The sequence below is a fragment of the Balaenoptera musculus genome, chromosome 20 (genome assembly GCF_009873245.2).
Source record: "Balaenoptera musculus isolate JJ_BM4_2016_0621 chromosome 20, mBalMus1.pri.v3, whole genome shotgun sequence".
In the NCBI taxonomy this organism is placed as follows: domain Eukaryota; kingdom Metazoa; phylum Chordata; class Mammalia; order Artiodactyla; family Balaenopteridae; genus Balaenoptera; species Balaenoptera musculus.
This window is the reverse complement of record NC_045804.1, coordinates 34,804,074-35,092,431: the sequence shown is the minus strand read 5'-3', so window position 1 is coordinate 35,092,431 and position 288,358 is coordinate 34,804,074. Positions and strand designations below refer to the sequence as shown.

General features: G+C 41.2%; 5 protein-coding genes, 1 long non-coding RNA gene and 1 other non-coding gene across 17 annotated transcripts; 3 read left to right on the top strand and 4 right to left on the bottom strand.

The window, feature by feature from the left end:
- Window positions 1–58,287: 58,287 nt before the first annotated feature.
- Window positions 58,288–122,567, bottom strand: YPEL2 (yippee like 2). Of its 8 annotated transcripts, none has more exons than XM_036836462.1 (6): window positions 122,059–122,567; window positions 114,829–114,853; window positions 99,977–100,290; window positions 67,969–68,012; window positions 66,851–66,959; window positions 58,288–63,005 (listed from the first exon to the last, which is right to left on the bottom strand). In XM_036836462.1, the coding sequence occupies exons 3-6, from the start codon at window positions 100,091–100,093 to the stop codon at window positions 62,916–62,918; spliced, it is 360 nt and encodes a 119-aa protein (XP_036692357.1). In that variant the 5' UTR covers window positions 100,094–100,290; window positions 114,829–114,853; window positions 122,059–122,567; the 3' UTR covers window positions 58,288–62,915. The 8 variants fall into 8 exon arrangements, with proteins under 8 accessions (XP_036692357.1, XP_036692356.1, XP_036692354.1 ...); XM_036836461.1 differs by lacking the exon at window positions 114,829–114,853 and adding an exon at window positions 105,773–105,846; XM_036836459.1 differs by lacking the exons at window positions 114,829–114,853; window positions 122,059–122,567 and adding exons at window positions 105,773–105,846; window positions 121,427–121,503.
- TRNAG-CCC lies at window positions 91,469–91,541 on the top strand. Its single transcript has one exon. It is a non-coding gene; the product is annotated as a tRNA-Gly (tRNA).
- Window positions 120,632–181,713, top strand: LOC118886540. Its single transcript, XR_005017764.1, has 3 exons — window positions 120,632–120,712; window positions 135,915–136,026; window positions 181,336–181,713. It is a non-coding gene; the product is annotated as an uncharacterized LOC118886540 (long non-coding RNA).
- GDPD1 (glycerophosphodiester phosphodiesterase domain containing 1) lies at window positions 172,290–212,700 on the bottom strand. The gene is given in 13 exon segments (XM_036836455.1): window positions 172,290–173,545; window positions 173,952–174,003; window positions 175,717–175,776; window positions 178,577–178,710; window positions 182,271–182,360; window positions 182,874–182,899; window positions 182,902–182,943; window positions 182,946–182,984; window positions 182,987–182,989; window positions 189,370–189,415; window positions 191,183–191,318; window positions 199,883–199,925; window positions 212,353–212,700. Coding segments are annotated over 13 exon segments (936 nt in total). The 5' UTR covers window positions 212,495–212,700; the 3' UTR covers window positions 172,290–173,422.
- A 9,148-nt stretch (window positions 212,701–221,848) lies between these two features.
- Window positions 221,849–226,369, bottom strand: SMG8 (SMG8 nonsense mediated mRNA decay factor). Its single transcript, XM_036837739.1, has 4 exons — window positions 224,598–226,369; window positions 223,897–224,042; window positions 222,755–223,627; window positions 221,849–222,347 (listed from the first exon to the last, which is right to left on the bottom strand). The coding sequence occupies exons 1-4, from the start codon at window positions 226,354–226,356 to the stop codon at window positions 222,150–222,152; spliced, it is 2,976 nt and encodes a 991-aa protein (XP_036693634.1). The 5' UTR covers window positions 226,357–226,369; the 3' UTR covers window positions 221,849–222,149.
- A 6,039-nt stretch (window positions 226,370–232,408) lies between these two features.
- PRR11 (proline rich 11) lies at window positions 232,409–257,669 on the bottom strand. 4 transcript variants are annotated; one of them, XM_036837741.1, is made up of 10 exons: window positions 257,552–257,669; window positions 244,113–244,245; window positions 242,576–242,684; window positions 241,984–242,106; window positions 239,453–239,716; window positions 238,031–238,129; window positions 237,562–237,674; window positions 236,604–236,663; window positions 236,418–236,514; window positions 232,409–233,097 (listed from the first exon to the last, which is right to left on the bottom strand). In XM_036837741.1, exons 2-10 carry the CDS (start codon window positions 244,238–244,240, stop codon window positions 233,029–233,031), a joined length of 1,062 nt encoding a protein of 353 aa, XP_036693636.1. In that variant the 5' UTR covers window positions 244,241–244,245; window positions 257,552–257,669; the 3' UTR covers window positions 232,409–233,028. The 4 variants fall into 4 exon arrangements, with proteins under 4 accessions (XP_036693636.1, XP_036693637.1, XP_036693635.1 ...); XM_036837742.1 differs by having other exon boundaries at window positions 242,597–242,684; XM_036837740.1 differs by having other exon boundaries at window positions 232,890–233,097; window positions 242,534–242,684.
- Window positions 257,670–258,165: 496 nt separating this feature from the next.
- LOC118887486 (spindle and kinetochore-associated protein 2-like) lies at window positions 258,166–288,144 on the top strand. Its single transcript, XM_036838334.1, has 3 exons — window positions 258,166–258,224; window positions 282,380–282,556; window positions 287,741–288,144. The coding sequence occupies exons 1-3, from the start codon at window positions 258,192–258,194 to the stop codon at window positions 287,807–287,809; spliced, it is 279 nt and encodes a 92-aa protein (XP_036694229.1). The 5' UTR covers window positions 258,166–258,191; the 3' UTR covers window positions 287,810–288,144.
- Window positions 288,145–288,358: the final 214 nt, after the last annotated feature.

The window sequence follows — 288,358 nt, the reverse complement described above, 5'->3', positions numbered from 1 at the left end:
AGTTGCTTGATGTGTGGAAAACCCACACATTTTTTTGTCAGAAGTATCGTGTGGTAACATTGTGAGAATCAAGGAGAAACACAGGAGTGTTTTTCCAACTCACCTGCATCAAAAGAATTCCAAGTGGGCTTCCCTGGTGGCGCAGTGGTTAAGAATCCGCCTGCCAATGCAGGTGACAAGGGTTCAAGCCCTGGTCCGGGAAGATCCCACATGCCACAGAGCAACTAAGCCCATGTGCCACAACTACTGAGCCTGCGCTCTAGAGCCCGCGAGCCACAACTACCGAGCCCGCGTGCCACAACTACTGAGCCCGCACGCCTAGAGCCCGTGCTCCGCAACAAGAGAAGCCACCGCAGTGAGAACCCCGCGCACCGCAATGAAGAGTAGCCCCCACTCGCCGCAAACAGAGAAAGCCCGCACACAGCAACGAAGACCCAACGCAGCCAAAAATAAAATAATAAAATTAAAATAAAATTAAAAAAAAAAAAGAATTCCAAGCACACTTAAGTAATATTGACTCTACTTTTACTTATTAACACTCCTTTTTAAAATAAATTTATTGTCTTTTCTGATTATAGAAGTGAAAACACACTTGCTTGCAAATGTTCTATTTTTTTCATTTTCAATTCATTAATTATTTATTTATTTATTTTGGCTGCGTTGGGTCTTCGAAGGCTGCTGCCCGTGGGGGCTACTCTTCGTTGCAGTGTGCGTGCTTCTCATTGAGGTGGCTTCTGTTGTTGTGGAGCACGGGCTCTAGGTGCGCAGGCTTCAGTAGTTGTGGCTCACGGGCTCTAGAGCGCAGGCTCAGTAGCTGTGGCACACGGGCTCAGTAGTTGTGGCACATGGGCTTAGTTGCTCCTTGGCATGTGGGATCCTCCCAGGCCAGGGATCGAATCCGTGTCCCCCTGCACTGGCAGGCGGATTCTTAACCACTGCGCCACCAGGGAAGTCCCTCTATGTTTTTTTAAACTTTTAAAATATATATATGTTGTACACCTGAAACGTACATAATATCGTACATCAACTATACCCCAATTTAAAAACATTTTAATGTACATATATGTATTTATTTTTAGAAAACTGGGATCATACTGTATACACTATTTATAACTTGCTTTTTTTTCCATTTAACAGTACATAATGGACATATATCCATGTAAACAAATATGAGACTACATCATAATTTCTAATGGCTGTAAAGCACTCTAGTATGGCTATATAGTCATTTATTTAACCAGTTTCCTATTGTTGGACAATTAGGCCATCTCCAACTTTGCTATTCCAAGAAATAATAAAATAACCAACTATCTATATCTTTGCTCAATTAACTAAATTTTTTCTCTTAGAAAAATTCTTAAATGTGCAATGTCTTGATTGAAGAGTATGTCCTTAAAAATATATATAAGTATATATCTTAGTGTACTATCAAATCGACTCCCAGAAAAAGCTGAGACAATTTACTTGCAGCAGTCATGCGTGAGAATGCCTGTTTTCACACATCTACACCAACAACGGGTATTGGTAAACTTTACATCTTTGCAAATCTGATCACACTAGATCAACCAAGGAGTTGTCAGATGACCCAAGTTGGGGCCAGCCAAACTCTCCAGGACTTTGAATCTTGTCTGGAGTGACCCAGGAAACCATAGGGGGAGACAGTTGAGCAGTTCCTTCTACCAAGACATCCTGGAATTGTCAGCCTCTTTTCTGTCTTCTTCAGTCTTCTCGACCTCTCCTATTATAACCTCACAGTTTTCCATAAAATTCCCTTTTCCTCAGGCAGTTAGAATTAGTTTATGTAGCTTGTAACCAAACTGAAATATCAAGCAGGTTGTTGAATATATAAATCTGGGGCTCAACCAAGGGGAAATCTGGACAGGAGATATAAATTTGGGAGACACCAACAAGACTATCAACTCCAGAAGTCTCTGAAGTTAAATCTCTAACTCCTAACCTACTTCTAAGTATAGCACTAATTTCTTTAGAATGAATTTGATTTTTAATTTACCTTGCAGAAAGCAGAGAACAGATTAACCATATTGATTCATCTAAGTATTATAGACGTGTTTATAATGAAAAAATTTTACACACTGATATATACATACACACACACATACATATACATACATACACACTGGATTAACATTATAAAATTAGTGGGGAGGTTTTAATGAAACCACGGTAAGCAAACAAAATTTTTGAACTGGAGCCCAGGTTGACCTCGGACATTTCTTTAAAATTCAAATTAATTTCTCTTAGGCCCGAATTCTCATCATTTGGCCTAAGCAAAGAAGACATTAACTTATCATTTCATTTAGCTCTTCTCATTTCCAGCCTAAGAACAAAGCCCAAACTCCAAATGTCAGTCCAGAAATGTACCGTAAGATTACCAAACAGCACTGCATAAAATAATATTGTTATTTATTTTTGTAGCAGTTTTGCCATGGAACTACCTAGAATTTAATGCCAATTTCCTCCATATTTATGTACCCAAGCCAATTTCCTTGATATTTATATACCCAAATGAACAGAGTTCAGTACTGTATGTGGTAATTTCTGAATAAAAAGGCCTTTTCTTCAGAAAAAATTTTTAAAAACATGAAAAGAGTGTTTTAGTGCTGACTCTAGTAAACCTGCAAAAACACGAAGGAGGTTGGGGGGAAGGGGCAATTGGGATGTGGACCAGTTTCTCTGCTTATGCCATGCCTAAATTTGGATCAACAAGTTCCCTTAGGAAGTGGAGGGGGGGTAGGGATAAATTAGGAGTATGGGATTAACAGATACACACTACCATATGTAAAATAGATGAACAACAAGGATTCACTGTATAGCAGAGGGAACTATGTGCAATGTCTTATAATAACCTACAATGGAAAAAATTTTTTTAAAAGAATAAAATATATACATATATATGTATAACCAAATCACTTGCTGTACACCTGAAACTAACAATATTGTAAATCATCTATATTTCAATTTAAAAAAAAGGCCAAGTTCCCTTAGATGATGTAAGAACAGTGCCCAGCGCTTAGCAACAGTGTCTGAGTCAGATATTTGTTGAAAAATTTAATAAATGATGCTGTTTAAGACTCACAGATATAGAGAACAGGCTTGTGGTTGCCAAGGGTGTGAGGGGGTAGTGGAGGGAAGGAATGGGAGTTTGGGATTAGCACGAACTATTATATATAGGATGGATAAACAACAAAGTCATACTGTATAGCACAGAGAACTATATTCAATATTGTGTGACAAACCATAATGGAAAAGAATATGAAAAAGAATATACATATATATGCATAACTGAGTCACTTTGCTGTAAAGAAGAAATTAACACAACATTGTAAATCAACTATACTTCAATAAATTTTTTTTAAATCATGCTGCTTAAATAAAAGATAAGTGAAAAACTGGATGAGTAATGTAAAAAAATTTGCCTATTTGTTATTACTGATTAGAAAATGCTAGAACTAGAAGGATTCTTAGAAGTGACCTAAGTCACTTCCTATACCTCAATTCATAAGAGAAAATATGGATATCCAAATAGATTAATGACTCTTTCAGACACAGTACTCATGTTTTCAAAAAGTGTATCTGGGGGCTTCCCTGGTGGCGCAGTGGTTGGGAGTCCGCCTGCCAATGCAGGGGACGCGGGTTCGGGCCCTGGTCCGGGAGGATCCCACATGCCACGGAGCAGCTGGGCCCGTGCGCCACAACTACTGAGCCTGCGCTCTACAGCCCACGAGCCACAACTACTGAGCCCGCATGCTACAACTACTGAAGCCCGCGCACCTGGAGCCCGTGCTCTGCAACAAGGGAGGCCGCCGCAGTGGGAGGCCCGCGCACCGCGACGGGGGGTGGCCCCCGCTCGCTGCAACTGGAGAAAGCCTGTGAGCAGCAGCGAAGACCCAACACAGCCAAAAATAAATAAATTTAAAAAAAAAAAAAAGTGTATCTGGGTAGCTGCTAGAGCTTCTGTCTTCTTGACAGTATCTGCTTTCCAGAACTCTACCTCTCAGCTTATCAGAAGTCAGGGGTGGTAGTCTTTGTAATAAAATGAGACATGGAAAAGAATACCCAGCAAGGGAATTCTTGGTGATCCAGTGGTTAGGACTCCACTGCTTCCACTGCAGGGGTCCCGGTCTGGGAATTAAGATCCCGCAAGCCACGCAGTGTGGCAAAAAAAAAAAAAAAAAAGAAAAACTCAGGGGGAAAAAAAAGAATACCCAGTGAGAGGCCCCTATGCACAAACTCAGCTTTCCATTTCTTTATTTTGCAGTTTTAAAGCTCCCTGCCCGCCCCCCCCACCACCTTTTTGAATGTTCCTGTGGAAAGTTCTTGATTCTTGAGCCTGGGGGTTTTGTCTGTTTTTCAAAAAGGAAAATATTAAATCATAGAGGTTTAGCGACTGTACATGCTAAACTATAAGTTATGTTTCAAGCTCTGGGGGGAAAAATTGTTTTAAAGACTGAAATAAAACCTGAAAAAAAAACCTCTCTCCAGCAAGGTGGTCTCACAGTTGTCAGACTACTTAAATGGTGGCTGACTTCCCACAGAGCCGTGTCCCAAGAGAACCAGGAGGAAGCTGCAGCACCTTTTATGACCCAGCCTCAGACGTCACATACCATCACTTCCTCTGAATTTTATGGGGCAGAACAATCACAAGTTCACCCAGAATCAAAAGGCAGAGAAATAGAAGCCACCACTTAATGGAGAGAGTATCACAGAATTTTGGGGCTATGTCTTCAAAATCACCACAGCCAGGTTGATAATTTGGGGCATAGTCAGCTTACCCTTTATAAGATTTTTCATTTACTTTGGATTATAACTATCTCAAGGTTACATTTTTAAAACTTTTTATTATAGAGAATTTCAAACATATAAAAGCAAACTGAATAGTACAATGAACTCCTGTGTGCCCATTACCCAACTTCAAAAATTATAAACTCAGGAATTCCCTGACAGTCCAGTGGTTATGAATCAATGCTTTCACTGCCATGGCCCGGGTTCAATCCCTGGTTGGGGAGCTAAGATCTCATAAGCCACGCACTGCAGCCAAAAAAAAGAAAAATTATCAATTCATGGCCAACTTTGTTTCATCTGTACCTCCACTTGCTTCCCCAACTCCCGTATTATTTTGAAGATTAACAATAATCACTTAATATCATATTTAGTTGGCATTTAAACTTCCAATATCTCATAATGTCATAATTTTCTTTAATATGTTTAAATCAGGATTAAAATAAAGGTCACATACTGCAATTTGTCAATATGTCTTTAAAATCCCCTTAAATTTTAAAATCCCCCACATCTCGTTTTTCTATTTTTTGCAATTTATTAGTTGAATAAACTGGGTTGTTTGTCCTATAAACTTTCCCATAATCTGGATTTTGCTGACTGCATCCCAGTGGTGCAATTTTTCCTGTTTGTTTGTTGTTTTTAATCTGTATTTCCTATATATTGGTAGTTGGATATTGATGCTAATCAGATTCTAGTTTGATTTTTTTGGCAACACACCTTCAGAGGTGGTATTGAGTTTTTTCATCGGGAGGCACATAATATCTGGTTGTCTCTTTTTTTGTGACATCAGTGGTCATTGATGCTCAAAGCCTAGATCCATTAATTTATTAAGAATTACAAAATGGTGGTATTTTATTTCAAAGACTCTTTTATTCACTTGTTATCTGGAAGAGCTTCATAAAGAGGAATCTTTCCTTATCTACATTTGGTTACCCAAGGATACAGTTAGAATAGGAAAAGCAGAATGGCAGAATAATGCTTGGTTCATTCCCTTTATTTTCCAGTATTCAAAATAGTTAGTAGATTACTTTATAAAATTCGAATAGGAATTTATTATGCAAAAAAAAACTTCAGAAGGTGTAGTGTATAAGCATCAGTGGTTTTTTGTTTTGTTTTCTGCTTTTTAATGACATATAAAAATAAAAGGCTAGGAATTCCCAAATCAGCAGCTGTGTACAGCCCAGGAGAATATTGTGCCCAGACAAGAGCACAAAGGAAGATTCTGGGAGAGAGCTGGGAAAACTATGGAAGAGGCTTGTGTGAATATTTGGGAGACATTGTTGATATGTAGATGACAGAGGTATGAACTGCTTGGGGGAATTTGGATGGGTTCATAGACAAATAGGCAAATGAAAAAACATGGCAATTTTTAACATAGGAAAAATGAAGATTGTATGAAAAAGGAGGTGTGGTTGAGAATACTACTTGGCTTGTCTGTCAACAATATTTGCTTGGTCATAATAATGTAAACACTAACTTTTCAGGCACCATGCAGTTTGCAGGATCTCAGTTCCCTGACCAGGGATTGAACCCTGGCCACGGCAGTGAAAGCCCGGAATCCTAACCACTGGACCACCAGGGAACTCCCTAAACACTGACTTTTGATATAACAAAAAGTATTGATATGCTTATGCAGAGAACATGGGAGAAAGGGAAATGGGAAAGGTGGTATGGAAAAGCGACACCCTCATCTACCACGGTGGAAAGTCAATAGATTATGTCTAAAATCAATCAGTCAAGAGGTTGAATAAAAGCATATCATTTAGAAAATGGCTGGAATTCCCTGGCAATCCAGTGGTTAGAGCTCCGCACTTTCGCTGCAGAGGGCCTGGGTTCAACTCCTGGTGGGGGAACTCAGTTTCTGCAAGGCATGTGGCATAGCCAAAAAAAAAGAAGAAACAGCTGAAAGAGCTGAAGTGATTGCCTCTGGGGAATAGAACTGGAAGGTACGTAAAGATCAGGCCAGGGACTGAATTTTTTTAGAAATCTTTAGGCAATGTTACCTTTTTATACTGTTATATACATGTATGTATTAATATTACATGTATAAAAATAGAAATTAACCTAAAAATAAAGGGATAGATTGTCCATGCAATATGAAAAATATAGAAAAGAGAGAGCTGACCTTACTCTAAGGTCAGGAAAAAAACACGCAGAGAAATATTTCAGCTTATATTTTACCTGTGGATTTAACAATGATCTCTTTCATCCACTTGCAGTGGCTTTCTACTGCCTTAAAAAAAAAATCAATATTTTTTCCTTTATTTCCAGTACATTCTCAATCATAATCACTAGCTTCCACTTCAGTCCTTCACAGATTATTCCAAGTCTCTTTATCTTATCATCTCATTCCTAACTCTAAACGTGATTTCAAGCTAAATCCTCTTCTGGAAATGGCCTATCAATTGCATTCATCTCAATGGACTGCCCCAATCCATTATGGAATAGTGGTTAAGGGCTTGGAGCTCTGGAATCCGGCAGACCCAGCTCCATCCCTGCTGGCCCACCTGGAGATTAAATGGCCTTGGGGAAGTTGCTGTCTTTGCCTCAATTTCTCCGTCTGTTCATGAGGATAGTAAGAGTACCTATTCTATAGGTGCAAAGGTTAAAGAGATAATATTTGTAAACAGGTAAGTCTTCTAGGTAAATATGAGTTATCATTGTTAAAGAGCAGGCAGGCATGCAGTCAGAGGCAACTCTCCTAAGTCATCTAAAAACACTAAATGGGGACTTCCTTAGTGGTGCAGTGGTTAAGAATCTGCCTGCCAATGATGGGGACATGGGTTCGATTCCTGGTCTGGGAAGATCCCACATGCCATGGAGCAACTAAGCCCATGCGCCACAACTACTGAGCCTGCGCTCTAGAGCCCGTGCTCCACAATAAGAGAAGCCACCGCGATGAGAAGCCCGCATGCCGCAACAGGGCAGCCCCTGCTCGCCGCAACTAGAGAAAGCCGGCATGCAGCAACGAAGACCCAACACAGCCAAAAATTTAAAAAATTAAAAATATATTTAAAAAAACAAAACAAAACACTAAATGGTGCTCCTGTGCAGGGGGATCTGGAGAAGTTCATTTACAGGATGCCTGTGAGAGACTAGCACATGGTAGACACTGGAGGTAGAAGATAAATAAGACATTACCCTGCCTTCAAGGGGCCTAAGACTAGAGGAGGAAGCAGACATATAATGTGGTAGGTGATAGAATAAAGGTAGGACAGGGAAGATGTTCACCATGACTGACGGAGTGGGGCCACCACTATTCTCCATGTGGCAACTGTTGTCTTCTGCAAGAGCATTTAGAAGGAGGTTGTGGCGTTCCAGTGGTTAGGACTCTGCGCTTCCACTACAGGGAGCACGGGTTCGATCCCTGGTCAGGGAACTAAAGTCCTGGGCACGCATGCGGCTCGGCCAAAAAAAAAAAAAAAATCTAGAAGGGGGTCGTGAACTCTCTCCCTAGTGACACAAAAAGGAACTTTTTTATAAAGCGGATTTTTTGGTAAACTTTTGTAAGGTGGATTCAGACATGGGATCTGCTAGCACAGTGACAGGGATGGTGGTTGCAGTGGTTGAATCTTGCAGTGGGTAAGATCTGCTAAGCTCACTACAGATTGCATCAAATATCTCCTTAGCCTCATTCCAAACTTCGGCAGACACATGGATGGTGCTACCCCTGGGCTGGCCAGGAGAGACAGGACTGGTGATATAGCCAAGGGGGTCTGATGGATAATAAAGAACAAAGCAGCTGTGTAATGAAAAACTAAACTTACCCAAGAAAGGTCTGGTTCTCTGTCTTTAGGTATAGAAAGGTAATCTCTAGGCCGCTGGAATGTCCTGTCTGACAGGAGGAGTGTTTTTGTTTGCCTAGAGGCTTTGGTCATTGCATAGTCTAATACTGTGTTTTATGGTGAGGGTTTTGGGTCACACCATATCAGTTCTGATCTCCAGAAGGGGCTGGAGACTAAAGGTCAGCCATGCGGGCAGTATGTGACCAAGCCCCAATAAAAACTCTGGACATCCATGGCTTGCGTAAGCTTCCCTTGTTGGCAAGACTATGAGCATATTGTCATATCGTGGTCAGGACTCCATGCCTCCATGCAGAGAGGATGACCAGAAACTCCACGTTTGGACCCCTCCTGGACTCTGCCCTTGACTGATTTTGATAAAACTGCAGTCATGGGGCTTCCCTGGTGGCGCAGTGGTTGAGAATCCTCCTGCCAATGCAGGGGACACAGGTTCAATCCCTGGTCCGGGAAGATCCCACATGCCACAGAGCAACTAGGCCCGTGCACCACAACTACTGAGCCTGAGCTCTAGAGCCCGTGAGCCACAACTACTGAGCCCGCGAGCCACAACTACTGAAGCCTGCGCGCCTAGAGCCCGTACTCCACAACAAGAGAAGCCACCGCAATGAGAAGCCCGCGCACCGTAACAAAGAGTAGACCCCGCTCACCGCAACCAGAGAAAGCCCGCACACGGCAGCGAAGACCCAACACAGCCAAAAATAAATTAATTAAATAAATTAATTTTTAAAAAAAACTGCAGTCTTAAGGATAGCACTTCCTGAGTTCTGTGAGTTGTTCTAGCAAATTATAAAAGTTGAGGCGGTCGTGGGAACCTCTGATTTTGTAGCCAGCTAGTCTGAAGGGAGGGAGGTCTTGGGAACCCACATATTTACAGCCAATACCTGAAGCGAGGACAGTCTTGTGGGGACTGTTCACTCAAAATGTACAGTTAGCTAAACTCATTGCAGTAACCAAACACTGGGGAGTTGCCAGGACAGGAAAGATCACATGGGAACTGAAAATCCTTACAGGTGAGTATCAGACCTTGCTTAACTCTCTAGGCTGTGCTGTGGCCCGCTCCGCTCTAACCACAGGGCACCCACCTCAGGTTCAGCACCTCTTTCCCGCAACCCCAAGTCTTAGAAACCAATCCTGCCCTTAGATTGCGAGGGTTTAAAGAGCACCGACCCAACACTCCGGGACTCAACTCCATCACACTGGCTGGGAATCGGGAGAAGCATGGCATACAGTTAAAGGCAAAGCCTTCAGCAACAGACAGACCTGGTCAAGCAGTCAGGGTCTCCCTAGAAAGAAGACAATAAAGAAGGACTTATTATAAAGGGGTTTCCTACAAAAGAGTGGGTACAGGTAACCACAAGGGATTGGGCAGTAGCCTGGAATAGGGCCCTAGACTCAAAGACCCCAGGGGAGAAAAAGGAAGAAGAGGATTCTGTACAGACAGCACAACCAGACAAAAGCCACCCCTCCTTACTTCCCCCTTGCCGGTGGGGCGTCCAGTAACAGACCTAATCCGAGCCAGGGGGCTGTTGATGCAGCCCATGCAGGTCAGCCTCTGGGGTGGAGAAGAGCAGAAAGTGGGTCTGGAGGGATAGATGGGAGATACTATTCAGCACTGGGGTTCAAATCCTTGCTCTGTAACTACCAGCTGTGTGATCTTCAACAAGTCCCATGAGCTTAGTTCCTTCATTAATAAAACAGAGGGCTTTAGTAAACAAGGACCAAAAGGTGGTAATGCCCATGAAGTGCTTGGTGTAGCACCTCCTAAAGAGGAAGGGGCTCAGAATCTGCCAGACGGTAGTACTAAGTATGACTGCTGCTCTGCCTCTGCCTTGATGACCAGTTCTAACAACTAGGCTTCTGACTTGCTTCTGAGACCCAGTTGCCCCTGGTATCCCATGCGGATCATTGGATCCAGGTTATTTTCAGCGTGCCAGAGGCCCTGTCTTTGTTATTTGCCTAATGCTGGAGCCTCCTAGGAATGAAACCTTGCTGCACACTTGCGGGTAACCATGGAAACCCACTGCCTTCATCAGGTGGCTGGAAGCAAGTTGGTAACAGCCTGATGAGAATGACGGAGAGAGAGGCTGAGAACAAAGACGTTTAGGATCCAGATTAAACAAAATCCATGACTTGGGGGCGGAATACTTTAATCCCTCAAGAGAGTTAGCACCCAGCTCTACATCTGGGGCCCCCTCCTTCAGGCCATAGCGCACATAAGACAGAGTGTCCTCCAAGTGCAAGGCAGGGTTGGAGGTCTCCACGCCACTCTACCTGCTGACTTCCAATGAGCTCTGCAGACCTTGCAAGCTCTGCAGGAGGCATTTTGTTTGAAACGTTCTCTTCAGAGCCACCGCCTCTGAGGCTTTGGTTCAGGAAACCAGGAAGCAGAGTGGAACCGCTCTATAATTTTAGAGAAAGGGAGTGTATCCGTTTTCTAGGGCTGCTGCAATAAAGTAACACAAACTGTGGTTTCAGCAACAGATATTTATTGTCTCACATTCTGGAAGCTAGAGGCATGAGACCAAGGTGTTAGCTGCATTGGTTCCTTCTGAGAGCTGTGAGGAACATTCTGTTCCATGCTAGCTTCTGGTGCTTTGCTGGCAATCTTTGGCATTCCTTGGCTTGTAGAAGCATCACCCTAATCTCTGCCTTCATCTTCACATGACATTCTTTTTGTGTGTCTCTGTGTCAAACTATCCCTTATAAGGACACCAGTCATATTGGCTTAGGGTCCACCTTAATGACCTCAATTAACTAATTATATCTGCAAGGATATAATTCTGATTTACTGGGGCTTAGGACCTCAAGATATGAATTTTGAGGAGACACAATTCAACCCATAAAAGGGGATACAGGTGGGGAAAGGCCATCCCATGACACCTGTCCTGTATTCCTAATCTGCCAGTGTTTCTTCTGTTTACCTGAGCGGACTTCCTCAGGCCTCACCTCAGGGCATGTGCTAATCCAGACCCCTGCTTTTTTAGCTGTGCCCCAACCTCTGCAGGTACTGGGGCTACACCCACCTGCATCCTGAGGGAAGCCAGCAATGTTTTTTTGGGTTTTTTTGGCCACGGGGATCTTAGTTCCCCGACCAGGGATCGAACCCACGTCCCCTGCAGTGGAAACGTGCAGTCTTAACCACTGGACCGCCAGGGAAGTCCCAAGCCAGCAGCGTTTGAAGTTCATAGAAGTGAGGACATTTAGAGCCAGACAGGCAAGGTTCAGAACCAGGTGGGAGAATGCACAGGTAAACAGAGTTGTAGTGCAACTTGGTAGATCTAAGTGTGTTTATTACTGCCCCCTGTACGGACAATCTGGGCCTACAAGGCTAGACAACGGTCATATAAAGGTCTGCAGATGAGTTGTGCCCCAGAGTAAAGCAGGAACAGTCTGGCAATGGTTATGGGCATGAATTTTGCTCATTAAGCCTCAGCTTCTGCATGCATAAAATGAGACCCATAAACCAAATGTATCTTATGGGATTTTTGTGGGAATTAAATGAATAATGAATATATAGCCTTAACCCAGTGCCTGGTAAAATGTGAACATTCAATATGTTAACTATGGGGACCATGATGGCCACTTTAGACATTTTACTGCTTCCACAAATTTCCATGATGTTGCTGACTAAGTAGTTTCTGGGTATGACATATTAGAACTTCTGCTCCTTTCTTCTTGAAATTAAGCACCCATACAAAATTACACAAACTCTTGGGGAAATGCTGGTATTCTCTGGGATATTTCTACACAACAGTACAGCTGAGTTATAACCACTGACCCAGGCTAGGGCTATCAATTTGCAATCTACCCAAATATTTTAAGTAGCTTTTCTGTAATGAGCAGGGAAAGGGTAACAGAGATTTTTTCCTTTCCCTCCAGGGAGAGAAGAAATTCTGTGGGTTCCTGAGATTTCAGCACTGGGCTAGAACTAGGTCCTCTGAGTGCTAACAATTATCCTACACACTTCCTAACTTAGCTCAAAAATACCCACACTCTCTCGAACAGGGTCAGAAGCACCTTGATCATTTTGAAAAGATAATTTCCTCAGATGAGAAGTGAACCACTTAAGTAGTCATTATGTGCATCCCCTCCTGCCCCTCCTCCAAAGCCAAAGTGTGATTTAATGTATTTTAGGAACTAAAGTTCAAAATGTGAATTTCCTGTGTAGAGAAAAGTAATCTGTCAGAAAGCACTTAGGAAAAGGCAGAGCAGACAGATTAAATATGTTCAAAGATCTGTCCTTGGCCTCCTTTTCTGTTTTCCTTGACAATGTCATTCAAACTCTAGCCTGTGATGGAGACCACTCCCTGCTTGTGTCTGTGACCTTGCTCTGTCTCTGACGGCCTGGGTTCTCCATCCCTAGTGCCCACTGGAAGGTCCACCTACAGCATTGTGAAAGCAATAGATATCAGAGGGAAGCGATCATCTCTACTCTCTTCCAGCCAACCCACCTCCTTATTTCTTGCCTTGGGACCTCTTTTTCTTGACCACTACTGCCATCCTGCTGGTCATCTGGGCTTGAAACTGCTCAGCCAGTGGTTCCTAGCCCTTTTTGAAGTGTCTACCTTTGTGATTGGATTGAAGTTATGGATTTTCTCCTCCAGAAAAAGAAATCTATGGCTATTCCCACAAATATTTACTCAAAATTTCAGGGGTTCTTCAGGTTCCCCTATCTAAGCAAACTTTATTCTTCTCTTTTATTTTCTAATCATATCTGCTCAAAAATCTTTAGTGACTCCTCACTGTCAATAAAATAATATATGTCCATATTTCCTGGCCTGGTACTTAGAACATACCACAATCCAACTGCAGCCCATTTTTCTAAAATAATGGGTTAATGGGGCTTCCCTGGTGGTGCTGTGGTTAAGAATCCACCTGCCAACGCAGGGGACATGGGTTCAAGCCCTGATCTGGGAAGATCCCACATGCTGCAGAGCAGCTAAGCCCATGTGCCACAACTTCTGAGCCTGCGCTCTAGAGCCCACAAGCCACATCTACTGAGCCCGCGTGGCATAACTACTGAAACCCGTGCACCTAGAGCCTGTGCTCTGCAACAGGAGAAGCCACCGCAATGAGAAGCCCGTGCACCACAACGAAGAGTAGTCCCCACTTGCAGCAGCTAGAGAAAGCCCGCGCACAACGACAAAGACCCAACGCAGCCAAAATAATAAATAAATAAACAAACAAATAAATAAATAAATAAAATTTAAAAAAGAAAAAAAATAGGTTAATGCATGCAAAGCACAGAACGTGGCACAAGGTGAGCACTATGGAAGTGTTGGCTATTCTTCTTATTATTATTATCCTTTGTTTCTGTCCAACTAATCTCTCAACTTCTCCCTTTACCCTTGGTGTCCCATGTTTCATTCCTTTTGTGTCTTTTTATTCTCTCCCTACCAGTAATTTATTCCCCATGTCCCTAAGCCCTCCAGCCTTCTCAGATCACAATTTCCTTAACTCAGGCCCCCATCCTATAAGAAAGTCAATCGCTTCCTCAATAATTCTGAATCCACCCAGGGCTATTTTATCTTCTTCCAGTTGGGGCTTATCACCTCCTGCCCCAAACCCCTGTCCTGGCTTTTTCTCTATAGGGTCTGGGTGTTGCACAGCTGTGGCCACACCCCACACCTCATCACCATAAGCATGGACATAGCCCCCCTTCTTCATGTCCCCACTAACACCATGTTGATTGCATATAACCCAGCAGCCAGAGCAATCTTTCTAAAATATCAGTCAGTTCATGTCATTTGTGTAACCAAAAACTCTTTAATAGCTTTCCATCATACCTAGAAGAAAATCCAGATCCCTCCCTTAGCCAACAAAGCCAGACCTCATTTTATACCCATGGGCAGATTTAGGTTTTGTGGAACCTGAAACTTATACAATTTATTTGGGGGGAAGGAGAGTAGCCTCTTTAAGAAAAAATATAAAATCACAAATAAAAAATTAAATTGAAAGCACCTGATCAATATGTGCACTAATTCACAATTACTGAAAAATAATATGTACTTTATTATGATCCTTATAAAAAATTGTCGTTTTAGCTACACTTTATTATTATAAAGTAATGAACAATATTATATATTCTAACTCTTCTTGTCTGATAATAAATAAATAACTTATACTAGATCTATACCACTTTAATCTGAATTTAAATGTTTTTGTTAATCCATTTCACATAATACATTCAAAAAGTTGGGGTTTTTTTACAAAAAAAATTAAATTGAAAATGAATAGTTATTTAGAATCCGAATGGAAACTACAATAAATTTCAAACTTACAAAGGCTTACAAATATTACAGATATCACTGAGTTCAGAAAAATAACAGAATATGATGTTTTCATGAATTAACTGATTAACACAACTATAATACCTTTTTCTACATTTTTTGGCTACCAATTCTTTGTCCCTTCAAAAGATAACAAATTTTAATATCATCTTGAATTTCATTTCCTAAAGAGAGGATAGAAAGGTAATTCATCCTCCAGCTTTGTTGCTCAAAATTTGTTTTTTATCATCATTTAGAAGAGCTTCTTTCAGCTTCACGACTCATTATTATGTAAAATTTTAGGACTGATGTCAAATTTAGCAGATGAGCTGTAAGATTTCAGGCCATTTCATGCTTTCTTGTTAAAAATTAATCTTAAGTATTCTTTGATTTGACAATAAACATTTAACCGGTTTGTTGTTTTTTGTTTGTTTGTTTTTAATTAATTAATTTAGTTTTGGCTGCATTGGGTCTTCGTTGCTGCGTGCTGGCTTTCTCTAGTTGTGGCGAGCGGGGGCTACTCTTCCTTGCAGTGCGTAGGCTTTTCATTGTGGTGGTTTCTCTTGTTGTGGAGCACAGGCTCTAGGTGTGTGGGCTTCAGTAGTTGTGGCCCGCAGGCTCTAGAGCACAGGCTCAGTAGTTGTGGCACATGGGCTTAGTTGCTCCGTGGCATGTGAGATCTTCCCGGACCAAGGCTCAAACCCGTGTCCCCTGCATTGGCAGGTGGATTCTTAACCACTGCGCCATCAGGGAAGTCCCTGGTTTGTTGTTGAAATCCTTATTTTAGTGGTAAATTCCGAGTGTTATGTTACTTTCATTGACATTGATATTTCACATCAAATCAGCAAGAACTCAAAATCTTTTTTTGATGGGTTCTTACGAGCCCCTCATTTTCTTTTCTTTTTCTTTTTAATATTTATTTATTTGGTTGCACTGGGTCTTAGCTGTGGCTCCCGGGTTCCTTAGTTGTGGCATGCGAACTCTTAGTTGCGGCATGCCTGTGGGATCTAGTTCCCTGGCCAGGGATCAAACCCGGGCCCCCTGCATTGGGAGCGTGGAGTCTTATCTACTTCTCCACCAGGGAAGTCCCTCCCTCATTTTCATTAACTGGATTATCAAACAATCTAGGAGTTTATTTATATCTTCTATTCAAGTTTTGTCTCTTCCTTCTAACACATTAGTACTTTCTGTAGAATCTATAATTTTTGTTGTTTTCTACTTCATTTCTCAATGTCAGAGTATTTACTATTGAATTATCATCTTTATCACTTTTCTTTCATATTCTACTAATTTTTACTCTGGATTTTTTTCAGTCTTTTAATAACTAAATGTAAAAGATTACAAAAGAAGATGCCTTTCATATCCAAATCAGAGGTCTGTAACTTCTCACTAGTTTATTGTAATGTTGCAAAATGTCATTCCGTTGACTTCACGGTAAATCGACCTCGGATTACAGTGTGTGCTCCTCAGCCTCCCCTCATCATGCTCCAGCCACTTGGCCATTTGGTTCTGTGAACAAGCCAAGCTTGTTCCAGCCTCAGGGTCTCTGCACTAGACTGAGCTCTCTTTCCTCTGATCTTCACTTGCCTGCTTCTTCTCCTTTTTTTTTTTTTTTAATTAATTAATTAATTTTTGGCTGCATTGGGTCTTCGTTGCTGCGCACAGGCTTTCTCTAGTTGTGGAGAGCAGGGGCTACTCTTTGTTGCGGTGCGCGGGCTTCTCATTGCAGTGGCTTCTCTTAGTTGTGGAGCACGGGCTCTAGGCACTCGGGCTTCAGTAGTTGTGGCACACGGGTTTAGTTGCTCCGCGTCATGTGGAATCTTCCCGGACCAGGGCTTGAACCCATGTCCCCTGCATTGGCAGGAGGATTCTGAACCACTGCGCCACCAGGGAAGTCCCCACTTGCCTGCTTCTTGCTTGTCATTCAGGCCTCAGCATAAAGTCGTCTCCTCAAGGAAATCTCTGGCTACCCTGTGTTGAGTACCCACCAACACTCTCTCTCATATCAACCTACTTTAAAGCTTTACGAATGGCTAAATAAATACAAATTTTATTGTCTCATTATCTCATTAATCCAGTGAGGTAGGTAATATTATCTTCATTACAAAGGTCACTAAATAGAGGTCACTCAGGGTATAAGTTATGGATCTGGGATTTAAACCCAGTCTGGTCTATTTCCAGAGCCCTAGTTTTTTGGGGTTTTTTGACTATGTAACCATTATGTCTGTACAAGAATAAAGATTTTAAAAGAAAGCAAGCAGACTCTTGTAAATGGATATTTTATGACAAAGGCATTGTTTGTACTTTTTCTTGATCTGTTTAGAAATTTTTTTGCTTGAATCTAAGTTTGGTTAAATATACATAAAACCAGACTTCCCTGGTGGCACAATGGTTAAGAATCCACCTGCCAATGCAGGGGACATGGGTTCGAGCCCTGGTCTGGGAAGATGCCACATGCTGCAGAGCAACTAAGCCTGTGTGCCACAACTACCGAGCCTGCGCTCTAGAGCCCGTGGGCCACAACTACTGAGCCCACGTGCCACAACTACTGAAGCCCACACGCCTAGAGCCCCTGCTCTGCAGCAAGAGAAGCCACCTCAATGAGAAGCCCGTGCACGGCAACGAAGAGTAGCCCCCACTTGCCGCAACTAGAGAAAGCCCGTGGGCAGCAGCAAAGACCCAACGCAGCCAAAAATTTTTAAAAATAAATAAGTTTTAAAATATATATATATATACATAAAATCATAATATGTGCAGTTTTCAATCAATTCTCCCAGATAATCAACTATGAAATTTAGCAGATGGCCCATCTCCCAATTCTCTATCCTCCCCAAACCCACCCCCATTCCAGAACTCCTAGCAATGGCTGAAATGTAAAACAGAAATTCCTACCTCTTGTTACTGGAATGCATTCAGGGGTACACTGCCTACCTAGGTTCCCCCTTTCACAACTGAGCACTCAATCCTCTACCTGCTGGGAGAGTTGGCCAACTGCTCTCAGGTGAGTGTCTCTCCGAGAATTGCCCACCTGTCTTGTCCAAGATCATGCCCCTGTCCTTGGGGGTGTAGCCACTTCTAATGACTGGCCAATGATGGGAGGTGGGGTGGCGGGGGAGATCCCGAGTCTTTAGGTGCTCAGTGAGCAGACTGTGCTGGGCAGGAGTGGGCTTCGGGTTCCAAAGAAGCTAAAGATTCCAGGACAGGTCAAGCCTTCTCCCCGCAAGTAGCCGCACCAGCAGCTGCAGGCATTCCGGCCCCATTGCTCAGCCTTCCCCACAAAAGACAGTGTGTGCCTGGGAGTGTGTGGGTCACTACCGAGGCTGAAAGCGAGGAGGGCCTCACTGACTTCACAGTGCTCGGTGATGCTGGCTGAAGTTGCTTGCCTTCACCTCTCACTGGACAAATAGAAGTTTCAGGCAGAGGTATTTTATGACTCAGGGCTATGTGCCAGGAAGGGTATCATTTAGCCATTATGAGGCAAAATAGCTCAATTCTACAAGATGTTTTAGGTTTTGTTTTTATTGCGGCTTTCTTACTAAGAGCCAGACACTGTGTGTGCGTTATCTCATCGAATCTTGACAACAGCCTTTTGACACCAGGGTCGTATCAAATGATTAAAAAACTGAAGTTTAGAAAGACTAAGGAATTGCCCCTGGGACTCAGAGCTAGTAAAAAACATTTAGCAAGTGGGAGCCAGTTATATCAGGGATTTTAGTTTGACTACTGCTCTCTGCTGACTCCCCATGAAGTTGTAGCCCACCATAATCTTTGACCAAAGAGCTTGTGTGATCAGGGACTTCCCTGGTGGTCCAGTGGTTAAGACTCCACACTCCCAATGCAGGGGGCCCAGGTTCAATCTCTGGTCAGTGAACAGTTCCCGCATGCATGCCACAACTAAGAGCCCGCATGCTGCAACTAAAAAGATCCCTCATGCTGCAATGAAGATCCCGAGTCTGCAACTAAGACCTGGCGCAGAAAAATAAATAAATATTTAAAAAACAACAACAACAAAGAGCTTGTGTGATGAGCTTAAAAAAATCCAGCAAGGATCTTCCTATCAGCAGTGCCTAGCACAGTGTTTTGTACATAGAAATGGAATTGAATTGAAAGGTGCTGACAGATTTCTTTAATACCAGATGTCAATGTGATAGACACCACAAACATACTGAAAATGGCGAAGTTGACTTTTTATTCACGCCATGGAGGAGAACTGAAGTTCCATCCTCAGTTATCAGAGCTTTCTATTTCCTGTAACAAAGCAGAACTCGCAAAATAAGGATGCCAAGGTGATGTGATTTTCTCTAACTAAAAGTACAGATGAGTCAGACGCTGTCATTGCTGTTTCAGACAAATGGTTAGGTGGGCTCATCTGCCTGCGTGAACAGCCTTCTGAGCAGTTCCCCTGCTGCGAAGGGGGAGGGGGCCTCAGCTGCCTGCTTTGGCTCCTCACTGTATCCCCAGCTGCTGACACAGTTCCTGGCACAGATGAGGCTCTGGGTAAATCTGTGTTGAAGATCAATGCACATCTCAGGGTACAGGGACCAGGAAAGAGAATTAACCTTTATTGAACACCCACAGAGCATCAGTACTGTGCTAAGCACTGGGGTACAAAGGTGGATTGAGGACAGCTACAAAATTTGCAGAGCCCAGTGCAAAATGAAAATGGGGGTGCCTGCACCTTGTTCAAAAATTATTGGGCTCCCCCGGTGGCACAGTGGATAAGGATCTGCCTGCCAATGCAGGGGACACGGGTTCAATCCCTGCTCCGGGAAGATCCCACATGCCACGGAGCAACTAAGCCCCTGCACCACAACTATTGAGCTTGCGCTCTACAGCCTGTGAGCCACAACTACTGAAGCCTGCACGCCTAGAGCCCGTGCTCCACAACAAGAGAAGCCACCGCAATGAGAAGCCCGCGCACCGCAACAAAGAGTAGCCCCTGCTTGCCGCAACTAGAGAAAGCCCGCCTGCAGCAACGAAGACCCAACACAGCCAATAAGTAAATAAAAAGAGAAAAAAAGCTCTATAAAAAAAAAAAAGAGCTAGGCATTAAAAAAAAAATTATTAAGAACTTCAAAACAAAAAAAAAACAAAACAAAACAAAAAACACCACCAACAAAAAAAGAATTTCAACATGGTGACAGCAGAGCATTCAACCAAATGTAGGGCCCTTCTGAGTATGGGATCTTGTATAACTCACAGGTTGAACACCCAGGAGCTGGCCCTGGGTGAATTAGAAAGTTGTTATTATCTAAGGGCAAGACAAAGGCATACTGAGTGGTGATTTGATATGATAATGTGTGTTGGGGAGGGTGGCATGAGGTGCTATAAGAGCAAAGACTCATTTAGATCTCACACAAGTATTTCAATCTCCTTTTTTTAGCCTAAAATATTTTAAAATTATTATCCATTTGGGAATTCCCTGACAGTCCAGTGGTTAGGAATCGGCCCTTTCACTGGAGAGGGCCTGGGTTCAATCCCTGGTTGGGGAACTAAGATTCCACAACAAGGTGCAGGACATAGTCCCCTCAAAAAAATAACATAGAGTTACCGTATAACTCAACAATTCAGCAATTCCACTCCTAAGAATAGGCAAATCGGGGCCTTCCCTGGTGGCACAGAGGTTAAGAGTCCGCCTATCAATGCAGGGGACACAGGTTCAAGCCTTGGTCCGGGAAGATCCCACATGCTGCGGAGCAACAAGCCCGTGTGCCACAACTACTGAGCCTGCACTCTAGAGCCCGCGAGCCACAACTACTGAGCCCACGAGCCACAACTACTGAAGCCTGCACATCTAGAGCCTGTGCTCCGCCGCAAGAGAAGCCACCGCACTGAGAAGCCTGCGCACTGCAACAAAGAGTAGCCCCCACTCATGGCAACTAGAGAAAGCCCACACTCAGCAAAAAAGACCCAAACGCAGTCAAAAATAAAGAAAGAAAGAAAGAATAGGCAAATCCATTGAGAAAGAACACAGATTAGTTGTTGCCTAGGGCTGTGGAGAGGTGGAGGAAAATGGGGAGTGACTGCTAATGGGCATGGGGTTTCTTTTTGGAGCGATAAAAATGTTCTAAAATTGGGAAGTTCCCTGGTGGCCTAGTGGTTAGGATTTGGCACATTCACTGCAGAGGCCGGGTTCCATCCCTGGTTGAGGAACCATCCCACATGCCGCCAAAATACGAAAAAAAAAAAAAGTTCTAAAATTAATTGTGGTGATGGTTGCCCATCTCTATCAATATAGTAAAAACTATTGAATTTTACTTAAATGGGTGAATCGAATTGTATGGTATGTGAATTATATATCAATAAAACTATTAAACAGGTAATTTTTTTTTTGGCTGCACCTTGCAGCTTGTGGGATCTTAATTCCCCGGCCAGGGATTGAACCTGGGCCCTCGGCAGTGAAGGCGTGGAGTCTTAACCACTGGACCACCAGGGAATTCCCGGAAGCTTTATGTTACTGAATTTTTAAAATAACAGCTTTATTGAGATATAAATAATATGCCACAAAATTTACCCTCTTAAAATGTACAATTCAGTGGTACATTTACAGAGTTGTGTGACCACTAATGTCTAATTCTAGAATATTTTCATCACCCCAAAAAGAAATCTCATACTCCTTAGCAATCATTCCCCATATTCTCCCTCCAGGCCCTGGCAACCACTAATCGGCTTTCTGTCTCTATGGATTTGCCTATTTGGGAAATTTCATATAAATGGAATCATACAATATGTGGCTTTTGTGTCTAGCTTCTTTCACTTAGCATAATGTTTTCAAGGTATATCCATGCTGTAGCATGTAGATAATACCCTTTGTATAGATGAGGAAGCCAAGACTCTGGGAAGCTAAATGATGATTTACTCAAGGTCACATAGGTGACACAAGTTGCAGAATGGTTGGGATGACCAGCCATTCCAGTTTGCCCAGGACTGTCCCTATTTTAGCCTTGATTGTCCCATGTCTCAGGAAATCCCTGTCCTCTCTGACATACACACACACACACACACCATACTTCTTTAAAAAGTAGGATGCAGCCATCATGACACTCACCCCTAAATATCTCCATATGGATCTCCTAGAAAAAGGACATTTTAGCAAATAAGCACAATACCATTACTATCACACTTAAGAAAATTAACATTAATTCAGTAATGTACTTTAATATCCTATCTATATTCAGATTTCTCCAGTGGTCTTTAAAATTTATTTTACAGTTGGATTTTTCCCTCCTAATGCAGAGTCTAATCAAGGTTTACACGTTGCATTTGGTCGTTATCTCCTTAGCTTCTTTTAGCCTAGAAAAATCTCCACCTTTTGGTGTTTTCCATGACATTGAACTTTTCAGAGAATCCAAGCCAGTTGTCTTGCAGATTTTTCCAAATTCTGGGTTTGCCTAATTGCTTCCTTATGTTTAGATTCAGGTTAAGCACTCAAGAATTCTGCATAGGAAGTAGTGTGTACCTCTTAGTGCATAAGATCAGAACACTGCCTGTTGTCTTACTATTGATGATGCCAAGTTTTAGCTCTTGGTTAAGATGGTGTCTGACAGATCTTTCCATGGTAAAGATACATTTTCCCTTTGGAATTTTTTTTTTTAATTAATTAATTTATTTATTTATGGCTGTGTTGGGTCTTCGTTTCTGTGCGAGGGTTTTCTCTAGTTGTGGCAAGCGGGGGCCACTCTTCATCACAGTGCGCGGGCCTCTCACTATCGCGGCCTCTCTTGTTGCGGAGCACAGGCTCCAGACGCACAGGCTCAGTAGTTGTGGCTCACGGGCCCAGTTGCTACGCGGCATGTGGGATCTTCCCAGACCAGGGCTCGAACCCGTGTCCCCTGCATTGGCAGGCAGATTCTCAACCACTGCGCCACCAGGGAAGCCCTCCTTTTGGATTATTAATTGACCTGAAGGATGCTACTTTGCCGCATTTATTTATTTTTATTTATTTATTTTTTTGGCCACGCCATGCAGCTTGAGGGATCTCAGTTCCCCGACCAGGGATTGAACCCAGACCCTTCACAGTGAAAGCGCAGAGTCCTAACCACTGGACCGCCAGGGAATTCCCAATGTAGGATGCTACTTTGATACCATATGATTATCTTGTTCCCCAAAATCCTTTCACTCAAAGGCTTTAGCATGCATTAATGATCCTACCCTGAGTCAATTATTATATTGGCAGTTGCAAACTCTAATTCTATCATTTGTCTACATTTATTAGCTGACATGCTTGTGAATCACTGTGGATTCATAGATTTTTTTTAACTTTTTTTTAATGTGTTACAATCTATTACCATCATTAATTTTTTTTTATGCTGAAATTGTCCAAAATTTGGCAACTGGGAGCTCTTAAAAACCAAAATTTGAAAGGTCTTTATAATAATCTAATGTATATGTCACAAAATATGATGATTTTTGGGGCCATGAAACTTTAAAATGTAAAATATACTCATATATTTTAACTATTTTTTGGATGGTTTCTTGGCATAAAATATTTGCTACCTAACTAGTTCAGAAAGAATCTGTTGACACCTTTGATTTCTTAGAAGCTGTATTATAGAACATTTTCTTTGAAGTTGATGTTGATGTATTATAATGGGACTTCCTAAGAAAACCAGTGAATTTTGATCATTACATATTATTTGGGTTTGTAACAAGATTTCAAATGTCTTTAACCCAACTCTTTAAAGCGACATAGGAAGAGTTGGAGAATTAATACGACTACATTGGATGCCAGAAATTTCATTTCCTGAGCAATGGTGATGAAGTATGAGGATAGAAAGAAACTCTAAATAGCCCCAATTAGATAAGATTGGGTTGGGTTGTAAGTAATAGAAAACCAGATAATAATGGCTTTACCCCTCAGGGACTTTTTTTTTTTTCTTATGTAATAAAAAACCCGGACTTCCCTGATGGTGCAATGGTTAAGAATCCGCTTGCCAATGCAGGGGACACGGGTTCGAGCCCTGGTCTGGGAAGATCCCACATGCCGCGGAGCAACTAAGCCCGTGCACCACAACTACAGAGCCTGAGCTCTAGAGCCCACGAGCCACAACTACTGAAGCCCACGTGTCCAGAGCCCGTGCTCCGCAACAAGAGAAGCCACCACAATGAGAAGCCTGTGCACCACAATGAAGAGTAGCCCCTGCTCGCCACAACTAGAGAAAGCCTACGTGCAGCAACGAAGACCCAATGCAGCCAGAAAAGATAATAATAATAAAATAAATAGAATAAATTTTAAAAAAAACAAAACAAAGAAACCCAAAGGTGGTCAGTTCAGGGCTAGTGGAGCTGGAACTTCCCTGGCGGTCCAGTGTTTAGGACTCCGCACTTCCACTGCAGGGGGCATGGGGTTAATCCTTGGTCGGTGAACTAAGATCCCGAATGCTGCATGGCACAGCCAAAACAAGAAACAACAAAAAAACAAAGGGCTAGTGGAGCTGCTCAGTGATATCATCAGACCTTCCTCTTTCTTTCCACTCCACCATCCTCAGTCTGTTGCTTTTATCCTCATGGTTTCAAAATGCTACTGAACTGCTAAGGTACTGCATCTATGTTCTAGATTAGGAAGAAAAGAGAAGGGATATGAGGTCAAACTGAATCAGTCCCTATTAGGAAACTTTCTTTGAAGACCCCAGCAGGTACTTGGATTTATAACTTGTTGGTCAGAATTGGAATATATGGTCTCCTTACCTGCATGGGAGTCTATAGTAGAAGAAAGCAAAGGAGAAAGAAGTTACAAATACATTTCAGTAACCAATACACAGTATCTACAGCCGTATAAACAGCTAGGCATCTTTAGTTGATAGTTCATAAAAGTTACATCAGAAGAAATTAACTTGGCCACAATCTGTATGCCTCCCATTCATAAAGCAAAAATATTTTGAGCATCTTCTATGTACTATTACTTCATTGAGAATATAAAGATGAAAGTGATATATTGCTTCATTTGTCCTCTTTAGAACATACTTATGAAAGTTCCAAGTAGTAAATCCTAGGAGTCAGGAAACAAACAGGTGTGTTCAGCTTTGTGTTGCCTCTTCACAACAGTTTCAAATCCAAAAAAACAGGCACTGAATCACTCCACTGAGGTAAGTCACTCAGTCAAATATTCACTGTTCTCCTATGTAAATGGTTCTCTTTATGAAGAATTATCCTACATTAAATTCATATTCAGACAGCCTTGCCAAGCTAACTTCAGTAGCTAGGTAAGACCAGAATTATTTCCAATGTTTATGGTAACTTGCTTATGTTTACAGAATAGTTATGATAGTTTGTCTTATACTAAACGATAATAGAGAGCTATTTTGGGCATCTTACTTACAAAAAAAAGTTTAAAATCATAGTGATACCACCCTAAACCTGTGTCTTAATAGGTAAAGCATAAACATGTAGGACTCCTTAAAGAAAACTGTTGCATTAGGCTGCAAGCTCTCAGATATTCTAGATCAGGGATTGGTAAACTATGGACTAAGGGCCAAATCTGAACTACTGCCCGTTGTAAATAAAGTTTTTTTGGAAAACAGCCATACCCATCTGTTTATATACTGTCTAAGTCTGCTTTGCAACTCTAATGGGCAGAGCTGAGTAGTTTTGTGGGGAACTGTATGGCCCTCAAAGCCTAAAATATTTACTCTCTGGCCCTTTGCAGAAAAAGTTTTATTTATCATTACTTAGCACATATTAGGTGCTCAATAAATGCTTCTTGATTTATTGAATGAATACACTGAAGGCTTTCCAGCTGGATATGAAAAATTAACAAATGAACAAATCTAAACACAAAGCATTTTATACTTCCCCAATTTATCTGGTATTTTCTTGTTGGACTGTAGTTTGCTATTGTTGACAGAAGACCACATGCTTTGCCAGGAGCATGTTAGTGCTTTAAGATTCCAGAATGCAAGTTGCTCTAAATCCAACTTTTCAAAGAGCTGGACTTTGGGCTAAATATGTCTCATCAACATGTTTTATTTGGCACACACAACGCTGCTGTTTGTTTTCAAAGCAGCATTAGCGGCCAACATTAAAAAATAGGGAGACTTCACTAATAATTCAAATTTCCTGCTTCTCTTGAAAATTTGAATGATCAGGCAATATGGGTACACATTTTGGTTAGGGCCATAACCACCTGGGGCTGAGTAGCTGTTACCTCCTTAGATGGGGTAAGTGCCCTCCAATTCACCACAGTCCCCACTACTCCCTATAGCCTGACCCCAGGCTGCCTCCATCCAGGTACCTTATCTGCCTGGCATTTCTGTAGACATTTGCATCTAGAATCCTTACTCTAGAGGAGTATCCTTTGCTACAAAGGCCCCTAAACTACAACACTAGCTATACATTTGCTTCGTTTCCTGGGCTTGAAAACAGACTGGTACATCTGAAGACAAAATAGGAAAGAACAACAATGCTATTAAGACCGTTACCTTCATTCCAACTAGAAGGCAAGTTCATTCTCCCATCCCCCCTTTCCTTTTTCAAGCAAGCCTGAGGACTCAGCCTGCTTTCCTTTCAGCTATTCAGCTCCCTCCACCCACTCCATCTCCTGGAGTTGTTTACCTCAAACCCTGGAGTTCAGTTTCCCCAGTTCCCTGCTTCCTCACTGCCCTTGAAAACAAACACCTTGGCCCTTTTTGTTTTTCAAGTTTTACTGCTAATCACTACAGGGAAACAGACAGGAAATAACAATAAGGAGGAAATGACAAAGTTTAAAAATCCCTTAGAGTTTTTACAGTCATGGTCCCTGATTCCCTGAATGAGATGGCACCTGGAAGTACCCTATTTTTATTCTCTCTGGTTGATTCTCATAGCTGATGGATTATGTATAAAAGAGCCTAAAGATTGTACAATATCCAAACGGTGCTGAAGAATCACCTGGATAGAACAGGAACCGTTAGGTGGCAGCACAGGGCATATCTTTTCCAGTCTTTCTACAACAGGCTGGCGGATGTGAGGCACCAAATTGTCTAGGAAGGGATAACTTAGCACCATCTCAGGGCAAGCATTTGGGCTGAGACCAGGCAGAGGAGAAGAGCCAAGAGGCTCCCGGTCACACTGTGCCCTCAAGTAGCCAGGTGTAGAATTCTTGTCTCCTTCTGTGCCTTTCCCTGATATGCTGATTAGAATCACAGACTTTAACGGCTGATAAGAATCTTCCAGTCCAACACCTTGACTCTACGACAAGTAAACCGAGGCTTTGAGAGGTTTGACTTGAGTCCAGGTAGCTGTCTTTGCACTTTCAGTGGTGCCAGCTTATCCTTCTGACCTGTCCCTCTGGTTAAAAAGCATTTACTGAGGTCTGCTTAGAATAGTTAAAGACTAATTTTCCTAGTTTCGAAGGTGAAATGAAAAGGGGCATATATAAAATAGATAACTAATAAGGACTTACTGTATAGCACAGGGAACTCTACTCAATACTCTGTAATGGCCTATATGGGAAAAGAATCTAAAAAAGAGTGGATATATGTATATGTATGACTGATTCACTTTGCTCTATAGAACATTGCAAATCCACTGCACTCCAATAAAAATTTTTAAAAAAAGAAAAGGGGTGTCTTTGCCTGTAACAGAGCAGGACTTAGGAAACAGAGACTTACCGGACACAGGTAAACACTGCTTCTACCTACCTAAACCACTGGGGAGAAAATTCAGGGCCCCTATTCCAGAAGGGGAGTTACAGCTCTCAGCACTCTGTGCAGGCTGGCGTGTGCTCCCTTTTAAGGGACCAGATAGTATAACTGTGGCTCTTATCGAGAGTGGCCTAGCTTGGCAGGGCTGGGCTATGTACACCCAAATAACTCACCAAGGCTTTCAAATTACATGAGTAAAACCGCTCATATCTCTAGAATTTAAACACAAATCCAAACTGCACTATAATAAAATCATGTCCTCAGGCTTCCATTGGTTTAGGGGACAGTCTAGTGATCAAAGGATAAGGCCTTATTGCAAGGTAGCATGTGCTTGAAGGGGTCAGGCCCCAGAAGAGGCATTTTCCCAGAACTATTACCAAGAGAAAGTGTTACTTGTTTATTTTGAAGCACCTTACTTGGTGTTATAGGGCCTTGCCACTCAAACTGTGGTCTTCCAACCAGCAACAACACCTGGAAGCTGGTTAAAAGTGGAGAATCTCCAGCCCAACCCATTCCTGCTAAATCAACATCTCCATTTTAGCAAGATCCCCTGTTGATTCCCATGCATGTTAAAGTGTGAGAAGTGCTGCTTTAGGACATCCTAGAAAAAAGGCCAAAACCAACAACAGACAACACCTTCCTCTCCCCAAATAGTCCCTACCTCACAGAGCTTATAGATTGTTTAACAGCTCAAGCCACATTTTTCATGAAAAATGTCATGCAAATGACCATTAAGAAATATGTTATTGGGACTTCCCTGGTGGCACAGTGGTTAAGAATCCACTTGCCAATGCAGGGGACACGAGTTCGATCCCTGGTCAGGGAAGATCCCACATGCAGTGGAGCAACTAAGCCCGTGCCACAACTACTGAGCCTGCGCTCTAGAGCCCACAAGCCACAACTACTGAGCCCGCACGCCACAACTACTGAAGCCCGTGCACCTAGAGCCCGTGCTCCGCAACGAGAGAAGCCACCGCAGTGAGAAGCCTGTGCACCGCAACGAAGAGTAGCTCCCACTTGCCGCAACTAGAGAAAGCCCGCGGGCAGCAATGAAGACACAACGCAGACAAAAATAAAAAGTAAAATTAAAAAAAAAAAGAAACGTGTTATTAATGCCATGTGGGCTGCCCTAGGACACATATTTTGAGAGCGTGCAGAAGGATGATTACAGTTTAGAGGGGTCAGCCTGGGCAGTCTTCCCACGAGTGGTGAAATTTTGATAAGTATGTATGAATGGAGAGGAAAAGGCCTTTCTTTTGGACAGATCGGGGCAAATTGTAAACTCTAGGCAGTGGCCTATAGATGCTTTATTATCTTATGCCTGTCTCCGGACTCTCACTGGATCCTTCCAGCATGTCACAGGTTGCTGTGGCTGCACACACATATAATCTCATCTCATGTTACGTATTTTGGTTTAATCAATGGTTTTCATGGGAATGCTTCAAATGTTCTCACCAATGTGCAAACTTTCTTTCCTTTGGATTCAAAAAGGCAGGAGATCCTCACCCTTTTCTTGGGTAGTTGGCTGTGATTTCTAGCTCTTCTTTTATAACTGGGTAAAAGGAAATTCCTTACATGTGCACTCTCCCAAATTGCTAGAGCCTTTCTGACGTGGTGCAAATCTTCTCTGTAAAGCTCTTAATCAGATCTCATAAACGATTAGCCCAAATATGTTTACAGTTTCTAGGTAAAGTTAATCATCCTTGAAGGCCAGGAATTAACATGAAAATGGAGGACTTAGTGGTTCCCCTGTCTTTACGTCTGGATTTAGTTTGCAAAGCAAAAGTGATTGCACAGAAGATGAAATCCAGAGTTTCAGTGTTCATTTTCCAAATGAGCTGGTGTGATTGTAACCCTCTCCTCTTCACAGGCATATGGGATAAACCAGAGTTGTTCCAGGGATGAAACAGTGGGGATGAAATGGAGGGTTATGAGAGCATCCCCACTGGATGCCTGTGGGAAAGCATGCAAGGAGCACCTGCCCCCCTCGCCCTTTCCCCCACCCCAATCCCCAGCTTCCTGAAGTGGCACAAGTAAACTGGAGACTCCAGAAGAGAAATAGGATCATGATGAGGAGCTAATACGCTTTAAATAATTCTTTAGAATAGTTCCACCGTAAGCTCAAGGACTCTTCCCCTTATCTGAGCCCTGGTACGGGTCACTGAAATCAGGATGGAGCCCTGAGTCTGTCTGGGTGGGCATCTACCCCTTGGCTCCAGGGCTGCAAGTTCCTCTGCCCAGCAACACTCTGGCAGGGAAGACCCAGATTGCCCAGGAGCGCTGACTGTTCATCTCTGTCAGAGCCTATCATCGAGGAACTTGTCACCAGCTGCCCAGCACACCCAGGGGAAAAAATGGTTCCTATAGTCACAGAGATAATTTGGGTTGATAGGAATAGCATCAGGGAAGAGAATGGCTTCACCAAATCAATACTTGAGCTTTACAAATTAATGCCTTGGCTCTGACTCTCAGTTTGTATTCAGGAGGCCATTGCTCCCAGACAGAGACGCTAAATGGAACAGACATTTCGCTCCAAACAAACAACAGCAAATTCCCTTTTCTTAATGAGGAGTCAAATAGAGACTTGACATATTAAAGAAAATTCATTTAGAACATCCATTAACTGTGAATTTTATAATGTTCCTTGTGGTATGCTTCTAGAAAATAATGTGGATAAGCTGGAAAAGGAGAGCTGCCTGCCTGGCATGAATGCCTGGTTATAAGAATGAATCTTTCTACATCCATGTTCATAGCAGCATTATTCACAATAGCTAAAAAAATGGGAAAAACCCAAATGTCCACCGATGGATAAATGATAAATAAAATATGGTATATACATATAATGGAATATTATTTAGCCTTAAAAAGGAAGGAAATTCTGATACAAGCTACAGCATAGATGAACCTTGAAGACATTATGCTAAGTGAAAAAGCCAATCACAAAAGCACAAATACTGTATGATTCCACTCATATGAAGTACCTAGAATAGTCTACCTCATAGACACAGAAAGCAGAAAGGTGGTTGCCAAGGGACATGAGGTGGGGGAAAGGGGAGTTATTGTTTAGTGGGTACAGAGTTTCAGCTTGGGAAGACAGATGGAGATAGATGGGGGTGATGGTTGCATAACAATGTGAATGTACTTACTGCTACTGAATTGTACACTTAAAAACTGTTAAAACGGTAAATTTATGTTATGTTTATTTTGTCACAATAGCGCGAAAAGATGAATCTTTCACCCATCGGCCAGAGGGCAAGCCCTTCATTTAAAGGGATCTCAACCTCATTGACTCCAAGGAGATTTCTTGGAAATGTTTAGTGGAGTACAAACAGTTTAACCCCTGATTGAGTTTACTTTTGGACATAAATCATAATCATAGGGGTTGACAAACTGATTACATGTCACTTAGCCCTGCAAAAAAACTTAAAATTGCAACATTGTGACAAGTTCTACCAGCTAAGTAGTTTTCCTATCTTGTAAATCAGGACTTTTCAAACTTGAATGTACCTGGGAATCACCAGGGCATCTTGTTTTCTTTTTGTTTGTTTTTTTAATATTTATTTATTTAATTATTTGGCTGCACTGGGTCTTAGTTGTGGCTTGCGGGATCTTCACGGCGGCTCACGGGCTTCTCTCCAGTTGTGGCGCTTGCGCTCTGGAGCTCACAGGCTTAGTAGTTGCCCCATGGCATGTGGGATCTTAGTTCCCCAACCAGGGATCGAACCTGCGTCCCCTGCATTGGAAGGTGGATACTTAACCACTGGACCACCAGGCAAGTCCCCGGGGCATCTTGTTAATAATGCAGATTCTCATTCAGGTTTGGGGTGGTGCTTGAGATTCTATTTCTCTAACCAGCTCCCTGGTGATGCTGATTCCGCCCGACCGGGGACCTCATTTTAAGCAGCAAGAGTGTAGACCTCTCTTCAGTTAAGTTTCCTGTCCACACCTTGGAGGTAACAGTACCTTTATTAAAACCGAACACATCTCCAGAGTTGACTGGAAGGAAAGTCTCTAGGTGATATGAATTATTTCTGTGATCCTCTCACTCTGTTTGCCAACAAAGGTCAAGACTCAGGGATCTATAACTCCTTTTTCTCTAGCCCAAGCATGGACAAATCATAAATAATTCCCTTATTCTTTAGGTATAGGCCAGATCAGCTGCAATTTCCAAAAGCATGCTTGTGGGAAGGAGGGAAGGAAGGAAGAGGGGGAGGAAGGGAGAGAGGGAGAAAAGGAGGGAGGGAGGAGGAAAAGAAAAAAAAAGGAAGGGAAGAGGGGAGAGAGGGAGAGAGGAAGAGAAAGAGACAGGGAGAGAGAATGGGAAAAAAGAAAAATGTCAAAAGCAAAAGACTTACTTTGAAGTCCTCTATAAGAATCCTTCAATGGCTCTGTTGCTTTCAGGCTAAAAGTTCAGACTCCACAGAAGGGCTTCTAGGGGCCTAATAAAGTCCTTGCCGACATCTCCCAGCTCATCTCTTGCCATTCCCTTCCATGTAGTCTATGTTCAGCCATAATGAATTCTGTTCTTCCTTGCCTTTACAGTTGCTCTCCCTTTGATCTGCAACCTGACTTCCTCCTTGTATCACATGGCCCAGGTGTTGTCTCTTCTGGAAAAACTTCTCTAACCATGTCACCACCCTCACTTCCTACCCTCTGTGTTCAGTTGTCCTTCTCTGTCTTTAATTGCATACGGTGCTTACCTCTATCATAGCACTTCACAGTATATTTGAATTGTATTCCCTTCTCTATATCCCCCTACCCACCTCTACTGGACTGACTATGAGCTCTTTGAGGGATGGGAAGATGTCTTTTGTCCCTAGCACAGCATCTAGAACATGTGAAGTGCTCAATGTTGGAAGAATGAGTAAATGCAAAAGAACTGTTAACATTGTATGACATTTTTAAAATTAGTTAATTAATTAATTTATTATTTTTGGCTGCATTGGGTCTTCACTGCTGTGCGCGGGCTTTCTCTAGTTGCATCGGAGCTACTCTTCGTTGCGGTGCGCAGGCTTATTGCAGTAGCTTCCCTTGTTGCGGAGCACGGGCTCTCCAGTTCCTCCCCACAATAACCCTTCCTTCAGACCGCTGCCAGAATGTCTTTCTAAAGCCCAAACCTAATATTGTCCTTCCTTTACTTAAAGTCCTTCAACAAATCCCTTTTATCTGTAAAATAAAGTCCGAAGCCCATAGCGAGATCTATGCATGAAGCTCTGGCGACTTACCTCTTACCCCACCTACCTTTTCAACCTCCTCTTCTGACACTCTCCCTACATACCTCAAGATCCCTCCATACCAAATTATTTCCCATTTCCTCACACACCATGCTGGCTCCTCCTTCAGGGACTTTCCAGATAATCTGGAATTTCAGCCTAGAAAACTCCTGTTATCTTCAAGATCAAATGTAACCTCCTTTGTAAAGACTTCACCTCCAAGCACTCAGTGCATGCTTCTGTTATGGTACCTCTCATGTTATAGTTATTTTTTTATATGCCTCCTCCCCTCCTGGACTGAGTCCCTGGAATGTAGGGACCACATCTCACTCTGTTTCGTACACTGGCCTTTGACACTGTACTTGGTGCATAGCAAGCCTGCCTTAAATGTTCAATGAGAGACTGACCGAATAACTGAATGAATAAATAACTGACTGTGATACGAGTCAGAATAAGAACGATAATAAAGGTGCAAATAAACTGTTGCTGTTGGGTGTTCAAAGGACTGAGACTGTAATTGATTGCAATCTTTCAATGTAACCCTATATATTTGTTTATGTCTTAAAACAAGATTCACTTGAATCCAGCCATGGCCCACTCCTTCTCCAACTTTCACCCCCAAATGAAACTAGTTTTACATTCTGTCTCTGGTATAATAGTAGATCTTTAGATCATTTTAGCTTTGCGTATAGTAATCTGGTTTCTTATGATAATTTACCTATTTGAAAATGGAGATTCCTTCTTTCTTCCAAAAAGGATTTAAGTGGCAGCCTCATAACTGATTATGTGTTCTTACAGTAGCTTCTTGTATAGAAAATACCCAAAAAATGTTCATTGAATGAGGAAGTAAAGGATTGCTTAGGCCCCAGTGATACTCTTGAGTTGCCTGGCAAGTACTGAGACCTCTTGAGAAGTAGCTGGGTACTTAGCTGGAGCACTCTTCCTACCCTGCAGGTTTGATGTCATTTCTGTCTGTTTTCAACTCATTTGGGTTATATATTGTTTCACACAGATCTTTTGAACTTAGTACACTGAAGTCCTGTGGCTCCTATAGTGCTAATCTGCTCCAGTGTGGTTAGTGTCTAACCCCTAAACCGCTGGCTGAATGTCCATAAATCTGAAAGAATAACAAGCAGAGGTCAACAGATAGCTTGGGTTTATTTAGTGACAGGTGCTTGGTGGCTGTCACCCCAGTCCTCTCAGGCACCTTATTCTCCTTTCCATAAAGAAAAAGGGGACCACAAAGCAGGAGAATCCAACTGGAGGGCAGTTCCTAAGCGGCCAAATCAAGGAGCAAAGTCTATTAGCCTCCATGACTTAAGGGGCCTGTTGTGTAATGGGGCCCTGCACAGAATTCAGAATCCAGATCTCTGATTCCTAGGCCTGTGCTTGACTCACCAGGTAATAACGGGATATCTGTGTTTTCTGCAAGCTGAATTGTTCCCTCCGAGCAGAATCATTTTATGTATTTTCTTTTCCTTCTACAATATTATGGACAGTTATTGGTTGCTGCCCTTTCTCTCTTCCTAATAGGTCCCCAAATTTTTCTTCCTTCCTTCCCTCCTTCCTTCCTTCCTTTTTTTTTCCCCTTTTCTTTTCACACCCACGGGAAGGGGGAAGGGAGGACACAAAGCCTGAAGCACGGGCTTCCCTAGTGGCACAGTGGTTAAGAATCTGCCTGCCAATGCAGGAGACACGGGTTCGAGCCCTGGTCCCGGAAGATCCCACGTGCCGTGGAGCAACTAAGCCCGTGTGCCACAACTACTGAGCCTGCGCGCCTAGAGCCCGTGCTCCCAACAAGAGAAGCCACCGCAGTGAGAAGCCTGCGCACCGCAACGAAGAGTAGCAACCAGAGAAAAGCCCGCGTGCAGCAACGAAGACCCAAAAGCAGCCAAAAATAAAACATAAATAAAATTTAAAAAAGAAAAAAAGCCTGGAGCACTCCCTGGGGCCATACCCTCCCACGCTGCCTCGAGCGAGGAAGGCCCTTGGGCCCATCGCATTCCTAAGCGGGCCCTCCCAACCCTCCGGCGGCCCCAGGGGCTCCTAAGACCCCCCTCTGAGAGCCCCCCACAGCCCAGCCTGAGCCCCACCACCGCGCTCAGTACGACGGCGGAGGGCGCTCTGCTCGCAGCCACCTGGACGCCCGCTGTCTCCCCGCGCCCGCAGCTCTTCGCCCCCTGTGCCCGGCCGCACTGAGGGTAGGGTCCACGAATTTCTGAGTCATGTGGGATGGGCCCCACTGGGTTTAAGCCCATCAGTGCATCCCATCACACTGAGCCCGGCCGTTGCTTTAAGGATGGCCTGTGACCTAGAATGGTCTCGTCAGAGTGGACCTCAGAGGTGTGCAGGGGATGCTGGGACTTGAGCTCTTCTCAGGCCAGTTGGTAAATGACGTATCCTATTTCCGCTGCAGCCATAGTGGAAAGGTTGAAGGCGCCAGGAGAGGGGAGGGGTTCCGTCATGCGGCAGCAAAAGAACGAATCCTGCCCAGGGGAAGCAGAGCCAAGCAATGGAGCACTGTTGTTTCGTTCCTGGATCAAATTGTGCCTGGATCCCCAGTGAGCCAACAAATTTTCTTTATTGCTTAAGCTTGTTTGAAGTTGTTTTATTTCACTTGGAACATTAAATTTCTAATTGATACACCCTAGTTACATTATAAACGGTGTGACAACAGAGAGGGTCCATCTTGATCACCCTTGGCACGTAGTAGACATTCAATAAACAAATTTTGAATGGACACATTTCAGCTGCAAGGAACACCCTATTAACTCCCCTTTACTCATCTGACAGCTAAGGAACCTGGTGATCTGTAGGAAAGTAGTGATGTGGATCTAGACACCAGGATCTCAACCCAACACAAGGCTTTTTCTAACTACCAGGAAGTCTCCCAGTAAATGTTGGGGGCTTCGAGGAGGCCCCAAGATAGCAATCACCCCCTTTTCTCTGCAAGTTTTTGAACTAAATCAGAGGTAAGATAACAGTAAGCTAGATGAGGACCAAAAATGCCCTTTATAACTAACAAACCTGATATTTAGAGAATGTGGCTTATATTGTCAGGTACATGAGCTTCCCAATACTCAAACTCAGCATTAGACAGACCTGGCCACTCAGTGACACGCAGCTGGGCCAAAATGGGCCACCCCCTCCCACCCTGCAGGAGCAGTGTGGGCTCCCAAGAGGAAAGGAAGAGGAGATGTTAAAAAGGCACAGATTCTCCTTCGAAACTCAACAGTCCTATTAAACCACTCCTCCTTCCCAGGGAAGAATGAGGGGGTGCAGAGCAATCGGGAGTGTTATGCTAATTGGGCTTCTTTCACCAGGAAGAAAACAGCAAGAGTGGAAAGACGATGTCTCTCTAGCACAAGTCAAGTGTGGTTTGGTCAGGTCAGTTGATTCTGCTTTCTTTTCAATCAAAATGGGTTCTTTTTCAAAGTGATGAAATATGTTTGCTGTCTAAAATATCATTCTCCATGGAATTACCTCACCCACCACAGTAATATCAAGCTCCCAAAGGAGTTAAAGATCTTCATTTAAAATCATGCAAAGTTCAAAGGAAGAACCAAGAATTCATGATAAAAGTACACAATCGAGGGCACTAGATGGCAATCATCCTTGTGTTCGCACACCATGCCCATCAAAGGCGTTTCAAGAGCACTGAAATCTCACACACTTCCCACGCCGACTGTCAGTTTCTTTCTCGCTGATCTCAGAGCCACACGGTGCCTATTAGTCACCAGAGAGCAGAGCCAAAGTTTAACTCCTTGGTGGCGTAGGGGAAACGGCACTTCAAATTGGATTCCAGGAATCTAGGGAAATATTTGACAGGAAGCCTGTTACAGTGTTCCCAACTTGCCCAATGTCAAGGCTGGAGCTGGAAGCATTTTTCGAAACAAATGGTCAGTTTAGCAATATGACTGTCTGCACATGCTTTTCGTTTTATTCACCAGGGCACTTCTTCCTGCTCCAGGTTTTTTTGTTTGTTTCTTAAGGTAAACATTTACCATTCAGGCTTCAAGAGGCATTCCAAAAAACCCACTGTTTGTAAATCTGAAGTTTGGTGGACAAAAAAATTACCGCATCAACTGGACAACAATAATCCCCCAAATTAGCCAATAATACATGTAAAATTCAGCGGGTTTTACTGCAAGCGGTGGTGTTGGCTGTTTAATGTGACTGAGCACAGTTAGGGCCAGAATGCCCTGAACCCAGCATGGATCTCTTCTGGTCTGGCTGCTAAGACAAAGCTTTGATCTCATCCTGAGAAGCTCTCTGGCAGACTTCTTGCTGGAGGTCAGGAAGCAGGTTTCATTGGCCAGTCCTCGAGAGAACCCAAGCTAACAGTGGAAACCCAGATTGAAACAATATGTTCCCATCCTCTCTTCTCAAATGCAAAGCTGTTTTCTCATCTATTACCTGCCCCTATTTTTACCATGAGAAGCTCTCCAATGTCACTTTAGCTATCGATAATTGGCAGTGAGTTTTGCAACTAACAGCAGCCCAGAATCAATTTCAAGGAGTTACATAGAAACCATTTCCAAAAAAGCACATTTGGGGATTACTCACTGCTTGCCTTTCCTCAATCCTTTTCTTACCCCACACATCATCTGCTGGAAGAACCTGAAACTTGAACCATGTGCCTAAATGCCCAGTTCTGAGTGTGTGGTAGATCTTTGAGAAATTCTCTGATTGATGTGTACCTAAGGAAAGGAATGGGCAGTTCCATAAGGAGTTGCTGTGTAATTCATAACAAAGAGCTGACTCATAACTCCTTTCTAATTTCAGACCAAAGCCCTCAGGGAAAGATTTGGGTAAAAAACTTGGCCTCAGAGAAAAGCCACTGAAGTTTATTTGTTCCCCCGAAGAAAAGCAATAGAGAATTGCCAACTGTGATGGGCACATCTCAGTCTTTGCTGGTTTATCTTGCATCAGCCATCCCAACGATGGCCCTCTGTGAAGCTGAACTTCCCACCCACCTCACCCAAGCCACGTGGCGACATAGCCCAAGGCTTTGGTGAGTTTCTGAGCTTCTGCTCACACGTGGCATGGAGGGAGCCAGCCCTCTCACCAATGCCCTCTAAATGACACTTCCAACACTGAAGACTGCGGGGCCTCTGATCACTTGAGAACTGGGAGGCGGATATTTATAGAGACATTCTGTCATCTGGGCAGCCTCGAGTGGATTTTTTTTTTTTTCTGTCTTTCTTCAGCTCCTGATCTGGTGTGTTTGGGGCAAGAAAGCCTCCAAGGGCAGCAACCTCGGAGGAAGTGCTTGCTAATGCAAGAGGTGGGGCAAGGGGGCGGCCAGGGGGAGCCTGGAGCTGCTCAGGCTCCTGGAACCCTCAGCAGCTCAGGCCAAGACTTCCCCTCCTGATTCCACATCAAGCTTCTTTAAATCAGCCTCAGCCGAGCAGCTGTCACGGGGCCTGGTGTTTACAGCCGAGCCCGAGACAACAGAACCACGGAGATGCCGTCCCTGTTTCTATACTGACCCAGTGGTCAAGGAATCATCCCCTGGGCCCGAGGACAACCTTTGTTGTTTCCTCTCTGCAAAACACCAGAATGCTTTTGCCTCGAAGAGGTCGACTCTGTTGTCAGCTGTGGGAAAAAACAGCCAGAGTTGCTATTTACACCCTGAACTGCAAGCTGGGTAAAAATAGCACTAGCAGCTTGGTCCAGCTTCAAACCCCGCTGCAGAAAGAGATTATTTCTGGAAGAGAAGATTTTCCTCCCCACCCACAGATCTGAAAATGGTCACCTCCCTGGAGGAGAAGAGGAGAGACAACCCCACGCAAAGGTGAAATATACCCACTTCTCCACCCCCCCTGCCAAGGACAGTGCACCAAGAGCCAGACTAGAAATGCCCTCCCCTGACAGCCAGGTCAGGCCCCAGCACAGACCCGCAGGTGACCTAGTTCAAGGTACAGTGGGAATTAATTAACTTTGACTACAGTGAAAGGAGGCGCTCTCTGAACCTAGAGGCTGCCATCATCCTGTTGACTTATTGCTGGTAGGCTACTTGTTTGCCTTTCCAAAAAAGGAAGAAAAAAGAATTGACCAAAAGAGTACATAAGACCCCAAAACAAGAGCCTAGATGATCTACTGCCTGAGGGCTTGGAAACTACCAAGCTTGGTCTGGTCCCACCTCTGTATTTGGGGTTCCCTGACTGCTGGGGGCTGAAACTCTTCCCTCATGTAAGTGCTAGAGTTTAGGACCTGGTGTTTGGGATCCCGGAATTTCTTTCAGGTTCAGGAAGTGGCCCATATGACAATCAGTGGAAGGAAAGTCACTTCTTTCTTTTCTATGAAAAGGTATTTTATAGATACATATAACTGTGTAGATTATGACGCCTTTGTAACTTTAAAGAGATATACACATATGGATAGTTCCTAGGATACGTGAAAAACATGAGAGAAAAATACCAGATCAATGGTGTCATTCAATTGTCCTATAATCTGAAAGTGCCCAGGCCACCCAGAGCTGAGCCCAATAGGTGCTTAATAAATATATTTAGGAAGGAAGGGGAAAAAAGTCTCCCACATCCTATCTGCATCTGAACCTCCTTCTTCAGAGATCCAGGAACCAAAATGAATCTTCTACTTTGAGGAAACATACCTAGGCATGCCTAACCAACTAAAGGAAAGGTGAGAAGATTATAACATATCCCTCCCCCACTTCTCAGCACCTCCCAGCAACACACATACAGACCTTTACCACCTTGAGCTCAGCATGAGTACTGGAGTATCAACAGAGGGGAGACAGCTGGGTCAAGGTAGAAGAAGCAGAAAAGATAGGGATGTGCTTTGGGCACAAGAGCAGGAAGCCTGGCTTTTCCTCTGGCCTCAGACAGACCTAGTTTTTAGTACGATCTTTGTCAGCTACTGTGTGACCAAGTCACTTTACCTTTCTGAATCTCACTTTTTTCCCCTTAGAAGAGGGGTAATAATCCCCCCCTGTGGGGGCTGGTACAGACTAAATGTAGCAACATATGCAGAACATGTGTTCTTTCAGTGCCTGGTACAGAGTAAGGGATACGCTGAACCCAGCATCCAGGAGCAGTTCTATTTTTCCTGTGGCGTGCCATGTCCAGATTTTGGAATCTCTCCTGCTTCCAGCTGCCAGAGGATGGCAAGTCTACCAAATGGCTAAAGCCTTAACTCCCTGAAGAAGGCATTACATCAACAGAAATTACTGAAAACTTTCTCCCACATTATCAGGCCCTTCTGCACCATGCCCTTCATCCTCCCCTTGCACCTTTCTGTAACGCCCACTTCCCCAAGCCTTATCAAGAAGCCAGAAATAGACTCTCCCTGCTCTGACGTCTCTGCCAATGGGAAGGTCTGGCCAGCCAAGGGCTGGGTCAGCACTGGCTTCTCAGTTGAGAGAGACCACAGAAATGTAGCTCCCGCACCTTTCCGAGAAGCACTGACTGATGACATCGTGAGGGAAGCGTGGCTGCTCTGCTGGGTCGTAGCGATTTATTTGTTCTCAGGTCTCTGAGACGCCCCAGGGACCTGGGAAAGACAGCCGTATATCCCTTTGATCAGGGCTGCTTCAGGTTTCTGTTTCCAAAGTTGAGAAATCCAGACAGAAATCCAGGTCCTCTGGCCCAGGAACGAAAAGAGCTCAGGTCTCTCTCTCTCGCTGACCTCTGGCCAAGGATTGTAGGCCAAGGTGGCCAGGCTCGCCCCCTCCAGTCTAAGTCAGCTTCCTCCTGAGTCAGCTTTCTTCACCTCCCTATTAATAGCCACTGCTTTGGCTGGCTCCTTTCACAGTATGATTACAGTTTAATCATACATCTCAAATAAGGAAGCAGCAAACTTCCTGGAGCTGGGCTGCCGAGGGCTGGGAGAGCTCAGGCTCCATCCCAGAAGGCAGAGGCAGAGGCTTGTCTCCTGCAGAAGGATAGAGATCCAGGTGACTGATCTCCGAGACAAGACACTGCTTTGGGGTCTCTGTCTTGCTGAGCTGCCTCTGGTTTAGGGCAGGAGACAATAATACAGGCTAACTTTCATTTTATTGGAGCTTTTAGCCCCGCAGATATTCCTGGGCAGATATTCCTGGACTGAAAAAGTGTGGTTCTTATCCAATGATGCAGATCCTTCAGCTACCTTGGATGGAAGTTTGGGCCAAGTTAACATTAGTCCCTACCGAAGTCACCTTTTCTCTGACACTACAGTAGCAAGGTGGCCTACTTAGAGAGACTCGGGTTGTCTGGACGGGACAGGGTGCCGAGAGCAGATTGAACTCCAGCAAAAGAAAAATGCCCCCCTCCTACCCCTCCTCTGTCACTCCCCAGTAAAAGCAAACAGCTAAACAATCTTTAGTGTTAGATTCATACTGATGAGTAATGTATTTGGGTTACCCTGTAATTTGTTCCAGCATTCTTGTTCTTCATGGGTCCTGGATGGGAAGAACACACAAATTTAAGAGCCAGGCAACCTGAGTACAAATTCTGACTCAGTCTCTCAGCTGAGGAGCTTAGTAAATTTATTCTATTTTTCTGAACCTCCATCTTCTCATGTATATAAAAGAAATAATAATCTATCCTGAAATGGTTTTATACCAGTGAAGTGAGACAACTTTGGAAAATATGCTTAGTACAGTGCCTGGAATATAGTAGGTTGTCAATAAACAGTCTTAACTTTATTTCCAGAAAATAAAATGTGGGGCTCCCCTGGTGGCGCAGTGGTTGGGAATCCGCCTGCCAATGCAGGGGACACGGGTTCAAGCCCTGGTCCGGGAAGATCCCACATGCCGCGGAGCAACTAGGCCCGTGTGCCACAACTACTGAGCCTGCGCTCTAGAGCCTGCAAGCCACAACTACTGAGCCCGCATGCCACAACTACTGAAGCCCACGTGCCTAGAGCCCGTGCTCCGCAACGAGAGGCCACTGCAATGAGAAGTCCGCGCACCGCAACGAAGAATAGCCCCTGCTCGCCACAACTAGAGAAAAGCCCGTGCACAGCAACGAAGACCCAATGCAGCCAAAAATAAGTAAATAAAATAAAATAAATTTTTTTTAAATTAAAAGAAAATAAAATGTGAGGGCAAATCAAGGTCATCCAAGCCCCTCACACTAGTGGGAAAAAAATGGCCATCATCTCTAAATGTGCAGACCCACGACGGGAACCTCTCTGATATGAAAGCCCATAAGAACAAACAGAACTTTGTTTTCCTTCCTTAGATTCCTACCATTTAGAAGTCCCAAAGAGAGGCCCAGTCTCGACTGTGACGCATCTTGCTGAGGCCATAGTGAGGAGTCTCCTGACTCCATTTATCTTCTCTCATGACACTTATCAGAGGTCTCACAGTTGACAAGTAAAGGATGGCACTGGGAAGAACGGGTAGGCACAGTGTAGGGTCTGTATGCTCAGCTACATTTCAAGGTCCCCCCTTAAAAGAACCAGGTCAATCAGGCCTCATGGGCGAACCCTGCTCTCACGAAGGCCAAAGGAGAAACAAAACATCATGCCTGCCCCGTTTTTCAACCTGCTGAGAAATAATCTGACCCTCAAACACCTGCTTATAAGATGGCAAATAATGGTCCCCTTAACCCAGTACCAGCTGGCTTCCCTCAGCTACTACTTCCAGCCTAGGAGGGTGACAGACTTTGTTCTTGCAGCAGCTTGCTTCCTTCTCGCTTGCCAACAGCCGGCATGTATCTGATGGGAGCTGGCGGGAGCTCCTGGCAGCACAAAGTGGGGCAAGCCCCAGCATGACCTGCCCCCCGCTGGGCACTGAGTGGGGGCTGGTGTGGGGAGGAGAGACCAGGGCTGAGTTGACTTAGGCTCGTTTCCATAAAAGCAGCCCCCAATCCCCTGCACCTCAGTAGGCAAAGGGGTAGGACTTCCTCAGACACCTCTTGGGGAGTGGTCCTGACTTCCCCTTTGGACCTATTCTTGGTATTAACCTAACATGATTTTACTCATACGCAGATGTTGAGGGGAATGAACACACTGTAATTTATTTCCATGCCACAGAGACCACCCGTCTGAGGATCGGCCACCCAGACGCCATTCACTCCTTTGCTCATGCAACAAATAGTTTTTGAACATTGCCCTCCCACCAGCCCCGTTCTGGGTTCTGAACACACATTGGTGAATTAAAAAACGATGGTCTTTGCCCTAGGGGGAGAATCAGACACAGAATGTGAACATTAGTAAGTATGTAATTCCAATTGTGAGAAATGGTGGTAAGAGAAGCGCTCGGATGCAGTAACAGAGAATGATAGTGGGGGGAGTTCCCAGGCGGTCCAGTGGTTACGACTCTAGGCTTTCACTGCCAAGGGCCCAGGTTCAATCCCTGGTCAGGGAACTAAGATCCCACAAGCTGCTCAGCTCGGCAAAAAAAAAAAAAGAGAGAATGATGGTGGGGGTGAGGGGTGTCTTATTTAGAGAAGAAGGTCAAGGGAGGCCACTCTGAGGAGGTGACATTTAAAAACTTGATGGGATTTCGGTGGCAATTGTCTATGAAGTTCCCCCCTCACTGCTCAGCTAATTCCCTTCTCTCCTAATGAAAGACTATAAGAAGAACAAAACGGTATCTCAGCCAGGGATGCAGTGAAGAATATCCTGGGAGAAGGAAGGGGACTACAAAAGAAGTAGATACTGTGGGCATATCTACTTCTCTTCCCTCTCCTGCACCCCAGCACCCATTTGTCCTCTGTCCAGGGCCTTCCTGGCACACATGTTTCCCTACAAACCCTTCCTTGTTCCTCTCACCTGGCAGGTTCTCATTACGGTGAGGACATTGCCCACCACCGGCACAGCCCAGAGGAGCCCAGGCTCACTGTCTTTGAAAACAGTTTTCTCCAAGGTCCCCACAGGATTCTGTCCTTGAATCTCCAGAAGCCAAATAGCTCTGACCTGCAGTAGATAAAACTCATCATTCCTGCTGGGCCAGCAGGCTAATTACAGAGTCTTCTTTCTCCAACTCTTTATCTCAGGATTGTTTTCCTGAATTAGTATCAGCTAGGTTGACATCAGTGCCATCTACCACCTACATTAAGGAGTTGGCCCTCTAGACCAGCAGTCCCCAACCTTTCTGGCACCAGGGACCGGTTTCGTAGAAGACAATTTTTTCATGGATGGAGCGGGGGCGATGGTTCAGGCAGTAATGCGAGCGATGGGGAGAGACGGGGATCGATGGGGAGCAGGTGAATCTTTGCTTGCTGGCACGCCACTCACCTCCTGCTGTGCGGCCTGGTTCCTAACAGGCTGCAGACCCTTACTGGTCTGCAGCCCGGGGGTTGGGGACCCCTGCTCTAGACTGTTGGGGAACCAGCCCAGATATCATAGCCAGACAGACGTGGATTTGAATCCCAGCTCCCCACTTTTTTTTTTTAAATATATATATATTTTTATATTTATTTTGTCTGCCCCAGGTCTTAGTTGCAGCACACGGGATATTCCTTGCAGCATGTGGGATCTTTTAGTTGCAGCATGTGGACTCTTAGTTGCAGCACGTGGGCTTCTTAGTTGCGGCATGCATGCGGGATCCAGTTCCCTGACCAGGGATCGAACCCAGGCCCCCTGCCTTGGGAGCACGGAGTCTTACCCACTGGACCAGGGAAGCCCCCCAGCTCCCCACTTTAACCAGCTCTGTGACCTTGGGCAAGTCGGGAGTCTTCTCTGGGCCTCAGGTTCCTTACATGCAAGATGAGGAGGGGGAAATTGCTTACTCTGCAGACTGGATGTAAGAATTAGCCAAGAGGGAGGCAAGGTGGATGAAATGTAGTAGTGCACTACAAATGGGAGCCTTTGTTATGATATCAGCTATAAAATAACCTCAGTAGAGTTTTGGCAATGCCTCTTTTAGGAAGGTGATCCATTGCTCTTTCAAGAGTGGTGGCCAGGTCTCCATTTCACCAACCATTTGGCCACAGCAGCTCTTTAATATGAGTATTGCTGAGAACCAGGTGAAAGGAGGACACTTCAGGGCACAGTAAAAGGCACGGATCCCAGAAGCTCGGATTGGAAGGAATCCTGAGAAAATTCTAGTCCAAGTTCTTGCTATCAGGCAGGACTGAATTTCAGTTTGAGACAGATGGAAGTCTTTTCCAGTACATAGTTGAGCAGGCATCACCACGCTGCCCCAGCCATACTGTTCTTGTGATCACACAGACTTTACTATTCACTCAGTCCTTCAATCATTAATTCAGAAAATATTTATGGAGCAGTAACTATGTGCCGAGTACTATTCAAGGCACATGGATATGGAGGCAAGAAGACAAAGTCCTGTCCCTCATGGAGACCAGTTATATGTAGAGATTTTTAAAAGAGGGAGGGAGAAAGAGGAAGGAAGGAAGGAGGAAAGAGCAGGAGGGAGAAAGATACAGAGAAAAAAAGAGAAGTGATATCAAGAAAATAAAACAAGGTAAGAGGATAGAGTGATGGGGGTGGGGGTAATGAGGTGCAGTGGTCAGAGACGCCCCTTTGAGGAGATGCCATCTGAGCAGATGCCATCTGAGCAGAGACCTGGTGGGTGAGGAGGAGGCAGGCATAGGAGGATGGGAAGAGCTTCATGCTTCAAGGCACAGAATGATTGTCCATGTGGCTGTGGTAGTGTGACCGCAGGTATGAGAGCAAGTAGGGCCTTGAAGGTTGAATTTTATTCTAACTGCAGGGTTTTAAGCAGAGGACCAGCAACACCTGATTTATGCTTTGATTTTATTTTTTTGGGGGGCTGTGTTGGGTCTTCGTTGCCGCAGGCGGGCTTTCTCTAGCTGCGGCGAGCAGGGGCTACTCTTCTTTGCGGTGCACGGGCTTCTCGTTGCAGTGGCTTCTCTTGCTGTGGAGCACAGGCTCTAGGTGCGCGGGCTTCAGTAGTTGTGGCACATGGGCTCAGTAGTTGTGGCTCGCGGGCTCTAGAGCGCAGGCTCAGTAGTTGTGGCGCACAGGCTTAGTCGCTCCGCGGCACATGGGATCTTCCCAGACCAGGGCCCGAACCCGTGTCCCTTGCATTTGCAGGCAGATTCTTAAGCACTGCGCCACCAGGGAAGTCCCTGATTTAAGCTTTGAAAAGATCCCTGTGGCTATTCTTGGAAATGTGCTATAAGGTGCATGAATGAAAGTAAGGAGACCAGTTAAGGAGGTCGTTGCCATGAGTCCAGGCAAGAGGAGATGTTAAAAACTGGCCAGATTTGAGGTATCTTTTGAGGGTACAGCTAACAGGACTTAGCTATGGGTTAGATATGGGGGCTGGGTGTGCGGGTAGGGGGAAGGGGGGATTGATAGAAAGAGAGGAACCAAAGATGAGTCCTAGATTTTGAACCTAATAAACTGGGAGAATAGTAGTACTGTTTAATGAGATGGGATTGTTTGGGAGAAATGACTAATTCCATGTCTTTCTCCTCTTCTAGACTATACATTCCATGAAGGCCGGGCCCCTAACTCTCTTGTTCACTGCTGTGTGCTCAGTGACTGGCACAGTGTCTGGTCTGCAGAATAATAAAGGCAACCACACACCAATGACTGAGCGTGTAGTCCATGCCCAGTGCTGTGCTTCATGCTTAATAGTCATTCTCATTTAATTCTCACAAGAGAAATGCGAGGAGATACTTGTTTGTATCCTCATTTTACAAACAAGGAGTTGGGTTCAGAGAGGTCACATGACAGCCTCAAGGTCTCATAGGTACTAAGTGGTAAAGTTTAATAGTGGTGTTTCTGGCTCCAAACTCTAGGCTCTTCACCAGTGTACCACAGAGTCAAAGAGTCTGGGTGGGTATATGGATGGGTGGGTGGGTGGATGGATGGATCCAAAGATGGATGAATAGATGGATGGCTAGAAGGCAACACCACATGCTGAAAATCATTTATACCATAGTGTCTTTCTGAAAGTAACAGAGATTCAAACTGGAAGTAGATTCAGATCTACTCCTGAAAGGAAAAAAATAGAAGAGCCAAGCATAGATTCCCACTAAAGCTATTCCCAGGAATTCAGAGGAGATAGAATTCACTAGGGGGTGGGGTGGGGGGTGGGGTGGGCGGTGGAGACATAGAAAGTTCTAGAAAGCTTTGTTAAATTTAAAATAAAAACTTAGATATTTGAAGAAATTATCTTTTCAGGGAGCATTTCCTAGTACCTAGTACTTTTTTCAGTGATCAGGGATTACTTTAAGAGCATTAGGATCACATGAAATATTTTTGATATTTGAAAAATATCTTCTGAGAACAAAGGCAAAAAAGCTTGCTATGAGTCAGGCAGCCCAGAACCTGGAGCTACTCAGGAGTGTCACTTATTACTCCCGTGGCTCAACAAGTACATCAAATCTTAGTTGTGGCCCATTAGGAACAGTTTCACAGTGTTTTTTCCGTAGGTGCTCTATTAGATTACAACCTTCTCAGGCAGAGTAGCCTGCACCTAGTTGACATTGACAGTGACCCAGGTCAGGAACCCGGGACCCAGCCTAGATTCCTCCCCTTCTCATACTAAAATGATGTATACAGAAAACTTGTTGAGCACTTACTGTGCCAGACACTGTTCTCAACGCATGGATCTCATCTGATGTTAGCCACAACCCTTTCCTGTAAGTACTATTGTGTCCTCATGTTACAGATGAGAAGACGGAGGCAGATGGGTTTAAGTATTAATACCTTGGCCGAGTCACATTGCTATGAAGTGTATGCAACAAGTGCAGTCTGGAGCCACATGCAGTTAACCACTACATTACCTCATGGTGAAACAGTCCTCAACTCCAGGGATTCTGTCTTCTTAATCATACTCCCGTTGTCTCCTCCTCCCTGTCCCCAGGGGCACTGCCCCAGGTTAGGCATTTTATCTTTTCTCATCTTCGAAATTGCCCCATCATCCTAAATTATCTCCCTGCCCCCATGCCTCCTTCCATAACTGACCAAGTTGGAATTTGATACCCATCCTTTTTTTTTTTTTTTTTTGGCCACACCATTTGACTTGCTGGATCTTAGTTCCCCAACCAGAGATTGAACCTGGGCCCACGGTAGTGAAAGCGCAGAGTCCTAACCACTAGACCACCAGGGAATTCCCTTGATGCCCATCTGACTATGTCATGCTTCTGCTCAAAATCCTTTAATGGTTTCCTGTTGCCTGTGAGTTAAAGGCCCTTATAAGGCCCTTCACAGATCTGGTCCTGACCTCCTTGTGCAGCCTCATCTTCCTCTCCTGCTGTTTCCCTTGAACCCTGTGTTCCAGGCACACCAAACACCTGCTCTCAGGTATGAATACTATGCTTCTTTTTCCCCTCTGTGCAATACCCCACCCCATATGCACGAGCACCTGTGCACACATGTGTGCAGTCACACACACAAATACACACTTTGTCTATTGGGTGATTTCTCTTTATTCTTTGAGACTCAGCTGCTTTTCCTCACTCTCACAATCAGATGTAGGCTCCTCTTCCTTCTCTTTGGCATTGTGCCTTCATAACTCTGATAAAAAATACATCATTTTTTACTGTAATTGTCTCTTTACAAACTGTTTCTCTTTAAGATTGTAAGGTCCATGAGGGCGGGAACCATAGTTATCTTGTTACTATTGTATGCCCAGCATCTGTACATGTTCATAAATCTTTGTTAAATGAATAAATGAATGACTTGTTGAAATGAATTGATTTTCGAAGTAGAATTCAAAACCTGGGAAATTTTGGTCCTCACATTTTCCCATTGTTAGACTTATCTACCTGTGGATTTTTGCTGCAATGGGGCTCTATTTGAGATAGAATTTAGTAGTTGTTAAGAATGAAGACTCACATCACCTGGTTTTAACATTTTTAAAAAATATTTATTTATTTTGGCTGCACCGGGTCTTAACTGCAGCATGCCTGTAGGATCTAGTTCCCCGACCAGGGATTGAACCCGGGTCCCCTGCATTGGGAGTGCGGAGTCTTACCCACTGGACCACCAGGGAAGTCCCTCACATTACCTGGTTTTAACTTGGCTCTACCATCTGCTATGGGCCCTTAGGTAAAAGTCACTCTCTCACTAAGCCTCAGTAAAACTGAGTTAATAATATCAGTAGGACCTATCATAGGGCTAATGAGAGGGCTAATAAAAAAAAGAACATGGGAATTCCCTGTCGGTCCAGTGGTTAGGACTCAGCGCTTTCACTGCCTGGGCCCCAGGTTCGATCCCTAGTCGGGGAAGTAAAATCCCATAAGCCGTGTGGCGTAGCCAAAAAAATAAAAGACCATGTGGAGCGTTTGGTGGCTGGCACAGAGTGAGTGCTCAATACATATGAGCTATTATTAGTAGCTATTTTCCTGACAGCTTCGCTTGACCCCATTGTGTCACCATCACTTTTTGAACCAAATGTCTAGAGTCTGGTTCTCAAACATGAACGCTCAGTTTCAGCATGCTCTCCATTTGCCAAAGTATTGGGTCACCCTGGATACAGGGCCTTGGGGAGTATGGTTGCAGATGATGGCTGAAGCCAGGAGTAGCCTTCAGCTTGTAAGTCATGATTTATTACCTAGAAACCAAAAATAAGCCTTGCCAACCAGTCAGCAGATTACCTGAATTCTTCAAAATTCCCACCCCTCTGCCCTCTTGTTGTCCCTTGCATTTGGTAAAAGAGAGGTGATGGGTGTAAGCAGCTTTGGATACAAGCAGCAATTTCTCCTTGGAGGAAAGGAAGTGGGACATAGACTGTCAGGGTAGGGTGTGGGGTGTTTTGTTCCTTTTGTTGGCTGCACAGAGGTGTACAAAGCAACCATGGATAAACAAAGCCCCTGGTGTGTGTCCCAAATACAGCTGGAAGGAATGCCTTCCTTTCGATTCTCACGCATAAGGAGAGGGTTATAGTCTCTATTTCAGACCTGAGTTTTCTGGATCTCGATTCAAACAGCCTCTTTCAGAGGTCATAATAGTCTCAATGGAGCCTGGAACTAAATGGCCGAGATATAAATTGCAAGATTATCCTGAAAATGTGTGTGCCAATGAAGTGAATGAGGAGTGACAAGGAAAAGAACAAGATGAGTCCTCAAAAAAATTCAAAGACTCTTCATGTCAAATCACTTTCTAAAGAACTAAAAAATAACATAATTTTGGGTCAAGGGTGAGGTCTTCCTTTGAATGTGTAATCTTTTATAATCATTTTCCATGTGGCTATTTTAACAATGCCATTGTCCCACCCATCTTTCTGTGAGAGCTGGCATTTCTGGTTTAAAGGAGACTAAGGTGGAAAACAGGAGTTAACAAAAAGTGGTGGGTTTTATAATATATGCTGAGAGCAGAAGTGAATTTTTCCAAATGGATTAATCAGAAAATTTGGCCAAAGGTATGTGTCCTACCTAGATGGGTAACAAAAAGGAACCATACTGGAAGGGTTATGAGACCCCACACCTCGGTCCCTCTTCCCAACACCTGCTCCTCACACCTTCATTTTTTCATTCTTATCTTTGTGTTTTCTTATGAAGCAAAATATATTTTTGCTTATTATGTAAATTTACTCTTAAATTTCCTCTTGGCTTTATTTGGTCAGATAGGATTTTCTGCACATTTATCCCAAAGGAGAAATGTGTCAGTAAAAATCAGATAGAAAAAAAAAAAAAATGAGTATCCACATCTATCAGAATGACTAAACTGAAAAATAAACAGACAGACAATTCTGAGTACTGACACAGATGTGGAGCAACCAGATCTCTCATGCACTGCTGGTGGGAATGCAAAATGGCACAGCCCCTTTGGAAAAAGTTTGATGGTTTCTTCTAAATTTAAACATCCACTTGCCATATGACCTAACAATCTTACATCTAAGCATTTACCCAAGAAAAGTGAAAATATATACAAAATACATAACAAAACCGGTCCACAGATGTTAAAAGCAGCTTTTTCATAACAGCCAGAAACGGGAAAAAACACAAATGTTCATCAACTGGTGAAAATACTGTGGTATATCCATAGAATGAAATACTATTAAGCAATAAAAAGGAATGACTTACAGATACATGCAATAGCGTGGATGAACCTCTAAAGTATTATGTTAAAGCATTAGGAAAGAAGCCAGATTCAGAAGGCTACTTATTACATGGCCTTCTGGAAAAGGCAAAACTATAGGAACAGAAAACAGATCAGTGGTTGTCAGGGGCTGGGGATGGGAGAAGTGGGTTCATTAGAAGAGGGACATAAAGGAATTTTTGAGGTGATGGAAGTGTTCTCTATCTTGATTGTGGTGATGATTAGTTACATGACTGTACACATTTGTCAAAACTCATAGAACTATATACCTAACAAAGTGAATTTTGCTGTCTGTAAATTACATCTGATTTGAAAAAATATTTGTATTTCTTTAGCTTTTGAGTTTCGAGTTTCAAAATCCTAGGTCATCAAGGGTAAGAAAAAAGGACTTTAGGCAAGAACAAGGTATGTGGGAGAAAACACCATAAATGAAAGCAAGATTTCCTCACTTCTATCCTTCACTTGAAAGGGATTCCCTAGACCCTGAGAGATAGGGAAGAGAGAGGAAGAAGAAATGATTAGCGGGGCCTGGAGATGTAGAGGCTGAACTTAATGCGACCCACAAGAAGGATTAGAATCCCTGTTCACCAGCTTCCCAGCCTATGACTGAGTGATAGGGAACCACAACTTGTTGGCGTCCAGGCCATACTGGTGAGGACTTTCCTTGGGCATCAGATTGCTCATCACCCTCTGACCAGACAGCTGAAATGACTCATGTGTGTTCCCCCAAGACTTTGCCCAGCTCTCTGTCCGGCTTACCCCAGGTGGAGAAATCCTCCTGCCTTGCTATTACATGAGTGACTGCCCGCCACCCCATGCTCCCCACCACTTGTACTTGGTTAGACTGAATGAAACCATTTAAGAACCTTCACTCCCACCAGGAGATGTAAAACATGCCCACTTTAGTTACCTTTCCTGTCTTCTAAACTTTTCTCAGGAATTCCCTGGCGGTCCAGTGGTTAGGACTCCGTGCTTTCACTGCCGAGGGCCTGGGTTTAATTCCTGATCTGGGAACTAAGATCCCGCAAGCCGTGCGGTGCGGCAGAAAATAAATAAATAAATACATAAATAATAAGTAAACTTCTCTCATTTACCTTATTGTTTCCAGTGGAAGGAAGGCAAAAGCTGAAGCAATCTTTCCTTTCCTCCACGTACATTCAATAAATATCATGTCTCCTTTTGGGTTGGGATTGAAAGGAATAATTCTTTTGTTGGCTGGCTGACCATCCCTTACATCCACACAATTTTTTTTTTTTTTTGGCCACGCAGCTTGTGGGATCTCAGTTCCCCCATCAGGTATTGAACCCGGGCGATGGCAGTGAAAGCCCGGAATCCTAACCACTAGGCCACCAGGGAACTCCCCACGATTATTTGTTCATTAAACATTCACTGCTCGGCTATAAAGAGTCTGGGTCCCTGCCCAGGAAGGAGTCCTAAGGAAGGAGATAGACAATAAACTTGGTAAGGGCCATTGAAGAGGCCTGAGTCAAGTGCTATAAGGACCCAGTGGGAGACAGGCAGCAAAGGGCCGCTGTGAAGCCTTTCTAGAACTATACTTTCTAGTCCAAGCCAGTAATTGCTGTGGTAACTCTGAGCTTTTCTTTACTGGGCAACCCTCTCTCTCCCTTGTTACACAAGCACTCCCTGAAGAGATTGAGAAAACTCCCTGAGGGCAAGGACCTAGTCTAGTTATCCCTAGCACACTGCCTGGCTCAAAAAGACTTGCTGGGGCTTCCCTGGTGGCGCAGTAGTTAAGAGTCCCCCTGCCAATGCAGGGGACACAGGTTCGAGCCCTGGTCCGGGAAGATCCCACATGCCACAGAGCAACTAAGCCCATGTGCCACAACTACGGAGCCTGCGCTCTAGAGCCCGCAAGCCACAACTACTGAGCCCACGTGCCACAGCTACTGAAGCCCGTGCGCCTAGAGCCTGTGCTCCGCAACAAGAGAAGCCACCGCAATGAGAAGCCCGCGCACCACAGCGAAGAGTAGCCACCGCTCGCCGCAACTAGAGAAAGCCCGCACGCAGCAACCAAGACCCAACGCAGCCAAAAATAAAATAAATAAAATTAATAAATTTATAAAAGAAAAAAAAGACTTGTTGAAAGAATGGGTAAGTTATTGTCCTTGGGGATATTTAATATTTGCCAAATATACAGAAATAAAGAAATATAAAATAAAACATGTTCAGAAAGTGCATGCAAAGAAAAAGAATGATTATAAACCAGCCTACTAATAATCCTTGTTATTTGACTATTGGTGCACATGCATTTTTCCACTTTGAATAGCACACATCCGTGCTTTGCCTTTACCACTATTTAAGCAACAAAAACCGACATTTCTTTAGCTCTGGGGTGCCAGGCACTTAATGCACATCATCTCAGTCCTTACAATAACCCTCTTTTACAGATGAGTCAGCTGAGCCTCAAAAGGTAACCAACCTATCCAAGGTCACACAGCTAACTAGAGCCTGGAAGCCTGCTTTTTAATCCCCAAGTGCCTGGTAGTCTCATGCCCGCAGGCAGAAAAGATCTCTCCAGGCATTCCCCTGTTGAGTTCTGCCTGCCTTATCTGCTTTTTCAGGTAAGTCTCCCTCAGGCTGAATCTAGCTCTACCCAAGGCAAGATGAAATATCTGATACATTGGACACAACAGGTCCAAACCAGTTATGTCAGTGGTAACTCTGACCTTTTCTTTGCAAGATGACTACGCAACTCCCCCTGGTTAAGCAGAAACTCCCAGAGCTCCCTCCTATAGCCAGGGCCCCAGAAGGTTAGTGGCTTTCCCTCTCCTCAACCTGCCTCTCTCATGTGGCTGACATTCTCGCTGGTACTATTTCTTTATAATATTGTTGAGATACATACACGAAATGAAACCTGAGTCCTGGGTATGTCTCGTCACCATGGAAACGACTTCAAGCCTGAGTGCCTCCAGGAGATGTGGGTGCTATTCTTCCAATGGTCGTGGAAATAAGGGTCTGGGAACTGAACAAAGCTAAAACAAGCCCCTGTTGGACTCATGGCAGTTTTGGTAATAAATACCATGTTCAATATAGGACTGTGTCATCAGCAGCATGATCAACCTATATTCTCAATTTCTGACACTGCGCTGGCTTGGTTCGGAACATACCAGCCCAATGAACATCAGCTCAAATTATCCTTCTTTTGTGAAGGGATGTTTTAAAACACTATGAAGGTGGCTCAAAGATTATGGTAGAAAAAAAAAAAAATAAACAGTCATAAATTTCAAGAACATTCTGTAGATGAATTTTTGCTTCTGGGAATGGGAAACCAAAGTTTTCCCGAGACTCCATTATTAAAGCCATAAATAAAACATCCCTGATTCAGCGGCTTGGTTGCTGTGCTTGTGTGGCCGCGCTTTGGAGAAGTGGCTCAGAATTGGAGGCAGGCAGTCCAGGGAGGCTGGGGAGGTGAGCTCATCTGAGAACATCCTGCTTCTTCTCCCACAGGTTGCTAGCACATCAGTCCAGGGTGTAAGGATAATGAGCAAATTTTGCTTTATTGAAGACGACCCAAAGATGGTTACTACAAACATTTCAAACAGGATCCTAAAATGCAAGGATGTTTTTCTAGCTGACACCCTTCCTTTTTTTTTTTTTTTTTCCCATAAAAGTACACACTCTCCTCTCGAAATAAAAGCAAGCAGCGTGGTGCAGGGACCACTCACCTGATTGCCTAGGTGCCCTGTATTTCAGTTCCAGTTCTGGCTACTTACCAGGCCCGTGACCAAGTGTTGGTTACTTAACCTCCCTGGGTGTCAGCCTCCTTTGTGGAGGGATGACTGTTGGATCCTAAATATCCTATGTGCTAGTAGTGCCCATAACAGTGAGTTCCAATCACTCAGCAAATAAAAAAGGACAAGTGACACATGTTAAGGCCTATTTGGTCTGGGCAATGTGCTGGACCCTTTACGGCTGTTATTTGATCCTCACAGTAACTTACGCATCGTTGCTGGTACCCCCAGTTTACAAATGATGGAAACTAGTCCTGAGAATTGCAGTGACTTCCTCAAAGTGATCAATGGATAAGCATGCAGTCAGGCTTCAAATCCCCATCTGTCCAACTCCAAAGCAACCTTCTTTCTATTTGACCTTGCTAATATCTGAGCTTGGAAGAAATCATTAACATGATTTTAATTCTAAATAAATATAACTCGCTAGTTCTGTCATAGTTTTCAAATAATTTGCTGATGCCTTGAAAAATTCAGCTTCTCTAGCTATTCTGTCTCTCATAAAAAAATGATCCCACGTCACTTGGGAATTAGAAGAATCTTCATGCAACATGAACTTTTAATCCTTGGCTTGTTCAAGCTGGCCTGGAGCATCACCCCTAATGGCCCCATAGAACTGCCATGTGTTAGGATACTTCAGTCACTTCGGCGTGGGTAAGTTTTTGGGTTTCTATCTTTTAAATCAGTCTGAACAACTGAAAGTAACACTTTTTTTTCCCCTCAAAAGAAATGAAAAATAATAGTGCTGCAATCAACAGCCGTGAAATCCTGTAAAATAAAGGTATAATACAACAACTCTTCCTCAGTTCTAAGCTCTTGGCTTCCAGTGGAAAAGCCATGGTTTCCATTTCATGAAAAAAGAATAAAATATGAGAGAGCAAAATAGCCATGACATTTTGGGTGTGTGCTTAGTCAGATCTGCCAGAAAGTTTCCTATTTGGTAGTTATTCGTTTTTCCTGAACAGCAGGCTGGGGACACAGATATGGTGTGGGCTTCAGAATCAGAATAAGAGTTAAAAAAAAAATCCCAGCTCTTCCATGGACATGTTATTTATGCTCTCTGAACCTCAGTTTCTTCCTCTGTAAAATGGGGATGCTTCGTGGGATTGTTTTGAAATTAAACAAAAAATATACATAAAGAGCAAAATACAATCGTCTTCTTTATCCCACTCCAAATGCAAAACAGACTTGAGCAATTCATAATGATAACAATCATTTTATTATCATTGACTCTTTACTGGCACTGGGTTAGCCCTTTCCATAGATTACCTTTTTATTAAGGGAAACCAGTATTTGAAACCACGTGTTCTAATTCCAGGGCTTGCCCTGTGCCCTGCTCTGGTACACTATTATTGGGTTCAGATTAAAGGATTTATGAGCAATTGCTTCTGCAGGAAACAGCTGCCTGAGGGTCGTGGTCCGTGTGGCTAGATATTTGGCCAACAGTAGGGAAAGCCATGCATAATCCTTTGTTCTCACTCAGCACAATTAGTACCCCTGCTTTTCTGCTCCCTGGGGTTAGTTTCCTGACTAGACTAGGCACATAATAGATGCCCCCAAAGTACTTGCTGAATAAATAAATGCAAATTAGTAAACTGATTGCTCACAGTGTAACCATTTACTTTATGTAATATTTAATGCTAACCTCTTCTCCATTCTTCTCTTAGGGAAACTAACATGTTAAAGAGACTTTTTTCTTAACCTGTTAAGTCTCCGCATTAATTCAGTATTCACCAAGCACTTATTAAGTACCTACTATTAATCAAGGGGCCAAGGATTACATATGTAATCCATTACTGAGTATTAAAAAACAACAAAGCCCTGCTTATATTCAGCTGTGGAATACACAATACTTTTTAGGTAGCATTGACCTTTGTGGCTTTGTTTAATTTTCTAATTTGCATTCCCTGAACCCTATTTATTAGGCAGTCATGGTGGGCAGACTGGGAAAGTGTCTTTTTTTTTTCTGGAGTATAATTGCTTTACATACAATGTTGTGTTAGTTTCTGCTGTACAACAAAGTGAATCAGCTATACGTATACATATACCCCCTCTCTCTTGAGACTCCCTCCCACTCCCCCCATCCCACCCCTCTGGTCATCACAGAGCACAGAGCTGAGCTCCCTGTGCTATACAGCAGCTTCCCACTAGCTATCTATTTTACACATGGTCGTGTATATATGTCAATGCTACTCTCTCAATTCATGCCCCCCCACTCCCCCGCTCCCGGGTCGACAAGTCTGTTCTCTACGTCTGTCTCTTTTCCCGCCCTGCAAATAGGTTCATCAGTACTGGGAAAGTGTCTTGTGAAGCCACACTAGAATTAAGGCTAGAGAGGAATTCCCTGGAGGTCCAGTGGTTACGACTCCACGCTTCCACTGTAGGGGGCATGGGTTCAATCCCTGGTCTGGGAACTAGCATCCTGCATGCCACATGGCACGGCCCAAAAAAAAAAAAAAAAAAAAAAAAGAAAGAAAGAAGGCTGGAGAAGAGAGAGGCTGAAATTTGGAACATGGTGTAGGGAAAGAACAAAGAACATATAGGGCTGTGAAGTCAGGTTGACTATGATTCCTGATCCTGTCACTAGCAAACCTCAATTCTGTCATCTACAAAATGAGGATGGTCAGCATTTGTCACTGTTTTCCCACAGGGTGGGAAGGACTCCTAGAATGATATGAGGAAGTACCTCACTGTGAAGATCCTACATGAGGTCACAGAAGCAAAGCACCCAACACAGGGTCTCACGCAAACCAAGCACTCCATGAACATCTCTGCTCTTCCCTCCCTTTCTTCCAGCGTGATCTCCTGGACAGCCACTGTGGGCTATGAGAGCTTGCAAAGGTGAGGAGGGTCCAAGGGCTGCTGGTCTGAGACTGGTTGTCTCCTGCACATGTTATCTTTTCTCTCCTCCCCGCCTGCCAAAGGCAAACAGGAATGAAATGATAACAGGCATAGGCATTGAAGCAAAACAGGTCACAGGAATAAGATAATGCACTCAAGGACAAATAAAAGTTAACTGTAGCTGGGCCCAGAATAGGTAAGTAAAAAGTCTAGGGACGTAGAGAAGGTATTTCCTATTTTATAGGGAATAAGCTTTTCAAATATTATCACCAATGTGAAAACTCACAAACACATACACTTGTGTGGCTTTAATATCCTCTTTGCTATTTTGGTTGCCTGCACAAGGTAGGAACTCTATAAGTTATGGATGCAAGCTTTTGAAAAAGTGCTTTAAGATACAGTATAAATTGATGATGTCTAGGCAAATATGTTTAGCCTTGTTAAAACCGTACTTACAATGACTAGCTATGCAAGGTTGTGTGTGCATATGGACGAGACTAGAGGAAAGGTACTTGGGGAAAAAGACAGCTACTTTATTAGGATGGTTGAATTGCCTTACTCAGTGGCTAGAACCTAACAGATGTTTAATATTTGTCCAGTGAGTGAGAAGACTTGATTTTCCATATATTACAACTGTGAATATTTATCTCCCTTTGTTAGCCAACCATTCAGAGATAATGTTGCCTCTTTTTGACATTATTTTGTTGTTTTACTTTTTTTTCCCTTCACCTAATGTAATTCTATCTCTAAAGAAAATTGGTATAAACAGAAAAGCTTGCAGAGTCTAAGAATATGGGGCTTAGTAGACAGAAATGATACATTTCTGCATTTCTGATCTCCAAAGCCAGGAGAAATGTTTGTAGATAAACAGAAGACCTGATTTGTATTCATCAATCAGCCAAGTGTCCTTAGGGAAAATAACCCCTCAGGGCCTCAGTTGACAGATCTGTGAATAGGGTTAGACAGATGACCACCTACAGGTCTGTCAGTTACTTTAAATGTTAAATGTCAAGATAAAACATGCCGGGTCAATTAAGACAGATGAGCCCTCCAAAGAATTAATATTTGAAAACTTTATTTTCTCAAATGAGCACCAACACAGATTGGAAATATGACAGAAACAATGCACTTTTCTCTAATATTGAATCACTATGTACAAATACAGGAAAAGGTGAAGACAAATTACTTGAAAATAATTATCTTTGTTATTGAAGCAAAGTGACCTGAAAATGCCACTGAAAAAAAAATTTTTTTAATTAAAAAAAAAAAAAAGAAAAACAAAACCCAAACCCAACAAATACAGTTTGTAAACACAAGCATAAATAGAGTCTGTATTGAAAGATAGTCTCTGCAGGTTGGAAAAGGGAACTGACTCTCACTTTCACCAAAATGTTATACAAAAACACACGGACAGATAGAATTTGGTAATATGAGAACAGCTTGTTTCTTCTTGGCTTTACCTGTCACTGCTGGCCAATTTCACGACTGTATTTTATTTTTAAATATTAAATATCTCTTTCCTTGAACTAGACCACTACCATGTTTTCTCATTTGAGCAGACTCTTTTTTTAAAATATGTAACATGATTGTGTTCAAGACTTGATTTCCCAGCCTCTTCCTGAACCTGAGGCAATCTGACCTTAAAAAAAAAAAAAAAAAAAAAAGGTGTTTACCTCCAAGGTATGTGTATTATTTTATTGACGTTCTTTCTACCCAAACCAGTTTAATGTTTAACATGATGTGGCTTCCACAACAGCTGGAGCCCTGGGTTCATGATGAATACACTCACATCTCAGTGAGAAACACAGCTTTGACTCTGCTTGATCTTCACAACAACAGATTTCCTTTACAGTCTGTAAAAGTTGAGCACACAAAGAAAGACAAAGGAGCAAACAGGCAACAGCTCCACGCTCAGGAAAACAAAATCCTCGAGGGTTGTGCTGTTGGTCCTCTCAGAAACAAAACCACCAGAGAAAAAGAGAAGAAAAATCTTATGTGCCCAAGGTGTAAACTGTAGGTACAGTGTCCCCAGTAAAAACGAAAACAGGAGGCACAATCCAAAGTGCTTTACACACACACACACACACTTAAAAACAAGACTCCAAGACTCCAATCTGTTGGAAATTCTTCCAACAAGAGGAGTCACTCTAATTTGTTACTAAATTTATTTGATTTTATCTATTTTCTTTTCTAGCCAAGAGTGGTGCAAGAAAATATTTCAATTCTCAACTTGGTAATGTACTGCAGAGTCTGTTCCATTAGGAAGAAATGCAGAGAGGCATTGCTCTATTGCCTCCGTCCAGACTAAAGTGATGGAGATCTTTTTTTTTCTTTTTTCTTTTTTAAGAGTATATTGGTGATCACTGTTTCCCTTAAGATATACTTCAAGAAATGCAGAGGAAACCACAGCATTTAAAAATGAAAATAAAAAGTGCTCTCAGGGGATCTGAGAAAACAGCACCAAATATATTATTTAAAAAATTAAATATTATTTACAAAAGTGTATTTCACAAGCAACTGTTTCTTATATATCCACTTGAAAATCTTTTTGTCAAGGGGACACCTCTCTTTTACACACTGATCCACCAGTAAAGATTTACTCTGCTGTCAGGGGAACTGGGGGAGCACTCAGGCAGGCCCAGCTGACGATCGGTGGACATCAGCAGACTGAGACTAATATCCCGCCCAGCAGGCTGGGTGTAATCCAGGACCGCCGAGGCCATATGACTTAGGGAGGTACAGGGGAGATGGAACTAGAGTCTGCCGGTTGGACTTCAGTTGAAAATGAAGGCAGCTGCTGGCTGAGGTATAAAACTTCTTCTGAACCTCAGTATAAATAAAAGGTTTTATACCTTTTCCTTTCTCACTTCTTCTCCCCTTCCCTACTCCCTGCACCCCACCCTAGCTTTATCATTGAACTCCAATTCCCCAAACATCCCAGGGGTGAATAGATGAGGTCTTTGGTTATGCTCTGAGTCAATAATTTGGTGAGGAAATTAAGAAATGAACTGACTGAGGCCTTGAGTTGATGCATCTCCATCGCTCAGCTGCGGTCTCTCCAATACTATAGACGGTAGATAGACAAGCCATGAATGAAGCTAAAGTTATAAGAAGCACTTTTGGTTGACACAAAGGGAAAGCCTAATGAGTTGGGTTTTCTTCCCCTGTTGCAACATGCTGCTCAGATCTCTGGCACCAACTACGGTGCCATGCGCCCATTGGATGCTCAATGGATAGTAATTGAAGAAAATACCAGAACCGGGGTCTAACTGGAGCCTGCTCTGATCCTTGTAAGAGTCAGAGGCCCCACCCCCACAAACACAGTGGCACATCAGTCTCCTCTGCCCCTTGAAAATTCTAGGGCACCTCATGTCCAGTTTCTATGTCACCACGCTCCGTTTTTACACACTTACCCATGTCCTCCCCAACCCCCCCATACCGTCTTCTCTTTATGGAAAGGATTATCAATAGCCAGGACGTTTCCTGAGTGAAGGGGCTAATCAAAATACAGAAATGAGGGCCACTGCCTTCAGCAGGGATGGGGAGGGGAATCTATGATTTCTATGCTGGCAAGCCAGTTTAGGAATGTGAAAGTTGAAATTTTTTTTTTTTTTTTTTTTTTTTTATTGAGATCTGGGGCCTGGGAGCCAGAGGAACTATTTCTCTGGGATCACAAATGAAAAGACTTCTTCTGAACCTCAGTCTGCTTTTTAGTAACGTGGAGAGAACAACTTAATCTCCCAGGCTACTAAAAGCACCAAAAGATGTGGGCAAGAAGCCTTCGGGAACAAAATTCGATTTTTAAGAATCCTCTTTGTCTTACAGAAGCTGTCTGCTGCTAAACTTGGGGCTGGGCAGGACCACACCCATCTCAGCCCCTCGTTCCACAATCAACACACAGAGACTCAAAAAGGCATTTCCACCACAGACTCGCCCCCTCTGGGAATTTGGCTCAATTCTGAAAATGTCCTGGGTTGGCTGCTTTAATCTTGGTTAAGAATTTTACAGGTTCTCATCTCCATGAACTCACTCTTTCGTGACTTTTAAGGTGAATTTTCCTATGGGATCAGCCTACTTGGGGAATGAGATGCTGAGAATTACCTAACAAAACCTACACATATCTTAGCAATAATAATATTTTCAGTCTAAGCAATGAAATTAACTCAGTTAAATGAGTTTCGGTCATGCACCATGTACTGGCTAAATTGCTGTAGAACAGACTTCACAGTGTTGATTAAACGTAACAAACTCCTCTCTCTCTCAAGAGCCTTACAGGGATTTGTTCTCCACTTCCCTAATATAACGAACTTTGGATGGGGAGGTGGGGAGTGGGGTGTAATACTGGAATTTATAACTTGCCGTTTGACATCAAATCTGAGACCTTCCCATTGCTGGATCAAATTGACAGATCTGTCTCCACACAAAACATTCAAGTAAAAGAGAACAGCTAGGGGCATGAGGAATCTACCAGCCAGGTTATCACTAAGCTCAAAGCCTTGGGACTTTGTTTTCCACGATCTACAATGATAGAACTGGAGAAAAACACCCAAAACTCTACGTACAAAGAATTGCTGATCTCAGTGAAGCCACTGCATACCAAAGAAGAAAGATGCACTTAACCTGTTATGGTTCAAACCTAAACTATTCCCGGCAATGCCCCACCCCACCCCACCCCTTTCCCTGCCACAATGCTCTTCTCTTACTAAGGTTCAGAAGAAAAGGTCAGTCAGAACTGCTAACTGGTTCTACTTTTTATTTTCTCTGGCCCAGTATCAGAGCCATTTCTGCAGGAGCTCCTAAACTGCACCCCCCTTTGTTCCCTGTTATCCTCCATCACTGACTTTACTTGGTTGCTGGTCAAAGCCTTTGGGACGTTTGGATCTTGCACCCATTGCAAATGGCAGTCCCCTCTCCTGTCACCTACAGTGGCTGAAGAGGCAAAGATGATTACCCAGAGGAGCAGTGAGGCATCAGAGTCATCAAAACCATCTGGGCTTTTCCCGAGTCACTCACTGCTGCCAGGACACTCCCCAGCTCGGCCCAGGGGAACCAGGCCGGCCCCTGCCCTGCCAGCTAGAATTAGGGCCACTTCTTGTGCTCATTTGCTAACCTGGCACATTTGGTGTCAGGAACAGAAGCTTCTGATCAGAGAGAATGCAGTCATGAGGTATTTTTTTTTCTCTTTGTCCTTTTAGACAAGTCGATTATTTCAAGCCTAAGTTCCCAGGTCTCCAGGAGCAGCACAAGTTTGTTCCTACCTCTACCCTCCCGTCCCCTACCCACCCGGGACCCTCATGGTTCCCCTCTTCCTCACACCCCTGCGCTGTGCCACTGTTCTCCTGACAAGAGGCCATCAGGCAGCTCTTCAAGGGCCCTGGGGCCTTTATCAAAGTGGGCTGCCGCCATGCAGGCAGGCATCTGTTCCTTTCGTTGTTTTGCTTTCAGCCAACACTAGAACAGAGAGAGAAGCCAGGATCAACTCACAAACAGATACAAAGCAAAGAGACAGAGAGACAGCAATTTAGAGGCTGGTCACCAGAAAGATGGTGGCAGGGTGGGAGAATGCCCCAGATGGCAAGGCCCCTAAATGGATGGAACCAAGTGTTCAGTCACTCTCTCACGCTTGGGTAGAATGTTCGGTTGGATGGCATTCACGTGGACACTGGGTTGGGTAGATGTTCTCCAATCAGTCCCAGCCATTGTCCTTGATCATGTGTGCTAGCTCAATGATGTATTTGCCTTCTTTATATTTCTGGCTGCTTTCAAAGGCATGTTCCTAGGAAACACAAAGGAAGAGAAAAGATACTGAATGACCGAAGACAAGCAGATGACTTTTGGAGCACAGGAGCCAAGGCGGGGCCAATGACAGGTACCAGGACCACTGAAGTCTGGCTCCGGCGTCACCCAGACTCACTGAGAATTCCTACCACTCAGCACACGATGTCCCCTCGGCTTAACTGCAGCACTGAGGCATCAGCAGGACTTTCTCAATATTTACAATAGAATTTAAATATTTTAAATTTAAATGTTCTGAATTTAAATATTCTAAATATTTTCTCAATATTTGCAATAGCGTTTCTTCAGGATCTTTGCTCATTCAAGTCTCTGGCCAAACGTCACCATCTCAGTAAGGTCTTTACTGAAAATCACAACTTCCCAGGCAGCAATCCCTCCCTGCCCCCCTCTTTTCCTGCCTTATTTTTCTCCACAGCACTTACCACATTCAAACATGCGGTATAACTTGCATATCTATTTTGTGTTTTGTCTGTCTCCCACTACCACAAGATAAACTTCATGTTTTGTTCATTGATAGATCCATCTATATATATATGTATGTGTGTGCGTGTGTGTGTGTGTGTATGTGTGTATAAAATCTTAGGGGCACTTGGTTTCTGATGTTTACCAGAAATCTGCCCTATGGAGGTATCCATAAAGTTTCTGTGTCATTATTTTATTTTATTATTATTTTTTGGCCCGTCTGTGCAGCTTCTGGGATCTTAGTTCCCCGACCAGAGATTAAACTCGAGCCCTCGGCAGTGAAAGCCCAGAGTCCTAAACACTGGACTGCCAGGGAATTCCCACTGTGTTTTAAACTGTGCTTGCTAGGCTTAGAGAAAAGACATTCAGGAACAGAGACAAAATATATTGTGAGGCCAAACAGTTCTCTCTTTTATTTCTTATCTTGCTATTTCCATGTCAGATGTGTTAAGTTTGTTTTTCCGTCATTGCTTTTCTCCAGGGAAAAAGGAGCTGTATGAACTCCAGGCTGAAGGACCTGGCAGCCCTTGAGCCCTACCCAGCTGCCAGGCCTCCAGAGAAGGGCAAACCCAATGCAAACCAGCTGGGAGGTTACCAGCTGAAACTTACAGCACTGCAGGCTCTCCCAGCTAATAAGCCCCACAGAAATAAGTCCTGCCTAGGAGTAGGATCAAGGTGATATTCTATTTGCAGACACAGATACAGAAAACCATCTCGGTGTATCATCTGAAAAACACTGGGTATCAGGGTCATCAGATGGCAAAGCTCAACGTGCAGAGCAGTGGACATCAGCTCTCCCTCCCGAGTCCCTAAATTAGGAAGGAGCTAAATAAATCCTACTGTCGATAGATTCTGGGCAGCATTTGTATGGACTGTATCTTCTGTTCTGGAGCTCAGGGGCTCCGGGTCTCAGAACAAGAGTTCAGACTCCAGCCTCTTGTTGAGAGAGGAATCATTCCACATAGCGGAGAGGGGAGGGGCACCGAGAGAAAGTGCAAACACACCACACACATACAAGAGCTGTGGGCTCAGCAGTAATTTCCCTGACACCTCATTATTCCCCGGCTCCGTTTGTGTGTGTGTGTCTGTGTGTGTGTGTGATGTGTACACAACCAGAGGAATGTGGTTTGGGAATAGGACCTATCGTTCCATAGTAGTGTATTCAGGATAGAGAGGAGGAAAAAACAAAACTAGGAAAGTGACAGTGTGTCCCTATTAAACAAAAAAAAAAGAAAGAAAAAAGTCAACACCCCTCAAGCCACAGGGCACTTGCAAAATGTCACAACTGGATTCCAGGAGACAGCACTAGATCTGGAACTGAAACAAACATCCCCCCTAAACCCCACGTCTACGGCTTCCTAGCATCAGAAGCATCATTGAAGCGTCTGACTTCCTTTTACAATTTACAAAATTATAAACTTTCTATTTACAAAATTGGGATAATTACAAGTACTTCACAGGGTTATTATTAAGGGTCGGAAGGAATAGTAGAGTGAAAGGTTGGAGCACTGGGCCTGGCATGTGAGAGGTGATCAATGAATGTTTGGGGAGATGGATGGTCCTCTGTTGTCCTATCCAGCTGTTGTAACTTCACCTGCGGGTTTTCCCCCTTGGTATCATGACTATAAACACCCTGAGGGCAAGAACTAGATCTCATTCGCTATTGTATCCAGCACAAAGGTTCTTAATAAAGCTTTGTCAAAGGACTGAATCCTTTTACCTGAAGAAAGGAGCAAAACCAACCAAGTCAGATTTATCTTCTGTATATAAATCCAGCACACGTTCAAGGAATAAGACAGCCAAGAAGTTGGGAAACAAAGAGGAAGCAGAACACTTTTGGATAATCAAAACCAGAACTGTGGTCCCCCAGATCACTCAGAGGGGACCAGTGGCCATACAGGGGGAGAAGGGCCAAGGCCAGTTTCTCCCGTAGGAAGCTGTGGTTAAACCTTCTTGGCATCATGAAACACAGTGTCCAGGTTTTTTCGTTCTCATTCTGAACATTTCAAGGAAGACATGGAAAGACGGAATCTAAAGGCCATGCTGCTGCACTGCAGACTTCACCTGCAGCAGTTTTTTAGATCTGCACTTTTTTTTTTTTTTTTTTTTTTGGCCAAGCCACGGAGCTTGTGGGATCTCAGTTCCCCAACCAGGGACTGAACCCGGGCCACGGCAGTGAAAGCCCAGAATCCTAACCACTGGGCCACCAGGTAACTCCCCAAGATCTGCACATTTTTGAACTTTATATGCTCCCTGCTCCCACGTATGCACAAGCTCCCCCACTATCAAAGTCCTGCAGAGTGGTGCATTTACTGCAGTCAACAAACCTACACTGATGCGTCCTCATCACTCTGTGGGCGGTTCTGACTACTCCTTCAGGCTCCTTCCCGAGCTAGCTAACGTCAGGTCCTATGAGCCAGCCCCACACTGACCCTCTGCAACTGACAGGACAGGGGATTTGAGGCGTTTTACATGGAATAAATTGCCCTCCCAGAAACAGGAAGACTCATTTTTCAATATTCCCACAATGAGAGAAAGGGCAGAGAAAAGCACTGTGAAAAGATCTGCCAATGATAATAATAACAATAATACAAGTTGACTTTTACTGAACACATATACCTCCTCTCACCCTGGCAAGGGACTGCCCGCTCTCCCCGGTACCAAGGAGATGTTAAAAATATCTGTGGAGTTAAACAGTGCAGGAATAAGTATCCAGTTGGGGAGGTCCAGCCATGACTATATCTGACAGTGGACATTAATTAACACAGTATTTGATGATGTCTAGCACAGCGGCTGGGACCTAAGAGATGTTCTGGGGACATTTACTGGAGCATCAAAGAACATGGGCTCTGCAGTCTGACCACCACCTGGACTCCTCTCCTCGTTTGGCCATGTAATGGCTAGACAACACTGGACATACTATTAACCTCCCTAAGCCTCGGTTTCCTCAGCCATAAACTAGGGATTAAAATGGGTAAATCCTTATCCTCTAAGGATTCTGTGAAGAGTAAATAAAATAATGTACGTCTGGAACGCAGTAAGTTGTCAGGAAATGTTATGTGCCATTGTTATTATTACTATTACTATTATTAATTAAATTGAGAGGGGGTGTGTGTGTGTGTGTGCGTGTATCAGGAGCAGGTGAAGAAAGGAGTATGAGGAGTGACTGTCAGTGGAAAGGGGATGAGTGTGGCAAACAGAAGTGTGCCAGGAACTGCTCTTTGAGCTGAGTTTCCCATCCTGGTCAAAGATAATCCCACAAGGCCACGGGAGGCAAGTAGAAGAAAACATTCTTCTAACGTGTGGCTCTCAGCCAGTTCCTTCACAGCCCTCTCTCCACCAGTCAGACTCCTTGGTACTTACATATTTCCAGCCCAGAGTGGTTTTGCAGTTTTCACAGTAAATGTCTGCGACGGCGTGCAGTCCTGTTAGCAACACGCGCTCTTCTGCCGGCCCGCAGCCCACGTTAACTCTGTGCCAAGGGACAGAGAGAGAGAGAGCGGGGCGTCAGGCACATGCTCACCATCAGTTGTTCAAGCTGGACTTGCAGCAAAAAATTAACTGAGTACAGCTGCCTGAAGGGAAGCCAACACTGAGAAGAGCATCATCTCTAACTGAAACCAGGAATAACCTCCGAAAAGGTAGCCACAGGGAAACGTCTCCGTTGAGATGCATTTCAGATCTGCAAGTTCTGATTCAATGAGTCTACTAAAAGTAGTCTTTATGGTTGAGACTCTGCTCAGAATTTTTCTAACAAATGCTTTTAGCCTTGTGATTGAAGGGGACAAACTGACAACCACATTGAAGTCCACAGCCATGAGCACAGGTCCTCAGAGCTTTCTGAGGACTGATTGCAGCCAGAGATGTCAATCATGACGGCACAGTCCTGTCCTGATCACAAGGATGGGTGAGCCCCATCTATCAAATACATAGACTCCTTCACAGAGCACCTATTATTTTAGACTGAACACGCTAGATTTCCATTTTCACAGTTCATCAGGCTTGCTTTCCTAGAGAAAGCTGTAAATAATGCTGAGGGCTGTGGCAGACTGTGCATCTGTAGGAGGGGATGGAGGCTCTTCACTAACTCCACTTTATGAAGGCTCCTCCAACCTTAGTCCTCCAGCAGATCCTGGTGTCCTCTGTTCGCCCTCCTTCTCTTCCCCAGAGACACATCTCAGGTCTAGTTATGAGACCTCCCATGTTGAAGCTCTCAGAAGCACTTCAGCTTCTTCCCTAGGAGACTACAGCCCTCTGTACTTACTGGGGGTAGTGACTATATTATTCTTAGCCAAAGATGATGCCCCCCCAAAGTCCCCAAGGATGACTGGCTACCACTTGTGGTAAATAATGCTCCGTGTGTGTGTGTGTGTGTGTGTCAGAGAGGACAGGTTCCATTGTTTAATTATCATTGAGCGTTGCTTTTCCCCACCCCTCAATATTTGCACCGAACAATGGATGTACCATTCAGAGACACTCACACTGAGTTAAAGAGGTATGCTCGTCCTTGACTTCCTTGGAACGACTGAAATGCAAGAAGACAAATCGATAGTTAGAGATCCATTTCACCCACCCATTCGGGAAACCAGCCCCAAAGCACAACAATCATGACCTTGCAGGGCTGACACGGCTAAAAGGGAGCAGTGAGCCAGTTAACCCTCCAGCTAGCAGATGGCATGGTGGGAGGAGGAGAAGGCAGAATAAACAGAGCTACAGAGCCCGGGTCAGCCCACGCTCGGACTGTTTTCACCAGCCCAGGTAAGAAAATACCATTAATCCACACTGGCCTTTCCTGGACCCACTTGATTTCAGCCACCTGTACTGCCCACAGCTTTCAAGTCGGCTAGGGCATGGAAACCAGCACAAGCACCTCTGCTTGCCCTCTTGGTTCAACCCTGCAGAAGACAGCAAAGAATCCCCAAGGTAAGAATAAACCACCAAACCCACACTTCTCACTGGTCTTGCTTTCTTGGAAATCCTAACTGCTAGACCATCCTCCTAAATGGCAGCACGAAAGCTCTCCTTTTGAGGTGTAAGCAACTTCATCTCTAGATCACAGGAATGCTCATTAAGCAGTAATCCCACTTTAACTTCTAGCTTAAAGAGGAACTTCTTTCTTCTGGCTGGAGGATGGCAGGGAACAGGAGAAACAGGAGCCAGAGCTTGCCGTGCGATTTGGCATCTACTTCCAGTAACACAGGCCCTATCCGTGTTTTTCTCCTCTGGTTACACTGAAACGTCTGGCTGACATGAGCCATCCATGTACTGCATTTCTGCCTGCATTTTTAATGTGGCCTGACAACTGTACCCTGAATTAAACATCCTGGTCTGCTCTGAAGACCACTCTTAAAATAAATAAACAAGCAAACAAATAAGGGACTCTCCCATGACCTCTGTTATTCACTGGCTGGAGAAATCTATGGGTGACTGGTTAACAGATGACCAAAGGGTAGGAGAGAACCAGACGGGACACAGATCACTGCCCATGAGACAGCTGTTGTCAGAAGCACAGGACTTTAGGGATCAGTGCTGCCAGCCAGAGAGAAAGGTAAAATTCTTGACCTGTGGAAAAACTGCCTTTGGGGAAGCTAGATTGTTGGTTGCCTCCAACATACAAATGTACCAGACGCCTTGGCTCCCAGGTGCAGCTCTGAGCAGCAAGCAGATGTTCCCCAGCTGCTGCTCAGGCTGAAACCAGCTCTCTTTCCTTTGGGTCTTGAAACATCCCCGGGGAACATAAGAGCTCCAGGCTAGCACTGAGCATGAATAGGAGTGTCACAGCCTCGAAACCTGGAACCTGGAAGGCCATGCCAAGTGTTTGGATGAGACAACGTCCCAGCAACACAGACCCTATATTTGGCCAACCTGTTAGTTCAACTTTGGAGCACAAGACATCCAAGCACCGCCAGGATAGCAAAAGCTTCACGATCTGGTCCCACCAACCTCTGCAGTCTCTTCTCTTGTTACTTTCCCACTGTGTCCTTTGCTCTAGTCAGGCCGAACCACGTGCAATTCCTGGAACTTGCATTTCACCAACTCTGACCACCATCTTCCCTGAGATGGGGAGGCTCCTCCACGTGACCAATCCTAAGCCTCAGCTCAGCTTCCTCCCTTTCGTAAGGATTTCTCTGACCTCCTCAGGAAGAGGTACCCATTGATACCCATGTACTGCACTCCTCTTGTTCCCTGCCTGTTCCTTTTTCTTAGCTCTTAGCATACTGGATTTAAATTGTCTCTCTGTCTAACTCACTCACTAGATTGTGAGCTCCCTGAAGGCATGAACCATGTCTTCAATCTCTCTCTGAACCCACAACACATAGCATGAATCTGGCATCATTTATAAAATATTTATTGCATGAGTCAATTGCCTCTAATTTCCTTTTTTTTTTCTTTAAATGGCTTTATTGGTATATATCTGACATACAATAATAAAGTGTGTATATTTAAAGTGTACTATTTGATGAGTTTTGATACCTGCATATACCTGTGAAATCATCACCACAACCAAGATTATGGACTATCTGTCACATTCAAAAGTTTCCTCATGTCCCTCAATCCAGCCATCTCTTCCCTCCTCACTCTCTTCCCACTCATCCTCAGGCAGCCACTGTCTACTGTCACTATAGTTTGTATTTTCCATAATTTTTAATAAATGAAATCATACAGCATGTAGTGTTTCTTGCCTGGCTTCTTTCACACAGCACAATTCTTTTAAGATTTATCTATGTTGCTGTATATATCAATAGTTCATTCTCTTTTCATTGCTGAGTCATATTCTAGTCTGTGAATTTACCAGAGTTCATTTATTTTTGGTTTGATTTTAATAAGGGATTTGGACTAGTTGACCTCCAAGTCTCCTTCAAGCTCCAAAATTATATTCTCGTATAATTCTGTGGTCCTACATTATGGATAATTGGGAGTGCCACCCTCGAGGAAACTTTTATCAAGATCTTCAAGTTAGAGCTTAGAAGAAGGTGGTTATGGGAAAACAAATTCTAGAAGAAAGCAGACTGGAAAACGACAACATGAAGGAACACAGCTTCACCATTTATGGCAGGAAAAGACATTCACTTCTCAAAGACTCACAGATCACCTGCTATCTGCTGGGCACAATGGGAATGCAGGGAGAGAGGCAGCACCGTAGAGCTTTTCAGGGCAGCAGTCCCCCCAGAAGGTACACAAGACAATCCTTCAGGGTAGGGGGAAAATACTAGAAATTTTATCTATTTAATTTTATCTTTAAAAAAAAGTTTCACTAAACAGTATTTAGCAATGCTTTCATTTTATATGATCTTTGTAGCTCAGAATTGATATGCCTGTACAAAAATTAAAATGGAGGATGTTCAGAAGAAAATGCAGGAGAAAATCTTTGTGACCTTGCGTTAGAAAAGATTTCTTAGATACTACACCAGGAACACAATTTATAAAAGAAAAAACTGCTAAATTTCATCAAAATTTTAAACTTTTGCTCTGAAAAACACTTTTAAGAGAATGAAAAGATAAGCCATAGACTGGGAGAAAATATCTACAAATCACTTGTCTAACAAAGGACTTGTATCTAAAATATACAAAGAACTCTCAAAATTCAATAATAAAACAAGAAACCCAATTTTAAAATGGGCAAAGATTTGAACAGACTTCACCAAATATAAACAGAAGGGAAACAGGCCCATGAAAAGATGCTCAACGTCACTAGTCATTAGGGGAACGCAAATTGAAAAACATAATTGACAAATCACTATACACATATTAAAATGGTCCAAAAAAATTTTTTTAACTGACAAAACTAAGTGCACTCAAGAATGTGTAGCAACTGGAATTCAGACACTGCAAAATGGCACAGCCATTTGGATAAGAGTTTGGCAGTTTCAATTACTCAAACGAAATGAAAACCTATGTTAATACACATAACATGGATGAATTTGAAATGCTTTAGCTAAGAAGAGCATTGGTTGCCAAAGGTTATAGGTAAGGGGAAAGTTTGACTACATGGGTAACACAGGAGTTGGAATTTTCTTATCTTGATTTCATTGGTGCATAAGAGTATGCATTTGTCAAAATTCATTGGATTTTTTAATTTTTATTTTTAACTTTACATACAGTAAAATTCACCCTTGTTGGTGAAATCCAATAAAAATTTTAAAATAAGCCATCTCTAAACTCTCCTATATCTGAACACCGTACTCCTATATTTGTACAATTAGGAAATGTAAAATATTTCCTGATCTATTTAAAAGTATTCCAAACAAAGAGCTTCAGAGGAGTTTGAAGTCTCGTTAAAAGGTACTTTTCTGAACTACAAAGTTCAGCAAAAACCTTTGTATAACTGGTGGGTGGGTTGGAAAATGGGGATCATGATTTTTGTAAGCTCAAGGATGCAAATGTTCCATTTGAATCTACCTTTGTAAGGAAGTTTTCATTAAGGGCAACTGTTAAAATGAAGTATAGAAGTATACTCTCCTAGGGACACACCTCTGAATTACTGAATCACAAAGTGATAAACCAAGATTTTTTTTTTCCTAAAAAGAGAGCATATTCAATCATATATACCTTCAATAAAATAAGATTAAAAGCAAATTTACAATTGTTTTATTTTTTCTTCCATCCTTTTAAATTACAGAAATTATTAAAATTTTCTAATATTTGTTTATAATGTAGGTATTACATAGCAACCCATGTATATCATTTATAAGTAAGTAGACATATTAGGAATACATGCTCAAACACTTTACTGGTAGGGGTATGTGATTTTAAAGGTTTGGAGGTCACTGTTCTGGGGGTTCCAATCTGTTTCAGGCAGGGCCTGAGAGTCACTTTCTCTGGCCTGACACAGATTCGAATTCCTAGAGAGCAGGGTTGGAGAGGGCACATGGCAGGGAAGAGAGTTGCCAGTCAGGCCCAGAGGTGCCTCACAAGGCCACCACGGTTCCTCCAGGCCTATTCTTCGAGAGAGAGTGCTGGCAGAGGTCCACACTCTACAAAGGGTGCCGAACCCAATCAGGGCTGTCTCGGTGGCAATACCTACAGAGGTACCTCCCCAGCGACAGTATCTATGAGCCTGTCTCCTCAGCCTGGCACTCAGGACCAACTGAATCGCTGGGGCAGGATTCTGGAAGCTCTTCCACCGTGGCTTCCACACTGGGCTCCTGCCAAGCCAACATTTATGATGAGAAAAACATTCACAGAGAACAACAGGCATCTTGCAAATAGACACAGACAAGAATAGCCCGGCTGGGTCGCTGTCTCCTGTGGGCCCCAGCCCAGCCTGGCACAACGAGGCACAGTCTGGCGCTCCCTTGAGTGAGGGTGGTACCCAAGGTGGGGAGACTGAAAGGAAGTGAAGGAAGCAATTAGAATGAAGCAAACAGAATTTCAGACCAGGAGATCCCAAGCAGACTGTCGGACACATTTGTTTGCTGTCATTACTGCCAGGCAACAAGGCAGCTCTTTTCCATGTTGTATATCAATGAAGGCTGGTATTCAGGACCGCAGAAAAGGTTTTTTTGTTTTTGTTTTTTAAATTATACAAAACTTTTCTTCTGTCCTTTAAAGGAAGGTAATAGTTCCAGGCCCAGCCCTTCCAGCCAGCTCAAAGGAACGGAAAGGGCTTTGAGTTTCCTGTTTAGTAGCCAAAACCACTGATTTCTGGCCCCTTTGAAAGTCTGGAAGGCAGCAATCCCTTTTAAAAGTAGGAGGACCATTGAAAAAAACGAATACTTGTGGGGGGAGGTGGCAACAGAGCAAACATGTGGGTTCCTCCTTCACTTGAACAGGCTCAGGCATGAAGTCCTCCTAGCATGAAGCAGAGCCTCTCAATCTCCTCTCTCTGGGAACGTCAACCATTATCAACTGAGTATGTGCCCCAGGAAGTGCCCAGAGGTGAGGGAAGCAGACGCCCACCTGACTACTCAGCTGTAACACCTGGGAGCTAGACGAGCCTTTGCATATCTTCGTATGATAAGAGGATCTCATCTTGGCTCAGAAATTCAGGATAAAACCCTGGTTTTACAACTTCAACTTAATTAATAGCTACTTGACCTTGGCAGAATTATTTAGCCTCTCTTGGCTTCCACATCTTTTACATCTGCAGATGGAAACCATGCCTATTTTCCAAGTTGTTGAGAACAAGAAGTAAAACAAGGTAAACAAAGTGCAGAGTAAAAAGATCAGTTCCCTACCTTCCCTTTTTGGTCTTTTCAGGAGCCTGGAGAAGACAGGAAGAAAAGGTTGACTCTAATCTATTTGGTTCTTCAAAATTCTTTTCTTCAGTGACTTTTGGTGTCCCCCTTTCTCTATATTACGGCATAAGGCCACCCTTCCACTCTTTGTAACTCAATATCCATAAAAATGTAGGGATGGAACTGAAGCTCCCCATGATCCTTTCCACTGGTAATAATATGAGTCTTTTAAAGCACCTGGTGCTTACTTCACCAACCTACCATCCATAGGCACAGTGTTCATTACATGGGCTTTGAAGAGGAAGGACTGGCAGAGTTTGAGCCCCAGCTTGGCCATATACTCGTTATGTTACTAACTTGGTCAAGCCAATTAATTTCTCTGAGACTCAATTTCCTAATCTGTAAAATAGGCACAATAATATAGTATTCACACCCACACCAGATTTGTACAAGAAATAAATGAGACACTATATATGAAAGAAGGTACTTCATAAACTTCAAGGTATGAAGGTACTTCATAAAGTTCAAAAAGTTACCTTTTTAAAAAATTAATTAATTTATTTATTTTGGCTGTGCTGGGTCTTCACTGCAGCACGCAGGCTTCTCTAGTTGCGGCACGCGGGCTCTAGAGCACACAGGCTCAGTAGCTGTGGAGTGCAGGCTTAGTTGCAGTATGTGGGATCTTAGTTCCCTGACCAGGGATCAAACCCGGCCCCCCTGCATTGGGAGCTCAGAGTCTTAACCACTGGACCACCAGAGAAGTCCCAAAAGTCACCCTTAATGTATACAATTCAGGGGCTCTTGGTATATTCACAAGATTGTGCAACCACACCACTATCTAATTCCAGAGCATTTTCACACCCCAAAAAGAAATCTTGCATCATTACCAGTCACCTTCCATTTCCCCTGTCCCTGGCAACCACAAACCTACTTTCTGTCTCTATGGATTTGCTCAAGGTACTATATGCTATACTATGTACCATCTCAGTGAGAAGGTAACAGAGGTAGTAGATAGAGATACAATGGAGGAGTTGTAAAACTCCTGCCTTGGGGTGTTGGCTAAATACCCCACCTCAACATTTTGCTGGGGAAGGTCAGGGCAGTCCCTTTTCCTTTCTCATTCCTTTCTGCATCCATGGTTAAGCCTGGTGGAGTTTGCTATTCAGGGTCAAAGTAAACCACAGGCTCCATTCCAAAGAGCTGAAACCCAAGCAAAATAATACTGGATCTTGTTTGGGTTTCACCCTTGAGGAAGCATATGGAGAAAGTGGGAAGGGTGGTAATAAAGAACAATGAAAATGATGAAAACTTCCACAATTAGAACATGGTGTAGTTTAAAGAAACTGAACAGTTAGGTAAGAGGAAAGAAGATTAAAGGGGGTTTCTTCCATCTTCTCTGCAATAAGAACAAGAGGAAATAGACTTAGACGGAAATAAGAGAGACTTGGGTTAATTATAAGGGAAGAATTTCCTGACTCTGTATAACTTCCACACTAGGACACAGGTCACCAGGAAAGACTAGGAAAGAACAAAGCCATTTGTATGTGTTCATGGCTTACAAAAAGTGTTCACACATCTGTCTAGAAACTTCAAGATGGGGTAAAAAGCCATGTGTGTTGCCTAGGGGCAGAAGCATGGCTGCTTCCAGCAATCTTTGGCTGGCTTTGAGCTTTGGTAGATCTCAACTCGCTCTCCCATTCCTGAAACAGATGGAGGGAGGGGCAGGGAAGGGACTGGCTCTAAAGGAGGAAATATCTGCTGTGTGGAGTCATAAAATTCCAAGGGCATGGGAGCATACACGATGCAAACTATGCAAGGAACTGAATGGCAAAAACAAAAGGTGGTGTAGGGCCTGGGGCCTGGGGGCCACATTTAATTGCTGAAATGCGGAGATTTCGGGATCTAAGTCACTTAAGTCACTTAACGATCAGACCTTTCAATTCAGCAGATGCCGTCAGCTCTCAACCTGCACTCCCTCCTGTTCTCCATAGAGAAGGCTTGGAAAACATGCATTCTCCACAGGGATAAAGAGCAGGGGATTCGTATGATCAGACAAGCCCCATCCTCTACAGAAGAAAGGCTGACATGTCTGTTCTGGGAGACTGGCTTCTGAGTTAGAGAGTGAACAGGTGGAATCAGGATGTAATGGCAGCCAGTCGTTAATAGCTGGGTCCTTTGCAGTTCAAATATAAAACTAAAACTTTTAGGGGCTGAAATAATGGAGCTCAAATATCTCTCAAAACCATCAGGCCGGGCTTCCCTGGTGGCGCAGTGGTTAAGAATCCGCCTGCCAATGCAGGGGACATGGGTTCGAGCCCTGGTCCGGGAAGATCCCACATGCTGCGGAGCGACTAAGCCCGTGCCCCACCACTACTGAGCCTGCGCTCTAGAGACTGCGAGCCCCAACTACTGAAGCCCGTGCGCCACAACTACCGAAGCCTGCGCGCCACAACTACCGAAGCCTGCGGCCTAGAGCCTGTGCTCTGCAACAAGAGAAGCCACCGCAGTGAGAAGCCCGCGCACCACAACGAAGAGTAGCCCCCCCGCTCAGCAACTAGAGAAAACTCACATGCAAGCAAAGACACAATGCAGCCAAAAAACAAAAAATTAAATTAAATGAATAAATAAATTTATTTTTAAAAAAAAACAAAAAACCACCAGGCCCTTCCACTTCCACCATCAGGTATATATTTGAAAAAATGAAAACACTAATTTGAAAAGATACCTGCACCCCAATGTTCATAGCAGCATTATCTGCAGTAGCCAAGGTATGGAAGCAACCTAAGTGTCCATCAACAGATGAATGGATAAAGAAGATGTGGTATACGTATGGAATCTAAAAAAAGAAAAAAAAATGGTTCTGAAGAACCTAGGGGCAGGACAGGAATAAAGACACAGACGTAGAGAATAGACTTGAGGACACGGGGAGGGCTAAGGGTAAGCTGGGACAAAGTGAGAGAGTAGCATGGACATATATACACTACCAAATGTAAAATAGATAGCTAGTGGGAAGCAGCCGCATAGCACAGGGAGATCAGCCCGGTGCTTTGTGACCACCTAGAGGGGTGGGATGGGGAGGGTGGGAGGGAGGGAGATGCAAGAGGGAAGAGATATGGTAACATATTGTATATGTATAACTGATTCACTTTGTTATAAAGCAGAAGCTAACACACCATTGTAAGGCAATTATACTTCAATAAAGATGTTTAAAAAAAAAAAAAGAAGATGTGGTATACGTATGGAATCTATAAAAAAAAAAAAATGGTTCTGAAGAACCTAGGGGCAGGACAGGAATAAAGACACAGACGTAGAGAATAGACTTGAGGACACGGGGAGGGCTAAGGGTAAGCTGGGACAAAGTGAGAGAGTAGCATGGACATATATACACTGCCAAATGTAAAATAGATAGCTAGTGGGAAGCAGCCGCATAGCACAGGGAGATCAGCTCGGTGCTTTGTGACCACCTAGAAGGGTGGGATAGGGAGGGTGGGAGGGAGACGCAAGAGGGAGGAGATATGGGGATATATGTATATGTATAGCTGATTCACTTTGTTATAAAGCAGAAACTAACACACCATTGTAAAGTAATTATACTCCAATAAAGATGTTAAAAAAAAAAAGATGTGATATAGATACATAATGGAATACTATTCAGCTGTAAAAAAAGAATGAAATTTTGCCATTTGCAGCAACATGGATGGACTTGGAGTGTATTATTCTAAGTGAAGTAAGTCAGACAGAAAAAGACAAATACTGTATATCACTTATATGTGGAATCTTAAAAACATAACACTCTAGCAACTAAAATAAAAAAGAAGCAGACTCACAGATATAGAGAACAAACTAGTGGTTACCAGTGGGGAGAGGAAGGGAGGAGGGGCAATATAGGGGTAGGATTTTTTTTAAAAGGGTTATTATGGGATTATATGAAATCATGTGTGTGAAACTTTTGAAAATCATCAGGCCTTTGAAAACAATTCACTATGAGCTGCTGAAGTTAAGAAGACAATGCAAGTTAATACACCTAGGAAGAACATAATCAATTTCCTGGATTTATGTTTCAATCTACACTTCTGCTCCCAAAGCCCACTGGGCATTGGCAAATGAAAATGTCCTGACACTACAAAGGATTTCTGGAAAGTCAGTGGGCAAAACCTACAGACTCTCAAGGCAAGTCTTCCCCTGTAACCAATCCAGACAAAAAGGCCAGAAAAGGCTTTCCTCCAAGACTAAAGCCACGTGCCATGGAGGGGACTGCTTTTTAAATATTTTCTAAAAAGCAATCACTATAGTGAAATTGGAGGCAGTTTACAGATGAGATTGAGGTGGCTCATTAAAATAAATTGGAAATGGTGAAATAACAACAGTCCCAGATCACATTTATATAGTGCTTACTACATGCCAGACAGATTCAAACTGTTTTACATAAGCCAAGTAATTTAATCCTCTCAACAATCTAATGAGGGAGGTACTTTCATCGTTCCCATTTTACAGATGAGGAAAGCAAGGCAAAGAGAGGTTAAGACATACGCCCAGCATCAAACACCAATACGTGACAGAGACCCAGGCAGTGTGGCTCCAAAATCTAGGGAAAAATGAAGATGGGATGACAAGGGTGTTGTCCAAGTGACTTCCTAAAAGAAAGGAGCTCAACAGAATTAGACTAATACTGACACGTTTACAGGACCTCAGAACGTACAAAGCACTTTCACATATATTAACTGATTAACCTTCAAACCAACAGAGGAGGAATCTGAGGTCCAGGGCTGTTGAGTGACTTACCCAGTTTCACAAAGCTTGTAAGTCAAGATCAGAACTTAAACCTACAGCTTCTGACTCCAGGTCCCAAGATTTTTCTAGAATGTGTTCACTTGGAAAATCTGTCTCTTTGAAGAAGAAGGATGGATTAAGCTGTCAGAACTGATGAAAGTCTCTTAGGCTATTCACCTTCCTCTGCCCTGACTCCATATTTACTTAGCAACTGCCTAAATTTAATTCTCTCGCTCAGTGGGGTTACCTTCAAGGAAGATAACACACAGTCCAAGCTTTCGGGATTATCTGCTCCACTGTAAATTAATTAGAATTCTGGTCTACCAGTTAGATTCCTACGAGTTGTGTTAGGGTGAATCACTTCACCAGAGCTTGGTGACTCTTGGGTGAATGGATAAAATTTAATTTGTAAACTTACAATGCTTAAGGCTGACAGGACCACCAAGAAAATGTTCTCTGCAACCCAACCTGAAAACAGCCTTCCCAGCTAACTACTGAATGAATGATTCTCATTTCACAACTCGTGGGAAAAAATAATTAAAGCAAAGAAGCCCTTTAAAATCCACCCCTCCCTTTTTTTTGGCACCTGGACTTCATGGCAAAGAATGAGCAGAGAACTCAGAAGAATGCTTTGGGGAGTTTTCAAAAAGAGAAATACTTAACTAATTGCAGTCTGCTGGAATCCCATGCAGTGGATTGCAGGTTGGGTAGAGTGGAGGATCTCAAAACAAAACAAAATATACTTATGACTTTATCCAGTTTTAATTTCATAGGCCACTGGAATTTGAGGAGCCCCAAGGTCAATTACACACCTGATGCAAAGCTCTTTTCCACATTTCTACCAAACCTCTGCTTAAATACTTTCAGGGATAGGGAATGCCTCCTCAGGAAGCCCATTCCATTGCCAGCCGTTCTGACAGTACCAAAACTCCTTCTATGAGCTCAACTCCTGAGAGCTCCCTGAATCCTTCATCTTTACATCCTTTGGTGCCAAATAACTTTACAGCTTTTGTCTTGCCCATACCAAGGTCTCCTTCTGTGGGCTAAGCTTCTCCCAGTTTAGTAGATGAACTAGATTCAAATCCCAGTTCTGAAACTTTCTCTATTGTATGCTCTTAGGTACATTCACCTCTCTGTTCTCAAGTTCCTCACCTGCCAAATGGGCTAATAACACCCACCTCACAGATAGTAAAGTGCCTGGCGTACGCCAGGCCCTCGAGAAGTGGTAGCATCCTTCCTTCTACCAGCTCCTTCAAATTTCCTGTACACAGCACGGTTTCACCCTTGTTGAGTCTACCACTGTGTTTTTTGTTGTTGTTGTTGTTGTTTTGTTTTATTTATTTATTTGGCTGCATTGGGTCTTAGTTGCAGCACGCGTGATCTTCGTTGCGGCATGCAGGATCCTCAGCTGAAGCATGGGAACTCTTAGTTGCAGCATGCGGGATCTAGTTCCCTGACCAGGGATCGAACCCGGGCCCCCTTCACTGGGGGAGTAAAAAACCACCGTGTTTTTAACCTGATTTTTCATTTCATACTAGGTGTTCCCTAAACACTTTCAACACTTTCCTCTCCTGGAAATGCTAATCAAAGCACAAGGCCTTGCTTAAACAGTCAGGTTTCAGGTTGTACATACAAACTGAAGTAGGCCAAGTACTGCGTTCTCCCCCACCCCTCATGGCAGATGTCCAGCATTAGACTTTCCACCTGTGGCGTATTAGCATATATCTACATTTAACCTCTGTATTCATATACCCCCAGGGACGGGGCTGAGTTAGGAGTAGAGAGTTATGAAATAGTTACGAAGGAAGAGACAATGTTATTTAAAAGGGCTTGAAGAAATCACAGTCAAAGAGCTCTTATGAAAGAGACTTGAGCATACAAATGTTAGAAAGATGTGAACATAAAGGGCTTGCCAACGTGCAAAAGTTGGGCACTGGTGATTCTCAGTATTCCCTCTAGAAACAGAACACGACTGGGTCAGAACAACCAGCTGACCCCCTCCCACCCCTGCCAGGCAAGGCTAGATCATCTGCCTCCGACCAGCATGACTTCCTTAGCCAGACCCCTGATCCTCTGAACTGGGAGTTGCATCATCTGTGAAATGAGGGGGTTGAGTGAGGTTTCTTACGAGGGTGAATATTCCACGAGGCCATATTCTCAAGAGAGTAGACGCCTGGCACATTAAATGAACATATCTGAGTCAGAGTTAGACCTCTTTTCTTGTGTTTTTAAACTTCCTGTTTATCTGCATAAAAGGTCTTTTCTGCTCATCAGCTGGTCTATCTTATCTAAGTCCTGGCTAAGACTCATCCTCAACACATAGAGACTTAAATCCCTTTCACCTATTCTGGTGCTCAGCATTTTCCCCTGGCCAACAGAAAAGCCTGAGGCACACTGTGAAATATCAGGCACTAGAAAATCATCTCCCAGGCAAAAAGGTTTTGTCACACTAAAGCAGTCTATGATAGTTTTTAAATGGGGGGGGGGGGGAAGGGGGGAGATCTAAATCAACAAATGTTTAATGTCCCAGACCTTGCTCCGCCCCAGAGTGTGTAGTGAGCAGCTCTGCCCAGAAGATGCTTAAATTCCAGCAGAGGGCTCTCCTGGGAGAGAAAGTAGGGTGAAGAAGATGGTGAGGACTTAGCATAGCCTCAGCACAGCCTGTCTATATGCCCATCTCTTTCCCAGGGGAGGGTAATAACTCAGTGAGAAGTCAGCAGTGGTCCCTAGATATTTGCCACATAATAAGAAAAACAATGATGTCTTGCATCTCCCATAGTTTGATACCACATCAGGGCATTGTCTCAGGTATTATCCCTGTTTTATAAGGCAGCTGATGGGGACAGAGCCACACCTGGAAGTTAAATCTCAGAAAGGCCCTGTCTCTCTTTTGGGCAGCTACTTTGTTTGGAAGTGTGTGTGAGCATTGTCCATTGTGTACACATCACTCCCCGATCCACTGATCTTTCCTGTTGATGGGGGTGGAGAGGGTGTGGGATCCTTAACAGCACTAGACAGCAAATTTGAAAGCAGAACTTGTTAGTTTTTAAACAAGGATCAACCAGTTGGACCACAGAGTGGGTGTTCCCATGCAAATCCCAGCACTTTCAAGTTGCTCCCTGAACTGAGCCCAGCCAGGACGGCAAGCCCTGTTTTTTTGCAACCAGCACTTTGATTAGGTCTAGAGAGGGACTCAATTAGCATCATGGAAACACAGAGCAGATTTCAGAAAGGAAAGGTCAGCTGCAAGCCCTAGCATTTGCTATCAGCCATCTGCCAAGCAGGAAGTGCTACTCAGATCTATTTTTAATCATCTTCCCTAGGCAAGGGTTCCTGGGAGAATGCAGAGGCCAGGCTTATTCCAAGAGAACCATTTAATTGCTACCTTTCTGTACACATTTTTAACATAGTCTCTGGATACTCTGGATATCATTTTAAATGTATTCTGGACACCAACTTGTACACAGAGGCCCAGTTCTATAATGGAGTGAGCGTACTAACTCCAGGGTTCATTTCCCAAAGCAGTGAGACTGGCAAAGCTAACTGTGCCAACTTCCTGGTCACTCTCATTTTTATTTTAAGTGCATCTATCACTTCAGAAAGGTAAATTAACACCAGCTCATCTGGCAGTAACTCATTTGTGACTCAAGATATGGACTGGCTAAAGAAAGGAGAAAGGCTTCATCTCTCCTCCCAGGGACCCAGCCTGTGCTGTGCTGGTCCACCCAGGCGCAGGAACGTTTTGTCCACGGGCTTCTTCCCCCTCCCAACTCGCAGCAGCACTCGTGTCTCGGTTCCATCCAGCCGGAGGAATGAAACATCTCTGCGAGGTCTGGACAGGGAGTCTGGCACGGCCACGGCAGATTATACAGAAACAGAGCCTGGCTCAGGAACCCCTGCATTCTCCCAGCCCACACACTGAACACAGAGTTTCCTTGTCTCTTGACACTTACAAACTTTCAGCCTCCAATTTCCAGCCTAAGGCAAAGCTTAGCATATGTACAAGTATGCCTCAGCCAAGTCAAGTTCCATTTGCCAATAAAGGACGGGGGGCTAGGCAGGCAGCCAGCCACCAGCCAGGGCTTGCCCCGTCAATCACAAAACTGGGGAGCTACAGGACCCACTGCGCCCCATGACAAAGGGACAAAGGGGTCTGCCCCAGGTTTTACCCATCTCTCCACCCTCCCTCTTCCCTCCTCTTAGAAGCTTATCTGTCAGTGAGCAGCCGATGGGAAAGCTAAGCTGAAAGGGCACCTTGGCTGTGGGATCTTTGCCTGAGGATGTGAAATAAGAGACTGGGTATTTGGGGCAACTTAACACCAGTAGGAGCCCAGCCAGAGGGCCAGGGAGGAAGGGACTGAATAGGTAGACATGTCCCTCACAGGAGATCTAACCCCTCTGGGCTGGGGGGCTGGGAGTGTGGAGGAGGGAGCAAGCTGGAATCCCTCCCCTCAGTGGCATGGAACTCTGCTCTAGTGAGCTGTGGCATACAGGTCCCTGGGGGGAAGAAAAAAAAGGCCACTGCACAGGGTCACTCCCCCTGACCCAGTTGGACCACAAATCAATTGGGGCTCTTGAGCCCTGCTGAGTCTTGAGTTCCTCTTCTTTCTGGTTTCAGGAGCAAAGGGAGTTAATTAGTAAACAGCTTAAGAAAGAATAACTCTTCTTCTGCCCCTGCCAAAGATCACCCGTGCCCTTCCTCTGCCCCTTCCCCAGTTTGCCATGGCTGTACATGTCAGGAAACCCATGAACACAAACAAAAAAAACACCCAAAGGAAAGCTGGGGTGTCATGTTTGGTCCAGGTGCTAAACCCCAGGTATAGGAAGTTACCTGGAGATTTCAGAGCCAGGCAGACAGCCTGGGAAGGACCAAGAGAGGGGGCTGGGCTAAGTTCCTCTGCTAATTCAGAGCAAGAAATAGGCCCTGTGGTAGAGCACTTAGGGGAGTGGCCTGGTGGGTCACACCTGAGTTCCAACTCTGGTTCTACCATTTCCTAGCGGAGTCCCCTTGATCAACTCAATTTGCCTAAGCCTCACTTTCTTCATCTGAAAATGGGAACAACAGGAGAAAAGGGAACACTCCTACACTGTTGGTGGGAAATGTAAATTGGTGCAGCCATTATGGAAAATAGTATGGAGGCTCCTTAAAAAACTAAAAATAGAGTTGCCGTAAGATCCAGCAATCCCGCTCCTGGGCATATATCTGGAGAAAATTCTAATTCAAAAAGATACATGCACCCCAATGTTCATAGCAGCAGTATTTACAATAGCCAAGACATGGAAGCAACCTAAATGTCCACGACAAATGAATGCATAAAGAAGATGTGGTACATATATACAACGGAATACTACTCAACAATGAAGAAGTAATGAACGCCATTTGCAGCAACATGGGTGAACTTGGAGGCATTATGCTAAGTGAAGCAAGTCAGAGAAAGACAAATACCATATGATATCATTTACATGTGGAATCTAAAAACATGATACAAATGAACTTATTTACAAAACAGAAATAGACTCAGACAGAGAAAACAAACTTACGGTTACTTAAGGGGATAGCAGGGGTGGGAGTGAGATAAGTTAGGAATTTGGGATTAACAGATACATACTACTATATATAAAATGGGTAGACAACAAGGACCCATTGTATAGCACAGGGAACTATACTCAATATCCTGTAATGACCTATAATGGAGTGAGTGCCTCCTTAAATCTGGTGTCCTAGGTGACTTGTTTCCTTCCCCCACTAGGGGCTCTGATGCCCAGTCACATTCAGGCCTACAGCATAGGAATTTCTGGAGGTGGGACCTTTTGATAAAAACCAGCCTTTTTATCCCAGCTTATTCTGATGTACTGTCAGATTCGGGCATCGCTGCCTTAAGAATCCCCATTTTCCAATGCCAGTTTTAACTACTCTCAGGCCCTAAAAGACATGAAGATTGCAGAAGCCACTTATTTTCCCCCTTCACTTTTCCCTGTCCTAAACTTCAAAACTACACCAAAGGCATCTGAATTCTGCAACTCAGTACTCCCTTTAAAGTAACAGAAAAACTCAGACATGTGGGGTTGCAACTGCCAGCTTATGATGACTCAGTGAGCCTCAAGAAGCCAGGCGGGTCACATGAGACGGAGTATCTCACCCAGAAAAGCAGGGAATCCAGGTCCTGGAGTATTCTGAAAGGCCCTCTTCTCAGTTATGGGTGCTTGGTGTTTGCCAATGATTTATCTGGTTGCTGTTTAGCTGAAGGCATCACCAGGAAGGGACTGACCCTGGTTATTAATTACAGCCACTGGCTTAATTATCGGTGCTTATTAACTTTATACACACTATCAACATTCCTCTTCACACAAAGCTCATGGATATACAGTTTGTAGAAGCTAGAGAGAAGTTGAGTGCAATATGAACCAAATGCTATTACTCCCTTGCTTAGAAACTTTTCGTGGCTCCCCAGAGCATGCGGCGCACGAAATTGAGTCTAAACACCTTAGCTGGGCCTTCTGGGCCCTACGTGACCCATGCTTGCTGGTCTCCTGCTTCCCTCTACATGCCCTCTCCATCTCTTACCTGTGGCCCCCTAGGCTGCATCTCCTCTAGAACGTTTCTATGCCTCTGCGCAGAATGGACTCCCCTTTCTTCTTCACTTAATAACACTCATCTTGCTCTTTGCCCCCATAGCAGCCTGAATAATCACCTACTCAAAGCCTGTGTTTCACTACATCGTATAATAGTTCACCTATTTGTCTTCCCCACTAGATCATGAGCTACTTAAGGGCAAGAATTTTGTTGTGTCCATTCCTGTACCCCCAGTGCCTCATACAGTAGTACTCAGTATACGCTAAATGGTCAGAGAGCGGTCATTATCCAATGCCACCCTCCACAGTTAGTGGCGGGATTTCCCTGGTGGTCCAGTGGTTAAGAATCCACCTTCCAATGCAGGGGACGTGAGTTCGATCCCTGGTCAGGGAACTAAGATCCCACATGCCACGGGACAACTAAGCCCATGGGCCACAACTACTGAGCCCGTGCACCACAACTAGAGAGAAGCTCCCACGCGCCACAGTGAAGAGCCCACGTGCCACAATGAAAGACCTTGCATGCCACAACGAAGATCCCACATGCCGCAACTAAGACCCAACGCGGCCAAATAAATAAATAAATAAATAAGTTAGTGGCAGAGCCAGGCCCTAGAGCAGAGGTGGCCTGACCCTTTATTCAGGGCTTTTAAGGTGGTGCCAATGACTCGCCATCCACAGGGCCCCATATTGTTTTCCCATATAAGTGATGAGCTTGTATGAAACTGTGTGCTCTGTCTGGCTTGGTTACCCTGTAACCTTTGGTGGGAACCAGTGTGCTAGATGGCTGAGGCTGAAAGTTTGGCCTGTGCAGTAGAATTCTCTGGTGTCAATCAGACCTTGCCATTGAGCATAGTGCATCAACTCCTATACTATCCCTACCAAATGAAGCCCCTGTGTTGATTTGGGATGCCTCCTGAAATCACATAAACTCGTTTCTCCAACACCTATTTCACAACTGTCATTCCAATCATCTATTCAGGGGTCAGCAAAAAATGCACTAGGGCCAAATGGGGCCTCTCACCTGTTTTGTAAGTAAAGTGTTACTAGAACACAGTCAGGCTCATTTGTTTATGTATTCACTATGGCTGCAGAGTTGAAACCCTATGGCCAGCAAAGCCTAAAATATTATTATCTGGCCTTTACAGGTGAAGTTTTGCTGACCCCTGATCCAGCTGAAGGGAATGAAGACTCCAAACAGCCCTTCCCTTCTACCAAGAGTCTCGCTGCTCCCACTCTGGAAGTTAGTGGACCAACTGGCTTTTGCATGATGTCATTTCTTTTTTTAGCACTGGTTACAGGCCTGGGATCCAGGAGGAGATTTTGCCTACCAGAGACACACAGGGGCCTGGAACACCTAAGCACATGACCTGGCACTTAATGGTGATCAAGAGATGTGTATTAAATAAACAAACAAACAAACAAACAAAGGCCTGGGAAGTCAGCTAGTCTGTGCCCTGAACAGAAGTCCATCCTCCCTCCTGTCCGTTTCAAGGTGACTAGTGACACAGGTGCCTGAGGCAGCCTGGTGACCTGGGTTTGTCAGACCTCATCTTACCAGCTGTCCTTCCTCAGGTACTTACTCAGCACCCGGCCCCGTAGTGCCCAGGGCAGACTGGCCTGTTGTTCTTCTGGAGAAGGAGCCAGACTGGGAGGAACTCTCCTCCCCCACAGATACACTTTGCTGTTTTTCTTTCTCCTGCTAAGGGGAGGATCAAGATATATGGCGACTTGGAGCTTAAAGGAGCTCCAAGAAGTCTATTTTTTCCCACTTCCTCTCTCCTTAGGTTTCCTGGGTGAATTTGTCTAGGATGAACCTTAAAGTTTCCTCAGAGCCTTACCCGTCACTTGGAACCCTCAGCATGTAAAGGGCAGGGACCGGCTGTGGGTGAAGTAAGCAAAGCAGCCACCACCCAGTGGTGAGAGGCCTGGTCCTGAGAACAGACACTCCTCCAAAGACGTACCGAGAACAGCGGGTCTGATTCGCTGGCCATCTCGAGCTGCAAGAGCCCAGCTGGCAGTTTTACAGCAGGGCTGGCACAGTAGGAGAAGCAGGGGTAATCAGGGGGAAAGCTGTACACGTTTGGGCATCTCATGAAAATCAGGCAAATCGGGTAGAAAACAATATGGAAACGTTGGCTTCTCAGCTGCTCCAGACAACCCTGGGTACCAGGCTCAGGATGGATCTCCCCACTTGTACTGCTACCAGCTGCTTCTTCAGACTGGATTCCGGGTACAAGTTGGGTGAGGGCAGGTTATACATCTGTTTGCCACTGTATCCCTAAGTATCTAACAGGTCAGAGGAGCTCACTGAAAGCAGAACTGGTTGGGCTTAGTGAGGTAGGCTTCACACCAGGATCTTTTGTTTTGGCAAGGGAATGCTCTTCCAGGCCCCTCATTTATCTGTTAGAGTTGAAGTTACAGTGAATGCTCTTGGCGGGACCAGTCCTAAAAGGGAAGAAAAGGAATTTCCTGCCACCGCCCCCCAAAGAGAGATAATTTTCCCTTTGACAACCATAAATTGTCCCTTCAAAGGTCCAAAGGCATTAGGGGCTGGGGGAGGGGAGAGCCCATGCCACCTGCTCGGCCTCTTGACATCACTGTGCTCTGGAGGGGAGGGAGTTTATGGACTGATTAGATGTTGTTGTTTTTAGCAGCAGCTGGTGGAGCTGTCTCCTCCTCTCTTCCTCTCCTCCCTCCTCCTCCCCTGAGTCACGGTCCAGTCACCAGCAACAGGCAGGGAGGGGAGGGAAGCAGAGAGCTAAGCTTCTCCTTGGCTAAGCAGCCCTGACCCCAGAGACAACACTCTGGGTCACCAGGTCAAACCCTCCCCTCAGGAGTTGGCTGAGTGCTTTGGAAACAAAGGCATCAGAGATTCTTTTTTGGGTTTGTTTTTAAAGATAAGAAAAATGGCAGGGACTTCCCTGGTGGCACAGTGGTTAAGTATCCACCTGCCAATGCAGCGGACACAGGTTCGAGCCCTGGTCCGGGAATATCCCACATGCCGTGGGTGGAGCAACTAAGCCCGTGTGCCACAACTACCGGGCCTGCGCTCTAGAGCCTGTGAGCCACAACTACTGAAGCCCAAGAACTACAACTATTAAAGTCCGCGCACCTAGAGCCCGTGCTCCGCAACAAGAGAAGCCACCGCAAAGAGAAGCCTGTGCACCTCAACAAAGAGTAGCCCCCGCTCACCACAACTAGAGAAAAGCCTGCACGCAGCAACGAAGACCCAACAAAGCCTAAATAAATAAATAAGTAATAAAAACAACCTTTCTGTAACAAAAAAAAAAGGAAAGAAAGAAAAATGGCTTCATTCAAAAGAACCTCGCCCCACCCCCCCACCGTGGAGTATCACAGGGTGAACCAAACTGAGAAGCAATTCTCAGCTACGGCTGCAACACTCAGGCCCGGAATTCTCTTCCAGCTGCCCGGGCTGCTGTTGTCATGGTAGTCTGAGGTTTCTGTGACTGGTTGATGTGTGGTTCACAGGCAAAATAACCACCTGGTAGACTGGAAGGGAAGGGGGTAGGGGGCAGATTTTTCCATTTAAATTCTACAGAGGCCTCCCAGCTACTTGCAGGTAAGGCCCCCCAAGAGCAGAATGGAAGCTGCTGCTGCTGATATTCCATTACCTCCAGAAACGTGTTGGTCCCTTTGGAATTACTGTAAAGAACCAGAGACTTATACGGGTCTCAGAAGACCACTGACAACACCGTATAGCTAAAGGGCAATACCTGAAACTCAAAAAAAGGAAGGAGAGAATATACCAGAACTGTTATGGGTGCCAGGACCTGATTATGTTTGAGTGCCACTTTCTGTTTTTTGCTTAACGATATTCATAGACTGAACATTTACTGAGCATTTACTATATGTCAGGCACTGTGAGAAGTACTTTATATTGATTGCCTCACTTAATTGCCACAAAAATCTTATAGGTATCTAAGATTAATATGATTCCCCTTTTCCCAATGAGGGCACCAAGACACAGAGAGGTTACTTAACTTGCATAACTAATACGCAAAGAAGCCAAGGTTTGAACCCAGGTAGCCTGACTCAGACGTTACACTGTTAACCACTAAGTTATGTTGCCTTGTATCATCATCTGCTGCTATATTAGAATCAGAGGATGGGGGAGGTGGAAGGAACCTTTAATGACAGTCTAATCTAATGCCTCATTTGGATGGATGGATGAAGAAAAGGGAGAGCCTGAGAGAACAATCTTGCCCAAGATCTCACAGCTTGATACTTTCATTATCCCGGCTGCCAGCCCTCTCCTCCAGGGCTGCGTCTAGCATTTTCAAGCACCCCTTATGTGTAAGGCAGTAGGTGGCGTGTGTGGCAGGGAGGAGGTGGCAAAGTACAAAGTTAAGAGGCACTCGGTTTCCTAATCTGTAAAATGAGGAGTTGAACTAGAAAAACCCAGGGCCAAAGGCATTCGGAAAGTCTGTGACTCCAGGTCATTTAGAATCTTATTAGGAAACAAGACAATTACACATAAAAGTGCATGTAACCACAATAACACAGACCATATTATTACAAGAGTCATTACTAATTGCCAAATGAACAACGAGGCAGTGAGTACTACAGACGTTCAGTGGAGGGAGAGAATCCTATAGTCCAGGAAGACATCCTAGAAAAAAATACTTAAGCTGGTCTTCAAGAATGGGTAGAAATTGAATAGAGAAAAAGAAGCATTCTCCAGGCAAGAGAAATGATAGGAGGGGAGAAGGGGTAGGATTTACCACCAGTAGTACTGAGACCCAGAAAATAGTCAATGCCAAAAGGAGCTACCTAGGTCAAGCTCTGATAAAGAGGGCACAGATCTATCTAGACCTGTATCCCATATGGCTTTTTGCTACCCCATGGCTTTAGGCAAGTCACTTAATCCCCACCTTGATGGGATGTTGTAAAGTAAGGAGTCCCTAACACACAGTAGATCTTCAATAAATAGTAGTTAATAGCAGCAATGCAGATTTTTCATCTTGTGTTTTTCATCCTGGCACCAGTACCTCATCTGTACCATTCTTCTGCCCTCCGTAGTGAGCCTTACATTCCCATGTACCCCAAAGATCACAGGCTCTCTGAGTGTAGGAATCATGTTGGCTTCTCTCTATCCCTAACACCCAGGCTAGGCCTGGCATGTTGTTTGAAACACAAAAAAAATTATTGAACTCTATACAGCAACGCCACCAACAACCAAAAGCTATAGCTACACATAACAAGATGAATAAATCTTTAAAATGTAATATTGAGCAAAGGAAGTAAGACATGAAAGATTTATACAGAATAATTTTATTTATGTACATTTCAGAAACAGGCAAATCTAAATGTTAATGTACTGAATATACACCTTGGTGGTTAAAATATGAAGAGAAAGGAGGAAATTCCTATACAAATCAGGATAATGGTGACATTCAAGGGGAAGGTTGAGAATAACTGTCGGCTTTTAGAGTTCTGTCAATGATCTACATTCAGTTACTTGAACTGGGTAGTGGTTAGATGAGCAATTCTTTAAGCCATACATTTGTGTTCTATGCATCTTTTTCTGTATATTTCATAATAAAAATGTAATGTATATCCTTAAAATACAAAAAATATATATATATTATTGAACTGAACAATTAGTGTATAATGGTAGATTCCAGTCAGACCCCAAAATACAAACAGCCAAAGAAACAATGGTGCAGCTTTACCATTCCAGAGACCTAAGGAGTGCTGGTGCTCAAATAAAAACACAGGGGCAGGGGTTCTGCACCTACTTCTTGCTTCCCAGGGAGAAACACCCCACTGAAAAGAGTCCGGATTTTCACGAGGAACACAGGCTTGCAATCACCAGCGTCCTTGCTGAATGCTGAGGCACGAACGTACAAACCAATCTCAGGACTGGAATCTTACAGGCATTTGCAAACCACAGAATTAATTTTCAGGGTATGCCTCATAGCTCAAGTCAACATTTCCTTTTGGTATTTAAAGCAACCACACAGAAAGGACCACATTTGAGCAGATTTGTGCTCCAGCTGCCTGCAGTCCGCAGCAAAAAAACACAGATGATTCACTCGACTTGGTCCCTAGCAGTTCCTTTGGTAATAAATTGGTGAACAATTCTACCTATGCCCACCCAGATCATTAATTTTTCACAGACTGTAGGACAGGTCTGCCTCCCAACCAAAGAGTGTGACTTCCTGAACTCAATTCCTCTTGTTCATGGCTATAAATGATAGAGAGAATTCTTCTAAGCCCTAGAATGCTTGTAGTTCTTTCCCAAGTGGTGATCAACATGTACTGAATGACCACCATGTGCCTGGACCACCTGCAGACCACTGAGGTGCATATACACTTGTTTCCCCAATTCTAGTCTCTTCTTCAGCAGTTCACCTAGGATACCACGACATCTGCCATCTGAAAGCAAAGCTCTGGTCATGTCATTACTTGCTCAAAAGTCTTCAGTGATGGGACTTCCCTGATGGTGCAGTGGTTAAGACTCTGCACTCCCAATGCAGGGGGCCCAGGTTCGATCCCTGGTCAGGGAACTAGATCCCAGATGCATGCCGCAACTAAGAGTTTGCATGCCACAACTAAGGAGCTGGTGAGCCGCAACTAAGGAGCCCGCCTGCTGCAACTAAGACCCAGCGCAACCTAATTAATTAATTTAAAAAAAAAAGAAAAAGTCTTCGGTGGCGCCCAACTGCCAGCAAAATAAAGTCCGAACTTCTGTTCTCCCAACAACCTGGCTTCAGCCTCCTCTTTCAATCCATTTTCACACAGTTCTCAATGTTACCCAAAAGAATGGCTCCTCCCCACACACTCCTGGCCTCTACTTCTTTGTTCGTGATGCTCCTTTTACCAGCCTCTCCCCATCCATTTCCACACGTCTAGGTTCTTGCCTCAAGGTACATCTCAGTGTCACTTCTACCAAGTCTTCCCAGAACTTCTGTTTCTAGACGGACAGATCTTAAGGGGGGTTTTTTTGATCAACAATCCTTTGAGAAGCTAATGAAAGTTATGGAACCCTCCCTAGAAAAATATACATACACATAGAATTAAACATATAATTTCAGAAATCCCTTGAAGCCAGCCCATGGACCCCAGATTAAGAGCCCCTTATTCTGTCTCTATCTTAGAGAACTAACAGTTATTCGTTCAGATATTCATTGAAAATTTACCAGTCTTTAGGAGCTGTGCTGGGTGCTAGAGACACAAAGATGACGTCACAATTATCTCCACAAGTAGTTCACAGGCTAATGGGAGACATTCATCGTTATACTGTGATAAATGGTTTAAGATAAACACAAGGTGGGGAATTTCCTGGCCATCCAGTGGTTAGGACTCAGTGCTTTCATTGCCGGGACCCGGGTTCAATCCCTGGTAGGGGACCTAAGTTCCCACAAGCCATGCAGTGTGGCCAGAAAAAAAGAGAGAGACCACCCAAGATAACCATAAGGTGAAGGACAGTCATCCACTGTGTCCACAGGGGATAGGTCCCAGAACCCACCTCAGATACCAAAATTCAAGGATGCTCAAGTCTCTTATATAAAATGACATGGTATTTGCATATAAACTACTATACTTTAAATCATCTCTAGATTATTTATAACACTTAATACAATGTAAATGCTATGTAAATAGTTGCCAGCGTGCATGAAGCAAATTCAAGTTTTGCTTTTTGGAACTTTCTGGAATTTTCTTCCCCGAATTTTTTTTTTTTAATTTATTTATTTAGTTTATTTACTTATTTTTGGCTGTGTTGGGTCTTCACTGCAGCACACGGGCTTTCTCTAGCTGTGGCATGTGTGGGGGGCTACTCTTCATTGTGGTGTGTGGGCTTCTCATTGTGGTGGTTCTCTTGTTGTGGAGCACGGCCTCTAGGCACATGGGCTTCAGTAGTTGTGGCTCACAGGCTCTAGAGCGCAGGCTCAGTAGTTGTGGTGCACGGGCTTAGTTGCTCCGCGGCATGTGGGATCTTCCCGGACCAGGGCCCGAACCCGTGTCCCCTGCGTTGGCAGGCGGATTCTTAACCACTGAGCCACCAGGGAAGCCCTCCCCGAATTATTTTTGATCCGCTGTTGGCTGAATCCTCGGATGTGGAACTGTGGATACAGAGGGTTGACCATACAAACTTCAAGAAGGGACAACTTATGGGGGAGTGGCCAAGACGGCTGAGTGGGAAGACCCTGAGCTCACCTCCTCCCATGGGCACACCTAAACTACAACTATTTATAGAGCAGCTATAATGACCTGGGGAATGATCTGAAGACTAGCAGAAAGGATCTTCTACAACTAAACGTATAAAGGAGGAACCACAATCAGATGGGACTTGAAGAGCGCCCAGAAAACTCCTTTACGGGTCCTTTACGAGAGGCCCTTAGCTGTGAGAACTCACACCATTCACTCTATGGAGACATGCCATGTGGATGAGCATTGTTTCGCCTCTATCTAAAGACTCAAGTTGGAACCTACAATGAAGAGTTTGTACACGGAGGCTTTGGAAGAACCAAGCCGAACACTGACTCTGATTAATGTGACTGCAGACATTCCTGAGCTGGATGTTGTGTCCGTAGAGGCTGACTGGCCCCCTGCTCTGGAGGACTAGCTTTCAAATTTGGAAACAAAGAGTAGGGTTTTGTGGCACGATGTGGACATCCATTCAGTATACACTGTAAAATGGTTGTTGAACCACCATAACGGTGTCTTGGAAACGATTTGGATCATGTTGATCTACATATTTTAAATTTGTTGTAACATCTCAGGAGCTATACATGTGTATATTTTGTGTTAAGTTGTTCTAAGGGAGAAAAAAGGGATGACTTATGAACCTATTATCTCCCCGACTAGAGTGAAAGTTCTTGAGGGTAAAATCCTCGAGGGTAGTATCGTATCTAGTACAGTGCACCCCACCCCATTACATATTTTGTATTCGTGCAATAATAGAACAGAGCCAATGAGACAAAAGAGCAAGTTACAGGCACAGTCCCCACTGCCATCACCCACATGTGCCAGAGGCCTCTGAGATCCAGTTAAGGTGGTCCCAACTTTGAACAATTATGCTGTACAAATTGTACCAGCCTAATTTATGGTTTATCTCACCCTGACTTGATTCAATCTCTGAGCCCATGAGGAGAAGATATCATAAGATGTTCTATCTTACAAACTCTAAATAGTTTCTTTTCACCAAGAAACACTGTAATCTAACCACATTCCTTTGGAGATTTGCTGTAGACGTGGTTCACCTGTCACCCTTCCTGGGTGGTCGACAGATAGCTCATCTGTACCCCTCCAGAACTAACACTTCATTAGTAGGAGATTAGGGCTTTCAAAGATCAAATAGCTGAGGGAAAGAAGTAAATAGTTTTAGGTTGGATATGTGGTTTTCTTTACAAAAGCTAAATTGATTGAATGTGTTTTTAAACTGGGCTTATTGGTGTATGTTGGAACTCTTCCATAATTTATTAATTCTGCCTTTACTGCACCTCAGAAATGCTCTTTAGGGAACTGATAAACACACAACAGTGTCTTGCGAACATTGCAAAAGAAGCAAAGGCGCCCGCTGTATGGTATGGGTCCTGCAACGGTGATTGTTCTCAACCTTTTGTTTCTTAAAACCCAACAATCACTCTGGCCCTAGGTTTCCACTATTTTGGAAACAAAAAAATGGACACTTTTAATGAGACAGATATTTATAGGTTTACATGCAATCTGGCTTTTTTTCCCCTCCTGCTAGAATAGAAAAACTAATTTTACTGAATTATGGTTTCTGTAAAAATAATTGTCATCCACTGGATACCAAAACCTCTCAATTAATAAAACTACAATATGACATATATTTTGCAAGATAGATAAGCTCACAGAATTATCTTCAAAAGCCGTATCTTACTGTATACCTTCTTTAGGAATTATGCCTTTTAATGTGACACAGCGGTCACTAACACAACTAATACAATCTGATGCTCACTGTTAACATTTTCCAGGGCACCTAGAGGAAAAGAAATGAGTAGATTTTTAGAAGTTCTGTTTCTGTATTTATTTTTTTACATGAAGTTTTTTCAGGACACAAATAACTGCATTAATATTTTGGAAAGTTAGTTTTATTGCACATTAAAGACAAGCAGGTGGGTGGTGGGGATTGAGAGAAACAAACCCCTGACACGTAGAGTTGACAGGATGGGACGGTACTCCCTCTTTGTCCACAACCTCTCAGTCACTGTGTTGGGGTACAAGACTTTCTGAGAGTCACTGGTGTAGAACGCTAGTGCTCAGAAGCAGAGGCGGGAGGCCGAGGGCAGGGTGGGCCTCTCAGCAGCCACCAGATGGATACAAGTCTTCAGGCTTCACAGCCTCTTCCTCCCTGACACTCTTCTCAAAGCTATGCTGCAGCTAATGTCTAGGCAGGAAGGAAAAACCAAAATGTCACCACTGTGAGCCCAATGGAACCCCACAGGGAACAAAAAGAACCTGCCTCCTAATTAGGCTGCAGCCTCAGAAGGAGGCCCAGCTCCTCACACAGACGGCAGTTGAGGGGTGTGAGGTAGAGATGCCTGGCCCTGAGGCTGTGTAATCTCAGGCTGGTCACTGAGTCGCCCACTCCACAGCCTCCAACACCTTCCCTCTAAGGACCCAGGGCACTTAGAGCAACCTGTGTCTTGGAATGAAGCCAACGTCCCCAAAGTGGGTTCATGATAGATTAATCCAATTCACCATTCTTAAATGGTCTACTTGCAACGCCACTGAAGGGCTAGCAGGAGGGAGGCAAGGGAAGGACTGACTACAGATAATTTTTATGGAAAAGTTTTGCAAAGATCCAGGTTTCCATCATGGATAGTATCCACTGAAATGAGCATTAGATTGTTTTCACTGGGGGCAACTAACTGTTCCAATTGAAACTATTAAAACTATTGAAACTATTGAAACTATTTTATAACCAAAGTATATTTTTATACTGTGACTTGCACCATTAAGTGAGAAACAACAGCGTGAGCAATTCCTCGTGCCAACTCAAAATACCTCTGCGTGCAAACACTTCAGCATTTAGACCACAGCACCCCCGAAGAAAGAAATTGTAGGAGGCCTCAGCACATTCCCTAGATAGTTCTGTCATCGATTCAAAAAGCACCCCCAACGCCCCGCACCCCCCAGCGTCCTACAGAGCAAATGCTCTTACCTTTCTGCCAACACACACAACTTGGCTGTCCTTCTCTTCCATTGCCTTATTCTCTCAAATCCAACTCCTGTGCTCCAGGTTCTAAAGTGAAACTATCTTGGCTAAAGTAAATTTGCTTAGGCAGTAACAATTCCCTCCACCCCACCTCCTTGCTTTTTTTTTGGGGGGGGGGGGACATCAAGGCCAAGAGAAGCAAAGGGACTACTTTACATTTGCATAGAGCTTTGTGATTTGCAAGCCACCCACACATCGATGATCTCATCCAGCCTCCTAACAACCCAATGAGGTAAGCCTACTCCCCCCACACTCAAATAAGGTAGGGCTACCTCCTAGGACTGTTCCGGCCATGGCACACAGTAAGCACACGAGTGCTAACTACTAGCCATTAGACACAGCAGATATTATTTAACTCATTTTTTTAGTGAGAAGCTAAGACTCAGAGGTTGGACAGCTGATTCCAGGCCTCTAGGAATCTGAAGCAAGCTGGGAAGACAGAAGGCCTAGTGCAGGAGTCTTTCCACCACATCAATACAGACCCTAACTGTTTAAAACTTGACAAGTACACATTTCCATGGCGGCTCAGCCACGCTGATAAGAAGGGAGCCCGAAGTCTTGATCCTGTTCCCAGTTCTCTGCTAGCCACGTGCTCTGAGCTTTAGTTCTCTGGACCTTTGTGTTGCCTTCTCCATAATGAAGGCAGACTCACTTTTTTTTAAAAAAAAACAACAAACAATGGAATGTCAAGCTTCCAGATGAAAGGCTCTGTTACAAGTACAAAGTATCATTTAATTACACGGCTGCTCCAGTTAGCTGCTTCCCAGCTCCTAACTCCCACTGGGTGGATTCTGAAACCACATAGGAGATTATGTCAAGAGGGGAGAACAGGAGAAACATTCTCTCCCTGAACTTTCTTAAATGGAAGAGAGAAACAAAATGAAAGGCCCATTTTCCAAGGAGGGGGCTGGGGCAATGATCTTTCCATTAAGCGGACCTGCATAAGAATCTATAGATTATTTAACGCCGGGGGTGGCTGTGGAATGAAATAAAGGAATCTTTGTGCAATGCCAGCCACAGTTCCCTCACTCTCTCCCCACGGTCAGGCATTTAACACAACTCTTTAATCATCAAGCTCTAATGCACCCCATCTGTGCACCGGTTGTAGTCAATGAAACTGCAGCCTGTGCTGACTTTGGCCTGGACTGTGAAGGAGTCTTTCTGCCCCAAAAGGGGCAGAAAGGAGGACATGAGGCCAACAGTCTTTTTTGCTCATCACTTGTCTTGTCCCAAGGCTCAAGAGCCATCCATCTGTTTATTTGACCATTAATTGAGCTCTTGCCATGGGTCAGATTCTGACCCAGAGATACAAAGCTAATAGGACATGGCCCCAGGAGGAAAAGGATGTGTAAGAACTCCTGTGACAGAGGAAAGAGGTAAAGAAAAACGGATGCTTTTGGCTGAAGCACAGAGGCCCGAAACACCCCTATCTGCATATTCAGGGAAATGTTGCTTAGTTCCAAGTGGTTGGAACATAAAGCAAGGAAGCAGCAGGGACCCTAATTCAAAAGCTAGGCTTTGCCAGATCATCCAAGGCCCTGTGTGCCAAGCCAAAGAGGTAAGACATCAACTCTGAAGGCCATTACCGTCCCCACATATTCCCTTCTGACCATTTTACAAGGCCCAGCTCAAATACCACCTCTTCCAGAAATTTTTCTTGAACACGCTCAAAGTAATTGCTCTCTCTTCTTTGAGAACTCAAGACTTGAGTTCTTGGGCAACTTGTATGAGTCTCAGCTTCTGCATCCATATAATATATGACTAACATCACCTACCTTAAAGGGTTCTTATGAGGGTTAAGTGAGATAATATTTATAAAGTGTTAAGTAGCAGTTTTTAGTACACAGAAGGTGCTTAAATACAGTTTATGGTTACCTCCACTTCTTACGATACACAGTACTTCTTTTCTTTTCTTTCAATAAATTTAGTTATTTATTTATTTATTTTTGGCCGCGTTGGGTCTTCGTTGCTGTGCGCGGGCTTTCTCTAGTTGCGGCGAGCGGGGGCTACTCTTCATTGCGGTGCACGGGCTTCTCATTGTGGTGGCTTCTCTTGTTGCAGAGCACGGGCTCTAGGTGTGCCGGCTTCAGTAGTTGTAGCACGTGGGCTCAGTAGTTGTGGCGCACGGGCCTAGTTGCTCTGCGGCATGTGGGATCTTCCCGGACCAGGGCTCGAACCCGTGTCCCCTGCATTGGCAGGCGGATTCTTAACCACTGCGCCACCAGGGAAGTCCCCACAGTACTTCTGGATATTAAAAAGATGTCTTGGCTTCTACTCCTCTGGAGATTTCCAGAAGTAGGACAACTCATATTTTCCCTGCAAGCTTCCAAAGCGAAGAGGACTGACTCCCCTCTCCTCTCACTGACATAGCCTCCCCACATCCAAACTTCCAGACTCCAGGGGTTCCCCAAAGATCCAAGAGGAATCTGAGACAAGATGAGTTAGCTGACAGAGGAGGAAGCTATAGGCTGGCTGGAACACAAATAGCACAGAGGAGAGTAATCAGCAGAAACCTAGAGAAGGGAAAGTGGGCCAGAGACCAGGACTCTGAGGGCTGCAGGGTTCAAGCCTTTTGGTAACCCTAGACCCGAGAAGAGGCCTAGAAGGAGGAGTTCTTCCATCTGCAGTCCTGATGTGAGAATCCCCACTATCAGACGTGGTTGTTCAAGCAGCTTCTCCACTTCCTGTCAGATCAGCCAGCTGGACAGGACTGCTCTGTAACTGCTGGTCCTTCCTCCCGCTCTGCCCGGGGCTACCGAGCCAGAGGCAGGGAAAGTGATGCCACCTTTTCTAGGAGTTCTTGTAAACAGATCAAGAACACTAAATTTTGTTTTTTTTAAACTTTGTCTGAGTCCGCATAAAGGTTTTTTTTTTTTACTTTAACGGCATGAAGTCCAGGTTCCGAAGACGGATGCATTTTAAAGCGAAAAGTCCCCCATGAGCTCTTTCTCCTTTTCCTGCAGCCTAGTAAAGCTGTTTCTCCTCCCTTGGCAAGGAGCTTGGGGCCAGGAGGGAGTAGCTCCCCTTTGAATGCTGCCTGAAGCAGCCAGTGTCTGGACTGCTCAACCGGACATTAGGTTTATTTATTTGTTAGTAATCCCCCCACCCCAACTTCAGGAAGCAGGTGCCAAGGCTCCTCAGGGAAAATGGGGTTCCAACTCTTTCTTCTGATCGTGACCAAACATCATGCCATTTCACCTCACGTAGAAGCCCGAGAGGTCCCGACAAGCCAGTGGGTCAGCTCTTCACCAAGCCACTTTTGGTCCTCCAAAGGCCACCCATTTTAGTAACTAAATCATCTGGTAACCTTCCCTAGGGGCTTCAAAAGCAATAGTCCCCTCTCTCATTTCAGCCATTAACCTCTCCTACAAGAGACCACCTTTCTCAGAATTCCTTTCTAGGCAGGCAGCACCCTACATCGCATGCATCTGCCAACACAGCCCAGGCAAGCTGAGTGCAAGGCTCCAACCCCTTTTCAGCCCCTCTCCCCTCTGGCTCGCGAGCCCCCAGCCCCCACAGACTCAACAGGGGTGACATTTACTTTCCAAAGTTACAGATTAAATGAGTACACGCTCCCCCTACCTCTGAGTTATTTCTCAGCTGAGTGAGACAGCCACGTGGGTCAGCCCTCCCTGGACAAAAGAAGGAATACAAATGTTCCGGGCCCTTTGGCAGAGCTGATAAACGTCTGCAAACCTAGAAGCCAGAAGTGCCCTCCCCCAAGGTAGGCAAGGAACGCCTGCAGGGAACATGTACCTTGGAAATAAGTTCATCATGATTGGCCAAGTGGGCTCTGCAGTGAATGCAGCTGTAGGTCCGGTGGCAAGAGGGCAGATATGCCTGGAAGGTCTTGGATCTTGTCATCTTCACCATTGGCGCTGCTGAGTGTGGGGTGAACTCTGGGGTGGCCCACGAGGCACTCCCACAGGATGGGTCGCACGGGAAACACCGGAAGACACAGGTAAAGGCCGTGGTTTGGCAGGGGGTGGGTGTGGGGCAGGCTCCACACACTGGTGATGTCTTCAGAGGAAGGACCCTCAAGCAGAGGTCTAGGGCTGGTTCTCAGCAGCCTGCAGTGCCAAGATAAGGAATATCATTAGCTGATGGAGCTGGGCTTCCTGTAAGGCCAGTACAGTAGAGTCCAACTGCCACCCGAGAGAGGGCAACGTTTACAGGATAAAATGACCCCCCTTCTCTGTTCTTACACTGTGCCAAGATGCCCTGTGAACAAGAAAGAAACCAATGGAGATCCCAACATTGCTGCAGTTCTAGAGTCGGAGGTTCAGTATCAACTCAGGGCTCTCAGGAGTTACCCTACCAACATCCAGCAAACCTGCATGATCACCATTCCTAGGGAGCCCTAGAAAAGGCCAGGCTTAAAGATATGCTACCTCCAACCCCAGGGAGAGGACTCCTAAGGGTACCCTTCTCCTGATCCAACCAAGATAAATGGCTTAAAAAGTTTAGTCTCTAGAGATTTGCTACATCAACAATCACAAGTGGATTTCTCATCCATTTCCAGATGCCAGGAGTCCTCCAGCACTCGAAACCACCATCTGAAGAGGCAACAAACCCCACACCACCTGTCGCTTATGAACTAAGCATGGGATACAAACGATCAAGTTCCCAACCAGCAGGATCCCTCGTGGCTAGCCAGTACTTCTAGGAGAAGTGACTCTGTTTGTAATACCTTGCCCAGAAGTAGATGCTCAGCACGTTTTTTTAAAGCAAGTAAATTAATGAAACTAATGGTATAATCAGGATCCTGCATCTAAAATTCTCAACGACAGTGAATCTGACCAGAATTTCTCTTCAACTCTCAAATTTTCCATTACTCATCCCACAGTACCAAGCATTTTTCCTTCCATAGCCTCAGCTTTTTTATTCTATTGGGAAAGAAGGACACTGAGATAGAGGGGTGGCTCCTAGGGCCACCTAGGGTATGTCCAAGTAAAGGTCTGAGGGCAAAACCCCAAGGTCTGAGATCCACTCTGCTTCTCTGTGGCTCACATACCTGAGGCTTCTGGACCTACCTATTCCCTGGGCTTCACTAACGGGGGTGGTGTTCCCGCTTGCCTACCTCCCAGGAGAGCCAGAGTGTTAATTAACGCCTGCGTCATGCTTTGAAGATAAAATTATTTAGAGAGACAGGGGAGGAAGACAAACAAAATCAGATCTTCCTTGCTGGATTCTGCCTGGGATCCATCTGGATGTTTGGAGAAAGCCCACAAATCATAGTCCTCTTTTTCCTCTGAACCTCACTGGAACCAAATCTTCAGCAGGGAAGCTGCCTTCTTCCCCGACATCCTTCCCACCATAATGTCACTGAAAGCCACTATACCCCTGGGACTCTGCATAGCTTCCTGAGTGGCCAACACCACTGGCCAGCACTAGGCTGAAGGACAGCAGTGGTCATTATCCTTTACCCTGCATGTCCCTTGAGGAGCTGAGCCAAGCAAGCTCCACATCCGGGGTGACCAATTAGACAAGATGTCCAACTGTTGAAGGGATTCAGACCTACAGGGGCCCAGGCATAATGTCTTCCCTGCTCGGTCTCCCACCGCTAATTTTTTTGTTTTTAAATAACTTTCTTTTTTTAATTAATTAATTAATTTATTTATTTATGGCTGTGCTGGGTCTTCGTTTCTGTGCGAGGGCTTTCTCTAGTTGCGGCGAGTGGGGGCCACTCTTCATCGCGGTGCGCGGGCCTCTCACTATCGCGGCCTCTCTTGTTGCGGAGCACAGGCTCCAGACGCGCAGGCTCAGCAATTGTGGCTCACGGGCCTAGTCGCTCCGCAGCATGTGGGATCTTCCCAGACCAGGGCTCGAACCCGTGTCCCCTGCACTGGCAGGCAGATTCTCAACCACTGCGCCACCAGGGAAGCCCTCCCACCGCTAATTTTAAAGATGAGTACTCAGATTAAACTGAACATCACAGAAATACTTCAAGAATATGGGGGTGAGAATTAACCTCCCCAGCTTTGCCTCGGAGTTAGGACTGGCCATAACAAGAGATAACACGACCCCTTGGATCAGAAACCCTGCGTCTCACCCAGGCATAGTGGAAGTGGAAGAAGTGGAAGGTGAGTGGTCAAAACCAAAGCCCATGGTAGACCAATGTTGTTGGGTGTTGAAGTGTAACAGGTGGTAGAAAGAGCTAAATACCCGACTTGGGGTTTCCTGAAATATCCTTGAACCTTCCAATACTCCTGTTCCACTCTCAGGAAGGACAGTATTTCCAGGAAAGGAAGGGGTGATAGGTCAGGGGGGTAAGGAACAGGAAAGACGGAGGCAGGGGAAGCGGGCGGGAGGCTTGCCCCAGGCCAGCCACTTCTGAAGTCCACAGCCTCAGCCGCCCGGTGGGGAGCAGGAGGAACGCTGGCCCCGTTCGCCTTATACAAACACTGAAGGAAGGAAAGGAAACAATGAGCCCTGGCTGCCAGTCTGGGTTTATAGAGCAGCCACAGAGTCTGTTTTCTTACACATGCAGACGGCTTCTAAATTATGCCTTTCCCCAGAGTAGAATTATTTCTTTTCTCACTTCTCTTCTGCAGGAAACCCAAAAAAAGTTCACCGGCAGGGGTTTCTGGTTATGCTCAGCTTCAAATGTGAATCTCAAAACTTATTCATAGCTACCTTTGGAGAAATCAGCATTCATAGTGTGCATTAAATGTGAGTATGTCACATACAAACACATTCATTGCACACCACAGCTCAGAACTTAAAAAGAGAAAAAGAGACCATGCAAGCAACATTCCAGGCTGCCTGGTGCTAGAAAAGCCCCAGAGAGCCTAGGCTGCAGGCCTTGGACTTTTGCTCTGTGGTCATTCTGCTCTTCTCACTCTTTCCTAGGAATTGACAGGCACCCACAAAAGTGACTCCTTACCCAAGAAGGAAGAAAAGAAAAAGTGGCTTGCTGAAATATGAATCTTGTTCCACTGGTACAGGGCAATCAAGAAGGAATGAGAGAGGGAAAGTGGAAAGCAAAGTGAAGGAGGATCAAGAGGGGCTCCTTGTGCCTGAGAATAAAGGAGAGAACGGGCTGAGTGAGAGAAAAAAGGTGAGAGCTAGGGACCGAAAAGTAATCACCTATTACTGTCTTCTTCCCTCTTAAGCGAAAATATTAAAAGCTGCTTCTTTAAAAAGAAGTCTGTTTGTAAAAAGGAAGTAAAAAAGAAGTCAGTTTTTAGGAAGGAAGATGAAACAGATTTTTTTTTTTTTTTAATGGAAGAAATTAAGGGTATGGGGCTGTAGAACTCACCACATTCTAATTTTTGGACTCTGGTACCTGTTAATGGGGCCACAGGCTCCATGGGGCTTCATGAGTCCAACCCGCTGAACATACTGTGGAGTCTAAATTGATTTCCAACAATAATCAAATGAGCTCGCTTTTTTAAAGCCTCAGGGCACGTGTACAAATTAAACACCATTTTAAATGAAGTAATAATCCATCACAGTGGAAATTAAAGGAAGATTTGCTACCACCTCCAGCTGGCTCCCGCTGGGCAGCATGGAAAGCAAAGATGTGAACTATTATGATTAAAAACAAAGACCTTAGATACACCACTCTGAGAGCCAAACGCATAGGGAGCGCACAGCAAACCTGGCCGTCCCACCTCACGGACTGGCCTTTTCCACAAGGAGCCACAAGTGCAGGTGGAACTCAAAACAGAACCTTCTGAGTGTCCCCAGGATGGAGGGGTAGGAGGTACGAATTCCTCAGATAAGTCAGGAAGGAACTGGAAAAATGATGTGGGAACAAGATTGTACCGCCACACACAGAGCCACAGAAACCGAGAAGGCAGAACTCGCCAGGGGAAGTGACACCTCCAGCCACAGGACAGAACCACCCCTAGATGTGCCTCAGTGTTGCTGTTTTTGTGGGGTGTATTGGAGGAGGGTAGGTAAAGACTGTCTGGAAAAGAAGTGGGCTCTGGAATCAGAAGCCAGTTCTACTCCGTTCTAGCTGAGTGACTTTGGCAGGTTATTCAACCACCCTCAGCTTCCCCAATTCTAAGAAGACCAACATACACAGGGTTATGAGGATTAAATGAGACTGATGTAAGTACAGACACAGTGCTGGCACACAAAACACACCAAAATTGTAGCTATTATTATTTTTAGTGGTTAATGAATTTTTAAAAATATATGTTGCTACTTAAAAAGACAAGAAAAAGAAAAAGGAGGCCGAAGAGTTCAGAGACATACATAGTTTTCCTGCCACTTCCATTAGAACTCTCTAGCTTGTCTTCAAGCAAGGTAGATGGTACTGTTGGGATGACATTCCTCTAAACCTAGAATTCTCCTCTCAAGGTAAGACAGGGTGGTGATGACACTGGAGGAACCATAGGAGTATCCCCCTAAGAGGCGGCTTCCCCAGTGGCCATGCTCCCAAAGGCCCTAAAGCACTGCCAGGAACACAGCGTCTCTGATTCACACAGCCCTGGCAGGCCCCTGAGCCTCCTTTCCCCCTTAAATCCACCCTCTGCATTTCAGCCAGTGTTATGTATTTAAAAAGCAGATCTCACAAACAATAAATGCTGGAGAGGGTGTGGAGAAAAGGGAACCCTCATACACTGTTGGTGGGAATGTAAACTGATACAGCCACTATGGAGAACAGTATGGAGGTTCCTTAAAAAGCTAAAAATAGAATTACTATACGACCCAGCAATCCCACTACTGGGCATATACCCTGAGAAAACCGTAATTCAAAAAGAGTCATGTACCACAATGTTCATTGCAGCTCTATTTACAATAGCCAGGACATGGAAGCAACCTAAGTGTCCATCGACAGATGAATGGAGAAAGAAGATGTGGCACATATATACAATGGAATATTAGCCATAAAAAGAAATGAAATTGAGTTATTTGTAGTGAGGTGGATGCCCTAGAGTCTGTCATACAGAGTGAAATAAGTCAGAAAGAGAAAAACAAATACCGTATGCTAACACATATATATGGAATCTAAGAAAAAAAAAAAGGTCATGAAGAACCTAGGCGCAGGACAGGAATAAAGACGCAGACGTAGAGAATGGACTTGAGGACACAGGGAGGGGGAAGGGTAAGCTGGGACGAAGTGAGAGAGTGGCATGGACATATATACACTACCAAATGTAAAACAGAGAGCTAGTGGGAAACAGCTGCATAGCACAGGGAGATCAGCTTGGTGCTTTGTGACCACCTAGAGGGGTGGGATAGGGAGGGTGGGAGGGAGACGCAAGAGGGAGGAGTTAGGGGGATATACGTATATGTATAGCTGATTCACTTTGTTATAAAGCAGAAACTAACACACCATTGTAAAGCAATTATACTCCAATAAAAACGTAAGAAAGAAAGAAAGAAAGAAAGAAAGAAAGAAAGAAAGAAAGAAAGGAAGGAAGGAAGGAAGGAAGGAAGGAAGGAAGGGAGAGAGAGAGAGAGAGAGAGAGAGAGAGAGAGAGAGAAAGAAAGAAAGAAAGAAAGAAAGAAAGAAAGAAAGAAAGAAAGAAAGAAAGAAAGAAAGAAAGAAAGAAAACTAAAGGAGGAGGGGAAAAAAAAAAAAGCAGATCTCACCACGTCATCATTTTCATGTCCTTCAGAAAGGCAATACGGGACAGTGGGTAAGCAGATGGGTTCTGGATATTTAACTAAAGAAAACAAAAACACTAATTCAAAAAGATCTATGTACCTCTATGTTCATTGCAACACTATTTACAATAGCCAAGACATGGAAGCAATGTAAGTGTCCATTGATAGATGAATAGGAATGTGGTGTATGTATATATATATATATAAAATGGAATATTACTCAGCCATAGATACAAATGAAATCTTGCCATTTGCAGCTACACAGTTGGACCTGGAGGGTACTGTGCAAGGTAAAATAAGTCAGAGAAAAACAAATACCATATGATTTCACTTACATGTCTAAAGAACAAAGCAAATAAACCAACATAATAAAACAGAGTCATAGATACAGAGAACAAACTGGTGGTTGCCAGAGAGGAGAGGAGTGGGGGGACAAATGAAATAGGTGAGGTACAAACTTCCAGCTATAAAATAAATGTCATGAGGATGAAATGTACACATAGGGAATACAGTCAACAATACTGTAATTACTTTGTATGGTGACGGATGGTAACAGGTCTTATTGTGGTGATCATTTCACAATGTATAAACATATTGAATCACTATGTTGTACACAGGAAATTAATATAATATTGTACGTTAACTATAACTCAATTTTTTAAAAAAGACAGGTTCTGAAATCAGACTCCGAGGGTTTCAAATCTCAGTTCTATAATTTTCTAGCCGTGTGACCTTGAACAACTTACTTAACCTCTCTGGACCTTGCTCTCCTCATCAAAACCTAGGAACACTAATATTGACCTCATAAGGCTCTTGTGAGAATTAACTAAGCTAATACATATACAGTACTCAGCATATGCACCTGGCATGTAGTAAGCACACAATAAATTCCAAGTGTGTATTATTGCTGACAACCATTGACATCCATGAATGGCTTCAGATTCATCTCTCATACTCTATATACTCCATTTTTCGAACTGACATTTAAGGGTCTATTGTGTGTCAGGAACAGTCTCCTAAGTGTTCAGATTTGCCAGACAAACTCTCTGTAGTTCCCCCGAATACACCACACCTGTATTTCACCCTTCCATGGTTTTGTTGATGCCATTCCCTCCATCTGACATATCCTTCCCACCTCCTCACCAGGCCCTTACTTGTCCATTAAGACTCAGCTCAAATATCCCCTCAGCATTGGACTTACTGACTCATCCTCCGTGCTCACCTCCATCTTAACATTTACCCTATTGAAACTGAAATTATTCTTTTCTGCCTCTGTATCCTCTACTAGAGGTAAGTGCCAAGAGTAGGGACCACATTTTAGTTGTTTCTGTACCCCCTGAACTCGGCAGCACAGAGCACACAACAGTGGCCACTGTTGGACTGAACTACCCCTGCTTCCCCTTGGGCTGCTGACTAGACCAGTCTACTCATCCATGTGGGTAGCACAAATGATTGAGGCTCCTTCCTTCCCCCTGCCAGTAACGAGGCAAGACACAGAATGACTCTGGCCCCATGGAACCCTGTTCTCCCCGACAGCCCCCACTCAGATCCTGTGCTGAGATGCCCATAACTACAGTTCTTCTAGGCAACAGAAGATTTTTTTAAGTCCTGGATGTTAATCAAAGGCCTGTCATTGGCATCCATGCCCATTTTTCACACTCACAGGGTCTAGGTTAAAATATACTATAGTAAATATTTATATATATAGATATACATACATACACATATATATATCTGTTGAGGTAACAGCTTAACCATTTTCCAGCTTTCTCCATCTCTTACTTATTGTAGCAACTCTTAGAAAGCCTGAAGAGGACTTTATGCTGACTTTAAGGACAGGAGAGTAGGAGCATGACTGAGTAGTCTGTTCCAGAAGCAAAGAGAGAAGCCCTGATTGGAGGCAATAAATAGGTGGCAGTGGAAAGGGGGTAGGTAAGCCATTTCTGGGACTGGAGACAGAAAAAAACAAAGAGACAGAATGGCTGTGGAAAGCCCCTATCCCAAGAGGGTAGTCCTCCTTCCCCATTCCTAATCTCACCAGAATCCTGGACTCAGACCAGGGAGCATAGAGACCCAGTTTCCCTGGGCTGCCACAAAGAGAAGTGGGTGGTGGTGTCGTCCACTGGTGCGGAGGACAGGATTAGAGACAGATGGACTTGGATTCTGTTTTGGTTCTTCTCACTAGCTGCATCACCACTGGGCAAGTTGCCTGAAAGGGAATAACAGTGCCTACTTCATGGAGGAGACAAAAGCATCAAATGACATAAAGCAAGTGAAGCATGCAGCGTAGCACCTGGCACATCATTAGTACTCAATAACCTTGATTAGCTGTGATCATCCTTACCAGCAAGGGAGAAAAAGCGCGGGAACTGTTCCTGTTCACAAGACCCAAATGAGCAGTGCTCCTGTCTGCCAGGTTGACTCATGGTGGCTAGAGGGTTAGGCCTAAATTAATCCACTTAAAGGTATACTGTGGTTTTAGTAGGTTTTGGTGGCTTAGCTGGGGATCTGACGTTATTCCAATATCATTCCAAACAATAGACCACTCCATCACTTAGTGCAGTGGAAGTTACCTCTGCAGTCTGCACTTACTCTACTAATCCCAGGATGAGGCCACTATTGAAAACTTTACTGAAACTCCGCTATCAAAACTGCCACGATCTGATGTGCAAGACGTACTGGGAAAGCAATGCTATCACTTCATAGTTAACAACTTTATAGCTCTGGACCCAGGTGGTACTTCAAATCCATCCAGTTGATAATAAAAACCAGTTTGGATAGTCAAGAAACCACTCTCGGGCTTCCCTGGTGACACAGTGGTTAAGAATCTGCCTGCCAATACAGGGGACACGGGTTTGAGCCCTGGTCCAGGAAGATCCCACATGCCGCGGAGCGACTAAGCCCGTGCGCCACAACTACTGAGTCTGCGCTCTTGAGCCCACGAGCCACAACCATTGAGCCCACATGCCACAACTACTGAAGCCCGCGCACCTAGAGCCCGAGCTCCAAAACAAGAGAAGCCACCGCAATGAGAAGCCCGCGCACCACAACAAAGAGTAGCCCCCGCTCGCCACAACAAAGAGTAGCCCCCGCTCGCCACAAGAGAAAGCCCACGCACGGCAACGAAGACCCAACGCAGCCAAAAATCAACAAATAAAAATAAATTAATTAATTAAAAAAAAAGAGAAACCACTCTCTTTTCATAAACAAAACCAACCATTCATCTCTATGCTGGATACAGGGCCTAGTCTTGATTTCAGGGGGATTATCTGCCAGATGATAATCCTACATGATCTCTAGGATTCCTTCAGCTCCTGAAGTCCTGATTTCATGTTGTAATGATGTCTCTGCCAGCTGAACCTTGCCCCAGAACTTGTACCCATCCACCCACCTTTATTCTGTTAAGACCTTGATTTCAGCGAGGTCACAGGACCTGCCAGTCTCTCAGAGTCCACTTGGATATGGCTGGACGGTGCTTTGCAACATCTGTTAGCAAAGCAATATATTTATCACATGGTCCTTAGTTCAGCACTCTGCCTGCGAGGCCCCCATATGAGGCTTACATCTGTTAGAACATGGCATAGAGAAGAGGCACTTCCCCTTGAACATTCTGAAACTTGCATGTAATTTACTATTTATTACATAGAAGTAGCTGTTGCTAGCTGGCTAGGAAGAGATCAGATATCACTTTAGGTTGTTTCTACAATTTCAACCAAAAATGATCTGTCTGAAGATTTATTACCAAGGACACTTGGCTCAAGTTCATCAATGGCTTCCTTCTTTTTCTTATACAACTCCAAGATCCAAAAAGGATTTAAGGTGGCTTACAAAAACATAAACAATACTATACTATTAAAGTAGATAAAGAAATTAGGGTAGGAGGAATAAAAGAACAAAAGGAGGGTTAGGACACAGAAATGCATGCTATTAAATTGCTTAATATTTACTGAATTTCAACTGCAAATTTGGCTTTGAGCTCCCCAGTAACCAAGGCAGGAAAGAAAATACCAGCAGTTATAAGGTTTATATTTCCTATGAAATAAAAGCATCTTGGTTGTTCAGGATACAGATTTTCTGAGAGACATTTATTTCTCCTGCGGGTGGTCACAGGAGACAATGAGCAACCCAGTGGACAGAGCCCCAGAGCACATCAGCCCTTCCCACCATGTAACCCTCTTGCAAGACTTTCTTAGAGGCCCCTCCATGAAAACGGACAGCGTAATGAACACCAAAGGGCAATTCAGTAAAAGGGATTCTACATGGGGTCAAATCAGGGCAGCCCAAGGACGTGGCAGCCCAAGGACCCAGATCCTGACGGTCTGGCTGGATCCAGTGATATCAACTCTCCAGAGGAATGGAAGAGCTACAGAGCCTTCTGGCAATGCTCCATGAATATCATTTATCACAACCAGGCTTTTGAGTAACAAAAATATGGGCAGCCTCCAACATGCCAAGTCCAAACACTAATACTTTTGAATGCTAACACTATTTGGCCCTGGTGCTGCATTCAGCTCTCTCATGGGCTGTTTTTTCTCCGAAACTCTCCCTTATGGGCCTCATCTTGCCTCTCTGGGTTCTTCTGTGTCTCTGACTGAGGCTCAATCTCCCTGGCTGCTCTTCCATCCTCCTCCTCCTTCGAGGTGCTTCCACCATATGCCTAAGTGCTCCCCGCCCCCAGCATTCTCACCCATACCCAAGTCTTCTAAACATCTCTGTCTCCTGCTCCTGAACCCTGGATTCTTTTCTAAAGGGGGCCTCTTTCTGACTCCTAGGAAGGCACTTCAAACTCCCAAAGCCAGCACCATCTTTTCCCTTCCTCCGATCCTATCCCCTTCACCCCCATTCTGTTCCTTCCTCCTGAAGGCCCAGCTGCCCAAGCAGGAAACACCCTTTATTCTCTCTCCCTTCTATGTCACACTCCATCTGTCCCCTAGACAGTTGGTTGTGCCTCTCAATCCACCCTCCCGTTGCCATCCCCAGTCACAGCCAGCACATTGTGTGAGCCCCGTCCTCTCTCATCCTGAACCTCCTAAACTGGTCTCCCTGACTCAGCTCTTACCTCTCCAGCCCATTCTAGAATTCTATTTATACAGCACAATCTGACCACATCTCTCTCATGTTTCAAAGCCTCCAGTGGTTTCCTAGCAGCCTACAGGACAAGGTCCAACCCGTTAGGTGGCACCGAGAACCTGGGCCCAATTCTCCTTATCTTCTCATCACCTTCCCACCTCACTCCAAACCTGCTTCCCCAGCTGACCAAGCTCGTTCACTAACTTTTCTCAAGTTATTTCAGCCTCCTGCAAAGCCTTAACCTGTCTTCTCTGCCCAGTAAATGCCTGCTCATCCTTTAATATCCAGCTCAAATAAGACCCTAAGCAGAGCTGGGGACCCCCTTCTTCCAGCATGCAAAAAACTATTCTCTGGAATGGCACTTTAACACACCATTGTTGTGTGTCTCCCAGACTGGAAAATTCCTGCAGTCAGAAGTCCAGTCTTTACCCGCCTTGGGTCCCCAGGACTCCTAGTATCCAGCACATTGGAGATTCTTGATAAATGTTAATTAACTGAGTAAAATGAATGACCATCACCGGCACTGTGCTGCCCTGTAAAGCTGATATTTTTAGTCTCCTTACTTTGCCACTATCCAGTACAACTTAAAATATTGAATTCTGAGCATTACACGGGACTCACACACCATTAATGCTCCACAAAGTTTGAAAACTAGCAAACTCTTATGATGTAAACTTACTTGGGCTGTCAGGTAGAGTCTGCAACTCAGGACTGTGGAGCCATATCTCCGATGGGCCATACCACAAGAACCTCTGATGGTTTTACCCAGCTGCTGTCTGATGGCAGAAATATTTCCCATTCGGTCTCACCTGGCCCTTCCCACCATTTCTGTGTGTCACCTAGGGCAGCTTCCCGAGGGACCCTGCCCAGGCTGGCAGTGGCTTCTGGACCCCTAGAGAAACCCTTCCAGGTTGATCCCCACAAACCCCCCACGGCAGTCTGAGCTGCTGTTCTAGGCAAGACTGAGCCAGGGAAAATGCAGTGGCAGACTTGGTGCAGACTAAGAGGGAAGGGGTCCCTCGATCCTGCCTCTGCTCCACATTTCAAAGAAACCAGATCCACCCTTTCCTGCAGCCCCCAGAGACTGCCGCCCTCGGCGTCAGTCCTGCATTTTGTATTTGGCCATGGTCAGACATGATAATCCTGGTTAAAACAAAGCGAATACTTTCTTCCCCTGATCTGGGACCCAAAGTGTAGCCTACAGACAAGGCTACACTTGAACTGTAATGTAAAAACAGCCATTTAGAAGATCTATCAAGAAAACAACGTCTTACAGATGTAGAGAACAAACGTATGGACACCAAGGGGGAAAACTGCGGTGGGATGGGGATGGTGGTGTGCTGAATTGGGCGATTGGGATTGACATGTATACAGTGATGTGTATAAAATTGATGACTGATTAAAAAAAAAAAAAAGAAAAAAAAAAGAAAGAAAACAATGTCTTGAAAAGCAGAGTAAGAGATGGCCAGTCTTCAGGTTACTTCACCAGGGAACCCTCCCTTTAGCCTCCTCCAACGCCCACTAAGTCAGGTGCCCAATTCCAGAGGCATAGCACTTTTCACAGTTGTAGTTTTATTGAGATGATTATTTGATTGTCATCTGTGTCCCACACACTCAAATATCCAATATTATTTACTGACTAAATGCATGTCTTTTGGAATATGGGCACTGTGTGACCTTGATTTCTCTTTAACTGCTGCTCCCCGAGGGCACAGCTGGGGCCCCAATTAATGACAAACCATCCATCCCAAATCTGCCAATACAATTCTGTTGTTCAGCTGTCAGCATGCCTTTGGCTTTCTCACTTTAATCTCCCATTTCAAATAAATCCAAAACTCTAGACTCTCACATCTGTGGCTGGGCTCCCTGCCTTTCCACGATTGGAATTTGGAAATTGAACTTAAAACTCAAGAGAAGAAAAGGGCAGAGGCACTTTCAAAAGGATGCCTGTTGTATGTCCAAAGTCCCAGCCATCACCAACCCAGAGATGGATGCATTTTGTTCTAAGAATTAAACTGTCATCTAGCGTTGCCATTTATTGAAGCAGCGGAAAAGGAATAGGGTGGGGAAGACAGACTGATTCTAGAGCAAATTTCTGGATTTCTCCTATTATGGGAATGGGAGATAGATTTTAACAAGAAAGACAGCTTCTTTTCCTTTCAGGCCTGGCACACTAAGGGGAGCCATGCACATTGCCAGTGCAGCTTTTTCATATAATTTAGAAACCTCCACAAAGCTAGTAGTTTATGGGTCAATCTTCCCACTAGATTGTGTGCCGTTCCTGACCACAGCCAGAGACCATGTCTGGTTAATCATCCATCATAGCTAGCCCAAAGCCCCACTGGCACTAAGAGCTCAGAAAGTGTTGGTTGAAGGAGGGTGGGAAATAGGGAGGGGAGGAGATAGGGAGAGTCATCTGAGGCCCTTCAGCAACTGTCAGTAAGCCTCCAGGACTCTACAATTTATTAATTTCGTACTATGGGCCCATAAGGGGCCAAGTACTTGATATGCATTATCTCAATCCTCACAGCAACCCAGAGAGGCAGGCATTATTATGATAACTCCTATTTGAAAGATGAGGAAAAAGCTCAAGAGAAGTTAAGCAATTTACCCAAGGTCACTCTACTAGAAAGTACCATAACTGGGACCCTGGGAACAGCCCCCCTCAACCTCCACCCCCCAGGGGATCCTTCAACCAAGACATGACAGAGAGGGGTCTGAAGATGTGCATCCTTGGTACTTGAGCCCTCTAAAACAAGCAGAATATCTCCCAGAGGGAGAGTCTAAGTCAATTAATTACAATGCAAAACAAAGATGTCAAGTTCTCTTAAAACATCTTCAGGCTGTCAGGGTTGGCTCAATGCATCAACTTTTAATTGCAGAAACCTGAGAAAACAAATGAGGGAATGGAATAACCTGAACCAGAAGGTAGGACAACAGATTAGGCACAAGAAAAAGCTAGTTTTCAGTTCTTATCATCTCTTCATGTTAATGGGATATTTAGCTTTAAGGCTGCAGTCACATTCGGGGATACTTTTTCCCTCAAATCCTAAAGAAAACAAATTAAGAATCATGTAAGCAAAACTAACCAAAAGCCCTATCTAATTTACATTTACATAATACACATGTTTATACCATTAGCACAGCAAATGCTGAAAGAGAATTCATTTCTACTTTTATGGTCCATTTGGTGGTGGGTCACCTTAGGTAGGGACCCCCAACAGACAAAGACCAAAATGGTGATAAAAGAAGAGATAAAGGGAAAACAAATATAATGGATGACACACAGGAACATACAAACAAAAGAAAAGGAAGAGGCAAAAATAGAAACTAAGGGAAAGGAGGTCAAAGGTTAAGGATGTTTAGTAGTTGGTATCTGCCAGGGAGAGCAACTACCTTAGTGATTTCCAAACCTCAGACATGTGTGGGGTGGTCTCCATTAGGAAAACCTGGGAAATTGGGGTGGGGGGGGAGTGTAGGTATTAAATTCTGATTTTATAGGCTTTTGGCTGGGCCAGGAATTCTTAAGGCAACCAGGTTTGAGAATCCCTAGGGATAGTCTCACTTTTGAGGATGCCTATTATCTATGTCAGCTAGCCTGCATCCTCCAGAGTTCTACCGTGAACGTAAGTCACAGTCCACATCTGTGGAGCGCCTCTAAACTGTAGCGATGGTAGCCCAAGCAATATCTCCTTCCTGCATCTCATATGCCTCCTGAGCATTCCTCATACATTACCTGTCATGTCATTACCTCGGTGCCTTTGCACACACTGTTTCCCCTGGCGTGTTTCTGCCTGTTTAAATCCTCTTCATTCTTCCCAGCCCCATCTCCAAAATGCCTACCCTTCTTTCTGTATCTCTGTAATGACCTTAAGCTCTTTCTACCTTGTACTCTGGTTATTGACATAGATGTCTTAATCACTCCTATTTGAGGATATGCTCTTAGGGGCAGGGGCCATATTATAACTGACCTTTTTCTCCCAAAGGTCTTATTATCTGTTGAATGATGAATACCCAGGAAAAATAAAAGAAAACAAAAATAAAATAAAACAAAATAAAAGGTTGAGTTTCAGCCCCAGGCCAGAGGTTCCTCTTCTCTATCTCAAAATAGGAATCAAAATTTTCCTGACTCGGGGCTTCCTTGGTGGCACAGTGGTTGAGAATCTGCCTGCCAATGCAGGGGACACGGGTTCAAGCCCTGGTCTGGGAAGATCCCACATGCCGCTGAGCAACTAGGCCCGTGAGCCACAACTACTGAGCCTGCGCGTCTGGAGCCTGTGCTCCGCAACAAGAGAGGCCGCGATAGTGAGAGGCCCGCGCACCGCGATGAAGAGTGGCCCCCACTCGCCACAACTACAGAAAGCCCTCGCACAGAAACGAAGACCCAACACAGCCAAAAAATAAATAAATAAATAAATAATTAATTAAAAACTTAAAAAAAAAAAATTTTCCTGACTCAGGCAGGATATGTTCCCAGCCTATGCTCTCTTGCCCCAGGTACTCCCACCCAGAACACCATGGGAAAACAAAACAAATCATTAGGCAGGTCAATATTTCCTATAACTACATTTCATATCAGATAGAATAAAACCACTTTCTTCTGCCCAACCAAACTCAACCACTGCTCACACCCAGCAGACCCTGTTGGAGCCTCAGTGGCATCCCTATGCCATCTGGATATCAAGCCTTCCTTTCATGGCAAGAAATAGCCAAGGGAACTCCAGACACTAGAGGCTAATTTCATTCTGAGCAGGCAATCTAATTTCACACAAAACCCACTAAGTCTGGACATACTACATTCTCAAGACCAGGGGGGAGGGCTGACTGCCCTGCAACTCAGGAGACAGGAGAGCTCAGCGCTGCTGACCCAGCCAGGAAACAGGAATGCGAGTGGCAGTGCCACGCCTCATTGGCAGACGTTGCTTTGTCCCATCACAGAGGGAAGGTAGGCTTTGCCTAATATTGAGACGTTATGGGTTATTTATTAGAGTTTAAGTCAGGAGTTGGTACTTTTCCAGAATGTACAGGAGTAGTAAGAGCCTTGGACCTGAGAAATAAAAGATATGGTTTACAGTCTGTGCTTTGCCCAAATTAGTTCTGTCCTAAGCAAGTCCTTTTTGCCTGTTTGAGCCTCAATGTTTATATCTCTAAAATGTAACACCTAAAATGGATTTTAATACCCAATCCAGCATATATCTAATTAATAGAGAGTTATAAACCATTAACTTGAAAGTAGGGGAAATAAAATTATAAGGTTAACGCTGGAAAAAATTGGGATGCAGGGCCCGACAGTTACTAAAGTCAAGCCACAAATTTGTTTCTCTGCTTCCTGGCAGCCAAAGCAAAAAAGAGAAATATGATCAGTTATATCCAATTGTCCACAAAGAAAAATCATGCCAGTTCCTTGGGAGAGGCAAAGCTTTTCCTAACACTGGGTTCTGAAAGCAATTTCTCTGATTAACTTAACAGAGACATTAAGTGAAGTTGTAGCTTAAGTCTTCAACAATATAAATTCTTATAAGAAATGTAGTAGCAAGTTATATAAACCTATTTTGGACAGCGTCCCTCCATAAAGCAAAGGGCAGGACACCCAAGTTCATCTCAGTGAAAACAATTCTGGAGGGGCTGAGCTAACATGGCCCAAGTATGCAGCTTTCAGTAGGCCCGGCTTAATTCAAGGATAAAACTAAGACCAGGTAGACAACATATTTTTCCAAACACTTCTATAAATATTATTTCTTCCACATGGATGTTTATTAAGAGTTGGGTAGCAGGGTGCAATTAGATGACTTCTAAATTCCATTCCAGTTCTGATAAATCTAAGTGACATTTTTGGTCTCCATTTACTTACACTAATTTAAAATTTGGGAGTTTTCCCCCTCTTACTGCCCACTCCCAAATCAACGGATAGGGAATTCCTGCCAGTGAGAGAGAGGGAATCTAACTATTAATATTAGTCTTGTTATTAATAGCTAATACCAAGCGCTTATGTGCCAGGCTCTGTGTCTGGGTTCCTGTGCATACTCTCATTTAATCTTCCCATCAATCCTGTGTGATAGTAACTATTATTAGTCCCATTTTACAAACAAGGAACAGAGATGTCGAGCATTTTAGCAAATTGTCCTAGGTCACAGAGCTAATTATTCAGATCTTTCTGGTTCCAAAGCCAAGGCTCTTAGCTCTACTTATAGTGCCTAGTATTAATGAAATGTGATTACTGATAGAAATGCTTGTTTGTCAGGAGAACAGTGAAGCCTAGAATAAGGCTTGTAGGGGAGGCAAGAGTTATTAACAACAACAAAATAACAATGGAGCTTTTAGAGACTTTGGCAACCCATAAAAAAAATAAAAGGATGAAAAATATTGTGAAAAGCAGAAATCTCAAAAGAAAGTAATTCCAAGGGAACAGGAATTCCGAGGAAAAGAGAGAGAAAACTTCTTTTCCTCCTCTTCTCTTGAAAATAAAGTATTATTTCTTACTCTTAAAGACTCTAAACCTTGGCTCTCTTGGTCATTCATTCATTCCACCAACAGTTAGATATTTATCCTGTGCTACTCCCTGCTAGGCACGGTCAGCAGTGAGCAAGACAGAGGGGCTTCCAATCCAGCCATCAAGTAGACAATGCATTTCCAGAGGGTATTAAAGTGCTTTGAAAAAAGAAAAAAATTAAGGGGATTAAGAAAGGCTGAGGGGCAGGGATGGAGGACTGTTCTAGATAACAGGTCAGGGAGGGGCTCTCTGAGACCCAAGTGTAAGAAGCCAATCATGCAAAAAATTTGGAGACCAGTGACTACCAGTAGAAAGGCCCAGGGACAAAAACAAACCTTACATGTTTTAGAAACCTCAGGAAGGCTAGTGCAGGTGGAGCTGGACTGAAGCAGAATAGACCAGGTGAAGACTGGTAGAAGCTGGGGTGGGCGAAGTTGGGACAGGGGGAGAGGTCTACAATGCCTGCAGGGAAAGGGGGTGGATTATTTCTGAAGGGCAATGTGAAAGTTGTAAACATGGGAGTGGCATAATCCTATTTACTTCATAAACCTCCAGGGCTATACTCATAGCTCCCAGGGAAATTCAGGTAGGTGCAGTTATCACCTTTTGTTAGGGGTAATATCACTAAACTATCAACTGTTAACAGAATCCCTTTAGCCTGTAGGCCCTGGCTTTCCATCATTGGATGCTAAAATTCAAAAAGACACTTCCTTTTCCAGAGCTTTATACCCCCTCATCATGCTAAGGGAATGCAACTGCCAGAGCAACTAGTGGTTTGGTTGACAGACCCTAGGGAAATGCCAAGATAATTCACAAAGAAAATTGATCCAGACCTCAATTTGAATCCTACCTGCTTTTCCTATCCTAGGATATGCCATCCTTTTGTTGTTTCCTTTTTTTTTCCCATAGGCTCAAAACTAAACGTTAATGTGAGCTGCTTGACCAAACTGAACATTATTCAAGTTAATTTCAACAATCCTACAGTTAGTGTTCCCATATAAGGCATACCCTTGGCAGGAAGGACCACAGTTGAATTTGAATTTGGATAATTTAGAGTTCTTTTTGAAGCTAAATTGCAGCTTTGATAAATTCAAGGAAATTTCTTTTACCAACATGTTTGGACACAATAACTAAGAGGGAAACATACAACATGTGGAAGCATCAGGTGTGTGTATGTTTATGCTTGAAAGTAGAGACAGAGGTAACAGCATCAGAAACCGGAATACTAACAAGACCCACCTGCACACAGGAGCTGAGCTGTTACAGAGGAAAGAACCAGGGCTGAGGCAGGCAAGGAGGTGGGGAAGCTTGCACCTCTTCTTATTAACTGTTGACAGACAAGCCCCTGGCTCCCCTCCCCACGCCTAACAAAAATAAAATCACCAGTCTGCCCTTCCCCTAGATTACACAGCCTGGAATACCCAGATGTTAAAATCAACCTTTTCTGCTGCCCAAACTGTTAATGTCCCAGGCACAATGACTGTGTCATTGACTCAGAACCATTAAAATAGTGAAAATTCACATAAATCTGTGAATAATACAGCAGGCTCAACAGCACTACTCATGACCCCAACCCCACACACCTAGAAACATCCAGTGGTATAGAAAGATGAACAGCAGCCCTCAAGCGGGCTGGAGCGGAGTGATGTGGGGAGGAAAGGGAGGCTATCTCTTAGGGCCAATGCCTCATGACAGCTGAAGTCAAACAACACTATACCCTTAGACTAGCCTGGGCTAGTGTGACAGATGAGTGATCCTGGGTTTGCATAGAGTATGGCGCACATATCTGACTAAGGCTTTGCACTCTTCATATCTAAGTTAATGCCTTTCATTGTTCATTGACCCCAGTTCCCGCTAGTTCAGGGTTTCTTATCAACCACCTGTCTAACAACCTCATGGCCCATTTATTAAAAATGTGCCCCACTGAGAATAAACATCTCCAGACTGGACTTACAAACTGCACTTTTAAACACTACCCAGGTCATCTTTATGCACATTTAAGTTTGAGGACCTCTGCTCTACAGCAATGTTTCTTCAACTGTGGGCCGTGACCCGTTTGGTCAAGAAACCAAATTAATGAGTCATGACCAGCAGTTGATTTTTTTTTTTTAAGTAAGTAGGAAAAAATTATAAACAGAACACACTGCAGGTAGTCAGGGCAATTATTGTTTCTGGGAACTGATGCACTTGTGGACCTCTGTGCAGGGATGTAAAATGTATTCCTCACTGTGGATCCCACTCAGAGTTTGAAAACCACTATCCTAGAGGGAAAAAGGAAAACGATATTCTTGCACATGCGTTTATTTTCATTTTTCACCCCTAATTCCAAGCTTCTGGAGTTTAGTTCAAGCACAAGATATCAAGACAGAAAGGCTGTTATCAAATCCTAAATTGATAAGGCAAAGCCAAACTGAGGAGGGGGATGAGCCCAAGGCCGACACTCTGCTCCTGCCTGAGACCCTTATCATGGAGCTGGGGATAAGGAAAGGTGCCAAAGAGAAATTTGCACAACTCTCCTCAGGCTAGACCTGTTCCTTGGTAAAGAACCTGTAGCCACTCATTGTCACAGTTTAGAGGAATTAAAATGTTCCCCATGGGGGGGAGTGGCGGGTTCAGGGGAGGCTCAGTCTCGGTATAAGGGATAGACAGAAGTCAGGTTCAACCCATCTTTGCAGTCCTGTGGCAGTGACTAGGTCAAAGGAAAGTCAGGAAAGGGTGAATGGTCAAGTCTCACCCCAGAACCAGCGACATGAGTTACCTTGGGCAAGTCGAGTAACCTCTCAGTCCCCTAGGTTCCTTGCATGGCTAATGTTCTGGGAGCAAGTGGGGCACAGGCAATCAGACAGCTTCCCTTCTTGCCCAATACTCTAGGACAGGGAGTCCCATCTTGCACATCTTGCCGGACCAGAAGAGAGGAACATGGGAGGAAGGGCAAGGGGAAAAGATGGTAGCTAATTGTGTTGTTAGCTTTCAGACTCACCAGAAGCAAGGACTTACTGAAAAGAGCCTCAAGACCCGAGGAGAGCAAACTGACAAGGAGGCCAGAGAGCAAAAAAACCCAGCGAAGCCCAGGAGCGTTTTCCCGTGCCATTCACAGCCGCGGGACTGCGGGAGGGTCAGCTACATAACAGAAAAAAACGGAGGACACTCACTCACTTGGCTTTGTAAGCTCTCGTAAGCTGAGAGTGAAGTCAGAGGTGGCAGTCTCCTGAGCTGGGTCCAAAAGAACAGGTGGTTCCCCCCACCCGCCAACGAGAGAAAAGCCACCACTTGGGTAAAGACACCCAGAGGAAGTCAGCGGCCAAGGAGGGTGAACTGGAAGCAGTGAGAGATCGGCGCTGCCCCTCAGCGCAAGTTCCCGAGAGGTACTCGCTGGAGAGGCCCCTTAATTCCGTCGGGCAGGAGTGAACTCGCGCCCACCCCTTTGGCAAGGGCACTGGGGAGGCGCCGGGAAGCGGCCAGGCAGGAACTCGGCTGCGGTTACCTCGGCCCAGGGCCGGCCAAGCGCTCCTCGGAGTCTTGAGGGCAGCCAGTCCCCCAAAGGCGGGGGCACCGAGGGCGGCGGCCCCGGACCCAGTGTCTCCAGCGGACACCCAGCGACACCGGGGACAGAAAACGCCCGAAGCTCCCACCCTGCCCCCCACAGACTCCGAACCCACGGGAACTATGCTCAGGAAGAAGCAGCGACCAGGTCTCCAGGTCACCCCCCTACCGCCCCGCCAAACCGCGCGCGCCCGACTAGCCCCGCTCCTCGCACAGGCCCCCGGCCCCCGACCCGGGAACCCGTGCCTTCTCGGCTCCCGCCGCGGGCCGCCGCCAGGGCCCCGGCAGTGTTTGTAAACAAACCGGTCACGTGGCCCCGGCGGCCCGCTCCCCGCCCCCTGTGCCCACGGCCCCCAGGGTGACCCCCCACCGGACCCCGCCTCGGCCGCGCCGGGCAGAGGGTGCTGCGCGCTCTGGGGGAGCCGGGCCACAGGGACCACGGGACCTGCGCCCAGTGACGGGGGTCGGGCGCCCGCGCTGACAGCGCGCCCCACGCCCACGCACGCCCGGCTCGCGCAGTGCTCGCGTCTGCTTACCCGGCAGCAGGCTGCCCGGTCCGGCCAGCTCTGAGCTTGGCTCCGCGGGGGTGCGCAGCAGCAAAGGACCGCCCGGCGGATCCCGGCTCTGGGCGCGCTCTTAAAGCCACAGTCTCCGCCACTGCCCCTGCCGCCACTCCGCATCCCTCCGGGTCGGGGCCGGGGGCTGCCTGGTGACGGACGCGCCCCCGCGCCTATCCCCTCGGCTCAGCACATAGCAACACGCCGCGGGTTGGCTGGGCCCGGCCGCAGCCCATCCGTCTTGAGCCAATCAGCGAAGGACGGAACTCCGCCCCCTGCTTCCCCTACCTCCCACCCCCCACCTCTCGGCCCTGGCCGGGCTTGGGTGAGGGGAGTGTGGCGAGTCCCGGTTCAGGCCCTATGAGGCTCAGCCAGCGGAGCCTGGCCAAGCAGGGCACCTGGCTGGAGGAAGAGGGAGAAGGGGTGATGAGGATGGGTAGGCTCTCGGCGCCCGGGAGAAGACCGTCTATTTGGGTTTGGAGTTTGTCCCCGCTTCAAGGCTGGGATATCCAGAACCCGGGGTAGGGAGAGGGGAGGCTTTATAGTGCTTCTTCTACTCTCTAACTCCCTCCTCCCACCTTAGGTATCCCTAACTCAAGAGTCTAAGTTACCTGAGGAAGCTCTCGGGAACCGGGGCAGTTGCAATAAGACAGTGCCAGCCCGACGGGGCCCAGCCAGGACCTACTCAGAAGCAAGGCATTTCCCCTTTTCTCTCTGCTCTGCTCAAATTTGGCTAATTAAAAGTAGGAACGAGGCATTACAGGAATTGGAAGGTACCTAGCCCCCAACTGCTGCTGATTTTCCAAGGCTTTTAAAGAGAAATGATTCGCCTCGGAGAGTAGGATGGTCAGTGATCGTAGGGGAGGCGCCCACGTTCTGGGTCAGTAGAGTGGAGCTTTTCAAGGAAGAGAAGGTTAAAAAATAAGCCCAGGGCAGTCAGGAAATCTAGGGAGGCACCAGGTGGGTGGAGTGGGGCAGCCTCCCAGCAAGAAAACAGGTCAGTTTGAGAAAGAATGCTGCCAGGGATCAGGGGCAGAGAGCAACCCAGCCTTTTTAGTTGGCCACTGTTAGTTCTGCAGTTTCTCAGAGAGCGGTAGGAATGCGATGTTTTATTGAGCTGCTGTCAGAACGTGACATGCTTCTGGGGGTGCTGCTGACTTCAGCCCCCTTCCGCACTGGTTTGCACATAAATGGAGAATGGTACCAGGGTAGATCCCCAGGTGGCTCAAACTTCGCCACAACTCCACCGGGCAGTCTTTAAAATATATTTGATTCGGGGACTTCCCGGACGGTCCAGGGGTTAAGACTGCGCTCCCAATGCAGGGGGGCATGGGTTTGATCCCTGGTCGGAGATAGAGAGATAGATAGATATTTGATTCAGTTAATATATTTTGCATTCAAATTGTATTCAGTTAATATACCTTGCATGGTTGGATGCGAATCCAGTCCTAATGTTAATAAAATGTTAGTAAAAACCACAAAAAATACCTCAGTTGGTATCATACACATGTATCAGTCTCAGTGTAAGCAGTTTCAGTGTAAGCAAGAACACCTTGTCACTGTTCACAGTTGACAAAGTTGGAAAGTTTAAAACAGATTTTTTAAAAATGCTTTTCAGGTAAGAAAGAATCATGAACAAGAAACGTTTAATACTTAATCCTTAATCTATGAAGAGGTGGTGGATTCTTTAGATTATCAAGAGTTTGATTTCTGCACTCATCTGCCTCTTGGGCAAATTTCTTTGTCTCTCTAGGCCTTGGTTTCCACAGTTTAAAACAAAGAAAATTGAAATAGGATGATCTCTAAAGTCCCTTACCAATCGAAAGTCTAATCAGGGCCAGAAAGTCAAACTCGTTACAATGTTTCAGCAATATCCTCCTAGTAAATATTCATGTTGCCAGATCACCATTCCCCAACAGTAGATGTTGCATTAGTTTAACACCCTAGGATATTGGTATGTTATGTAACAAGATTGGTGGCTACTGTTTTCTGTTTAAATAAAAGATAATGTTAGCTAAGGAGGACAAGCCTGGTGGGGTGGTTCGAGAGGGAGATCTGAGGACCCCTGCAGGCCTGCCGTGTGTATGCAGGGAAGTGGAAGAGGCAACGGGACTTGCAAGACCTGGAGACAATAGAACCAGCCAGGCAACCAACCAAAAAAAGGATGTAATAAGGCTGATGGTGCCTCCTCCCAGTCAAAAGAGCCAAGCATTGTGAGTTGTTAGGCCAGAAGGTAGAAGTGAAACAAAGCAGTAGAAGCAACTTCTCTTCCTCTCTGAAAGCACCTCTAATGGCCCCTCAGTACACATTTACTCAGTGCCTATTCTGTGCAGAATTTCCTGCTTGGCTTGGATGGTAGTTTTCTGAAGAATCTACCGAGAGGAGAGACCCTGAGGCCTAGGGAGAGTGTGTGAGAACGGACAGATATTTATCCTGTAGGGCAAAAAAGAGGTGGAAAAATATAGGGAGAGAAGTAAGTAAATTTGTTCAGATTTAGCCAGAGAGCTTTTTTTTTTTTTTTTTCCCCCTAGCAGTAAAAGTTTGAGAAGTTCCTAGCCTCACAGACAGGTTATCAGCTTGGCTTTGTCAGTGGCCCAGGACCCTCGTCTCCTCTGTGTGTGGCCAAATTCATTCATTCCCAAAGCCTTCACAGCAGTTCTTTTCCAGCATCCCCTTTCTCCAATCCCACATTCCTACTGTTGCCACATTGACATCACTACTACCGCGAAAAGGTCACTTTTATGTGCTCATCTTAACCTCTCATAGCGTTTGACATGATTACATACATCCCTTTCTCTCACCCCCACCACCAGTGCATCAGCAGGTCCTGTCAGCTCTACTTCAAAAATATATATTTGCTCTGAACACGTCTGTCTCTGTGCTACCACCCTGGTCAGAGCCACACACCCTCTTGCCTGGATGTCGCAACAGCCTGCCAACTGACCCCCCTGCTTCCAGTCTCTACACAGCAGCCAGGTGGTAGTTCCTCAAAACAAACTCCTTACGATGGCCACAAGGCCCTCCTAAGCCAGCCTCTCTGGTCTTCCCCTGTTGCTCCTTTGCTCATGCCGCTGCAGTCAAGCTGGCCACCTTTCCGTTCCTCAAATACACTGGGCCTGGTCTTGTGTAGTGTTTGTATTTGCTGTTCCCTCCACCTACAACATTGTCTCCAGAAGGCTGCCTCCTCACCACTTGGTTTTCAGGTCAAACATTTCCTCCATAGAGGCCTGCCTGATACTTACATGCTCCCCAGGGTACCCTCTATTCTGCTTGCTCCCAACTTTTCTTGCTTTTTTCTTTTTAAATTTTATTTATTTATTTATTTATTTATTTTTGGCTGTGTTGGGTCTTCGTTGCTGCATGAGGGCTTTCTCTAGTGGCGGTGCGCTGGCTTCTCACTGCTATGGCTTCTCTTGTTGCGGAGCACGGGCTCTAGGGGTGCCGGGTCCAGTAGTTGTGGCATGCGGGCTCAGTAGTTGTGGCGCACAGGCTTAGTTGCTCCACGGCGTGTGGGATCTTCCATGGACCAGGGCTCGAACCCGTGTCCCCTGAATTGGCAGGCAGATTCTTAACCACTGCGCTACCAGGGAAGTCCCCCAACTTTTCATAACACATATCTCTCCCTGAAATTACTTTCTTCGTGTTTTTAGTTGTTTTCTGTCTCACCCACCTCTGAAGTGTAAGCTCCATGAGAGCGTCCGGGACTTTGTCTGTCTTGCTTCCTGTTGTATCCCCAGTGCCAGCAACAGTGTCTGGCACTCGACCAATACTTGTTGAATAAATAACTGAACAAATGAATGAATATGCGCACCACCTCCTACACCATCTCCTGCAGTTTCTTTCACTTTCCTTTATCTCCTTTCCCTCTTTGCTCTTCCCTCATTCCATCTCAAAGCCTTTTGCTTGATGACTCAATCCAAAGATCAGATCAAATGTCACTTTTCTGGGAGAGTTTCCCCTAACCTCTCTAGCAAAACTAATCTTTCTCTTCTCAATACCTTCCATAGCACTGTATTCATAACTCTATTACATCACTCAACACTCTGCACTCCTTAGTAAGAGTTCTCAGTTATCCATTCTCTCTGCCAGTTCCTCCCGGGCTGGAACCTTATCAGATCGTCTTTGTATTTTTAGCACGTGGCACAAGATAGGCCCTCCCTCCAGGTTTATATTTGAGTTGAATCCAGTAGGGATCCAAGCAGGAATGGATAGGTTCTGTCCTCAGAGTCCACTGATTAACAGATAACAGTCTTACTTCATAGTATGACAAGATCAACCTGAAACTTTAGGATATTCTATAATGAAAGGAGCTGCCTACGTTTTAATATCACAGCACAATGGAAACTTCCTGAACGCTAAAGGCTACAGCCTCTCACACTACCATACCACCTGGGAAAACATTCCCCTCTGCCTGTCTGGGGAGGGGGAGTTGCTCCTCCTCCCAGACTTCACTCCCATCTCCCCCCACAAGGAAAGTCCCATGACATTACATCACAGAGGAGGGCCTGGTGCCATTTTCCTGCAGACACATCATGGCAACAGTGCTTTGTTTCTTTATGTACAATAAATGCTTTCTCTGAATCTTGTCCAAGTCCGTCACTTTCAGTCATGAAAGTGGCTGATTATGTGCTTTTCAGACTGTAAGTGGGTAAGGGTTATACATCAGCCCTCCTGAACACACTCTGAACAAAACAGCTGCTCTAATTTATTGAGCACGTGTTGTGGACAGAGCAGTTTCTATTCTATCTTGTTATATTTAATCCTCAAAGCAACCTGCAAGATAGGTATTTTCCCCCATTTTTTAAAGAAGCTGATCCTATGGAATTTGAATCCTGATCTATCTGGCTTCAAATCCCATTCATTCTCTTTCTTCTACACCATCAAAGAGGACAAATGCTTCTCTCCTCTTCTCTTCAAATATCCCAATCCCTTTTACAAGGAAACTCATCCAAACATCAGACTACCCAACAAAGCAAAATTCAGAGTGCCCAGAAACAAGAGGTGTAAGGGCTTAGCACTTCCGTCCTAAAAACAACAATAGAAACTCTAATATTTACGTGGTGTTTCCTATGTTCTAGGAGCTGGTACAGACACTTTACATGCATTGCTTAATTTAATCCAATCTTCACAACAACCTTATGAGGAAGATACCACTGGGTCTACATACCTTAACCACAGTTCCAAAATCCAAAAAGCTCTAAAAATTAAAAGTAAGTTTGACACAGCTCATATGGAACAATAACAAGTCAATAGTATTCAATAACTAAAACCTGGGGACTTTTCTGGTGGCGCAGTGGTTAAGAACCCGCCTGCCAATGCAGGGGACAGGGGTTGAGCCCTGGTCCGGGAAGATCCCACATGCCGTGGAACAACTAAGCCCGTGTGCCACAACTACTGAGCCTGCACTCTAGAGCCCGTGAGCCACAACTCCTGAGCCTGAGTGACACAAGTACTGAAGCTGGTGCGCCCATGCTCTGCAACAAGAGAAGCCACACAATGAGAAGCCCACGCACCACAACGAAGACCCAAAAATAAATAATAAATAAATTTGTAAAAAATAAAATAACTAAAATCTGTAGGGTAAAAAATATTTGGGAGGATACAAGGAATTGTATTTTCCTTCTTTATTTTCACAAGCTACTAATAGTACTCTCATTGAGTATCTTTTAATTTCCAGTCCTTCCCATGTGGGCTAGTCTCAGTATTTGTCTAATCAATATGTTATGCGTCATAATCAGTTACAGTACCATTGAGGATGTCTCTCTTCTGCACAATTTAAAAAAAAATTTTTTTTATTTTTATTTTTGGCTGCATTGGGTCTTCGTTGCTGCGTGCGGGCTTTCTCTAGTTGTGACGAGCAGGAGCTACTCTTCGTTGCGCTGCGTGAGCTTCTCATTGTGGTGGCTTCTCTTGTTGCGGAGCACAGGCTCTAGGTGCGCAGGCTTCAGTAGTTGTGGCACTCAGGCTCAGTACTTGTGGCTCACGGGCTCTAGAGCGCAGGCTCAGTAGTTGTGGCACACGGGCTTAGTTGCTCCCTGGCATGTGGGATCTTCCCGGACCAGGGATCAAACCCATGTTCCCTGCATTGGCAGGCGGATTCTTAACCACTGCGCCACCGGGAAAGTTACCTGCACAATTTTTAAATTGATATAATAAACCATAGAAGATTTTCTTTATGCTCCACTTTCAAAAAACAAAAAATTTGACATAGCTCATTTGATGGCAAACTTCAGCTGACATGAGGTCATTCATAGGCTTTTTTTTTTTTTAATTTTTTATTTATTTATTTTATTTTATTTTTGTCTGTGTTGTGTCTTCGTTTCTGTGCAAGGGCTTTCTCTAGTTGTGGCGAGCGGGGGCCACTCTTCATCGCAGTGCGCGGGCCTCTCACTGTCGCGGCCTCTCTTGTTGCGGAGCACAGGCTCCAGACGCGCAGGCTCAGTAGTTGTGGCTCACGGGCCTAGTTGCTCCACGGCATGTGGGATCCTCCCAGACCAGGGTTCGAACCCGCGTCCCCTGCATTGGCAGGCAGACTCTCAACCACTGCGCCACCAGGGAAGCCCTCCTCATTCATAGGCTTTATTAATCTCATCTAGTATGTTCATATGTTTCTTAGAGGAATATTAATGTTCGGAAGAGCTCATACTCCCTAGTGTTTTATGTAATATACGGTATATGCACTGAAAGTTTCTAGAATCTAAAACACATCTATGTCAGGGTTTCAAATATGGGATTGAGGACTATATTATTATCCCTACTTTACAGATAAGTAACTTAGGTTCAGAGAGGTTAAGTAACTTGCCCAAAGTGACACAGCTAGTAAATAGTAGAACTACAATTAGAAATATGTCTGAATCTGTGAAAAAAAGTATTTGGAACACGTGTGACAGACTAAGGGCTAATTCTTCTGAAGGCAAAAATAGGAAGTGACAATTCACAGTCGAGGAAAAAGAAATAACTTGTAAAGGTGTGAAAAAATATTCAGCTATAGTTATAACAAGAAAAAAAGTAAATTAAAATTACAATGAGGTACTATTTTTATCTTATCAGATTGGAAAGTAGTAAAAAGCTCAATAACACTGTGTTGGAGAAGATGTGACAAAACAGCCACTCATATGTTGTTTGCAGTAAGGTAATTTGGTACAATTTCTATGAAGGGCAATTTGATAACCTCTCTCAAAATAAGAAATTAATATACTCAGAAATTTCACTTGTAGGAATTTATCTTTAAGATAGACTCACGCATGTGCACAAAGATGAATATTAAAGGATATCGTAACATTGTTAGTATTAGCAAAAACTCTGACTCTCTGGGAAATGTAACTTTGCAGTTGATTAAAGCCCAGAAATTTTACAATGCTCTAAAACTGATAATGGGGTATGATTATTTTTTCTGTTCAATAGAAGAGAACCTCAAATGTTATTATTTTCACCCTATAGGACATTAGCCAGTTATCTACCAAAATTAGCAAAGTTATTTCAGTATTTATTTTTATCCACTGACTTTACGATTTTCAACTTGCATATTGTGTTTTGAACTCACTTGTCATCCTGGTGGTTTCTTCATTAATGAGTTAAATAAAACTTTAATATATAGTTTCTATGCATTTATATTGGAAGTATGATTTTCATCTTTTAAAACTAATGCTTTGAAATAACCTAAATCCATCCATAAAGGACTGGTTGAATACATTACAATGCCTCTACATGAAGGAATAATATGCAGCCTTTAAAAAGAGGCAGATTTATACATAGCTACTCCGTGAGGGCAAGGATCTTTGTTTGGTTCCCCAATGAACCTAAGCACCTAGAATAGTGCCTGGGCACATAGTGTTCTTAGTTTGCTTCTGGCTGTGATAACAAGCAATTCCAAAATATCAGTGGCTAACCCACACATACACACAAAACACATTTATTTTTTTCTCATGGATATGTCAGGTAGCTACGGTGGCACTGCTCCAGGCTGAGGGTCACAGGCTGGGTTGAGGTTGTCTTCTAGTGCCTTCTTGTTTAGGGACCACTGATGTATAAGAAGTACATGGTAACATACAATGCCTCTTAAAGCCTCTACTTTGAGTGACACATTGTCACTTAGGCCTGCAGTCCACTGGTCAAAGAAAATCATATGGCCAAGTCCAAAGTCAAGAGAGAAGAGAAGTATACTTCACCTTCTTTACAGAAAGAGCCTCAAAAGTCACATGGCAGAGAACAGGATGTATAACCCTCTTATGAGGAGTGGAGAACAATATTTCAATCTAGCATAATGCTCAATAAATATATGTTAAATGAATGAATTGAGAGAACAAACTCCAAGAATTCAGGGGGAGAAAAAGGCATGGGGCAGAACTATGGTACAAAGTATGCCACCATTTATTTTTTTAAATATAAATATATAGAGAATGTATAGAAGTATGCTTGAATATGCCTTTACTATCTCTAGGAGAAAGCTCAAGAAGCTGGTATCTGTGGTTGCTACTGGGAGAAGAACTGGGAGCCTGGGGGTGAGGAATGGGAGGGAGGCTTACCATTTAGTATCATGTGTGTGTATTACCTATTAAAAAATAAAGTTAGCTTCTCTACAGAGGAAATAAAAAGAACAATCCAATACAGTCTGACTGTAGAGTCCAAACACTAAAACCCTACGCTATGATATCTTTGGGAGAAAGCCATGGATCAGAAGACTTCCTTTTGTTCTTAATTCATCGCAGATGAACCGTGCATGGCATCTCCTTTGTCTCAAGTTCCTGCAGACTCACCTATAGCACAACACCAATTACAACAAAATTCCATCTCAGCCAATTTTTAAATGTTCCAGAACCATAATTTTCAAACTCAGTGGAAAGCTTCAGGAATGGAAGTCTCTGAAGAGAGAGGGGTGAAGCTAGTTCATCCTGATCCTTTCAACCAAATTAGCTCTGCTTTTAGCTGTTTTGCTTCTGAGTTTAAATAAAACCCTTCTCCTAATAGTAAAATGAGATGATGACTCTAGCTCTCTCATACTCACTTTGTGGTGCTGTGTGGAGCAGTACAATCCTTAGGCACCCTCAGAACTTCAGGTAAAGTTCCCCTCCAGCAGTAACAATAAGGAGAATCAAAATGTGATGGAGGGCTTCCCTGGTGGCGCAGTGGTTGAGAATCTGCCTGCTAATGCAGGGAACACGGGTTCGAGCCCTCGTCTGGGAAGATCCCACATGCCACGGAGCAACTAGGCCCGTGAGCCACGACTACTGAGCCTGTGCGTCTGGAGCCTGTGCTCCGCAACAAGAGAGGCCGCGACAATGAGAGGCCCGCGCACCGCGATGAAGAGTGGCCCCCACTTGCCGCAACTAGAGAAAGCCCTCGCACAGAAACGAAGACCCAACATAGCAATCAATCAATCAATAAATCTTTAAAAAAATTAAAAAAACAACATGGGCTTCTCCAGCTCTGGAGGAGGATTCAACTTAAAAAAAAAAAAATGTGATGGAAGAGATTGGACATCTACACAAAAGACTCCCTTCTTCAGCAAATGGGTAGATAGAGATTTAGGAGTGTCCATATCCAATTAGGGATTAGGGCATAATTTCTAAGTAAGAACGATTGTATATGTATTGCTATTGTATCCAAAGCTGTAAAATATTCTAGTCTCTGAGTGAATGCATTGTGTTATATATTGTCTGAAGAATAGCCTTCTTCATTACTGAGATATCCCAGCAAAGAATGGGAATTCCATGACTGGAGGGTTGACAGTGGCACCTCACTCAATAGTTTCCTCTCAGCAGAGCCTGGGAAAACTTGCAGTTTAATGTGCCCTGTTTAATGGATTTACAGATTGTATTATACTACGGTGTTCAGTTTTCACTAAGTTAACCCCCATAAAATGGACAAGATCGTCCCGAGTTTCCTGCAAAGAAACAGCAAATTAAAGATAATGCTAATAATTAAAGCCCAAGCCAGCAAGAAAGTGGTGGGGTTGACATTTCTCTTACCTTTCGTATAAGCTGTCAGCCACATTACTCAGTAAAAAGCAATAACCTTCTTGTCGGATCTGACAAGAAGATGATACCAAAAAAATTCAAAATTATCCACAGATGATTTGAAAATATGGATTTACTTTTTTTGTTGTTGTTGCTGTTAGGAACGTATAACCAGAAATGTTTGGAGACCCCTGGTTTGAATAAATGACCCCTGAAGAGCAAGAATTTGTCAGTGACTCTCCAATGTGGTTCAGACAGAAGGTGCCCAGCCAGAATCTGGGATATTTTATTCTGCTTAACGGGTCACCCCTACAGAGAGGCTGAATGAATCCAGCTACTGTAGCTTGATGATACCGTCTTGTAAGATCACCTAACTCATTTCTCAATTATATTCTTTTCATTTTTTTTATTTTTTGGCCACATCAAGCGTCATGTGGGATCTTAGTTCCCTGACCAGGGATCGAACCCACTCCCCCTGCATTGGAAGTGTGGAGTCTTAACCACTGAACCACCAGGGAAGTCCCCTTAATTATATTCTTGATTTTCAAGTATAATTTATGGTTCTGATGTGGCTCCCCATTTTGTCTTTCTTACAGATGTTTGAGAACGTACCATACAGTGTCAATGCCTGGTCATTACATTATTCCAATATTGGACTCTTGTGAGCTTGGTTAATGTGGGTCCATCCCCGAGAGACTGCTCACCTCTAAGTGTTATGACAAAATGAATTCCTGGATTTGTCAGAGTGATACCCAGACCCTAGAAGACAGGGACCCTCAGTTTCCCCAGATGACTTCATCTCGGTACTCTCTCCTGGCAGTGCTGTAACCTAAATTCTTTTACCGAAGACCCTGAAAAGTAATACATATAGGAACCTGGGCCTTGTTTCTAAAAGAAGGGAGTTTCTAGCTCTGAATTGTATTCATTCTGTAGCACATCTAATGCTATTCTTGCTCAACAGCTTTTTCTTCTGTGCTCTCAGTTTTTGAACAGTGTTAATTCAGTAACTTGAAAGCTGATTGTTGCTTTGGTCTGCCAGGCACCAAGGCCCAGGCTCCCAACAAAGGCTCTTCAGACAACACAATAGCCAAGATAAACGGACCCGCAGAGCTGAGTTTACATAGGATCCAAGCTGCCTCTCTGCTCTCCTGGCCTGCTGCTGCAGCAGACTGCTAGATGATTGCACAGCCAGCCTCTGAAGCATTCTCCCTCCCGGACTCTTCCTTCTTTGAATAAAACTGACATAGATCCATTTCCTTTAGTCAAATGACAATATCATCAGCTGTCTCAGCAGTTTGGCTGACCAGACTTTTATTTTTGCCTCACTGCCTGATGGCAATATTCCAACTCCAGCAATTTCTAGGAGTGAAGAGCAGCCTATGCAGGAAAGGTAGGGTGGGCCCTATGGAACTGGGCTGACTTTAGATCAATTAGGAGGGCCATTCTCAGCCTTGGTTGCATATTAGAGTCACCTGGAGAGCTTTTCAAACATAGCAATGCCTGTGCCGAACTCCTAGCAATTGTGATTTAATTAGTCTGGGGAGAAACCTGGGCATGGATGCCTTTAAAAGCTCCCCAGGTGATAAGTGCAGTCAGTGGTGAAGACCACATACTTGGGATCTTATCCTCCAAGGGAGGATTTGAGACTGATACAATTCTTTTCTAAGCCTTCTAGTCTAAAGCTCCCTCCATCATCTCCACAAATTCCATTTTGCAATTAGCTCACAGACATATTTGCAAAAAGCTGCACAAGTAAAAATGTGTTAATGATACAATGCCACACTTCACAGGTTCCAAGACATTTTCTCATATATTCTTTCCTTTGACTCAAAATAACCCAGTGAGGTAAACAGGACAGGTATTATTATCCACAATTTTCTGGTAAGGAAATTAGTATCCTGAGCCAGCTGAGGACACAGACTTCTGGTTTTTGTTCAGCACTTTTGTTTGTTTGTTTTTTTTTTGGCTGCATTGGGTCTTTGTTGCTGCACTCAGGCTTTCTCTAGTTGTGGTGAGCGGGGACTATTCGTCATTGCGATGCACAGGCTTCTCATTGTGGTGGCTTCTCTTGTTGCAGAGCACGGGCTCTAGGCACACAGGCTTCAGTAGTTGTGGCACGCAGGCTCAGTAGCTATGGCGCATGGGCTTAGTTGCTCTGCAGCATGTGGGATCTTTCCAGACCAGGGCTTGAACCCGTGTCCCCTGCATTGGCAGGCGGATTCTTAACCACTGAACCACCAGGGAAACCCCTGTTTAGCACTTTTTAAATTATGTAATATATACTTTACAGTGACATGCATAACCTCGGCTGTCACATATAGGGAGGAAATATTGCACAGGAGTTAAAAGCAAAGATTGTAAAATCAGATGTAAAAATTTGAGTTTTAGTTTTAGTTTGTCATATTAGTTTTATGATATTGGGCAGATATATCTCTCTGAGACTCAACTTTCCTCTACTGGATATAGTCCTGGAATATAGTACCATCTTCAAAGGGGTATCAGTGAGATATAATTGTTGATATTCTCATTATATGATCATGACACATTTACCTACTTGTGAGGATAGAAATAATTTCTAAGAATTATTTAAAGTAGTTGGGCTCCTTTATTCAAAGTTTTCTGCAGTATCAATCTTTGGCTTTCTTACCTGATACTCTGCAGAAAATGAGGGGCTTGATTGGTACTTGAGAGTGGCATTTCTCACTACAGTCATCAAATGATTCCTTTTAAATCAGAAATCAGAATTCTAGCAAATCCACCATTTAAAATTTTTCTTCGTTTATTTTACCAAGGCAGGGCTTGATCAGATGCTTTTTTTTTTTTTTTTTTTTTGGCCATACCACATGGCATGTGGGATCTTAGTTCCCTGACCAGGGATCGAACCTGTGTCCCTACAGTGGAAGCGCAGAGTCTTAACCGCTGGACCCACTGGATCGCCACGGAAGTCCCCAGGTGCTTTTTAAAAAATTAATAGACCTAATTTTTAGAGCAGTTTTAGATTTACAGAAAAATTAAGCAGAGGACAGAGTTCCCATATAATCCTTCCCCTGCACACAGTTTCCTCTATTATTAAAATTTTTTATTAGTATGGTAGGTTTGTTATAATTAATGAACCCATGTTGACCCTTTATTATTAACTAAAGTTTATAGTTATTCAGGTTTCCTTAATTTTTACCTAGTGCCCTTTTTCTGTTCCAGAATCTCATTCAGGTACCACCTTATCTTTAGTTGTCATGTCTCCGAGCTCCTCTTGGCTACGACAGTTTCTCAGACTTCCCTTATTTTTAATGACCTTGACAGTTTTGAGCAGTCCTGGTCAGGTATTTGTAGGATGCCCCTCTATTGGAATTTGTCTGATGTTTTTCTCATGATTAGACTGGGGTCATGAGGTTTGGGGAGGAGGATCACAGGGGTAAAGTGCCATTTTCATCACATATGTCAAAGGTACATACTATCGGGGCTTCCCTGGTGGCGCAGTGGTTAAGAATCCACCTGCCAATGCAGGGCACACAGGTTCGATCCCTGGTCCGGGAAGATCCCACATGCCGCAGAGCAACTCAGCCTGTGTGCCACAACTACTGAAGTCTGCGCACCGAGCCCATGCTCTGCAACAAGAGAAGCCACCCCAATGAGAAGCCCGCTCACTGCAACCAGAGAAAGCCCGCACACAGAAACAAAGACCCAATGCAGCCAAAAATAAAATAAATAAATTTATTTTAAAAAAAAAAAAAAAGGTACATACTATCATTATGATTCAGTGTTGATGTTGACCTCCCTCACCTGGCTGAGGTCGTGTTTGTCAGGTTTCTCCACTGCAGTAACTCCACACTCCCCTTTCTTTGGCAGCAAATTAGTATGTACAACCTACACTATGGGAATTAAGCTCCCCTTTTGCTGTCGTCACCCACCAAGTCATGACAATTAACCTACTTGGTGGTGGCCATAGCCCTGTATGTGCCAGAGTAGAACCATAATGGGGTCTAGGGAGACCTCTTGTGGCTAAATAAGGGCATAACCAGTCAGCTACAGGTTCTCACTATGCCACCAACATCCCTCCAGTTGTCCGGTGGTTCTCAATCAAGAGCGATTTTGCCCCCCAACCCCAGGGAACATTTGGCAATATCTGGAGATGTCTTTGGTTGTCACACTTTTGGGGGGTGACGCTACTGATATCTAGTATGAAGAGGCCAGGGACTCTGCTAAGCATCCTACAATGCACAGGACACATACAACAAAGAATTATCTGAGCTGACATATCAATAATGCTGAGGTTGAGAAGCCCTGTGGCCAACAGCTGTATACAGGTGTATAAAGGTGACAGCTATGCTCAAAGGAATATTGTTATAACAGGGACGGGGGGAAGACCCTGTTTTGTGGGAAAAGAAAAAGGACAAATTCTTCAATAAAATATGCAGCTCAACACTACTGATCACAACAGAGATAGAAGAAATGGTGAAGTGACTTCTGGACATGTGCAGTTTCTTTTCTTTTCTTTTTTTGGAAATGTGCAGTTTCTTTTTGGGCCAATCTTGTGCACATGGACCTGAGTGGCAAGAGCTCATGCTACGGAGCTCAACAGAAGCAAATGGTAACGGGGAGCTGCTCTGAGCAGAAGAGGTACAGGTAGGAAAGAAATTGGACCGGGGCCAGTGTTTTGAGAAGGGGATTATGTGATAAAATTGTTCATTTCAGATAATTGTTTTAAAACTAAGAACAGTCTTGAGGGAAAAAATTTTAGCCAGTCCAATTGAACAACCACAATCCACAAATACTTTCAACTGTATTTCCTATACATACATATTTTTATGCTGTGGCAATTGATCAATATGACCATCCATATTCTGCTTTTTTCACTGAATATTTTATCTGAAATATTTTTTCATATTCCTAGAGTCTCCATTATCTTTTTTAATGTCTCTATGATATTCCATAACATAGTTGCAACATACTACAGGCATTCTTCTATTGTTAGACAATAACATTGTGTCAGTTTTTCCCTTTTCTAACACTGCAACATAGTGTTTTTCTACAGTTAAAGTGTTTCCTTAGGTTTCCTTTCTAGGAGTCAGATTCTAGGGTCAAAAAGTATGAACAGTATGGCAACGTAGCAGAGTGGATAGGAACACAGAATTTGAAATTACACAACCTGGGTACAAAATTCACTCCTGCCCATTACCACCTACATGACTTGAATGATTTGCTTAAAGCTCCCAGATCCTCTGGGGACTGAGGTTATGATCCTGTATGCCAAGTACCTGGCACAGATCCTGGCAAATAGACAAATTACTGTTGTTGTTAACAAATTACCGTTACTGTTGTTGTTGAGCCCACCCACCGCAACTAAGACCCGGTGCAACCAAGTAAATAAATAAATTTTTTTTTTTGGAAATTTCATGTAATGAATGAAACATTTATATTAACATATTTCCATACAAATAAGCCAATGAAAGTTTAGTATTAGCTGTTTTGTTTGTTTTTTTATACTGCAGGTTCTTATTAGTCATCAATTTTATACACATCAGTGTATACATGTCAATCCCAATAGCCCAATTCAGCACACCACCATCCCCACCCCACCGCAGTTTTCCTCCCTTGGTGTCCATATGTCTGTTCTCTACATCTGTGTCTCAACTTCTGCCCTGCAAACTGGCTCATCTGTACCATTTTTCTAGGTTCCACATACATGCATTAATATACGATATTTGTTTTTCTCTTTCTGACTTACTTCACTCTGTATGACAGTCTCTAGATCCATCCACGTCTCAACAAATGACTCAGTTTCGTTCCTTTTTATGGCTGAGTAATATTCCATTTTATATATGTACCACATCTTCTTTATCCATTTGTCTGTCGATGGGCATTTAGGTTGCTTCCATGACCTGGCTATTGTAAATAGTGTTGCAATGAACATTGGGGTGCATGTGTCTTTTTGAATTATGGTTTTCTCTGGGTATACGCCCAGTAGTGGGATTGCTGGATCATATGGTAAATCTATTTTTAGTTTTTTAAGGAACCTCCATACTGTTCTCCATAGTGGCTGTATCAATTTACATTCCCACCAACAGTGCAAGAGGGTTCCCTTTTCTCCACACCCTCTCCAGCATTTGTTGTTTGTAGATTTTCTGATGATGCCCATTCTAACAGGAGTGAGGTGATACCTCATTGTAGTTTTGATTTGCATTTCTCTAATAATTAGTGATGTTGAGCAGCTTTTCATGTGCTTCTTGGCCATCTGTATGTCTTCTTTGAAGAAATGTCTATTTAGGTCTTCTGCCCATTTTTGGATTGGGTTGTTTGTTTCTTTTTTTTTTAATTTTTTTTTAACTTTTTTTTGGGTTTATTTAGTTATTTAGTTATTATTTATGGCGGTGTTGGGTCTTCGTTTCTGTGCGAGGGCCTTCCCTAGCTGCGGCAAGTGGGGGCCACTCCTCATCGCAGTGCGCGGGCCTCTCATTATCGCGTCCTCTCTCATTGTGGAGCACAGGCTCCAGACGCGCAGGCTCAGTAATTGTGGCTCACGGGCCTAGTCGCTCCGTGGCCTGTGGGATCTTCCCAGACCAGGGCTCAAACCCGTGTCCCCTGCATTGGCAGGCAGATTCTCAACCACTGCGCCACCAGGGAAGCCCCTGTTTCTTTAATATTGAGCTGAATGAGCTGTTTATATATTTTGGAGATTAATCCTTTGTCCGTTGATTCGTTTGCAAATATTTTCTCCCATTCTGAGGGTTGTCTTTTCGTCTTGTTTATGGTTTCCTTTGCTGTGCAAAAGCTTTGAAGTTTCATTAGGTCCCATTTGTTTATTTTTGTTTTTATTTCCATTACTCTAGGCGGTGGATCAAAAAAGATCTTGCTGTGATTTATGTCAAAGAGTGTTCTTCCTATGTTTTCCTCTAAGAATTTTATAGTGTCTGGTCTTACATTTAGGTCTCTAATCCATTTTGAGTTTATTTTTGTGTACGGTGTTAGGGAGTGTTCTAATTTCATTCTTTTACATGTAGCTGTCCAGTTTTCCCAGCACCACTTATTGAAGAGACTGTCTTTTCTCCGTTGTATATCCTTGCCTCCTTTGTCATAGATTAGTTGACCATAGGTGCGTGGGTTTATCTCTGGACTTTCTATCCTGTTCCATTGATCTATATTTCTGTTTTTGTGCCAGTACCATATTGTCTTGATTACTGTAGCTTTGTAGTATAGTCTGAAGTCAGAGAGTCTGATTCCTCCAGCTCTGTTGTTTTCCCTCAAGACTGCTTTGGCTATTTCAGGTCTTTTGTGTCTCCATACAAATTTTAAGATTTTTTGTTTTAGTTCTGTAAAAAATGCCATTGGTAAATTGATAGGGATTGCATTGAATCTGTAGATTGCTTTGGGTAGTATAGTCATTTTCACAATATTGATTCTTCCAATCCAAGAACATCGTATATCTCTCCATCTGTTGGTATCATCTTTAATTTCTTTCATCAGTGTCTTATAATTTTCTGCATACAGGTCTTTTGTCTCCCTAGGTAGGTTTATTCCTGGGTATTTTATTCTTTTTGTTGCACTGGTAAATGGGAGTGTTTCCTTAATTTTTCTTTCAGATTTTTCATCATTAGTGTATAGGAATGCAAGAGATTTCTGTGCATTAATTTTGTATCCTGCAACTTTACCAAATTCATTGATTAGCTCTAGTAGTTTTCTGGTGGCATCTTTAGGATTCTCTATGTATAGTATCATGTCATCTGCAAACAGTGACAATTTTACTTCTTCTTTTCCAATTTATATTCCTTTTATTTCTTTTTCTTCTCTGATTGCTGTGGCTAGGACTACCAAAACTATGTTGAATGATAGTGGTGAGAGTGGACATCCTTGTCTCGTTCCTGATCTTAGAGGAAATGCTTTCAGTTTTTCACCATTGAGAATGATGTTTGCTGTGGGTTTGTTGGATATGGCCTTTATTATGTTGAGGTAGGTTCCCTCTATGCCCACTTTCTGGAGAGTTTTTATCATAAATGGGTGTTCAATTTTGTCAAAAGCTTTTTCTGCATCTATTCAGATGATCATATGGTTTTTATTCTTCAATTTGTTAATATGCTGTATCACATTGATTGATTTGCGTATATTGAAGAATCCTTGCATCCCTGGGATAAATCCCACTTGATCATGGTGTATGATCCTTTTAATGTGTTGTTGGATTCTGTTTGCTAGTATTTTGTTGAGGATTTTTGCATCTATATTCATCAGTGATATTGGTCTGTAATTTTCTTTTTTTGTAGTATCTTTGTCTGGTTTTGGTATCACGGTGATGGTGGCCTCATAGAATGCGTTTGGGAGCATTCCTTCCTCTGTAATTTTTTAGAAGAGTTTGAGAAGGATGGGTGTTAACTCTTCTCTAAATGTTTGATAGAATTCACCTGTGAAGCCATCTGGTCCTGGACTTTTGTTTGTTGGAAGATTTTTAATTATAGTTTCAATTTCATTACTTGTGATTGGTCGGTTCATATTTTCTATTTCTTCCTGGTTCAGTCTTGGAAGGTTATACCTTTCTAAGAATTTGTCCATTTCTTCCAGGTTGTCCATTTTATTGGCATAGAGTTGCTTGTAGTCGTCTCTTAGGATGCTTTGTATTTCTGTGGTGTCCGGGGTAACTTCTCCTTTTTCATTTCTTATTTTGTTGATTTGAGTCCTCTCCCTCTTTTTCTTGATGAGTCTGGCTAATGGTTTATCAATTTTGTTTATCTTCTCAAAGAGCCAGCTTTTAGTTTTATTGATCTTTGCTATTGTTTTCTTTGTTTCTATTTCATTTATTTTTGCTCTGATCTTTATGATTTCTTTCCTTCTACTAATTTTGGGTGTTGTTTGTTCTTCTTTCTCTAGTTCCTTTAGGTGTAATGTTAGATTGTTTATTTGAGATGTTTCTTGTTACTTGAGGTAGGCTTGTATTGCTATAAACTTCCCTCTTAGAACTGCTTTTGCTGCATCCCATAGGTTTTGGACCATTGTGTTTTCATTGTCATTTGTCTCTAGGTATTTTTTTATTTCCTCTTTGATTTCTTCAGTGATCTCTTGGTTACTTAGTAAGTATTGTTTAGCCTCCATGTGTTTGTGTTTTTTACTTTTTTTTCCCTGTAACTGATTTCTAATCTCATACCATTGTGGTTGGAAAAGATGCTTGATATGATTTCAATTTTCTTAAATTTACTGAGGCTTGATTTGTGACCCAGGATGTGATCTATCCTGGAGAATGTTCCATGTGCAATTGAGAAGAAAGTGTAATCTCCTGTTTTTAGATGGAATGTCCTATAAATATCAATTAAATCTATCTGGTCTATTTTGTCATTTAAAGCTTGTGTTTCCTTATAAATTTTCTGTCTGGATGATCATCCATTGGTGTAAGTGAGGTGTTAAAGTCCCCCACTATTCTTGTGTTACTGTCGATTTCCTCTTTTATAGCTGTTAGCAGTTGCCTTATGTATTGAGGTGCTCTTATGTTGGGTGCATATATATTTATAATTGTTATATCTTCTTCTTGGATTGATCCCTTGATCATTATGTAGTGTCCTTCCTTGTCTCTTGTAACATTCTTTATTTTATTTTATTTTATTTTATTTTATTTATTTATTTTTTTTTTAAAAGATAACCTCTTTTTCTTTTTAAATTTTATAGCTACTTTATTTATTTATTAATTATTTATTTTTGGCTGTGTTGGGTCTTCGGTTCGTGCGAGGGCTTTCTCTAGTTGCGGCAAGCGGGGGCCACTCTTCATCGCGGTGCGGGGACCGCTCTTCATCGCGGTGCGCGGGCCTTTCACTATCGCGGCCCCGTTGCGGGGCACAGGCTCCAGACGCGCAGGCTCAGTAGTTGTGGCTCACGGGCCCAGCTGCTCCGTGGCATGTGGGATCTTCCCAGACCAGGGCTCGAACCCGTGTCCCCTGCATTAGCAGGCAGATTCTCAACCACTGCGCCACCAAGGAAGCCCCATTCTTTATTTTAGATTCTATTTTATCTGATAGGAGTATTGCTACTCCAGCTTTTTTTTGATTTCCATTTGCATGGAATATCTTTTTCCATCCCCTCACTTTCAGTTTGTATGTGTCCCTAGGTCTGAAGTGGGTCTCTTGTAGACAGCATATATATGGGTCTTGTTTTTGTATCTATTCAGCGAGCCTGTGTCTTTTGGTTGGAGTGTTTAATTCATTCACATTTAAGGTAATTATTGATATGTGTGTTCCTATTACCATTTTCTCTAATTGTTAGGGGTTTGTTTTTGTAGGTCCTTTTCTTCTCTTGTTTTTCTTCTTCTTGTGTTTCTCACTCAGAGAAGTTCCTTTAGCATTTGTTGTAGAGCTGGTTTGGTGGTGCTGAATTCTCTTAGCTTTTGCTTGTCTGTAAAGCTTTTGATTTCTGCATCGAATCTGAATTAGATCCTTGCCGGGTAGAATAATCTTGGTTGTAGGTTCTTCCCTTTCATCACTTTAAATATATCGTGCCACTCCCTTTTGGTTTATAGAGTTTCTACTGAGAAATCAGCTGTTAACCTTATGGGAGTTCCCTTGTATGTTATTTGTCATTTTTCCCTTGTTGCTTTCAACCATTTTTCTTTGTCTTTAATTTTTGTCAATTTGTTTCCTGTGTCTTGGCATGTTTCTCATTGGGTTTATCCTGCCTGGGACTCTCTGTGCTTCCTGGACTTGAGTGGCTATTTCCTCTCCCATGTTAGGGAAGTTTTCGACTATAATCTCTTCAAATATTTTCTCGGGTCCTTCCTCTCTCTCTTTTCCTTCTGGGACCCCTATTGCAAATGTTGGTGCATTTAATGTTGTCCCAGAGGTCTCTTAGGCTGTCTTCATTTCTTTTCATTCTTTTTTCTTTACTCTGTTCTGCGGCAGTGAATTCCACCATTCTGTCTTCCAGGTCACTTATCCGTTTTTCTGCCTCAGTTATTCTGCTATTGATTCCTTCTAGTGTAATTTTCGTTTCAGTTATTGTATTGTTCATCTCTGTTTGTTTGTTCTTTAATTCTTCTAGGTCTTTGTTCTTTAATTCTTCTAGGTCTTTGTTGAACATTTCTTGCATTTTTTCGATCTTTGCCTCCATTCTTTTTCCGAGGTCCTGGATCATCTTCACTATCATTATTCTGAATTCTTTTTCTGGAAGGTTGCCTATCTTCACTTCATTTAGTTGTTTTTCTGGGGGTTTATCTTGTTCCTTCATCTGGTACAAAGTCCTCTGCCTTTTCATTTTGTCTATCTGTCTGTGAATGTGGTTTTCCTTCCACATGCTGCAGAATTGAAGTTCTTCTTGCTTCTGCTCTCTGCCCTCTGATGGATGGGGCTATCTAAGAGGCTTGTGCAAGTTTCCTGATGGGAGGGACTGGTGGTGGGTAGAGCTGGCTGTTGCTCTGGCAGGCAGAGCTCAGTAAAACTTTAACCTGCTTGTCTGCTGATGGGTGGGGCTGGGTTCCCTCCCTGTTGGTTGTTTGGCCTGAGGTGACCCAGCACTGGAGCCTACCTGGCTCTTTGGTGGGGTTAATGGCAGACTCTGGGAGGGATCACGTCAAGGAGTACTTCCCAGAACTTCTGCTGCCAGTGTCCTTGTCCCCATGGTGAGCCACAGCCACCCCCCACCTCTGCAGGAGACCCTCCAACACTAGTAGGTAGGTCTAGTACAGTCTCCTATGGGGTCACTGCTCCTTCCCCTGGTTCCTGATGCACACACTACTTTGTGTGTGCCCTCCAAGAATGGAGTCTCTGTTTCCCCCAGTTCTGTCAAAGTCCTGCAATCAAATCCTGCTAGCCTTCAAAGTCTGGTTCTCTAGGAATTCCTCCTCCCATTGCCAGACCCCCAGGTTGGGAAGCCTGACGTGGGGCTCAGAACCTTCACTTCAGTGGGTGGACTTCTTTGGTATACATGTTCTCCAGTTTGTGAGTCACCCACCCAGCAGTTATGGGATTTGATTTTTAATGTGATTGTTCCCCTCCTACCATCTCACTGTGGCTTCTCCTTTGTCTTTGGATGTGGAGTATCTTTTTTGGTGAGTTCCAGAGTCTTCCTGTCTATGATTGTTCAGCAGTTAGTTGTGATTCTGGTGCTCTCGCAAGAGGAAGTGATCACATCTCCTTCTACTCTGCTATCTTGAACCAATCTCCTCTTTGCTTGGTTGGTAGTTCTTTTTTTTTTTGGCCTCAATGCATGGCTTGCGGGATCTTAGTTCCCCTACCAGGGATTGAACCCAGGCCCCAGCAGTGAAAGCACCAATCCCTAACCCCTGGACCACAAGGAAATTCCCATATTTTTAATTTTTTGAGGAATCTCCATACTGTTTTCCATAGTGGATGCACAAATTTTCATTCCCACCAACAGTGCATGAGGGTTGTCTTTTCTTCACATCTGTTGCCAACACTTATTATTTGTTGCCTTTTTGATAATAGCCATTCTGACAGGTATGAGGTCATGTCTCATTGTGGTTTTGATTTGCATTTCCCTGATGATTAGTGACGTTGAACAAAGATGCTCATGCATCTGTTGGCCATCTGTATGTCTTCTTTAGAAAAATATCTCTTCAGATCCTCTGCCCATTTTTTAATCAGGTTGTTTATTTTTTTGATATTGAGTTGTGTGAGTTCTTTGTATATTTTGGATCTTAACCCCTTATATAATTTGTAAATATATTCTCACATTCAGTAGGTAGCATTTTTGTTTTGTTGATAGTTTCCTTTGCTGTGCAAAAGCTTTTTAGTTTGATGTCATCCCATTTGATTATTGTTGCTTTTGTTTCCCTTGCTTAAGGAGGCATATCCAAAATTTTTTTCCTAAGACTGATGTCAAAGAGCATACTGCCTATGTTTTCTTCTAGAAGTATTATGGTTTGGGGTCTTACATTTAAGGATTTAATCCTTTTCAAATTTATTTTTATACATGATGTGAGAGAAAGTTCAGTTTGATTCTTTTGCAGGTAGCTGTCCCAGTTTCCCAACAACGTCTTTTCCCCATCTTTTCCCCATTCTTGCCTCCTTTGTCATATATTAATTGTCCATTTAAGTGTGGGTTTATTTCTGAGCTCTCTATTCTGTTCCACTGATCTATGTGTCTGTTTTTGTGCCAATACCATACTGGTTTTTTTTGGTTTGTTTTGTTTTTTTAAAGTCTATGATTTTCTTTTTTTTTTTTTAATTTTTTATAGCTACTTTATTTATTTATTTATTATTTATTTTTGACTGTGTTGGGTCTTCGGTTCGTGCGAGGGCTTTCTCTAGTTGCGGCAAGCGGGGGCCACTCTTCATCGCGGTGCGGGGACCACTCTTCATCGCGGTGTGCGGGCCTTTCACTATCGCGGCCTCTCTTGTTGCGGAGCACAGGCTCCAGACGCGCAGGCTCAGTAGTGTGGCTCACGGGCCTAGTTGCTCCGTGGCATGTGGGATCTTCCCAGACCAGGGCTCGAACCCGTGTCCCCTGCATTAGCAGGCAGATTCTCAACCACTGCGCCACCAGGGACGCCCTACCATACTGTTTTAATTACCGTAGCTTTGTAATATAGTTTGTAATCAGGGCGTGTGACACTCCAGCTTTGTTCTTTCTCAAGATTGTTTTGGCTATTTGGGATCTTTTGTGTTTCTTTTGTGTTTGTGTAAAAATTTTAGAATTCTTTGTTCTGGTTCTGTGAAAATGTCATCAGTATTTTGATAGGAATTTCACTGAACCTGTAGATTGTCTTGGGTAGTATGGTCATTTAAACAATATTAATTCTTCCAATCCATGGTCAGGGTATAACTTTTCATTTTTGTTTGTGTATGTGTTTTCTTCAATTTCTTTCATCAGTGTCTTACAATTTTTTGAGTACCGGTCTTTTACCTCCTTAGTTAGATTTATTCCTAGGTATTTTATTCTTTTTGATGCAATTGTCAATGGGATTGTTTTCTTAATTTCTCTTTCTGATAGTTTGTTGTTAGTGTATAGGAACACAACAGATTTGTCTATATTAATTTTGTATTCTGAGCTTTACCAATTGATGAGTTCTAGTAGTTGTTTGGTGACATCTTTAGGATTTTCTATGTATAGTATTACATCATCTGCAAACAGTGACAGTGTTACTTTGTCCTTTGAAATTTGGATTTCTTTTATTTCTTTTTCTTGTCTGATTGCTGTGGCTAGGACTGCCAATAACACGTTAAATAAAAGTAGTGAGAGTGGACATCCTTGTCTTATTCCTGATCTTAGAGGGAATGTTTTTTCAGCTTTTCACCACTGAGTATGATATTAGCTGTGGGCTTGTCACATATGGCCTTTATAATGTTGATGTATGTTACCTCTATACCCACATTTGTGGAGAGTTTTTTTTTTTTTTTTTTTTTTGGCTGCATTGGGTCTTCATGGCTGTGCGTGGGCTTTCTCTAGTTGCGGCGAGCAGGGGCTACTCTTCATTGCGCTGCACGGGCTTCTCATTGCAGTGACTTCTCTTGTTGCGGAGCACAGGCTCTAGGTGCATGGGCTTCAGTAGTTGCGGCACACGGGCTCAGTAGTTGTGGCTCACGGGCTCTAGAGCACAGGCTCAGTAGTTGTGGCACATGGGCTTAGTTGCTCCGCGGCATGTGGGATCTTCCCGGACCAGGGCTCGAACCCGTGTCCCCTGCATTGGCAGGCAGATTCTTAGCCACCGCGCCACCAGGGAAGTCCTGTGGAGAGTTTTTAATCATAAATGGAAGTTGAACTTTGTCAAAAGTTTGTTTCTGCATCTATTGAGATGATCTTTTATTCTTCAGTTGTTAATGTTGTGTATTACATTGATTGATTTTCACATATTGAATCATCCTTGCCTCCCTGGAATAAATCTCATTTGATCATGGTGTGGGATCCTTTTAATGTACTGTTGAATTTGTCTTGCTAATGTTTTGTTGAGGATTTTTGCATCTTTGTTCATCAGTGATACTGGCCTGTAATTTTTGTGTGTGTGTGTGATATCTTTGTCTAGTTTTGGTAACAGGGTGATGCCGGCCTCATAGAATGTGGCAGTCTGATAGGTGTGGCTGCCCCCGGTCCGGTTGCTTGCCAGACTCTGCCTTGTGCAGAGGCTGCCAGCTGCTGGTGGGTGGGGTCAGATCCCAGGGTCTTTGGCTGCAGAGCCCTGGAGGCCCTGGAGCTAGTATTGGCCTGCTGGTAGGCAGGGCCAGTTCTTGACATGGCTGGATGTGGGGTCTGGGGTGTCCTGAAGCTGTATCTGCCTGCTGGTGGGTTGGGCTGGACTCCAGGGTCACTGGCTGAGGGGCCCAAAATGTCCCAGAGCTGGCATTGGCCAACTGGTAGGTGTGGTCAGGGCCCAGGGGGTCCTAGAGCTGATGCTGGCTTGCTGGTGAGTGGCCTGGGTTCTGACATGGCAGGCTGTGGGGCTGAGGTGGTCCTGGGGCTGTTGTCCATCTGCTGGTGGGCAGGGCTGGGGCCCAGGCGTTCTCAGAGCTATTGCTAGCTGCTGGTGGGCAAAGCCAGGTCCTGGAGTCTCTGGCTGCAGGGTCCTGAAGGCTCCAGGGGTAGTACCTGTGCACTGTTGGGCAGGGCCAGGTCCTGGGCCCTCTGGTGGATCAGGCTGGGTCCCGGGGCAGCAGGACACTCAAGGAGTCCTAAGGCAGTCGGCCTGCTGGTGGGTGTGGCTATGTCCCCACCTGGCTAGATGCTTGGCCTGAGGTGTCCCAGTTATGGTGCCAACAGGCTGGTGGGTGGGGCCAGGTCACAGCACTAATAAGCTAGAGGAAGACTCCAGAATGGGGCTTGTCAGCACCAGTGGTAGAATGAGCTCCCAAAATGGCTGCCACCAGCATCTATGTCCCCAGGGTGAGCTCCAGTTGCCTCCTGCCTCTATAGAAGGCTCCAAGATCAGCAGGTGGGTCTGACTTGGGCTTCTTTCAAGTTACTATTTCTGCCCTGGGTCTCAGAGCATGTGAGACTTTGTGAGTGAGTTTTTTTGTTTTTTGTTTTTGTTTATATGGCCATGCCACACAGCCTGTGGGATTTCAGTTCCCCAACCAGGGATTGAACCCAGGCCATGGCAGTGAAAGGCCAGAATCATAACCACTAGGCCACCAGGGAACTCCCCATGAGTGAGTTTTTTAAGAGGGGAGTTTCTATTTCCTACAGCCCTCCAGCTCTCCCCAAAGTAAGCCCCACTGTCCTTCAAAGCCAAATGTTCTGGAGGCTCTGGGCTGGGGAGACTGATATGTGGCTCGGACCCCTTTCTCCTTATGGAGAACCTCTGCAATTGTAATTATCCTCCCGTTTGTGGGTCGTCCACCTGGGGGTATGGGTCTTGACTATACCACATCTCCGCCCCTCCTGCCATCTCATTGTGGCTCCTTCTTTATATCTTTAGTTGTAGAAGATGCTTTCTGCTAGTCTTCAGGTCTTTCTCACCAATAGTTGCTCTGTAAATAATTGTAATTTAGGTGTACCCATGGGAGGTGGTGAGCTCCGTGTCTTCCTACTCTGCCATCTTGCCACTCCTCTGATTAAGACCCTGACTTATGTTTTTAACTGGACCACTTTGGCTGCTCTGTTGAGAAAAGACTGAAGAAGAGCAATGGAAGAAGCAGAGCAGGGAAAAAGCAGGGAAAGCTTTTGCAGTAATCCAGGAGAGGGATGGTTTGGGCTTGGGTCAGGGTTGCAGCAATACAGGAAAAAGTCAGAAGGAGTCTGATATTGCATACATTTTGAAGGTAGATTTGGCAGGGTTCTTTCATGGGATTGGGGTAGAAGAAAAAGAGAGTATCAAGCATCGTTCCAGATTTTTTGCACAAACTTTTTGGTATAATTGATCACACAGAGAACCCAGCAGGAGTCAATCCTTCAAACCTCAAAATAGTAACATAAAGTTTAGGAACTATTCCATGTGAATATTCCATGTGAAAACTTTTCTGTAATAGCCTTGAACCTACTTACACCTGTAATCAAAAAAATCATTTCTACTGGAGGAATTTAAGCCAGTTTACAATTATAACTGACAAAGAGTGGCTTTGTTTATGTCTCCTCCAAGGGCTCTAAATGCTTCACAAATCCCCCATGGCCAGTTGCTTCACCTCAACTACAAAGCCACTTCAAAAACAGAGAATTAAGAGGTGTGAAAGAGGCATGAGAATCTAGGTCAGGAAAGCTAACGCCCGTCTCATAAGAAAATAGGGCAAAGCTATCTGCAATGCTTAGTTAAGGTAAATAGAACTCTGGGTCTTACAAAACTGTTCAAAAATGACCTAAACAAGAAACAGAAGTACCCCTCTTATTTCCTACTGCAAGAGCAAAATTAAGGGAATTGCTTAGGGCATTCACAGGATGAAATGATCCTGGTCAATAAAAAGTTCAAGATTAATATTAAATATGCACAACACAGCTGTTGGGCTTTCTCAGAAAATTATCCAAAATGCTTATGAGCCAGTTTTCCTACATGACAACAGCAAAACCCCATGGATTTCTGTCTTTATTACCTTAATAAGGGGGTAAGATAAGTGCACACTACAATTTGTGTCACCCTACTCTGAAAGAGTGGAATTCAGAAACTTTCAAGTGACAGGAAAAGTGTGAATAATCATCAGCAAGCTACACTAGAAATGAAAGCATGAGGAAATGGCATCTTTTGCTGGCCTGTCCTGGTGCCCACATCTTCAAGTCAGCAGCCAGAACTGAGGGCGAAACTTGAGATTGCTGCAGGTTCACCAGTGCAAAGCTGGTTTGATCATTCACATGAGGATTAAAGCCACAGACTTGGCCTCATCACCAGGTCCTAATTAACTGAACTAACTAGTCCTTTATATCAGGGATTAGCAAACTATGACTCATGGGCTAAATACTGCTTGGGTTTTTTGGGGGGTTTTTTTTGGGTTTTTTTGGATAGCCCACAAGCTAAGAATGGTTTCTACATTTTTAGATGGTTGAAAAAATCAAAAGGAGAAGAATATTTTGTGAAATGGGAAAATTACATAAAATGCAAATTTCAGTGTTCATAAATAAATTTAAATTGGAACACAATCCTACTTATCCATCTAGGTAGGCTCTCTGGTTGCTTTTGCATTTTAACAGCAGAGTTGAGTAGTCATGACAGAGACCCTATAGCCTGCAAAGCGTAAAATATTTACTATCTAGTTCTTTACAGAAAGTTTGCCAACTACCTACTCGAGATCACACTGGTATATACAATGTAGAAATCACAGTTGAAGGAATTTATATTTCCAAAATGGAATTGAGGACACATCGTAGAAATGGAAAAGCACAGAAACAAAACTCTTTAATGTTGCATGTATATAGCTTTTACTTGCAGCACTTGGTGTTCATTCTTTCCAGGAAGTAGAAAGGAGAGTGATCACTTTTCCAAGTAAGGAAAGGGATACTAATCCATTTAATCAGCTAGAATCAGATACTATTCATGTTTTCTGCTCTCAGATTGTTCTTTTCCATGGTGAGTTAGTAAAAGACAAAAGGGTGCTTAGAGACAGAAAATAGACAATGATGATTCAGTCAACATGCACACAGGTGGATTAAAATTTTAGAATGGATTTTCAGAACAGAGACCTTGCCTGTCTTTTTTCACTATGGTACACTAGAACCTTTACATGTGAGCACTCCAATATTTGTCAAATACTTGTGAGCACTCAAATATCTGCACACACTTATGAAGAAAGTTGGCTACTATATCTCATACTTTCTTCAAGCAACAAATGAGTCATTTGGTTCTTGGCTTCTGATTGTTTTGGGGAAACTGAACCAGCAACACTTGAGACCTCTGCTCAGTTTCAGGATTAGAGTCCTCAGGAACCTAGTGGCCCCTTGTCTCCCTCTCTGTGCTTATGTCAAAGGGCAAGTATAGTTATTATTGAGTGAAGTCTCCACAGGAAGATTTATTTCTGATTCCAACTTACTGGGTTGGCCAACATCAGACAAGCCTTGGGCCAGTATAAACAGAGTCATGTTGACGACACTTTTCAACCTCTATACCTCCTCTTCCTGCAGTCAAAGCTCTTTCCTTCTTGAAGAGTTTTTCAAAGACCAAAACAAAACAAAACCCAAACCAGAATGCTCTTCTTAACACACAGGAAGCCATTTTATCTTCAATAAATACTGAAAGAAATTCATAGATCCCTTACCTAATTTTTTTAAATTGCAAATATGCGATTAACTAAATTATCTGAAATATTAACCCTGAAGAATGTTGTTGTTGTTGTTGTCTACTCAAAAAGAGAGTTTCCATAGTTCAGTTTCTCTTTCCTAACTCTTTTCAACTTGACGTTTTAACAAAGATCTATCATGTACCTCCTATGCGTTTTGCCAAGTTGGGAAAGAGGTAAATAGCAGAGATGAATGAGATGAGTTTCCTGTACTCCAGAAGCTCAAGGCAATAAAAGCTGTTTTTTGTGTGTGGCTGTAACCCCAAGGGAAAGTGAAATATATGCCTTCGCTACACATTGCAGACAAAAAGAAAAATGTAAGAAATCTCTACTCCACTGGACAGAATTTACTTTAGTTTTATGACACCAACAAAAATTCCAACGAGAGCACTTTGGAGCGTTTATGCTATCATTGAAGACCTTTCAAAGATTGTTGTCTAAGTAGTCTCAAGAGATAAACAGCCAGAACACTGCTGGTTCTCCAAAATATTAAGTACAAATGCACTACCAGCTAAGAATAAAAATTTTCCTTTTGCCTACCATAACAAGACAGGAAATACAGAGAACTAAGTCAGATCTCCAGATTCTCTCCAAGTTCAGATACTAAATCCTTATTGTGTATATCATGAGCTTTGCCTTTGAAAACCTCGGTGTGAATACTCTGTGATTTATTTGATCATCAACCCTGGGCAATTCTTGGCACTCTCTGAGCCTCTGTCTCTTCATGATTACCTCACAGGACTTCTGTGAGAATCAAGGAAGACAACGTATATAAAAATGCCTTATAAATTATAATTCCTGGGGCTTCCCTGGTGGCGCAGTGGTTGAGAATCTGCCTGCCAATGCAGGGGACACAGGTTCGAGCCCTGGTCTGGGAAGATCCCACATGCCGCGGAGCAACTAGGCCCGTGAGCCACAACTACTGAGCCTGCGCGTCTGGAGCCTGTGCTCCGCAACAAGAGAGGCCATGATAGTGAGAGGCCCACACACCGCGATGAAGAGTGGCCCCCGCTTGCCACAACTGGAGAAAGCCCTCGCACAGAAAAACGAAGACCCAACACAGCTAAAAATAAATAAATAAATAAATAAATAATTTTAAAAAATATATATATATCTTCTTAAAAAAAATTATAATTCCTCACCAATCCCTTGAGAGTAAGAACTGCATCTTATTCCTTATCAAATCCCCAATGTCTAGGACAATGCCTGGTATGTAGAAGACACTTAATTTTAACTGAAGGAATACTTTACTATATAAGTATCAGTTATTATGCAGCAACTTTTACTATAGTTTGTGGATTAATAACAGGGTAGTAACCGAATATAAGATGTCAAGTTAGAAACTGTCCTTGGACCATTAAGCTCTTATTCTGAATCTTTCTCTCTAAAAGATGATTTTCCTTAAACAACAAGGTCCTACTGTATAGCACAGGGAACTATATCCAATATCCTGGGATGAACCATAATGGAAAAGAATATAAAAAAGAATGTATATATGTGTATAACTGAGTCACTTTGCTATACAGCAGAAATTAGCACAACTTTGTAAATCAACTACACTTCAATAAAAAAAAAATTAAAAAAATAAATAAAGGAAATTGAATGTGCGCTTTTAAGGAAAAATGTCACTCCAAGGCTGGTAGTGCTGATGCCTATTATTTTGAAGATAATTTTATAACAATATCAGTTGGATATTGTGCTTAGAGCTTTCTCAGCAGTTTGCAACGACCCAGCCACATTTCTCTCAGATTTTCTGAGAATAATGGCATACACTTGTGAAGCAGCTTGCCAGAGTTCAGTGATATGAAACAGTTCTTCTCCTCAAGAAGTGGCAAATTCTGATGGGGCTCAAAGTCACACTGGCATCTCATTAACTCAGGTTCCAATTAATTAAACTAACCAGAGAGTAAAATGGCAAAGATACCAGGCAATTAAAAGATCAAGTAGGATTGGAGGCTCTGGGGATGAAAAGCAGCATGGATAAATTCTAAAGATCAAATACCTCGGGGCTTCCCTGGTGGCGCAGTGGTTGAGAGTCTGCCTGCTAATGCAGGGGACACGGCTTCGAGCCCTGGTCTGGGAAGATCCCACATGCCGCGGAGCAACTAGGCCCGTGAGCCACAATTGCTGAGCCTGCGCACCTGGAGCCTGTGCTCCGCAACAAGAGAGGCCGCGACAGTGAGAGGCCCGCGCACCGCGATGAAGAGTGGCCCCCACTTGCCACAATTAGAGAAAGCCCTCGCACAGAAACGAAGACCCAACACAGCCATAAATAAATAAACAAAAAAAAAAAAAAAAAAGAACTAATCTACCGCAGAAGTCTTTAAAAAAAAAAAAAAAAAGATCAAATACCTTTAAAACTTTTTGTTTAAAACAAAACATTTACTTTCAAAGTTTTTTGATTTTCTCTAACTTGTCTATTTATATCATTTGCTGCTGTTTCTTTTGGATTTTTTTTTTTCACGATTTGTATGAGCTCTGTGTACACTAAAGAACTTAATCCTTCAACTACCATATGTGCTGCAAATATTTTTCACAGTTTGACTTGAGGGTATTTTTGGACACATAGGAAATTTAAATTTTTAATACTTCATTGGGATATAACTCATGTATCATACAATTCCAGAAGATTTGATTTTTATATAGTCAAAAGTATCAATTTTCTTCTTTGCTTTTTGATTTTATTTTCTTCCAGTTTTATTGAGGTATAATTGACATACAGCACTATGTATGTTTAAGGTGCACAGCAATGATGTGACTTATATACATCATGAAATGATTATCACAGTAAGTTTGGTGAACATCCACCATCTCATATAGATACAAATTTTTAAAAATAGAAAAAAAATTTCCGTGTGATGAGAACTCTTAGGATTTACACTCTTAACAACTTTTATATGTAACATATAGCAGTGTTAGTTGTGTTTATCATGTGGTACATTACATCCCTAGTACTTATTTATCTTATAACTGGAAGTTTTTACCATTTGACCACCTTCATCCAATCCCCCCAACCCTCGCCACCTCAGGTAACCACAAATCTGATCTCCATTTTTTTTTAGTTTTTGGCTGCATTGGGTCTTTGTTGCTGCGTGTGGGCTTTTCTCTAGTTGCGGCGAGCAGAAGCTACTCTTTGTTGCGGTGGCTTCTCTTGGTGCGGAGCATGGGCTCTGGGTGCACGGGCTTCAGTAGTTGTGGCTTGTGGGCTCTAGAGCCAGGCTCAGTAGTTGTGGCGCACAGGCTTAGTTGCTCCATTGCATGTGGGATCTTCCCGGACCAGGGCTTGAACCCATGTCCCCTGTATTGGCAGGCGGATTGTTAACCACTGAGCCACCAGGGAAGCCCTGATCTCCTTTTATATGAGTTTGTTTTTGAAGTATAATTGATCTACAACACTATGTTAGTTCCTGTTACACATGGTGATTTCATGTTTCTATACATTTCAAAATGATTACCACAATAAGTCTAGTTACAATCTGTCACCATACAAAGATATTACATACTTATAAACTATATTCTCAACACTGTACATTTCATACCCATGACTCATTTATTTTGCAACTAGAAATTTGTACCTTTAATCTCCCTCACCTATTTCTTTCCTCCCCTCCCCTGCCACTGGCAACCACCTGTTTATTCTCTGTATCTATGACTCTATTTCTGTTTTGTTATGTTTGTTCATTTGTTTTACTTTTTAGATTTCACATATAAGTGAAATCATATAGTATTTGTCTGACTTATTTCTCTTAGCATAATACCGTCTAGGTCCATTCATGTTGTCACAAATGGCAAGACTTCATTCCTTTTTCATTGCTGAATAATATTCCATTGTATATATATGCTACACCTTTATCCATTCATCTATTGATGGGTACTTAGGTTGCTTCCACATCGTAAATAATGCTGCAATGAACATAGGGGTGCATATATCTGTTCTAATTAGTGTTTTCATTTTCTTCACATAAATATCCAGGAGTGAAATTATTGGATTATATGGTAGTTCTATTTTTAATTTTTTGAGGAATCTCCATACTGTTTTCCATAGTGGATGCACTAATTTTCATTCCCACCCAACAGTGCAGGAGTGTTCTCTTTTCTTCACATCTGTTGCCAACGGTTGTTATTTGTTGCCTTTTTGATAACAGCCTTCTGACAGTTATGAGGCGATATTTCATTGTGGTTTTGCATTTCCCTGATGATTAGTGATGTTGGGCAAGGATGCTCATGCATCTCTTGGCGATCTGTATGTCTTCTTTGGAAAAATATCTCTTCAGATCCTCTGCCCATTTTTTAATCAGGTTGTTTATTTTTTTTGATATTGAGTTGTATGAGTTCTTTGTATATTTTGGATATTAACCTCTTAGATATATTATCTGCAGATATCTTCTCCCATTAAAAAGTGGCCTTTTTGTTTTGTTGTAGTTTGCTGTGCAAAAGCTTTTTAGTTTGATGTCATCCCATTTGATTATTTTTGCTTTTGTTTCCCTTGCTTGAGGAGACATATCCAAAAAAAAAAAAAAAAAATCACTAAGACCAATGTCAAAGAGCCTACTGCCTATGTTTTCTTCTAGAACTTTCATTGTTTCACATCTTACATTTAAGTCTTCAATCCATTTAAAATCTATTTTTGTGTATGGTGTGAGAAAATAGTTTAGTTTTATTCTTTTGCGTGTAGCTGTCCAATTTTCCCAACACCATTCATTGAAGAGGTTTTCTTTTCCCCACTGTATATTCTTGCCTCCTTTGTCATAGATTAATTGCCCATTCAAGTGGGCTCTCTATTCTGTTCCGTTTACCTATGTGTCTGTTTTTGTGCCAATACCAAACCGTTTTAATTACTGTAGCTTTGTAGTATAGTTCATAATCAGGGAGTGTGATACTTCCAGCTTTGTTCTTTCTCAAGATTGTTTTGACTATTTGGGACCTTTTGTGTTTCCATACAAATTTTAGAATTATTTGTTCTGGTTTTGTGAGAAATGTCATTAGTATTTTGAGAGGGATTGCATTGAATCTGTAGATTGCCTTGGGTAGTATGGTCACTTTAAAAATACTAATTCTTCCAATTCATAAGCAGGGTATATTTTTCCATTTTTTGGTGTCTTCTTCAATTTCTTTCATCATTGTCTTATAGTTCTTTGAGTACAGGTCTTTTACCTCCTTAGGTTTAGTCCTAGGAATTTTATTCTCTTTTTTTTTTTTTTTTTTTTTTTAGTTTATCTTATTTTTGGCAGCATTGGGTCTTTGTTGCTGCATGCAGGCTTTCTCTAGTTGTGGTGAGCGGGGGCTACTATTTGTGGCGGTGTGCGGGCTTCTCATTGTGGTGGCTTCTCTTGTTGCAGAGCACAGGCTCTGCTATACAAAATCAGTTTATGAGCATTGTAGAAAATACAAAAACGTTATACTAACACAACCAAAGATTACCTTAGTGTATATTCTTTTTTTTTTAGCTGCACCATACAAGCATGCAGAACTTCCCTGACCAGGCATTGAACCCACGGCCCCTGCAGTGGAAGCACAGAGTCTTAACCACTGGACCACCAGGGAAGTCCTGTACATCCTTTTGAGATATTTTTCTATGGAAAGATATATAGATATATGCATTTTTACCAAATGGGATTATAATACATGTTGCTTTATGACCATCAATTTATTAACTTCTACCTATTCATTTCAATAATTCTTCATCTCATTTAATACCCATATACAAATTTTACCAACCTCAAAATGGCCTTTACAGCTGGTTTATCAAAACCAGGATTTAGGGACTTCCCTGGTGGCACAGTGGTTGGGAATCCACCTGCTAATGCAGGGGACACGGGTTCAATCCCCGGTCTGGGAAGATCCCACATGCCGTGGAGCAACTAAGCCCATGAGCCACAACTATTGAGCCTGCAAGCCACAACTACTGAAGCCCACATGCCTAAAGCCCGTGCTCCACAACAAGAGAAGCCACCGCAATGAGAAGCCTGCGCACTGCAACAAAGAGTAGACCCCGCTCACCACAACTAGAGAAAGCCCTTCAGCAGCAACGAAGACCCAATACAGCCAATAAATAAATAAATACATACATACATACATTTATGTAAAAACAAACAAACAAACAAACAACAGGATTTAATCCAGAGCCACACATCTGGGTGTTATATCCCATAAGTCTCTTAAACTTGATGAAGAGGAAGCACAGTGCAGATTTTTACTGGTAAGGTAAGGTCTCTGGGGATCCTCCCCCAGTCCTTGAGAGTTTGTTCCTGGAGTACATAATGATGTTTCCACCTACAATTTGAATCATTATATGTCAGGATTGTCATAGATGTTTCTACCAAGCCTGGCAGAATCTCTGACTTGACCCTAAAGTAAATACCAGTTGCATAGGAATGTAGACGTTAAGGAGCAAAATATGACCATTTCAAAGAGAATGTAGGGGAAGAACATGGAGCAAAGAAGTGACCTCTACCTGGTCCTGCAGGAAGAAGGAATTAATATCCTCAGAAGAAAATAGGGTACTAGTGAGGCTACAGGATTTCTCTGTTGGTCGGGGATTTTTCAAGAATTGGTGCTAATAGTTTCAAGAACTCAAAAGAGGGACTTCCCCAGTGGCCTGGTGGTTAAGAATTCACCCTCTAATGCAGGGGTCTTGGGTTCGATCCCTGGTGGGGGAACTAAGATCCCACGTGTCGCAGGGCAAATAAGCCCACGTACAGCAACTACTGAGCCTGTGTGCTCTAGAGCCCGAGTGCCACAGCTAGAGAGAAGCCATGCGCCAGAACGAAGATCCTGCATGCTGCAACTAAGACCCAAGGCAGCCAAATAAATAAATAAATATTTTTTAAAAAAACAACTCAAAAGAAAGACACCAGAAATTCAGAATACAGTAAAACTCATTAACTTTGATGGTTTCCTATAGGAGCTCTTCAAAAGCAATTTGCCAGATTTTAAATTTGTTTTACCAGAGCTCAGGTTTAGATATTATTCAAATCAATCTTGTTTTGTGAGAAAATTTTCACATTTGAATAAAGAAGAGGTAAGACAGAGCAGTATCATGAAAATCCTTCCCAATGCATTGTTGTAGCCTACAGTATGCTTTCACTAATGCCTCAAAATATCCCATTAATAGAATACGTTTGGATAATTAACGCAGACTAGATTGCAAAATGAGAAAAGTAAGCTATAGAACAATATGAATAGTGTGATATGTGTGATAAAAATGGAATGATTTGTTTATACTTGAAAATATTCCAAACACATGACAGACAATTGTCATCTTTGGGATGTGGAGCTAGATAAAGAATGAGAGATCCATTTTTTTTACTCTATGTGTGCCTGTAATTGTTGGATTTAAAAAACATAACATTTTTACCCTATTATGTTTCCTGAAGACCAAAAAACATATGCTAAAAAAGTTATGTAAGTTAGAACACAGACCCTGAAAGAACATTCATTAATAAAGTGTAGTCATTTAGCTTTGTGATCCTTCCAAAGATGAGGATGAGTGGCTTCTGAGGCCATCTCCCACTCACCTCCCCATCTCCCCTAGGAGGCTGTCATGAGACAGTTTCTTTAAATAAATAAATAAATAAAAATAAAAAAATAAAGTGTAGTCATTTAAATGGTGGTATCAGGATAGAACAGACTCTAGTGCAACAAAATGATTTTCTTGTAGATTAGAGGTGGACAAAGCAGCAAAGCATAAGAAATTTGAGTTGCAAACCAAAGTGGACATCAAGGAGCTGAAATGGGTTGCTTCCCATAGTTATGAAAACTCTCAATCACTGGATGAACATGACTGGAGAGTAAATACTCTTCTATCGGGGATAGAAGTATTTCTGTTTGGGTAAGTTTAGAATAGATGATCAGTAAATGCTAATGTTCTAAAAGTATTAAAAATCTAAAATATTTCCATTTATTCCAATTTTGTTTAAGGACAGATGCAGTGGGAATTCACTGGTGGTCCAGTGGTTAGGACTTGGTGCTTTCACTGCTGAGGGCCTGGGTTCAATCCCTGGTTGGGGAACTAAGATCCCGCAAGACATGTCCCCCCACCCCACCAAAAAAAAGACAGATGAAATAAACATTTATCTTCCCAAACAGTCAAGGTCTTATTAGGCCTACTAAATAACTTTAAAAATTGTTTTTAATTTTTAATTGTGATGAAATACACATAACATAAAATATGCTATCTTAATTTTTGTTTGTTTTGGATGGAGTTTTAATAAAATGTCAGTTGGCCAGTTACACACACATAAACTTTCACAGTTTGTTTTCAAATGACTGAGGTAGTATACTTTAGCAGAAATTAGAGGCTCCTTTGTAACCTCTGGAGATAACTCTGTAGATGGAAAACCCTATTTATCCACCACCCAAAATTTATCAAATCTATTTTGAACTTATTTTCTAAAACCATGTTTTTATTTAATCCATCTTAACTATTTTTAAGTGTACAGTTCAGTGGCATTTAATCTATTCACATTGTTGTACATCCATCACTACCACCTATTTCCAGAACTTCTTTCACCTTACAAAACTGAAACTCTACCCATTAAACAAAAGCTCCTCACTCCTTTCTGCCCCAGTCCCTGGCGACCATCATTCTACTTTCTGTCTCCATGAATTTGATTACTCTAGGTACTTCATATTAAGTGGACTCATGCAGTATTTGTATTTTTGTGACTGGCTTATTTCACTTAACAAAATGTCCTCAAGGTTCATCCATGTTGTAGCATATTGCAGAATTTCCTTCCTTTTCAAGACTGAGTAATATTCCATTGTATGTATATATCACATTTTGTTTATCCATTCATCTCTTGATGGCCACTTGTGTTGCTTCCACCCCTTGACTAATGTGAATAATGCTCCTGTGAACATGGGTGTACAAATATCTTGACAAGTCCCTGCTTTCAATTCTTTTGTATATTTAGCCAGAAATGGAATTTTTTTTTTTTTTTTTTTGGAATTGTTGATCATAGGTAACACTGGTCTTAATTTTTTGAGGAATTGCCCTATTCTTTTTCTATAGCAGTCACACCATTTTGCATTCCCAACAGTGCACGAGGGTTCCAATTTCTCCACAACCTCTTCACTACTTGTTATTTTCTGGATTTTCTTAAATAGTAGTCATTCTAATGATTATGAGGTGGTTCTGATAACTTTTTTAAAACATAAATTTATTTGTTTATTTATTTATGGCTGTGTTAGGTCTTCATTGCTGCATGCAGTCTTTCTCTAGTTGCGGCGAGCGGGGGCTACTCTCCGTTGCGGTGTGTGGGCTTCTCATTGCGGTGGCTTCTCTTGTTGCAGAGCACGGGCTCTAGAGCACAGGCTCAGTAGTTGTGGTGCACAGGCTTAGTTGCTCCACGGCATGTGGGATCTTCCCAGACCAGGGCTCGAACCCGTGTCTCCTGCATTGGCAGTGGATTCTTATGATAACTTTTTAAAACAAGTTGTTTGGGTGAAGTTATTTCAAAAACTGGTGAATTTGGAAAACGACAATTTTTTCTTGAGAAAAAAGTTGCCATAGTTCTTCTCAACATTTCCCAATTGAGCCAAGAGGTATTTTTCTTCCAAGATGATACCATTTATCTAAGTTTTTGATAGATCACATTTGGATCGCTGTTAGTGGTTAATCAGACCAAGTGTATCCTGTTACATTTTGCAAAACTGCCTATATGTTTCTTATTTCAGAATCACATGACCTAAAAATGATGACTGCAGGAATATAACCAAGAAAAGGGGAAATAAATCAGCTACAGAGAAGGCACTGGGCAAAACTTGTAAAGAGTTATACAGTTCATCTGAACTTTTACTTAAGTACACAGAACTGTAGTTTCTTCATTGGTAAGTTTTAATATTTGACCTCAAAGATCGCAGAAGAGAGAAATGGTGAAATTCCTGAATTTTTTAAAACTCAAATTTCTTTATTTCATAATATGGTGAAAATGGTTAGAATGAGGAAATGAAAAAAAATCTCCTGTGTAACACCATACAACAGTTGGAAGAGGACCAGCACTGATGTATATCAAACATGAATTTGTTTAACCAGAAGTCTTACTTGGGGCTTCCCTGGTGGCGCAGTGGTTGAGAATCTGCCTGCCAATGAAGGGGACACGGGTTCGAGCCCTGGTCTGGGAAGATCCCACATGCCGCGGGGCAGCTGGGCCCGTGAGCCACAGTTACTGAACCTGCGCGTCTGGAGCCTGTGCTCCGAAACAAGAGAGGCCGCGACAGTGAGAGGCCCGCGCACCGCGATGAAGAGTGGCCCCCGCTTGCCACAACTAGAGAAAGCCCTCACACAGAAACGAAGACCCAACACAGCCATAAAAAATAAATAAATAAATAAAAAATAAAAGTCTTACTTGGAAAAGAAAGGAAAACAATTACATAAGAGCTAATTTAATTCTTTTTACCACACTCTTTCCATGGTCATATTTAAGAAATTCAGTGACAAAAGTTATGAGGAAAGAACCCACCTGTTAACAGCAGTGTTCTGTGGTGAAACAGCTTTGGACTTGGTCTCTGAAGAAATAGGCTTGCATATCGAGTTTACCACCTCACTATCTGTGCAATCTTTTATGAGTCACTTAACCCATCTGAGCCTCTGTTTCCTCATCTGTAAACCAGAGATAACATCACAGGACTATGATAAAGATTAAATAAGATGATAGGTATGATGGCACCTGGCATACAAAAAATATTGGATAAATGTTAACTTCATTCCTTTTTCCACAGTCGGAGTTGTCTAGTTATTTTGTAGAGCTTTAAGCATGCATACTCGGGCTCTGGATAGTGTTTCTCAAAGAATGACTTGAATCAGAATTCTTCATATTCCCTCCAGAAATATGTTTCTTTCCAATCTCAGTAAAGGGCTCCACCATTCAATGATCCAGTTGTAGAACTTAAATCTACCAGTCAGCCTAGAGTTTTTCCCCTTTCTTGCTCCACCAAGTCCACTGGTTCTACCTCCAAAATACATCTCAAATCCAGCCAGTTCTCTCCATCTTCACTCTCACTGCCATATCTCTATTTCCATCTTTTTTTTCCTTTTTTGTTATATTCACTAGTTTAGTTTTTAGACCCCACATAAAAATGATAACATTCAGTATCTTTCTCTGACTTATTTCACTAAACATAATGCCCTCCAAGTCCATCCATGTTGTTTGTAAATGGCAAAATTTCCTTCTTTTTTTATGGCTGAGAAGTATTCCATTGTATATATATATATATATATATATATATATATATATAAATAACACGTCTTCTTTACCCATTCATCTGTTGATGGACACTTAGGTTGCTTCTATATCTTGGCTATTGTAAATAGTGCTGCTGTGAACATTGGGATGCATGTATCTTACCAAATTAGTGTTTTTGCTTGGATATATACCAAGGAGTGGAATTGCTGGATCATACTCTATTTTTATTTATTTATTTATTCAATATTTATTTATTTATTTATTTGGTTGCACCGACATCTTAGTTGCGGCAGGTGGGCTCCTTAGTTGTGGCTCATGGGCTCCTTAGTTGTGGCATGTGAACTCTTAGTTGCGACATGCATGTGGGATCTAGTTCCCTGACCAGGGATTGAACCCAGGCCCCCTGCATTGGGAGCACAGAGTCTTATCCACTACACCCCCCAGGGAAGTCCCAATCAGACTCTATTTTTAGTTTTTTGAGGAACCTCCATACTAATTTCCACAGTGGCTGCACCAATTTACATTCCCACCAACCATGTAATACAAGGCTTCCCTTTTCTCCACAACCTCATCATCATTTGTTATTTGTGGTTCTACTTCCATCTTGTCCTTTTCCAATCTATTCCTACTCAGCAGCAAGAATAATCTTTAAACATATACATCCCTCCTCTGCTTAAAATACTTAATGGTTCCTCATTGCCCTTGGAACAAAATGCAAATTCTTTACCATGGCCTGACCAGAAAGCCCTACACCATCTGATTCCTGCCTAGCTCTCCAGCCTTATGGTGCATCTCCAGTTTACTTTGCTCCAAGCACACTGGTTTCCTTTCTACTCTTTGAAAACACCAAGCACTCTCCCACCTTTTGCACTTGTGGTTTCTTCTGCCTCAAATGCCCTTCCCTCAGGTTTTATCTCATGTTTCAGGCTGAAATGCCACCTCCACAGAGAGGCCTTCCCTGGTCACTGAATGTAAAGTTACCACCTGCTCCCTTAATCCTCTATCACATCATTATTAGCCATGATTAAGTTGCTTCCTTGTGTGTCTTCTCTCAAAGGCAGGAACTGTGTCTTGTTACCTTTGTACCCATAACATCTTACCTGGTGCCAGACACATGGGGCACTTAAAGAGTTGTTGAATGAATGAATAACTAAGCGAATTAATGAAAAGAAAAGGGGCAAAGGCTTGAAAATCTGCATTTTGTCTAGCTTCCCCAGTGAATCTGTCACGGAATAAATAGGAAGCAGATGCATACTCAGATTAGACTAGTTTGAGTATTATTTAATAAGACATAATCTACAACGGTATGAGAAAATCGCAAGGATAATAAAATGTCCAAGGACTAGTAATAGTGCTCTTACCACCCATAGAATGGAGAAAGTTTGGGAGCTGTTACTGGAACCTGGAAGGAGAGCGTCCTGGAGACAGAGCCACCTTGAAATAAGCTTGCCCTTCAGTTAAAGGACTCAGTCAGCCCAAACTGAGTTTATAGAAAGGAACCTGAGAAAAGCAGTACCATTCTCTCTCTCTTCTCTCTGTCTCAACTCATACTAGGGCTCCCCACTGGCCAAACTGGAAGGAGATTCTGACTGGGGTTAAGGATCAGATAGCATTTTACCTGTAAGGTTTTATTTCTTCTGTTAGAAAAAACTAAAGCATATAAAATAAAATATAATGTCAATTCTGGGTGTTAGATTCACAAATGTTTAATATTAGTTTTTGTTTTTATCTGAGATTTCTGAACTTCTCAGAAAAGTGGTGGTAGTTTTCCATTTACTTCCATGTTTAACGGTTTCGGTCAGTGATGGAATATCAACCATTGATTCCCATCTCCACGGTGCTGTCAACATTGTTTAAGTAACACTACTATATATAAAACAGATAACTAATAAGGATCTACTGTATAGCACAGGGAACTCTTCTCAATAATCTGTAATGACCTATATGGGAAAAGGATCTAAAAAAGAGTGCATATATGTATATGTATAACTGATTCACTTTGTTGTACAGCAGAAACTAACACAACATTTTAAATCAACTATACTCCAATTAAAAAAAATTGTCATGTCAGAGAACAGTACATACATTTGACATGTGGGAATTTTCTCTTCTGCAGCTTTTATTTGGAAATTTTACTTTTTATAGGATCACATTATGACGTCCCCTTCTACCTGGTTTTTGATATTTCTCTCAGCACTGAATAGTGAATTGAAGACAAGTTAGAAAAATCAGAGTGAGTGTAAAAGTTAAGAAGACCCAATCACACCAATTCTAGCCGGGTGACCTTATAAACTCCCCCAATTTTAGTTTCATCTAAAAAACGGGGATGTGATAATATCAACTACTCTACCAGGTTTTTGTGAGAAACACGTGAGAATGTATGTAAAAGTGAATAAAATCGAAATAGCTATATAAATGTAACATATTACCATTATTCAGCAATACCAAAACTTTTGAACCCACTGATACTTGAAGCTTAATTTGAATTTAAACGTTTGAAAAGGCGTTCGGGTTTTTTTTTTTTTTCTCCTTCTCTAACAACCTATGGGCTTGTTTGGTATCATCTGTCTATGTAAATCTCCAAGTAGGTATCCTAGGGAAACTAAGAAATACACAGCGGCTCCTCTCTGACAATTCCAGGCCACACTAGATTTCCTATTTTAGCCCCTCCATGGTCAGCTACAAGTGCTTCCTGCTCCAGCTGTCTCAGATTTCCTCAATTTAGCCGTCCTATCTCCACCTCCTCCCACAGGTAACCAATCTCCAGCTCTTCCACTTTGACCCCCCCACCCTCCCCTGTTATGGACTGAATTGTGTCCCCCCTCCAAGTTCCTATGTTGAAACTCTAAACCTCAGTGTGGCTGCATTTGGAATTAGGACCTTTAAGGAAGTAATTAAGATTAAATGAGGTCATAAGACTAGGGCCCTAATCTGATAGGACTGATGCCTTATAGGAGAAAGAGACACCAGAGACCTCTCTGTGTGCATATAGAGAAAAGGCCATGTGGGGATATAGCAAGAAAGAGCCATCTGCAAGCCAGGAAGAAAGGTCTTACCAGACACCACCCCTCCTGGTACCTTGATCTTGGACTTCTGGCCTCCAGAACTGAGAAAATTAATTTCTGTCATTTAAGCCTCCCAATCTGTGGTATTTTGCTATGGCAGCCCAAGCAGACTAATACACTACCTTTAGTTCTTCTATTTTCTTTCAAGTGCAAAAACATGCCAGTGTTGTACACTCTCAGTCTACCCTGGAGTATAAGAAAGAAAGATACCTCTTCCTCCTCCTCTCTCAGCTCTCGATTACCTACTGACTAGGCCATACATACCAAGGAGGGCAAGAATTGTTCTGTATGGTTTACATACATCTGTAACCCAAGCACCTGGCTTGGCAGGCATTCATAAATATTTGTTGGATAAATTACAACCTATTCAGTCTTGGAAGGGATCTTTGCCCACATTCTTCTCTCTCCAATATTTCCAGTCTCTCTCCACTAGCTCCTTCACATTTTCACACATTTATAAGCCTCCCCATTTAGGACACAACTCACTTGATACTGCTGCCTTTTCAAATGTCTTGGTTCTCCAGTTTCTTTGAATAAGTGGCTGATTTTTACTAGCCTCATTTAGTACCATTCAGTCCTCTTCCCCCTCGCAGTCTGGTATCAATTCCATCAACTATAGGGATAAATAAACCCCAGTTAAGGAGGCCTCCTTTTAAACCAGATGCAGTCATCCTTTCCAGCCCTTGCCTTCCTTGACCTCAATGTCCTATTAGGGACACTGCTGATAACCACTTTCTTAAACTCTCTTCTTTCATGCGGTTGAGGACACTCTACTTCCCTCCTCAGGCCACACCTTCTCTGTTTCCTTTGAGCGTATTCTAAGGCTCAACTCTCTGCTCACTCTTTTCCCCCACTCACTTTTTTCAAGAGTTCTTTTACTCTCCTAATTCAAATTATCAACACGTTTGACTCTTGATAAATCACAGCTGAATTGATTTCATTTTAAATGCAGAATCTCAAGCCTTGAATTAGCACTCAGCACATCCCAAGAACCCCACTATGTTTCTCTAACAGGAACACATTCCCACTTCCCAAGGTGACTATGACAGAAAGGCTCCTGTTTCCTCAAAACTTTTGCACCCCTTTCTCCATTCCCAGTTTTAGCAAAGACCTTGTCTCACCTGTCATCGAGAAATTAGAAACCATTGGATGAAAACTCTAATCTTCCCACCAACAAAGAACAAAGCCCTGCTTTTATTTGTACCTTGATTTTTTTCATTTACAATGGAGGAAGTGTCCTTCCCATGAATAGCTAAGCTCTTCACTAGTCACATCCCGCTCCTCTTTTTTTTTAATTTTTATTTTTTGGCCACCCCCGGCGGCCTGTGGGATCCTAGTCCCCCAACCAGGGATCGAACCTGCGCCCCCTGTTTTGGAAGTGCCGAGTCTTAACCACTGGACCACCAGGAAAGTCCCGCCTCTTCTTTTTATTCTTAGTACCCACCAAGCTCTTTCCTGCCTCAGGGCCTTTGCATAAGCTCTTCCATCTGCTTAGAGCGCTCTTCCTCCTATTCTTTGATTGGTTCATTCCTCTTGCTTTAGATCTCAGTATAAATGCCACCTCCTCAAAGAGGCCTACCTTGACCATTTTACCTAGAATAAGCTTGACTTTGTTCTTCCTTATCTCAGTCCCTTGTTTATGTCCATAATATTTGCTTCAACTTGAAATGAACGTTTGTCCACTTTTTTTGTTTGTATTCTCAAAGTGAATGTAAGATCCATGAGTCTATATATGATGTCTATCTGGCTTACCATTATACCTCCAGCTCTAATAAGTGACTGACCTACAGGAGGTGCTCAATAAATACCCACTGCATAAATATGTGATCATATTGATTTCCTACTTCCTCCAGAGAGGGAATTCAGTGATTGGAGGATAGGAATGGGAAAGAGAAATTTCACCATATACCCTTTTGTACTCTATGTGAGTATATTACCTATTCAAAATAAATTACATTAAATTTAGAAAAAAGAAGGCAGTTGTATTGTTCCAGTCTATAGATGATGGTAGCTTGTACTAGGATGGTGGCAGTGGGGTTGAAAAGAAATATCAATAAATAGATTTGATATCTAGGATTTCATGACTGGGTATAAGGGGGTGAGGTATACATAGGAATGCCCATCACAGCATTATTTATAATAATGAATAATTGGAAACAAATTTCCAATGACAGGGAAATGGTTCAGTAAACCATGGCACATCTACTCGGTTAAATAGCATTCTACCTTTTTAAAAGAATTTATAACATGGGAAACTGTTCATGTAATATTAAGTGGAAAAAAACCCCAAAATGTAAAAGTACATATAACAGTGTAATCATTACCATGTAGAAACCCCAAAAACTATGCACTGTAAAAAGACAGAAGAAAATAGAGCAAACAATTAATAAAAAGTAAATGTCTTTGAGTTGTGGAGTTATGAATTTTTTTAAATAAATTTATTTATTTTATTTATTTATTTTTGGCTGCATTGGGTCTTTGTTGCTGCACGCAGGCTTTCTCTAGTTGCGGCGAGCGGGAGCTACTCCAGTTGCAGTGTGCAGGCTTCTTGTTGCAGTGGCTTCTCTTGTTGCGGAGCACGGGCTCTAGGCGCACGGGCTTCAGTAGTTGTGGCATGCAAGCTCAGTAGTTGTGGCATGCAAGCTCGGTAGTTGTGGCTCGTGGGCTCTAGAGCGCAGGCTCAGTAGTTGTGGCGCACGGGCTTAGTTGCTCTGTGGCAGGTGGGATCTTCCCGGACCATGGCTCAAACCCGTGTCCCCTGCATTGGCAGGTGGATTCTTAACCACTGCACCACCAGGGAAGTGCCTGGAATTATGAACTTTTTAAAAAGGTCCAGATAATTTCTGGATCATATCCAAAGCAAAGCCATAATCCCTCTTTCCTGATTTGTTGGAAAGAAGTGGTTAAGCAGAAAAGCTGGATTCTTTGGTCAACTCCAAGTTGGCAGTTAACGGTTTCTCTTCTCAAGAATTTGGAGAAAAGTCACCTGCTAAGGCCCTGGACATCTAACAAATCTGTGGTAGCTAGAAAGGCTTTTATTTTTAAATTCTTTTAAAAATAATTGATCTCTATTAATTGTAGAAAAATTAGAAAACATAGACAAGTAAAAATAAGTCACTCATAATTCCATCATCATAAAAACCACAACTAACACTTTGGTAGCTATCATTCACTTTTTTTTTTTTTAAAGTTTATGTTAGCTTTTATTGGGATTTCTGTTTACAAGGGTGGACAATCACTAAACCTCATTAGATTCACAAATAGAACTTTTTTTTTTTAATTTAAAATTTTTTTTAATTTTAATTTTATTTATTTTTATGGCTGTGTTGGGTCTTCGCTTCTGTGCGAGGGCTTTCTCTAGTTGTGGCAAGCGGGGGCCACTCTTCATCGCGGTGCGCGGGCCTCTCACCGTCGCGGTCTCTCCTGCTGCGAAGCACGGGCTCCAGACGCGCAGGCTCAGTAATTGTGGCTCACGGGCCCAGTTGCTCCGCGGCATGTGGGATCTTCCCAGACCAGGGCTCGAACCCGTGTCCCCTGCATTGGCAGGCAGACTCTCAACCACTGCGCCACCAGGGAAGCCCTCATTCACTTTTTAAATGAATATATATAAATATTTTTTGATTATAGAGTATATGGTCTTATGGCTTAGTCTTTTTACTTAATAATATCTCACATCAGTACACACAGAACATTAATATTTTAATAATATCATTATTTGGATTTATCATAATTTATGTAACCAGTTCCTTCATGTTGCATACTTAGATTATTTCTAACTTTTCCCTATGCATATGTACCTTTGGGTACTTGTCCTGCTATTTTCTTAGGATATTATTCCTAGCACTGGAATTTTGGAGTGAAAGGATATATTTAAAGATACTGTCAAATTAATCCTCAAAGTGTTCTGCCAATTTATATTCCCACCAACAGTTCATGAGTGCCTGTTTCCCCATGCCTCTCACCAATGCTTTCACTCTTGCCCTTCTAAGAGTTAGAAATTGGTATCTCACTCAACGTTGTTTTCATTTATAGGTCTTTGATTACTAGCGAGGTGAAACATTTTTTGATTGTTGACTTTTTATATATGTGGATTACCTGTTCATATCCCCAACTCATTGTTCTTGAAAAGTTTTTGACCAGAAAGGACCATAAACCCTTGAGGAACTGACTGAATGAAAAAGGATTAGAGTGAGTTAGGAAGGAAGGAAGAAAGAGAGGTTCTACTCAAGGCTGAAGGGTGAAAAGATCTTAGATCAAAGATTACAGAAGCAAAGAAAAAATTTTTTTGCAGAAAACTCCTTTTTCAAGTCAAACTTTATGTGGAACTCACATATGAAACAGAAAAAAGTGAAGCAGCTCTTGTCAACTGGGAAGGGGTAACACCCAGCTATACCTGCTCAGCCCCCTCTTAGCATAACCATCCCAACTCACCCAGCAGAAGCTGCCTAGGCCCCGTCTTGGGGCTTCAAGGAACTAAAATTTAAAACCAGTGGGCAAACAAGACCAATGTATTTGTATTATTTTCATAAGCAATGAGTTAAAATTATGCCTTTTTTTTATAGACTTCTCTACTTTTGAAAGAAGAGGGCATAAATGAATGGGGAAAAATGTTATCATTCAGTCTCACTGTGGTATGAAGTGGTGGCATTTCTGGTGGCATAGCAACCTATTCAAATTGCAAGTAGAATACTGAGAAGGAACTAATATCACCTTTAAAGTCCTGGCTTCGGGACTTCCCTGGTGGCTCAGTGGTTAAGAATCCGCCTGCCAAGGCAGGGAACATGGGTTTGATCCCTGGTCCGGGAAGATCCCACATGCCACAGAGCAACTAAGCCCGTGTGCCACAACTACTGAGCCTGAGCTCTAGAGCCTGTGCTCCGCAACGGGAGAAGCCACCACAATGAAAAGCCCGCACACCACAACGAAGAGTAGCCCCTGCTCAACACAACTAGAGAAAGTCCGCACGCAGCAAAGAAGACCCAATGCAACCAAAAATAAAATAAATAAATAAAAATAAAAAAATAAATTAAAAACATAAACATTAAAAAGTAAATAAAATAAAAATAAAAACAGCTGAAATTTATGCTAAAAAATAAAAAATAAAGTGCTAGCTTTGCAATACCTATAAAGTACACAAAACTCCTAAATCTATTCTTCCAGACCTATCCTTTCATCCTAGGGCTAATATACCTAAACTTGAACACCTTTCTGTCATTTCAAAGAGTACCCATATACATTATTTTTACCACCAAACCGGACACCTCTCCAAGTTCCCCATTTTCCTGCAGCTTTGGAGTTAGTAGTGAACTTTCTCTTCTCCTTTTAAGCTCATCTAGTCACCAACTCTTATTAATTCTTCCCTTACAGAGATGCTTAGATTCATTGTTTCCCTACTTACATTGCCACTGCTATCATCTGGACACTTATTACTTCATTCCTGGATTGCTGCAAGAGTTTCCATCTTGTAGACTATTGCCAAATTAAATTTTATGCAATCTAATGTTAATTGGATCTGTATAGCCTTCTGACCTGGTTTCTGGACTATTCTCTGGTCTAGGCTTATATCTTTATTTCAGCTTATAGGATGATCCAACTTTCCAAACAATAGTTTGTCAGTGTTATACAAAAAAGGCAGAAAAAGCTAAACATCACTAATGGCTTTATGAATTATTTTGGTATGCTCCAGCATTCTGATCTCTTTGACCTTTGATCTGACCACTTTGGTCCTGATCTTGTTTTGGTGCCTGGTCTCTGACTGCTATTTACATTTTCCCTTTGGTACTGAAATGATTATGTTATATTATTGTCTGGCAGTTTCAGTTCTTGTTTTTAACGTCTCAAGTTTAGCCACCTACTTGACACATGACTTTTGACTCAGAACAAACTCTTCAACCTGGCATTCATGGCTTTCCTTAATTGGAAAGGAAACTTTTTTTAATCTATGGCAGATTCTCTCTTGATATTTTTTTTTTTAACCTTTTCAGGCCCACCATGTTGCACAACTCTAAGCAGACTCGTTCACATTGTATTTTGTGTCAGTGATTTCCCGTACTAGAACATACGATGATTGATGTTTTATGTTCTCTTTTCCTACCCCACTGCAGCCATTCTTTCACCACAGTTGCGCTACTAGATGCCCACCTGTAGCCAGGGCCACACCCCAATTTCTAGAACAAGTCCTGGCCAGAAATGAGAGGTTGAACAGCTCTGGGACTCAGTGTCAACTTACTACTCTAATTAGTCCAGCGTTATCACTCTGTTCTTCGGTTCTATTAAATGAGCTTCTTTCCAAGATCTGGGTCCTAGTTCTTGTAACTTGTGTCCTGTTTTGCCTTGGTAACATGCCTTGGACCCTAGTCCTACAGAGAAACTCTTACTACTTCAAGTTAAAATTCCCAAATTCCGGCAGGACTTCCCGGGTGGTCCAGTGGTTATGACTCCACGCTCCCAATTCAGGGGACACAGTTTCAATCCCTGGCTGGGGAAGATCCCACATGCCATGCGATGCGGCCAAAAAAAAAAAATGATAGTAAGAAAATAAAATTCCCTCATGCCAATTGCCTACTGAAATACCTACCTGTCAACTGCTGTCCACTGCCATGTATTTAGGATTCTACTGGCATGCTGGACTATAGGTCTATCAAATCTTTTTTTTTTTTTTTTTTTAGGCCATGCCTCATGGCTTGTGGGGATCATAGTTCCCCACCCAGGGACTGAACCCGTGCCCCCTGCATTTTAGGAGTGCAGAGTCTTAACAACTGGACCACCAGGGAAGTCCTTGGGTCTGTCAAATCTAGTGCTACTCTCATCCCAGGCAAAGGGTCTAATCCCATCTTTTGACCACTTCTCTAGCCTTCCCTACCACACAATGCCTAGCAATATCTCTCTCAAAATGAAAGGGTATCTAACCTCTTTTAAAATGTGATGCCCCAATCAGAAAAGCAATATTGAGATGTTATCTGATAACTCTTTTGTTATAGATACTATACTTTTATTAAATGAATTGAAGTCACCTTGACTATAAAATCATCAAACTTTTAAAACATGACTTTCTAAACATCTTTACCATGCTGGGTACTTTATCTTCTACTGATGGACACAAAATATATGCTGGCCCTATAATATGAACTGCATCATAACTGAATCATAACAAAGCAAAATTTGGAAAGGGGAAATTGCAAAAAGGATTATATCAAAGATGATCAAAAAGATCTCTGGCAACTATAATCATAAATTACTATAAGCGAAAATGAAAATGATGGATTTAATGGATTACCTGCCCAAGTTATTTACTCAAATACCAAGAGGCAATTTCTTTACCATAGAAGTGTTTCTATGTTTTATTTTCCTTACACTAGAGAGAAGTCTCAGGTGTATTGAGTTACACTATCAATTTACCACCTCATTAAATTCTGAAAAAAAATTATAAAGCATATTTGGAATTAGGACTGCAAAACAAAATCACCAGCAATGAAGAACCCTTATTTTGTTTTTGAAAATTTTATTTCAGTTTAAACAAAAAAAAAATGTCATTTATGTCATCCAGGGACAGGTGGGAGAGTATGATCATCCTTTGTAGCTGTTAGCTGGCAAACTTCAAATGTTCCAGATTATATTTACCTCCCAGAGAGGTAACGAAAATAAGTCAAAAAGATTAGAAACAGATTTACATGAAGTCACATCAGAAAATCTGAGAAAGTGATGCCTAATGCTTTGGGAAATTCTGTTTCCACTAATATTCAGAAGAATAAATTCTTAAAGATCAGGAGGAGGTGGTTTATACTATAAGTTTTAGACACAGTGATATGCACTTTCATCAGTTTCATATGATTATTAGGATTCAAGATGTTATTTAACATCTAGATGTAGGTCCAGACAGTTAGTCGTTGCCAACAATGGAAAATGTACATTTCTTTAGAGGAAACAAAAATGTGACTATTTGCATCTTGTCTTAATTTACAATTAAGTCCAATTTTAATGTTTACAAAAAAAAAAAAAAAGACACAGTAGCATTGTTACATACCTGAAAAAGATTCCAAATACAATGTCCCTATTGACAACAGCAACCAAAAAATTCGAATTTAGTCTACAGATTTTATTTCTGATCATGTAATAAACTTCCAGTTATTTCTTGGAGTCTGCTTTCTGCTAACAATGTTCAACTTGTCAGATAAGTACATCACTGATTTCCGAGCTCTCCTTTCACTGTATTTTTCCCCTTTAACTAAGATGTACCTAGAAATAAGAAGACAACTGGGATAGCTGTAATGGCCTTCAATAATTCTGTCTTACTAATTAGTTGATCTTATTCCAGTGAAGGCTAATGTCAAATTTATCCAATAGTCTTTGATTTCAGAATGACTTATAATAGTAGAATACTGCATCATATACAGAAATCTTGATCGATCATCTACTTACATCTCATAACCAGTTTTCTTTCTAAACAAACTATTTACAAATGTAAAATATGCAATATTGTTTAAAATAGATATACAATATATAGTTTCTACATTCTCAGACAGGCTTAAAAATGAGGTAATAAACACTTAACTGATTAAACCTTTTACCATTCCAGAAATGGCTTAGGGAAATAATAACAATTTTTTTTCTTAGGTCTTTTCATGTTTTCTTTGAATGCTTCTGAGTACCTCCTTTTCTATTCTGAAAAATTATGTAAAAAATCCTTAAGTTTTGTTGGATAGTCTGTCATCACCCCAGTTGCTCCCAAATCAAAAGCTCTTTTGTATTCCTGCTCTTCATTTAATACCCAAACATACACCTGAAAATTAGAAACATGAGAAATATGAGAAGAAATGTTAAAATAGAAAATTGTTTTCATGGTAGCATGTATCCACTACAATCTCAGCACACTTAAAAATAACCTTTTAATAACCTGCAATTTTAAGAAATCATTGAGCCCTTTAAACAAATTCCACTTTGCTCATTAAATATGACCGTCCCACCCCTCGGCTTCAGCTATTCTCACCAATACATAGGTGAACTCTGAAATGCCAATACTTTCTTGTTAACTGTAAGGCAGAGCTTAAGGTCTTCATGTGAGAACCATTAAAGCAGCAGAAGCAGAGTCAGGACCATATTAAGTCAGTTAAAAGTTCCTGCCCCTTAAACTTGTGTTAAACTGCTAAACTATGCTGTTTCTAAAATGCATCATTCCAAAAACTTACCTGAATGCCTCGGGCAGTGAGGTGGTCGAACAAAGCTTTTCTCATTAGTAGACTAGAAAAGAAAAGCACAACAGATTTAGGTACTCCTTAGCCCTAAAGAAGGACTAAAATTAGTCCTCAGTCCTAATTTAGTCAATCTAGAGTTTAAAATTCCTAGTTGAACTTAATCCCAATGTTTTGGCAATATAACCAACGGCCTCAAGCAATAATAGCTGCTGTGGATGCATTTGTATCTTAACTGCTGAATCTCCTTTCTACTCCTTGCTGCCATTAGATCCCCAGGAGACGTATTCTTATTGAAGCAGCTCAGTGCAGAAGGGGCTTCCTCACTTTCCCTGCTGGCACCATAATGAGAGCGGGAAATAACTGGGAAGTCGGTGTTCCTAACTTTCCAAGTTAAAATAAGGCAGTGAACCTGGGTCAAATTCTATAACATCACAGTCCATTTACAAAATGAATTAGTCTTTTGTGAGCTATCTTAGAAACCTAATGTCCAGGACTTCCCTGGTGGCGCAGTGGTTAAGAATCCGCCTGCCAATGCAGGGGACACGGGTTCGAGCCCTGGTCTGGGAAGATCCCACATGCCGCGGAGCAACTAAGCCCGTGCGCCACAACTACTGAGCCTGCGTTCCACAACTACTGAAGCCCGCGTGCCTAGAGCCCGTGCTCCGCAACAAGAGAAGCCACCACAATGAGAAGCCCACCCAAAGCAACTAAGAGTAGCCCCCGCTCACCACAACTAGAGAAAGCCCCCGTGCAGCAACAAACACCCAACACAGCCAAAAATAAATAAATAAATAAATAAATTTATATATATAAAAAAAGAAACCTAATGTCCATTAATTACACTATCCTTTATATAGGGAAAAAAAAAGCATTTTTTTTTCAGTTCCAAATAACTAACTTAAAAGTGAACTTTTAGAATACAAATCACTTGAACAAGATGGGAACTTACTGTACTGAAAAGCTATACATATTATTTCTATTCTGTTTATGTCTATTAGAATGATTAAGTAACAGAAACTAAAAATCATATGCATTTAACACCAATTAAAAATGCATCCTTAAAAACTAGAAATTAATTCAGGAATACAGCAAAAAAGAAGAAACCCTGTGGCACAGAGAAAAGATACAACTAGTTTTCCAACTCTATGAAAGAGGAGCTAGTAATAAAAGGTTGTGATTTATGACTATTATTTAAGCATTCAAGGTTCCACTTTAAAGCAAAGTATAGCACAATAACTTTGTGGGTTTTACCTAACATTAAACTCAACATGTCTTAGAATTTAAGGCATTTTATCTAAAGTAGATGCCCCCCATATAGATGCCCACCATTTTCCTGAGAAATGTGCCATTAGTCAATATATACTCTTACATATATTGCATTGCTATACACACTTCTTTTCACTGTATTTTTGACTGCAGGCTCGTGGAAACAGTGACTAAGTAGAGGGGATGGGTATATATCCCGGCTCTGCTACTAACCAGCTACATAACGCCAAGTACTGTAAATCATCTAACTTCGGGTAGGTGGGTGCTCAGTTTTCTCCTGAGTTTGATGAGATTATCTCTCAATTCTTCTTAAGGTTTTGTGAATCTAGCAATTAAGCTAGTTCTAAATGATTCATACATCATCCATTTGTATAGTAGATGTTCAACACATCCCTGTTACAAATTACATGTAGAAAGCCTGCTCTAAATTATAAGCATCGTATTGAATAGAGTTAAAACAATAATTTGTATATCAAGAAACTAAAATTCTTACGTATCAGAAAGCCAGATGAGAAACTTTTGACTTCTGGACATGGTGTGTGGTTCTTTTAGCCTGAGACAAAATAAAATTTAAATCATAAATTAGAAACACAGGAATATATCAGTGTGATAAAATAAAACAAGTACAAAAACAAAAACAGTGCCTTGTCTGCACTTAGTATATGTTTAAAAAATATTTGGAAAAGGACAAAAATAAATTCAAACAAAGCCCATTTGGGTTTTCTATTTTCATTGATTTCAAGCTAATTTTTTGCTACCACAATTCAAAGGTTAAAATTAATAAGTTATCTTTCCAGAGACCCTGGGTACCCAGAACTCATGTCTCTTCTCTTTTCTGGTGAAGCCTCTTTCTTTTGCTTTGTCTGCTGTAATTTTGTATGTAGTAGATTTAAACACACAACCAAACTTTACTATGGATTAAAAGATATTTGGGGTAAAAATGAGACTAAAAAAACCGTAAAGGCATTTTTTTTCTTTCACTTTCAATGTTTTAAGACCTAGGCCCTGTCCTTTTAAAATATCTTTCCTACTGAAAGAGTATACTTGACTTTTAGACCTAAGCTGAGCTCCTTCTTCAACCTCTTTGACGCCTAGAGCAGCACCTGTGTCATTAACTCTGGGTTGTGTCCAGAGACATCTCTGATTAGTCAGTCTCTCTACTATGAAGATTCCTCAGCTTCTTTCTAAGTTAAACAGCACAGAGTGATTTTTATTCTCCCCAGATCTTCATTTCTTATTTCCTTTCTAACTCTTCCTATCTACACTAAATTCATTTTTTGTCTTTTTCTCTGAATTCAGTTTTTATTTGAAGCTCTCTAAATAAACTCCTTTTTTCCCACTAATTCTAGCCCAGGTAGAAAGTCCTGACTGCAATTTCAGGAATCCCAAGAATTTAATAACTCAAAATACTAGTTACCTCATTAAACACAAATGATTATGTTGTCTTAGGAAGTACCCACTGTCTTTCATTAAAAAAAAATAATAGGGACTTCCCTGGTGGTGCAGTGGTTAAGAATCCGCCTGCCAATGCAGGGAACACGGGTTCTATCCCTGGTCCGGGAAGATCCCACATGCCGCGGAGCAACTAAGCCTGTGAGCCACAACTACTGCGCCTGTGCTCTAGAGCCACGAGCCACAACTACTGAGCCCGCGTGCCACAACTACTGAAGCCCACGCGCTCTAGGGCTTGTGCTCCGCAACAAGAGAAGCCACCGCAATGAGAAGGCCGCGCACCGCAACGAAGAGTAGCCCCCGCTTGCCGCAACTAGAGAAAGCCTGCGTGCAGCAACGAAGACCCAATGTAGCCAAAAATAAATTTTTTAAAACAATAATAATAAAACATACAAACACATAATATCCTACCAGTGTCTTAATCCATAATTATTTTTTAGAGAAAAAAGTTAATTCTATGAAGTTTGTTCATATGTCTATTTTTTAATAGTATTTGCTTCTAAAAGGAACACATGGAGATGATCTAGAGAGCAAAACAGTCCACTCTTGACCAGAGGAAAGCTAAGTACTTTAGGAATAAATGGTTAGGAATTATTTTAATCTAGCAAACAAAAATGGTTTGTTCGTAGACAAGAATGATTTCTGCTGTTTCCTTTCAGAAACAGCTACAAACACTGCTAGTAAATATAACTGGGAATAGACAAAATAAACATAGTCATCACGAACAAATTCAAACTGGAAGACAAGCATGAAACATAGATGCTGAGTACAGGGGTACTGATCAACCTGCTTCTCTTAATGATATTTCCTAATGACTGATGTACTAGTGTTCAGCTTGATTTTTTTTGAAGTTCTGTGGGGATGAAAAGAGTTTTCATGCAGGTGAAATCACATTTAAATGATCTCCTCAGAAGCTCTGAGTTCCTTTGTCATGGCTCAGTTATTATTAGAAATGTATAGCTAGGAATGACATTATAAGGGTAGGAGATTGTGAGATGAAGCTCTCTAATAATAATGAGAAAGATAATTGGGCTTCCCTGGTGGCGCGGTGGTTGAGAATCTGCCTGCCGATGCAGGGGACACGGGTTCGAGCCCTGGTCTGGGAAGATACCACATGCCGCGGAGCAACTAAGCCTGTGCGCCACAACTACTGAGCCTGCGCTTCTGGAGCCTGTGCTCCGCAACGAGAGAGGCCGCGATAGTGAGAGGCCCGCGCACCGCGATGAAGAGGGGCCCCCCTTTCCGCAACTAGAGAAAGCCCTCGCACAGAAACGAAGACCCAACGCAGCCATAAATAAATAAACAAATACTTAAAAAAAAAAAGATAATTTAACAATAAAAGTTATCATTTATTGACTGCTTATTATTTGCCAGGCAATGCTAAGTGTTTTATATATTTTTATCTTTGTAGTAAATTAGTGTGTGAAAAGCAAGGCTTTATACCCAGCAGAGAAATTACATAAATATGGAACTATCTTATAAAAACTAACTCTATCCTTTTTCTTCTCCCATCTCCAGAGGTTTTTTTGCATTGTTGTGGTGGTGGTGGTGATTTAATACTAGGGGTGAATTTGGAGCTTAATGGAATTTCAGCTGGGTATAGTTGTCAATCAAGCAGAAGGAAGTAAGGGAAGTTGGAGGGCAATTGCTACTAGATGTTTCAATGATTAAGCTCATTCTTTTTACCTGACTTCTGAGTACACAGGCACTGAAAGTCATTGTAACCTGAAATGGGTCAGGTAAATCCTTAAAAACCTTTATTATTCATTTTAGAGAATGCATCTTAATTATATCAAATATGGAAATAACTAGAGCAATCTATTCTTTATCATTGATATCAACAAGTCTTCGTCTTAGTTTTCCTGTAATTGAGAATTGATGAAGACAGGGTAACCACTTACTTCAGTATGATAGAAGGCATTGGGATTTCAAAAAACTGTTCTCGAATGGGCACAAAGGGCAAGAGGCCAGTGAAGAACAGGCCAAGAATGAGCAGAACACGTTGTAAACTGAAGAGTATAGGAATTTCTGAATTCTAAAAGACACAAACAATATTGTATGTTACTTTATAACTGTTCAAATAAAGAGGTTCATTTCACAACCTTCAAAATTTCCCAAGACTGTATCTTGACATCTGTTAAAAGTACTCCCTGAATTATCAATAGCCATTTCTAACACACCACACTTAGAAATGACTAGTCCTTGACAAATGGGTCAGGATCTATCTTGGAGGCCTATAGTATTGATACTCAAGTTTCTCTATTCCTTACTCTCTGCTTTTGCTATACCATTTCTGTCTGTTACTGCTAGTCCTTATCAGTAGAGATTAAGCATACCAAATTTAATGGAACAAGATAAAGAAATGAAATATTCAGTAACCTTCTATATATTCAATAACCATATATATAATAAAATTTTAAACAGTATATGATACAGATACGAATATAGATATATATTAATGGTGTTGCAAATATGTCACCTTTCAGCTACATATACATATTTTCAAATGTAAATAGGACTTTGTAAACTAGTCCAAGAATCTAACCACCCTTCTAAGTTTGTATTACAAAATGTGTTCATCAAGCTCCCCAAACCCTTCAACTGCAAGCTTCATATATATGTGAACTCTTTTCATCTTGCACAACTGAAACTCTGTACCCAGTAAACAACTCCCCATACCCGCCTCCTCCAGCTCCTCCTATGTCTGTCTTTAAAACAGATAAACATTATAATAAATTTGAATATTTCTGTATAAAAGTAATATATTGAAAAAATCATGCAAAAACATAATTTATTTTAAATATTAGCTCTAAATTACCTACTTCTTTATTTTTTAAAAATGGAGTAAATAAGTTTGAGGACTTCTTTTGCTCCTAAGTTCACATGCTGCTTTGTAATGTTTTCAGTTTATTTATATACAGGTGTTCCAGCTGCAACACAGTATACAAGTCCCTGAAAAAACTTTGATTTCTGCAAATTCATACACTAAGAATAACAGAGCTCATAGGAGGAAATAGGGCTAGGGGCTGACCCTCAAAACTTATGCAACTTTGGAACCAGAGAACTAAAAACAGTAACTGGTACTTCTGGAGAGCCATGCAAGGCCACTGGTAGGAGAGGGCTAGGAGCGGTATGCTGGCATACCACTGGCATAATAACTGGTTGTCCCTGTATTAAATTAGAATATCTGGAATGGGACCCAGGCATTAGTATTTTTTGAAACAATTCCGGTAATTCCAATATACAGCCAAGGATAAAAACAACTGCATTAAGTATGAGTGAATAAAAAGTCATTAGATGAGAATAAGTGCCACATATTTTTCCCAGCACCACTGTCCCCCCCACTTTCTTTTATTTTTATATTTTTAGTTTCTAGCATCTGGGAATTAAAGAGCTAATATGAAATTCTCATAAATCATACTTTAAGAATTGTAAAAGATACATGACTTAATTATATAGCATGTTCATAATACAAATGACAATTATTGTTGAGACATTCTTACTGCGGTGTTTGAAAATTGCTGCTGAAAATTTTGGAGTTTTTAAATCCTAAAATGACAGAAAGCCAGAGGCTTCTAGAAAAATATGTGAATCAAGGGAAAAGTTCTGTGATTCTGGACCAAAAGTGAACTTGTTATTTTGAAATAATTATAGAGTCACAGGAAGTTATAAAAATACAGTAGAGTCTTGTATATCCTTAACCCAGCTGCCCCAAATGGTAAAATTTGATGTAGCCAGATGTATCAAAACCAGGAATTGACACTGATATATTACTGTTAATTAGACTGTAGACCTTATTCGGTTTTCACCATTTTTAAAACCTGTGTTCATTTGTGCATGTGTATAGTTCGATGCAATTTTAACCCATGTATAGATTTGTGTAACCTCCACCACAATCAAGATACAGAACTGTTCCATCACCACACAGAAACTCCCTCCTGCTACTTCTTTGTATTTGCACCCACACCAAGTCCCTGTCCTCTGGGAGCCACGAATCTGCTCTTCATGTCTGTAGTCTTGAGAATGTTATATAAATGTAATCATATAACCATTTGAGGTTAATTTTTTTCACTAAGCAAAATGCCTTCTAGGACCATCCAGGTTGTTGCATGTGCCAATAATTCATTCCCTGTTACTGATGAATAGTATTACATTGTATGGATGTGTTAGTTTGTTCAGCCACGTACGCACTGAAGGGCATTTGGCTTGTTTCTAGTATTTTGGTATTGTGAATAAATCTGCTATAAATATTCATGTATAGGTTTTTGTGTGCATAGTTTTCATTTTTCTGAGATAAATGCCCAAGAGTAAGATTGCTGGTTAATATGATAAGTGTATGCTTAGTTTTGTAAGAAACTACCCAACTAATTAAGAGAGTAACTGTTCTATTTTACATTCCCACCAGCAACGCAGGCGAGATCCAGTTTGTCCTCATCTTCTCTAGCATTTGCTATTATCACTATTTTTTAATTTGAAAAAAATTTTTGAATGATGTAAAAAGATCAGCAGGTCATGAAGCCTCCAGTATATTATCTCCCTTTTAATGACATGTGAAAATACTATCAGACAATGATTAGTTATGGAAGTATTAGTCCTAAATTCTTGGAGATCTGAAGCCACTCAGCCCATTGATTATTCTGTTCTCTCCTTTTGTACACAGATACCTTGGGATCTCACAGAGCCTGCTGCACATAAATAAAACTTACTTGCCTTAATGAGAGCCTCATTACTTTTAATTGTACTTTTAATTGTAATGGTTCTTGGATCTATGCTTTTGCCTTCTTTGCTAGGAAGGAATGCCTTCTCAAAAGAATTCTTTGTATTTTAGAATTGCTACTTGTGTCATGATATTCCTTCTGCACTATCACTTGTATTCTGAAAGAGAATCTTCAGTGTTTAAGGTTTTTTAACACTTTGAATTTCAAATCCTCCTAGCTGATTATATAGCTAAATTTGCTTATAGAGGCTTAGTGTACCATTTCAAAATATATCAACTTAATTTTTTATAGATATATTTTCTTCAAACAGAAAAATTTCAGTTGGTGGATGGCCCTACTTTTATATACTACCTGATAATCATGATCCTGGCTTAATTTGATTAATTCTATTTGGGAGGTAGGGTAAAGAAAAGCTTGAGCTACAGAGTTGAAGGACTAAATACTTCCCTTAATTCAAAATTACCCAAAAAATTTGATTACCTAACAAAAACGAGACACTAAAAAATGGAAATCATATTTTGTTTTATAATGTACATAATAAAATTAATAAAATGTTAATAATTTATAAAATATAAATTTTATAATAAATCATCATGGTAATAAAATATTACCATGTGAAAATAATAATTCCGTGAGCCAGTCCAATTACATTGAACTTAAATTGCAAGGTCCACTATCTCTACTAAATCCATTATCTATAAATTCATCATCTTTATTAGTAAATTTCTGGTTAGTTGCTTCCATCCAGTACCGTCTGCCTTTGCATCAAGGCTATGAAATAAGATATTAAAAAAAAAATATTATTGTATTTACTTAACATTTAAAGATATACAACAACAACAAAAATAGATCATTCTGTATCATTTATGAAGCTTACCTCTTTGTAGCACTTTTGTACAATTTCATAACTGGCATTACCCCACACCGTGATGTGTTCTCGTCTGTACTGCTTCACCAACTCTGAAACCTACATGTGAAAATTCAAAATTTTATGCATGTGCCTATTTGTAAATCCACTTACATGATTTCACTTAAAAAATGGATTAAAACTGACTATCTGCCAGTGCATACTATAAAATTTTGGAAGAACTGATACATAAATTCAGATTATTTTATAAAGTACAAGAAATTACATTTTACCATTATATGATTTATTTAATAGAATACAACTGTTTAGTAATTTGCTATAAACTAAGTACAAGTGAAACAAGTGAAACTAGAAGAAGTTAATTACGTAAATGCCAGGGCGATGGGTTCACAGAAGCTCACTTTTATCCATGACTGCGACATGACAAGTCACTCTGAAACAGGCTTTCCTACAGTACAGTGATGTCTTCTACCAGGGCAGTATTTGAAACAATACTGATCCCTAGAGTATCACATTTCCTTGAACATTATCAGTCTATGCAGGCACCTACTCTAGCCTTTTAGTTTGGATGAATTGGATGCAACGCACTCAGAGGACACAATGCCTAAGTACCTTCTTAATCAGCAAATTGTTGTTGACTTGATATCGATGTTAATAGGAGTGTTAGGAAAGGCCTCAAAAACTCCTTCAGTAATGGTATTCGGTTATCTTTTCCTTCACATGGCATGCTGAGAAGAAGCAAGATTTTTAAATGTATTTTAAAGATAACTTACAGTTTTTTGATGATTAGAAAAGTTATAGTATGTAGTCATAGTAGGACACTTACAAAATGATGAAAAATATAAGAAGAAAAGAAAATCATCTAAAAATCCAACAACTTAGATAAAACCATTGTGATCATTGGTGTATTTTCTCTCCTCTTTTCTTCCTATGCATAATCTAATAGAGTTATAATATAGGGTCCCTTCAGATTTTTAAGCTGATTTTATTCACATAAGTAAAATAAGTATTGCATGTTAATATGCTGTATTTATGATTATGATTAAAATTTTTTTCCATTAAATTTTTTGAGATAACTGTAGATTCACATGCAGTTGTAAGAAATAATACAGAGATCTGTGCAGGCTTTACCCAGATTCCCCAATGGTAACCTCTTGCAAAACTACAGTACAATATCATAAACCATGATATTGACATTGATATAATCCACTGATCCTATCTGTAATTATTATTTTAAAGGTTTTAAAATACTCCACTGAGCAGCTATACAACAATTTAATTTTTAAAATTTAACCATTCCCCTTGAAGGGGAACATAGTTTGCCACTCCAAAATATGCCATTTTGGCATAAGGATTATTTTGAAGTGAAGGCAATTGAGAAGCAGCAGATACAAGAAAAGCTCTCTGCCCTTCCCCTATCTGCCAAAAAATAAGACTTAAATTATACAAAAATTAATCAACAGCAACCCTAGACCCTTGTCAGCACCCAAGGACTCTACATAACAAACTACTGACTAGCCTTTATCGTCCATTAATCCCCTATATATTTACCTTTCCACAATTTGCCACCCTGGACACTCAAAGTACTTTTCCTTTGTCTTGTTACTTCTCTGAAAATTTATTGGTTTTTTTTGTTTGTTTTGTTTTTTTGTTTAAGATGCTATATAAACTCAAGTTCTAGCCACGCCTTTGAATAATTTATCCCTGAGTTTCTCCTATGACACATACATATTAATAAACTTCTGTTTTTCTCTTGTTAATCTCTTTTTTTGTTACAGAGTCCAGCTAAGAACCTAAAAGGATAGAAGAAAAAAATTTTTTTTCATCCCCTTGACCCTACTAGTGGATACTGAGATTGTTTCTAAAGTTTTGCTATGACATCATCACTGAATTTTTCAGAGATTGAGAATATGGTTTAGGCAAGGGAAATACATGCTAATCAGTAATGGGTTGAAGAATTATATCAAGCAGATTATTCAAAGAAAACTGAGTCACGTAAAAATCAGAAGAGGATTTTAATCATTCTTTTTATTTCCTGAGGTCATGTTCTTTATTCTTTCCCGAGGTTCCTTTTGCCTCTAATCACTTATATACTATACATACTATATAACGATTATAAATTTCCCCTTCCACCTGAAATGTCAATTCCACTAATCTGTGAATAACAAAATGGTGAAAGACCCTTTATTTCATCCTCATTGTATGGCAATCAAAACAAAGAAGGCATATCAAAAAAAAGTAAATTAAATCCATTTCAGAAAACTTTTTTTTAATAAAGACTCATGTGAAAAGCAGGATGTGAATGGGGGAAGAAAAAAAAGAAAAAATCTGTTACTGTTTTGTCTGTTCTGTATTCTATTCTTATTGCCTTTTTACTACCCCTTGTAATTCAGATAGGGCTCTGGGTCATTCTGATGGGACTGTCAATCATTTGGCTTTGCCTCCCTGGCCACAGAGAAAGCACATGACCTTTTAAGCATAACAATATGGACCACAGGTGATGTTGTCCGAAATCCTCAGCTGAATGGACCATGTACTTTTGATGTTATCAGAGGTGTGCCTGAGAACAAAGCTAACATCGATGAAAGTGGACCCAAGAAATGGAGATAAGAGAGACAAATTATTGCTTGAGCAACTGGAATCAGTTATGTTTGAAGGCATATAACCTCTACAGTTTTTAGTTATGAGAACCAATAAATTCTTTTTAATAAACTTTTCTTAAACTATCTTGAGGGCTTCCCTGGTGGAGCAGTGGTTAAGAATCCGGCTGCCAATGCAGGGGACACGGGTTCGAACCCTGGTCTGGGAAGATCTCACATGCAGCGGAGCAACTAAGCCCATGCGCCACAACTACTGAGCCTGCGCTCTAGAGCCCACAAGCCACAACTACTGAGACCACGTGCCACAATGACTGAAGCCCGCACACATAGAGCCCGTGCTCTGCAACAAGAGAAGCCACCGCAATAAGGAGCCCACGCACCGCAACTGGAGAAAGCCCACGTGCAACAACGAAGACCCAATGCAGCTAAAAATAAATAAATTAAAAAAAAAAAACAGATTAAAAAAAACACAACAAACAATCTTGAGATGGATTTCAAGTACTTAAAACTCAAAGAGTTTGGACTTAAACTACAGAATTGAACTATAAAACTTAATTTAAAATTATTTATTTATTTATTTATTTATTTATTTATTTATTTATTTTTGTCTGCATTGGGTCTTCGTTGCTGCTTGCGGGGTTTCTCTAGTTGCTGTGAATGGGGCTACTCTTTGTTGCAGTGTGTGGGCTTCTCATTGTGGTGGCTTCTCTTGTTGTGAGGCACGGGTTCTAGGAGCGTGGGCTTCAGTAGTTGTGGCACACGGGCTCAGTAGTTGTGGCTTGCAGGCTCTAGAGCACAGGCTCAGTAGTTGCAGCACAGGTGCTTAGCTGCTCCACGGCATATGGGATCCTCCCGGAGCAGGGATCGAAGGCTTGTCACCCTGCATTGGCAGGCAGATTCTTAACCACTGCGCCACCAGGGAAGTCCCTGAACTATAAAAGTTAATTATTGCTAATACATAAAAATTTAGCTATTGGGATTTCCCTGGTGGCGCAGTGGTTAAGAATCCGCCTGCGTTCAAGCCCTGGTCCGGGAAGATCCCACATGCCGTGGAGCAACTAAGCCGTTGTGCCACAACTACTGAGGCTGCACTCTAGATTCACGAGCCACAACTACTGAGCCCGAGTGCCACAACTACTGAAGCCAGCGCACCTAGAGCCTGTGATCCACAACAAGAGAAGCCACCACAATGAGCAGCCTGCACACTGCAATGAAGAGTAGCCCCCGCTCACTGAAACTAGAGAAAGCCCATGCACAGCAACGAAGACCCATGCAGCCAAAAGTAAATAAATAAATAAATTTATATATATTAAAAAAATTTAGCTATTGTTTTTACCTACCTAGCATCCTTCCTTCCCTTGGAAAACTGCATCTCCTTCATTCCAAATTGTTCTGGTTGGGCTGTCAAAAACAGGACCCACTCCCCACTTACTCTCATAGTAGGCATATGACCTAGGTCTGGCCAATCATAATAGCCTATCTCTTTGTCCACAGTGAATAGTTCAAGATGGACACATGATCCAAGTTGGGCCAATCAGTGTATTTCTCTAGAACTTTTCCTTTCCCTGGGGTCACAGTACAGGCAGGATGTGAATTTACAGTTATCAGTGATCATGTTCCTGCCACATGGCCAAAATCCATCTACAGTAAAAGACGATAAGACCCAAGAGAAGCAGAACAATGGAATAAAGCCAGAAGAGTCCTTTTTTGTACCCAAGGATCCAAAAATGTTTAATATCAGATCCACCACATCTTAGAGAGTTAATGATAAAATATATGTCTTTTTTCCCCTTAAGCTAGCATAAACTGGTTTCTGTTACTTATAACCTAAAAAGTCTGAACATGATGTTCTATCTGCACAGTCCAATAGGGTAGCCACTAGCCACACAGGGCTATTTAAATTAAAATGAAATAAAATTTAAAATTCAGTTACTCAGGTGCACTAGCCACATTTCAAGTGCTCAATAGTCACATGTGGCTATTGACTCTTGTATCAGACAGTGCAAATGTAGAACATTTCTATCACTATAGAGAGCTCTATTTAGACGATGCTATTCTAGTTAAATAAAAATTTTGTTAGCTTATTAAGTGTGGAAAAATTAATTTTGCAGTCAAAAGAATTACCATGGGCAATAGCTATTCACACCCAAGTAAGATGTATGCAAGGATCAACTTAGAAAAAGGTCAAACAGACAAAACTAACTTTGGAACAGCAAAATGACACATTACACAATAAGAATAATATTGCATCAAACAGTGGGGGAAACAAGGAAATAAAAATGTGCTAAGAGAAAAATGTGTGCTAAAGTGATGTAAAGGTATTTAAATTAGATGACTCGGTCAGCAGAGAATATAGAAAAAGAGTTGGAGGAAGGAGTTGTCCCCAGTATTGTTTTGGGCAGAGAATAACCAGCTGGGAAATACTACCAAAAGGGAAAGAGGAAAATAACAGAAAAACAAGAACGCTAGACTAGGAGTATGCCATAGGATGTGTTGGGTGATGGAACAAGTGAAGTAGCTCTGGAGCATGCTAGAACTTTAAAACTTATCACCATAGTCAACTCTGATTATCCAAATTATGTATTTTCCATGAAAAAGAGGTTGCTTTCAAGTAAGCAGGATAGATAATAACAAACCCTTTGGTTAACACATTTTTATGTTCCTTCTTTAAGTTTACTTTTTAATGTAGCCTGTGGCACATCGAAGCATCTTTTAAAAGAAAACACTTAATTCTTCTTCAGTTAAGTTGTGAACCACAAAGAAAGCAAGAGGCCTGAAATTTGTATTCCTCTGAGAGTTGATTCTCTCTCTCTCTCTCTCTCTCTCTCCTCTTCCTCCTCCTCCCTCCAGTATTTAAAGAAAAGAAGAGTTCCGAGCAGGGGAACAGAAGAGAAAAAAATGAACAACTTTCTGCCTAATCTGAGTCAAGTTTTTACAGTACTATATATTAGCCTGTTTCAGATGCAGTAAACTTCACATTGGAGGCATAGTCTTTAAGTTAATTATGATATGAGTTTAATACAATATGAACAAAAGTTAATTATTAAATTTGAGAGTATGTGGCATTGCCACTAATATGGGATTTGAAGAGATTCTGCAGATAGAGAGGCAGTATAGATAGCTGAACACTGGCCTGGTAAGGAGAAGACCTAGTTTCAAATCCCAGCTCTGTCATTTATTTGTTGTACAACCTTAATCAAGTTCATTTACATCTTTAGGACTCTGCTTCCTTTCTGTAACAGGAGGAGACAGGATTAGATGGTTTCAAAGGTCTCTTCAAGTTCAAAAGTTTTATGACTTTATGTGGTAGATATAAAACCAGGAAAAAAATTAAAAAATATTTTTTCTCAAAACATCTTATAATCTTTGTGAGGCTTTGGCTTTGCTCTCTACAAAGGGAAAACTAGGAAAAACTTCACTTATGAAATTTTCTTAACCTTCCCAAGTCCACAACTGATACCAACATTGAATAGCTTTGCAAGTATAATCCTACTAATTATAAGAATGAAAGGTGTTTCCTCAAATCAATAAAAGCTTAATAATACTTATCTAGAAGGCAAAGTCAAACAAATATCAGATCGAAACGTCCTGTAGAGATAACTGATGCAAACGGTTTTCTGATTTTTATTTGGCTTTCTAAGGTTTCTCAATCAAGGAGAAATTATACCTGCCAAGTTTAAATTTAGCTCACAGAGCAGTTACAGTTCTTTTGAAAATTAATATCAATATATCCTTGGCTTAACCAAGGTTTCAACTATATGCAAGCCATACCAAGAACCACAACATGAGCATTTTGCACTTTTCCTAAGTTACATGTAAATCATTCAAAACATGAGGCTGAATTGTGAAGGTGAGGTAGCTCAGCACCTGTATCTCGAGGTTGTGTATTTTCCATCCTAACATGTTCCATCCTAACATAACTAACACTTTGGGCCAAGGGACATATCTCTCTGTGGGAAATGTTCCCTCAAAAGAAAAAAAAAAAAACTGCTATGCTGGTGATTAAAAAGTGAAGATGACTAAGAAATGGATGGTTTATTTGAGTAATGGAATACTCCTAATAATTTAAAATATGGAGTAGCTAAATAACATAGAATGAAAAAATTATAGAATCAGTAAGGATCTGAAAGGGGTCGCTTCAATTTCTTTTCATTTATTCTTCTTATTTATGATGGATTATTTACTACAAGTTATAGTAATATTCTAGAATTTGAAGCTTTAGAAGTATACAGTATCCCTAATAATATCTGGTTTCTCGTAATAATATTCAGGCTTAAATGAACTGTATATAAATTTAGATAGAATGAGTCAGTTAAATCTTTGGGCATCATAATCTCAGGGTCAGATGACATCAAGATTTAGATTTGTAGGCCTGAGCAAACAAGCTCTGAGGGTAATACTTTTAGTTGGAACTTCTTATCATAAGATAATGCACATGTATTTCTAATTCTCAGCATAAATGAATACACTTTAGTGTAAATGTTTAATCTGCAAATGTAAATTATTACCTTTTTGAAATGAGACATCCAGTTTTCCAAGGTAAGGTGGGAGTTCCTTTAAAAGATATGACTGAAAAAAGTTAGCTCTCAAAAATAAAAGTATTTTAGTGTCTTACATTAAGACATAAAGATTTGCTTCTTGAAAAATACAAAAATGAAACACTACAAATGTTTATATAGAGAACTCATTAGTAGAACATCCCCAACAGCAAACTGACCATATAATTACTTACTTTCATGACCTACAAGAAATCTGTACTGTCTAATATGGACCATTTGTCAATAATAAATACACACAGATCTCAGTAGACAAATGTCAGGAATAGACAATTCAAAGGGGAAAAAAATCATAAAGAAGAATCTTTAAACTCACTAATAAGCAAATGCTAATTAAAATTTAATCTAACAAATTAGGAAATTCTTGGTATAATTATAATGCCCCTAAATGGTAAGGGTGTGGCAAACTTGGAATTCTTTTAACATCAGATATAAAAAGTCTTTTAAACACTTTAAAAGAGCAAGGTGGCAATAGCAACTTTCAATATATATCAAGAAACTATAATGTTCCTAATCTTTTACCCAATAATTTCTCTGCTGAGAGCTAATATAGGGAAATAATTTTAAATACAGAGAAAACTTGATCTTTACACATACAGATGTTCAGTGCAGTGTTATTTATAATGGTGAAAACTGAGAACTAATTCAAATGCACAACAATAGAGGAATGGTTAAAGACAACTATACATCCACTCAATGGACTAACTTCAGTCATTTGAAATGTTTATAAAAAATAAGTATAGAATCTGAAAAGGCTAAATACTGTGTGATTCCAACTATATGACATTTTGGAAAAAGCAAAACTATGGAGACAGTAAAAAGATTAGTGATTGTCAGGGGGTTGGAGGCAGGAAGGATGAATAGCCAGAGCACAAAGGATTTTAGGGCAGGGAGAAACCTATGTTGTATGACATTATATTAGTGGATACATGTCATTTTCATGAATGTCATGTCAAAACCCATAGAATGTACAACACCGAGAATAAATCCTAATGTAAGCTATGAATTTTGGGTGATGATGATGTATCAGTGTACGCTCATCATTGTAACAAATGTACCCACTCTGGTGCAGGATGTTGATAGTGGGGGGGCTGTACCTATGTGAGGTCAGAAAGTATGTGGGAAATCGCTATATTTTCTGATCAATTTTGTTGTGAATCTATAACTGTTCTAAAAAATAAAAGTCTATTAAAAAAAAGAAAAAGAAAAAATGTATATCATGCCATAATGTTAGAGTGTTTAAAAATACAATATAAATAATATACAATGAGAACATAACTATGTAAAAAACTTTCAGGGTATACATACAGATAGTATCCTGTTAACATAAGTTTTTTTTAGGTGGTAGAATTAGGCATGATTTTTCTTCCATTTATCAGTATTTACTAGAATGAGCATGTAAACTACTAAAATCAGATTTTTAAAGGGTTCTTTCCTATACATGAAGACTAAAATTAATTCATATATTTAATCTGAATCAAATAAATTGTAGAATACGTCAAACAAGTTGAACTCCAGTAGTTTACATTTGAGACTTTGGTAATTTGTTGAAATAGTATCAAAATAAGTCTCCACAGATGTACGTAATGAATACAAATCCTCACTGTAAGTCAGATAGTTTTTAACTTTCCTTTGACATTCATTATTTAAACATTATCTTTTTTTACTATTATTTATTGACGTGCTATCTGGCACTCACTGTTTTTAAAAATCCTACAGGCCCTAATATCTATTAATTATTAGTTTATCATGCATTTTCACTTACACAGTACTTGAGATCAGAGATGTTTACATTGACTCCAGTTGATCTCTTTAGGTTCTCATCATGTGACACTACAACTTCTTCATCTTTTGTGATATGGCAGTCCAACTCCAACATATCAGTTCCAACTGTAACTGCACTGAAGAAATACAAAGAAGAATAATGACATTCTGAAACATAAGCAAACATTTAGGTTACATACATTAGATGAAAAAGTTCAGAGTTACAAATCAAAATAGTAGAAAATCCCATAATACTAAAATTTCTCCTCAAGACTGTTATCTATTATGAATAATTGATATAAAAATATTCTAACTGAACTTAGAATAAGAGACTCATGTTGCCTGCTTTCCATAACTAGCAATCCTTAATTCTGGCAACCCAGTATAAAGGAAAGAACACTGGACCAGAAGTTGAGATTTGGGCACCAGTTCCTGCTTTGCTATGAACTTGCTGGGTAACTTTGGATGAGTAACTGCCCCTCTCTGGGCCCACGTTTCCACATCTATAAAATGAAAGCATAAAGAACAAGAAAAGGATGCCCACTTTTGCCACTTAAATTCTGCATAGGATTATAAGCTCTAGAAGGGCAAATGAGTATGAAAAAAAAAAAAGCATCCAAATTGGAAAAGAAGAAGTAAAATTATCTCTATTTGCAGATGACATAATCTTATATGTAGAAATAAAGGTTCCATATACACCACTGTCAGAACTAATAAACAAACTCAGTAAAGTTCTGGAATACAAAACAAACATATAAAAATCAGTTTTATTTCTATACACTAATAATGAAAATCTGAAAAGGAAATCATGAAATAATTCCATTTACAGTTGGGCAAGTTCTTTATGCTTGTTTCCTTATTTGCAAAACAGTGATGATAATATTAGTTCTCTTCACCTCCTCCCCACCTTGCACCTACACTCCAAGCAGTCACATGCTCTCTAAATACTTCCTCTGTCTGAAATGTCTTTCACAGAAAAACAATACAATTGTTTTCTCACTTCACAAATGAGAATTTCCAAGTGGCGAATAAACGTATGAACAGAAGTTCAACATCAAAATTCAACAGGGAGGACTTCGTTGGTGGTGCAGTGGTTAAGAATCCGCCTGCCAATGCAGTGGACATGGGTTCGAGCCCTGGTCCAGGAAGATCCCACATGCCTCGGAGCAACTAAGCCCATGCACCACAACTACTGAGCCTGCGCTCTAGAGCCTGTGAGCCACAACTGCTGAAGCCTGGACACCCTAGAGCCCGTGCTCCACAACAAGAGAAGCCACCGCAATGAGAAGCCCGCGCACCGCAACGAAGAGTAGCCCCCACTCATCCCAACTAGAGAAAGCCCGCATGCAGCAACGAAGACACAACGCAGCCAAAAAAAAAAAAAAAAAAAATTCAACAGGGAAATGGATATTAAAACTACAATGAGACAGCACTATACACCATCAGAATGCCTAAAATTAAAAGGACTGACAGTAAGTTAGCAAGACAGTGGAGCAAATGGAACTCTCATACATTGCTAATGGGAGTGTAAGTTGGTACAATCCTTTGAAAAGTATAAATATCCACCTACCCTATGACACAGCAATTCAACTTCTGCTAAGTATATACCTGAGAGAGATGAATGCATTTGACCATTAAAAAACATGTACAAGATTATTTCACACATCATGGATGAATCTTACAGATATAAACTGAAAGAAAGAAAAGCCAGAGACAAAAGTGTAAATACGGTATGATGATATTTATGTTATCAGGAACAGACAAAATCAATCTATTGTAATAGAAACTAAAATAATGGTTATCTAGGGGAAAGGAGTACAGGCTGGGAAAGGTCACAAAGGTGCTTTCAGGGGTGCTAGAGATGTTCTATATTTTTATCTGGGTGGTGGTCACAAAGGTGTATACATATATTGAAATTCTTTGGGCTGTGCACTTAAGATTTGTGCATATTACTGAATGTATATTATACATACTACAACAGCAGTTTTTTAAAAAGTCTTTCTTCTTCCCCTTATCTGCTAACTCTTATTCATCTTTCAGGTGTAAGCTTAAAAACTACCACTTCAGGATACCTTCCCTAATCCCCCGACCCCAGTCTGGATTTTGTAGCCTATCTACCAGTTATTTGCCAAATTGTCAGGACTTCCTGTAGCACCTGTGTTTACTGTGTCAGAGTACTTACCACACTGTTTTGAATACGTCTATTTATCTTCCCCTACTTGCCCAGTTAGACAGGTGCTCTTTGAAGAAAGGGTTTGTGGACTATGGCTTGTTTACTATTGTAAACAAGTGCCTATGCATGGGGCTGGGCAAACAGGTACTCCATAAGTATTTTTGTTTTTACTTTTTAAAATATTTTTTTGAATTATTATTTTTGGCTGCATCAGGTCTTCGCTGAGGCATGTGGGATCTTTTTTTTTTTTGCAGCATTCGGGCTCTTCATTGCAGCACGTGGGCTTCTCTCTAGTTGTGGCATGCGGGTTTTCTCTCTCTGGTTGTCGTGCATGGGCTCCAGAGCACGTGGGCTCTGTAGTTTGTGGCATGTGGGCTCTCTAGTTGAGGCACGCAGGCTCAGTAGTTGTGGCATGAGGGCTTACTTGCCCCGCGGCATGTGGGATCTTAGTTCCCTGACCAGGGATCAAACCTGCGTCCCCTGCATTGGAAGGCGGATTTCTTAACCACTGTTCCACCAGGGAAGTCCCATGTATTTGTTAAATATTGAATTAATGAACGAAAAGAGATAGCTCTCTGTATATGTAAAATGCCTACATAGCACTTTGTGTCTGTTTTGTTGTTGTTGTTGTTTTTGTTTTTTGGCTGCGCCGCATGCAGGATCTTAGTTCCCTGACCAGGGATCAAACCCGTGCCCCCTGCAGTGGAAGAGCAAAGTCTTAACCACTGGACTGCCAGGGAAGTCCCTTGTTTGTTTGTTTGTTTTTGTAAGCACTTTATGTATCAATTACCACCAATGACATTTCAAGATGAAAAAAAAAGTAAACATGGGTGCGGCAGGGAGAGAGTTTTAGAAAGAAACTTTTACTTTTTTAAAATTCAGGAATGGAAAGAATAAGAGCTGGGGTGAGCAGAGTGAGAAAGCAGGAATGAGAAAATGTAAAAGTAGATAAATTACAGTTTGTGTAATATATTCCTATACATTCAAATTGTTTCCTATAAGGTGGAAACAATTTGAAATAGAAATGACTTCATATAAGGTCATGTCTCTACAACTAGATACTAAATTCCTAGTGAGGAAGGTATCTGTCTGTTCCATATTTTCCAACGTTCACGATGTTGGGCATATTGCAGGTATTCACACATTTCTAAATGAGCAGAGGGACCTCCCTAGTGGCGCAGTTGTTAAGAATCCGTCTGCCAATGCAGGGCACACGGGTTCGAGCCCTGGTCCAGGAAGATCCCACATGCCGCGGAGCAACTAAGCCCGTGCGCCACAACTACTGAGCCTGTGCTCCAGAGCCCACGAGCCACGACTACTGAAGCCTGTGCACCTAGAGCCCGTGCTCTGCAACAAGAGAAGCCACTGCAGTGAGAAGCCCGCACACCACAATGGAGAGTAGCCCCCACTTGCCGCAACTAGAGAAAGCCCGCATGCAGCAAAGAAGACCCAATGCAGCCAAAAATAAATAAATAAATAAAAAATAAATGAGCAGAATGAAGCCATATTTTGGTTATCAATGTCTATGAACATTTTAAATTTTAATTAATTATCATCCAGCTAGCACCTAAATGTTCATCAATGATAATCCATAGCCATAGTAAGTACCATACTTCAAAGAATCAAGTATTCACTTTATTCAATGAAGTTGTTATTCCAACAATGGAATGTCACTGTTGAATCTAAATGAAAAAAAAAGTAGGTATGGTATGATCCCATTGCTAAGTGTGTGTGTGTGTGTGTGTGTGTGTGTGTATATATATATGGGCCTGACAAAATTTATCTTTGAAGCCAACCACTTCGGAATTTTCTCATACTTGGTCTCTTCTGATGATCCAAGACCATCAGAATCCCACTCCAAAAGACCCAATGGCCACTTGCTGCCTTGTACCAAAGTCTCATACTGCTCCCCTACTTCTCCTTAAATAATCTTCCCTTTCAGTGTTCTGATTATCACCAGTTGTTAGAGGAAAACAAACAAACTTGGCTCCTTAATGTAATTCTTACTAAGATGTAAATAATTGTTAACTGTACATGTCCTCTTCTAAAGGACATCCACCTTTAAAAGAGATTATTTGTTTGCCAATTGTGTGTTTGCTAGAACCACAAATGTGTAAAAATAAAATCCAAAAATAGGCAAATAAGGACTTCCCTGGTGGCCCAGTGGGTAAGACTCCATGCTCCCAGTGCAAGGGGCCTGGGTTCGATCCCTGGTCAGGGAACTAGATCCCACGTGCATGCCGCAACTAAGACCCAGCACAGCCAAAATAAATAATAAATAAATAAATATAAAATGTTTAAAAAAAACACAAATAGGCAAATAAAAACAGGTTTTAGGTTGATAGAATTATTTTTCTGTATTTTAAAATTTCCTTGTATATTGTTAAACTGTGTTTAGTTTTTTTAAAAAAAGAATAAAAAATGTAGACACTGTAAGCGACATATAGAGCCAGCAAACAGTTTTAAAATAAAATTCTAAGATTCTTTATATAGCTAAAAAAAAAAAAAAATTGGTACTGTTGGTACTGCTGATTTTTGGTCACATACATGTCTTTCTTTTATTTTTGTTTTGGTTTTGTATGAGTGTGTAAAGGAGGGTAAGAGCAGGGGTTATCTATATTTTCCTGTATTTAAAAAAAATTATACATATTACCTAAAATCTTTCTAAGTATGAAGTTTGCCTTTAGCTGAAATGTTGGATATTTTTAGAAATGTTTAGGAATTATAAAAAATAATTTCTATTTATTGTATGTTTATCTCTTATTAACAAGCTAATAAGTAAAAATTTAGAACAATAGTAAGTGTATCTAGGACAATTTGCAAATTATTCTAATAAAATTATCTCAAATTTGATACACAAATAGCTAGAACAGAGCAAGAAAACTTTTTTTTTTTTTCACTTTGGCCTTCAAATTTTTCCATAAATAACAATATGCATCTACTTCAATTGAAACACCAAACATTGTATAGTTGCATTTCTGATAAGCTGATGATAAACACAGAAAAAAGCTAGGGAAGCCAAGGCTTCAACATTTCCGGAAAAAGAAATAAAAACTCTAGCTCTAAAAGAAGAAGTGAAATTACTTCAAACTTCACAAAAACAATGCATCATAACTTAAAACAGACTCTATGTTAAAGAATTTATTTGAATCTCATTTATTCCTCAAAACACTGAGGTTGTATTATTCCCATTTCAGAGATGAGATAATTAGTATTGTATTAATTAGACATTCTAAAGAATTTTGTCATGAGAATCAGGCCACTGATTAATTACTCTGACTGTCTGCCAACTTATACTTGCAGCTATTGCTAATACAATTTGTTTCTTTCTCTAAGCATTCGTGGTAATACCACAGGGATCAAATTGTCCTATGGGTATTTACAAAGGCAGCCTGGTTTAATAACCTAGTTTTATTAGCTCTTAAGAACCAGATTTTACGTACTCAGGGGCTTAGTGACTCTGTGTGTGTGTGTGTGTGTGTGTGTGTGTGTGTGTGTGTGTGTGTGTGTGTGTGTGTGTGTGTGTGTATCTTTGTAGTACAATTCCTTAGTCTTTGGTTCCATGTTTATTATGAAAGGGGTTCTGTCTCTGTCTTCTGTTAAAATTCTGCTTTTTTTTTTTTATTGGAGTTTAGTTTCTTCACAATATTGTGTTAGTTTATACTGTACAGCAAAGTGAATCAGCTATACGTATACATATGTCCCCTCTTTTTTGGATTTGCTTCTCATTTAGGTCACCACGGAGCATTGAGTAGAGTTTCCTGTGCTATAGAGTAGGTTCTCATTAGTTATCTATTTTATACATAGTATCAATAGTGTATATATGTCAGCCGCAATCTTCCAATTTATCCTACCCCCCAATATTCTGCTTTGTTCTTGAGTGCCCCATTCCATATATCATTCAGTAAGCAACTAGTGAGAACTTATTAGCACCAGAGCTAAATGTTAGGGATTGAGAAATCAATAAGGAAAGATTCTGGCTCCCAAGGAATCCCAGAAGAGCCACATTCATAACTTAAGGTGTCTGTGAAATTATTTTATAAAGCATATTAAAGAACTTTTATAAATTGTGAGATGTAACTATTTCTCTGTGTCAGTACTAATTACTTCTTTAGCCCTACTATAATGTAATGAACATATAATGAATTAATTTTCCATGCAGTCTTAAGGTCCTTTCAGTTTTCTAGATGTATCTTGTCCACACACCATCACATCTTAACCTCAAACATTTCACATTTTTAAAATAGCTTCTTCCTCTCCACCAAATGATAGCTCTTCTAATCCTGGTATCTTTTCAATTATCTGGTTAATCTTAACTAGGCTTCCCACACCAACTATTTATACTTTCTCTGATATCATCTTCGCCTCCATGTCATAATATACATGCTTTGTGAAGTATATGTCTAACCGTATATATAAATAAGATCTAAGTTTTAGCTGCTCATTGTATTTTTTACTATCTCTCCTTCAACTATATATCCTTTCAAGCATATACCATACTTAAGCACAGTGTCTGTCTTTTGCCAATTATGTATTATAACTCTTTATCTTTTTAGTATACAGTACCTTAAAAATAGTATGCTTAAACAATTTTTTTCTTGTTTTTCATGAAGTAGGCATATTAAAAAAAAAAAAACTTTCTAAGTGTCCTAGCAGTTAACTAGAATATTTATAAATGAAAACAAAGTACAATTTAAAAAACTACTTATTGAAAGTAAGAGCACTGAGGCATAAGACAAAACAAAACAAAAAACAAAATCATCACCACCACCACCAACAACAAAAAAATTTAAGTTTAAAATTAAAGCCTATTTGATTTAGGTTTTCTATAAATTTCAAAGTCAATTAGCAAACAGCCTTACCAAAAAATATATCTAATAAACATTAATAATAGCATACGGAAGAGTTGCTTTCTTCTTTTAAAGTACCAGAAAAACCTCCAAAAAACTAAAGTTATAGAAAGCTACCACATGATAGAGAAGGCTGTGGTACTCTTCAATAGTTACTGCTTGAACAAAACAATATAAAAACAAACTGCTTGAAGACGGGAAATGAAATTTTATATCTAGCAAGTAAAAACCATCTAAATTATTCTTTGAATATCAAAAAATTTTTCAGAGGATCAATGTCTTCAAAGATAAAAAACATTTAGGTTACCATCCTTAGAAATAATGTATTATACAAATGTACCATCCTTAGAAATAGTTTAATTTCATAAATAAGGGTGTTTGGTAAAGATTTAGCAAAAAAAAAATATGGAGAAAAACTTACAAAATAATATACTTTTACATAAAGGAATGCTAAAAACCACTCAAAGTTATGAGCAGTTTTTCCCCAAGTAATATATATTACTACATCACAGGCAACAAATATTGGATAAATGATAGTGAATGAGGGTGTGCGTGGGTATGCATATGTGTGTGTATATCACAGTGAAAATTGTTCACATAAAATTAAATATATTTTGCTATAGGAGCTAGCTACATAATCTCAGTAGAGATGATAACAAAGTAATTTAAATTAAATTATTCTGTTTCACAGTCAGTGACAGGAGGAAAGATTTTGCATTTTAGAGCTGTAAGAGACTTGAGATTACAGTCAAAAGGCATCATATTATAGAACAAAAAGAATAAGCAATGACAAATATAGGAGGATAGGATTTAGACGAAACTAGACTATGGAAAAGCAGTACCTTGGGACCTGATAACAGGAAAAATAATCTCTAAAGTGTCTTTGAATGATGAGAAGCAGAACAAAAACTTAAGCCAAATTATCCTGATTTATTGGCCCCAATTATATACATAAAAATGGCTCAAAAATTACATAAGAAAATATTTTTCTTACTAAATATGGATGGTAATGTTTTTCATGGGAGTTAACTTATCACATTCCCCGTCTTACTTTTCAGGGAACAGAAAACAGTGTTCGCACCATTACCACAGACTGATGATAATCATTCACTCTAAGACAAAGAACAAGGTATCAATCAGCTTTCATTCCTGTGTCTCCTGCTGCTTCTCTGTGAGGTGCTCTAAAAGACATCTATATGAAATATGAATAATTTAAAAATTGAAAAAAAAAATTACCTTATTTAAAAAAATAAGGCTTCAAAGGAGAAAGACCAGATGACAGCTTGACCTGATCTGTGGAAGAATTACTGAGTAGACACATAATCCTACTCATAAATAACAGCCAATGTAACAGTGTTTTCATTTTCTCCTTTTCTCTTTCTCTCTGAGGCTAATTAGCATTACACACAGTATGTGCCTTGTTACAAATGTCTTCTTTCAGCTTTGGAACTATAGTATCTTTTGATTACCCAAAACTCTGATCTAGTTTTTCAGTTATGCAGAAGCCAAACACTGTTTGTAACACTTCAGACTAACTAAAAAAAAAAAAAAAGCCATTTTAATAAAATAGAAACAACTATCACAAATGGATGCTACATGTGTACTATCCTCACTTGGTGAACCATCATCACTTTAAAGATAAACTATAAAAGAAAAGAATACCTTTTTATATACTTACTGCTGAAAGGCTGCCATTGTATTCTCCAAATTTTCTCCAGCACCTGTGAAAACATTAAATTGAAGCTAATTTGAACATTTTATTTTTCCAGAAATTCACCTAAAAAAGATACATCAAATGAATCATGATGTTTATATATTATGTAGACATTACAAGTGTTTTAAAGAATGTAGTGGTATTTTGAATTGTTTTTAGCTGCACCAAGAAGAATCAAAGATCAAAACACAGCCATAGAAACGCAGGAGGGTTACAAGAACCTAAACATGATTTTTAAGCTATAATAGAAAAGACAGAGGAGGACTTGCACATATACACCTCCTCAGAGTTAAAAAGTCTCTCCTCTGGATCCCCACAGTCTCTCATGCATCTCTCTACTAAGGCATTTATCATATTTATAGCATAAAGTGTTTACCCATCTCTTTCCTCCCTTTCCCATTAATTACTTAAAAGAAGTGACTGTTTTAATCATCTTGGATGAGGGTAGTATAGTGTAGTGGTTGAGGGTGGGGCTCTGGAGTTAGGATCTCTGCTCTCAAGTCTGTTTGATACTTGTGTGACCTTGGGAAAATTACCTCACCTTTCTTTTTTTTTTTTTAAAGGAATTCTTTTATTTTTATTTATTTATTTATTTATTTATTTATTTATTTTTTTATTTTTAGCTGTGTTGGGTCTTCGTTTCTGTGCAAGGGCTTTCTCTAGTTGCGGCAAGCGGGGGCCACTCTTCATCGCAGTGCGCGGGCCTCTCACTATCGCGGCCTCTCTTGTTGCGGAGCACAAGCTCCAGACGCGCAGGCTCAGTAGTTGTGGCTCACGGGCCTAGTTGCTCCGCAGCATGTGGGATCTTCCCAGACCAGGGCTCGAACCCGTGTCCCCTGCATTGGCAGGCAGATTCTCAACCACTGTGCCACCAGGGCAGCCCTACCTCACCTTTCTATGGCTGAGCTTCCCTATCTATAAGAATGAGGAGGGACTTCCCTGGTGGTCCAGTGGCTAAGACTCCATACTCCCAATGCAGGGGGCCTGGGTTCAATCCCTGGTTAGGGAACTAGATCCCACATGCATGCCACAACTAAGAGCTAACATGATGCAACTAAGACCTGGAGCAGCCTAAATAAATATTTTTAAAAAAAACAAAAGAGAAGAAAAACCCAAACGAACTTTTTAGCCAACCCAATAATTAATGGAATGCACAGGAAAAATATTTTGGAAATACTTTTCTAAATACTTGGAAAAACAGACAATTTCTTCTTAACGAAAGAGGCAATTCAAGTTTAAGGTACTGTTCAAATAATAGAATTAAAATGTCTTACATACAATAACATCTGGACATATTTGCAAGAGTATTAAAGTTTTCTTCTTTTATATTGTTAGACTGTATTTTTATGGCAACCTAATTAATAATCAATAGAAACACAAGGTATGAAGAAATGAATATATTAACCTAATGTTCTAAAAGTTCCATCAGTTTAGCAGAGAGAAAGGGATACCTATGTGAAACAAGCTACTTTGGGGACTTCCCTGGTGGTCCAGTGGGTAAGACTCCGCGCTCCCAATGCAGGAGGCCCAGGTTTGATCCCTGGTCAGGGAACTAGATCCTGCATGCATGCTGCAACTAAGAGTCCGCATGCTGCAACTATGAAGTCCGCATGCCACAACTAAGAAATTTGTATGCTGCAACTAAAGATCCCACGTGCCGCAACTAAGAGCCGGTGGAGCCAAAATAAATAAATATATATATTTTATTTATTTATTTATTTATTTATTTATTTATGGCTGTGTTGGGTCTTCGTTTCTGTGCAAGGGCTTTCTCCAGTTGCGGCAAGCGGGGGCCACTCTTCATCACAGTGCGCGGGCCTCTCACTATCACGGCCTCTCTTGTTGCGGAGCACAGGCTCCAGACGCGCAGGCTCAGTAATTGTGGCTCACGGGCCTAGTTGCTCCGTGGCATGTGGGATCTTCCCAGACCAGGGCTCGAACCCGTGTCCCCTGCATTGGCAGGCAGACTCTCAACCACTGTGCCACCAGGGAAGCCCAATATATATATTTTAAAAAGCTACTACTTTGACTTTAGGTTCACTTTAATTACTAGAGTTAATGCACAATAGAAAACAGATGAAGCAAACACGGAGATTAAAGTTTTTTCAAAAGTAAGTGCTCTTTTGACATTAAATGACTTTTAAAAGTCCAGTCAGTGCTTGTTTTAGTCAAAAACTAAGGAAATATGTTATAAACAGATCATCAATATTCAAGAACAAAGCACTCTAGAATACTACCAAAAAGAAAAGGGTGCTAAAATGGTTACTTGTAGATTAGGTTAAACTACTGACTGTTGTAACAAAAAGCAAGGAAGTTAACAGGACACAGAAGCCAGTTTGAAGGAGCTCTCACTGGCCAAACCTGAGACAATGTTAGCATCAAAATAATGATAGCAACAAACTTTAAACCATTAAACAAAATAGGATATTCTGAATCCATTTTAATAAATGGACCAAAAGTTTGATAAGGAATGGAGTGTTTATGTGGTTTCAAAGTACTTTTACAAAAATACTAACTACAAAGAGAAAAAGAGTAACTTCACAACGGAAAAGTCTGGCAGACACCATTTTCACCAAGTAATCAAAGTCAACATCATTAGCTCCTTCAAGCTGACTTCTGTGTCCTTTTAATTTCCTTGCTTTTTGGTACAATAAACAATCCGTTTGGGAATTCCCTGGCAGTCCAGTGGTTAAGACTCCGTATTTTCACTGCTGAGGGCATGGAACTAAGATCTTGCAAGCCGCGTGCAGTGGGGGGGAAAAAATTCACTTCTCAACTCCTCTGTGAAGCACTTTTTTAAAAAATTACTTCAGATTACAATGATTCTTTTTTTTTTTTAAATATTTATTTATTTATTTATTTATTTATTTATGGCTGTGTTGGGTCTTTGTTTCTGTGCGAGGGCTTTCTCTAGTTGCGGCAAGCGGGGGCCACTCCTCATCGCGGCGCGCGGGCCTCTGACTATCGCGGCCCCCCCTTGTTGCAGAGCACAGGCCCCAGACGCGCAGGCTCGGCAGTTGTGGCCCACGGGCCCAGCCGCTCCGCGGCATGTGGGATCCTCCCAGGCCAGGGCCCGAACCCGTGTCCCCTGCATTGGCAGGCAGATTCTCAACCACTGCGCCACCAGGGAAGCCCAACAATGATTCTTATTAGAGTCAAGAGTTAAGGCCTTACACTAGCAGTTCCTAACCATTTTGGTCTCAGGAGTCTTACTGAGTACCTCAAAGACCTTTTTTTTTTTAAGCATATATTTTTTAAATTAATTAACTAATTTATTTATTTTTGGCTGCGTTGGGTCTTCGTTGCTGCATGCGGGCTTTCTCTAGATGTGGCGAGCAGGGGCTACTCTTCGTTGCGATGTGCGGGCTTCTCATTGCGGTGGCTTCTCCTGTTGTGGAGCACGGGCTCTAGGCGCATGGGCTTCGGTAGTTGTGGCATGCAGGCTCAGTAGTTGTGGCGCAGGGGCTTAGTTGCTCTGCGGCATGTGGGATCTTCCCAGACCAGGGCTCGAACCCGTGTCCCCAGCGTTGGCAGGAGGATTCTTAACCACTGCGCCACCAGGGAAGTCCCTCAAACAGCTTTTGATTATGTGGGTTATATCCATTAATAATTACATATTAGAAATTGACTTCTAAATTTTAAAACTTTGAAAATAACAATAATAAATCCATTACATGTTAACATAACATTTTATGAAAATAACGATCTGACAAAAATATTTAACGCTAAGAGTGGCATTGTTTTACACTTTTGCAAATCTCTTTAATGTCTGGCTTAATAGAAGGCAGCTAGATTCTTGTATCTGCTTCATACATACATATCAACCTTCACACAGATAGTTGGAAAAGAAAGATTCTTCTTTGATACTGCACCAAAATTCAACAAATGGCAGATTTTTAAAAGTTAGTTGTAACGTGGAATTTGAACTGTATTAATGACCTCTTCATACTCTATTACATGAAAATCGATTAGCCCATCTTGAACTTTGAATGGATCTTTCACCCATGCGTGGTTTTTGGGAAAATACTGATTCACTGAATTATGCTGATCTTCTAAATACTGACACATTTCATTAGACAATATTTTTTAAAAATCACATTTGTTAATACCTGATATCATCAGGAAAATCTTTAAAAATTGGAAAGCTACCAAGCACACAGTGGATGATACAAGTTTTTCAGAAGTCTAATTTTTGCTTGAAAGCTCAAATTTAATCATTGGCATTGCTTTAATAGAAGGCAGCTAGATTATTTTTCTTCTAATGACAGACTCACTTTATTAATTTTCAAGAACATATCTGCTGAATACTCAAGGCTGAATAACCAGTTCGTCAGTCAGTTTTTTAAGTAAAAATGGTGTTCTGTGGAAAACAATAAAGGCTAATTCAGCTCAGAATTCAAGCAATTGCACAAGTGCTTTTCCTCAAGACAATCATCTTCCTACTTTGGTATGCAGCAAAAGTGTTTTTTGTGTACTCCCAATTTTGTCACACAGAATATTAAAAGTTATGTGTACTCAAGGATTGAACTTTAATAAAATTAATAATTTTTCTAATACATCAAAGATATTCTTAAATGAAACTGCCTTTTTAAAAAAAAATGTGAGTGCATGATGGTGAGGAATATAATGGCTACTAGTACATTTGGTACCAGTATTTTCATTTGTGCTAAAGCAACAGCAGTTTTACCGACTACTGCTTTTACACCATCAGTGCAGATGTCAACAAGGTGAAAAAGGTAAGTAATGTCTTATGAAAATAATTTTGACCTTGTAGACCCATGAGAGGTCTTGGGGACTCCCAGGAGTCCACAGACCACACTTTGAAAACCACTGTCTTAAATAATCAATGATCAGGGCTTCCCTGGTGGCACAGTGGTTAACAATCTGCCTGCCAATGCAGGGGACATGGGTTCGAGCCCTGATCCGGGAAGATCCCACATGCCGCGGAGCAACTAAGCCCGTGCACCACAACTACTGAGCCTGCACTCTAGAGCCCGCGTGCCGCAACTACTGAAGCCTGAGTGCCTAGAGCCCGTGCTCCGCAACAAGAGAAGCCACCACAATGAGAAGCCCGCGCACCACAAGGAAGAGTAGCCCCCACTCACCGCAACTAGAGAAAGCCCGCGTGCAGCAACGAAGACCCAACGCAGCCAAAAATAAAATAAATTAATTAAAAAAAAAATCAATGATCAGAAAAGTCAGAGGAGTGGTCACCTCTGGGGATGGAGAAGGATAGACTGGGAAGGGAACCAAGGGAATCTTATGGGATTCTAGAAATGTTCTATATCTTGATCTGACTAAATGGCTACCTGGATGTACACATATATTAAAAAATATATTAAGCTGTACACTTAAGGTTAGTGCTACCACAGGTATGCTATCCCTAAATGTTTGTTTAAAAAGCCTTTATTTCTAAGTCCTGTGTTTTTTATATTCTGGTACACCACCTAAACCCTGAGAAGGCTTTTTGAAGGCAAGTATTGAGAGGAACATCCATCCCCAGCTACCTGTTCCCACCTAGTGAAGGAAAATTCCACTCCAGTCCGCAAGGAATGAAAAGAATGGAAGGAACACTTTTAACCCTTCTTTATTCCCTCATACACTCCTCCCCATGGGAGCAGAAGCGACATAGGAGAAAGAGCTGTCCGTCCATCTGTGACTCAACCCTGCATAGTCCCCTTAATTTGGAGTGGCCCACCCTCAGAAGGAACAAAATTTCTTCTCAGCGCAGCATGCGGGATCTTAGTTCCCTGAGTCCCTTGCAGTGGAAGCACAGAGTCTTAACCACTGGACTGCCAGGGAAGTCCCATACCTCTATCTTTCTGATGCATGCATTTTATTTCTAAGTTGGTTCCAAAGTTGGGATGGGAAAGTAAGCCTTCTCAAATTTCAATAGCAAGGGCTTTGTAATATACAGGTGTTAGAATATTCCACAAAACAGTGTTCAACAAATATTTATTAAGTTTGAAATGATATGATATTTGTTTCAAAATAATACAGGTGAGAAGAATGGGCAGGGATACAGATGAAACAACATTGGGCATGAGTTGATAATTGTTTGTATCTGGGTGATAGAGTCTTACTACTTTTGTATATGATTAAAATGTGCCAAAATAAAAAGTTCAAAAGATACTTATAGTTTGCTCTTTTTGTTTTAAGGGAAAGGAGTTAGGAAAAATATAAAATAGAGATTCAGAAATCTGAAGTAAATTCCCCCACAGTTAATATAATTTTTACTACTAATATTTACATTCAAAGTCTACCTGTTTTTTTTTTCCTTTAATTAATTAATTTATTTTTAATTTTTGGCTGTGTTGGGTCTTCACTTCTGTGCGAGGGCTTTCTCCAGTTGGGGCAAGTGGGGGCCACTCTTCATCGCGGTGCGCGGGCCTCTCACTATCGCGGCCTCTCTTGTTGCGGAGCACAGGCTCCAGACGCGCAGGCTCAGTAGTTGTGGCTCACGGGCCTAGTTGCTCCGCGGCATGTGGGATCTTCCCAGACCAGGGCTCGAACCCGTGTGCCCTGCATTGGCAGGCAGACTCCCAACCACTGCGCCACCAGGGAAGCCCTACCTGTTTGTCTTTTATGTCTCCTTTCCATGTTAATTTTATTTGTAATTCATTTAAACCTAAGAGCTTAAGCATGCAAACATTATTACTTAAGATCTTTGATCTACTTTATAAGGTTATGAAATTAATAGCCAGTACTAAATAAAATAAAATATTGAAAAGGTGGTCAAGATATTAATAATTAATAGAAGCTAGATACCGTGCTTATTAGCACTCTATATATTATTTCATTAAAATGCCCGCAACCATAGCAAGATTTCTGGCATCTCCAGAAATAAAATTGGGTAAGATCACATAGCCAACAAGGGGAACTGAATTTCGAGCAAAAGCAGTATGACTTCAGATCCCACCCTTTTTACCACTAACTATGCTGCAGTTTCTATGCTGCCATTCATATATCTCCTTATTTCAGTTTTACACATAAGTTACTCATATTGGTCCTTATTTCCATATTCTTATACTTGTTTGTAAAGCTTGAAGATAAATCCCACAATGATAATACCCACAAATTACTTGTTAAGATTCATATGGTGAAAGCCCGGAGAGTAACTAAGGGACTAATTTAAAAGTATGCCATTCCTCTCCAAGGAATTATTTGGTGATAGCTCTTCTCTCATGAAATGGTTTGAATTCCTTCTCTTTTCAATTATCATCATATCATTCATAGAGCACACCTGCCATTAATTTTTCTTTTTCCTCAATAAGCAGCTTAATGCCTGGCTTTGCAAATAACCATTCAACATGTAAACAAAAGTTTGTTAATTAGTCATGAAATTAATTATGAAATGTGGATGAGAATGAGTATCATAGATTTTACATGCTGTCCTACTATAATTTGTTCATAATTTCTCTGCTTATGTTCCCCTGCCTCCCTCTCCACCAGTTCTCATTTTTCACTTCTTTGAGAAAGCTTCACTTCCTAATACTATACAAAGCTATATTTCCCAATTTTTCATTCTATGTTAACTTTCCTCTATTATATAGTGCCTCATAATTACCTTGTGATTGGTTAATTTCTGTTAGGATAGGAAAAGTAAAGGAAACATTCTCTTTTGTATCTTTAATTAGATTTAAATGCTGTAAAGGAAAGAAATGTCTGGTCAGTTTCCTTTTTATCTCCCAAATGTTTTATATACCAATAAACATTCAACAAACAGTGTAGACTTGTTTTACAGTTAACCTCCAACCACCACTATCATTAACATCTTTTGTATACATGCTATATGTGTGTGTGTGTGATGTTTATAAAACCAAAGACAAATATGACAATGTGCACCAGCCACAAAAGAACAACTTCCAAATTAAATATTTTCTGATATTGGGAAAGACAGCTTAGTGCAAATAAAACATATTTTAATGTTTGAAGACATAATCTTATATCAACTTAAAATGGAGTTATTCAGTAAATCAAGCAACAAAGTAAGTTCATTCTCCACTTCTAAATTCACTTGTTCATTCAACATTTATAGTGCACCTTGGAAACTATATATGATTTCTACAGGAGCATGAAGAGCTTTAAGGACTAGAGATGGTATATATAAAAGAGCATTTCTCAATATGGGATCCCTGGAACGCTGCGGAATTGTTTCTATATTTCAAGGGGAAAATATTAGTGAAATATATATTTGCAGATATAAGAAAAAAATTAAACACATTAATAGCATAGAAGGATGATATTCAAAGTGTATATTGATACAGCGGCAGCATTTCCCAACTAACCACCATATGTGTGCTCTTTTCAATAAGTGGTTTTTGCTATCTTGTCATACTTTCAACTTTTTCTGTAACGATATTTAATTTTTCTAATTTCGTAATATGTGTAATTTTTTTTAAATACAGGGAAATATAGATAACCCCTGCTTTTACCCTCCCTTTACACACTCATAAAAAACCAGAACAAAAATACTTCCAGTGACACTCTGAGACTCAAACTGATGCCTCAATTTCCTCCTTGAGCAAACAAAGTTTAGGACTCAGAAGCAGCCAGTGTCCATGAGCAATATTTACCCTCAAACTTATCACCTCCGAAATCAATCTGGCAGAATGCCCAGATTGTGCAATACTTTGCCTTGCAACCAAGGGTGAAAGATTAAAAGGTAAAGCGAGGATTTTATCAGTTGATGATTTTTTTTTTAATTCTTTGGCCACCAAACCCTAATAAATGAATCTCTTTTTTTAAAGCCTGTTGCTTAATTCAACTGGCCCATAGAGATAGTTTAGGGAGTATGAAAAAGTTATTTCCCTGCTATCCTAATTCTAGTTAACTCAGTGGGCATCTGAAATATGTGTATATACGGTATGATTCCAAATGTAGTAAAATACGTACTTAAAGGATACACTTCAGGGGACTTCCCTAGTGGTCCAGTAGCTAAGACTCCACGCTCCCAGTGCAGTGTGCCCGGGTTCAATCCCTGGTCAGGGAACTAGATCCCCCATGCCGCAACTAAGAGTTCGCATGCCACAACTAAAAGATCCCACACATGGCAACGAAGATCCCACGTGCGGCAGCTAAGACCTGACACAGCCAAATAAATAAATAAAAATAAATATTAAAACAAAAAAAAGACATACTTCAAAATGTTAACAGAGATTATGTCTGGATGGTGAGTTTTAGGAACTATTTTTCCTTTTTTCATTTCTATATTTCCCAAATTTTCTACAATGAATATGAGTTACTTATGCAATTGTAAAAATATTAATAAAATTCATAATTTCATAGAAAAATTATAAAAATAGCCTTTGAGAGTATGACTTGCTCTCGATTTAACCCAAAGGGTACATCTTTGGTCCTATTGGTATTTCATCAATACATTGTAGTTACAAAAAGTGTTCTTTGGTCAAACAGATAAGGAAAGACATGGAAAGTACCTAGCACACAATAGATAATTAGCAGACAATAAGCTATTATTTTAAGTGTATGTTAGGATCTGTACTAGAGGCTAGAGACCCAAGCATTAATGAAATCTAAAATCTGCCCTTGAGGAACTCATAGTCTAATAAGGGAAGCAGATATCCTATTACAATATAATGTAATACAATGTACGCTTTAACGAGGTAAGAACAAAGCAGGCCTACACCACTTAATTTTTAAAACATTAGAGTATTTTCTACTTTCAAGGACAATCAATCAGTAAAAGGCAAAAGTGTTCATTAAAACTTTGAAAACATTAAGTATAGGGTGATCTCATTTTTTCTCACTCAACTCAAAGTCCTATTGCAAAATACAAATGTGACCCCCGTATCCATGCTTATATTTCTAAACAATTTTATGGTGTTCAAAGTGCTTTCTGTACACCTAATCCTCATAACAACCCAAAGAGAAGCAAGGTAAATGGTCTCCATTTATAGATAAGGAAACTAAAACCAAGGCTTATTCCCAAGGTTAACTAGTGATAGGTCCAGAATCTGACTCAGGTGGTAATGCTTTCCTAGCAGACATAATATAGTACACATTAAGAGTTTTAAGTTAAAGCAATTCAGATGTATATACTTTATACATATATAATGATCAATGTTTCAATCTTGGAATGATCATACATCTGGTTTTCATGAAATATCAGGTATTTGCAGTTAGGGCAATAGAGAATTAGCCCAAATGTTAGTAACATGCATGGAAAAGTATGCACAGATAACACTGATTGCTGTTATCAGTGTCCAAGACAAAAATAAAAAGCAAGCAGAAGCTGACTGCTTCCTAGTCTATTATTTTCCAGAAACTTAGTATCTTGAGTTACAAAGTGTTTTTTAGTAAATAGATCCTCTATCACCCTGGATTCAACTGTATTATTTGGCATACATACTCAACAAAAGCATATTAAGCACTAACACACAGGAATGTACTACAGTGATTTAGGACTGTAAACATATTTCAAGCCTACAGAGTTAAGATTATTTCTTCTAAAATAAAATCTAGATCACCCATAACGACCGTTTAGATAGCTTTTTAGAGGACATAGTTTTGGTTTGGGTTTTTAGTAAGCACACTTTTCTTTTTTTTAAATCAGTAAACACAACTGCAGAAGGTACTATCTCCAGAGTAGGACTACTACCATCGAAAATACTTCTATGGCAACAACTCAAACACTAAAAGTTGTTTTTTTGGCTGTAGTGGTTGAAGGAACATTAGTAGTCATATGTCATCCTACAATTTAACTTTGTATCTATTAAAATACAGGTAAACCAAATAAGAAATAACATGGCATTTAGCTGGTAATAGATCCCTTAAAACCTTTCACACTTTTCATGAGTAGGAGACTAGCGTAACAATTGAAGTCACTCTTTAGTACTATGTGTGACTGATAAAATTATACAGATTTTACAGAAGCATGCTAATGTACTTCTGTGATATTTAAAACCTTATTCCTAGGACTTCCCTGGTGGCGCAGTGGTTAAGAATCCGTCTGCCAATGAAGGGGACAAGGGTTCGAGCCCTGGTCCGGGAAGATCCCACATGCTGCAGAGCAACTAAGCCTGTGTGCCACAACTACTGAGCCTGTGCTCTAGAGCTCGTGTGCCACGACTACTGAGCCCACGTGCCACAACTACTGAAGCCCGCCTAGAGCCCGTGCTCTGCAACGAGAAGCCACCGCAATGAGAAGCCCGCGCACCGCGACGAAGCGTACCTCCCCGCTTGCTGCAACTAGAGAAAGCCCGCGGGCAGCAACAAAGATTCAACGCAGCCAATAAATAAATTCATTAAATTAAAAAAAACCAAAAAAACAAAAAAAACCTTATTCCTGGCCAATTCTTGTTAGCAAAGGAGTCATGGTAGTAAATCAAATTTTAGACTGTAAACTCCTAGACTTTTACCATTTCAAGTATTAGACTGTAAATTCCAAGCAATTTTAACCTAGTTTAACACTCATCTCTAAAGAACAAGCTAAAATTGATTGAAATAATCCAATCTCACAACATTTTATACATCATGCTTGAAATGAAATAAAGACATTATTGCACAATAATGAAGAGGCAAAGATTTGGCCTGCTGTCTGGGAAATGAGAGGGTTCATCTAGGTTCCTTTTGGCAAGACACTGTTCCAAAAGAAACTTCTTTGTTTTCGTCAAACAATACACTCCTGTCATTAACTAAATCATCTTTTTGTCTTTGGAAATCCAACGGTCATTGCTGGGGTGCAAGGTGGGGATGCAAAAAAAAACAGGTGCGAGGTTTGCAGCCTTGGGAACCAGGATGCTCCAGTTTCTGCCCCAGTCCAGCCCAAGCTATAACTGTGACCTTGGGACGTGTCCCCGGCTCAGGGACTCGGTTTCCCCCTCTTCTCAATTATCATGTTTAGAATGCGGGGATGGAGGGGTGAATTGGGACCGGCCCCCAGGGACTGCAGATGCCCAGGCTGCACCACGCTCCAGGTTCACGCAGTTCCTCAGCCCTGGAAGCAGTTCACCCCATCTTCCCACAAGCTCAGCCACTGGCAGTCTCGGAACAAGTCTGTTCCCGGTTCCCCCCTGCGGGGTACCCCCGGCTCGGCCCGGTGCTCCCCACTTGTGCCTCGCTGCTAGGAAGGTACCTTGAGATCATCCTTCCCTCCTCTGAGAAATCTCCATCTACCTTTCATTCTCACCCTGGTCCTTCCTCCTTCTGAGAACCCCTGACATCGCTGCGCTCGAGAGGTCCCCACCTTGGCTCTGTCTCAAGACCCCTTTCCTTCCTTCAGGCGACCTCCCCTCCACACTGCCTTCACCTCCGGGGGTGAAGCCCTTTATTCACACACGCCCATCCTTCCTCAAACTCTCACGTATTTCCACCCGCCTGCCTTTTGCGGAGGACCCTCAGCTCTAGTCGTGGTGGGGCAAGGGGTGGGGGAGCCTCCCCCACCTCCGCCACCTGGTTCTGGGGACCCCTCTCACCTCCGCGGTGAGAGATGTGTTTACTGAGGAATCGTTGCTTCTTTCTCTGGTGCAGCAAGGTCGGGTATTTGAGCAACAAGAAGGAAGTCACCAAGTACCCTCCCAGGGTGGAGAGAAGGTAAAAAGCCGCGGTGGACGACATCTCAGCCGCCCTGTGGGAAGTCTCCCACCGCCTGGCCCTCTGAACTCCGCTGAGACGGTCGCAACGGCTGCAGCGGCGGCGGCAGCTGCTGGGGATGTCTGCTCGCCCCCAGCCGGTGCCAGCGGTGCAGCGCACTTGCCGGCGCCGGCCCACCACGCAGGCGCAGCCGGACTCTGGCAGCCAAGCAACAAAGGGGCTCCGACACGCAGGCGCGCTCCGGCTTTAGGGTAGGAGCCGGCGGAGGTCCCGGAGCCGGCTTTTGTCACCTAGCTTTGTGGTCCGACTCGCAGCGCAAATTGAGGCGAATGCTTGGAAACCCGCCAGTGCCTTCGCCATCACTCGGACCGAAAAGGCCATTCAAGGATAGCCTTCAGGAAGGCCTGACATAATGAGAAAGTTCACATCAAAAAGGGATGATTCCTGGGCGCGTCTTTAGCCCTAGTCGAAGAAATGCAAAGAACTCTTAACGAGTTAAAGCTTACTGAAAACAAATAATAAACACATCCATTTGTCCAGCCAAGAGAGAATTTTCCCTTTTGTCACACATACCATAAAAGGTACTAGTTTATCAGTCAAGTATTTGAGGGATGGCTCCTCTCCTCTCTCATTTTACTGTTAAAATGCAAACCCTCATGCCTTGTACGCGATAGGCAGTCAAATGTTTGTTGACTTACAAGTCCGTTTCAAATAAGGAAACGTTGACAAGGTTATAGGTTATAACTTAAAAGTCTTGGGAAGACTGGAAACTAAATTTCCTTTCATCCCACACTAATTACTAATTCTAAGAGCCTCCATTTTACAAATCTAATTTAAGTGCAAAAGAATTAACCCAGGGCTGAGGGAGAAATTTTGGCCAGAAGAACAGGTCTCCCACAGAAGTAGAATGCAGAGTGATTATTTAAAATCATGTGATTCTTGACTCTGGCCTTAAGCAAATTTCTTTCTTCTGTTTTCTTACCTGTAAAATGAGGAATTTTTTACTAAATGATAACTTCCAACTCACACATTCTGTTAATAATGACTTCCCAAAGATTCTAGCTTCCTTTAAGAAGAGTAAATAAAATTTAGAGGATTCTTGAAAACAAGGGCCTTCATTAGATTTTAAAAAGTTGCAGAAAAAGACTTTTGCATCCGTTTACCATCACAGTAGTCTTATTTCTTGGTCTAACACCAATATACGCAAAGAAATGATAAAGCCTTTGTAGAAGAAAGAGAACTAAGTATAAAAATTTCCACGTACAACCAAACTTAAAATTAAAAATATTTAAAGGGAACTCACAAGTTGAAAAATACTGACTTGTTAGGAATTAAGGAAAGTATCTGTTTAGGGCTGTCAAATTATATCCTATAGATTAGCTGTGCTCATGGTTCTGTTTCCCTTTTCCAAAATCTCTCTTGACAGCAACTTTAAATTTGATGACTACTTTATGATTAGTATAGACATATGTATATGATAAATATTACCAGGAAAAAAAATGTAACTAAGAATATTTAACCTTCAACTATAGAGGCACCAGTGGCATAGCAGACAGAGCTCTAAATGTAGAACCCATAGATTTATTTATTTATTTACTTTTTGGCCACACTGCGCAGCATGTGGGATCTTTGTTCCCCAAACAGGGATGGAACCCACACCTCCCGCACTGGAAGCACGGAGTCTTAACCACTGGACCACCAGGGAAGTCCCTAGAACCCATAGATATAGCTATGCCATTTACAAACTGAGTGACTCTGGGCATATCACTTAGTTTAAGCCTCAGTTTCACATCTGTAAAATGGGGGATAATAGTATCTAACCTCAGAGCAGTGTTTTGAGGATCTAAGTTAGTAAAATGAAAGCACTGAAAGTATCCTAGGGAATTCCCTGGTGGCCTAGTGGTTAGGATTCGGCAACAAAATTGGGGAAAGTATACAGAATTATTCAAAATAAGTAACCAAGCAGGAGCACACATGCCTTAGTGCAGGCCCAAGAAAATTAACACCAATGAAAGAACAGGTGAAGTATAATAGTAGAAAAGCATCTTTTAAAAATTGCACTTATATGATGATAGATATCTTCCAAGATGAAGGCCATATTTTGCGGGAAATTTATGAGGTTCCAAAGTTAATAAGACATTATTTAAGCCAAGAAAGGCAATTAGCATAGGCAATCAATTGTCATAGGGGGAAAATGTTGAAAGAGTATCAGAAATCACTGGCCTGGGACTTCCCTGATAGTCCAGTGGTTAAGACTCTGGGCTGCCACTGCAGGGGGCATGGGTTCCATCCCTGGTCAGGAAACTAAGATCCTGCATGCTGTGCGGCATGGCCAAAAAAATGTTAAAAATAAGGAAAAATAAAAACTTAAAAAAAAAAAAAAGAGAAATCACTGGCCTGTTTCATTGAGAAGAGAAAACTGATATCTGGAGAGGTTAAGTAGTTTGCCCAAGACTATACAGCTAGTGGCTGATATAACAACAAGGTCATCAATCTTAACTCAGTTCAAGGGGTTGGAGAAGATAGTACTGATCTTATGAAAAATAAAAGATTTGAAAAATAGTCTTGCTCTTCATAGAAGATAGCATTAAGGACATTCCCACTTAAAAAGTGTCCTTGGAAGCATATCAGAGGTAGCAGATCCAGGATGCAGTATAGTGAAAAGAACATTCATGCTAGTCAAATGTTTCCTTAACCTGTCATTTCAACCCCATCTACAACTGTATTGCCCAAATTATTAGGGTTCTAGATAGCAGATGCAATTGACTAGGAACATAGATCACTGGGACCAGAAGGTATTTACCCAAGAGTTCTAAAGGAACCCATAAATTAAAGTGTGATACTATTCCAAATAAGAAAACTGCTGTAATAAACAGCTAGTGTGCAGACAGATTGGCAGACTGCCATTAGGATTCTCAACTTTAACAGTGGGAATCTGATACTAGGTTAGAGCATGGTTCAACTTTCTTCAGGGCAATTTAGCAAAATATATCAAAACGTAAAATGTGTATATCCCTTGACCCATCAATCCCAGGCCTAAGAGTTTATTCTGCAAAGAAAATTTCACAAGTATTAATAAAAGATGTATGCACCCTGGTATTCCATCGTTCATAGAAGCCCTAAATTTAAAAGAACCTAAATATCAAACAATAAAGGACAGATTATATAAATCATGATAAGGGAAAACAATGCAGCTATTAATAATACATTCATTTATTGACAGGAAAAATGTCTACCATATACTGTAGAGTGAAAAAAAGTAGATTACAGAACAAGATGTATTCTATGATTGCAATTATGTAAAATTGAATACATATCCACATATGCCTGTCTGCATGAGATGTTTAGAAGGATATTCACTAAAATGTTGCCACTGGTTAGCAGAGCATTAGCAAAGCAGTGGAACTTCAGGTAACTTATTCTTATCTTTGTTTAAAAAAAACTGTGAAACAATAACAGATACAATGACTACATACTCGTTTTACAAAAACAACAAAGGTATGCTCAAAAACAAAAATTGTTTTACATGGGATTGTAAACTAAGGAGTCTTGCTTTTATATTGAGAAAATAGCCACGATAATATAAAGGATAAAAGTCACTCAATACTCAAGACTTCCCTGGTGGTCAAGTGGCTAAGACTCCACGCTTCCAATGCAGGGGGCCCGGGTTCGATCCCTGGTCAGGGAACTAGATCCCACATGCAGCAACTAAGAGTTTGCATGCCTCAGCGGAGATCCCACGTGCTGCAACTAAGACCCGGCAGCCAAATAAATAAATAAATAAGTCACTTGATCCTCAAGTACATGTAACTTTGTAGGAGAAAGGAAGTAATAAGCAACTGTGGTAATATAGTCCTCTAAGAGTGTCTGGAATAAAACGGAACCACAAGATATAATTTACACTTTAGAAATTTTTCTTATACCTAGTCAAACTGAAAATTATTACCATTGCTATACCTATGGGCAAGATTATTTTCAGTATGGAAAGGTCTTGGAAAAATACTTAAACTGTATTTAAAAGATGACTGGATCAAAGCTATCAGCTACAAACAAGGAATAATAACTCTCCCTTATATTTATAATACAGTTTAGAGTTTGTAAAGGATTTCAGTTAACGCATTCTTTAAGTGTTTGAACCACAGTTATCCTTTGAGGTAGATGAGGGAGTTAATACCTCCATTTTACAAATCAACACACTGAAGCTTTAGATGGGCTCCAATGTTAGGAGATGCAGTAAATTATCTCAAGACAACAACACAATGAGCTGCCGTGCCAACTTAGGCCAATAAACATTATTAAGAGTATTAAAGGGACTTCCCTGGTGGCGCAGTGGTTAAGAATCTGCCTGCCAGTGTGGGTGACACAGGTTCGAGCCCTGGTCCGGGAAGATCCCACATGCTGCAGAGCAACTAAGCCCATGCGCCACAACTACTGAGCCTGTGCTCTAGAGCCCGCGAGTCACAACTACTGAGCCCGTGTGCCACAACTACTGAAGCCCGCATGCCTAGAGCCCGAGTTTCGCAACAAGAGAAGCCACCACAATGAAAAGCCCACGCACCGCAATGAAGAGTAACCCCCACTCGCCACAACTAGAGAAAGCTCGCGCACAGCAACAAAGACCCAAAGCAGCCAAAAATTAATTAATTAATTTTTAAAAAAAGAGTATTAAAAATTAAACAAACTATTAGCTGGCATTTGTGCAAAATTATGCAGTGTTCCAAAAACTGAGTGCAGTCCTATTTGCCACATCTTAGGACAGGAACAAAGTTGTGGGAGACAGAACAGAAAAGGGGCAATTAAATGGCCGAGGATTTGAGAGGCTGCTTTATATAAAGCATAAACAGACTAACTAGCAAAAACTAAACCTAGTTTTAAAAAGACCACAGAAAGATACAAGAGAAAAGGTGCAAGCCAAGTCTACAAAACTGCTATATGTCATGGTGCTTACCACAGGTACATGTACTAGGCACTGTTTACCTGATTATAAAAGGTAGACCTAAAACTAACCAAGACTCCCAAACTATTAGAATTATGGGATACCTTTGAAAAGTAAATTTAAGATAAATTATAATTATTATCAAGAATTTATTAATTAGGTGCCTTATATATACTCCTTCAATCCTCATAACCACCCTTTGTAATAAATAACAATTACTACCATTCTAGAGAAAATAATACTCAAGGATTAAGTAAACTGTCACGTTTCTTAAGCGGTGGAGTTAATTCTTTTTGGCTTCAATCTACTATAGTACTATTTTATACAGAAGATAATATGGAACAAGAGAGGGTATAAGAATATAAGGTTCAACAGTTTTAGAGAGAATCAAGATTTACACTCTTAAAAGAAATTAAGATGTCTGAAGGGTACCATACCTCATTTTTCTGACATTAAAAACTCACCCAGGGGACTTCCCTGGTGGTCCAGTGGTAAAGAATCCACCTTCCAATGCAGGGGACGTGGGTTTGATCTCTGGTCAGGGAACTAAGATCCCACGCGGGGCAACTAAGCCCGCATGCCACAACTACTGAGTTCATGCGCCTCAACTAGAGCCCACGTGCCGCAAACTATAGAGCCCACGGGCTCTGGAACGCACGCACCACAACTACAGAGAGAGAAAAAAACCGCACGCCACAACAAAAGATCCCACACGCCTCAACGAAGATCCCACACAGCCAAAAAAAATAAAGTAAATCAATCAATAAATAATAAATCTTAAAAAAAAAAACCCCAAAACTCACCCATTCACAAGTCTTAAGACCAGAATCAAAATATTCAGTTGGAGAAACTGACACGCAGTTTTTATTTTTATATTTTCTAAGAAGGCAGAACATAGGTAGAGTACAGCTTTGAAATCAGAGTCCTCAATTTAAATTCTGACTTTGCTACTTCCTAGCTATATGACCTGGGACAAATTATTTAATCACTTCAAGCTTTAATTTCCTGATAACATGGATGATATCTATCTTGCAGTGCTTTGAGGATTAGTGGCAATGTATGCAAAATGCTTACTAAATTACCTAACAAGAGGATATTCAAGAAATAGCTATTATTATTGTGTGCCATTCAGTACACAGTAGCTATTGTTATTTTTATGAATCAGGCTTCTCTAGTTCCATTTTTCTAATATTTTTCCTGTTCCTTTAAAGTCTTTTTTAATTTTTAATTTAATTTTTTAAACTAAGAAACAAACTCACTGTTTAAGTAGTGCAGGGGAGCCTTAATTTTAAGTAAACCAACATATGAAACCATTTAAAAAATTAGATTAATGTAATTTACTTTATAAGGCTTATCATAGTAGTCCTTAAAATAGTAAGCACTCTTGAATAAAATATGATTTACTTCCTAAAAATTTTAATTCTATACAACTCTTCAAGAACACATCAAAAGATTTACCAATAGGCCAAAGGATGCCCTTCTGTCCTAGTGATTCTTAAAAAGAATCAATTTGAAACATCTGCTTATATCTCAAAAAAAAAAAATCTACTAAGCAAAGGATAATGCAAATGCTGCTACAGAAGAAATATAATTTCTTTAAAAAAATCATCACTTTTGAAGTTTGCTGAAATAAGGTTTGTAGGACTAAAGAGAAAGGTAGTAAGCAATACAGACTGCATAGTCCACATTTCTCTAATGTGACACCCTGTAAACCTATTTATGGATAAAAACAAGCATGAAGAAGTGCTGCAATTGTGTCTTAAGCAAGTTATAAGTACAAATAGCATACAAATTTTGTATTTACTAAGTGAAGTAAGTCAGAAAGAGAAAGACAAATACCATATAATATCTTACATGTAAAATCCAACATATGACACAAATGAACTTATTTACAAAACAGCAACAGACTCACAGACATAGAAAACAAACTTATGGCTAACAAAGGGGAAAGGGGGTGGGGGAGGAATAAATTAGGAATTTGGTATTAGCAGATACAAACTATTATATATAAAATGATAGGGACTTCCCCGGCAGTCCAGTAGTTAGGACTCTGCGCTTTCACTGCTTAGGGCCCGGGTTCCACCCCTAGTTGGGGAACTAAGTAAGATCCCACAAGCTGCATGGCGCGGCCAATAAACAAAAGATAAATAAGGTCCTACTGTATAGCACTGGGAACTATATTCAATATCCTGTAATAAACCATAATGGAAAAGAATGTGAAAAAGAATATGTATGTATAGGGACTTTCCTGGTGGTCCAGTGGTTAAGAATCTGCCTTCCAATGCAGGGGATGCGGATTTGACCCTGGTCCGGGAACTAAGATCCTACATGTCGCTGGGCAACTAAGCCTGTGCACCGCAACTACCAAGCCCATGCACTCTGGAGCCCGCGCAACTCAACAGAGCCCAGCGCAGCCAAATAATAAACAAACAAACAAATAAATGGAACAAACTATTATGTACAAAATAAATAAGCTACAAGGGTATATTAAAATAAAAAGAATATGTATATATATACATATAACTGAATCACTTTGCTGTATGCCAGGAACTAACACAACACTGTAAATACTTAAAAAAAAAAAAGTTTTGTATTTAAAAATGCTATAGAAATTCAAATTAAGGTGGCTTCTGTAACCAAATATACTCAAGGAAAATCACTTACTAATTTAAGCAGTGATGTAAAGTTGTTCCATGTAGAATGATATCAAAAAGGAAATAAAGAAAAAAAGACACAGGTTTGCTCTTCTGAAATCTATTTGTTCTCATAAACTACTTTCTTACGGTTCCTTTGACCTACAAGTTTACACAACCTGTTAGTCAAGTCTTAGAGGCTATTAAAAAACAATACAACTATTAGTATATGTCCTACAGAACAATCTAGCTATATTTCCCAAATGCAACTACCAAAGACTATGCTTAATACAAAAGTAATTGTGATTTTTAAAACTGATATAAAAGGAATGAAAGATATAAAGGAAAAGGATGAAAAATAAGGCTGAGATGAAAGAAGAATATAGACTAATTTTCATATTGGCTCAGATTCTCTTCCTAATTAAACTACAGTAAAATAGGCATAAAAATACACCTAATCAAATTACAGTTTTAAATTGGCTGCCAGTTATGTTTCTCTATATAGATTTAAAAATCAAAACCTAAATAACTGTTTTAAGCTGGTAGCAAGATGTGTTAAACAAATACTACATTTCATGGGACTTCCCTGGTGGCGCAGTGGTTAAGAATCCGCCTGCCAATGCAGGGGACACAGGTTCGAGCCCTGGTCCAGGAAGATCCCACATGCCGTGGAGCAACTAAGCCCGTGTGCCACAACTACTGAGCCCACGTGCCTGGAGCTTGTGCTCCGCAACAAGAGAAGCCATCGCAATGAGAAGCCCGCGCACCGCAATGAAGAGCAGCCCCCGCTTGCTGCAACTAGAGAAAGCCTGCGTGCAGCAACGAAGACCCAACACAGCCATAAATAAATAAATAAATAAAACAAATACTACATTTCATATATACTGCAACTAAAATCTCCAGTTCTATTTGCTCAGCATTTCAAAATCAATGTGTCCAGGAAAATATAATCACACTAGAATTCTAGCATATTAACTTATTTTGCACACTTAGCTAATTAGTGATATATCAGTGTCACCATGTTGATGCCGGTGAAAGTTAATATCGATATGAATTGATAAAATTTGTATCACTTAGCAAATTGTTTCATAGTATAGCAATTTTCAAAGAATAAAGTGTGTACTAATATCCTGGATAAATAAGTTTTAGTTCAGAGAGCATTCATTTAAAATATGGTATCTCATCAGTCCAAGAATAAAATGGTGAGAACAAAACAATGTAACTCAGGTACCAGAACTGTGAGCCAAACAGTAGGACTTTTTTTTGCAATTAAGTCCTCATACAATTACCAGATAACCTACTGGATCATCTTGTTTTTTTTTTTTAAAGATACTGTGGTTTCTGCCTCTCTCTCTCTCTCCCTTTTCTTTTTTTAAAATTTATTTATTTTTTGGCTGCGTTGGGTCTTCGTTGCTGTGCGTGGGCTTTCTCTAGTTGCGGTGAGCAGGGACTACTCTTCGTTGCGGTGCATGGGCTTCTCATTGCGGTGGCTTCTCTTGTTGCGGAGCACGGGCTCTAGGCGTGCGGGTTTCAGTAGTTGTGGCTTGCGAGCTCTAGAGCTCAGGCTCAGTAGTTGTGGTGCACGGGCTTAGTTGCTCTGCGGCATGTGGGATCTTCCCAGACCAGGGCTGAAACCCATGTCCCCTGCATTGGCAGGCGGATTCTTAACCACTGTGCCACCAGGGAAGCCCTGGATCATCTTGTTTTGAGAATAATTTCAGGAGCAGCATTTCAAGGAAAATCCCAGCTAAAACATCATTTTAGCAATAACAAAGCTTTGGCTCAACATGATAATGCAACATTCAGTTATAATAGAAATATGTTTTATTATGGACAGTGAAACAGAAACAAAGAGAAAATAGAGGTATCAACCATGTATTTCATGTCCTTTTCTAGAATAAACAATGTTTATTAGGAAGTTGTACCCCCATTTACAATAAGTATCAACAATATCATGAAATAGTGGAACAATTACTGTCCAAATACTGAACTCCTGTAACCAAAACACATTTTGGGTTCAAGAAAACATAGTTTACATACCAAAAAACACCCCATACACACCAAAACCAAAAATCAGCTCCAGTTTAGGACTGTACTGACTGGAAAACACTTATTGTGTTACTGCTTTAAGAACCCCACGGAGCACCTTGTAACTCATCAACTGCACATTTTCCTTCGTAGGGAAACAAGGTCCTCTCTCAGTCACATAGGCATACGGAAATCTCAAAACCCAGAGGCCATCAGGTGGGAGAGTGATTTCTTGTTTTTCTGGGTAGAATACTGGACATGGTGGTGGGCCTGGCTGAACCTGAAAAACACAGGTTATATGATTATTTTAATATATTTCAATAAGAAACACCTGAACGATAAGTGCCTAAACAAAGGATAAGTTCACAGAGCACATAATATTAAGCAGGTAATGTGTACATTCTTAACTCCAATCATATCTGATATTACATTAAATAATCTCAAATATTATCCTGCTTTTCTACAGATTTTTAACTTCTAGTTCTGCCTCTAACCAGATGACGTGAATTGATGGTGTGAACTGATTAACACACCTACAATCTATTTTTCAAGAAACAGAATATTAGGTATAAGAGGTATTTAAAATTAAGACCTGTTTAGTTTGATACTCTGTACTTTTTTCATACAATCAAAACAAGCATCGGCATTTTTTGTTTGTCTGAGGACAAAAAGGGTTATATTTCTTACCTGAGGCATTAGTATTATCTGCAAAGGAGCATCAGGAACCACAACAAAAAGCCTCATAAGTTGAGCATAATGTGGTTTTAGCCCTCTACCCTGAGATGATGACAGAATATATAAGGGCATATCACTATTCAGGGCTTTTAAAGCTGATTCCTTGGGCCCACTTCCCATTACTTTCATTACTTTGTCAGGTCCTGAGCACATAAATCTTCGTCCTCGAGAGTCTTCATATTCAAAGCCCACAAATGCTCGCGCTATGTCATCTCGCCGTCTTCCTCTTCCCATTACAACTGCACTTCTCTTTCCAGGAACAGCTTTATTTGGAGCAGGCCAAGAATTTGTGTCTAAGTCTCCTTCATCTTCAGCTCTAGTCCTGATGACAATGTCCCAAGGCATAAGATAGTTTGTTCCTGGAATGAAGCCCTGTTGGTCCAAACCAGTATGAAAGTTATAAGACTTAGCAGGGCCTAGTTTAACCAAAGACCAGCTGGAGAATTTGGGTAGGAGACCTTTGGGGCAATTTGAATGTAGCATGCCTGGGAGATATTCAACTGTGGATGCCTGCCGATCAACCAAGTTTGGTCTCTTCTCAGTTTTTACTTCTCCTTGACCATGAACTTCTGGATTATCTCCTCCTGCTTGTGGATCAGGTGGATAGGTACCTAAACTATCTGTGGATTGGCCTAAACTCAAAGCTAAACTCAGGCTTGTGCTCTCTCCTTGGGTTTGAGGTTCTTTTTCTTTAAGTTTATCAGCATCTGCATCTGGAGGGGCAGGAGATGATTCGTTTTTGGCAGGAGCAGGATCTGGAGTACTTGGTTCAAATACTGGGAAATTGATGTGATCCAGTTTTCCACAACATTTTTCTTCCAGAAGCTATGGAGGAAGGAAAAAAACAAACAAACTGATCTTGTGAACCTTTCACTGAAAACAACACATGCTTCACATTAAAAAGCAAGATCAACAGTTAATGGGTAAGCAAATAAGTATATATAAAGAAAGTTCCCTTGTTACATATCACACTGCAAGTCACATTTACTTATCTAGATATTTTGCTTCTGAAAAAATATATTTTTACTCAGATGGTCGTTAGCAAAAAAAAAAAAAAAAAAAGAGAGAAGAGAAAGAAAAAATGTAGAGTCTACCTGATAAAAGTCATAGTTAGCTGCCTTGATATCAAAGGGATCATCTCGAGGTGCCTGTTTCCTTCCACAGTTACAGGCACCAGTGGATCGAGCTCGGCTATTGTGATACAGCACAGGAGGATTTCTATCGGGCTCTGGTTTTTCTCCTGGAAAATATAAGCCACTATTAATTTTACACACAGTGCAGACCCAAATTTATTTTGCATTCAATTGCACCTTAACCCCAAAATTTCTCCAAACAGTTCTTTGGAAATGAGAAGGAAAAAAACACCCAAAACACAAAAACTTGACTAAACACACCTAACAGAAGAAGCAAGTGAAAATACATGACATAATACATATTTTTAATCTAAACTTTTAGGGTCTCTAAGTAAATTTTATCATCATAGTGCCCATACATTTCATTATATTCATTTCAGTTAAAAAGGTAAAAATGTTAATATGAAATTCCTGAAACTTTGTATTGTTTAATAGTTCTCATTTACTAATCCCCTAGGGTTCATTCTTTACATACAAGAACATAATTAGTCATAGCTGATTTTTCTTTTTACAGCAGAAGAAAAAACTTAAATCGATGTACCTAAATTTCTGCAGGGCCCTCTTTTTAAAGTGTCAATACATAATGAACAAACTCTCTTAAAACAAGAATAAAAACACAGCTCAAAGTTTTGATTTCAAAATACTGAGAAAATTTTAGCCACCTGATTTAGGTAAGGAGTGAAATTTATGTACACAGTGTTGATCAGTTAAACTCCTCTCCTCACAGAGCTGATGGCCATTGCTCCAAAACTTGTAGCAGTCCTCGTGTAACTGCATGGCATATTTGTGAAAGGCTGGACCCCTAGCATGTTGACTGTACACTCGAAGAGCCTGGGCAAGCTGATTCTTGTGGACAGTCATTGTGTAATTATGAGGCAAATTTGACTGGTAGGCACTATGGGCCATGGGTAAAGCTTTTTGGCACCGGTTCTCCGAGAATTTTGTGTCAATATCCAAAAACCCTTCCAAGACTTTAATACTGCTTAAAATTTTAGACGTTAGCTCTCCAGTGGGAGAGCCCGGGTCCTCCTCTTTCCCATCGATAGCTACTTCATACAGTTTTGAAGCTGCTGAGATCCACTTCTGATAAGTAGGAAGTTCAAAATGGGAAGGCTGTGGGTTCCTGCCCACACTGTCATCAAAACCTTTCTTGCTTAGTACTAGCTCTACATGCTGCCATAGGAATTCCCGAAGAGTGAAATCCACTAGCTGCCCGGAAGAACTGGAACTGCTAGTGTCAGTATGGAAAGAAAGTTGTTGTCGGCTGTGCTGCCTCATCACCTGGTATCGCCTGGACCCAGAAAGGGGTGCAGGGACCAGCAAAGATTCGGGGTCTTTCACAGTACAATGACTCCTAAGTTGGTCCAGCAACATGCCTACTGGGTCCTCCTCCTGGCTTCCAGGAACTATGTACACAAACGCCTGATTGGCAGGCACAGTAAAGAGGCAGTTGATACTCTGATTAGTCAAGACACGACTCTTCCGGAAGATTCTATAAATCTGGTCTTCCAGGGCATGCTGCAGTCTCCTTTTGGGAGAATGCTTCTTGGGCTTCTCTGGATGAGCTGGGTCTTGGTTCCGAGGGGGTTCCACCTTGAGTGTTCCATTGAGTTGAAAGAGGAAAAGGAGTCTAGGTGGGCAAGGTCTGCAGTTTAGCTTCCAGTCTTTGCCAACTGGACAATCCTTAATGGCTGTTTTGAGGAGGGGCAGTACTTTCTGTCTCAGTCCATCCAGGGCTCTGAATACTCGATCATAAGTGATGTCAAAGGAACAAGTGGGATGGACCAGAAGCAAGATGTGACAGACGGAGAAAAGGTAAAGGAGACTGAGGCACTGCAGTTTCTCTTGATGCTTCCAGAACTCGTGCGCTTCTGCATGAGGTAAAGGGAGGCCACCTCCAGCTTCCCCGCTCTGAAGGGCCCGACAAGCCCGGAGAAGTTGGGAATTGTCACAGATGGAAGTGAGAAGAAGATACAGAACTTTGTTTTCCTGGTTGTAATAGGCTTGCAGAAGGCTGTAGTCCTGGGAACCTGGCTCAGTTCGGTTCCCTTCCGCGACACCGACACCTCCCCGAACTGGATCCCCGGACCCGGCGCCAGGGTCCCCGGCTCCACCAGCCTCCCCGACGACCGCAGCCTCGGTCCTGATTCCAGGCCCCGAGTCTCCAGGATCTTGGTGGCGAAAGAGGGGAAAAACCTGTCGGTCGCACACCGTGTTTACAAGTGAAAACTTCTCGGAATTCAGGCGCAGAGCCGTCTTGCCGAAGATTCCCACCACGCAGATCTCATCCTCCCGCCAAGAAGGCTCCGGTCCGCCAGCCGCGCTCCCACCACCCTCTGTAGGGGACCCCTCGGGACTTTCAGAGCCTGTCCAGGCTGAAGCGCCCATTAGAAGCTCTCGCAAGCTGACAGGACCCGCCATGGTGCAGAGACTACTCTAGCGTTCTTCCGGTCCCTCCGGTAAACAGAACCGGCTCTCGTCCAAGTTTGAAATCCCTCCTCCGCTTCTTCAGTTCCTGCTTTCCTCTCACTTTAGGTTCCGCCTCTCGCTTCTCCCGTCCTAGTTTTTCACCAAGGTTTTACCTAGTCCTACAGCACAGCTGATTTAAGATTTTCCTTAACCGGAGACTGTAGGAATTGAAATATCAGAAAGACATTTAGAAGCAGTTAGGGTTTTTTGTTTATTTGTTCTTCTTGATAGACAAAACGTTTAATGAATGTTGAAAGTTACAAAATCATTTTAGTGAAAAGGAGAGCTGTGTTTGTGACAATTCTAAAATGACAATAATTACATGCAAGATAAAGGCAGAAGTGGTTTTGAAAAGGAATTATATTCACACTATGCTAGATTTAATTCTTGTCAAATATTTATAGAGCATCTACAACAGGTTTATTGTCCTCACATTTAACCTCTTAATCCTTTCTACATCGTATTTTCTTTGACAAACAACTACTCACCCACCCACTCATCTCACTTCCAACTTTTTTTTCACTACCAGTAGTGATTTTATTTTATTTTAAGTATAGTTGATTTACAATGTTGTGTTAGTTTCAGGTGTACATCAAAGTGATTCAGTTATACATATTTTTTTCTGATGCTTTTCCATAATAGGTTATTACAAGATATTGAGTATAGTTTTCTGTGCTATACAGTAAATCCTTGTTATTTATCTATCTTATATATAGTGGTGTGTATCTGTTAATCCCATACTCCTAATTTATCCCCCCCCCCCTTTTTCCCCTTTGGTAACCATAAGTTTGTTTTCTATGTCTGTGAGTCTATTTCTGTTTTGTAAATAAGTTCATTTGTATTTTTTTTTTAGATTCCACATATAAGTGATATAATATTTTTCCTTCTCTGTCTGGCTTACTTCACTCAGTATGATAATCTCTAGGTCCATCCATGTTGCTGCAAATGGCAATATTTTATTCTTTTTTATAGCCAAGTAATATTCCATTATGTGTGTGTGTGTATGTCATATATATGTCACATATATATGATATATATATATATATATATATATATATATATATATATATATGCCTCATCTTCTATATTCATTCATCTGTTGATGGACACTTAGGTTGCTTTCATGTCCCGGCTATTGTAAATAGTGCAATTGGGGTGCATGTATCTTTTCGAATTAGAGGTTTCATCTTTTCCGGGTATGTGCCCAGGAGTGGGATTGCTGGATCATATGGTAACTCTATTTTTAGTTTTTTTTAAGGAGCCTCCATACTGTTTTCCATAATGGCTGCACCAATTTACATTTCCACCAACAGTGTAGGAGTGTTTCCTTTTCCCCACATCCGCTCTAGCATTTATTATTTGTAGACTTTTTGATGATGGCCATTCTGACCGGTGAGAGGTAATAACCTCATTGTAGTTTTGGTTTGCATTTCTCTAATAATTAGCAATGTCAAGCATCTTGGAAGCAGTTAGTTTGCAGTTCAAGGAATAAAAAAATTCCACAAAAAAGAGTGTCAAATGACTCTTCTAAAAGTAGGAAACTGTTTCACTTTAAGCTCCAGAACCTTGTTGTACAAGGTGTAGTCTGCAGCCCAAAGAAGGAGCTTGTTAGAAATGCAGAATCTTAGTCCCCACCCCAGACCTACTAATCAGAACATGAATAAATCCTAATGATTTGTACACACTTTATAGTTTGAGAAGCACCACTTTAAAAACATCTTTCAAAGCAAGGTGAACAGATTTCTTTCTTGACTCGTATCAATGGAAAAAAAGGCAGGGATTTTGAAAGGTTTATGGAATACAACAACAATATAAAATTATCAAACTCAGAAGAATATATACCAAAATGTTTAAAACGTGTTAGGATTTGTTTAATTCTTTTTCTTTACTCCTTTTTTCCCTGCTTTTGTAAAAAATGGATTTTTTTTAGAGCAGTTTTAGGGTCATAGCAAGATTGAGCACAAAGTACAGAGTTCCCATATACCCTTTGCCCCTACACAGTCATAGCTCCCTTTACTATCAACACTGGGCTCCAGAGTGGTACATTTGTTACAATCTCTGAACCTACTTTGACAAATCATTATCACTCCCAAATTCATAGTTTACATTAGGGTTTATTCTTGGTGTTGTGCATTCTGGGTTTGGATATGTATCCACCATTAACGTGTCACATAGAATAGTTTCACTGCGCTAAAAATCCTATGCGTTCTACCTATTCATTTCTCCCTTCCCCCAAACCCCTGGCTACCACTGATCTTTTTACTGTCTCCACAGTTTTGTCTTTACCAGAATGTCATATAGTTGGAATCATACATACAGTGCATAGCCTTTTCAGATTGGCTCCCTTCACTTAGTAATATGCATTTAAGTTTCTTCCGTTTATTTTATGATTTGCTAGCTCATTTCTTTTTTGTGCTGAATAATATTCCATTATCTGGATGTACCACAGTTTATTTACCCATTCACCTACTGAAAGACATCTTAATTACTTCCAAGTTTTGGAAATTATGAATAAAGCTCCTATAAACGTCTGTAGGCAGGTTTTTGGGTGGACATACTCTTATTTTTATATCTCTATTTTCTAATTTTTCTACAATGAACACTTTCTTCAATTTGTAATATTAAAAAAATTCTTCCTTGAAGAAATGTGGAAAGCCTTAATTCAATGTTTGATTTAGCTGGCTGGAAGTTCAAATAGTTAGATTTATTACTTTTAAAAAAATACTCTGGCTTTAAAGTAGAGATGAGATTAATTTGTGTTTAATGAGCTCTTACTTGGATGTCAAAAAATGATCATAATAAAAATCAAACAGAGTAGTTACTCTGTGTATGGCTCTGTGCTAAGTCCTTACCAAGAATTATCACATTTATGCATGATCTCACTTATCTGTGGAATCTAAAAAAAAAAACAAAAATAACCTAACATAGAAACAGAAAACAAATTGGTGGTTGTCAGATGAGGAGGTGGGTGGGATAGTGGGGTAGATGAATGATGGGTAGGAGGGGAATGGATGAAGGTGGTCAAAAAGTACATACTTCCAGTTATAAGGTAAATAAGTTCTGGGGATGTAATGTACTTCGTGGTGACTCTACACAGTTAACAATATTGTATATTTGAAAGTTGCTAAGAGATACATCTTAAAAGTTCTCACCACAGGAAAAAAAATTATAACTATATAAGGTGACCGATGTTAACTAAATTTATTGTGGAAATCAGTTTGCAATAGATACATATATCAAACCATTATGTTGTATACCTTAAACAAATGCAATGTTATATGTCAATTATATTGCAAGAAAAGTGGTTGGGGGAAGAATTATCATTTAATTCTCAAAGGAAGGGAGGGGCCCTAAGTCCTGGTGATGGTGTTTTTAATATATTAAGCTGTGTTGGGCTTCCATAAATTCTTCTTAATCAACACTTATTTACTAACAAGAATTTAGAAAGGAGTAGAGGTGGGCTTTCAAATGTATTTTTTAAAATTTTGTTTGTCTATTTGGTTTTTACTTGTTTGCTTCTCTACGTCTATATGTCCAGATTCTATCTCTTTTCTAAAAGCCAACTAAGATAAGAAATTGTACATGTTTATCCACATAAATTATATTGTGATCCTCATCATGTAGATTATTTGCTATGTTTAGTATGTGACTTTGCTGCTATAATTTTAAAAATTCTTTGACTTACAAATCCAGGAAAAATAGTGTATATTAACCACATCCATTTGTATAGATTTCCCAAGTAAACAAAATGTTGAAAAACCAAATTGAAAAGACTCTCTATGCAGCTGCTTCCCACTAGCTATCTATTTTACATTTGGTAGTGTATATATGTCAATGCTACTCTCTCACTTCGTCCCGGCTTACCCCTCCCTCCTCCCCATATCCTCAAGTCCATTCTCTAGTAGGTCTGTGTCTCCAATAGATGTTAAAAAAAAAAAGACTCTCTAGAAGAAAACAAGAGTAACAACTCTCATACTTTGCTGAAGGGACCATAGATTGATTGGTACAACCACTTGGAAAACCAGTTTGACAGTATCTAGAAAATAGGCACGCTTTATAACCTAGCAGTTCCACTCCTAGATATACACACTAAAGTAACTCTTGCATAAATGTACATGTTCAAGAATGTTCAAAATGGTATGCATAGTTCATGATAGACAAAAACTAGAAACAGCCTTAATATCCATTGACAACAGAATCAATTAATAACTATATTCATACATCAAAAATAAATTATCTATAGCACTGCACAATAATATGGTTGAATCTTAAATGTAGATTGAAAGGAGCCAAAAACAAAAGAATATATAATGTATGATTCTATTTATACAGAGTTCAAAAGCGAGCAAAATAAACCATAGCATTTAGGGGTGCATATTTAGAGGGCAAAGCAAAAAAAAAAGCAAGCAGATCGGTAGTTACTGGTTGTTGTTTTTTAAAAATTAATTAATTAATTTTTGGCTGCGTTGGGTTTTCATTGCTGCTTACGGGCTTTCTCTAGTTGCGGCGAGTGGGGGCTACTCTTCATTGCGCTGCGTGGCTTCTTGCTGCGGAGCGCGGGCTCTAGGCATGCGGGCTTCAGTAGTTGTGGCTCACGGGTTCTAGAGCGCAGGCTCAGTAGTTGTGGCACAAGGGCTTAGTTGCTCCGTGGCATGTGGGATCTTCCTGGACCAGGGCTCGAACCCGTGACCCCTGCATTGGCAGGCGGATTCTTAACCACTGCGCCACCAGGGAATCCCAGAAACAGATATATTTCTTAACTTCCATTATCTGTTTAATTTACATCCATAAATGTGGGTCTCATGAAAAAAAGAACACTGTCCCCACGTCTGCTTTCCAGTTTGGTGACTTTCCACAACACTGTATTTGGCATCTCAAAGCTATATTTATCTGAGGAAATATAGGCATTTTGGGGAAATCGCTAAAATATCTTTCTAGCCTGAGATAACCAGGGGATATTTCAGGGATATCATCTTATGTAGCTGTTTCCTGTCGGGCTAGAAAGTTCAGTGGAAAACTGCTACGCCTTGTTTCCCCTCCATGAGGAGCTGCAATCCTTATTCTTGGAACTGCAGCGGAAGTTATCAGCATCCAAGCTAATCCTGTGCCTTCAGAGTCACACTTACCCTAATGAGAGTTCCTCTTCCTCCATGATATTTATCGCATTAGTGATTAGGGGCCCTGGCTGAAGCTAGAGTAGTGTCTACTGCTAAGTAGACATGTCTGACAAACTGGGGGCTCCCAGAAATTGGCAACTTTGTAGAAGACTGACTGATAGGGTTGCCAAATCATATACAGGCTGTTCAGTTAAATTTGAATTTCAGATAAACAACGAATAATTTTTTAGTATAAATATGTCCCATGCAATATTGGGGACATATTTAAACTTCAAAAAATTATTCATTGTTTAATGGGACATATTTATACTTAAAAGTTATTTATTGTTTATCTGAAATTAGACTTTGATGGGGTGTCATGTGTTTATATTTGCTAAACCTGTCAACCCTGTACTGTCAGGAAAAAGCAAAATCCAGTGAGGTGTGCATGATTACTGTTATTGAATCAACAGGTGGCTGAGGACAGGGAATCAGATCTCACAGTGAACCTGCTATGGACTTCAGAGAATCCTTGGTGGGGCACTGTGGAAAACACAAGGTTCCTGTTGAGGTCTTCATGAAATTTATATTTAGCGTCATGAATGTGGATAGCAGATATCAAAGTGAGGAATATCTCAGACTTCAGTAAGCCAGATATAACTACCTACCTAAGATGCTAGAAACGATATTCTAATTTTTTAAAAAACCATTTATTTATTGTTTTGGTTATGCCGGGTCTTAGTTGCAGCAGGCAGGCTCCTTAGCTGTGGCTCCAGGGCTCCTTAGTCGCAGCTCGCCAGCTCCTTAGTTACAGCATGTGGGCTCCTTAGTTGCGGTATGCGAACTCTTAGTTGCAGCATGTATGCAGGATCTAGTTCCCTGACCAGGGATCGAACCCGGGCCCCCTGCATTGGGAGAGCGGAGTCCCATCCACTGCACCACCAGGGAAGTCCCGTGATATTCTAATTTTTAAGGTCACATTGGAGTTTTTGTTTCAAATTCTTTTGGAACAGTTAGGTTTGAATGGGGGATGGTTTTACTTCTTAATTGCTTATAGGGAACAGAAATAAAATCTAGAGGGTCTGTTTTTTATGGTTAAGTTTGTAGCACTTAATGAGTGCATGAGCTTTACAGGCTGAAATACTTTGCTTTTCAATTACCTGAGACTACCCAAGATGAATGGGCACCAGGTTATTTTCTTAATGTCAGAACTGCACCTCTAGAGCAAAAATTAGAGTTATCTAGTTAAACTTGAATAACCTCCCCAACCTAAATTCGGTAAATTCCAGGATACACATCACTTTGGGGATTGCATTTTCCCATCTGTTCTATTATTGATCATGTAAACTAGAAAATATCCTAATACTCGCTTTATGCTACAGTATGTACGGGCTCCATACATATTGTAATTCTTCGAATGAATTATATATTAATATAATTATTTATACACACTACGTTACAAAAAGGATCGGGGTGATGTTTTCTGTATATTTTATGGGTCATCATATGGAGTCAGGCAGAGGTGGCATCAGTTTTGTTCATCAAAGCTGCTTGTAGAAAGTGGCAGAGTTTGAGTTGGGCTTCTAGGGTGAGCCAGCTATGAAAAGAAACAAAGGTCCCAAGTATAATATGAATTATGTTCTTGTGGCCAGCACAGCTCTTCTTCTTCCTCACTAACAAAACCCAGATTTTATGCAGGGCAGCAATGCCTCCGGTTTCTAAAAACCACTTTTTCCCAGCTTCCCTGATATTATCAGAAGTTCCTGGATATCCCCTGTTTAAAGAGATGAAGGGCAGCTTAGCTAGCACACCCTTTTGCCCTTTGCCCTTCTTATCCTGCCTACAACGTGGACATGAGGCTTCAGGAAGTGTTGATATTCTGCACCATAAGGATAAAAGCCACATATTAAGGATGGAAGAGAGGTGATTACATGGTCAAGCTGCTGTACCCGTTATGCACTGCCTATTTCCCAAGGCAATATGCAGAAAAGAAGAATAAGGCCTTATTTGGTTAAGTCACTATAGTCAGATTTCTGTTACCAGTAGCCAAATGCAAAGCCTAACTAATATAGTTGCTTCAGAATTAAACGAAAAAGGAAGTCTAAGGAGTGAGAAAAGTCATTCCATGTCTAACAACAGTTTTTACTAGATATCTCTCCAGTAAGTGGATTTTGAGGAGCACAACATATGGCATAGGTCTTATGTGTGATTTTTGATGTCATTGCTCAATATATGGGTTTATTGTTCATTATATTTTTAATTGTTTCCACATTACCCAACCCACTATAGTAGTTATGGGGTAGGGCAGGGACAAAAAGGATCCTAGAGCTAAAGAAAGAAAGGAAGTGAGGGTTCTGCCCTCTGCCCATCACAATTTATGGTATTACCAAGGATCTGGGGGTGGACTCCTATTGGATGCTCCAAAAGGAGGAAAGAGGAATCCAGTCACACCTCCAAAGAAGGACATATAGTGCCCAGGAGGTCCAAGTTGATCGGCAAGAGGGAAACAAAGCTGTCCTGCAAAAGGCACTGATTCTCTCTTTTTTAAACGGTAGTTGATTTACAATGTTGTGTTAGTTTCAGGTGTACAGCTTCAGATTCTTTTCCACTATAGGTTATTACAAGATAGTGAATATAGTTCCCTGCACTATACAGTAAATCCTTGTTGTTTATCTATTTTATATATAGTAGTGTGTATCTGTTAATCCCGTGCTCCCAATTTATCCCTCCCCCCACCCCACCCCTTTGGTAACCGTAAGTTTATTTTCTATGTCTGTGAGTCTACTTCAGTTTTGTAAATAAGTTCATTTGTATTATTTTTTTTAGATTCCATATAAGTGATATATAATATTTGTCTTTCTCTGCCTAACTTCACTTAGTATGATAATCTCTAGGTCCGTCTGTGTTGCTGCAAATGGCAGTATTTCATTCTTTCTTATGACTGAGTACTATTCCATTGTGTGTGTGTGTTTGTGTGTGTGTGTACCACATCTTCTTTATCCATTCATCTGTTGATGGACATTTAGGTTGCTTCCATGTCTTGGCTATTATAAATAGTTCTGCTATGAACATTGGTGTGCATGTATCTCTTCAAATTAGAGTTTTTGTCTTTTCTGGATATATGCCCAGTAGTGGGATTGCTGGATCATATGGTAACTCTATTTTTAGTTTTTTAAGTAATCTTCATCCTGTTTTCCATAGTGGCTACAGCAATTTACATTTCCACCAACAGTGTAGGAGTGTTCCCTTTTACCCACACCCTCTCTAGCATTTATTATTTGTAGACTTTTTGATGACGGCCATTCTGACCAGTGCATTTCTCCAATAATTAGCAATGTGGAGCATCTTTTCATGTTCCTGTTGCCCATCTGTATGTCTTCTTTGGAGAAATGTCTATTTAGGTCTTCTGCCCATTTTTTTGGATTGGGTTGTTTGTTTTTCTTGTTATTGAGTTGCATGAGCTGTCTGTATATTTTGGAAATTAAGCCCTTGTCAGTCACATTGTTTGCAAATATTTTCTCCCAGTCTGTACGTTGCCTTTTTTTTTTTATTTTTTTTAAAAATTCAGGTTGTATTCTGCTGTCTTTTTTGTTTTTTTTAAGATTTTTTTGATGTGGACCATTTTTAAAGTCTTTATTGAATTTGTTACATTATTGCTTCTGTTTTATGTTTTGGTTTTTTGGCCTAGAGGCATGTGGGATCTTAGCTCCCCGACCAGGAATCGAACCCACACCCCCTGCATTGGTAGGTGAAGTATTAACCACTGAACTGCCAGGGAAGTCCCTGTAGGCTGTCTTTTCATTTTGTTTATGGTTTCCTTTGCTGTGTATAAGCTTATAAGTTTGATTAGTTATCATTTGTTTATTTTTGCTTTTATTTCTTTTGCAAAAGGCACTGATTCTTAACGAGGGAATGAAGGAAGGGAGGACAGTGCTGGGGTGGGAAGAGTGTCTGCAGTGGAGTTTGTGGTGTGTCTCTTGGCCCAGAAGGAGATGGAAATATAAGCTTCATAGCCAAAGAGGCCAGCAGCCCTGTGCCCCAGCACTCTAGCAGGGGTGGTGGAAGGATGGCTCCTTCTCACAGATCTGATGATAGAGGTGATCAGGGAGATGAGACAAATAGGGTTTGGAAGAAATCACACAAGGGCCAGCTGATGCACTGGATTTTGGTGTATGGGTCATACATGTAGGTGACAAAGAAGAAAGCTGCCAAGACCTTTTCTTATCAGCTCTGCATGATCTGACTCCTGTCCCCATCTCTATTCCTATCTTTCTGTTACAGCCACACCGGCCACTTTTCAATTCTTCAGACTGTGATCCCTCCCACCATGAGACCCTTGCACCTGCTGTTCTTTTTTCCTGGAGCTCTCCTCCCTGACATCCAAGGTGGGCTCACTCCACAGGTACCCTCTCCAGTTAATGCCTATTCATCTTTCAAGTCTTACCTCATCACTTCCTAAGGGAATCTTTCCTAGATCATACAGGCTAGATCAAGTTACCCCACAGAATCTTGTTCCTTTCCTTCACAGAAGTTACTTCAGTGCAAAATTATACAAATTGTGATTATATGATTAATATCTACTTTCCCCACTAGACCGAAAGATCCAAGACAGCAGATCTGTGTCTGTTTTTGCTTACCACTATACCCCTGGTACTCCAGCACAGTGCCTGGCATATAGGAAGTACTTAATAAATACTTATTAATGAAATTAATAAAACCAGACATTCATTGCTAAAGTGGAGATGATAATCCTAGCTATCTCATAGAATTTCTTTAAGTCTAAATATGAAAGTGCTTTATAAAGCCTAAGGAACTGCTTTAAAATTATTATTATTAAGAAAGATGCTTTAGATTATGATTCTAAATAAATTCATTTGAAGAAAAGGATCCAAAGTCTTTTATTTCCTAAAGGCTTACCTGAAACTTTCTCTTCAAGGCCTGGGTCATTACTGGGGTCAGCCCAGTTCCTGTTTCCATATTTTCTTTATTGGTAAGTGGGGTTCCACCTGGGCTCCTGCAAAGGTATTGAAAATATTAGGAGCTGTGTTTTATGCCGAATTTTCAAATGAATTTAGAAGGCATAAAGATAGGAGAGTGGATTACCTCTCTACATCGACTTTTCTGAGTAGTTTCCGCAGATCTAACTGGCTTTTACCAGGAGTACTGATAAAATAAAGATACAAAGGTTAGAGCTTGCCAGATTTTATAATTTTTCCAAAGCAAAGAAGTCATTTCTATAGGCAACATCCTAGAAAGTAGTTTGTTACATTTGTTACTATTTATTACATTTAAAATAGCAGTAGATGCTGATAGGAGCATAAAGTGATATAGTGATTCTAATAAGTAATAGTTTTTGACTCAGTAATTACACACGTAAGAATCCATCTTAGGGCAAAACTCAGCTATGCATACAGATGATGGACAAGGATGTTTATTGAAGAGTTATAGAAAAAAAAAATCACAAACAACCTAAATGTCTCAAAACAGGATTTTATCTATGAAATTCACATATTAAAAAACTGCATCTATTGAAGAAGTCAAAATGATGGTTTAAACTAATTTTTAATGAGATATGGGAAAGTTCATGACATATTAATGGGAAAGTCCATATCTGTATGTAAAATATGATTATACACAGGTACACACATAAACATATCATATTTCACTGATTCCAAAACATAAACATATCATATTTCATTAATTCTAAGAAAAGTAGTTTTCTTATTTTATTATTTCTGAAATTGTGCTGCTTTGAAAATTCCTGATAATATTTCCCCCCAAATCTGTTATTAAATCAATGGTGTATTTTGTAATAAACAGCACCATGAAATGGAAATAATAGAGTATATGTCCAGAGAAAGACTAGAATGATAAACAACAGTATGTTAACAGTATGTGGCTATCTCCAATGATAGGATTATTTGCATGATTTTTGTTTTCTTCTTGAAACGTTTCTGTAGATTTTAATTTTCAATGATCATATGTAACTTTTAAAGTTAGAAATAAGCAAGAAATCATTATTTTAAGTAGCAGTAGAGTGTAGTACTGTGTAGTTCCTTACATTAAGACATTTGTAACTCGAGTTGATAACACTTTGGACTTCGGTTTCAGGGAAACGCACTGCAGGTCAGAGACAGTAACTAGTGGATTCTGTGCCTTTGGTGATGGTACAAGCTTTAATCACAAAATGAGACACTATTAAAAACACATTTAAAAATAGCATTCAAAATGTAAACATACTAAAACAATAAATATTTGAGTGCTGAATATGTGTAAGATATATCTATTAAATTTTTATTCTTCAAAGTATATCTCTACCTCTTCAAACTAATGGTTGGTAGATGAAACTGCCTAATTAAATAATTTGGGGATTTACATATTTTGTTGAGGAGATCCAAAATTACTCAAAAAAAAAAAATCAAATACTTACCTCAGAATGGTTTCTATATTTAAGACTTATGCTTATTTTCCATTAAGGGACAACCAGGTTAAAAGCCAAAAGACCACGTGTTTGGTCAATGACATCTTACCTTCCTCCTTTCATCAAAACTCTGTGTCTTCTTTAATTTCACAGTCAGGAGATCTTTAACTGTTATATGCATGGGTCCATTTTTTTTTAATGGTCCAGCCTTAAAATACATGGAGAGGTTAGAATTCAAATTGGAACCAGGACATCTAGTCAAATGCAAATCCAAATCTAGTTTTTAAAGACTCTTTAAAAATTAACTTAAAAATTAACTATCATTTCCCCTAGGAGCCTATCAAATTCTTTCCATTCAACCAAGAACAATTCTGTTTTCAGTATCCATGGATGCTAAGGCTATTGAAAAGTATTCACCAAAATGTAAGGCTTTGATAGTAAGAGATGGGCTAGTTCCTTGAAACTATTTATCTTCTTTAGGAGTCACTGTAATAGGACAGGAGATGAAGGAGTTCCTCAAATCAAAGTGAAGTTTTGGGGACTTCCCTGGTGGCTCAGTGGTTAAGAATCAACCTGCCAATGCAGGGGACACGGGTTCGAGCCCTGGTCCGGGAAGATCTCACATGCCATGGAGCAACGAAACCCGTGCGCCACAACTACTGAGCCTGCGCTCTAGAGCCCGCAAGCCACAACTACTGAAGCCCGCGTGCCTAGAGCCCGTGCTGCTCAACAAGAGAAGCCACTGCAATGAGAAGCCCGTGCACCGCCACGAAGAGTAGCCCCTGCTCGCCGCAACTAGAGAGAGCCTGCGCGCAGCAACAAAGACCCAACACAGCCAAAAATAAAAATAAATTAATTAATTAAAAAAAAATTTTTAAAGAGCAAGTTAAAAAAAAAAAAAAACAAACAAAGTGAAGTTTTGCCTGAACTACCTAAAAAGATGACTCAGTTCCCATAGAGCAAGGACGTATACTCAAAGAGGTATATATTAGGGCAAATATAACAATAGGCTCTGCATTTAATTCAGCCATTTTAAACCAAATATATCTGTAGTGAAAATTCAGCAGATTTTTAAATAGGGCCATGCCTATCTTAGTGATTCACAAATACTCTGGTCCCCTTGGAAGATAAGGAACTCTAATGGAGACTGGTTCTCCAGCCTAATGGCATTATACTTTAGGATCCACAAATTCTTTTTATTCTGACTTCACTCACTAAGCTATCTTTGTTTTTAATTTGGTTTCCCAGAGAGATTTCCCTTTTTGTAAAGAATCCAACAGGAATCCCCCACCTTGCTGGGTTTCATTCATTTATCCTTGAAAAAAAATCACTTTCATTTCTAAATCCCACTTTCGTGATCTCCCAGAGGACTGTGTCTTTAAAAACAATAATTGACATAATTAAGATATGGAAACAGAACAAAATGCAGCCCTTCCTGTCAAAGCCCTTAGACCAGCCTTAAAAGGACACCTGGCTGTACTCCTTCATTACACACTGACCAAAACACACCTTTACTAGATTGTTTTTTTACCTGATGTGCTTTAGTGAGATCAGATTTTCTGAGCAGCAAAGGTGCTGTCAGTGGTGGAGGCGGAGGGGGCGGGGGCGGAGGGGGCGGAGGCGGAGGCGGAGGCGGGGGCGGAGAAAGACGACTGGTTGGCTGTGGCAGTGAGGCGGGCAGTACAACCTCGGAGTCTCCAGGGGTGGTTAGAGCACATGCAGGCACATTTGTAAGTTTACCACGCATGTGACACATCTGACCACAGCTTGGACAGGAAGAATTTTCTGAGACGGCCTGGAAGAAAACGTTACAGTTGGCAACTGAAGAACAGATTTATTTGGTTCTTATGGCTGAGAGTCATCAAAACCATACCTACCATGTATTGAATGCTTTCTCAGTATACCATATGCTCCGTAATATTTTCTCATTTATCACAAGCTCATTCATTCATTCATATATTTGTTTTGTGTGTGCTATATGCCAGGCACTGTGGGTACAATATGAGCCCTGTCTGTCACCTCATCGAGCTGACAGTCCGGTGACGAAGACAAGACATTAAACATACACAAAACACATTCAAAACAAACCAAAATAATACTTCAAGAAGAGCCATGAAGTGTGCTGTGAGCATGAATAGTCAGAGGTCTGGGGAGTGATATTTAGCCATGATCTCAAAGATGAATTTAGCCTTACCAGGTGAAGAAGGGAGATGAAAACTGGGGGAAGAGTTCCTGGCAGAGGGAAAAACAACCAAGAAATGCAACCAAGAATATAGTATATTCAAGGAACTGATAAAAAAGGTCAAGGGCCTGGAACATGACTGTTATGGGCTGAATTGTCCTCCCCCATTGCAACTCATATATTGAACCCTCAGCCCCCAGTACCTCAGAATGTGATTGTATTTGGAGACACGGCCTTTAAAGAAGTGATTAAATTAAAAGGAGTCATTAGGGTGGGCTCTAATCCAATGTGACTGGTGTCCTTATATAAAGACGAAACTTGAACAAACAGGAGACACCAGGGATGCACGTGCACAGAGAAAAGACAATCTGAGGACATAGAAGGCAAGTCGAGGAGAGAGGCATTAGAAGCCAACCCTACCAACACCTTGAGCCTAGATTTCTGGCCTCAAAAATTGTGAGAAAATAATTTTTGTTGTATAAGTCACCCAGTCTATGCTACTTTGTCATGGCAGCCCTAGCAAATGAATACAACGACCCTATGAAGTAAGGGGGCATACTACAGGCTGCTGTAACAAAGTATCACAAACTTGGTGACTTAAAACAAAATTCATTCTCTCACAGTCCTGGAGGTTAGAAGACTGAAATCAAGGTGTCAGTAGGACTGCACTCCCTATCAAGGCTCCAGGGAAGAATCTGTTTCTTGTCTCTTCCAGCTTCTGGAATCTACTGGCATCCTTTGGTTTGAGGCCCCATGACTCCAGTCTCTGCCTCTGTGGTCCCATTGCTTCTCCTCTTCTCTGTATGTTCTACTCTGCGTGTCTTTTATAAGGACACTTGTCACTGGATTGAGGGTCCACCCAGATAATAAAGTATGATCTCCTCATCTCAAAATCCTTAACTCAATTATATATCTGTAAAGACCCTGTTCCCAAAAAAGGTAATATTTACAGGTTCCAGGGATTAGGACTTGGACATATCTTTTGGGGGGCCATCATTCAGCTCACTACAGATGGTATCTTCCCCACTTTATAGATGAAGAAACTGAGGTCCAGGTTGTGAAGTCCAGGTCATGAGGTGATTTGCCTTTCCTCCTCTGGTTAGCTCATCTTGAGGCACAAATTCTGGGAGTAGGGGTGTAATCCCAGAAGCGTCTCTCCAAACCAATGTGCACAATGTTTATTCTTTAGGTTTTAGACACTGAGAATAGGGGTCCTGCTTAGGGTAGTTCGGAGAGAGTGGATATTTATAGATTTTTCCTGCCTATATCAGTCAAGAAAATAGAAACCACCCTGAGTATTTAGAAGAGGGGACATGTAATATAGTGAGTTGGTTATACTGCTGATGGAAGAGCTGAGAAACACGCAGGGGACAGTGAGGCATCCCAGAGATTAGCAACAGCATAAAGCCATGAACACCCTGACACTGCATGGCCAAAGAGAAGGACAGTGTAACCAGATCTCTGGAGCTGGGTTAACCCAGAGAATCTAGAAACATGGTTGACTTACCTAGTGGGAGCTGGAGTTAGGGAGGCAACAACAACCATTGCTGGAGAAATTGCCCAACACAGAGAACAAAGGGGAAAAATACCCCATCCTCTCCTTCCTTCTAATCTCTCATCAGTGTCTCCCATTAGTCCAGCACACCAGGAGCCAGATGACATGGAGTTTGGGAAATGTAGCCTGCAGGGGTCAGCCCGCCTCCAATACAGAGCAGAGCCTCTGAAGTTTAAGCACTAGACCTGAGAGCAGACATGCCCAGAACTAGCACTAGCCTGTAGCCACTCCTCCTTCTAGTAAAAGCACACTGGGGTTCCAATGGGGGACAACCCCTTCCCTCCTTACCTAATTCTGGATTTGTTTTTCATTTGATGATACTAACCTTCAACGCTTCCTGGAGCTTGCGTAATTCACTTTCCAAAATGTGAAACCGTTGTTTTAGACTATGAAGTTCTTGGTGGCAGAAACAGGATGGAAAGATGGTGTCTTTCAATACTTCCAAACTCTGAAATTAAAAAATAATCAAGCCTGAATCCAATGAGCAATATGATAAGGACAAGAAAGTGGTTTGATGTATGTTTTATAGAAGTGAAGGCAATATCAAGGACCTACTGTATAGCACAGGAAACTATATTCAATATCTTATAATAATCTATAATGGAAAATAATATGAAAAAGAATATGTGTGTATGTGTGTGTAACTGAATCACTTTGCAGTACACCTGAAACTAACACATTGTAAATCAACTATATTTCAATTAAAAAAAATTTTTTTTATTGAAAAAAAAATTGAGGGCAGACATGACCACACAATTTCATCTTATCTCAGTTTAGCTTGAGTGTCTGCTGACCTGAGCACACACACACATGAACACACACACCAAGTATGTAGAAAAACCATAATGCTGAAAACATGTATGTCAAACCCATACCCGGGCCATGCAGTTCTGAAACCAGTTGTATATAGACCATACTCTATTTGTCCAAAGCTTTACCGCATCTTTAAAATTGGGAAATTTGGAGTTCCAGGATGGTCTTAGCCAGCTTCTGCTAAGGGGTGTATCTGTTGAAGGAATAACCACTCTGTAGGAAAAACAAAACCAAACAAAGCACAAACTCCTAAGTTGGAATTAACAGCCTCTAATTAAATAACAAGCTAGTTTTATAGTATGACTCAGGAGCAGAGACTATCTAAAGCCAAATTCTTCATTTACCTCTAGAATTCCCAGATTAACTTATGCAACAAATATTTATTGAGTAAATAAATAGTAATAAATAAAATAACATAGTAAACAAATAGGTATCAGAGATTTAGTAATGAACAAAATAGATAAAAATCCTGCCCTCATAGAATTTACAGTTTCATGGAAGAAAGGTAAAAATAACTAAATGAATAATATATGTGGGTTGTTAGGTAGTGAACAAATGCTAAGGAGAAAAAGATAAAGCAAGAGAGGGAATGTGAAACGTTGGGTGGAGGTGAAAATTTAGATAGTGTAGCCAGGGAATGCCTCACCGAGAAGGTGACTTTTGAGAACAAACGTCAAGGAAGTGAAGAAACTAGCAGAGCAAATATTTGGGAGAAGAGCATTCCTGGCAAGAGCAATAGTAAGTGCAAAGGCCCTGAGGTGGGAGTTTGTCTGAGGTGTTTGAGGAATAGCAAGGAGGCCAGATGACTAGGGTGGAAAGATTGAAGGAAGAGGATTAACAGATTATGTGAGTCAGACCATAAAGGTCTTGTTGGTCATACAAAGGATTTTCATTTTTACTCTGATAGAGGAAGACCTTGGAGAATTTAAGCAGAGGAGCAATATGAAATGATTTTAACAGGCTCACTCTGGCTGCTGTGTTGAAATACACTGCAGAGGCGGCAAGGGCAGAGCAGGAAGACCAGTTAGAAGGCTTTTGCAACATTCGGGAGAGAGAGGAGTCAAGGATGGTATCATGGTTACTGCTTTTTGAGGGTCTGTTTGTTTTAAAATTTTTTCTGTAAAGAGAGCTTTAACAAAAAATGTATAAATATGTTATTGTGAAACCTACTGCCTTAGAGTTCTTAGATTTTAGTTTCTTTTAATAACACATTTAAGCCCTGAGTCCCAGAGAATAAATGATCAAACTTTACCAAAATAAAGATTTAAGTTCTTGTCGTATACCCCTCTTTCATCACTTAGTTACCAGGTTTATACAATTAAATCGACTAGGAAAGTAGAAAATAGTTACTGTGCACCTCAAACACAATTCCTTGTGATTTTTACTTCATTTGAACTCTTAAGCTATAGTTGCCACATAAAATCAGGATGCTCAGTTAAAATTTAATTTCAGATAAAGGGTGAATAATTTTTAGTATAAGTATATTAGAAATGTTGCATGGGACAATACAAAAAATCATTCATTGTTCATCTGAAATTCAAATTTAACTGGGTGTTCTGTATCTTTATTTGCTAAATCTGGTAACTTGTTCCTAAAATGATCAGATTTTTAATATTTTCTCTGTTCCATATTACGCCTTACCTTTCTGGTGAGGGTGGCGGAGGGGGAGGTGTAACTAGCTTAGAATGAAAGTGAGAGGCTTCTTTTCTTTTGAAAAATCTTTTCGCTTTGGCTTTTAGCTTTCTTCTTCGTTGCTTGAACTTGGGCATGGTTTCTGAAGAGAAAATTTGTTTTTACATTTTTTATTGAGGAATAATACATATACATAGAAAATACACAAATTTTAGCTACAGTTCAATGAATTATCACAAAGTGAACACATCCTTGTAACCGCCACCTTGGTTAGGAAATGGGTCACCACCAGCAACCCAGAGTCCCCTTGAGGCAGGAGATAGATGGGCCCCAGGCTGAGCAGCTGGAATCTGTCCCCTGTAGACAGATATTTCAAGATGAAGATAATGGCAGGAGCAAGAAGGAGCTGAGTCCTGTTTGGATAAAAAGCTAAAGAGACCACATATTTCTCATTCTTGAGGTCAAGGAGACCCCCAAGCGACACATGTGCAAAAAGGACCCTTGGGGAGGGGGACCAGACCATAATATGTTCTGCTAACTCCTCAGAGACCCTTGCGCTGGAATCCATCTTGGCTAAAAGATGTGCATGCACACAGGGGAGGGCCCTGTGCCAGACCAAATATGGACTCAAAGTCAGATAAAGCAAGATGATTGGCCAGACGTAACCCAGAACTGCCCCCATATAAGTAATATAATCCACCCCAAAAGTGTGTGCCGCTCTCTCTCTCTCACTCTCTGAGTCTACCCGTGCTTTCTCTGCACATATCTTCTCTCCTAATAAGCATGTTACTTGCCTCACTACTTTTTGTCTCTTTGCCGAATTCTCTCTTCAAAGCAGACAAGCACCAGGGCAGCGTTGTGGCCCGGGTTCAATCCCTGGTCAGGGAACTGAGGTCCCACTTCAAGCCAATTGCAGGCTGCAGCCATCTCATAGCCACCCAAGATCACCCTGAACTGGAGGAAAATTTAAACCCAGATTTAAACTATCTCTAGAGATACCTTGGCTTTGGCATTATATTACTCTCTAATTTTGTTTTTGTTTTGCTTGTCTTGCTTTTCTTCATTAAGCCAAGTGAATTTCCCTTTCTTTATAATGAAATCAAGCAGGACCTTTCAGGGCCTTCCCAGTACAAAAGCCCTTTTTGTTCCCTTTCTCTTGTTTGTAGAAAAAAGACTTCAGTCTCCTAAGCCTTCCTCAAGTTCCAAAGAGCAGACTCAAGCAGTTACTAATTAGAGAAGTGAGGGAATGCAGAAACAATGATAGGTTAAACAATAGTTCAGAGATAAAACAGAGTCACAGGACTCCTAGTTCCTCTTCAAGGGATATATATAATGATCTGATGCATATCTTTGTGCTGTCCTGCAGAATCTAAGACCACACCCCCAAGGTGAAAGATGGTGACTACATGTTGACCACCAGCACTTAGACCCCAGACTGGTTAGAACCATAAATGTTGATGATTAAGATTCCCCAGACATCAGGCTTCCCTGGTGGCACAGTGGTTGAGAATCTGCCTGATAATGCAGGGGACACGGGTTCAAGCCCTGGTCTGGGAAGATCCCACATGCCGCGGAGCGACTAGGCCTGTGAGCCACAACTACTGAGCCTGCACGTCTGGAGCCTGTGCTCTGCAACAAGAGAGGCCGCGATAGTGAGAGGCCTGCGCACCGCGATGAAGAGTGGCCCCCGCTTGCCGCAACTAGAGGAAGCCCTCGCACAGAAACGAAGACCCAACATAGCCAAATAAATAAATAAATAAATAAAAATTAAAGGTGCTAATAATTAAAAAAAAAAAAAGATTCCCCAGACATCACCCTGTTACCTTACCACCAAGCAAAAAGTTGAAAGTCCACCAGCTGATCAGGCATCCTATTACCCTCACCCCTAATGCTGCCTTTAAAAATCCTTGCCTGGGCTTCCCTGGTGGCTCAGTGGTTAAGAGTCTACGCTTCCACTGCAGGGGGTGTGGGTTTGATCCCTGTTCTGGGAACTCCCGCATGCTGTGCAGTGCAGCCAAAAAAAATCCTTGCCTGAAAGCCATCCAGGAGTTTGGCGCTTTTGAGCACTAGCTGCCCTTTCTCCTTGTTTGGTGCCCTGCAATAAACACTGTACTTTCCTTCACCACAACCTGGTGTCAGTTGATCAGCTTTGCTCTGAGTTGGGCAAGTGGACCTGAGTTTGGTTCAGTAACAATAACAGAGAAGATGGCTACAGTTGGGTTATGTCAGTTATTAAAAGGAAGTAAATTTCTTTGCTGGTAACATTTACTGAGATTCCAATGTACAAGGTTGAGTTGGTAGTGAAAGAAAAACAAAACTAACCATTTATATAATGCCCATTTACTTTTAGACACCTTCACATACATTTTTTCAGTGAATCTTCATTACTGTGCAAGGTATTTTTCCTGAGGAAGAGGACTTTTATTCCCATTTTTACATAAGAATAAATTGAGGCTTAGAAAGATGAGATGATTTATCCAAAGTAATGCAATAAAGCATTAAGTCCAGACTCGTAAGTCTCCAAAGACCACATTCTTCCTAATACACCGTGATGCAATAGTAGAATAGGTGATATACAACATAATAACAATTACCCCAAATCTAAGACATGGGTGTTTCAAAACATTTACTTTAAAGCACTTTTAAACACTAACTAGTATATTTAGATTTTAACCCAGATCCTTTTCTGAAGAAAATTAAGTCAGAGCTGGTTTGATGTGAAGAAGTGCTTTGCCGGTTTCAGTTTTTGCTACCTGAGGAACAAAGATGTCCTTATTCAAGTAGCAGAACTAAAAATGGTCTCAAGGGCTGGGCCTCCTTCTCTTCAAACTTACATTTCAATAGGAACAATTGGTCTTTAAAATACACATTCATTCCACTTTTGTTCACCCTGTAACCCTCCAGCACTTGGTATGCAGCTCTATGCTTGCTCAGCTCTCAGATTCCAAGGGCTGAAGAACCTCCCCCAGCTCCAATGTGGGTAGTAAAAACTAAGAAATGTTTTAGTTCCAAGAGCATTGGACTCGCAGAGGGCACCCTCCATGGCAATGGGTGACAGAACGTATATCAACAACTGGTCTAGGAGTAAAGTTTCTTGATAGCATCTTATTTAACAAATTGCCAGACCTCAAATTAACAGCGTATTTCTTAACTGTTCTTACAGGCTTGGGAGACATACCCCAAGATACCTGATTTCACCTTTATTGTATCACTTTTCCTTTCTACTGAAATAATGAATAAAGGCTAAATGGGGATTATTAAACACAAGGGATATCTACAGGATTAAAAAAAAAAAACCACAAAACAAAAATACTCTGAATGAAGATATTTAGGAAAGCCTCAGGAAGCAACAAAAAACTTATGGTTGCCTGGAAAAGAAGTTAAACCTCATCAAATCCATGGCCAAGACTATCTGTGAAGAAATGCCACTGGAAACCTCTATCCAAGGCCCAGAGTTCACTGGTTGGGATCCCCAGAATCTGAGATTTCCCCAGTAACCTCCCCTTCCTGTCTTCCGTCTGCCCCTTCACAGCCCTCCCCCATTCTGTTCCTGTTGCCTCTCTCACCTGCCTTGATGTCTTTTGTTAGAGAGCAAACTGACACAGAGAACTGGCCTCCTGCCTCCCTTTTTCCTATATTCACCAATCAATCCCTCAGTTATGAAAACAGCCTTTAGAAAGGATCTGGATGTTCTGGTTAAACTCAGTGGATTGACTCTATATCTTAACCTCCACTCCAATGGTGTGTTGGGATTAGCCCTGACTTTTACATTTTTAGGAAGTCTGTGAGCCAGTTGTTAAACAAATCTACCATTTAAATTAAATTATATAAACTTACAATTAGGTAATTTATATTTTAAAAGATAATCAATACACAAAACTCACCACTCCCTAATGATTTTACTATTATGTATGCTCTTGAGGTTTTTTTTTTTTTTCTTTTTACCTGATTGTATCTATACGGCGAAAATGCTTTAGAATGGTGTATTATGCTCATTTTTTCCCAAACTGCACATTCAGTGACTTCACATTGGAAACTTGAAATTGCGCATGATGGGAGAATTTACACCACGGCTATTATAAAACACTACAAATTAAGGCTTGGTTTATTATTTTGTTGATTGTTAAGAAAGTGATGAAAAGAATGTTAATAGTGCAGATTAAACTTAAAAGTGTATCTTGTCTGTAGTTACACTGTGAATAGCACAAAAAAATTGAGGAGTGTTATTCCAGTATTTGAAAATGATTATCTGATTCATCAGAGGTTGCTTACTGAAGTTCCAAAATAAATCTTTGTGTTTCGCTTTTGCCTTACTTCACAGAGTAAATAAAAATATCAACCAACATTCATATCAGGACTAAGCTTGTTCGTAAATTGCAACCACAGGTTGGTTACAAATAAAAGAAGTCTATAAAAATCAATAATAGCATTTTGTGAGAATCAATTGGCTATGAAATTTATAAGAAAGAGTATTATATATTTTATCATTGCTTATAATAATTATGTTATATACCATAACAGTATATAATATCAGTAAATTTATAATAAAATTATGTATATATATTTATAAATATTTATTAGCACACTACTGGTGGAGCATCATGAAAACATCATGAAAAAGGCAGTAAAGGAATAAAAAAGGCATAAACCCACAGGACGAAGAATGGGAGTAGATCCTATAATAGATGATAGATGTGAACTAAATCATCTAAAAGTAGTAGTAACTGACTTGGCAGAGCAGAGGAAAGCTAAGGCTTGCCTGCCTGGTAGGGAAGCCAACAGGAAGCAAGACCATTCCCAGAACTCTGAGAAGATTCGGGACTCGAAAGCACCTAGTTCCTTTGAAGGTTTGGGGTAGGGCTTAAATTGGATTGATTAAAAGTCTTTATAAGAATTGGATAGGCCTTTGACTTCTGCCCTCCCATCCTTACAGCCTGGCAGTGTCCTGGCTTCCATTTTATGGACAGGTTTATTCTCTGGAGAAGTTGAACCTAGAGGTGATGAATTTGGGTCACCAAGCATAGCAGGGTCATGTCTCTGTCACTATACAGAAGATAGGGGATGATCCTAACTGAAAAGTGAGACTTTCAATCCCCTTCCTCAGCTCTGCTCCCAAAATACAGGCCACCAAGGTTTTTTGTTTGTTTGTTTGGTTTTTTGTTTTATTTGTTTATTTATTTGTTTTTGGCTGCATTGGGTCTTCATTGCTGTGCGCGGGCTTTCTCTAGTTGTGGTGAGCGGGGGCTACTCTTTGTTGTGGTGTGTGGACTTCTCATTACAGTGGCTTCTCTTTGTTGCGGAGCATGGGCTTTAGCCGTGCGGGCTTCAGTAGTTGTGGCACATGGGCTTCAGTAGTTGTGGCTCACGGGCTCTAGGGCACAGGTTCAGTAGTTGTGGCGCAGGAGCTTAGTTGCTCCGCGGCATGTGGGATGCTACCAGACCAGGGTTTGAACCCGTGTCCCCTGCATTGGCAGGCGGATTCTTAACCACCGCGCCACCAGGGAAGTCTTACAGGCCACCAAATTTAATTCCCAGCCTCAAACCCCCACATCTCTCATTCCTCCTGGCAGAGACTAGAAGATTCTTCTCCAGGGAAATTGACTGGCCCAAGATTCTACCCAAAATGGCCAAGTCCTTGATGATCAATTACCCATTGTGGTGCCCACAGGTTGACAATACCCACCTCCACTACTTTGAGCTGCCAATCAATTATCTTTTTTGTGTATTCCTTCGACAAATAACAGCCAAGGATCATCAATCATTTTAGGAAAAGACTTTACCATGAAGAGCAGAGACCAAAATAAACAGGGAGAAGAAAAAAAAATCCAAATCAAAGGAAATGGAAAGAATGTAGGAAGCAGAAGAAAAATTAAAAAAAGAAAAGAAAATATCTTCAGAAAATGAGATACTGCATTCATGAAATAAGGATAAGAAACAATTTTTAACATTAAAATAGGAGAAATTTTTAAAATATAATAGAACAGTTGGAAGATTAAAGTTTTAGATGAGAACAGAGAAAATGGAGAGAATTTTATCAAATAAACAGTACAAAAATACTCCCCAGAACTGAAGGACTTGAATTTCCAGACTGAAATGGTCCATTCAATGTAATGAATAAAAGATTCACATTGAGGCATGCCATCTTTTAGAACGCCAAAAATAAACAGGAGATTCTAAAAGTTTCCAGAGAGAAAACACAGTCTAGATATAGAGGACTGAGAAGAGAATGACACCAGATTTCAACAGCTACTCTGCAGTTCTGAGGGGATTCCACAGTCCTATACCTGGCCAAAATTTCAGTCAAGTGTGAGAACAGAAGACAAACAATGGGAATTTCCAGGATAATGGTGATCACAACAGGTCCTCGGAAGACAACTTTGCAGCAGGCCTAGAGGAGGGGTCAGCAAACCTTTTTCTGTGAAGGACCAGATAATAAATATTTTAGGCTTTGCAAGCCATCTGGTCTCTGTTACAACCACTCAGCTCTACCACTACAGCACCAAAACAGCCACAGACAATACTTAAATGATTGTGGCTGTATTCCAATAAATTTTATTTATGGCCATTGAAATTTGAATTTCACAGAATTTTCATGTGTCACAAAATATTATTCTTTTGATTTTTTTCCAGCTATTACAAATTGTAAAAACCATTCTTAGCTCATGAGACCTATAAAAACAGTAATTTCCTGACCCCTCACTCAGTGCACAGCCAGCAAAGTGAGCAAGTGTAACAGAGGGCTTCAGTAGGAAAAAAAAAGAAAAGAAATGGATAAATTACCTAGTGTGTTTGATCATTCTGAGCAGAATTTACTGTTTTTCTGTAAAATTAGGGCCAAGTTACTGATAAGAGCTTGAAAAAATAAGTATATTAAAAATGTCTAGGAGAGGGTGGGACTTCCCTGGTGGTCCAGTGGTGAAGAATCTGCCTTCCAATGCAGGGGATGCAGGTTCGATCCCTTGTCAGGGAACTAAGGTCCACATGCCGCGGGGCAACTAAGCCCACGCACCACTAGAGAGCCTGCCTGTCGCAACTACTGAGCCCACGCCACAACTAGAGAAGCCTGTGTGCTGCAATGAAAGATCCTGAGTGCCGCAACTGAGACCCGATGCAGACAAATAAATATTTTTTAAAATTTGTGTTTAAAAATAAATAAATAAATAAATAAAATATTAAAAAAAAAAAGTCTAGGAGGGGGAATTGCCTGGAGGTCCAGTGGTTAGAACCTGGTGCTTTCACTGCCATAGCCTGGGTTTGATCCCTGGCTGGGGAACTAAGAGCCCACAAGCTGCAGGGCGTGGCCAAAAAAAAAAAGTCTAGGAAAAAAGTTCTATGAGAAAAGAAGTGAAACCATAGTAACACTATATGTTCAGCTGTTACACAATATTTTATAGTATGAACACTGAATGTTTATTTAACTAAAAATTATGATATATTGGGAAGACAGAAGGAAAGAAAGTGGAAATCAGCAGTTGTCTAAATTTATATAATGCTTAACCCATTGGGGGGAAGAAAAAAGGAAGAGCATTATAAACATGTTACTTAGAAACATGGAGGTAAACACCAGAAACAGTTACAAAAGTGGATAGGGTTGCCTTTGGCTAGTGGGAGTTAGGATTATAGAGAGAGGATTCAGAGGACTATCGTTTCTTGTTTGTTTCTTTCTAAGTATAATAAGCCTTCCGGTAGTATTGGACAGTTAACCTTTGGTATGTACTATTAGCTGGAAAAATAAGAGTACCACCATTCTGAAACTGGGTCATCTTTTTCTAGCCCTTTCCTGGTGGTTGTTCCAGCGCCCATGCCTTCAAATTTCTAAAGAGTTCTACATAAGCCAATGTATGTCATTCTGGAAATTATTATTATTATTATTATTATTATCATCATTATTTTTTTGGCTGCCCTGGGTCTTCGTTGCTCTGTGCAGGCTTTTTCTTTTCTTTTCTTTTCTTTTTTTAATAAATTTATTTATAAATTTTTATTTTTTGGCTGTGTTGGGTCTTTGTTGCTGCATGCGGGCTTTCTCTAGTTGTGACGAGCAGGGCTACTCTTCATTGCAGTGTGTGGGCTTCTCATTGAGGTGGTTTTTCTCTTGTTTTGGAGCTTGGGCTCTAGGCACGTGGGCTTCAGTAGTTGTGGCGTGTGGGCTCAGTAGTTCCAGCTCGCGGGCTCTAGAGCCTGGGCTCAGTAGTTGTGGTGCACAGGCTTAGATGCCCCGTGGCATGTGGGATCTTCCTGGACCAGGGATTGAACCCATGACCCCTGCACTGGCAGGTGGATTCTTAACCATTGGACCACTAGGGAAGTCCAGAAATTATTTTTTAAATGAAAAAAAATCTAGGAACTAAATCATATTTTCTCCTCTCTCTTCTGTATGTGTGTGTGTGGGGGGGTGTCCTGGGCCCTGGGTCATTATTACTATTTAATAACCTTCTAATTAAATACAGTAACTGACACATGCAGAGAATTAAGAGAATATGTCAAATCTGTCAGGATAGAAAGACACGGTCTGAGATAATTCCTAGATTAACGTTATATTAAAAAATAATCATAGCTCTTCCAAAAGTGAAAGATAATGAATTCCTACCTCAAACAGGACAGAGGACACAGCAAGCTAAGGTTGGTTTTATTATCACTGCTTTACTAAAAGCTTTAGATACTCTGCAGAGGATAACTGTCCAATTAAAAAAAGAGTATATAGCAATCTTTATCTAGGTGAGACATGTAAAGTCCCCTTTCCAAAAGAGTAATGAGACATACAAATTCTTTTTGCTAGATTAGGTGGGATTCCAATCGCTAACACTATATAGAAGCTCATTCTTTCATGATTACTCAAAGCATTTTTCCTATTTTTTAAATTGAAAAATATACTTCCTTTCTTTTTACTTGCCTTGTTTTGAAAAGAATCTAAGGCCAATTAAAAAAACCCTGTACCACAACAATAAAAAAAAAAAAAAGAAAAAGGTAAGTGAGGAAATTAGAATACTCCATTATAGAATAGACTATATTAAAATTATATATTATTCATAAACATGAATCAGAAATATTTCTCTGATTAATTCATCCTTTCCCTCCTCCTTACCATCCCTCCCCTTTCTGTCTTATATCTTCAGCTTTCCTCACCATCTTTCCCTGGGCTCTCCCTTGTTTTCCATCTTTTTAAATTTTTTTAATTTTTGGCTGCGTTGGGTCTTCATTGCTGTGCGTGGGCTTTCTCTAGTTGCAGCGAGCGGGGGCTATTCTTCCTTGCGGTGCACGGGCTTCTCATTGCAGTGGCTTCTCTTGTTGCAGAGCACGGGCTCTAAGCATGCAGGCTTCAGTAGTTGTGGCATGTGGGCTCAGTAGTTGTGACTTGCGGGCTCTAGAGCGCAGGCTCAGTAGTTGTGGCGCACAGGCTTAGTTGCTCCGCGGCATGTGGGATCTGGACCAGGGCTCGAACCTGTGTCCCCGGCATCAGCAGGTGGATTCTTAACCACTGAGCCACCAGGGAAGCCCTGTCTTTTGATATAGTCTATTTTCCCCTACTCTTTTAATTTTGAAAAATTTCAAACCTTGAGAAAATTTATAAGAATAGTATAATTAACACTCATATATCATTCACCTAGATTCACCAATTGTTATCTGATAATTATCTCTCTTCATAGGGGTATATATATATATGTGTGTGTGCAATGTATAATACATATTATACATGATAACGTATAAGATATATAACCATGTATTTATGTAATTTATATAATTTTTCCATATCATATTACACAGACACACTCCTATACAGAAAGATAACAGTTGGTGAATCTAGGTGCATGATATATGACTATTTATTATACTATTCCTGTAAATTTTCTCAAGGTTTGAAACTTTTCAAAGTAAAAAATATAATATATAATAAATGTACATAAATATAAAAAATACTTACACATGCATAAAAGTTTTTAGTTTTTGACTGAGCAGAGTTAGTTGCAGACATCGTACTTCACTCCGAGATACTTTAGCTTCAGTTTCCTTACGTGAACATGGACATTATTCTACAAAACCACAATCAGGAAATTTTACTTTTGAATATAGTCCATATTCAATTACTATTCAATAGTCTGAACAATATCCTTTACAGCTGCTTCCTTTCCCTCTCCACATTGCATTTATTTATCTATTTGTTTTTAAAGATTTAATTTTATTTATTTTTGGCTGCATTGGGTCTTCGTTGCTGCACGTGGGCTTTCTCTAATTGTGGTGAGCGGGGGCTACTCTTCATTGCAGTGTGCGGACTTCTTGCGGTGGTGTCTCTTGTTGTGGTGCACTGGCTCTAGGCATGCAGGCTTCAGTAGCTGTGGCTCACGTGCTCTAGAGCGCAGGCTCAGTAGTTGTGGCACAGGGGCTTAGTTGCTCTGCAGCATGTGGCATCTTCCTGGACCAGGAATCAAACCCATGTCCCCCGCATTGGCAGGTGGATTCTTATCTACCGCTCCACCAGGGAAGTCCCTCTCCACATTGCATTTAACTGTAGTATCTCTTCAGTCTCCTTTAATTTATAACAGTTCTTCAGCCTTTTTATATAAGTATTTGCCTTTCTTCATATTTATATTCTTGAAGAATTCCAGTAGTTGTTTTGCAAAATATTCCTCAGTTTGGGTTTGAGTGTTCCTCCAGTGATCTTCCTACCTTCAGTCCTTCTCCTTGCCAGTTTATTTTCTACACTGTTCTGGACTTAGTCTTTTTTTTTTCTTTAATTATTATTATTTTTTAAATTGATGTATAGTTGATTTACAATGTTGTGTCAATCTCTGCTGTACAGCACAGTGATTCAGTTATACACATATATACATTCTTTTCCTTTTTAATATTCTTTTTCATTATGGTTTAATCACAGGATATTGAATATAGTTCCCTGTGCTATACATTAGGATCTTGTTGTTTATCCATTCTAAATGTAATAGTTTGCATCTACCAACCCCAAACTCCCAGTCCATCACCATCCCCCCACCCCCACCCCACTCCGCCGCCCTTGGCAACCACAGCTCTGTTCTCTATGTCTTTGAGTCTTGTTTCTGTTTTGTAGATAGGTTCATTTGTGCCATATTTTAGATTCCACATATAAGTGATATCATATGGTATTTGTCTTTCTCTTTCTGACTTACTTCACTTAGTATGATAATCTCTAGTTGCATCTGGAGTTAGTCTTTTAAAACAAAAATATGACCCTGATATTCCCTGTTTAAAAGCATTTGAAGGATCCTTATCACCCACTGGATAAACCAAATTCCTTAGTATACCTTTCAAAGCTTTCCACAATTTAGCTCTAACAGCCCTTTGCAGCCTCATCTCTTCTAATGATTAACAGTTTGTACTTCAGGCATACCAAACACCAGATACTTTCTATAGTGTTATCAGCCTTTCCCCCTGCTTGGGGTATCCTCCTCCAGGTCAATTTATGTAGCCTTCCAGATTCAGTTACTTTTTTTTTTTTTGCCACGCCTTGCAACATGCAGGATCTTAGTTCCCCAGCCAGGGATTGAACCCGTGCCCCCGGCAAAGGAAGGGCAGAGTCTTAACCACTGGACTGCCAGGGAGGTCTCTCTTTGTCTTTTTGTTGAGTGCTTATAATCCTCCAGGTACTATGGTAGGTGATAGGATACAACATAGTCTCTGTCCTTATGGAATGTTTACTGGCTGATACGTCATCTCTTTTGTGCTTCTATAGCACTTTATACACACCCTTATTGTGACATTTATTATATTGTATTGTAATTTTTGTTTGCATGTTTGTCACTCCACTGGATTTGAGCTTTTCAAGGGTAGCATGAATTTTATTCATCTCTGTTTCCCCAGGACCTAGAGTATAGCAGGCATTAAATACCATTTCATTCAATAAATGAATGAAAGAATAGCAAGTGTTCTCTATTTTGATTAAGGAATATGCTTTAATACAATTCTGGAAAATCTCTTGGTGAGGGAGATTGTTAATTCTTCAAATCATACTGCACCTTCATATGGTTAAAGGATGGGTTCAAAACTATTTCCAGTAGGAAGATGCAATAAATAATAAGAGTAAGAATTACACTCCTCTGCATGAGTTGGCACTGCTGCTTCTGTTAAAACTCCACCCTGTGATACAAAAAAATGCTTTTGGTCAGGGGGTACTTACAAAGCTGTGGCAGCAACAGAAATTGAAACCAAGTCCTATGTCTAATTTATAATGAAAACTAATGCCCGGGTTTTTGTTCTTTTTCTTCTTCCTCTTTTCTTCCCTTTATGGCCTAGCCCATACCTGTTGGATCACGTTTGCCTAATCAACAATAAGTAATGAAAGTCAGGTGCCTTAAGGCACAACTTTCAGATAAACATCACTGTTTATCTGCTGTTTTGAATTATCTTCCAGGGTAAGATGACCTTTATAGATTATGTTGACACAGATCCCGGGGGTCACAGACCACTGGACTAAAGACACGGTGGACCGCAGATGACTAAGATGATTAACCTCAGCTCCTTTGTTCTTCCCCTTTAAAAACCTCTAACTCAGAGACCAAGTTGGAGTGACTTCTCTCCCACTTCCTTGCCTGGCTCCTTGCAATAAAATCTTTGTTGCAAACTCCCGCTGTCAGAGTTTGGCTTTCTGCACTGCGGGCACACGAGCCCTTTGTTTGGTTTAAAAATGACAATTGCATTTCTTTAATATTGTCCTAAAACACATTTTTATGGAAAAAAATGTGTTTACACTCCCACAAACAGCTTTCTGTCAATTAATCACTTTCGATTACCAGTTCAACTGATTCCTCTTGAACATCCATAGGGCTATTGCTGGTACTTGCTTATATCTAAATTACATTTTATGTTGTGCAGCATTGCTTTGTTAGCTCCTATCTTGTTTCTCTAGAGATTGCGGTTCCCTAAAGCTTAGTCCAGCACAGTACTAGGCACACAGAAAACAGGACACACTTTTTAAACTGATACTCTCACAGAAAGTCGGACGATATTAAGACTATATTAAGGAACATAGTACTACTCCCTATCAAAAAATGTATGTTCTCAAACTTAAAGTGCATAAGAATCACGGGGGGGAGGGAGGTCTTGTTAAAATGCATATTCTGATTCAGTAAGTCTGGGTGGAGACAGATAATCTGCATTTTAAACAAGCAGCCAAGTGATGCAGATTCAGTTGGCCCGCGAACCACGTTTGGAGCAGCAAATACGTAAAGGACTGTGCAAAAGGAAGGCGACTTTGCTCCAAAACATATTTTTGCAGAGCGTTAATTAAATAGAAGTATGATTAGAGTGGAGCCAGGCGGAGCACTTCTTACCCAGCCTTAAACCTCCTCTTTTCTGATCCATCTCCCCTCCGAGTCCAGCCAAACTTCCCACCTCTGTAAACCGTAAGAACACAAGCAGCAACAGGCCCAGCTACGGAAGATGCGAGCCCAGGTAACGTAGGAAGATACCCCTGCACTTACTAGGCTAAGAGTCCGGGGATACGATGGAGTCCCGGCAGTGGCCTCTCCCTCGCCATAAAGAAAAATTCAAAATTAAAACCTTATCGTGGAGGGACCAATCGTAGCCTTGGTCTTTGCACAATTCGCTCTGCGTGTAGTGTAGGATCACAGCCTGGCTTGTGATTGGCTGAGGTAGAACCACACTCCGGCCAATCAGAGCTGAGGCGCTTCTTGTATGAATATGGGGGAAGGCGGGAGCGAAGTGGAGGGGAAGCTGGAGAGGAAAGGTGTGTCACGTCCCCTTTGCTGTTTCTGGAAGCTTTTGTGTAATTGGTTGGCTCTTCTTCCGATTGCACCAATCGCAAGCTCTTCTCTGCTGAACTCTAACTGTGAAATTGAAAGTAGAGATGAGGGTGCAGCCAATGGAAAAAAAAAAGGGTACAGGAGCCAATCCTCCTGCGGCGTTTTGTGTCCTTGCCCAACAGGAAAAGGTGTTTCATGCGGAGGGGCGTTTCCCAGTCGCCAATGGGCGGGCGCCGGTGAAGCGGAGGAACCAATGAGCGCGAGACGTTGAATGACAGCTGTCCAATAGGGACCCTCAGTGTTAGTACGGTTTGCGGCTTAAGCGCCGCCGCGGTCTGAGGAATGTCAACTATTCAACATGGAGGCGGAGGTCGATAAGCTGGAACTGATGGTGAGTGTAAAATGAAGGAGATCTACTGGGTAGTTTATTCTTCCCCGATGGCCTCCAAAGTGGAACGCAATTTGGAGTCGCCGGAAACCCTGGGCGGAGGAGGCTGGACTAGACTCGAGCTCCTCCTCCTGCACCAAAGGGAGTCGCCGCCGCCTGGTCTCTTAACCGCCGCGGGGGGAAGGGGTTACATCCGGGAAACTCGTGAGGGAAATGGCGGGAGATGCTGGGGGTCCGGGGCCTTTGGAATTCCTTGTTCCTTGCCCTCACCTTTCCGCCTCTCAAGGAACTGTGGCTGGTGCGAACAGCGTTCTGTGTATTTCCACCAAAAAGACCTGACTGTAATGGTCTCTAAACGCCCCAAGAAGGGGAGAGGTTGTTCACAGTCCAAGAAAGGGGAATGGAGGGTGGGGAATAAACAGAGAGGGGGGGAGAGATCTTCCCTTTAGGGCTGAAGCGTTCATATTCAGCCCAGCGCAGGCTGAGAAGGGATGCGAGACTTGCGTGCACAACTTCCTAGCGGCCAAGGAAGCCCCTAGACCAGTTTGGCCCTTCGGTGGGAGAGAGGTGTGAGCCTTGGGAATCTCAACCACGAGCTTCTTTTCCTGGAGCGCGGGCGGGACCTGGGACGTGGGAGGCTCCACTGCTCTGGAGTTGCCTAGTTTCATTCATTGTGAAAGTAGGGGGCGGGGGCGAATAATTGGGAAGGACTCCCGCGGCTGCTTGGCCTGCTCGAGGGCGCCAAACTGGAGGGCCGTCCTAGTTTTTTCTTTGGATTCTACCCTCACTTGTCGTCTTTATTCTCTCCCTCCCATCCCCAGACTACCGGCTTGATCGCCCGCGCTTTTTTCTTAGTTCCGTTGTTCTATCTTAAGTCCCTTTACCCCCAATGCATTACGAGTGTTTGGATTGGGCTGGCTTCCTTTAAAATGGGGAAGTCGGAGGACGCACCCATCACTGAACTCCTGTCCGTGTTTTTGTTGAAGAAAAATAACAAGATTAAGTAAAAAAGCCAAAATCTCCATCACAATCCCCTCCTCTTCTCCCTGCCATTCCTTGGCGTTAGTCCTTAAGTATCTTTTGTGCCTGTGCTACTCTTCTCCAAGCTGAACCTCGGGTCTCTTTAATATCTGCAACGTGTAAGTGATCTTGGAAGATCCTCACCCCCAGAAAATGCGAGACCTTGATATATCTTATTACTGTTTTCTTCTGATGTATTAATGAATTGTAGTGGCTCTCATATACAAAACTGACTTTCATTTGCTTCTAACGTTTTGAATTTTGATTTTCTTTCTGGGGTGTGTGTGTGGGAATTGGGAAGGTGAGAAATGGCAGCAAAGAAGGAAGAATTTTCTGCAGCTTTCCAAACCCTAAATAATGAACTTTTAGTTCAAAGTTTTGTTATTCTTATCATTAACTGTCTTTCAAAAAACAAAAGAAAAAAAGTGTTAAGTATTGTAATTTGATTCCACCAACAGGCACAGATATTAACATTGCCTTGCCCATCTCCTCCATTATGAACTCCTCCCTCCAGACGGATATTTCTGCCTAACTGTAAGATGCTAAATGATACTAATTCTGCTTTTAACAGTTTTTTTTTTCCCTCTCAAGTTGGCTTTTAATTTTGAGGTACCAATGAAGCCTTTTCTGGAGTTTGCATTAGAGTCAGTAGTCTCACAGGACATGTTTAAGATTGAACACATTTTATTTTAAGGGGAAAGCAATTACGTGTACATCTTGAAAAAAAAATAGGTTTTAGAAAATTATGAGGTAGCCAGACTCGAACTTTTAGGTGTTTGAATGATGGGGTAGTTTTTAAAAATTCTTTTTATGAGAGGAAGAGAAGAAAACAGGTCTTTCTTCTTAAATTCCTTTTAACTAACTTAGTCATAACTTTTTTTTTCCTTTTCAAATTATTAGTTTGTTTCCATAATCATTAGGGTTTAAAAATTGTATTTGAACAATTACACTTTTATTATTACTGCTTTGTACTGATTGGGTAGTATAAGACCATACATCTCACCTTTAGATTTGCCATGTGCTTTTAGAAAAAAATGTTATATCTGTGAACTGGTTTATTTTCTGAGATTCCAAAGGTAAATGATTTCCTGTACAATACTCTGATTTTTGGTTTTATATTACTTGAATAAAGGATTTGTTGAGGAACCAATGTTGAATATTTAATAAGTGAAATAGAATACCTATTATCTAACTTTGAAAAGAAAGAACTTATCTTAATTTTTTAAGATATTGGACAAATATCCTGATCCTCTTAAGTTTAAAATTTTCATATTTTTTTCTAGTTTTAATCCCTGATTCAGAAAATTAAACATTTGTTTTTTCAAATTTTATTTCTTTCTCATTACTTATCTGTTTTATACATATTAGTGTATATATGTCAATCCCAATCTGCCAATTCATCCCGTCCCCCATTTTCCCCTTTGGTGTCCATATGTTTGTTCTCTACATGTGTCTCTATTTCTGCCTTGCAAACAGGTTCATCTGTACCATTTTTCTCGATTCCACATATATGCATTAATGTACGATATTTTAAACATTTGTTTTTAAATACTTGTTTTTAAAACCTGATCCTTAGCTAGCAGAGTTGAAATATTCTAATATCTGAGTTATGTGGCCTAGGATTTGAGGTTAAGACACTCATGTTCCAGCTGTCCTGAATTTGAGTTCATTTCTTAGTAGGCTCAATCCAACCAAGTAGCTGAACTGGATCATTTAAAGGAAGGTTGGTGAAAATAATGGAAAGTGTTTTTGCATCAGTCAACATTATTAATGGAGGAATAAACTCATTGTAGGGTAATCTTTGTTCTATAACTTTTTTCCCTTCACTTAATGATTGAGTGGTATTTGTCTAGTGTCTCTTTTGTGATACAGCTAGAGATTGTACACAAAAGGTAGTGCAATGTGATACTATGATACTATTTCTATTTCTGTGTTGATATCTGACTTGACAATGGTTTCTTATACCCATGTGAATAACTTATACAGCTTATAACATATTTACAAAATTCCTTTCTACATCTATGCATGTTTTCAGTTTGCATATTAATCATAGGTTAGTTGTCAAAAAACAATACTACTTTGATATTTAAATCCTAGTCTTCTTTTTTTTTTTTTTAACATTGATATAAATGTTCTTAGGTTTTGGATGTCTTCTGTCCAAAGAGGCAACCCTTCTTTGTATTCTTTTCACACTGAAGCTTCAACTGATACAAGATGCTCTTGTGTGTCTTTCCTACCTATTACTGCTAACGAATGCTCTGACTTTATTGCACTACTGTACTTTACAGCTAGCAGTGCAATAGTATTGTCAAAGCATCTGAAAGCAGAATGTACACCAGAATTTTGGTTCTTGCCTTACATCTTTCTTCAGTGTCTGTGAGTAATTTACCACAACCTTTGTTGCTGAAAACTATATAATTTTATTACAAAGTATATGTTTTAGAAAGTTATAATTTGAAAAAAAAATGTTTTCAACTAATTAAAAATTCACCACTGTAATGCATTATGAAACATATTGAGAGGATACATTTTATAGCTAAAGTTGTTATGGCTTGTCTAAACAAGTAGTACTTTGTCATTTGCTTCTTTCTGTTACAGATTTGGATAGGTTCTGACAAATCGCAGGTTTTCTTTAATTGAGTTTGAAGATGAATTAGTATGTGATGAATACAATCTTTGCTGTATATTTCCTGTGGTAACCTGCCCCAAATCTTAATTGGTGTTAATTTTGTGTATTGTATAGTAAATGGTTGAGTTTAAAACTTTAGAATGCATGTTTTAATGTTCTTTTTGTAATTATGAGATATAATAAAATGTGACTCCATCACTTGTTTTTTTGTAATCAGTTTGAGATATAATTTGCATAGAGTAAAACTCAACAATTTTAGTTGTACAATTTCATGAGTTTTGATAAATGTGTACAGTCATGTAACCACCACCACCAGTCATGATACAGAACATTTCCCTCACCATAAAAAGTTCCCTTATGACCCTTTGCAGTAAACCTCCCAAACTCCCAGGCAACCACAGACCTCTAGTTTTGCCTTTCCTAGAAGTTCATAAAAATGAAATCATATACACAAACCTTCTAGTCTTTCGTGTCTGGCTTCTTGCACTTAGCATAATGCTTTTAGGATTCACCCATGTTGTTGCATGTATTAGGAGTTGGACCATTTTTATTGATGAGTAGTATTCCATTGTCTAGAATATCACAAATTGTTTATCTGTTCACCAGATTATGGACTTTGTTATTTCCAGATTTTGCCTATTATGAATAGTTGTTCTAAACATTATAATACAAGTCTTTATGTGGACATAATGTTTTCATTTCTCTTGGGCAGCATGATAAAAGTATGATTGATCTTAAAAGAAACTGCTAAAATCTTCTTCAAAGCTCTGTATTAGGGTTCCAGTTTCTCCAAGTCCTCACCAACACTTGGTACTATTGTCAGTCTTCTTCATCTTAGCCATTCTAGTAGGTGTGTAGTGGTATCTCATTATAGTTTCAATTTGCATTTCCTGAATGGCTAATGGTGTTGAACATCTTTTCATGTGCTTATTTGAAGTTGGTATATCTTCTTTAGTGAATATCTGTTAAAATCTTTTGCCTATTTTCAAATTGAGTTGTCTTTTTATTATTACAAGAGTCCTTTAATTTTATCTATTTGCCTTCTCCCTTAAAATTTTTTGATGGAGTCCAGTTTATACATTTTATTCTTCTATGGTTTATGCTTTCTGTGTTCTATCTAAGAATTCTTTGCTTAACTCGAGGTCACAAATGTTTTCTTCTAGAAGATTTATAGTTTTAGTTTTTACATTTAGATCTCAGTCCATTTTGAGTTAATTTTTGTTAGGAAGCCTTGAAATCATCTAGTATAAGGCGTCACCCATTGCTCTTGTTTTCTAAAACTTTTAAATTAATTTGCATTTCCAAATAATTTTTCTGTCAATTTCTATAAAAAAAAGAAGCGTACTGGGATTTTGGTTGGGATTATGTTGAATCTAAAGAACAATTTGGGGAGAATCGCTATCTTAACAATATTGAGCCTTCTGATACATGAACATTATCTCTCCATTAATTAGGTCTTTTAAAATTTCTCTCAACGGTGTTTTGCAGTTTTCAGTTTATAGGTCTTACTTATTTTTTTTTTTATAACCTGCTTAGTGTGATTTTTTTTAAAAATTAATTAATTAATTTTTGGCTGTGTTGGGTCTTCGTTGCTGCATGCGGGCTTTCTCTAGTTGTGGCGAGCGGGGGCTACTTTTCGTTGTGGTGCACGGGCTTCTCATTGCAGTGGCTTCTCTTGTTGTGGAGCACGGGCTCTAGGGGCACGGGCTTCAGTAGTTGTGGCTCCCGGGCTCAGTAGTTGTGGCACACGGGCTTAGTTGCTCTGCGGCATGTGGGATCTTCCTGGACCAGGGCTTGAACCTGTGTCCCCTGCATTGGCAGGCAGATTCTTAACCACTGCACCACCAGGGAAGTCCTAAATAAGTCAATTGTTGATTCTTTAATTCATTGTTTTTGTTTTCATTTTATAAATGAGGAAATAATCTAAGTTTTCACTTAAGATTTTCATGTAGTGATTAGTGACTGTAAAATAAATTTAGCCTTTCAGAACAATTTATTTTTGTTAGGAGATGTGAGAGTTGTAGTAGTTCTTATTAATTCCTCCTCTCCTCTCTTTAATTTCTCCAATTTTAGATGATAGTACTTCATACTTTCTTTTGGTAAGTGTTACTAGGGCAGGCTGGTACCAGAGGCTCGAGATATTAAGGAACTTATCTGGGAGACATGGATAAATACATTGAGACAGATGCCATGATGGGATAAGTAAATATCAGTTGTTGTGGGGAGCACATTGGAAAGAGGCACCTAACCTGGGGAAGGTTTCTTGTTAGAGGTGAGATATAATCTGAGACTGGAAGGATGAGTAGGGATTAGCCAGTGAAGGAAACAGAAAATGTTCCAGACAGAGGAAACAGTGCATGTGAAAGTCCAGAGGTGTTGCACAAGTGGGGGAAACTGCAAATTGTTCAGTACAGTTTTGAGATGGGGGGCAGGGGGGTTGAGATGAAGAACCAGTAACATCAATTCTAGCTATTAAGTTGAAAACCTCCACCACACTTTTCCTTTATTACATTCTGAACATTTAAAATTATTGTAAATATTCATGTTCTGTAGTAATTATGAACCTATGTTCCTTAATTTTTAAAAAAAATCTTCCATATAAACACCCAGTTAAGGTTTTGGATAAAATATAGGGAAATTTAATGACTTCTGATCAAATTATATATTGATTTCTGTGTTCTACACTCTTTATTGCCCTATTTATTTATAAGGCATAGGATACCATAAATAACAGAGAAGTCTTTTAAAAAAAAAAATGAAAAGGAGGACTTCCCTGGTGGCGCAGTGGTTAAGAATCCGCCTGTCAATGCAGGGGACACGGGTTCGATCCCTGGTCCGGGAAGATCCCACATGCCATGGAGCAACTAAGCCCATGCGCCACAACTACTGAGCCTGTGCTCTAGAGCCTGCAAGCCACAACTACTGAGCCCGTGTGCCACAACTACTGAAGCCCGCATGCCTAGAGCCCGTGCTCCACAACAAGAGAAGCCACTGCAATGAGAAGCCTGTGCACCGCAATGAAGAGAAGCCCCCACTCAGCAACAAAGCCCCAACGATGAAGACCCAAAGCAGCCAAAAATAAATAAATTAATTAAAAAAAAGACTATGTTGTATATTCTAGATTCTTTTTTAAAAAATTTATTTATTTTTTATTTATTTATTTTTGGCTGTGTTGGGTCTTTGTTGCTGTGTGTGGGTTTTCTCTAGTTGCGGCGAGCGGGGGCTACTCTTCGTTGCGGTGCGTGGGCTTCTCGTGGCCGTGGCTTCTCTTGTTGTGGAGCACGGGCTCTAGGTGTGTGGGCTTCAGTAGTTGTGGCTCGTGGGCTCTAGAGCGCAGGCTCAGTAGTTGTGGCGCACGGGCTTAGTTGCTCTGCAGCATGTGGGATCTTCCCGGACCAGGGATCTAACCCTTTGTCCCCTGCGTTGGCAGGTGGATTCTTAACCACTGCGCCACCAGGGAAGTCCCTATTCTAGATTCTTTTGTAGGTCTATTTTAATTTTTTCTAAACCAGGTTCATTCTATATATTATGAAAATCTAAATCTGTCCCTGTAGTCTATTATGTGTCCATAGCACAGTTAACATAAATAACCTAAGATCCTGAAAGCTTAAAAAAAAAAATAGACTACTTTAACTGATAAAGTCAGGCTCATGTGTACTACTCTCTTAATGTTACATAAAAGCCTGCAGATTAGGAACTGATGAACCTGAAACTTCACACTTTCTTCTGCTTTGATGTCGTTATTTGCCTGAAATAACATGTCTGTAACTGGGTGCTTGTGCATATTGCTGCTTATCTGTTTCAGACAAGCATAGACATGTGTTTGTTCTCTCTGGAAGAGAGTGGATAATAGTCAACTCTCTAGCAGAAATATACAAAAAACCAATTGTGATTGTGTAGACATTAGAGGTGGCGCTCAACTTGTTAAGAGCTTGAAATATTTATTAAAACAGGCTTTAGAATGTGGTTGGATTCCCAGGCTGTTCTTTCAAATGAATAAATGTTCTTTAATCTATTCGCTTTTTTCACTGCATATTAAAAACCAGGGATATACAAGTGAAAAGACAAGGCTCTTGCCAGCAAGAAACTTGAAATCAAATGGTGACACTACCATGCAAACAAATGATTGTAATATAAGACATGACTTGGTAAACCTTAGCCATGAAAAAAATATGAGAGTAGATAAAGGTGTTTCTAAACCTGTATTGGAGAGATGGGAATGTAAGGGGTGCTTTAAGTAGATTCTTTGGTTGATAATATGGCTAACCTAGATCTAGGAGTATTAAGATACCTAATTTGCCCTTAAAACAATGTTTCTATGGAAAATGTATTTCTAAGCCTAGCTACTGAGTCCAGAACATACCTCTACCAACTCCTCTCACCATAGGCAAGGCTGCCATATTTTCCCCCTTCATTTCCCTGTGTTTTGATGTTGTTGAGACAGGCTCTCTCAGAAGAGGATGTGTTTGGAGCTGGTCATTTTGAAAGGGAGCATTATTGTGGCAGTGGGAATCTATGGGTTTTTGTAAAGAGGAAATTTTTTTTAAACTGTACTGCAATTATGTTCTTTTCTCCTTGCTGCCAAATACTTGAGTGGTATGTCATACAGTGTGCCTTTTATCTAAAGCCTTAAGCTTATCATAATAAAAACTAGTATGACAGAATGTTGTGTTTGTGAAATATGTGGCATGCTCTCTAAAACTCTAAATTATTTCCTGAAGTATTTTTTTCCCATTTGTACAGTATCTTCCTTACAATCCCAGTCTTCTTCCAAGGATGTCCAATTGGCAGAATGTAATTTGGTGGTCTTTGGGGCTTTAACATTGATTTCCATGGACTTTTCCCAGCTAAATTGCATATTTTATTTACCACTCTTAGGATTGATGTAAAACTTTTCCCATTTATTTTTATTACTGATTTAGAGAAACACTGCGAATATGAAATATGAATGTCTTGGGCTTTAAAAAATTCACTACTTTTATTTTAAATATTCTAATATGCCTAAAAATAAGACAGGTAGCTAAAACTAATTAAAAAGCAACCTCATTGTTTATAAGGCTTCCAATGTGAATGAAGTTTAGCAATATCATTTTGTTCCATTAATCAGACACTAATGAGTTTTGGAGACTGTCATAATTGGTCAGTAAATTTCCTACCGTGTAACTAAAAATTTTCCTGTTTATCACCAGATCCTAGAACCCTATCGATATTGTCTCTGCTGTGTAAATAGTTCTGAGTAGTGCAATATTGCTTATAGGGTTTTGGTGTTTGGGAAGAACAATGGGCAGGTTGCAGAAATGATGCAGCTGAAACTGAAGCAACAGTCATCTTTGTTTAGGAAGAAAACAAATAGTAGAAGGTAGTTTTCAATACATACATTAAAATCTGAAACTCAAAGGTCAAATTTTTTTTTTTTTTAATTTATTTTTGGCTGCGTTGGGTCTTCGTTGCTGCGTGTGGGCTTTCTCTAGCTGCCGCCAGCGGGGGCTACTCTTTGTTGCGGTGCACTGGCTTCTCATTGCGGTGGCTTCTCTTGTTGCAGAGCACAGGCTCTAGGCATGCGGGCTTCAGTAGTTGCAGCTCGCAGGCTCTAGAGCACAGGCTCAGTAGTTGTGGCGCACGGGCTTAGTTGCTCTGAGGCATGTGAGATCTTTCCAGACCAGGGCTCAAACCCGTGTCCCGTGCATTGGCAGGCGGATTCTTAACCACTGCACCACCAGGGAAGCCCCAAATTTTTATATATTAGAAAAAAGAAACACTTTCCTTAATTTTAACATTTTGACAAATTAAACTTTGGTTTATTTGTAGTATAATGAAATAATAGAAGTTTAGTGTTGAAAGGGACTAGATTTCCATCTCTCTCATTTAACAGGAGAGACTCAGAGAGAGGGAAGATACTGGAGGCCACATAGCTGGTTAGTGAGACCAGGACTAGAACTTCTGCCACATATCTCAATCCTCTTATTTTCTTTTCTTCTGTACCATACTACTAGGTTATATTCAGAGAGAATTTTTTAATGGACTAACTGCAGAGATATGAGATTTAAAACTTAAAAAAAACTGTTTAAATTTAATATTAGGTAAAGTCTTTACATTTTTCCCCCGTCTATGTGATTCTTATTGGATTTAATGTCATGTATAACTTTGGTCTACATAAAAACAGAGTAATGAAAATAGAACTAGAAGGAAGTCACTTAGACTATTTCTTCATTTATAAAATGAGGGGTTCAGATCAGAGAATCTTCATTGTTTTTCTGTTTCTCAACATTGCATTGGCACCCTTTTTCCTTTTTTGTCCCCTGCTTAATCCACAGCCCACTGACTTCGCTAATAAGTAAATACTTCCCCTAGGTTTCATCACAAAATGCTCTGTTCAATTCTTCAAGGAGGATAACATTCTACTCTCAAACTGTTTTTCTTCTTTTAAAAAGTTTTTAAATTGCGTTTAAATACACATAAAATTTACCATTTTAGCCATTTAAAATGTAAAGAACTCAGCAGTATTAAGTACATTCTCATCATTGTGCAACCATCACCGCCATCCATCTCCAGAACTTCATCTTTCCAAACTGAAACTCCGCATGTTAAACAATAACTCCCTATTCCCTGTACCCCCTGTCTTTTAAAATCTGTTTAAAATTCTATTTGTTCTCTGAAATATTTTCCAAATAGAAGTATGGGTATATTACTTAAAGGGGGGATGGAAATTTTTTTAAAAACCTTTTGAAAGCAGTGGTATACATATAAGTGCAGCTGTTGTGAGAAAGTGGGAAGTCCTGAATTTTAGCATTTGCCAATTTCCCTGGTGTATATATTTCCACCCTAGCTGAGTTTAAGCTATCAGCGTGATGTCACTGAAAATGGAGTTGGAAAGACATGCAATAGTAGCATGTGATATATTTCTACTGTATAGATATGATAGACCTCAAGAGCATAGATAAGAGTAAAATATAGTAAAATAACTAGGAAGTTATGGTTTTTGTGTATATGTTTTTAATAATTTATTTAGTTGTAAATTTAATAATTTAATTTTTAGTGATGCCTGTGTTTAACAATTGGCTTGCAAAAATTCCTAAAAATTTAGCCGGCTCCATGATGCCATTGATTGGAAGCACACTCTTTGGTATCTTTTTTTTTTTTTTTTAATATTTATTTATTTGGCTATGCTGGGTCTTAGTTGCAGAACGCGGGATCTTAGTTGTGGCATGTGGGATCTTTTAGTTGTGCAACGTGGGATCTAGTTCCCCGACCAGTGATTGAACATGGGCCCCCTGCATTGGGAGCGCAGAGTGTTAACCACTGGACCACAAGGGAAGCCCCTGGTATCTTACTAAAATATAAATTACTTAAGAGAAGGAACCACTTCTTTTTGGTACTATTTGGTGATTTTAGTACGTTGTGGACCCCCAGGTATTACGTGAAGCCGTAGCTGAAACCACTCTCTTGAAGAGAAGACATTGTTAAATGGACTATGGGATTATACTAGATAAATTTAAGCAGAACTAAAATATCAAGTTAAAAAACATATAGGCTTAAGAATATCTGTTCCATAAACAAGGGCTCCTAGAATAGAGATTCTATTTTAAGGTAACCCTGGAGCAACAAATCCCATAATCCTAAGAATTTTGTGGTAACTTAATAAGTTTTAAAAACTTTTATTTAAAATTATGCTTTAGCATGTTATACAAGGCCTTGAATTATACATAAAGCTACAGAATTGTGGTCTACTTCAATAATTAAAACAAATCAGGTCTTCAGTGTGTAGAGCCTTTGCTTAATTTGATTTGTTCTACCCCATCCCCTCCCCTTACTTTCCATCCACATGTCATACAGGTTAGTGTACTTTTTTATATAAAGGAAAAGATAAATCTTGAGCATTTTTTTTTTTTTAATTTTTATTTATTTATTTATGGCTGTGTTGGATCCTCGTTTCTGTGCGAGGGCTTTCTCCAGTTGTGGCAAGCGGGGGCCACTCTTCATCGCGGTGCGCGGGCCTCTCGCTATCGCGGCCTCTCCTGCTGCGGAGCACAGGCTCCAGACGCGCAGGCTCAGTAATTGCGGCCCACGGGCCCAGTCGCTCCGCGGCATGTGGGATCCTCCCAGACCAGGGCCCGAACCCGCGTCGCCTGCACCGGCAGGCAGACTCTCAACCACTGCGCCACCAGGGAAGCCCTTGAGCATATTTTAATGTGGGAATTATGCCAACAGGAATTTCTTTATATATATAACCATACATATATAGTAATTACTAATATGCTTAAAGAAGTCTAATTATTGATTGATTTAATCATGGCAGCTAATAGAACAAGTATATATGACAAATGAAATGCCTCCATTTTTGGAAAACTTTTTAAATAGAGAACTTCTACATTTGTTTTTCTGGCTCATAGCAACTTCTTGCTGTTAGAGATGCAAATCAGATACTGATTCTTGGAAAATTTTTAGAAACAAAGTCTGACTCTTCTCTTCAATTTCTACTCTAAAAGTTTTTGGTTATAAAGATAGAATTTTATTAATTGCAAAGTTTTCCAATCAAATTTAGGCCAATGATGAGAGAAATTATTAGTGATGGAAGCTTTAGTTTATCTCTTTCTGAAATTCTGTTCAATAGTGACAGCTTCTGACTTCAGAAGCATTTTAACTTCTGAGAACCATTTTTTTTTCCTCACTCTACCTTCCAAAGTAGAACCCTTGGTTTACTTTTTGTATAATAAAAATATCTGTATACTGCTTCTCATTAGATCTGAGAACTACTTTTAACAGTTTTTGTTGGTTTATACTCTTTCCATTAAGGCTCCAAATTTTCAAGAAGCAATCTTCAGTCCAGAGCTTAAGTTGACAGAAAGGTCTGAAAGTCTCCTCAGCTGTGGGCTACGAACAGGAGACCTTCCTTAAGGAAATCATGTTTTGCCTTTCACAGTAAACTCAAAGGATGGTGGTTGTTTCCCTGACAAATTCAAGGCAGTACATGCTTTAAGATCTTGTAAAAGATCTTACAAGATCTTAGAATTCCCCCAAATTAAGAATAATTTGTAGATTATATCACATTCAAAAATAAACCACTTTTAACACCCTGATATATATCCTTCCCAACTTTTCTCTATGTACGCACACGTATTTTACAGCCTATGGCAGTTTTCTGCTTTTTTCTCTCTTAGAAGTTTACTGCAGATCAAGGTCCCACGCTAGGACCCAGGTTAAATAAATTGGAGTTATTCAGACTGCTACTCCTGTATTAATGTAGCTTTTTTTGTGTAATTTATGACTCTTTAAGCCTTCCAATTTTGGTCTGTGTGGCACATATTTGTAGTTCTTTGGTTAATGGGGTTGCAAATTATGTTAACAGCCAGAGTATCCCTGAAAATAAGTTTGTTCAGTGTTTTAATTTGAAACTACATATCCTACCAGAGGTAGAAAAACTGCCTATTTGATGAGAGTGTTAGTAACCTTAGGGAATTCTTGAAGCCATTGCTAGTTCTTAATAGAGCATGGGTATTCTAGGTCAGGGGTCCCCAACCCCCTGTTAGGAGCCAGGCTGCACAGTAGGTGAGCACAGTAGGAGGTGAGCGGTGGGCGAGCAAAGCTTCATCTGCCGATCTCTCGCATTACAGCCTGAACCATCCCCTATCCCCACCCCTGCCCACCCCCCCATTCCGTGGAAAAATCATCTTCCACAAAACCGGTCCCTGGTGTCAAAAAGGTTGGGGACCAATGTTCTAGATGATGGAGGTTTTATATACTTTTCTATTTCCATATTTTCAAAATCAGTGTATATCATATTAAAATATGTGAAAATATAAAGAAAAAAGAATAGTTACAGTATCATGTTTAGTAATACGTCTTTTGGTTCATGAAATAATTATTTGTGCTGATCTTTAGTTCCAGAAGGCTGACTCTGATCTGGATTACATTCAGTACAGGCTGGAATATGAAATCAAGACTAATTATCCTGATTCAGCAGGCAAGGTAATCTGAAAAAGAAATGTTTTTTTTTTTTTTTTTTTTTTTATTTATTTATTTTTGGCTGTGTTGGGTCTTCGTTTCTGTGCAAGGGCTTTCTCCAGTTGCGGCGAGCGGGGGCCACTCTTCATCGCGGTGGGCGGGCCTCTCACTGTCGCGGCCTCTCTCGTTGCGGAGCACAGGCTCCAGATGCGCAGGCTCAGTAGTTGTGGCTCACGGGCATAGCCACTCCGTGGCATGTGGGATCTTCCCGGACCGGGGCACGAACCCGTGTCCCCTGCATTGGCAGGCGGATTCCTAACCACTGCGCCACCAGGGAAGCCCAAGAAATGTCTTTTTAACAGAATATTTTATTAAAAGATTTTCTGATAGTATTTCTAATAGTAGTAGATTATAGCAATTACATTATTAAGTATTAAATTTATAGAATCTTTTTTGTGTTGGAAACTTGGTCACAGAAATATTGGAGAGATTGTACCCATAGTCAAGGAAATTTATGGCTCCTTTTTTATTTTTAACCCATAAATAAGAATTATTGAGTCCAGAGGTGTAAACCACTATGGAAGCCTCTGAAATTCTGAGAGAATATAGATACCTCTAGGGCAGCGGTTAAATAAGAGGGGAGAAATCCTAGCAGTCATGATATTCTCTGAGGAAGATGATGATATACTATTAAATTCGTTATATGAACTGTGATTTTTGCATACAATTATGTACTTAGTTATTTCTAAGTTTAGGTTGATTAGAAATATTATCTGTTTATATGCCATAAATTATAACTACATGTACACACGCCTATCTCTATAGAGATAAAGCAGACAATTTTTAAGCATTGTCTGCTAACATTAATTTAGCACTTAAAACTTTAATTTACCACTTAAATCATTAATGTTTATCTTTTATAGCATTTGCTAGCAGACAAGAAATACCATATTTTACTGTTTCTCAAAAAATTTATACAATTAAAATTTGGGGGGAATTGAGTGGAAGTGCAAATTAAAATAACATTTTATATAAAATTGGAAAGCATTGTGAATGTTCAGTTTTTACTGCTTTACATGAAATAATGGAATGCCAGGATTCTATGGGAGTACAGTTTTAACTGTTCTGCCTCCTTAACTGACTTGACCTTTTCTTTGTCTTTTCCTCTTTTCTCTTTTACTGAAGAACAACCAACCAGTTCTGGTCCAGTGGTACCACCTAATTGACTGGCCAAAGCACTCATCTGAGTCGGTATCTTTTGAGTACCATGTGGAAGACATTTCATGTGGGGCTTCCCCTTTTCTTCCACCTTCCATCTCTCATTTTAGTTACACTTCCAGTTGTTTTTCTTCTACAACTTTTTCTTTTAAAACAGCTTTATTGACCTATAATTCACATACCATGAAATTCACTCTTTTAAAGTATACAGTTCAGTGGTTTTTAGTATATTTAGTTCATTGGAATTTTTAGTAATTTCGTATATTGTACAGCCATCATCACAATAAATATTTGAATATTTTCATCACCTCAAAAAGAAACCCATACCCATTAGCTGTTTCTCCCCATTAACAACCACTTCTCCTGCCCCTGGCCAGCTCCCAACAACTACTAATCCACTTTCTGTCTCTGTAAACTCTACAGATTTGCTGTCTGAACATTTCATATAAATGGAATCATACAATATGTGGCCTTTTATGTCTGGTTTCTTTCACTTAGCATGTTTTTTTTTTTTAATTGACATATAGTTGATTTACAATGTTTCAGGTGTATAGCAAAGTGATTCAGTTATACATACACACATATATATATTCTTTTTCAGATTCTTTTCCATTATAGGTTATTACAAGATATTGAGTATAGTTCCCTGTGCTATACAGTAGGTCCTTGTTGTTTATCTATTTTATATACAGTAGTGTATATCCGTTAATCCCAAATTTCCAATTTATCCCTCCCCCGCCTCTTCCCCTTTGGTAACCATAAGTTTGTTTCCCATGACTGTGAGTCTATTTCTGTTTTGTAAATAAGTTCATCTGTATCATTTTTTTTTAGATTCCACATATAACTGATATCATATGATATGTCTTTCTCTTTCTGACTTCACTTAGTATGATAATCTCTAGATCCATCCATGTTGCTGCAAATGGCATTATTTCATTCTATTTTATGGTTGAGTAGTATTCCATTGTATACATATACCACATCTTCTTTATCCATTCATCTGTCGATGGACATTTAGGTTGCTTTCATGTCGTGGCTATTGTAATAGTCCTGCTATGAACATTGGGGTCCATGTATCTTTTTGAATTAGAGTTTTCTCTGGATATATGTCCAGGAATGGGATTGCTGGATCATATGGTAACTCTATTTTTAGTTTTTTGAGGAACTTCCATACTGTTCTCCATAGTGGCTGCACCAGTTTACATTCCCACCAACAGTGTATAGGAGTGTTCCCTTTTTCCCACACCCTCTCCAGCATGTATTATTTGTAGACTTTTTAATGATGGCCATTCTGACCAGTGTGAGGTGATACCTCGTTGTAGTTTTGATTTGCATTTCTCTAATAATTAGTGATGTGGAGCATCCTTCCTGTGCCTGTTGGCCATCTGTATGTCTTCTTTGGAGAAATGTCTATTTAGGTCTTCTGCCCAGTTTTTGATTGGGTTGTTTGTTTGTTTGATATTGAGTTGTATGAGCTATTTGTACATTTTGGAAATTAAGCCCTTGTTGGTCCCATCGTTTGTAAATATTTTCTGCCATTCCGTAGGTTGTCTTTTCGTTTTGTTTATGGTTTCTTTTGCTGAAAAAAGCTTATAAGTTTGATTAGGTACCATTTGTTTATTTTTGCTTCTATTTCTATTGTCTTGGGAGACTGACCTAAGAAAACATTGGTACAATTTATGTCAGAGAATGTTTTGCCTATGTTCTCTTCTAGGAGTTTTATGGTGTCATGTCTTATATTAAGTCTTTAAGCCATTTTGAGTTTATTTTTGTTGTATGGTATGAGGGTGTGTTCTAACTTTATTGATTTACATGCGGATGTCCAGCTTTCCCAACACCACTTGCTGAAGAGAGTGTCTTTTCTCCATTATATACCACATCTTCTTTATCCATTCATCTGTTGACGGACATTTAGGTTGCTTCCATGTCTTGGCTATTGTAAATAGTGCTGCTATGAACATTGGGGTGCATGTATCTTTTCAAATTAGAGTTTTCATCTTTTCTGCATATCACTTAGCATGTTTTAAAGGTTCATCCAGGTTGTAACATGAATCAGTACTTCATTCCTTTTTACAGCTGAATAATATTTCATTGTATGGCTGCACCACATTTTCTTATTTATTCAATCAGTTAATAGACAGTTTGGTTGTTTCCTCCTTTTGGCTGTTATGATAATAGTACCATAAACATTCACACACAAGTTTTTGTGTAGACATTTGCTTTCATTTCTCTTGGGTATATACCTAAGAGTGGAATTCCTGGCCACATGGTAACCCTATGTTTAATATTTTGAAGAACTGCTAAATTGTTTTTCAAAACAGTTGTACCATTTTACATTATTAGTTTTTTGTTTTTTTTTAAGTTGTGGTAAAATATACAGGATAAAATTCACCATTTGAACCATTTTTAAGTGTACAGTTCCATGGTATTAAGTACATTTACATCATTGTGCAGCTATCACCACCATCCATCTCCAGAACTTTTTCATCTTTCCAAATTGAAACTGCATCCATTAAACAATAACTCCCCATTTCTCTTTCTCCCCAACCCCTGGCAACCACCATTCTACCTTCTGTCTCTATGAACTTTACTACTCTAGGGACCTCATATAAGTGGACTCATACAACATTTGTCCTTTTGTGACTGGGTTATTTCACACAGAATAATGTCCTCAGTGTTCATCCATGGTGTAGCCTGTGTCAGAATTTCATTCCTTTTTAAGGCTGAATAATATTCCTTTGTATGTAATATACCACATTTTGTTTATCCATTCATCTGTCAAGGGACACTTGGATTGCTTCCATCTTTTGGATATTGTGAATAATGATGCTACATTGGTATATATATATATCTGATGTATATCTGTTTGATTCCTTGCTTTCAATTCTTTTGTATAAATACCCAGAAATGGAATTGCTGGATCATACGATAATTCTATGTTAACTTTTGAGGAACTATAACTTTTTAAACACCTGTAATATTTATCCAATAATTCTCCTTTTTTGTGTGTTATATTTGGGAAGAAAACCATGAACTTAGTCTTTGTAGATTTCACTGGCATTAGTTCTAACGATTATGTATGTATCAATGAACAAGAAAGTAAACATCCAGTAGCACTATCTTCTAATACTTCTACACAGTAAAATGGCAGTAAATATTCATTGAACATTACTATGTGCCAATGACTGTGATGTGTATTTGGAGACTGTCAGTAATTCTGTACAAAACTCAACATTTAAAAATAGACTTTTAAAATAGACGTAGGTAGATATAAAGATGCAGTAAACTACAAGCTTCTATTACCATGTTTATCACCTGTATTTGTTCCAGAAAGCTAATTTTGTTTTATTTTACAAGAATTTTCTCTGTAGATTCTTTTTTTTTTATTAATTAGTTAATTTATTTTTGGCTGCATTGGGTCTTCGTTGCTGCACGTGGGCTTTCTCTAGTTGCGGCGAGCAGGGGCTACTCTTTGTTGCAGTGCGCGGGCTTCTCGTTGCAGTGGCTTCTCTTGTTGCAGAGGGAGTGTGGGCTCTAGGCGTATAGGCTTCAGTAGTTGTGGCACGTGGGCTTAGTAGTTGTGGCACACGGGCTTATTGGCTCTGCAGCATGTGGGATCTTCCTGGACCAGGGCTCGAACCCATGTCCCCTGCATTGGCAGGCGGTTTCTTTTTTTTTTTTTTTTTTTTAAATAATTATTTATTTATTTATTATTATTTTGGCTGTGTTGGGTCTTCATTTCTGTGCGAGGGCTTCCTCCAGTTGCGGCGAGCGGGGGCCACTCTTCATCGCGGTGCGCGGGCCTCTCACCATTGCGGCCTCTCTTGTTGCGGAGCACAGGCTCCAGATGCGCAGGCTCAGCTGTTGTGGCTCACGGGCCTAGCTGCTCCGCGGCATGCGGGATCCTCCCAGACCAGGGATCGAACCCGTGTCCCCTGCATTAGCAGGCAGACTCTCAACCACTGCGCCACCAGGGAAGCCCCATGCAGGCGGATTCTTAACCACTGTGCCACCAGGGACGTCCTGTAGGTTCTTTTAAATTTAGTAACACAATTAATGGCATGTTTCCTTTTGATTCTTTCAAAAGACTTAGTTGAGTTTTTTGCTCACATATTGGCTTTTCTTCTTCCTCATCACTAGCACTGTCATAACCAGAGCACTTCTTGTATATTTTTGTGAGCTACCAAAAGTGATCACCCGCTTATAGTAAATAAAACCCTAAAATGAATTGAAATGTTATAGGCACAAAATTAAATAAAGTGCAGAATAGTTTGCAAACACTAATAAAAGAACATGGTGGCTCCCAGGAAGCCAGTCACTCAAAATAGGCTGTGTGCACAATAATGTTTTCCTCTGTGGTGTGGTGCTAAGTCCTAAAATCACGTTTCCTGAATTAATCATTGCCATCTCAATTTTACTAGATCCAGTTACTGTCACAAAACATGTAGTATGGGTAATTGACTAACTACCCTATGTTAACTCTTAGCTCTATGGCTGTTTATTCCTTACACCTTATTCACCAATTCCTTCTTTTTTCCTAGTTTGGGAGATCATCAGGATTTGTTCTTAACACATTTTTTCCCCTATAAATTTGTATCAATATTTGGAGAATTAGTTATTCTTATGGTTTATATGTACAGTTCTCTGGTCAATTCACTACTGAGCTCCATTCTAAAGACCATTTATACTTGCCTGATCCCCTGCCATCTCACAGTTGATGTCCTCTACCCTCAAATCAATTTTCCTCCCAACCTGCAACTTCTATTTTTGTCAAATTAATTTTTATAAATAATTAGAAAAGTCACAGAAGTACATAGTTACAAACAGTAATTCCTTGTTTCACACTTTTATTTCAGTATCTTCTTGTATTTACCTCTATATTTCTAAGTAGTATGCTTGTTTTGCTATTTTTCCTCTGATCTGAAATATCTACTGATTTCCTGGATACAGACTATTCTAGTTCAAATCCCAGCTCTGCACTGTGATCTTAGGCAAGTCACTTAACCTCTCTGTACTTAGTTTCCTCATCTATAAAATGGTTTATTACTGCCTACTTTGTAGGTTAATAGAGAATAAAATATATATATACATAATGTGTTTAGAACTGTTTGGTCCAGAATATGCGATATATTTTAGCTGTTATTACTAATAACTTCCTGTTATTGAAGATAAAGATTAAATACTTTACTATCCATAAGTATCCTCATCTTCACAATTTCTGGATATATCCATTCAGTATTTGTTTATATTATTATGTCTTAGTCTGTTTTTTGGGCTGCTATAACAAAATACTAGACTGGGTACTTTTTAAATAACAGAAAGTTATTTTCACAGTTCTGGAGGCTAGAAGTGCTAGATCTAGGTGCCAGCATGGTCAAGTTGGGGCCTTCTTTTGGGTTGCAGACTTTTGGTTGTATCCTTACATGGCAGAAGGGGAAGATCTCTCTAAGGCCTCTTCTATCAGAGCACTAATCCCATTCGTGATGGCTGTACCCTCTTAACATAATCACCTCTCAAAGATCCCACCTCTTAATTCCATCACCTTGGGGGTTAGGTTTCAACAAATGAATTTTGCAGGGACACATTCAGACCACAGTAATTATGGCTCTGCAAATATTGCTTTTATCCAAGTCACGCAATATACTATGTTTGCTTTTCCTTTCTTACACACCTTGTTTTTCTGGAGCTAATAATTGTTTTCTTTTTTTTCCCCCTTCAGTTTTCTTAGTTTTTCTATGCATTTATCATTAATTCAGCCTCAGACTTTTCTACCAGAACTGTTAAACTCCTGTCAACATTGTCAGACACATCACATCATCCCTAAGTTTCATTTTCTTCCACATCCCTTGTGTGCTGTCTGTCCTCCTGCTCCAATCTAACCTTCGGCTCTACAGGCTTCCTGCATGGCTGGGAATTTCTTTACCATAATTTTGGTAATTCCCTTTGTTTTACTCCCTTTAGTTTGGATCATATATTTCACTCTTTGAGATGTCAGATGTTTGAAAATGTATTTATTTAACCCTTATTTAATCCTTTAGTTGATGGATGGTTTGGTTGAGTATGGAATTCTAGAGATTATTTTCTCTTAATTTTAAAATCATTGTTTTGTGGTTTCCTAGCTTCCAGTGTTGTTGAGAAATAGATGCCATTCTAATTCCTGATCCATTGTATTTGTCTTCCTTCTTATTTTATACCTTCCGTCCCCGCCCCCCCCCCGCCCCCAACTCCTGCATCACACCTCTCTGTCTTGGAACTTTAAGAATATTTTTATCTATGCTGTGAAATTTTATAATTATTTTATGATTATGATATAGGTCTTTTCATTAACTGTGCTGTCACTTGGTGGGGCTCTTTAAATATGAAACACGTGAATCTAAAGTCATATAACTTTTCTTACCTATATATTCATAAGAAAAGAAATCCTCTTTTGTGGCCTTTCCCATTACTGAAATATTGGACTTCCTGAATCTATCCTCTATTTTTCTTATCTTTTCTTTCAATTTTCATTTTTGTCTATTTCCCCCCTCCTTTTTAGGATATTTTTTTGCCTGTATTTTCCAGTTTTTCTACTGGCAATCTCTTAGAATATCTAGATACATTATGAGAAATGAAGGGTTAGGGTGCAGGTCTCAGTGTCATTGGGGTGTTTACTGAGTAGATATCCCAAAAGGCATCTTAATATACACTATTTGCCAGACTATACATTTGGTGTCATCTATCATTTCTTTGTCCATATCAAACATACTATAAGTTTTTTAAACTTTTTTATGGTGTCTCTCTTTTGTCGTTTTCCTGCTTCTACTCTTCATGCCATAGGTCTTGATCACTCTCTGCAGAGTTATTTTAACAGTCTTTAAGTTAGATTTTCTGTTCTTATTCATTCCTGTTAGAATCATCTTTATTTATCAGTCTCCAGAGAAGAGGGGAGTAGAGGGCCATGAACTGAGCCTCTGACTATAGCCATGAGGTAGGGTCCTCGAAGGAGATACTTGAAGAGTGGGAAGATAACCAAGATAGTATAGTTTTATGGAAATCAAGAGTTCATTTTAAGAAGATTAGAATAGGAAAGAAATAAGGAGAGGCAAAAAGAGGGGTATCAAAATTATAGAGCAAGTCTGACTTTTTGATTGTTTAAAATAATTTGGCAAAGGACTCTAGTCTATGGGGTCTTCTATTATTATTATTATTTTTAATTGTATTTATTTATTTATTTATTTTTGGCTGCTTTGGGTTTTCGTTGCTGTGCGCAGAGCTTTCTCTAGTTGCGGTGAGCGGGGGCTACTCTTGGTTGCGGTGCACAGGCTTCTCATTGCTGTGGCTTCTCTTGTTGCGAGGCACGGGCTCTAGGGGCATGGGCTTCAGTAGTTGCAGCATGCAGGCTCAGTAGTTGTGGCTCGCAGGCTCTAGAGCGCAGGCTCAGTAGTTGTGGTGCACGGGCTTAGTTGCTCCGCGGCATGTGGGATCTTCCCGGACAAGGGCTTGAACCTGTGTCCCCTGCATTGGCAGGTGGATTCTTAACCAATGTGCCACCAGGGAAGTCCCAGGGCCCCTTATTATTAAAAGGGCTAGGAAGTGTATTATTATAGGACTTAGAAGGTTGGTGGCAAATGGAGTGAGAAAAATGAAACTGGTTTTGAATCACAATAGTCAAGAGAAGAGTTAATTTTCCCCTCAGTATAGGGACAAATCTATATATATTTGAGGTCTGTATAGAGGGAGATATGAAAAGGTTATTGAAATATAGGAAATTTAAGGTTCTGGAGGATATGGGTAGGACACAACAATAATAGTGGTAGTGGGACTTCCCTGGTGGCGCAGTGGTTGAGAATCTGCCTGCCAATGCAGGGGACACGGGTTCAAGCCCTTGTCCGGGAAGATCCCACATGCCGCAGAGCAACTAGGCGCATGCGCCACAATTACTGAGCCTGCGCTCTAGAGCCCGAGAGCCACAACTACTGAGCCCGCATGCTGCAACTACTGAAGCCCGTGCCCCTACAGCCCATGCCTTGCAACAAGAGAAGCCACGGCAATGAGAAGACTGCGCACCGCAACCAAGAGTAGCCCCTGCTTGCTGCAACTAGAGAAAGCTCGCGCGCAGCAAAGAAGACCGTATGCAGCCAAAAATAAATAAATAAAATAAACAAATTTTATTTTTAAAAAAAATAGTGGTAGTGTTAGGGGCTAAGTAAGGATCAGAATGTCCGTAGTGTTTTCATTTTCAGGTGAAAAGGCAGGAGTAGAAACTCCTAGATGGTTTCTGTCTTCTCAGTAAAGTAGTTGGGGTGAGGTCTTTTGCCAAGAAGGGGTGGATGGAAACTGGAGGGAGTGGAGAAAGTTTGGAATAGCTAGTATTGGAGGGTTTGCTAAGAAACCACCAGGGAATGAAAAGAATTACCAAGTGGCAGAAAGCACCCGGTTGAAATGTCTTTTATGGAGTAGTGGTTATTTATAGTCCAAAATGAATTTGAAAAACTAATGTAATTTATAAATATAGTTGCTTGAGTTGGCATGCATTTTGTATAGTGAGGTCAGTGAATTGGTGCTCATACATACTTTAGCCCCATGTATATTTAAGAATTTCAGGACTTCCCTGGTGGCGCAGTAGTTAAGAATCTGCCTGCCAATGCAGGGGACACGGGTTCGAGCCCTGGTCCGGGAAGATCCCACATGCCACGGAGCAAATAAGCCCGTGCGCCACAACTACTGAGCCTGCACTCTAGAGACCGTGAGCCACAACTACTGAGCCAGCGCGCCTGGAGCCCGTGCTCTGCAACAAGAGAAGCCACCTCAATGAGAAACCCGCTCACGGCAACGAAGAGTAGCCCAGCTCTCCACAACTAGAGAAAGCATGTGCGCAGCAACGAAGACCCAACGCAGCCAAAAATAAATAAATAAATTAAAAAAAAAAAGAATTTCATCATAAGTGGTTTCAAGTTGTCTTATTCAACAAATCAAAATAGTTCCTTAAATCACCTTCTGTAAAATAACATTTAGAATTGTATTTTAGAAGTATGGTGTAATTAATTATTGTGAGCAATACATCAAATATTACGTATCTAATGTGACCTTATTTGCTGTTTAATATTGCTGTTGTGTGTGTGTGTGTGTGTGTGTGAGTGCAGGGGAGGGGTTATTTCTGTGCCTAGGCTTTAAATTCCTTGAGAATAGGATGTAGGTCTTATACCTCTCTCTTTTTTCCTTCCTCCCATCCTCTGTCCCATAGTTGCATAATTAAATACAGTGTTCTATTAAATGGATGGTAGAATGTGCTGTATATATTTTAATTCTTAAAAGAAGCTTAATTTTTCCTTTCCAGGTTTAATATATATTAATTTTTTTCCTGATGTAGAAAAATCCTGTTACACTCTTAAAGGAATTGTCAGCAATAAAGTCTCGCTATCAAACTTTGCATGCACGCTTTAAACCAATTGCTGTCGAGCATAAAGAGACTAAGAGCCGCATTTGTGCTACTTTCAATAAGACTGTGACCTTGATACAAGAACTACAAAAGCAAACAGACCTGAAGGTAATGCTTTCAATTGACCAGTTGGATTTGTAGAATTTTAATTCTGAATTTCTCTTTGAGAGATAAATCCCCAGTAACTCTCATTTTGAAATTTAGCAGTTGGAACTGTTGATAGAAATGAGATTTTCCTGATTCCCTTAAGTATAATAGCTCTCATCTTCTTTATTTTATAAATTTAATTTATTTTTGGCTGTGTTGGGTCTTCTTTGCTGCATGCGGGCTTTCTATGGTTGCGGCGAGCGGGGCTACTCTTCGTTGCGGTGCACAGGCTTCTTATTGCAGTGGCTTCTCTTGTTGCGGAGCACGGGCTCTAGGCACCCGGGCTTCAGTAGTTATGGCACGTGGGCTTAGTTGCTCCGCAGCATGTGGGATCTTCCCGGACCAGGGATTGAACCCGTGTCCCCTGCAGGGAAGTCTCCCTCCTTTTAGTTTAAAATGAGCAGGTGGACTTGACATGGTTAATGAAGAGGTATGCTGTCTTGGATTATGTAGCCATGGCAGAAGAGAAATCTTCCTAATACTTATTAAATCTACCAGTTCTGCTGGTTCCTGTAAGAACTAGTGAGACTGAGAAATCTAGAAAGCATCTATACCAGTGACTTTTTCTTTTTTTTTTAACTTTGGGTTTATTTATTTATTTATTTATGGCTGCGTTGGGTCTTCGTTTCTGTGCGAGGGCTTTCTCTAGTTGCGGCAAGCGGGGGCCACTCTTCATCGCGGTGCACAGGCCTCTCACTATCGCGGCCTCTCTTGTTGCGGAGCACAGGCTCCAGACGCGCAGGCTCAGTAATTGTGGCTCACGGGCCTAGTTGCTCCGTGGCATGTGGGATCTTCCCAGACCAGGGCTCGAACCCGTGTCCCCTGCATTGGCAGGCAGATTCTCAACCACTGCGCCACCAGGGAAGCCCCCAGTGACCTTTTTTTAGTTCTCCTTTTCTTCAGTTGGGTTGGTGGGCTTGGGTAAGCCTGACCTTCATCCTCTTCCTCCATTCTGTACCCCCTTCTCATTTACTGTAAGAATCTCATTTAGTGTAATCCTCTATCACCGATGTGTAAAACTCTTTAGATATGTCGGAGTAGGAAAAAGAATATGAACTGCTGACCTAGGCACTAACATCTTGAACAGCCAATTGAAGAGTTTGGTCGCATTTTCGTTTACAACGCAAAGGTGAGGGCTTTTGAAAGAAAAGATAGCCTAATGTAGATGGAATCATAGAGTTGAATTTAATTATCTGGACAGAAGATGTCCAATAGGTTTTAATTTCTGGTGCTAACTCCAATCGGTTAACTGGTAATACCTGCTTAGAATGCTGTATTAAGGAGCTGTGTCTGGGCATGGCAAAAAAGCTATCTGCTGTGGCATGCTGCTAGGGGCAGCATACATGGTATTTATTTGCCAAGTCCGAACTAAATTATGGCTTAAGCTACTTGAATTATAGGCTTGTAGCAAGAGTAGATCTCAAAGGTTGATTACCCAGGTTAATTTGATCAAGAATTCTTTATGGTACCAATGGAGGAAAAGAGAACAGTGCCTGGGTAAATATCGTAAAATGACACCTTAAATGTATGTGTTATGTCATGGGGAAATAAATTGTGGAAGAGGGGAGGGCAATTAAAAAGGGCACAGAGGGAACAGGGAGCAGGAATTTAAACAGTATGGGTGGCATCACCTGCTAATAAATAAAATGCAAAAAGGATGTATGTAATAACCTTTATAAATAAAATCAAGTCACATATTCTTCATTGTACATGTGATCAGAGCCTGACAACAGAAGCACATAAACTTGTTCTAAGGAAACAAATCTTGAAGAGAGACTAAGAGTAGTTCTGGATGTATATATCAACATATATGTATAGAAATCCATGAATTTATTGAAGCACAATAAATTGGGGTGAGTAAAGATAAAAATGAAAGAGAAAAATGATTTTTTGAGTATTTACTAAAAATTGTCTCCATTAGATACAATAAATAGATGGCATATTTCTGAGATTAAAAAAGTGGTACAGAAAAGTAGTTATGATAGTGATAGGGGATGCCAAATCATTTAAATATCTATAAAAGTCTTCATTTAGTTAAAAGAAGTATCTGAAATGAGGAATAATTATATCAAAGGTAGGAAACTAAGGGTTTTCACTTTGGATCAGATGATGACAAATAAGGAGAAATGACTGAAAGGCAGGTTATAAACCTTGAAAAAGGAGATCATATTTTAGAATCAGTGATAGCCAAGTTGGGAAATGTTGGGTATAGTGGGTCTTGTACCCACTAGTTTAGAAATGAGATAGTAGTAGAAAGTTAAGAGAAAATTTTTATGATCAAAATGTGGAAGAAAAGGGAATGGCATCTATAGAGAGTTATATAACCAAAAATAGTTCTATGAGCCCAGAGTGTAAAGGACGTGTAAAGGAATTTCAAGTACAAAAAGAGGCATATTAGACATACGGTCAGAACTGTGAGAATAGTTAAGAAAGCCAAAGGCTAGATTGAGCTGAGGATTCTGAAAACTTCTAAAATAACCAAAAGGGCTTTTAAAATTATTTTGGGAACATGAAGAACAAGAAAAGGATGTCTACTTAGGGCAAATGGTCCTTTGTTCATAAACAACAGAAAGCAAACAAAGTAAAACGGTTCAGTTATTATCTTGCTATGATTTTTATCAAGTTGAGTGGTTTTTCATTTGGAAGGATAGAAAATGTATATTTGAATTGATAATACTTAAAAAAAACTTGAATTGGTAATATTAAAAAATAAATAGGGAGATAACAGAAAAGGAGGTGGAAGGAAGGGAATACATATTATTAATTTCCTGATCTTTTTAGTTGCTGTTAAGACACTGAGGTTTAAATATAGTTAATTGTAAAGGTGACCATCAGAAGAAAAAAAAAAAAGGACTAAACTTGTTCCAAATAGAAAATAGCAAAACAACCCCTCCCAAACAAAAGTATAGCAATAAATAGAAAATTAAAAAGGCATTAAAGATAGAATGGAAAAAAAAAAAAGAATGTATGGTATCCCATCGATGCTCTGAAACATTTGTATTAAAGAAGAAAAATTTCTACACATCTTAGACTAGTTAACTCGTGGAAAAACTCTTTGAAGTTTTATTTTATAAACAGATGGTCTGAAATCTCTTGAATTTCAGAGATAACAATGAGAAACATGGATTCATGCAGAACAAAGTCTTGCCAGAATAATACCATTTCCTGTTTTTGAGACAGAAGAGGGAAATTCTGTTACTATTTGGGCTGCGGTAAGGCCTATAATTGTTTTTCATTTATCCATGTGAACATTTTGGGCAAATGTTGGCTTGATAAATGAAACCAGGTGGGGTGTCCAATGGCCTCATGTGGCTATATAAATTAAAATTAAAAGTAATTAAATAAAATTAAAAATTCAGTCCTTCATCTACTGATTGGACAGTGCAGATACAGAATATTTCCAGCATCACAGAAAGTTCTATTGGACAGTGTTGCCCTAGAGATTCTGATTCTGTAGGTATGAGGTGTTCCAGATTTGGCAGTCTCTCTAGAGATGACCTATATAGTTAAGCAGATTTGTAACTATTTGAGTGATTCTTCAGGTCCTACCTCCTATTATTTCCTCATTAACCCTATGTTTCAGCTAGCCTGTTTGTTGGTGCTCTGTGAAAGCCCCTTACAACTTGCCTTCGGCTTCTCTTCTTTGTTTTTTAATATATAAATTTATTTACTTATTTATTTTTGGCTGCGTTGGGTCTTTGTTGCTGAGCGTGGGCTTTCTCTAGTTGCGGCGAGCAGGGGCTACTCTTCGTTGCGGTGCGCAGGCTTCTCATTGCGGTGGCTTCTCTTGCTGCATAGGGCGGGCTTCAGTAGTTGTGGCTCGCGGGCTTTAGGCGCAGGCTCAGTAGTTGTGGCGCATGGGCTTAGTTGCTCTGCGGCATGTGGAAATCTTCCCAGACCAGGGCTTGAACCCGTGTCCCCTGAATTGGCAGGCAGATTTTTAACCACTGCGCCACCAGGGAAGTCCCCTTCCCTTTGCTTTTGCTGCTCCTACCTGCTTTTGTTAATTCTGTTCACTGATTGTTTTCTCAGCATCTGTTCTCTCTTCCTGCCTAAAAGATTACTGACTCTCTTGAGATGTGTGCCATTCCTCAGAATTTCCTCAGAAATTTCCTCAGAAATTCCTCAGAACTTTACCTGAGGTAAAGTTGCTGCTATCCTCAGCTTCAGGGGTGTGCCTGATTTGCAAGGGGAATGGATTTTCCTTTAACTAACATTGGTTCAGAAATAGGTTTGTAACCCAAATGACATAGGAGGGAAAGTCTGAAAGTAGGAAATTAGGAAGAGTTTCCTCACTGCTGAGAGACCCCTGGGAAGAGAAAGCTTTACTTCTTCTAAACATTGTGCACAGATGTGATACCTAGCACTGCTAGAGCCACTTTCCTGTCAGCTTGAGGATAAAGCCACCATCAAGGATATCAGAGCTGTCAGATGGAAAAAACGGAGTCCTTACATTGTTGAGCATAAACCAGCCCTGAAACCTGCCCTTCTTCTGTATTTATTGTGCAATGATAATACATTTTCTTATTTATCCATTTTGAAATGTGTCTCTATTACTTGCAGATAAAAGCATATTAATTATCCTTCAAAATTTAACCCAAATCTCTACTTCTGAAGAAACTTCCAGACTATTTTTGTTCCCACTTCTTTTTCAAAATACTTTTAGAATATGGTGTTCAAATGTGACTTCCTTGGTTCTGTTAAATTACTGTCCTTAAATTGTTTGATTTCTTGGTCTTGTTTCTTCAATTTAATTGCAAGTTCTTTGGAAACTCAAACATCAAAGTAGCTTGTATATAGATAGCCAATATGTATTTTTTCCTTGCCTTCCTAAATTTGTGATTACATACATAGTATGAACTTATGGAAACATTTATTGGTGTAACAAAGCAGAAGTTAATTTAGCAGTGTTTAAAGATGTTTTTAAGTTTTTTAAAAATTTATTTTATTGAAGTATAGTTAATTTACGTGTTAATTTCTGCTATTCAGCATAGTGATTCAGTTATATACATATATACATTCTTTTTCATATTCTTTTCCATTATGATTTATCACAGGATATTGAATATAGTTCCCTGTGGTATACAGTAGGACCTTGTCGTTTTAAGGGTTTTTGAAATAAAGATTTTGTCATTTGTTTTGTAGCTCTTACCACTGACTGAAGAAGAGAAAACTGCCGCAGAGCAATTAAGAGCTCACATGTCAGACTTATGATGAAGAAATGGACTTGCAAAAGGGAACTCTAATGGGGAAGAGATCAATTCCAGAGAGATTTAGGAAGCTGTCTTGTTAGCATTTGATGACTGTTGGTGGTGGGATGACAAAGGAGATTTGGCTTGGGTTACTGGATAGTGATGCCTTCCACAAGAGAGGGGAATACAAGAAGGGCAGATATTGTACTCATAATGTTCAGCCAAAGGGATGGAATGGAAATAAAGAGTTTTAAAAAAATATATGCAGGGGGCTTCCCTGGTGGCGCAGTGGTTGAGAATCTGCCTGCTAATGCAGGGGACACGGGTTCGAGCCCTGGTCTGGGAAGATCCCACATGCCGCGGAGCAACTAGGCCCGTGAGCCACAACTACTGAGCCTGCGTGTCTGGAGCCTGTGCTCTGCAACAAGAGAGGCCACGATAGTGAGAGGCCCGCGCACCGCGATGAAGAGTGGCCCCCACTTGCCGCAACTAGAGAAAGCCCTCGCACAGAAACAAAGACCCAACACAGCCAAAAATTTAAAAAAAAAAAAAAAAAAATGCATATACACTT

Coding starts and splice junctions, on each gene's coding strand:
- LOC118887486 (XM_036838334.1), top strand. CDS start 258,192: ATGGAGGCGGAGGTCGATAAGCTGGAACTGATG. Junction 258,225..282,379: donor TCGATAAGCTGGAACTGATG/GTGAGTGTAAAA, acceptor TTCCTGATGTAG/AAAAATCCTGTTACACTCTT. Junction 282,557..287,740: donor AAAAGCAAACAGACCTGAAG/GTAATGCTTTCA, acceptor TTTGTTTTGTAG/CTCTTACCACTGACTGAAGA.
- PRR11 (XM_036837740.1), bottom strand. CDS start 244,240: ATGCCCAAGTTCAAGCAACGAAGAAGAAAGCTAAAAGCCAAAGCGAAA. Junction 236,664..237,561: donor CGAGTTACAAATGTCTTAAT/GTAAGGAACTAC, acceptor TTATTTTATCAG/TACTCCTGGTAAAAGCCAGT. Junction 236,515..236,603: donor AGAAAAGTCGATGTAGAGAG/GTAATCCACTCT, acceptor ATACCTTTGCAG/GAGCCCAGGTGGAACCCCAC.
- YPEL2 (XM_036836456.1), bottom strand. CDS start 121,570: ATGCGGAGTGGCGGCAGGGGCAGTGGCGGAGACTGTGGCTTTAAGAGC. Junction 68,013..121,426: donor ACCGGGCAGCCTGCTGCCGG/GTAAGCAGACGC, acceptor CTTGCATTTCAG/TCGTTCCAAGGAAGTCAAGG. Junction 66,960..67,968: donor GCATACCTCTTTAACTCAGT/GTGAGTGTCTCT, acceptor CCCTTGGCACAG/AGTTAACGTGGGCTGCGGGC.
- SMG8 (XM_036837739.1), bottom strand. CDS start 226,356: ATGGCGGGTCCTGTCAGCTTGCGAGAGCTTCTAATGGGCGCTTCAGCC. Junction 224,043..224,597: donor TCACTCCTTACCTAAATCAG/GTGGCTAAAATT, acceptor TATATTTTCCAG/GAGAAAAACCAGAGCCCGAT. Junction 222,348..222,754: donor AGATAATACTAATGCCTCAG/GTAAGAAATATA, acceptor TGTGTTTTTCAG/GTTCAGCCAGGCCCACCACC.